The 288,358-nt window shown below is 34.6% G+C and overlaps 2 protein-coding genes and 1 pseudogene across 6 annotated transcripts; all 3 read left to right on the top strand.

Moving 5' to 3' along the window:
- Nucleotides 1-66,696: 66,696 nt before the first annotated feature.
- On the top strand, nt 66,697-264,446 carry MEF2A (myocyte enhancer factor 2A). Of its 5 annotated transcripts, XM_044665414.1 has the most exons (12): nt 66,697-66,795; nt 104,462-104,582; nt 143,899-144,096; nt 188,390-188,593; nt 222,881-223,018; nt 225,162-225,381; nt 226,483-226,542; nt 248,270-248,457; nt 250,818-250,841; nt 255,049-255,175; nt 259,678-259,804; nt 264,013-264,446. In XM_044665414.1, exons 3-12 carry the CDS (start codon nt 144,043-144,045, stop codon nt 264,377-264,379), a joined length of 1,509 nt encoding a protein of 502 aa, XP_044521349.1. In that variant the 5' UTR covers nt 66,697-66,795; nt 104,462-104,582; nt 143,899-144,042; the 3' UTR covers nt 264,380-264,446. The 5 variants fall into 5 exon arrangements, with proteins under 5 accessions (XP_044521349.1, XP_044521351.1, XP_044521350.1 ...); XM_044665416.1 differs by lacking the exon at nt 250,818-250,841 and having other exon boundaries at nt 222,881-223,015; XM_044665415.1 differs by lacking the exon at nt 250,818-250,841.
- On the top strand, nt 120,134-120,233 carry LOC123238363 (annotated as a pseudogene).
- On the top strand, nt 136,206-138,462 carry LOC123238078 (stress-70 protein, mitochondrial-like). Its single transcript, XM_044665412.1, is given in 1 exon segment — nt 136,206-138,462. A coding segment is annotated over 1 exon segment (2,034 nt). The 3' UTR covers nt 138,240-138,462.
- Nucleotides 264,447-288,358: the final 23,912 nt, after the last annotated feature.

Here is a 288,358-nt window from a genome sequence, read left to right as displayed (position 1 = left end):
AGGAGGTCAGTGTCACTACATTCAGGGTTATTCATGTCAGTGGGGCTAGTGTTGTTAAATATACTTATGGAGGCTGCCAATGGTACTGAGAAATGCTGAGCATTTTAATTTGGCACAGCAGCCTTCCAGATAACCACATGATTACATTTCCCTGGTTAGTAACGATGTATGGACAATTCAGATTTTTAAAAAATGAGATCAGTTTTATTTTGCTATCTGGAATGTATAGACAATAGGGAGAAAAAAGATAAACTTTTAAAAATTCTGTAGAGGTGATTCTCATGATATCTTTTTTACCAAATGGAAAGTATAGTTGAAATTTCAGTAACCTAATAAGGTTCCAGAGCTCAAAGGAGTGTCATTTTCTCTTTGTGCTTTGTCAACATCATTTTATTGATCTTCACACTTCTAGGAGAAAGGCAAGGTTTGTTATACACATTTTAAACAGAGGTACCTGTTTAAACAGTAGTAATGGGAAAGGATAAATGAATTGCCCAGAATGACAGAATATGGCTGTTTTTAACTACAAATCCACACATCACCACAGTCTGTATTTGGAGAATCATTTATGACCTTTCAGACTTTGGAAGCCAATTCAATTTGGCTCAATTCAAGAAGCATTTTGCAAGGTAATGAAGGGGTTTAGCAGTTAAGGTGCTACACTTCAAATCAAGATGTTTTAATTTAAATTTTTTTTATTTTTTAGAAAAAAAATTTTCCATGGTTACATGATTCATGTTCTTGCTCTCTCTCCCACACCCTCCAACCCCCTGTAGCCAATGTGATTTCCACTGGTTTCTTCACGTGTCATCGATCAAGACCTATTTGTTCTAGGGTGGTCATTTAGAGTCTACATCCCAAATCGTGTCCGCATCAACCCATGTGTTCAAGCAATTGTTTTTCTTCTGTGTTTCCACTCCTGTAGTTCTTCCTCTGAATATGGGTAGCGTTCTTTTCCATAAATCCCTCAAAATTGTCCTGGGTCACTGCATTGCTACTAGTACAGAAGTCCATTACATTCAATTTTATCACAGTGTATCAGTCTCTGTGTACAATGTTCTTCTGGTTCTGCTCCTTTCGCTCTGCATTAATTCCTGGAGGTCATTCCAGTTCACATGGAATTCCTCCAGTTTATTATTCCTTTGAGCATAATAGTATTCCATCACCAGCATATACCACAATTTATTCAGCTATTCCCTAATTGATGGGCATATCCTTGTTTTCCAGTTTTTTGCCACCACAAAGAGTGCAGCTATAAATATTTTTGTACATGTCTTTTCCCCTATGATCTCTTTGAGGTATAAACCCAGCAATGGTATTATGGCTGGATCAAAGGGCAGGCATTCTTTTAGCGCTCTTTGGCCAAAGTTCCAAATTGCCATCCAGAATGGTTGGATCAGTTCACAACTCCACCAGCAGTGCATTAATGTCCCATTTCGCCAAATCCCCTCCAACATTCATTACTCTTCCCTGTTGTCATTTTAGCCAGTCTGCTGGGTGTGAGGTGATACCTCAGAGTTGTTTTGATTTGCATTTCTCTAATTATTAGAGATTTAGAACACTTTCTCATGTGCTTATTGATAGTTTTAATTTCTTTATCTGAAAATTACTCAAGATGAGTTTTAATCATATCTTAGATACTTACTACCTGTGTGAACCATAACAAGTCATTTAAACCTGCTCAGCCTCATCTGTGAAATGGGTTGATGTGAGGACCAAGTGAGATAACATGTAGCATGCTTTTTAAGCCTTAAATTGCTACGTAAATGGAAGCTATTGTTATTAAGTATAAATTGTGTGCATGACACTATGCCAGGTGGTTGGTGATATAGGGGCAAAAAGAAATAGCCTCAGCTTTCTGGCACTTTACAAACTACTAGGGGGATCCAAAAATAGGCAAAGATAAGTAAGTAATTTGAAGGGCACATTTGGAAGAGCATTGACAATTAGGGGGGTCAAGAGGTGGCACCTAAAGTGAATTTTGAAGATGGAGATTCCAAGAGACAGAAGTGAGAAGAAAATGGGTTGCCATCAGAAATGGCAGTTTGAAAAATCAATGAGAGGGGAGATGGAATATTTTGTGTGGGGAAAACCAGTAGGTCAATTTGGCTAAGAATAATAACTAGCAAAAAGTGCTTTATACACATTGTCTCATTGACTCCTTATAATAGCCCTCTGAGGTAGATGCTATGACCTCATTTTACAGATGAGGAAACTGAGGCTGAGAGAAAATGAGTGACTTGCCCAGAGTCACATAGTTATTGTCAAGATTTGAACTCAGGAATTCTTGACTCCAAGCCCCACACTCTATCCACTTTGCCAAATTGTTATCCAGGGAAGAACAAGATTAATAGGAATAAACATGAAAGAATACATCATTGGAAAACATCTGAAAATATAGGTTGGAACTAGATTGTGAAATCCAGGCCAAATAAAAGAGTGTGTTTTACACAAAAGGTAATAATAGGGAGTCACAAAAAATATGATCAGATCACTTTCTAACCAAATAAGTACCAGTTCTTTTTGCTCTCGGGGTCAATCAAAACAAAATTTTAAAAATCTGAATGAATCCCAGGTATCTTTTCACAGGTTTTAATGCTTTGTTTGCTTGAAGAAATAGTGATTCACATTTGTACCATATCCTATGGTTTAAAGATTTATTGGTGCAATGACTATTAGACAGGTAGTACCAATTTTATTATCCCCATTTCACAAATGAGGAAATTGAGGCAGAGATTGTGATATGCCCAGGATCACACAGCTGGGCCATATTGGAGATTGGATTTGATTCCAAATGCAGTGTTCTTCCCAGTCTGCCACAGTGACATTTATTTATTTATTTTTGTCTTGACCTGTGATTTCACTGGCATAGATAATCCTTGGTGAGGGAATTCTCTCTACCAGCACTGCAACTATTCTACAGCTTTTGGTTTGAGAGAGTTACCTGGGGCACTGAGAAGAGTTAAGTGACCTGTCTGGAGTCACATAGATAGTATGTGTCAGAGGCAAAATCTAAGTCTTTCTGACTCCAAGGCTGGATCTCTATTCACTCTGCAGGCTGTATTGATTTTCAGTAGTGCTAGGTGATTCTCTGAACTGGAAAAGGTTCTATTTCGCCATTAAAAACAAATAAATAAATAAATGTGCTAGCCACAAATGGCATGCTCCCACAAATGAGCTAGCGCACGTGTGTGTGTGTGTGTGTGTCTGTGTGTGTGTGTGTAGTATGATATGTATCAGGTATCATGAAGTTAAGTTGTGAACAACCAGGCTGACTCTACTTTTGACGTCAGATCTAGTTTGCTAGGCAAGTTTGGTTTTCTACTCTAGAGTCATCCTTGTTTATAGCTTAGTTCCATGATACAGAAGGTCCAGAGGTAACCTGGAAACACTGATTTTTCTCTTGGATGACTCACAGCAAACTGGGCTGACTAAATTGTTGTAGTCATACATTGGGTTATTCCATAGTAGTATCTCATCATATATCAATCACAAGAATCGTCATGCCCAATCTAAACCCTTGTCTGAATATAGGAAGGAGGCAGTTCCAGTTAGGAGGTCTAAATTCTACTTTCTAGATCATGGTTTTCCTTTCCATTGAACTGAGTAGTTCTGGGACATGCTGAGGTCTTCTTTGTACATACGAAGGATATATGTACCCTGCGCTCTGACAGAAACTAATTATCTCATCAGAGATGAGAAAAGACCTCATAAAATGAGTCTAGGGAAGGTCTACCAGAAAAACCGTGGCTGCCTCAACCTCAAAGACCTCAGTCAACTTGGATCTTCTGAAAGCCCTGATTACTTCAGCCTTTTGTCTCAGTTCCGAACTGCTCTCTAGATTCCCCAACTATCACCTCAAAACACTGAGACTTTGAACTCTGCATCTTTCTTTGCGCCACTATGTGACTTCAGTGTGGCCATGAAAGATCCAGACTGACTAACCTCACAACTGGTTCTTAACAATGGTGTGCTGAAGCCAGCTCTTCCAGGTTCTAGAAGACCCACGCCTGAGCATTTACATCTCACTTTATGAAAGTGATACAGAAAATGTTATACAAATTAAAATTAAAAGTATCTCTGGTGAACATTTTTTTCCTCACAAAGTTAAACATTTATCGGCACTTCCCTGTTTAAAGTCTACCTAAACTATATCTGTTCCCTAGTAGCCCACATGTGAGACTTTCTAATTCTAGGTCCTCACCTAAAATATTTAATTGATTGATGAAATCCACATGTAATAATTTAGCAATTTAGTTAACAGCTCATAATACATTTGACAAGCATTTATTAAGTGGCTACTAATCACTAGACATTGTGTTGAATGATCAAGATGCAAAAACAAAAAGGAAAATAGTTCATGCCCTCAAATAACAGTACCAGCCATTACTTACCAGTGCGCTGAACTTGTTTCATTCTCTAAAAAGTATCCTTTGATCAGCCCAGGTGTCTCCTCCTACATAAGGTCTTTTCATAATTAACTCATTATTAATGCTTCCTCTAAAATTACTTTGTATGTATGTATATTTTGTATTTTTTTGTTTGCCTACTCCTAGCAGAATATAAAATACTTACAGGAGGGACTATTTTCATTTTTGTCTTTGTATCCCATCACTTGGCACAATGCGTGGTGCACAGAAACTTATTAAATGCTCATTGAATTAAATGTGAATTTTATCCTTGTTTTTATTATGATGTTTTTATGTGTAAACCTTATTTGAAGACCCAGACCAGAGAACCTCTAATTTCCTCTTCTTGGGGAACTAAGTGCCCTTTCTCAAAGTTGCAAAACTTGTAAGTAGAAAATTCAGGAATTGAATTCAAGTCTTCCTCTTGCCTCATCTGGCACTCTGTTAAATCAATTTGCTTCTCAGAACTTTGTTAGTGATAATGTTTGTAAAATCACTTGAAAACAGAAAATGCTTTTAAAATCATTTTATTTGAAAATATCATCCATGTTTCTATTGTGTGCCATTTGGTTGGTATGTTTTTAGAAAGCAGTTGACAACACAACCAATGATAATTTTACTTTTCACACCAGCAAACTTGTTAGAACTTCAGGCAACAAAGGTAAAGCTACATTCATGTAACAGCATTCCTCATTAAATCTCTGCCTGGAAAAGCTTCTAGATCTGCAAAGCAAGTGTAGAGGCAGAAAGGAAATTGTAACCTATCCCTAAGTGAACAGATAAAATCTTCTTAGGTTTGGAGGGAGACTAAGTGACCAGCTGAGTAAGAGTCAGAGGCAGCATCTTTACACATGTGTTGTCCCTCTTCTGAGTTCAATACTGTATTGGTAATGTGGATTAAAATATCTTAACTTAAAGTTGCCTTTCCAAATAGAAATTAAATTTGAATTTGTTCATAACTAAGTAATACTTTGAAGAGATTTAGAAAACAATAGTTAATGCACCGAGTACAACCCATCCTGTCAGTGATTGCTACATTAGAATTAGATCGAACCCAAGGTCAGAATGATAAGTACAAAGTTTCCATTTGTGATGGTCACTTAAAAAAAAAAAAAAAAAAAGCTCATCTTGGTTTTTCATTGCCTGCTCTATTTATTACTTTGAATTTCAGTGAGATTGCTGAAAACCTACTTTAAGATTTCCAAACAGAAAGTTTAAAATATACAAGCAGCTAAAACGCAAACAAACTTAAAACTACAAATTTTCCATTCCTGGATTCCTCCATTAAGAAGGGTTCTTTCTTAGGATTCTTTCCCTAAAACAATCCAAGACATTTCAAACCTAAATATTTTCCCTGTTCCTTTGAGGAAAGAACCCTGAATTTACAATCTAATCATTTCTATTTAGTCTTTTTATTTTTTACATGTTTAATCTTTAAAATATTTTAAAATTGTATAGCCTCTAAAACATTTAGTTTTACAGAATATGACATTTTTAAGTGCAGTTTTGTGGTGAAATGATCAAATATTTTGGAAGGAGAAAAGAAGGTTCTTTGAAGAAAAATATTAGATTTCGAATAACTTTTCTCTAAGATCTATTCAGGCTGCTGACTTTTTATATGTTAGATGTCAAATTATAACATACATATGTACACACAGCTTCTATAAATATACACAGGCATTACCCATTTCTAAAAGAAGCAAATGTGTGCTGGGAAAATATTGGAACAATGAAGTTCCTGAGAGAAGCTTATTTTTTCAAGTTATTAAAAGAAGGTGGCAAGCCTTCAGGAGGATATGAAAAGTTAGAGCTGTCTGAAGGAAACTTGAAAATGGTTAACATCGCTGCCAAAGAATCTCAACTATGTTATGTCAGAATGTTTAATTGCAAGCCACTACTTTAATGAATGGAAAGATAGGGCAACTGCCGGGAAACCTCTGCAGCCTCAGAGAACAGCAACTTTAAAATGAAAATTCCAAAAATTAAGAGAATTAAGACTTATAGAAGTTAAGTTGCCCAGTTACACGGGCTGTCGCTTAATACTATGTTTGATCACTTGTTCTAAAACAAGAAAAGAGGGAAATCAATTCATTTTTTTAAGTTGGGCTGGGGATGGCACAGAGCAGAGGGGTAGAGGAATGGGCACAGTTTCCCAAGTTGTACACACTTCAGCAGAGGATTGATAACAGTAAAGGAAACTCTTCTCCTACTAGAAAAGGTGTTCACGGAAATGAAGAATTAAATGCCACTCCAGCATTAAATAATTTATTTCTCTTCCTTCCCATGCAGCAATTTTGAAGCATGGCATTACTATTTTTATCAGTTCTCTCCATCCCAGCTGTTGCTTCATGTTAACATACAGAAAGGTGTGAAAATCCCAGCAGAGGCGCGTGAATCCCAGAGAGACCTGTATTCTGTCATTCTGAGTGCGTATAAAATATCACCAGCTTTGCTGGGATGTGGGTCAGTAATGAAGCACCCATGGAGGCTATGAGGACACGTTTGACATTTAAATGTTAGGAAGCAAAGGGCCAAATTTGCTCGTGCTCTCTCTCACCCTAATCAAAAGTACAAATAAATAAAATTGAAAATGGAGCAAATAACAGTTGATGATAGACTTTGTATCTGCCCTGAAATGTATGAAACAGTAGTCTTAGCATTTTGCTGGCAAGCTCTCCTAACACTGTGCACTTAAGGGAGTTGCCTACCTATATAAGCCGGGAGGGGTACAGAGTCCAAGTTAAATGCAGTCTCCCTTAATGCACCCATTGCTATTTTCCAACTTGAAAATTTGACTTGTAATTTTAATCCCCCTTCTTTGATTTCCTCTGCGAAAATAACAACAGTCTGAATGAGGTTGTGAGTAGAAAAAAATACCACAGAAACCTTAGGAGATTTATAAATACAGCTAAAATTACAGGACTGTTTTCCTATGGGTTGGTAAATTATGGAGGACCAATTGGAGGGGCACAGTTCTCAGAACTTGAGCCAGGTGTAAAAAATGGCCAGTTATACTTCTGACTGTACATTCCATAACCACCTTTCAAATGAACAGGGATACAAATGTCAAGGAACCCAATTTTCTAGAACTTACGTCTCTTCTGCAAGACTGTACAGTTATGTCCAGATTAGCCTGGGAAGTGGCCTCCTATATTCAAATTTATACCGTTCTGTGTAATAATTGTGTAAAATATGGTAAGTGGTTCCAGCTTGAGGGAAAGATACAGTATGAATTCAAATAATGTGACTATTTCACAGGATTCATTGTTACCACGAATTGAGAACTAGCTATATTTTCTGTCTGGAGAGTTTACATATTTTTCAAAGCAGGATGCAAGAAGGGGGATTGCTTTGGTTTACTCTTGGGCTTCATAAAGTCAAAATAATTAACATAGTACATGATACTTTCGATTGGGTGCAGGAGTGTGCTGGAACCAGTCAGCAGTCCAGGCCTTCCAGGACCAATTGCTAAAATTTCAGTAGAAACATTTATACCTCAGGAATGAGCAAATGCTGCAAATCAGGGCTTGATTGATTGTTTAGAATAAAAAAAAAGTGACAGAGAAAGTATTCATAATGCAGATTAAATTTAAAAGTGGGTCTCACAATTTCATAGAGCTGGTTATTAATCATTTACTAGCACTCTCTTGATTGGATGCTGCACAAACCTTTCCAGGAATCACCTACATTTGCCCATAAGGTCACCTTGAGTAGGTTAGTTAATGGCTTGCCTTTCGTGGTAGGTCAGAGAAACTGAGACCCAGCTAAGTTAAGTGACTTAGACAACTTAAAGAATTTACTTAGCAATGTCACAAAGAACCTTGTCAAAACTTAATTCCTACTTGGACTTGATCTATCACCATTTTCTCCTAGAGATACTTAACGATTATGAATAGTATCTTCTCTGATGAGGCAGTATAGTATAGTTTCCACTATCCTGGGCTAGAAGTTGGAATACTCAAGTTCCAGAGTCAGTGCTACCTTAAGTGAGCTTTGTGACTTTGGATAAGTCACTTGATTCTCTCCCTTAGCTTTATTATTTCTAAAATAAACGGATTGAACAAATGATCTCTAGCTTTAACATTCTATTATGCTTGCTTCTGACTCGAAATCTATAATCTAACATTCCTTCAATAACTGTTTAAATCGGGGGGCAAATTGGTGGCATATTCTAAGACAGAAGATAGAAGTTTAAAAAGAAGAAAGAAAAGTATCACTAAGGCCAGTCTTCTTACAAATCATAAAAAAGATTTACCTTAGAGATTCAAATGGTTTGTATCACAAATAGTTTCTTATAATCATATTGAAAAATGAATGTGTTTTTGAGTGGCAGCAGAGTAAAAGAAAGTTGACTGATTTAAATTTGCAAATAATATATTATCCAGGGGCAGTTGGGTAGCTCAGTGGAGTGAGAGTCAGGCCTAGAGACAGGAGGTCCTAGGTTCAAACCCGGCCTCAGCCACTTCCCAGCTGTGTGACCCTGGGCAAGTCACTTGACCCCCATTGCCCACCCTTACCACTCTTCCACCTATGAGACAATACACCGAAGTACAAGGGTTAAAAAAAATAATATATTATCCATCAGATTGCATAATATCAAGTCTGGAATCCAAACTCTTTGATGGCAGGTATTATATCCTTAAAAAAATCACCACTTCATAACTTTGTATCTCCAGTGCTTTGAATGAATTACTCCAATCCATTCACTGATTCTTTCTTCAGATATAAAGTATAGTACTTTGTTTCATTCTCAATTCTTTTCCCCCCCCAATAGATTGGCCTGATTTTTTTCTTTTTTGCATGTACATTTTCATGTTCGGTTGCAGAGGGGGGAAAAAAATCTTAACTTTAAAAAAAAACCTTTACCTTCCATCTTAGAATCAATACTGTGTATTGGTTCTAAGGGCAGTAGGGAGTAAGCAATGGGAGTTAAGTGACTTACCCAGGGTCACGCTGCTAGGAAGTGTCTGGGGCCAGATTTGAACCTAGGACCTCCTGTCTCTAGACCTAACTCTCAATCTGTTGAGCCACCTAGCTGCCTCCAAAATTTAACTTTCTAATGAAGAAACTTCTAGACTCAACAGTGCCATATGAGATCCACTCTTTGCTTCCTCCTGGCTTAAAGGTGAATTTTTTTATAGTCTCCAAAGAAAGATATTTTACCTTTCTTTTTCTCTCCTATCTTTTAAGGGACTTTTTAATCCCTTTCTTAACACCTCCTGCTTATTCTGTTTTGTTTCCAAAAATCTTAACTCTTTGTTCACTTTAACTTCCAACTTCAAGATTTCTAAAGGCTCTCCAGTGGCTTAAATGTACTATAAGTATAAAAAATATTTGTTGACCTGAATATCTGTTGAATAGAGATTCTTGCTTTAGTTTTCTATTGGTATAAATATCCATTTGAAGTAATGATCCCATGTGCAAATATGATGATATGCAATAAAAACAACAAAATCTATCATACCTTTCAATCCTTACCATGCCATTGCAAGATTTTCATCTTATAAATACTTTAAAGGGGGGAGGGGGAACATCTACTTAGATAGAACTATTCATATTTACCCTATTTTTTAATTTTTAGAATTGGAGCAACCATTATATCTTGAAAATAACTGAAAAATGGCTGAATACATGTGGCATGTTAATGTGATTGAGTACTATAGTGCTATTTGAAAAACAATAATTATGAAATTATGGGAAGAAGGTACAAACATTTTAGATTATAAGATAGTACATAGTAAGTATTTAATGAATACTTGCAAGCTGACTATATGAAAGAAAGGAATAATAATTCTCTCAATAAGAGAGAAAGGGAAAAAAGGAGATCAAAAGAGAAATTCAAAGAATGAGGCAATAAGAAGGAAAAATGAGAAAAGGAAAGGAAAATAAGAAATAGAAGGAAAGAAGGAAAGAAAAGAGGGAGAGTGGAAGAAAGGAAAAAAGGAAACAGAAAGAAACAAAGAAAAAAGAAATTGTAACAGAACTTTAGACAGACCTCGAATGAGACTTACCCAGAAGAAAGGCATTGTTTTTTGTTAACTTAAAGAAAAGGGATTCCTTATTTATGGTCAGGTTCCCTAAATGTTTGTTTGAAGATGACATCATGCCCATTTCAATCCCTGCTCTCAAACACTACAGATAAACTTCAGTATCAAATAATGAACCAATAAAGTATTTCTATTTTTTTAAAATATGATATTTATGATAGCCTTGCCTAGAGGGATTGGAAAATAAACTAACAAATAAAATGAATGAATAAAATCTTACCTAACATTTCTCTTTTAGATATACTCAAAAAATCTGAAATACTCTGTTGTCTCAGATTGTTATTTCAATGAACTGACCTCCATGATTTAAATATTAGTGCTTTAAAAAGGGACTCTCTTCAACATATCATTTTTCAAATTTAACCAGTCTTATCTTACCCTGTCTTATATTTCCCTTCCCCTCTCTCTATTTATACAGCTGCCATGCTGGTTCAAGCTATCATTAAATGCAACAATCTCCAAATTGGACTTCTTTTGCAAATTATCCTTGCTACCGTTGCCTAAATGATTTTCTAAAAAGCAGAGGTCTATTTTGCTCTTCTGTTTGAAAACCTTCAGTGGTTCATATTTCCTATAGGATAAAACACATAATTTTCATTTTGTCATTAAAAGAAAGGAAGGACTCTGATCGTGCTTGATCTCATTTTTGCCTTAACTCTCTCCAGACATTACATCCTTGTTCCTCACTTGCCCCATTGCCATCCTTTTAAAAAAATGGTTATTGCCAGGGAGGGATTCACCATTTTTGAAAAGACCATGCTTCATCTCATTCTCTCTTCAACTCTCTCCAGACACCACCTCCTTCTTCCTACTTTTGTCATCAACCACACTTAGGTATTATGAAGATGGTAGTAACTCTCCCCTGTCCATTTTTAGATTTAGTGACCAGAAGTGTAAACACCCCACTTATCCTTAAGTGGGAGAGGTCTGTGACCTCCTGTGCAATAGTGGGTGATGCATCAGAATTGACTGACTGCCCCCTGGGCAGTCCTAAGCAACGCTTTAGCTGTAATTGGTACATGTAAAGTGAGAGGAAGGCACAGAAAGTGATGAAAGCAATGGTCTTTAAAAGTGGCCAGAACTTCCTGTGATGTTCTTTTTCGCTTTGAATTGGACCCTGGAGGAGCTCCGGCTGAGGACCTTGGACTGCTTTCTACTTCTCCTTAGAACTACCACATGGGTGAGTGAAAAAGGCTGACTCCCTTCCTTGGCCTTTCCTGGAGGTACTAGCATCCAGAGGAGCCCCTTCTCTGGGAGGAGGCCTCATGGCTAAAACCCTTGTTAATTGACCCCTAGGCCCTCTGACTGGAGCTACTGGAGTGCTACCAGAGTAAGCCAGGGCTTGAGCACATAGTCTAGCTCATTAAGCTAGATCTCTTTCTCCGCCCTTTTTCTCATTTCTTTACTTGCACTCTTTCTCTCTATTTTATAAATAAATTGCTAAAAAATCATTTGGAATTAATTAATTCCTGGTGACCACACTCTGATAAATTTAGTCCAATCTTTTAAAAATTTTACCCCTTACATTTCTGCCTCCCCTTTACAGTATTCTTCCTCAATTTCCAGCACTATTTTATGTGTTCTCTTCCACCATTAGAATGTAAGTTCCTCCTGGGCCCAAAGGGGTATAAAAGTATGCATACTCTTTGATCCAGTCTACTACTGGGTCTGTATCCCAAAGATATAATTAAAAGGAGGAAAGGACCTATTTGTACAAAAATATTTATAGCAGCTCTTTTTGTAATGGCAAAGAATTGGAAATTGAGGGAATGTCCATTAATAGAGGAATAGGTGAACAAATTGTGGCACATGTTGGTGATAGAATATTATTGAGCTAATAAGAAATGATAAGTAAAATAATTTCAGAAAGGGCTGGAAATATCTGCAGGAACTGATGCAAAGCAAAATAAACAGAAATGGGAGAACTCTGCACATAATAATAGCAATATTAGATGATGATTATCTGTGAAAATTTGAATACTCTCAGCAATGCAATGATCTGGGACAATCCTGAAGACTTATGATGGGGAATGCAATCCACCTCCGGAAAAAGAATTGTTGGAGTCATCTTTCACATCAGTGTATTCATAGTTTTATTTTGACATTTCAGTTAGGTGTGATTTTGCTGTTATTAATATTGGCCAATATGGAAACGTGTTTTTCAGGACAATAAAAGTAAAATTTAAAAAAATTTCTGAGAGACTTTTAGAAAATGTGTCTTTTAGGGGAACTGGAGTGCTATGTCTTATGTATAGCAATATCCCACAGAAGTTAATACAGTGTCTCCATAATAATGTGCAAGATAATAAAATTGGTTATATTTCATGTATAATATAATTTTAATAAAAATATTGGTTTATTTATCAAAATTGGTTCCATTTATGAACAATAACAACAAAAAGAAAGTTAGTTCCTCGAAGACAAGGATTTCCTTGTTTGAGTGTATTTGTATCCTCAGAGCTTCACACAATGCTTGACACATAGTAAGCACTTAATAAGTACTCTATCTATCCATCTATCGACCTATTTAACCATCATATTTAGCTCCAGGCTACCTTCTTCAATTTCTAGGAAAATTCTAGATTGACTCATTAACAGTATAATAGGTGAACATCTAGAAAGAAAAATGGTGATTACAAAGAGCCAGAATGGCTTCATTCCAGACTAATCTCATTTCCTTTTACTAGCCTAATAGATCAATGGAATGCTGTGGATATATTTTACCTATAAAGATTTTAGCAAAGCTTTTAATAAATAACACTATTCATGTGGATAAGATGGAGAGATAGATGAAAAGGAATGGGAAAGGGAAGGGAATAAGCATTTGCATAGCAACTACACTTATCAAGCACTGGGCAAAGCCCTTTACAAATTTTATCTCATTTGATCCTCACAAAAACCCTGTGAGGTAGGTGCACTGATTATCCCCAATTTACAGAGTAAGAAACTGAGGCAGACAAAAGTTAAGTGTTTTGCTCAGTGTCCCACAAGTAAATGAGACAGGATTTTAACTCAGGTCTTCCTGAGTCCAAGTACAACATTCTCTCTGCAATCGCACCTATTGTCTGCCTTTGATTTGGGGTTGCATTAAGCTTCCAGGAATAGGAAGGAGATAGTTTCACTGTACTTTGCCCCCATTAGATTTCATCTGCATTATTGTGTTCAGTTCTGGTTGCTGTGTTGTAGGAAGGACATTCACAAATTAGTGTCCATAAGAGGGCAATGACAATGGCGAGTGGCACTGAGCCCATGGCATATGAGGATTGGTTGAAGGAAATAGGTAGGAGGAGGGTAAAATCTGAAGTAACAGGTGAAAGTTAGAAAGAAGCAAATTTAAACTTATCAGGAAAAACTTCCCAACAATCAGAGTTGTCCAAAAATAGAATGGACTTCTTTGAGAGCGGGCAAGTTTCCTTGGGTTGGGTCTGCAAGGAGAGGCTGGACAATCTTTTGTCAGGTATATTCTAATGGGGATTCTATTTGAATATGAGTTGAGCTAATTGACTACTGAGGTCTTTTCCATCTCTCACATTCTGTGGTTCAGTTCTCCTCTTCCTGGATACTATATTTTCACCAAGATGGAATGCTCATAGTGGGAGAGAGGGAACTTAGCATTCATCTACTTCTACATGTTCTTACAACTTTAAGACTTAGTACCACCTCCTCTCTGAAGACTTTCTTGGCTCCCCTTCTCAAATGATCTATTTACTTATCTATTTTATGCTGTATCCTCCAGTAGACTGTAATTATATGAGGGGAGGGATTTCTATTTTTTCTTTAATTGACTTTGTATCCCTATTGAATAGCACAAAAGGGTTGTCCATAGTGGCATTTAATAAACATTTATATAATTGAAGCACTAGAAGAAATTCTCCTACTATAAGATTTTTATGTCTACAATTACCTAAGTATTGGTACTTAAGTTCCAGGTAATTACAGATGCAAATAATGGGCCTAAAGCTATCATATTAACACCTAAGAAATAGATTGGGGTATGGTCGTTAATTGAGTTCATTATGTTCAGTCCACACTAATTATCGAGTGCTTAATAGTGCTAAATATGGTGGGTGGATTTAAAAGAAGTAGTTACATTCCCTGCCCTCCAGGAATCTCAGACTAGTTAAAAGGCAACACCCATACACACAAATCTGACTTAACACTTAAAGCAATGGTTTGAATTAATATAGTGCAAATTAAATTCTCCAAAAACTGAGAGCATGCATGCTAAAGGAGTAATCATGGTAGGATAGATTCCTGGGAGAGATAAATTGGGATTTTGAGGAACTGATGGGAATAGATTTATAGAGAGGAGCAAGTAAGCTTGTGCCATTGTCTGGATGTTTTTGGTGTCTGCGTAGTGTGAAAATAGAATGTTTCTTGTGGAAAATAATATGGGATTACAAAAACCACTTGGGATTGCCTCAAGAAAATGCCTTTTTATATTATCTTCTGTTCATTCTTCTTAGTGAATACTTTAGTCAATTTCAACCCACAAGATTTGGATCGTTGTTAGGGTCAATTTACTTTTTGCTTTTCTGAAATATTTAAGAAATAAATTCAGTACACCCAAGAGATAAAGAAGAAAGCTTAGATACAATTAATATTTTATACATTTGTTCACATAAAAGTACAATAAAATCCTTCAGAGTTGTCCATCATCTCAGCAGGTATAGAGAAACGGATCTTAATGTTTTCTTGTATATACTTTCTGTGCTGCAGAGTCAAAGCAGAATCACAATGGCCAAGCACCAGGAAAAATGATGGAGCCTAAATAGAAAAAATAGGAAATCTAGATTCTGAAAAGACTAGACAAGAGAAGTAAAATTTTAATCTTGAGAAGAAAAAACATTTAGGAGGTACAAACAGCAGCTTTTTAAGGAGCGGATAATTTCAGATTACAATGAAGATTTCCCATCCAGAGTAACTATATTTAATTTATTTGCTCTAGACTTTTGCTAACTGGATGATATAGAATTTTAGAACTAAAAAGTTATCTGTCATTTTTCAGCATAAGAACTGAGGCTAAGAGGGGTTTCAGAGTGGCCTAAATATAATCTAACTTTATGAAAATGCATGCCCTCACAAACAACCCTCCAATCAAAATGGATTACATTAGGTAAAATTAATAAAGATTTTAGCAGTTCGTTAATATAATAAACCATAACATCATACCAAAGATGTAAATTTTCTTACTTTTTTCTTCTGGTACCTTCTTTATTTTACATATCATTACCAACCATAGTAATTATATCAGTTGATCAGTAATGATATTTTTGATAGCAGTTTTATTTGCCCTGACTCTTGGACTATTTCAGTTTTTCTGTTTATGTTACTCTCTCTCTCAAAGAGAAATTCTAGCAATTGAATAATGTATTTCAAAAGAAGGATAGATTTCTTGACCATTCTTGACAAAGCCTTAGATCGACTGATCTATTAAATCTTTCATACCTAAAAATGTAGTTTAAGTTTCTAAACTATATTTCCAAAACCCAATATAAAACAAAGCTGCAATTTAAAATGCTACTTTGGAAAAACTAATTAAGATAGTTATTTTATGAGTAACTAGAAAAAGAAAAAGAGACTCTGTTCACAGTGTGCTATTAGGAAAAATCAAATTTTGTTTTAGTATTTAGAGATAAAATTCAATTCCAAATCAGCTTAGCAGTAACCCTGTCTGCAAGGTTATCTATGTGGATAAAATGATATGCAAGTAGCTAAATGTGTTCACAGCTCTCCAACTCTTCACTAATGTTCATTCAACATTGCTGACATTTTTTAGCAAGCATAAACATGAAAAAAAAAAGTTGTAAGCCTGAATCTCAAAGCTCAAATTCAAGATTTGGTTTGCAAATTGTGAAATCAATGCAACAGAGGTTCCGTCTCTTAGAAGAGATCCTGATCATTTAAACATCTCCAGTTCCATCATCTAGGTACTCTCTAGTCAATTTATAGAGGTTCTGTTTCTTAGAAGAGATCCTGGCATACTTAGAGAGTTTCCAAGAATCAAAGTTTCTTCTTAAAATGTGTGGCCACATTCCAAAGTGGTGTATTAGAAATATGTGTGCAACTGAAGTGCAATGAATTGATTAGAATATTCTGTCAGCCACCTTGATACATCTGTTCCTTTGGCAATCTGATTTCAGGTTTTTAAAAGCTTCACAAAGATATAAAAGAGGAAAGATAAGTTAAATCATATAATGAAAGTTCAATATAATTTTATTTCTTTAGTTGTGGAAAAAAAGCATATAGCTAATACAAGGTATGCTATTCTACAAATTTATAAAGAGCAAGAAGACAAAAAAAAAAAAGAACACTCCTCTGTAGAACAATGAACTTGAAAGTTGCTAGTGAAAGAAGGAAGAAAGGGGGAAAGGTAAGGAAAGAGAGAAGAAGCAGAAATGGAGCAAGGAAGAAGGAGGGAGAGAGGAACAAAAGAGGGAAGGAAAGAAAAGAAAACCAGGAAGGAAGGAAATAAAGAAAAGTAGAAGGGAGGGAGGGAAAGAGGAAGACATTAAATGTGAATATTTTTTAAAAACCAAGGGAAAAAGGAAAAAACTAAAAGTTTGTCAAGTCAAATGATTTCTTTCATAAATGATATCTATTGTGGCTTTCATATGCATATTGAAATGTTTTCAATTTATTGTGCCTATACGTTTGTGTACAATTTATCCTATTAGTTGTTTTAAGCGGGCCCTGATATGTTGAAGTTATAATAATAATAACCCTGCATTTGACCATTCTTCGAAAAGGAGGGATTAAAAAAGGAAATACATAATTTTGAGCAAAGTCAAAGTCAGAAGGACTCAGAAATCATCTAATCCCAACCCAAGATGAACTATTATTCCATCTACAAAGTACTTGAAAAGTGGATATCTAGTCTTTCCTTTAGATTTCCTGTATAGAGAAACACACCAAATCCCAGGACTGCCTATTTAACTTCCAAATACTCAATTCTAAGAAAAATTTTCTTCATATCAAGTCTAAACTTGCCTTTTTGCAACTTCCACTGATTCCTTCTAGTTCTGCCCTCTGGGGCTGAGTAGAAGGAGCCAAATCCCTCTTCTACATGACATCTCTTTAAATAAATATTTGAAAACAGCTGTCATACTTTTCTAAGTCTTCTGTTCTCCAGGTTAAACATCTCCAGTTCCATCATCTAAGTACTCTCTAGTCAATTTATATTCTTCTTAAAATCAAATCACAATACTTCAAATATGGCCTGTCCAGGACAGAATTCAGTGGAAACTATCACTTTACTAGTGCTGGAAAGTATGACCTTCTTAGAATAACTCACTAGCTCATCCTCCTACTGATCTTCATGTCATCTAAGTTTCCTAGATCTTTTTCAGATAAACTGTGTTAAACCACACGACTCCATATTATTATTCTTTTGAGATTAATTGGGGGGTTGTGGGGAGGAAGGGATTGGATCTGATTCTGTTGGTGTAGGAAACTCCCCCTGCGAAAGCAGTTGAAAAACCATTATGAAACTTATAGTCCTACAAAGGACATTGAAAGATAAATTATCTTTTCCCAACACCACAAAATCTGTACTTATCAGAGATAGCTCCTTGAACTCCTTTCCTAATTCCAAGGTCTACTTTCTTATTTTTATTAGATTCTGCCTATCAGTCTAGCCTGTTGAGACTGCTTTGTATCCTAACCCTATAGCATGATGGATTAGTTATTCCTCCTAGCTTTGTTTGATCTGCAAATTTGATTATCATGTCTTTTATATTTTTGTCATTGATTAATGCTTAGATATCAGAGGACAAAGGACAGATCCCTGTGGCACTCTTCCAGAGATCTCTTATAAAGTTGAAATCATGTGATTATTCTTTGGACCTGCCTATTCAATCAGTTTTCAATTCATCCCCATCTAACCCTGATTTTTTCCTTCTTGTCTACAAAAGTAGCATGAGAAACTTTAAGAAATGTTTTCCAAAATCTAGGTAAACTATTGTTCCAGCATGTCCCCATTCAGCATGCTGTGACCTTCCTCAAAGAGAAAATAAGGTTAGTATAATAAAGAACTTTTTAGCTCTTAGCATATTTTTATAGTCTGGTCCTAGGGAGTCCTTCTCAGAATAATATGTTTTTATAAATTCATCATTGAAAGAAATGTAAATTTCAATTAGATGTTAGTAAAAGTAAAGATGCAATTTTCCCCATCCAAGTCCTCACATCTCCTGAAATCTATCCACACTCACCAGGTTAAAAATCTCTAACCCAGTGTTCAAGCACTTAGCATACTGCCTAGCAATAGTAGATAGCTAATTAATGTTTGTAGATTGATAAATATATGACTTCTTGATGAAGTCATGTTGTCTTTTGCAATCACCATTTCCTTTTCTAGATGTTTACTATTTCATTTCTTTAATATTTGTTCTAGAATCTTACCAGAAACAAAAAAAAAATCTAGGTCCCTGATGCTTTGTTTGAAGCATGTTATGTTGTTAGTTTGAAGGTTCCATTATCTTCTGGTTTGAAAAGATTTTTTTCAGATTTTTTTCTCTTCTCCATTCATATAGAATCTCTATTTTTTTCATTTTCATAATATTCCAAAGATCAGTGTCATTGACACATTAAACACAGGTAGAAGTAGTATAAGAGGGAGTTCATCTAGGGTTGGTGGCTTGAATTCATTGAAGACAGTTAGGTATTCTCTAACTTAGCTCAATAGATCTTAACAGTCAACTCCCTGGTCTCTTCCATATGATAAGGGGGTACAGGCTTCCCCTAGACGCTCCCAAGCCCCAGATTGTGTCTCAGTTAGAGAGTACATAAAAGACTCTTTTTTCCTTACATTCCTGCGGTGCTAGGGAAAGTGACTTTGAGCAGAGGAAGATCCCCTCTGGACTCTCCCCTCATTCTTGATGAGCACAGATAGGCACCTCCCAGCTTTCTCCTGATAAACATCTATTTTATATCCCAGATATCTGTTTATCCTCTAAACTGGACAGTCCACCCCCTTTTGACTTTGAGGCATAGGACATATCACATGACCCATCTCAGGTTCAAGAGACCCATTAACATGCCATCATCATCCCATCTCTAGTCACGTAGGCCGTTATCAAAAGGGTTTAAAAAGCCCAGAACACATTTCCTCTAGGAGGCAGTATTCCACCTGTTCTGCCTCCCTTAGCCATTCAATTTGACTTAACCTTTTGACTTACATTCAAATTAATGCTTCTCTTTTGTTTTTAAATTATCTATTGGAGTCTGTCATTCTTGACAATGGCAACCTGTCCAGATCCAGGGTTTTACCCTAAAGTTCTCCCATGACAAATATAAATATCTTTCCCTGTGGCAGGAAAAAAGAAAAACAGGAGCAATATGAATAGACCAGTTGTCCTTTCTTGCCATTGTTCATTATTGTCTTCCCACCTCAGAACAGAGTTCTATCCCTTCTTTGAGCTTTCTGTTTTTCCCAGAATATCTAAGAAAATGTCTTTTTTGTTTTCTTTAGATTTTCTCATCAATTTTAGTTAATTCTGAAGGTTACCACTCAACATGATTCTTACAGGATTATGCCTTGCTTTGTAATTCACTCTTCATAATCTGCCCTGCCTTGCAGCTTCTCTACATGTTTTTAAAAATGTAATTTCATTGATAAGTTCCTTGTGAATGCACATATGTCATTTCAGAGAACTCCCACTTTCCCTCCTCATTGGAACTGTTCTTGTGTCTTCAAAATTAAATTATTGATAATTTCTTTTCTTTCCTGGAAAGATTTTCTCACTATACTTTTATGTCCTAGGAACCTACTTAGCCTTTTTCTGAACACTTTAATTTGTGTTTTTAAAAAAATCTAAGGTTAACATCAAACTATATTGGACTTTCCTTTTATTCCACATCACAAATTATGAGATTTTTTTTACCTTCTCCAAATAAACATTTTCATCATTTCCATCCCAACAACCAGTTCTTGTTGTTGAGAATATAGTAAAAGTTTCCCTTTATAGGATCTCCTATTATTTAAAAATGAAATTATTAAGATATTAGGTAGATATATGTGGGGCTAATGTAAGAGAGCTGAACTGCATGTGGTAGAGATAAACTTTTTTGGAATCTGACCAACTCCTTTTCAAAGGAAATTGTAATTATATACCTTGAGGACAAGAAGAGAAAGGTCATGGCTAGATGCTTATTCTTTACCTTCTCTGCCTCAAAGAGGGATATCAGGCCAAATTAGTATCTATCCAATATGTTTCAATTATGTTCAGTTTATGGGTAAAGAGTTTCAGAAAAAAGAGATAGTATTTTTTATTATTCTCAAAGGGTAGGGTACCCCATGGCTTATAGTTGTCAGCTCACCTCCTTTCTAAAAAATGTTAATTATATAAAGGACTATCATAAATAATGAGTAGCTATAAACCCATTTTATTCAAGACACGCAGTAAATAGACAAAAGTTATCCATAGTAGAATATATCAATAAATATATAAAAGTAAATGTGCTGGAGGCAGCTGGGTAGCTCAATGGATTGAGAGCCAGACCTGGAGACAGGAGGTCCTAGGTTCAAAACCGGCCTCAGACACTTCCCAGCTGTGTGACCCTGGGCAAGTCACTTGACCCCCATTGCCCACCCTTACCACTCTTCTACCTAGGAGCCAATACACAGAAGTTAAGGGTTAAAAAAAATTAAAGTAAGAAAACATTAAACTAATAAATAATACTAATAAATAAATAATGAAGATTTAAAAAAAAGTAAATGTGCTCTTCAGTTGAGAGCAAAACAGAATCTCAGAGCAACCAAGGAGACTGAGAATGATCTTATCCAGGGGAAGTCCATTCTTAGCAATCTCTAGATTTATAGCAAATCCAAGGACGTAAGGAGGCCAGTTTCCCATGCATATATGCTATTCCAAAGTTTTTCTCTCCATTCTTGCTAAAACTCTTTTCTCCATGTGTTTCTCTCAAAGAACATCTTGAAGAAATTTAGTAATTTCCTTGTGCAAGTAAAAAGTATTACACTTAGCATTCTCCTAATCTTTTAGGAATAACTCAGCACTATTTCCCCTACCATCCATCATGTTACTATAGGAAGTCTATATTAGCTGAGCCATAGATAGGAAATAGAATTTAATCTTGCCTCTACCTCCTCCAAGTGTCATGAAAAACCAAAATTCAAAAACTTAGATAACAGTTTGATAGCAATCTGTCATGCAACAAAACTTAGCCAAAACCCTGAAGAAATGAAAGAATAGGAGAAGGTAACATATGTGTGTCTGTGCAGTGCTCTAATAAGCCAGAGAGAATAAAATCAATATTCAGGTGGACCAATTCTATCCCCCATGAAGTTACTTGGGGCAAAGAGTAAGGCAAGTGAAATATGAATTGCCTAATTTGGGAGGAGGCAGAGAGTGTTTTTAAGTCTCCAAAAGGGAAGGAGTCAGAAAATGATCAATAGAGGACTCTAAGGGAAGAGACTAAAATTACCAAAGATTTCATAAGGAAGAAAGCTTAAAACTTTGAATGCAACAAGAAAAATATTAATTTATAAAAGGGACTGTGACCTTCAGCTCACTTAAATGAGTATAAAGATCTATAAATAAATATAGCAAGACAAGAGAACTAATCAATACATGATGAGGTAGAGGACCCTGTATATTCTGAAGAGAACATTCCTGAATGCTTTAAAAGAGAAATAAGAGTGGTGAAAGCAGAATTTATGCCCTGCACAGTAAAAATAATTTATAGACTAGAAAAACTTGAATCCAAACAAATTTCACCAAAGAAACAAAAGAGAGTAATTTAAGGAATGCAAGTACATAGAAGTGAAGGACAATCTAGGAAAAAAAAGAAAAAAACAACAATAATGTTAATGATAAGACAAAATATTATCTTCTCACATAATTAAAATAGATTGCTTTCTTAGACAGGCTGCATAAACAACTTATGTAATATAGGTTTCCCAGAAGACAAGTCAAAAAACCTGAACACCATAATGCAAAAAAATAAAACAAGAAAAATGCCCAGAAATTCATCTTGGAGAAAACAGTGCCAATTGAAAAAATCTACATATAACCTTTAGGGAAAAAAAAACAAAAAAACATATCCTACAAACTCTTAGCACAAAGTAGTTAAACTTAACAACTCCAAAAACAAAGAAAAAGCCCTGCAACAGACATGGAGAAGAACTTTCAAAAATGTAAGGGAAAGGAAATTCAAATAATAGAAGACTATTGTGTATGCATCAGAAACCAAAGGAGGAAATGGAATGAAGTGTCCTTAAGCAAGTAAAGATGTAACCCAAACTATCAAACTTTGAAAAAACAAAACCTAATCATTAATGTAAAAAAGGAGACTGTATAAAATAGTCATTGAGAGCATTCCTAGAAAGAAAGCAAGACCTTACAAATTATTTGCTTTTCAAACATTCTAGAAAATAGAAATATAAGAAATCCAAATACAGAAAAGGAGGGGGGAACCTGCCCCCCCAAAACAAAACAAAACAAAACAAAAACAACCCAACAACAGAGAAACAGAAAAGGGAGAAAAATCTTGCTTTGGTAATGAGAAAGAGTATTACTGATGAATGTTCCCATAAGGGAAAAGAGAGCATAAAGGGAGACTGGGACCTTACAATGCATAATACAGCAATTTAGTGCTTTGAGACCATTGATTCTTCTTCAGGAGGAAAATTAGAGCACTTGAGAGTAAACTGAAACCCAAGAAGAATTGGAAGACATGAACTCAGGGAAATTTCAAGGCAAATGGTGGTGTTAAGGGAGCAATGGCCATCGGAAAGGCTAATGATGAACCGCACAATAAAGGACAGAAGGATATTTTGGCAATATCCTTGTCAAAAAATTTTGCAAAAAAAAAGGAGATAAGTAATGAAGAGAATGAGGGGGAAGGAATGTTTTTTAGAAAAAGATAAATGAAATTATAGAAACTGAGTGAAAGAAATTGAAAGGAAGAAAGAAAGATTTTACTTGGTTGCTTAGCTAAAGGAAAAAATAGGAAAGAATTAAAGGAGAAAAAGGAGATAGATAAAATAAAGACAGAAAAAGAAACTAATAAGTTAAACAAAAATCCAAAATTATAGAAGAGGGAAACAAATGGGAAGGGAGATGGGACTTATGGGTGAGGGGGAAAAGAGTCAGTAGAAATAGGCTTGCTTTAAAGTAACTTAAGAGACAGAATATTTTGTTTACAGAAGAAAAAAGGAAAATTCCCAAGTTGAGAGCAAAGAAAGAGACAAATGGAAGAAAATATACACCTAATTCATAACTTTAAACATGAATAGATTAAAAAATCCAATAAAATGAAAAAGTGTGACAAATGGAATTAAAAAAAGAATTACACAGACTGTTATTTGAAAGATGCACACCTGAAAAATAAAAAACAAACATAAGGAGAATAAAAATGAAGGGCTGGGGGAAACTTGTACTGTGTATCAGGTGAAACCCAAAAAGCAGGGAGTTTCAATCATGCTATCAGAAAAAACACAAAAAAGTATTCAAAACCAAAAGAATGTGTGAGGTGGAATCAGTGTATGATTCTCAGAGTAATATTTTGGCTTATAACCCTAATATTTTAAGAGTCAGCATATCTTTCTTGCAGGATAGAGTTGCCCACCTAATATCTCCAAACCCACTACCCATAGTACCCCAGAAGAGATTAGTAAAGTTAGTCTTTCCTAATCCCTGATGATTACCCCACCCTCATCCTTAATACAAACTCCTCCTTTGGACTGAGGGAAACAGAAATAGCCTGTAAGTGTTTTGGGTTGGTGTTTTTAAGTTTGTACATTAAGATGTTAATGTTTAGGGGCAGCTGGGTAGCTCAGTGGATTGAGAGCCAGGCCTAGAGACGGGAGGTCCTAGGTTCAAATCCGGCTTCAGACACTTCCCAGCTGTGTGACCCTGGGCAAGTCACTTGACCCCCATTGCCTACCCTTACCACTCTTCCACCTATAAGTCAATACATAGAAGTTAAGGGTTTAAAAAAAAAAAGATGTTAATGTTTGCCCCTGTCCCCTGGGAATTTGTCTTAAGGGTAATCCCAGACTGACCTTGTCTTATATTGATCAGTTTCCTTTTTGTCTTGGGAGTTTCTCCCATTATTTCAGAGGCCTCTCCCAGGTCATCAAGTCCATGGCTGGAATCATCCTCTTGTGTCCATTATAAAACATCAATCTCTCCCATGCAATCTAGCCCTGAACTGTTCCCTTTGTATCCTTTGTAAAACTAATCAATTTAACATTCATATACTTTATTTCTGTATTAAAACTTCTGTCTCCAACCCTTGATCATTTCTTTAAAATGTTAAATTTGAAAGATATTCCTTTCAGGAAGAGTTGAATGTGTAAAATAAGCCTATTGTATTTTCCTATCAGTTAAGAGTGTCTCTGTAAATCTTGGAACATTTGTCTCAGGTTAGTGAAGGTTAGTAAGGTATTGCTTCACATTTGTATCTCTCTCTCCATAAAATATATTCCACTATGTCCAAAAGACTTTAAAAGGATGCATGCCCTTTAATCCAGCAATACCACTACTGGGTTTGTACCCCAAAGAAATAATAAGGAAAAATGTTTGTACAAAAATATTCATAGCTACGCTCTTTGTGGTGGCAAAAAACTAGAAAATGAGGGGATGTCCCTCGAATGGGGAATGGCTGAACAGGGAATTGTAGTATATGATGGATGGAATACTATTGTGCTGTAGGTAATGATGAACTGCTTGATTTCCATATGAACTGGAAAGACCTCCATGTACTGATGTGGAGTGAAATGAGCAGAAAAAACAAATGATGTATCACTTGTTTATATGGGTATAGGATTTAGGGTTTTGTTTTTGTTTTGTTTTTTGAAAGCCTTTCCTTCAGTTTTAGAATCAATACTGGGTATTGGCTCTAAGGCAGAAGAGTGGAAAGGGCAAGGCAATGGGGGTTAAGTGACTTGCCCAGAGTCACATAGCTAGGAAGTGTCTGAGGTCATATTTGAACCCAAGTCCTCCCGTTTCTGGGCCTGGCTCTCAATACATTAAGCCACCCAGCTGCCCCCTGGAATTTTGGTTTTTAAAAGATTTCTCTATTACAAAAATGAATAATATGGAAATAGGTATTGAGTGATAATGCCTCTATAACCCAGTGGAATTGCTTGTTGGCACCAGGAAGGGGGAGGGAAAAGGGGAAGAAAGAGCATGAATCATGTAACCATGGAAAAATACTTATAAATAAATAAAATAAAATCTATTCCACTTTAAAGATGGGTTTCCCAGGTCTCATCTTGAATAGTGGCTAAAAAGGACATATCTTGTTATTCCAAGATCCCCTTAGATTTCCACTTCACATAAGAGGAATAAACAGGGAAACTAAATTATGCTGAAAGGAACCAGACACCAAACCAATAATAAACATATATTCCAAATGCATTAGTATCTGCATTCATAAAGGAAAAATTAATTGAACTACAAGAAAACATAAATAGTAATATAATAATGACAAGAGATTTTAGTATGCTTGTAAGTTTTTAATACCTCTAACAGAAGATAAACAAAACAGAAAATATAGAACTGAACAAATTGCTAGAGCAACTAAAGCTAAAAGACATATGACATATTCTAAATGAGCCTGCTAAAGAATATATTAACTTCTTAGCCCCAACAGAATGTTAACAAAAATTGATCATGTATTAGGACATAGAGATATTTCAAACAAATGAGAAAAGACTGAATTGTAAAACATATCTTTTAAAGGCATAATATAATTAAAAAGGTAATCAGTTCTAGTAGTGTAAACAAAGATATGGACCTAAATAGTGAAATTACAATGAAATCTTAAATGTTGAGGGGAAGAAAGGAAAAAAATCATATAAATAATGAATAATTGTATAAAAGAGAATGTTAATGGTGAAACAACATGCTAGCTTTTCTCAGATGTAACTAATATAATATTCAAGAGAAAAGCCATATCTTTACAACAAAAATTAACAAAATAGACCAAGAGACAACTAATGAACTGCATATACACTTTAAAAGTTAGAAAGAAAGCCATAAAATAAACAAGCCTAAAATGAGGGCAAAAAAAGAAATATCTGGAAGAGGAGAAACATATAAACTGGAAATATATATATATATATACATATATATATATACAAATAATAAATAAAAATAAATGCTGGTTATTTGAAATAATAAAATTGATAAACTTTTCGTCAATCTTATTAAAAATAAAGGGGTAGAAATATCAAATCATAAAGTAGCAAATGATAAAGACAAAATTACAATGAAACCAGGAGAAGTAAAAAGAACGACTAGAACTTGCTATGCACAGTTATATGCCAACAAAACTGAGAACAGAAAAGGAATAGAGTACCTTCAAAGAAACAAAATATTCAAACTAACAGAAGACCAAATAGAGATCATAAACTCCAATCTGAAAAGGAAATGGAAGAAACTAAAAATGAGAAATAAAGCACCTCACCAGATTCCTTTTATGAAATAAATATAGACTAAACCAGGGAAGTATAAAGCACAAGAGAGTTTTAACTAATTTCATTCATAAATATTCAAAAGCTTTAAATAAAATCACAATATATATCTATTCATCCAAGAAATCATTCCTCATGACCAAATTAGATTTATACCAGAGATGCAAGGATGCTTCAACATTGGGAAAAGAGTCAATATAATTATTCATATTAAAAATATCCAGGACCACAGGATTATCTCAATAGATGCAGAAAAAGCCTTCAACAAAGTACAATGCTCATATATGATAAAAACTCTACAAAGTATAAGCATAGAGAGATTTTTTAAATTAAAAACTATATTCAATGGAGAAACACTAGAAAATTTCTCAATAAATATAGAGTGGAAGGAGGATGCCCACTATCCCAACAATTACATTATATAGCTCTGGAGCTGCTTGCAATAACAATAAAGTGGAAAAAAAATCGTAAATGTAGATAAGGTAAAGAGAAGATAAAACTATTCTTATTTGCTAACCATATGATGGTTTACTTAGGAAATCTTAAGGAATCAGAAAAAATATTTAATTAAGACAATAGCTTCAGAAAAATTGCAGGCAACAAAATAAGCCCCGCCCCCAATTCAATAACATTACTGTATAGTAATAGCAAAATCCAAGAAGCAAAAATAGAAAGTGAAATCTCATTCCAAATCATTGAAGAATGCATAAAATGTATAGGGATCAATATACCAAATTCAACAAAATACTTTCAACTTAAATAGTTGAAAGAAAATTTTATTTTTATGTCTGGGCCAAGCCAAAATAATAAAAAATGACAATATTCCCAAAGTTAGTTTATAGCAATGATGTTGTGCCAATCAAGTTGTTAAAAGGATACTTTACAAAACCCAATAAAATAATAACAAAATCCATTTGGAAAAATAAAAGATCTAGAATATTAAGGGAAATAATGAAAAAAGGCAGGTAAGAAGGTGGAATAGTACTTCTAGACCTCAATCTATATTTTATTAAGTATCACTATCAAAAGCATTTGTTGATATTGTTTAAAAATAGAGAATGGGTTGATCAAACTATTCTGAAGGGCAATTTAGAATTACACCCAAAGGGCTATAAAAGAGTGTATACCTGTTGATCCAGTAATACTACTACTAGGTGTGTATCCCAAAAATATAAAACAAATGGGAAAGCACCTGTTTGTAAAACAATATTTATAGCTCCTCTTTTTTGTGTTGGCAAAGAATTGGAAACTAAAGGGATATCTCTCAATTAGGGAATGGCTGAACAAAATGTGATATTTGATGGTGATGGAATACTATTGTGCTATAAGGAATGATGTACAGGATGATTTCAGAAAGAACCGGAACTGATGCAGAGTGAAATAAGCAAAACCAAGAGAACATTATACACAGTAAATGAAATAAATGGAATGATCAAATGTGACAGACTTTGCTAGTAGCAACAATACAATGATCCAGGACAATTCTGAGGGACTTCTGAAAAAGAATACTAACCACCTCCAGAGAAAGAAGTATGGGAGTAGAAATGCAGATGAAAACATGATTTATCACTTGTTTATTTGGGTGTTTTGGTTTTATAAGATTATTCACTTATAAAAATGAATAATAATGAAATATGTTTTGCATGATAATACATGTGTAGCCCAGAAAATTTAAAAAAAGAAAGAGAGAATGGGGCAGACTAAGCAAGAAACAATCAGAAACAATGGAACTCAATAATCCAATTGTTTGATAAACCAGAAAACATAAATAACTTAGAAAAAAATTCTTAACTGATGAAAACTGCTAGGAAAATGGAAAGCAATCTCAAAGAAAATGGGCTAAGTTCAACATTTTATGCCACATTCTACAATACATTCTAAATGGATGTGACCTTAATATTAAAGATTATATTATCAAAAATTAGGGAAAAAGCAGATCTCAAAGCTATAGGTAACCAAAGAAGGGCAATCACAAAAGATAAAATAGATAACATTCATTATATGAACTGAAAAACTTCTGCACACACAAAACGAATGTACATAGAGTTAGAAGGAAAGTGGTCAAATGGTGGGAAAAAAATCTTTGTGTCAGATTCCTCTAATAAAAGTTTGGTATCCAATATATATAAGCAGTTTACATACACATTCATATATATGACCAAACATCAAAGAATATAAGCAAATAGTTCTTGAATTACAAAAAAATTAGGAACCATGAAAAAGAATGCTCCTCATTATTAAGATAAATGCAAATAACAATAACTCTAAGATATTATTTCACATCCTGAAAATTGGCAAATATGACAATAGATAGTAATGTTAGAGAACTTGGGTGAAGATAGACATGGAAGAATATTGTTGGTAGAACTGTTATTCACTATGACCATTTTTGAAAGCAATTTTAAATTATGTAAATAAAGTTGCTAACATAATCATATCCTTTGATCCAAAAATTCTATTATTAGGCTTGCATCCCGAAGGGACCATTGATACTCCAAAAAATAAAAGTCTTCATCTATAAGAGTTATAAAAAGAACATTCACAAAGCAATCAGAATTGAATGTTATGAAATTATAAAGAAAAGGTTCTAAAGAAACTATATGAGAAAACCTCCCCATATACTACCTTGCAGAAATGGGAAATGCATGGATATATATTACATTGAACATATTTTTATTTAATAAATTGTGCCAATTTTTCCTTTTCTTTTTTCTTTAAATGGATTCTAAATGGATAAGTGCCCTTAATATTAAAAATCATATAATTTTTTAAAAATTAGAGAAGAAGCATTTTATATACCTCTTCTAGATATGGGTAGGAGATGTATTCTTAACTAGTGTGACATTGAAATTGCAGAGTGGAATTCTAGTTGCAAGAGAGGGGGTCAAGCCACAGCTCAGAATTCCAGGGGGCCCCCCAAGAACTCTGGGAGAAGGGGAAGTTTAAGGCAGTTAAGGGCAGTTGATTCCTGGGGGTTGAAGTAAGCAGGTGACTCTCTGTTTGCTGATCCCAGATCTTGGTGGCTCTTGAGGGCTTTAGGCTTGAATCTGAACTAAGCCATTTTAGTTCTCTGCTGCCAACCTACTTGAGCTTTACTAGACCTTCAATCAACATCACAGTTGCCTCTAATTAGTTATTTAGATCATAGGTGAAGATTATCTATAAAAGTTAGAGAGCTAATTAGCTAACCAAGATACCTTTCCCCTCTGGGGGAGGGGCTGCTTGGACATAACAGTTTAGGGCTTCCCAGACCTTATCTATCCTTGTTAAATCTCCCTTCCTTCCCTTCCCTACATAACATTAAACCTTTTGTCATTTGGGTGCCCTGTCTAGCTATATTCAGGGAAATACAACTCCTCAAGCTGACTTCCTCCTGCCGTGTAGCCCCCAAAGCAAGTCCTTTTCTCTGTGCCTGAAAGCTTCAAGACATCAAGCCTTTACTATTTTTCTCCTACTCAAAGCTGTGGGGAAATAGTTTAGAGAAAGTTAACATCTTTAGGAGTTTTGTCCTTCCAAGTTTCCTGACTGAGCCCAGAAGATAACAGATCAACCTCCATTTTGTAACTGATTTCCTAACTGCTTGGTGGGAGGGGGTGGAAGGAAAGGAGCACTCCACAAGATCCTACCACCCCCCCACCCTGACAAGACAGCTTGAGAGCCTGTGTGTGTGTGTCATCTCCATAAATCAAAGATTAGCAAAACCTGATTACTCTACAGACCACTGGCATTTTGCAGCTTCCCACAAATATAACTGTTTAACGGATATAACACTAGACAAGTAATAGAGACAATTTCATAACATAAAATGGATAACTTTTATAATATGCAACTGAAAAACTTCTGCACAAACAAAATTAATGCACCTAGAATAGGAAGGGAAGTAGCCAAATTGGCAGAAAGTCTGTTTTTCTTATCTCTTATAGCTATTTCTTAAGTGGGATGGTTCTTTGGGGAAAATGGAGGAAAGTTGTTCATGTGTTTAAAAAAAGACATCAACTAAAATCTCAGTTTTTTAAAAAAGCTATCTTTGGGCTGAAAGATGACTCCCACAAATGCTCAGATAATTGAATTCTTCCATTGCTATTGTGTTGTGCTTCTTTACCAAGCTTTTGATCTATTTTCTGAACCCCTCATTTATTTATCTTTCTTTCCAGGTGGTTTAAAACCATATCACACTTCTTTCTATTACAATGATCTTTACCCAAATGTAAAGCTTATCTACCCGTGTTTCTTTGATTCCTGATTTTTCTCATATGAATATATTCTCTTAATATTACAGTGCTACTCCCTATATTCTCCTTTTATCTATCAGACGGTCATGGATCACATTCCACTATCCTTTTTAATATAGATTACCCTTTTATTCATGTCATGAGTTTATTGCCTTTTTACAAAGAAGAGTGTAATATATCTTAATTGTCTATTAGCAAGTCTGTGTCTAAAGATATCTGACAAAATTCTGATCATTAAAGACAGTCACTTTCTCTGGTGTAGTATACAAAGTTAAAAGGATGATGGTTTAGAGAGGCCTGATGCATCTGTTCCTTCACATTTTCACTCAATTAAGAATTATTTTGCCACAGCGGCATTTTTCTCTAACCACCAACAGGAACTCCTACCCCGGATTGTAAAAATGTTTTTATTTTTATATATACTAGGTTGTTATTACAAACTGTGTTTATTTAAACTAGCTGGATAAGTTACCACAGTAGGACAGACAGTGAATGTGCATTATACTTTTGCGGTGAAGGCTAAGTCTTTCCTGATTCAACTTAACCAAAGAGGAAATCACCCAGAAAAGCTAGTTGCAGTAATTGAGAGAAACTGTATGTGCCAACTAATCTGTGTGTCCTTCTTTCCCCTCCCCCTTTTTTGGTCCTACTTCACAGATTTGACTGAACAAAACAGTTCTTCATCCAATATGTCAAACTTGTTAAATTTCATGAATAATTCTGTCTCTTTCCTATTTAAAATTTCAGATTAGCATCTTTCCAGTGACACTATCACCCTCCTAAATTTAGACTTTTTTGAGTTTTACTTATTTAAAGCTGTCTTACTGTGAAGATATTTCCTAGATCCCAGAAGAGGAAACAGCTCCTTTAGACTCTAGTTAAAGTTTTGCCATTTACACTATACAACATGGTGTGATAGTTACTGACCAATAATGTAGGCACAATACCTAAGTACAGAAAGTCATCTGGATGAGAAACTTGGTAATATTATGAGATATTGCAATTCTAAATCAACCCCTTCATTCAGAGAGGAAAATCAACCTGCCATTTACAGAGTGAAAAGAATACAGTATTTTTTATTGTTGTTATTTTAGTGAAAGGCCCTAAAACAAATCTAAATCCCATAGTCTAGAAAATAAAAGTTTATCATAATTGATTGAGCTGGCAAAATAGAAGCCATTTTATTTGTGTAACTCTGGATGACAAGTGTAGTTGTGAGGGAGTAAAGGAAAAACAGAGTGAGAAATAAGTTCTCTTAACAGGGATGAGCATGAATCCTCCATGAAAAGATAGACTCGCTGTTGAACCCAAATGGCTGCAAGTCTTTCCCTACTCCAGATATCTATGAGATAAATAATTCTTTGCCTTTCTCTCATTCTGATCCTGATGCAACATCATGTGTAATAGACAAATTAGTTAGGTAGTGCTGCTTATTTTAGGCTCTACTCATACTTTAACCACAAACACCCTACTGAATATACTGTTCTGTTGCTTTTTAGTGTGTCCCAACTAGAAATTCCCTGTAATTTTTTTTATTTTTTCCCCCATATTCTCCTAATGTCATTAGTCATATCCTCCTTCCCATTTCTGTCTCAAATATACACCAATTATGCTGAAGCAGAGTTCATTTCAGAATTCCATGAGAACCACAGTGACATGAATTCACAACACTGTAGATGGAAACGGAAAAGGTTTTGATCAGTAGTTGGCACAGCTCCCTGTGAGTCATTATGGAAACACTGCCCTAGCATACTCTTGAGAAGTACTGACCATTCCATCTGTCAGATGAAATCTTGACCCCAATGAATTCCTTAAAGTGTAGAAGAAAGGCGGAAAATTTTTTTTTCTTCTTGCTTACAGGCCTGACTAAATTAAAATTTGAGTTATTTTATTCTGCCTAATTTGAGTTCCCTGGCAATTTAATTTTTAAGGGCAAAATTATAGAATTTTAGAGCCAGAAGGAACTGTGGAGATTTTTTAGTGCTAATCTCTTATTGTATACATAAGAACATTAATTTATGGAGTAATTTGCCTCAAATCACACCACCATAGAATCAGAGTCAAAAACTGAGTATTTTGACTTGCAAGGGGGGTGAGGGGATTCAGTGTCAGCCTTTCTCCTTCCCTGGTGCAAATGGGGTGTTTAGGGAAGACTAATACCTCTCACATGAGGACTTTCCAAGTCCTCTTCAGGGTTGATTTTCTTCTTTAGTGTCCACTTGCAACGACATTTCCATCAGTGGTTCCAAGAAGCTATAGCAAGACAGCAGCCACATCCAGATAAAACCCTCTCAGCAGATACTCTATCATCAATATCTTTCTTCCCCTTCTCGGCCAAACTTTTAGAAAAAGCTGCCTATGCTCATTGTCTCCACTTTCTCTCCCTTCACAGCAGATTCTTTTTAATCTATCTTTTGGCTTCATCACTCATTGCTTAGGTGCCACAGTGGATTGAATGCGGAGCCCAGAATCAAGAAAACCTGAGTTCAAATACAGCCTTAAATACCTACTAATTGTATTAATCTAGATAAGTGTCTCTCTGCCTGCCTCAGTTTATTCATCTGTAAAATGGAAATAATGATAGCAGCTAATTCTCAGGGTCATTATGAAGATCAAATAAAACAATATTTGTAAAACACTTAGCACTATGCCTGATACATAGTAGTCACTATATAAATGCTGACTATTTTTATTATTCAGTTGCTTGTGCCAAAATTATTAGTGGTCTACACTGTCTTTATCTCTACTCCCTCCAGAGAATCCAATATCTTTATCTCAATCATCATTGTTCTTGACCTCTCTATAGCATTTGACACCGTGGACCTGATTATCCTTTCCTTTTGCATATTCTCCCTTCTCTAGGATTTCCTGACATTGCTTGGTTCTTTTCTAATCTATCTGGCCATTCCTTCACAGTCTCTGATACTGGTGTTCTTGGCAGAAGAGGAGACACTTTTTGGGAAAAGTTAATGAGTTTTGTTAGGGATGCATTGAGCTTGAGATATAGGTTGATGATATGGGACTAGAGCTCAGGAGAGAAATTAGGGTTAGATATGCAGATTATCCCAAAAGTTTTTGTGCAGTTTTAAGCTTTAATACCTTAAAACTTCACTAAGGCTTTTGGGATAACCTGGATAGAATTGGGGTATATATATATTCCATGGAGTTGATGAGAACACTAAGAGAGTGTAAAAGGAGAAGGGAAGATAATACAGGACAAACCTTGGGGGAAATCAATTATTAGCTGACCGGATGTACATAGAGATCTAGCAAAGGCAATTGCAAAGATTCAAAGGAAGAGAGACAGGAAAGAATAAGGTTTCCAAAACAAAGATCAATGAGTATTCAGGAAGAGGTGATTATCAATTTGAGGGCTATAGAAAAATCATTAAGAATGAGGATAGAGAAAAGACCATTTGATTAGCAATTAAGAGATCAATGACAATTTTAACAATGAGACTTGTCCAAATGCTAATTTTAAGAGCTAAAACAGAGAATCATAGAATGATCGAGTAGTCCTCGACTTACCAGTGATAGGCAAACTATGGCCTGCGACCAGATGCAGCCCCCTGAAATGTTCTATCTAGCCACTTGACATTATTCCTAATCTGACGAATACAATGAGTAGGATACAATACAATGACACTTCGAAAGAGTTGCCTTAGAAACAGACTGACAGGTGAGCATTTCCTTTCCTTTGGCCCCCTCTTTCAAAAGTTTGCCCATCACTGACAGACCATTTAGACACTATCTATGCATAATACTCTACTACTACTTCCTAGAGCAGTGATGGCAAACCTATGGCACAGAGTGCTTTCTGTGGGCACTTGCACCACCCTGACCCCACCCCACCCCCAAGTTCATTACTAGAAAGTGAAGAGGTGAAAGAAAACTATCTGCCTTTGATCTTTTTAAAACCTTATTTCAAGAAAAAACACACCAGACTTCCCCTAGATTGAAATTAACTACTCCTGCTAACCCCTGAATCTTCTCAGATTCAAAGTTTTCTCCTAGGCACAGGATTGGTCCTTATATAGACCAATCCTGCTCCCAGAAGAAGGAGGTGTGTGGCCCCTCCCTAACATAGGATTGGTCCATTCTAGACCAATCCCACACCAGGAAGTAGGAAGGCGGGACCCCTGGGGCATGCTGGGAAATGCAGTCCCTGGCCAGGTTACATTTTAAAACCCACAAAAGAGAGAGAGACTTGGGCAGAGCTTCTCCCTTCCCCCTCTCCATTGTACCTGATGACATTTTTTCACATCACCTGCCCTTCTGCCCAGCAGCCCAATGGGAGCATATTCTCCCTCCCTTGTGTGTGATAAGCAGGGTGGGATGGGGTGCACCCAGCACTTGGTGGGGGAGCAGGGCATGGCATGCAGTCTGGGGCATGGCACATGGTCTCTAAAAGGTTTGCCATCACTGTCCTAGTCTTCAGAACTGATGCCTTAGGACCTCCTGCCACAGGAAACTTTTGCTTCTTCACTCAACTATTTGTGAGAGATGCAGAAGGTAAATCCTAGCTCTCCTTACATTAACACACACCTCCACCCTAACCATCTAAAGAGTATGGGGTCTGAAAACAATACTTACCTTAGAAAGTCAAAAGACCTGAATTCAAATCCTGGCTAAGGCATTCAACTAGCTTTGTGACACTGAACAATTCACAAGCTCTTCAAGATTCATTTTCCTTAACTACCATGATTGTTATTAGTAAAGTACTTTATAATCTCCCTATAAATGTAAGATTTTCTTATCACTGAAATTGTTCTCTCCAAAGTTAATAATGATATCTTACTTGGTAATCTTTTCTTTATTCCTGATTCAGTCATTGATTTTTCTTTTTAAAAAAATTTTTTTAATTTACTTAATTAATTTAGAATCTTTTCCCATGGTTACATGATCCATGTTCTTTTTCTCCCCTCCTTCCTTCCCCCTCCCAGAGCCGATGAGCAATTCCATTGGATTTTACATGTATTATTGTTCAGAACCTATTTCCATATTATTAATATTTGCACTAGAGTGATCATTTAAAGTTAACATCCTCAATCATATCCCTGTCGAACCATGTGATCAATCATATGTTTTTTTCTTCTATGTTTCTACTCCCACAGTTCTTTCTCTGGATGTGGATAGTGTTCTTTCTCATAAGTCCCTCAGGATTGTCTTGGGTCATTGCATTGCTACTAGTAGAGAAGTGCATTATGTTTTTTTTTTTTTAAATTTTTTTTTTTATTTTAAACCCTTAACTTCTGTGTATTGACTTATAGGTGGAAGAGTGGTAAGGGTAGGCAATGGGGGTCAAGTGACTTGCCCAGGGTCACACAGCTGGGAAGTGTCTGAGGCCGGATTTGAACCTAGGACCTCCCGTCTCTAGGCTTGGCTCTCAATCCACTGAGCTACCCAGCTGCCCCCCAAGAAGTGCATTATGTTTGATTGTATCACAGTGTATCCATTTCTGGGTACAATGTTCTCCTGCTTCTGCTCCTTTTGCTCTGCTTCAATTCCTGGAGGTTTTTTCAGTTCACATAGAATTGCTCCAGTTCTTAATTGGTAATCTTTTCTCAGTTCTAATCCTTCTCAATATATTTACTGTAATTGGCACTGTGGACAATCTTCTCCTGCTGGACAACCTCTCCTCTCTGGATTTCATGACACTATTTTTTCCTGGTATCTTAATGATCCTTCTCAGGCTCCTTTGCAGGCTTATCATTCACATCACACTCTATTCCCCAAGGTTCTGTCTTGGTCCCTCTTTTCTTCTCCCTCTTTCACTCTCTGTAATCCCATCATAACCAGTAAGTGGTTCTCTAACCTCTTCTTGAAGATGTCTAGTAATTAGGGTATTTACTGCTTCTGGAGCAGCACATTCTACTTTTAAATAGCCCTGACAGTTAGGTAGTTTTTCCTTATATCAAGTCAAAATCCACTACTCTGCCACTTCTACTCATTGATTTTAGTTATTTCCACTTTGATCTGAGCTGAACAAATATAATACTTCTAACACATAGCCCTTCAGATATTTGTAGGTAGCACCCATGTTTCCCTAGATCTTCTCTTCTACAACTTATCTGTATATGGCATAGTTTTGAGCACCCTTTTCAATCCTGTTTACCTTCCTCTGCAAATGCATTAACTTTTTTTTTAACCCTTAACTTCTGTGTATTGACTTATAGGTGGAAGAGTGGTAAGGGTAGGCAATGGGGATCAAGTGACTTGCCCAGGGTCACACAGCTGGGAAGTGTCTGAGGCCGGATTTGAACCTAGGACCTCCCATCTCTAGGCCTGGCTCTCAATCCACTGAGCTACCCAGCTGCCCCAAATGCATTAACTTTTCAATGTCCTTCCTAAAATAAATGTCTGGCACTAGACATAATGTCTTTCCAAATGCACTCTACAACCAAGAAGCTTCTCAGGAAAAATTAATCAAATAACAAAACCCTCTTACCTTTTGCTAAGCAGATCTCTTTACCCTTAAATCCACCTTCATTAAGAGAAAACCTAACACTTGTATTACAAGAATAATCTCATGCTTTCCTCAAACTGCTAGACTAGGAACTATCCTACAGAAATGGTTATGCATCTAGGTTCCTTTCTGTGAAACATGTACTCTGAACCCTTGATTTAGGGCTAAAATGACACATCATTTCCTGATCAGTCACCAGTGATTGCTGATAACTGGTCACAGAGTGAGAAAAAGCCATTTACTTGATGGGCTATAAGAGTGTCAAGAAGAAATTATCTGTCCTTTTGGGGCACTATTGCTCTGGGGATTCTTTCTGTACTTCTTTTACTTTATTTTTAGTCATAGAATAGGAGATTTGTCCCCCCCTAACATCAATGGCTGCTATAAGCACTTAGAAGTGAGGATGCTACTTGCCTAAATGAGTCTGAATTCTTGGCTTCCTTCTTTTATTTTATGTTCCTTGAAGATAAGTCATGATCCAGAAAGCTTGATCAATTTATATTTCCAGTCCTGGAAGTAACCTTGTAAGTTCAAGAAATCAAGTTTCTGAGCAAGGTATCAGCTTTCATATCATTTTGATAACGATGTAATAAACTAATTAAACATTTGACATTTAAGATTTCAAAGTTGTTCAACATCAACAGTACCATGTTGAATTATGTATAGCATAGTGTATCACTATGTCGTTTTCCATTATAGATTACATATATCCAAATGGGTCTGCCTAGACATAGCTCATAGCAAAGCAAGAATAGATCTCTCAAGAATTTCTCTCCCCCATCTTTCTCAAAAGAAAACTTTGATACCTATTAGCAGTAGAAGAAGGAGATTGGGGCCAGAGAGTGGCCACTATGCACCCACTGGAGAATGGGGGTATCAGACTAGAATTGTAGTTATCTACTCTTTCAAATATTATTAGTTTTAAGGAAGTAGTTTTTGAGTCCAAACTAAATTCCTGATCTTTGTTGGTTAATGGGAAAAGATTATGCCAAGCTTTACTTCCAAGGTTCCACCCTCTTCCCACCAGATACCAGTTCTAAATGAACACATATAGCAAATAAACCCATTTATCCATAACAAAAATTAGAAAAAATACACATATGAAAATATAATAGATAATACAGATTGAAAGTCCTCTCTTTGGGAGTGAGTTGACACAGCTTAACCAAGAGAAAGATTCCCATATCTCACCCAAAGGGAAATTCCCCCTGAATCTCTAGTAAAGCAAGTTAGGGATAGGAATATGATACAGACTGTCTACTTCTCAATATGTCAGCTTATTTCTGAAAATTTCCCTTCCTTTAGCAACATGAAGCGAGATTATAATGTCAAATCCCTCTGGAAACTAGAAGTTAGGAGAGCCAGGATTTTTCTTTTCTCCTGCTTTTATCAGCTCTGGCCTGCTCCCTTTTATAGGAATGGGACATTGAATGATCATTTTCCATCAAAGATTAGGGAGTTCCATAAATTGGTCCTTTGAGCCACAGGTTGCACTTAAGAGTATGATTTATAAATATAATATTCAGAAAGTATATGTATGTATCTATAACAGAATGGGCAACTATTACATTTCAGGAACATAATTACATTAGAGAAACATATTGCCTTTCCAGTAGATTTAGAAATGCAATGAAAAGTATAAACATTTTAGAGTAAAACATTTTAGGGCAAATATATTCATACCTAAATTTACTAAGGTACACTTTATTAGGTGAATAAAATTCTTTCCCCCAAAAAAACTTAGTCTAAATTAAAATGAAATGGACATGGTAGTCATAAAATCAGAATCATGGAGTTTTATAGATTCATAATTGGTTCTGATTTTAAAGGCTGTATGATCAACCCTCATCATTTTTCAGATGAGGAAATTGAGGCTCAGAAAGGCTACATGTCTTGCCTAAAGTCATGTATGCAGTAAGCTAGAGCCAAAATTCAAATGTAGCATCTCTGACTTCAGCATCTAGCATTCTGTCCTTTATATCACATTGTCAGTGAGAAGGGACCCTTAAGGGGCATATAGTCCAATCCCTCCCTAAATTATGAATCCTACCCTCAACATTACTGGAAAGTAGTCATCCAACCTCAGTTTGAAGACTTCCAGGGAAAGGGAAACCACAATTTTCTAAGGAATCTCATTCTACATCTAGATATCTCTGATTGTTATGTTTTCCTTTGCATATTTGCATATTTCTATTAATATTAATTACCATGTCAATTTGCATAATTTCAGTCCTTTTCAGAGATAGTTTTAAAGTTCAGTATTAACATTGGGGATTGAATTATGTGGTAATATTACTCTGAAAGTGAACTGTTGGCAACTGATGCAGCTGGGAACACAATTTCCTCTTCAGCATTCTATGTAGCTATATCAGTGCCAGCAATCACTTGGATAATCAAAATCCCAAAAGGAAGTGGTAGCTATTGGGAACAGTGTGATGTGTTGAAAAAATACTCATAAGGCCTAGATTCTCATACCAGATATATCACTAGTTGTTTGTGTGACCTTGGGCAAGTCTTATTTATAAAATGAAGTTTTTCTGGATCTAAAAATTCATTAACCATCAAAAGGATTATACCTGAGTGCAGCATTTTGACATTAGTCCCCTTTGAACCATTCTACCCTTCACAAAAGTCCTCCTGCATTGATTTCATAGAGAGATGACTTTGGGTTCTCAAAGGCTGTGCCAGTGGCTTTTCTCAGATGAGTTCTCTCAAAATGGAAAGGCTTTCAGTGTAAGAACATTAATAAACAACAACAAGAAGAAAGGAACTTTTCTTGTGTTCCCTTGCCTTAATTTAATATCATATAAATAGCCTTTCTTCTCTCCTCCTTCACATTCTGTGCCACACACTCCCCATAAAGAAATGGGGTAGGGGGGAGCTTAAAATATACCTTTGCCATACATTCAAATTTTCAAGAACACTAATGGGAAATGATTTCTAGTGGACCATTCTTTTTAAAATATATATGTAAATTTATATATGTATATATATATTTTTTTCCAGGTTACATGTCAATACAATTTCATAATATTTCTTTTCTGATATTTTGCAGTCCATGTTCTCTTTCTCCCTCCCTCTCCTCCTTCCCCCACAAGACAGATAATGTTATATAGATTGTACATATATTATCATATAATACATATTTCCACAATCATCATGTTGTAAAAGAAGACACATATTGCTTACGCTAGAGAATACTTCATGGAGGAAATTAAGTAAAGAATGGTATGTTTTAATTTAGCTTTGGATTCCCACCATTCCTTCTCTGGTGGTGGATATTATTTTTTGTCATGATTCTCTTGGAGTTGTCCTGGATTTTTGCCTTGTTGATAATAGTTAATTCATTCACTGCTGATCATCATACATTATTATTATTACCATACAATGTTCTTCTACTCACTTCAGTTTGCGTCACTTCATACAAGTCTCTCCAGTTTTGTTTTGTTTTGTTTTTGGTGATCATTCTTGTTTATTATTTCTTATGGCACAATAGTATTCCATTATAAGCATATACCACAACTCATCCAGCCATTCCCCATTGATGGACATCCCTCCAGTTCTTTGCCACCACAAAAAGAGCTGCTATAAATATATTTGTACAGGTAATTTCTTTCCCCCAGTAGTGATTTTGTGGGTCAAAGGATGTGCACAGTTTGCTGACCTGTTGGATTTGATGACAGATTGCTCTCCAGAATGATAGTTTTATATAGTTCCACCAATAGGGTATTAGTATCGCAAAATTTACACATCCTCTTCAGAATTTATCATTTTCCATTTTTTGTCCTGTTAGCCAGTCTGATGGGTATGAAATAGTACCTTAGAGTTGTTTAATTTGGAGGATTTTTTCATGTGACTAAGGATTGTTTCAATTTCTTCATCTGAGAATTACATATTCATATCCTTTTACCTTTTGTCAGTTGCAAAATGCTTTGTATTCTTATAGGTTTGACTCAGTTGTTTCGTTGTGAGAAAACTGAGGTCTAGAGAAATTAAATGATTTACCCCAAATCAGAAGTTGTAAATGGCCCATCCAGGATTAAAAATCTTGTCTTATTCCAAATCTAATTCTTTCCTCATATGATATTTGGGATATTATATGATTATATATACATGTATATATACAGAGAGATTTAATTTTTTCCCTAAAAGTCATCAACTTCCTAGAAATTGCAAAGGGCGAACACTGCCAAAATTTGGTGTAAAAACAGTCTGAGTGTGTGGCAAATGGACATGGAGCTAGTGATCATGTGACTGGGGGTGGGGTGAAGGGATATGCTAAAGGAAAAATAGTTTTGAAGGTTAGCACCTAAACCAGGATAATCAATAATTCTATTTCAGTAATACTTCATCCATTATGGAAGTATTTTGCCTTTCAAGTAGTTTTAGAAATTAAATGAAAATTTTCCAACTTTTCAGAGTAAAGGGGACAAGTAAATAGATTTGTATTTAAATCTGCTATGATATCCTTTACTACATATATTTAGCATAGGGATATGCATAGATTAATAATAATTGATAATAACTCATATAAGTAATCTCTTTTTTTGAAACCCTAATATATCTCACAGACCATATAAATAAAAGCCTATATTAGAAGACTACATATTCAAAAACTACAGAAATAAATTTCCTGGTTCAAAAAATATGATTTACTTTAAATAGAAGGTACCAGGAAAAATGATCTTTTAATTAACCATATTTGGGTTATTCAGAATTTGACTAAAGAACATTAATAAAATTGTATGGAAAACTGGATTATTTAATTTATACACATTTTTGACTAAATAGATAATCAGGTAATTATTGTATAAACATTAGCTTATTTTTTAACAATGCAATTAAGGAATTTTGATAAAGTTATCCAGATAATAAAACATGTATAAACTACCTCAGGCAAAAAAGTGCATTAGTCTCAAACAACTGAGATTCTTCAAAGATGAGGGAAGAAATATGAATGCAAAAATTAGAGAGCAAGAAGAGGCTTTTTGATAGATTGTAGCAATGTAGTTGGTTTGTTGATCAGGGAAATACTAAACATTTGAGTCCTTATGATCCATTTGATGAAATTGTAGAATATCAGAGCAATTAACAGAGAAAATTGGGGTGCTAGTTGGCTCTGTCAGTCTTAAAGTGGCTATATTTAAATAGCTCATACACTTAGTAACCTATTATAAGACTATAAATAGCGTAAAAACTGGTAATGGCCCATTTATATTTTGCATTAAGTTCAAAATTTTCAGACTTTGATGAATCAGTGTAATGAAAATATAGTCAATCATTCATCAAAGTATTTATTAAGCCCCTACAATGAGCCAAACATTGTGCTAAGTGATAATTCTTTAGTCCTGAGAGGTATGAAGAAATTCCTAAGCCAACGATGAAATTTTAGGATGATTAGCCATGGTCTAGGTGAAGGAGTAGTCACACCACACCTTTAAAAGCATGAGCAGGGGGCAGCTGGGTAGCTCAGTGGATTGAGAGCCAGGCCTAGAGATGGGAGGTCCTGGGTTCAAATCTGACCTCAGACACTTCCCAGCTGTGTGACCCTAGGCAAGTCACTTGACCCCCATTGCCTACCCTTACCACTATTCTGCTTTGGAGCCAATACACAGTATTGACTCCAAGACGGAAGGTAAGTGTTTAAAAAAAAAAAAAAAGTGTGAGCAGCCTCTAAGCAGAGAATCAAGGCATCTCTGGCAGTGGGGAAGAAAGTTATTAAGTAGAAAGGGTAGAGCTCTCTAGAGAATTTCCTTTTGCCCATCTTCCAGAATGGAGGAGAGAGGAGAAAGGTAGGAAAGATAGGATAAAGATTTCCCTTCTCCCCTTCTCCCATCAGCAATAGAATCTTGTTGCAGAGGGCAGGAGGAACTTGAATAGAAAGTAGAAAGCAAATCTAGGGGGTCTAGCTGTGGAAAGAGTCCAACAAAGAAACCTGAATAAGGCGACCACATGAAGGAAAAAGACCTCTTTGGTTCCACTTTCCCACTGTTGCTATGCATATCTGAGGGAGTGGAAAAAACGTTTATAGGAGAGATGATATTTTGCTATTTTATTACTATGTCACATCAGGAAATGCCCTTTGTTTGAGCTAATTATAAATTTGTTGACTATTAAAAATGAATGTATCAATGAGGTCTTAAGGATTATAGTTTTAGAATTGTAGACCCATAATGTACCTTAAACTTGAGGTAGTGATTCCCCAAGGGACTCGTCCTAGAGTTGTGAATAGGAGTGGGGGAGAGTAATCTAGGAAAAAGGGTACCAGAGGAGAGTAAAAGGAATGAGACATGAAATGAGACTTGTTATTTATTTACAAATTTATTTTTTTAAATTTCATCATCTAATTCAAACGTTTTGGATTATACTTTATTTTTGGTGCTCTTTTGGGGGGTGATTTCAGTAGTAGTATAATAAAACCCTATTAAGTCCTATGCAATATACTCCTTTCCCTATAAATAAGCTGTTTTTTTCATTTAAAATATTATTTGAAAGTTGGGACAATTATTAATATTTATTTTTAATAACTATTTTTCCCTTTTCATTGCTATACTTAATAGAGTAAACCTCTTGAAATAAAGAAATGTCTATGTAGAGGTGGCTCAGTAGTACCAAAGGCCACTATTTATATACAGGGTGTTTTGTGTATATGCAAACATTCACCATATATAAATAATTCTTCTGGTTACAGCCCAGTTAAATTCTAGTCTAAAAACTCTAAGGCTAGTGACATTAACCACAATTATTCACAACACATGTTAAGCCTTATGTTTAGCAGCTGTAAGACCAAGATGTCAATTTTTGGTGTTTAGATTGGCTTATATGTGACAACTGTTATCTACTGCTGGCCTTTGTGCTTAGATTCAGCAGCAGCTGTGACCTGCAGGTGAGGCTCCTGTGGGTTAACTGATCAACTTCTCTGCCCTTTTAGATGCCGTAGTTTTTAGAATCCTTTTGAATAAAATATATTAGAATTTATAACAGATATTTTGACAATGTAGCACCTGCTTAGGATCCCCACACAACAAAATTTATCAAGTAGCAGAGGGCACCTGTTGGAGGCAAGTACTGTTAGTTATCATTAGTTGGAAATTACTTTTCAGGCATTTACCATTACTTGATGACAAACTTTATTAAAAATGGTTTGGCTGCTGCTATTGCTACCATTTTCAACTTCATTAGTGGTAATTCTGAGGATAATGGGGCAAAGGACAACAGAAAGATGTTTATCCATCCATTCATTCAAATAAATATTAATTTTTTCCATATGAAAGACTCTATTCTAGGTACAATGGGAGATATAAAATATATAAAACATAATCTCTAGCTAACAGGAACATAAAACTTAAAAGGGAGCCATGAGTCATATATGCAAACGACAAGTACTCATCAGCATATTTCATATAAGAAATGTGGGCAGGAAATGTTCTAGGAAATGACTTCCAACTGCTGTCTTGTCTGGAGTTTCTTGAGTCTTGTGTTTTCCTTGCTTAATTCTTGTTCCTCTATCAGTTGTAGTGAATAGTAGGTGTCTGATAGATGTCTGTTCCCAGAATCATAGAATTTAAGAGATGAAATGAGGTTTCAGTGGCCATCTAGTACAAATAAGACCTACTACAACATGTCCTACTGGTGGTCTTCCAAGCTCAGCTTGAAGACCTCCAATGAGGGAGAACTCAGTACTTTTAGGGGCAATCCAATCCATTTGAAGATAGCTCTAATTGTTTGAAAGTGTTTCTTGACATAAATCCCAAACGTGCCTCTGTGACAAATTTGTTGATTTGAATAAGTTGCCACAGAGGCTAAAAAAAGGGAACTGTAACACTTAGTTTTCTCAATATTTTTCTGGAATTAGCTTCAGGGAAACTGAATAAGATAAATAGAGAAATCATCTCTTCACTCTCCTTTTCTGATCCCATTTTCTTTACCTTTTATGGTTCCAGATAAGATATGTCCTAAGTAAAATTATAAATTAAGTTTGTTTTGAAAATGCTGATTAATTATTCCTCCATGCTTCCGGGTTTGGTTTCCTCCCAGGAAACTGAGGTTACCATTATGGTAGGCCTACCAATATGTGCTATCTCAGGCATTGCTTTTTTCATGTTTTCACTTTTTTCCTGATTCTCTTCTCCCAGGTAGAAATTTTACTGTCTTTTATCTTATCCACTAGGTGGAACAGTAGATTGTGTCCCAGGGCTGGACTTAGGAGGATCTAAGTTCAACTGGACCTTACTCACTGCCTAAGTGACTAGCAAGTCATTTAATAGCTGTTTTACTTTTTTTGTTTGAAAAAGTGGGGATAATAATAGCACAACATTCCAGGGTGGTTGTGAGGATCGAATGAAACAATAATTGTAAAGCTTTTAGCATAGTGCCTGGCACATAGTAAGCACTATCTAAATGTTAGCTTTTTATTATTGTTGTTATTATTATTTTGTGCTTTACAAGGTGATATATAAATGATCCAATGCATTCATCTGTAATTCTGCTAATATCGATTAATGAGAAAAAACCAAGCCCTCATCTTCCTAAAATATGTGTGAAAGGAAGAAGAGGACTTCATTGTGATGGCAAGAATAACAGCAGAGTATTCAATGTTTGTCTCTACCCATCCAGCCACCCAATGTTTTGGGGCTTCCTTGAACCTTATCAAATCATCAAGATAATTTTTCTTGGCAGTTCATTATGAGAATCAAAAGGACTAACAAAAAGGGGGTTTTATTTATCTTAGTCTTGGTACTAGATCTTGGTACTAGATCTCTTCAGTTGGGAAGGATACACCTTCCCAAAGACACCTGGTGTGAGGTGTCTAAGCAGTCTCTTTGGCACCCTATACGTGGACCTGGGATAAAAGTGCAAAAGATAGATCAAAGAATATAATAAATAGCCTCCATTCTCATGGCTCTGGAGGTCTAACCCTAAGAGAATAACATTGGCTTGAGGATTGAAGTCCACGAGGTTTGAAGCTAAAAGAATATTAAATCATAGTACCCAGGCAGATGCATGAGTCAATCCAGCACTGAAAGAAATGACCATAAACAGGAGTAGGAAGATGGAACAGTACTTCAAGGACTGATGATAAAGTCAAAGCTTCCAGGCAGAGGGAAGATTGTGGAGGTGCAGCTCCAGAAGACTGATGAATAGCAGCAACAGAGATGGAGCTGCACCCAGTGAAATTCCATCAATGTTCCAGCAGTAACAAAAGGGAGCCTTTCCTCCAGAAACTACAGATATAGTCCCTTTTCTACACTGGTATGGATGTCTTTTGGGGAAGGGGAAGAAAGAAGTTGTTTTCCATATGTTTATGAGGAATTAAGAAAGATTTGATGTCCTTAGTTTTTCCTGTTGGTTGTATTTTATTGCTATTATTCAATTAAATGCTTATTTATTTTCTGTTGACTTACCTAATCTTTTCCATCAGCTCTCATAAATTCAATTATTATCTTTTACAGACATCTCCTAAATCTCTGTGTCCAATCCTGATTAATTCTCTGGACTCCAGTTCTTCATTACCAACTTCCTACTAGACATCAGTACCTAAATGTTCCATCAGTATCTCAAACTTAACATATCATTAAAAGAACTCATAAATTAAAAGAACTAAAAAAAAACTCATAACTTCTCCAAATTTTTTTTACTTCTATTGAAAGTATCACCATCCTTCCAGTCTCTTAAGATCATAATTTTGTATCCTACTTTGCATTTTTAATATTCTCCAATATATACTCTGATTTTTATGCTATCAGAGAAGCACTAACTCTTCCTTCATATCCAATCAATGACCAATTATTGACAATTCTATCTCCACAGCATCTCTTTTGTCTTCCTTTCTCATTTACTTAGTTCAGGTCTTCATCATATCTTGCATAGAGTTACTACAACACCTTATTAAGTGGATTTCTGATCTCTTCCCTCTCCAATCCATCTCCCTCACAATTATTAAATTGATATTCTTAAAACATACATCTAATCAACTCACCCAGTAGCTTGAAAAATATATGCGGTTTCTTATCACTTATAGAATGAAATAAATAATCCATAACTGTTCCCCATTTCTACCCAGAATGCTCTCCCCTCTTATCTCTGTCTCCTACCTTCCCTGGTTCCTTCAAGTTCTGACTAAAATTCCATCTTTTAATGGAAAACTTTCCCTATCTCTTTTAATGCTGGTGCTCTCCTCCCATTAATTATTTCTAATTCCTGTATATAGCTTATTTGTATATATTTATTTGTATTTTTTCCCCCATTAGATTGTGAGCTCCTTCAGGACAAAGACTGTTCTTTGCCTTTTTTGTAGATCTAGTGATTAGCAAAGTACTTGGCACATAACAAGTACTTAAATATATATATATGTACATACATATATATATGTATATATATATAATTTTTACTTGCAGTAAGGAATCACTAGAGATGTAACTATCAAATCTAACTTCTCTGAAATTATATTCAGATTCATAACTTTTTTGTATTTATGTTTTTGTTAAATTTATCTAGGTCTGAAAGGGGTATATTGAACTCAACAACTATTATAATTTTGCTGTCTATTTCCCCCGATAATTTTATTAACTTTTCTTTAAGCATCAAGATGCTATGCCATTTGTTGTATATAATTATCAATAGTAATTCATTATCTAGAATATCTTGAAGCATAATGTTTTTACCTACTTATCTCTTTTTAACAATGTCTCATTTTATTGTCTTCTCTGGGAAAATAATTGTTACTCCCAAGTTTTGAAATTCACCTAAAACATAAAAAATTCTCTAGTTCCTCATTTTAACTAACTGTGAATATTTCAAGTATGTTTCTTAGAAATAATAGCTTATTGGATTCTGATTATCAATCCATTCAACTATCCTACTTAATTTTATAGATTAATTTATCCCATTTGGGTTCACTGTTATGACTATTATGTATTTCCCTCCATCATAACCTCTTAAATTTTTGCTATCTTCCCAACTCCCACTTTACAAAGAAGAATGAGAGAGAAAAAAGAAGGAAATCTGATAAATATTAGTAATCTATAACTGGAGTAGTTTATTTCTACTCTTCTGTTCTTCTCTTCACCATGTCTATATCCTGAACTCTAGTTATTTCATTTTCTTTCTTTCTCTTTAATTATTCTTTGTGGTCAGACTTTCAAAGTTAAAGTTTGCTTTTTCATCACAAGATTTATTCTCTTCTTGTACCCCTTCCCATCCCAAACTCTTTTGAGTTTAATATATTTCTACACGAAATTTTATGTATGTGTTCGACTCTCCTTTGTCTTTTTCAAATAAGACTGAGGTGTTTAAATACTCATTTTCCCTATCCCTCATATACTCTTCTTCTCATGTACTTCTCATGTGAGAGAGTAAGTTCCTCCTTCTCTGTAATTTCCTCTCTAATATATTCCTTTCTCCCCAATACCCCACTTTTCTTTCTACTTTTGAAGAAAGACACAACAAAATCCACAATCAATTCTCAATATTTGTCTTACTTAATTCCTGTGAGCATTAACATTAGATATTATATATGTTTAGAAAGGACATGTGCCTTCACTTTCCTGTCTCCCCTATTAGAATATAATTATTTCATCACCATTTCACTCCTTCCAGCTAGTCAAATGTGTTTACCTTTCTAAGTTGTTGTATACTCCATTGTTTGTATTTCAAAGTTCCTGTTTAGTTTTGGTCTTTTTTAAAATCAGAAATGCTTGAAAATTCTCTATTATAAATCCACTTTTCCCCTGAAGGATTATGCTCAATTTTAAAAGGTAAGTTATTCTTCACATAAATATTTATCTTTTGTCTTTTGGAATCTTGCATTCACTATTTTCTCTCCTTGATGTCAAATCTTATGTGATCAGGTCTGTGACTTGATGCTACTTGAATTACTTCAATTTTTTTTCTGCTTGCAATTTTTTTCCTTTGATTTGGTTGCTCTGGATTTTGGCTATGAAATTTCTGGATGTTATCAGTTTGGATTTAATTCGCAAGATTATTTCTCTTTTTACTTTGTTCTCATATCTTTTGATAGATATGTATAAGTTTTTTATTTTTTAAATATGGTATATAGATTTTGTTGTTTGGTGATGGATTTATAGAGTCTAATGGTTCTTAAATGATCTCCTTTTGATCTATTTTCCAGCCTATTAAAAAGAGTATTTTACATTTTCTTTCTATGTTTTCTATCTTTTAAATGTGTTATAATATTTCTTGCAATATGGAGTCACAGAATTGTGATGGCTTTATTGTAATTTTCAGAGTCCACTACTTTGGTAAAGATTTTAACTTTCTTTGTTTCTATTCACTCACTAAAGGAGATATTATTCTCCTTTAAATTCTTTTCCCCAGAGCTCCTATTCTATTAATAATTACATTTTTAAATCTTTTGCTTCATTTATTACAAATATTATTAGATTATTTATGTCTAAACTATTTTTCTCTTTGTAATTGTAGAGTCCCTTTCTTCTTTGTTTATCCCTTGGGCATCTCCTGACTCATTGTACATCCTTATTGTGTTCAGTGTTTTCTTATGTTTACTAATCTGTCCAGCCTCAAGTTCCTTAACACTTTGGACCAGGGTCAGGCTTTATTCTTTTTTGTTCTCTTGGTTTGGCTAGTTAGACTCTGTTTGATCTTGTCACTGATTTCCCAGCTTTCTACTGATGGTTTCCACTTTTCCTCATTTTTCTGGTTTCAGAATACTGCCAGGCTTCACTGTACCTAGTCAGGTCTGTGCAATCTTCTGGCTCCCTGGCCAAGGTATTATGGTCTGACCCCATGAAGGTGTCCCTAGTCAGGATATTGATGCCTTCCAACTCCCTTGAAAGTGATGCGGCACTCCTTAGTGAGGGGTGCTATAATCTTCTGGCCCTCTGTGGTTTCCGTGTGAAAGAAATTTCCCCTTCCCCTTTTAGACTATGACTACCTGCATACCTGAAATTTACCTGGAGGTGAGGATTGTGTGAAGGAAATCACTGAGTGAATTGGGTCACAAGGATAGAATGGCAGCCAGGAAAAAGGCAGTAATAGAGTCAAGAGATCATGAGACAGGGGGCAGGGAGCAGGCGGCAGGAGGGAATATCCCCTCCACTGCCTCCCCGGGGCAGCCCAGGCAAAATAGAAAGCCACAGTTGGCTCCCAAAGACGTAATGAGGGAGAGTTAGTGGGTGGAGAAAAAGTTTGATAAACTGAGGCAAGAGTGGATTTCACTCTCTTCTCTTCCATGTTTGTTGATGGCTGAACTTCCCTGTGAGCATGGCTAGGGGGCCCTAATGGCAGCCATAGAATAGCAAGCTAAATGGAGCAGCAATCATAACTTTAACCTATATTTATATCTTTCCTATTTTTCCATCTTTCCTCCCCTATTACTTTTGATTTAATAAAATTATTAATTTATGGCCAATCTCATAGTTTTCTCTCTTATATTTCCCTTAGTGGAGCAGTATTAGCTTTTAGGCCCCTGGTTATAATATTGCTGTAGGCTTCAGGTCTATTTACCTGTATTTGTATTGGCTCCCCAAATAAGACCACCTCTCTTTCTACTTTCAGCACCCATAGCTTCTGGATGTCCTAGGCTAGAGGAAGGAACTACAGTATTTGTTCTGATGCTCTTTTTATATCTTTGTTGGCATAAATATGGAAGAGTTGATGACCTTTCACATTGATATATTTACCGGGTGATGCTCCATTTACCTTTCTAGTTTTATTGCATGTTATTACCTTTCATGAATTCTACCTTTCATTCAAATTTTGCTACTTCCCCTCCAACCCCCTCCCCCCCCACTTAGGCTATTGCATGTCCTGATTACAAACTTTTGTATAGATGGCACCCTTAGGTTTGGAATTTATTTTCTCCACTTCTCCACTCATAAGCTTGCTTCCTTTAAAGAAACATTCAGGTGCTTTTTGTTACATGATGTCTTTCTTCTTGCTCAGTTGTTAGTGCTCACACTCTTGAAATTAATTTCTATTACTTTTTATATACTTTGTATTTACTTTATCATTTGTGTACTGTTAAATACCCCTAGAAAAATATAAGATCCTTGTGGGTAAATATTTTTGATTTTGCTTCTATCACCCACAATGCCCTGAAAGTACTGTGCTTTTGATGGGGGGGGGGGAGTTTGAGCTATATTTATATTTTTTTCTACTATGTTAAAAGATGAGCATAGTATGGCAATCTTTAGGGTTGTATGGAAGATTCCCAGTCTCTGAAATACGCATTTTTACCACGATCCTAAAGAGTTAACCTTTATTGTCAAACTCCAGAGTGTAATTCTAATGGTGGGAATTCCAGACTATTTTTAGGGAAATTTTAGAATTGGCAAGACCCTGAATTGCACTGAGGAGTTTGGGTTTGGTCATAGACTTTATTCAATCCTGATACTCCCTAGCTGTTAGTGCCTCCTCTCAAAAAAAAACCAAACCCTTGTATTTTAAAATATATACACATATTATATACATGTACAGTGTGTGTATTGTCTTTCCCAGTGGGATATGCAATCCTATTTCTAATTTTTTTGTTTTTATCTTCATTACCTAGCACAATGCTTGACTCATAATATATGCATAATGAAATGATTATTGATTAGTTACAGTAGTCAATTAATCTTAGTATGATATAAATAGAACCTCTATCACTGGCCAATCGTCTTGCAATTAAAATTTAGTGCAAACTTATAGCAGCTATGGAAACAAATCAGGGCTATTAGAATAATAGCACATGCTTGACTGATGATGTCAAAAGTATAATTTTTGCAAATGAATGGAAGAACTTTTAAACATCTAGATTTGTGTTTGTTATAATTTTATTGACAAGTTTCTTGTTTTCCATTTAGTTCTGTGAATTTTCTTGTTCTCTTTTTCATCCTTATGTTATTTACATCTAGTTTCAATTTAGATTCAAAACATCATTTTATATTATAGCTGATTAAAACTAGTAAATGAAAATCAGGAGAATGCCCAGAATGAGAGAGATGTCATATATCCCAACTTAGTTCAACTTAATTTCATTTCAAGCTTAACAAATACATTGGTGATTGGAGTGGAGAAAGGCATTTTGTCTTTCCTCACCCCATAGCATCTGGAGTTAATATCAACAAAAGCAAACATAATTTTTTTAAGACTACTTTTTTTTATAAAGTTTTTAAAGTCAACATGCAAATGCTATTTCTGACTTTGGGTAACCACAAATGACACATAAACTTATGAGTCCCAAAGTATTTTGCTTTGCTTTAAGCTTACGCTGTAAAGCACTTGAAACTCATAATTGTGCAAAGAATGGCTAAAAAGCAGTGGAAATAGGAAAAGGAATGTCACATTTCACATGTTGCCTGATGTTAATACTCCACTCTTCACATTTTACCATTTAAAAATTTGTTTTCCTTATAAAGCACTTCATATTATTTTCCATTTAGTATTATGTTAATGTGGGTCCTAAAAAGTAGGAATTATTTCATTCTAATGATTCCTAGAGGATTAAGTACCTCTCGGTTGTGACACTATGGTGCTCATTTCTAACACATAGGTTGTTTGAAAAAGATGTACTTGTAACTCAACTTTTCTTAGGAACAGAGACTAGGAAAAAGAGTTATAGTATATGGAGTCAAATTATTGAGAACCCTCCACTTTCTTGGCTGGCTGAATTCAAATTACTTAAGATGGTGGCAATTCCATAGGTATACAAGCCCTTTGTAAACGTTAGCTCAAACCCATGCAACATGTCGATGCATGATATATGGGAAAGTTTTTTACATTCTCAAAGATCTATCAAATAAATATTTTCTTATCACTATTTAGTCCTTTTACTAACAATGGTTTTGAAAGTTACTGTCTTATGTAGAGATCATACTCAAAATGTACACATTAAAATTAAATTGTAACATTAATGAAGCACCATAACATTTTAGCCTGAAGCTTTTATGAAATACACTATCCACCAAAGGCCTATGCAGATGAAGTAAAGCAAAAAACTTGTAACTTTCCATTGAATTTAGAACTGAGTGCTAAAATAGATATTTCTAACAAAATTAGTGTTTCTCTTCCAATCCCCAAGTAAATTTGGTATTATAGAAATTCACATTCCTTTGAAAGAAGAACATTGTATGTTATTGCACGATAATACATAGTTAGCACTCTGCAGTCTTAGAAACTGCTCTTGTGGAGAAGTTACAGGAAACTTTATAGTTTGTAAATTGCTTAATATATACGTAAGATTGAGGTTCTGCCCTAATTAATGTAATCATAGAAGACAGATATAACATGATCAAGTTCTAAGAATATACAAATAAGATTTCCTATTCTCTATAATTAGTCCTTTTATGAGTCCTTTTTCATTGAGTCAAGAAGAGAAGATGGTGATTAGTTAGCCAAATAAGCTAAACATGCCAATGGGAGTTTTAAATAACTGGAAGAATTTCAACCATTAATTAGTTCAGCATTGGGCCAGTTAGACAGTGAAGAATAACTCTAAGCTCAGGAATGCCTTGAGAAGTTCCTTGGACTTGTAACAGTGAGCAGCAAAGAGGGTAGAGAATAAGCCCAGAGGGGGAGAGTATGATATCCTCTACCACTACCCTATAGACCCATTGGAAAAACTTGGCTGACAGGAAACAATGCATATGACCAGGAACAAAAAAAAAAGACATTCTGAGGACAAACATGAACAGACACAGACATAGACACAGATGGATGTAGAAAGACAGTCACTCAAGGGAAGAAGTAGCTTTGAGTGATGGGACCATCTGCACCAGAGAAAAATGCCAGTTATGGACGCCAGAAAGGATTTTCCAGTAACCAGGAATTGTGTTACCTATTTACCACCCATATATGATAATATCATTATAATTTAAGTTTATGCCCACTTTCCTCACAGGTTCTGTGTGTATTTGTGGGAAAGCATGTCTCGGACTTTGGGGGAGGAATGTTTTTGTAACCATAATTCTTCTTATTCAATCACAGTGAATCCCTTTTCTAAAAGCTAATGGTCAAGCTAACTAATTATTAATGGGAAACACACTGTTAGAAGCACATGAGTAACAATCCTGAAAGCTAGCTCCTTGGGCAGGGTAGGATTGAGCTACATAGTCATTTAAAACTATAACCACTAACCTTTTCTACCACTGCAAACCAATATTGCAAAGATATGAACATATTTTTCTCTAATCTTTTTTCTGAAATGTTGATATAGTCTCAGCATAAGAATAGATTTTATGTTGCTGTGTTAGGAAAAATTATTACATAGAATCCATAATGTCTAACTACAGAAAACAATATTCAGAAGACATGGAGTAGGAAAAATTAGTGGAAGTAATGTAGTTATGTACATAGGCAGTAATGGTTAAATCTTAATCCCTAGAATGTAGTTTGAGGATTGCCAGGTCACAGTTTACTTCTCCACTTTGCTCATGCTTTGAAGTGGCCAAATCTTGACCAAGCTATAAAGCCAACAAAATATGTCTTGGCATTGTGTTCTTTTCCCCTACAGAATCATAGATTACAGATCATATGGTACAAGACTTATTTCAACTTTCAAAAATAGGGAAACATTTAATAAACATAATCACTGTATGACCATAAGGCAAGTCACTTCTCGGGGACTCAGTCTTCTCACATATAAACAAGAGAGTTAGACTAGGTGACTCCCAAATTTTCTTCTAACTCTATATCTATGATCCTATAATCTAATTCTGCAATCTAGTTCATTAGTCCACTGTAGTGCTAGTCCAAGATAAACATAATGGATTAATTCAATCCATATATCCATATAACTTAATGTCATAATAAGGTCAGTATGTTTTTCACATATTTTATCTTTCCTTTGTGAATGGCTAAACCATTTCTTTCCTATTATTATGTTTTTAACCTAGAAAGTTTTGTAATGTTTTGATGGGAGAAAGCATGGTGTATTGGATTTGGAACCAGAAAACCTGTGCCAGCTCCAGTTTTGCTACTTATTTATTATTTGGGAGCAAATCACTTAACTTCACCAGATGCCAATTTCCTTACCTGCAAAATGAAAGCACTGGAGCAAATGTTTTCTGGGGTCTCTTCAAATTCTAAATTCTACAATTGTAAGACTAAATTTCCATTAAAGTGTTTATAATTTAATGTGCTACCTCTATGAGTAGCTACGGGATGAACACATGGGGACTGAGGTGAAACCTTAGACCAGCTGAGGGAACCTTGGGGAGGGTTTAGTCCCATGTTGGCGAAGACATGGCAGCGTGCCTGGCATACTAGAGGGGGCTATTCCATTCTCCCCTTTCTACTGTGCCTAAGGACATTTTTGCATGTCCTGTCCCTCTACCCAGCTGCCCAATGTGAGCAATTCCTCTCTTTGCTGTCTGGGTAATTCAGGGGGCTCACAGGCAGCTTGAAGGTGCAGTTTGGGCATGCAATCTCTAAAAGGTTCACCAACACTGGTTTAGCTTGAGCTTGAAAAGCCAGGGCATGAAGTTCTCTGGGTTCTCTCTCTCTGTTGTATCTTGTAAAAGGAGCCTTCTCTCTCAGTCCTCCTGACTTATCTATGTTAGCCATCTCTGGCAAATGGTCTGGTGGGATCATGCCAGGTTGGGAATCTAGGGAACTCAGTCTCTTGGGCTCTAGTCCTCTCCTGAATTCAAACCCAATCCTTGCCTGGCTTTAATTTGGCTGGCCTGACAATGTGAGCAGCTGGGTGCCCTGTCCCCTTTTTATGAAATGAACCATGGAGAATCTAGAACCTGAGGAGCAGAAGTAAGTTGACTGGGGACTTAATTTAAGTTAGAAAGGTTGGAAACCTTATTTCTATCCTTCTTTCCCTTTACTAATAAATACTTATATATTTAGTATAAAGTCTCCAAGATTAATTTTTATTCATAAAAATAAAGGTCAAGAATTTCTGAAATTAAGAGGGAAAAGATAAATCCAAAAATTTAAATGTTATCAAGTCACAATTTATATGGACAGAGAATTTAAAGAAAGAAAAGCAAAGAATTAGAAGTTTCAGTACTTAATTTGAGGTAAATGCAACTAGTAAAGAATTTTAGCAAAAGGGGAAAAATAGCATAGTGAACGAAGAATTATGATAGCATAAGAGAAACTGAAGACCCATTTAAAGTTTATGTACAATTACCAGTTGTCAAATATTCAATTTCTTATAGTTTTGGAGCAATTAGGTTTTAATTGATTTTTATACATAGGAATATACAAAGAATATAGGAAATCTGTCTTTTATTACCTTCTATTAGAATCTGATTTCATTCTATTCACCAAAAGACATTCAAGAAAAAAGACCCATGTGATATTCAAATAAGAGATAGAAAACACCATTTACAAAGCCTAAAAAGAAGATAGTAGTCAGTGTTAGATGTTTTACATGTGCACAAGTTACTTTTGCTGATTATCAAACTGCAGTTCAGCAGACATGGAACATCAGTACAGAGTAATTAGTTCTATTTTAGTGTTTCTTATAATCTTACCATTTTTATCAGTCAGTTAAAAGCATATATAATGTTTTTTCATTCATGTTGTCTTTTCAAGTTATTTTCCTTTGGTTATGTTTTAACTTTGACCAAGTTGGGCTTTTAATTAGATTTTATAAATACCTCTCATTTATATATAAATATTTAAGATTCCTGGAAAGATAGTACAACAGAAATGACCCAGTTTAGTGACTGTCAGTGTGTGGAATGATAGGTAGAAGGAGGAAAGGAAGAGAGGGAAAGAGGCACTTACATAGCTCCTATTAATGTGACAGGCACTGGGCTAAGAGCTTTACAAATTTTATCTCATTTGATCCTTTGAGGTAGGTACTGCTATTAACCCCATTTTACAGCTGAAGAAACTGAGATAAGCAAAGGTTAAGTAACTTGCCCAGGGTGATACATCTAAGAAATGTCTAGACCAGTTTTGAACTCATGTAGCTACCCCAAATGTAACAATGGTATCCTTTGATTTAAGAAGTAATAGAAAAATGGACCTAGCCTATTGAGTGTACTTTCAGTATAAAACTTAAGGGACAATGGACATGAATTGTCCATGAAGATGGGCAAGCACGGATTGGTTGTGATCTGCATTTCTGGAGGGCATATTCAAATTTTTAAGGTGGATGAGAGATTCATTTAAGTACTAAAATTAATTTTTTTTGCAAATCTACATGGCTACAGATCAGAAAACATCACCATCTCAGAAGAATCAAATTGCAGTTGACCAAAGGGTCATACAAAGAGTCATAAATGGGTCAAAGCTAGATATAGTATTGCTTTTGTTTGAGGAGTGACATAAAAGATAACATCCCAAATCATAAAAGAGGATAGCCTAACTATGCACTAAGAAAGAGAATATAGATGAATTAAAAGAGAATATAGAAAGATCCATCAAACACATTGGGTGCCTTTCTGTGGATCTTTTCATAATAGTATCTGTGAATTATGAAAAGAACCACAGAAAGGCACCCAATGTGTTTGATGGATCTTTGGAGAATTTAGGGGAAGACATAGATGAAAATTGGAGAAGATCAGACCCTCTTTCTTGTTCTTTGCCTGTTAAAATGTTTGTATTTATTGATATTACCAATGAAAAATTTAAAAAATTTAATTGCTTCTAAAGAAAAAGAATTACATAGCACAAGAAGGTTGGGAGGAATTTGAATTTGTACTGGGTGAGGAAGTGTCAAGGCTCAGATGTTTTTCATCTTTTTTTTTAAGAGAATCAATTATATCATGTGGAAATATATCTTGACTCCTATGTAAATTGGATTAAAGCGAGGCAGAGTTATACTGAGTTTTTATCCTCATTCCCTCTTCCAGAGTCACAAGTTCAATAGTAAGACAAAAGTCAGTATGACTGGAAGATGGCTTGGAATACAGTGGGTAACCTTGATATCTTCAATGTCTGATCAAGCTCTAAGCATTTCACAATGCTTACTTCAGCTGCCTTCATGGCTGTTAGAAAAATTGTTCTTATCCAGCCATTGAGAAGATTAGAACGGCAAGTGATTAATTATGGGAATTGAGTGAATCACACTGACTCCATATTGTGACTCAATTCTGGAGTTGTATTCGTTTCTATTCAGTTATGGTCTCATTCAAATTCTGTCTAATGAGAAAAAAGTTTAATCAATTGTGGGAATTAGGAGAAGGCCTTATTGCATTGTTTGAACCTACCTCTGTGTGACTGGGAAACTGGATCACCTGTATTTGTTGTTGAGAGACCTTTAATTAAGGATCTAGGTTATGCTGACCAGAAATGAAAGTAAATCCTATGATTGATGCAGGGTTTTATCATAATTGTACATCTTAAGCAACTCATATGTTTTATCTAAAAATTGGTCTTGTACTGATCAATCCATTGTTGTTTCCATGTTCCTTTGATTATATTCAGACAGTTGGGAAGAGTGGGATACCTCTTTTTTCTGAATTCAAGGAATTGTACCTGCTCACTCTTTCCCTTCCAACTTGTAAAGTCCAATTAGAAATCAGAATACCTAATTATGAACTGTTACCCTTTTATTAATAGGTCTTCTCTAATTGTTTTTAATGTAAAAAAGTCTGCCTCTCCTGTATTTGGGGTTCAGCCCTAAGCTGAGGAAGGGACCTGATTCTGATTAGTTCATTAGAATCTTTGAAATATGAAAAGAACCAGACAGAGAAAGACAACCAGTGTGTTTGATAGATCTTCCTTGGAGAATTGAGGGAAAGACATAGATGTAAACTGCATAAGTTTTCCTACCTAGTTCCAAACTTTTGAATAAAAGTGGTTACCTTCTACCCTCTACCCACTTCATAACTCTGATAGCTTTCCCCATTAAAATGTAAACTCCTTAAGGGTAGGGATTGTCTTCTTTGCTTATATTTATATTTCCAACCATTAGTGCAGTGTCTGGCACAAAGTAAGTATTTAATTCATTCATTCTTTCTTGAAGATATTGAGTTCTAAAGTAGGGTCATAAGATCATAGATTTAAAACTCAAAGGGACCTCAGATGACATTGATCCAGTGCAATTACCTCATTTTACAGAGAAGGAAACTAAAGTCTAAGGAGGTCAAGTAATTTTTCCTAAGGTTATGTAAATGGTTACTGTCAAAGGTAGAATTTGAAAGCAGGTTATCTAGTTCTAGAGCCAGTGCTATTTCTACTTTATTAAGCATTAATAAATCTATATGTTTGGAGGCACCTGGGTGGCTCAGTGGATTGAGAGCTAGGCCTAGAGACGTGAGGTTCAAATTTGGCCTCAGATACTTCCTACTTGTGTGACCCTGGGCAAGTCACTTAACCTCCATTGTCTAGCCCTTACCACTCTTCTGCCTTGGAACCAATACACAGTATTGATTTTATGGTGGAAGTCTTTTAAAAATAAAAATAAAAAAATAAATCTATGTGCTCATAAGATTGAACTGTTGTTTTAGACATTCCCCCCAAACTGACAAGTTTTAGGTCTATCTGTTACCCTCTACTTGTTGAGGCAATTTTGCCAGGGTAAGAAAGGTTGGTATGGAGCACCTCTGTATGCTATAGCTTCTTGGGGCCACGGGTGAGAGTTGGGTGAACAGTAGATACCGAAGGTAGTCCTGAAAAGGGTTCAACAAGCCCTCACACCAGAGGTGCTAATACTCCCTTTAACGCTCTCTTTACCCTAGATTGAGATAACATTTAGGAGATTATCAAAATATGATTGCAATCTGCATTGGTGGAGGGAATACTCATAAAGATGAAACCTTTCATCAAAGGATAACAATATTATAAACTAAACACTTTAAACATGAAATGTTTATAATTTGCATTGCATTTTTCAATGGCTTAAGTAAATCCTAAAATCCCAAATCCCAATACTTGTGATAGGTACAAGTATAAACATATGCTGATGTTAAAGTTTTAGTTCCAAGGATAATCATCCTCTATTCCCTGTTACATTTTGACTGTATATGAACTAGACATGTGCATTTTTGATATTCTAAAATATTTACAATTAATTATTGCATTAGAATTATCCATTTTAGGAATGAGACTTTTTTGGTTTAAATACAAGACATTGTTCCTTTTCATAACAGTTGTATTTGGTTCCACTTCCTAACTATTTCCAAACCAAAGCTGCTTAAATTTTGGTCATATCCTTCTTCCTCAAACAGGAACATGGACTCTACCTTTGGGACTCTGGCACTAACAGGTGAGTTTTGCTTTTTCTTGCCTGGAACCAGCCCATGACACTTTCCTACCCTATTCCAAATTTCTAGATAAAAGTGGTTACTATCTCCCCTCTACCCACTTCACAACTCTAATACTTTTCCTCATTAGAATGTAAGTTCTTTAAGGGTAGGAACTGTCTTCTTTGCTTATATCTTTATGTCCAACACAGTGCAGTGTCTGGCACATAGTAAGTACTTAATCAATGTTTATTCATTCATTCTATCTTTAAGATATTGAGTGCTAAAGCAGATTTCATAAGATCATGGATTTAAAGTTCAAAGGGACTTCAGATGCCATTTATTTAGTGTAATCCCCTCATTTTACAGATAAGGAAACTGAAGCCTAAGGAGGTAAAGTGATTTTTTTTTCTCTGTGGTCATATAAATTGTAACTCAAATCCCAAAGTGGGATTTGAAACCAAGTCATCTGGTTCTAGAACCAGTGCTCTTTCCACTATATCTTATTGACTTAGAATTTTCTCCACATTGTGAGATTGATATACAATCTTAACTTTTTTAACACCTATTTTCACATTTGGAGAAGCAGTATGGGATAATAGTTAGGGCACTAGAGTTTGAGTCAGGAAGATTTGGATTCAAATTTTGTCTCAGACACTTAATGATTATGTGATTGGGCAGATTGTTTAGCCTTCCTGGACCTCAGATTCTTTATATGTAAAATGAAGATTTGGGGCAGGATAACCCAGAAGGTCCTTTCTAACTCTAAAGATGTGATTCCATGATCTTAGAAGTTTTGGGATTATGCCTATTCATCTAAGAATCTATAGAAATAGCTCACTGAGAAAAGTTGCCTCATTAATTTAAAAATTTCTTTTTACTTCCAACCACTAACTGTATTGTTAATAATTTGATGCATAATCTCTTTTCCACATTAATATTTCTACTTCCTTTAATTATAACTACCCTGTGACTACCTCATGTACCTGTTAATTTTTCATATTTAAATGTTTCCCTTGGTCCTGTTTCCTTTCATTTTAACATTCCTTTCCTTGACATTCTTTTGCTTGGTATACTGTTTCCTTTTTCAAATCCATGTCCTTCTCTTCTTTCAAAATTCTGCTTAAATTTACTTACTTCTTCTAGAAAGCATTTCCCAACCAATACAACCATCCTGGAATATACTCTCTCCTCACTTTTGCCTAGTAGAACTCTTAATAACCATCAAGGTTCAATTCAAATGCTACCTTCTATGTAACACTTGTCTTGATCTCCCTAGTTGCCAGTGTGAACTACCCCTCTCTCTTTTTATTTTTAATTTAAAATTTTTTATTTAGAATATTTTTCCATGATTACATATTTCATAATCCCCCTCCCCCTCTCTCCTCCTTCCCCCACAAAGCTGATCAGCAGTTCCACTGGGTTATACATGTATCATTGTTTAAAACCTATTTCTGTGTTCTTCATATCTGCAATAGAGATATCCTTAACATCAAAACCCCAATTATATCCCTATCACATTACGTGATTGATCAATCACCTATTTTTCTAATGCATTTCCATTTCCACAGTTCTTTTCTGGATGTGGACAGCATTCTTTCTCACGAGTTCCTCTGAACTGTCCTGAGTCATTGCATTGCTGCTAGTAGAAAAGTCCATTACATTCAATTGCGCCATAATATATCAATGTACATTGTTCTGGTTCTGCTCCTTTCGCTTTGCATCAATTCCTGGAGGTCATCCCAGTTCACATGGAATTCCTCTATTTCTTTATTCCTTTCAGCACAATAATATTCCATCACCAACATATACCACAATTTGTTCAGCCATTCCACCCCCCACCCCCCCATTTTCCAATTTTTTGCCACCACAAAGAGTGTGACTACAAATATTTTTGTACAAGTATTTTTCCTTATTGTCTCTTTGGGGGTAGAAACCCAGTGGTGGTATGGCTGGGTTAAAGGGCAGGCATTCATTTAAAGCCCTTTTGAGCTACCTCTCTTTATATTTTCTTTGTATATGTTTTGTATTTACTTATATGTTCATGTTGCCCTCCTCCTCTCAAGAGAATGTAAACTCCTAGAGGGCATGAACTGTTTTTTTTTTTTTTGTTTGTTTTTTGTTTCTTTTTTGCTTTTTACTCCTGCTTCCCAAGGCTTGGCACATAGTAGGCATTTAATAAAAGCTTGCTGGACAAATGAATTTCTCTGTATATTGCTTCTTCCTAAAGTGTGAAAAGCCTGAATTTTCTTTTGAGGTTGAGAATAACAGGAAGAGGTGAATTTTTAGGGTAAAGCAGTGAATGAAGGCAAAAGGTGAATGTTTTCATGCATAAGGGATGCACCAACTCAAGGTTGAAATCATCAAACATTTTCAGTTTTGACTCTAGTACTAATAGCTCTCAGTACACTTCTGGAGGAAAGGAATATGTTTCTGGGTACATTTCGAGAAACTAGGTGATGTCGGAAATTGTATTTAAATAATTTGACATATCACTGCTTTCTAACTATACATTATTAAATCATACCAATAAATATTTAACTAGCCACTACTATCTATTGACAATCGATCGATCAACAACATTTTAAGAAATTACTATGTGCCAGGCATTGTGCTAGATTGAGATTATAAAGACAAAGTGAAAAAGTTCTTGCCCTCTTTATGCAAAATTATTAGAAAGGACTTTGAAGACATACTGAGGTTGAAACTGTGACTTGGAATGTAATTTTAGAATAAGAAGAGAGTTTGGTCATTTAGTCCAATTTCCTCATTTTACAAATGAACAAACTAAGGCCCAGAGAGATTAAATGATTTACCAAAGTGAGAAAACAAATTGGTGGTAAGGATTGGGCAAGATCACGGTCTCTTGATTTCTAGGACAGTGCTCCATTTCCCCACTATATTTCTATATCATTTTGCCACTTACAAAGCACTAGGGAGATAATGTAGATTCCTATTTTATAAAGTGAGGAAATAAAATCTCATTGCAGAGGAGAGACTTGCTCACATCATAGTTGAGTTTGGGTTAGGTATTTTATAATTTTCTGTGGTCCCAAATTCTAAGGTCATTTTTGTTTCTGCTTCTAGCTCTTCCATATGGAGATAGCTACAGAACCACAGAATACCAAAGCTATTCTTGGGATATTGGAGATAATTAAGTCGAATACCCTCATTAAATAAACAAAAAAGAGAAAAATGAGGCCAAGAAGGCAGTGTGGAATAGTGAAAACAATGGTGGTTTTTAGGTCAGAAGTCTTGGGTTCAAATGGCTATGTAATAGACAAATTTCTTAACCTCTTAAGTGTCTCATTTCTCATCTATAAAACACGGTACCTAGACTACATCATCTCTGCAGTCCCTCTTTGGATCTTTGTGATCCTAAATGAATTCTCCAAGGTCACAGGATAAGTGAGAGAGCCAAAACTCCAGTATTTTCATAATAAATCCAGAGCTCTTTCCAATTGAACCTGGGTGTGTAGAGCAGTGTGCATAGTAAGAAATAGAGGTTTCTCCCAGGCCAATGCAAAGATCTTAAATTTTTGCCCAGTTTCTGTGCTGTACTTCTCTAAGTTCTTTCCTTGTCCTCTCTGGTTTAAGCTATTCAAAACGCAGAATCTTTTCAGCAGGTGGGCAGGTTTTGACAGGGTGTGAGATGGGGTAGAACGAAGAAGTGTTCCAGTTTTCTGGAGGATTTTATTTTCACTCCACTACTTCTAAGTAAAAAATCCATATTAGAACACTTTTATCTCACTCAGTGCTTTGTTTTTCTCCTTTATTTCTGGTGAGGTTAAAGGGTTGGGGGCTGGGGAACCGCGGGGAAGGTCAGGGGAACCATTTCTTCACCCCTTCTCCCGAATCCCATTTTTTTGGCTAAAAATATCGTTTTCCCCATTATAATAGAGTCACAGCATTATGTCCAGAGGTTTCCATGGTTTCTAGCAGATTTGGAAAGGAGAAAAAGTTTTAACATTAATTTTTGATTTATTTTAAATTTTGTTAAAGCATTTTAAAAAATACTTCGTTTTACTTTGGACTTTATTCAGTAAGTAGTGTATACCTCTTTTAGGTTAAATGTTAATTTTTCCAGTACCCATGTTTTTATGTACAACTTATTTGTCTCTCAGTCGTTTCTCCCATTACACTAGCAGTGTACACGAGGGATGTATCATGTCTTCTACAGCATTCACTTCGTAATTCTCCAATATCAGGTACTCATCAACAACTCAGCAAATGTGGACTAACTGAAGTTACTTCTCCCTTCTTCCACCTAACATCCCGCCCCTCCCACCCACCTTGCCCCGCTTTGCCCCAAAACCCTTTAGAGCCTTAAAATTTAATTTCACACCTACAAATGAAAGTAATAATTTAGCTTAGTGTATTCAATCAGCACACACGCTACTCTACATCCAGATGCTGTCTGTGCCAGTGCTTTCATAAACAAAAATAGCCTTTGAAAGAAAGTGGGCTTTAGGACGAAAAAAAATTTTTTTTGATGGGGGTGGGGAAGATTATAAAAAGATTGCCTTTGTAGTGGTTAGACACTTTCTATCGCACCCCTTTTTTCCTAATGGAACGGCATTCTAGGCATTCGATGGTTTGGATATACTCAAGCCCATTTAGCAAGTTTGGCCTCCGTTAAAGCAGAATCAGGGACATATCTGCCTAGTTCCCCATCCCATACTGAATCACTTTCTTTTCACACAGGAGATGAACAGAACAAAATGCACTTTTCCAGAGGTGCCAGCTCGAGCTTAAAAAAAAAAAAAAATTCCGCCCGAGATCTATGTCGCTGGCTTGGCCTTGTTGGGCAGGGACTTCCATTGTGTTTGTTTAGAGCGTAGGACCCACTGTCAAGCACATCCTGTGATTACAGGTGGTGTGCAAATAACAATAAGAGTGTCAGGGAAGTGCAAGGAGATCCAGAGGGAGATTGAAAAAGTGTGCCAGCAGGCTGGGGTGGCGGCAGAGCAAGGCGGGGCCGAGGGTGGGGCTGCTAGGAGGGAAAGGCCGGGAGAGAAGCGTGGCTGGACTGGCTCAAGGCGTCGGGAGGGAGAGCAGCAGGGAGCCTCAAGAACAAGGGCAGGAGGAAGGAAAAAAGAGACATCGGGAAGTGTTCCGAAGGGCAAGGCGAGGTACACGCGCCATTGGCAGGACCCGCGGCGCGGCTTCCTGACGCATGCGTTCCAGCTCCGTTCCAACCCCCATCCTGCCTGGCACCCCACCAGCCTCAGTCCTGATCCGGGGTCGCTCTGACTGGAGCATCTCCAGCTTCCCCGGGGAGCCCCGCCCTCCCTCCGTCTTTATTGGTTGATGGCTCCGCTCGCGCGCAGTGATTTGAGATTTTTTTTTTTTGTGTGTGTGTGTCCCTGCTGTCGCTGGTTTTGCTCTGGGTGGTTTGGTCCGAGACTTGGGGGTGGGGTGGGAGGGAAAAGCTGAAGTCCGGCTGGGGGAGAATAGGAGGAGGAGGGTGTGCCTCTAAAGGGCCGCGGAGGCTGCCCATGGGCCCCACCCCTGGAGGCGTCCGAACCAGCATCAAGTGACCAATATCCCTTCCAGGGAAACACCGTCCTTCAGAGGAAAGCCAAGCTCCAGACCATCCCCCGGCGCCAAACCGCCGTCATCTCCTTCCTGTGCGGGTTGATTCGTCCCTTCACCCACCCGGAAAAATATAGTCCGTGCCTCGCGTCCTAGTGTGATATCCCTTGTTTCCAAAGGCACTGACTAGCCTTCCAAAATTCACTGTTATCTTCTCCAACACCAGCCCCACTAGGTTCGAACGCAAAGGGGAGAAAGCCGCGAAAAAGAGATTTATCTAACGGGGGCGAGAAGTAAGGGAAAAGGGAGGAAAAGGGGCGTAGGGACACTTATGTAGTGAATCGTACGGCGCATGCGCTCAGAGAGGAAGAAGTTCCGGTCCAGCTGGGGCCCTGTCGCCTAAAAATAGCCTTCGTGTTGGGATTCATGCGCTGATGTCCCAGTGAGTCCCAGGCTGTAGGAGGAGGAGGCTTCGGGCAGTCCTGTGTATATGTGTGTGAGAGTGCGTGTGTGTGAGTGTGTATGTGTGCAAGCTAGTCCCGCGGGGGGATACGGTGAGTTCTGACCTGGCTCGCATCCAGACCTGGGTAACGGAGTAGAAGGGAGCAAGGGGTTGGGGGACGGCGTCTCTGTCTCTGAAGTGGCTGGGGTAGGAGGCTGGGTGTGGGTATCTTGGGGTCGGGGTGGGGGGGTGGCAGGCCGTGCGATAAAGCGTACCCTGGGGGCTGGGGGCTCAGCTGTTGCCAGTGGACCTAGGATCGCTGGGCATACTCTGGACTGATGTGACATTGACCAGGTGAGAGGGGGTCGGTTGTCTGCAGGGTCACGCTAATGAGATCTCTGTGGTTACGGGATGTGGTAGGGAGGTATTAGGAGGGATGAGGGGGGGCGCCAGGATTCCCTGTTGTAGAGGTGAGGGTCGCCAGCAGGGAGAAGGAGATACTCTGAGTAGGTGGGGTGGGAGGTGAGTAGTGTCACGGTTCTGGGAGGCTTGGAGAAGCGTGAGCCTGGATGTACTGTTAGTAAAAGATGTAGGGTTTTGTGTGTATGTGTATGTGCGTGCGCGCGCGCGCGCTCGCTCTCTCTTTGGGGTCTGATTTGAGGATGAAGTTAGGGTGTACTTATGTATTTGGGGGGGGTCTCAGAAATAGTCAACTTTTGGCCAGATTATTGGAAGGAACCATCAAAAATTAATGATGAAGCCATTGTATCTCTGCCCCCACCTATTTTGGGAACGCGAGAAGGGTTTCGGAGATGATTGAGTCCTGCTTTTGAAAGTTACGGGAGCTTCGGTAAATTCTGTAAATTCTCTGAGGCTGAGGTGTCTGAGGCTATTAGAGGATGGCATTGTCTTAATTGGGCTACTGGAAATTCCTGCTACTTTTGACCCTGCCACTGTGGTTAGGGAAGGTTTTGGGTATGTTGACCCATAGTTTGCTAATGATGTTTCTCTAATTCAGATCTCTCAAAGTTCCTATGGTATTCTTATTTTGTGAAAAGGGCTGATTTGCGTTTATGGTCTAGTCTTGTTCCTTTTTTGGCTTAGGAGGGACTTGTTACCGTGAGATGTTTCAAGTGTCTTTGAAATGCCTTGTGGCTGTCAGCAGTCAATAAATGTGAGGTAGGAGAAAGGTTCGGGGATGGGGGTGGGGGATGGATGGGAGGGAGAAGAAATGTAGTGGGGGAGACACCTGCTAATGAAAAGCAGTACAGCTGTGTTAACTGGGAGAGTTTATTAATGAAGGGGTAATAGGGTTGGGAAGAAGCTGCTTTCTTTACTCCCTGGGATTCAGTAAATCTCAGTCCTATGAACATAGTGTGGGTTATTTTCATTCTTATTCTACCAGTGAATTTAGGACTAGGTGCTATATTTCAATAGCAATTAAGATGGTTATATACAACTACACATCTAACAAGATCTAGTAGTGACAAACTAAGAGATTGTTGTTTTGCTGTTGAAATGTAAGGTTTAGAGTTTTAAATTGAATTTTTTATTGTTTTGAAATGGCTGATGTGTGGTACTTCTGTAGTGTTCTGGGTATTTACCTTTATGTTAGAATAAGGAATTGACATATTAGTAATTAAAATTGAAGATATTAGAAAAATGGCCTGATGTTTTATATTTCCACCAATTCCCCATTTTCTGCATAAAGACTCTAAAACTTGTAGATTTTTATCAGTGATTTAAAAAAATCTTTGTATTATTTATTACTATGTAGCTGGAAAGCTTTCCAACTGTACTTAGGTATACATTGCATAAAAGTTCTTTTTCCTTAAGAATACAACCCTCTTGTTTTGTCATCTTAAGTGCTAGGGTTGTCAGTCTTAAAATGTGTGTTTATCATTACAAGTACCTGAACAATCTATAGAAAAAAGTAACATTTTTGAAGACATATAAAATATGATTCCTCTTCATCAGAATTTACTTTAGGGTGTACAGATACAAAATAACTATGAAAGTACCATTTTTTTTAAAGGGCAGCTATCTTTACTCTTTCTAGAGGTGATAATTTTACTTTCAACATTGTGACAAATGGAATACATGTTCATAGTATCATAGTTCTAAGATTAGAATTGGTTTTATATATTACTGTATTCAAAATTGAATCGTTTTGCAGTGAGAGAACTTTTACAAATGATTGTGATCATGATGAATATTCTTATTGAACAAACTAGAGCTTTAAAATTTTATCAGTTTACTTAAACCTTAGGTTGACTGAATGCTTTCTCCAAGATACTTGTGCTTTAGGAATTGTAGATTCTGCTATTTCTTTGCAATCATTAAATATTTTGTTGGCAAAAGTTATGATAAAAGTACATTTTAAAACTTGTGGTTTTTTCTTTTGCCTTTCATATTATATCTATTTATAACTTAGGAATTTGTTCACAATTATGAGGAAAGTTTAAATCATCTAGTATTTCATAAAACTAAATTATGAAGCTGAAAAATAGTGCCACAGGGCTTAGAAGTTGTAATTTGAACAATAGCATGCTGAGAACAGTACTATGGATTGCATCCATATTATAATTGTCTTATGATCCCATATAGATTTTGTAAACTAATTTGTTTATATTGGTGGAGGTGAAGTCATGTTTAAGGGAAGTTCAGGTGCTTTGTAGTGTTTAAATTTTCTTCTAAGCAATTTCCTTTTTTTTTTTTTTTTGTAAGAAATGTAACTACTCCGAAGACTAAAAACATGTTGCCATATAATAAATGCCTTTCACAGCAATGAACATTTATTAAATACTTATGAATTAAGGCACTGAACTAGGTTCTTAAACCATCCTCATAGATACAACCTTAGAGATGTAAAAAATAACACTTCTCATCTTTGAACAGACTTTGTTTTAGTTGGGTGGAATAAAAAGCACACACATTTGATAATAATATAGTGTGTTGTAGGTAGAAGAGAGATTCGCACAAGAACATTTAAGGAGGATTATTTAACTGTTTGGTTTTGGGAAAAAGAATAAAAGACTACTCCTTTGGAAAGGTAGTCCTGAAACTAGCAACATGAAGATCTTCATGTATAGATGTGCAAACTTCAAAGGGCCATATGAATATGAGTTGTTGTTACTAGTGTTATGTAGAGGTAAAGCATTCTAGCTTGAGAATATATGGAGGTGGAAAGATGGCAAGATAAAATAGGAGAAAAATTTGTAGAAGAGTTGGGCTGGAATGTAGCCTATATGAAAGGAAATTGTGTGAAGTAAAGCTGTAAAGAGTAAACTCGAGACTTTTCAGGCCTAAAATGCTAAACTAATGCAGTTTGCCTTTTTTCCTATTGGAATTGGGGAATCACTGAATATTTTTGAGCTTGAGAATAATATGGTTGGATTGGTGCATTATGAAGATGATTTAGACAGATATGTGAAAGATACACTGGAGTACTATTGAGATTGGCGGTAGAGAAAACCGGATAGTATTGCTAAGAGGGCTCAAATTAGTTTGGTGGCAATGTGAGTAAAGAAGAGGCAACAGGTTTGAATGGGATTGTGGAGGTAGAATTGACTGGAATTGATAAATGACTAGATAATGGATGTGGTGGTGATGGAGAGGTTTGAGTGAAAGATAAGTGGAAACTTTCAAGTTTGGGTTAGTTGGAGGATAAAGAGATAATCAGTAGGTATAGGGAATTAGGAAGAAAGAAAAGGCTAGAACTTTTTTGAATATATTGGAGTTTGAGGTTTCCTGAAAATACAGGTGGAGATAGTCATCAAACATTTGGAAATGTAGTATTAGATAAATAGATTTAGAAGACATCTGTGTAAGCTAATATTTCAAACTCTGGGGGATGGATGATTACATTATTCCTTCAACAGAAATGTTGATTTTACCTCTCTGCACACAATGGCCTTCCAGTTCCTGAATTTCTTCAACCCCATAACATTTCTTTACTTCAGAGACACATAAAGATGTGACCTCAAACTTGATCTCACCATCATTCACAAGTGCTCCATTTCCATGATCAAGAATTCTTAAATTCTTTTGTCCAACTATACTTTCCTGTCATTCCATCTTTTCTCTTATGTCTCACTGGCTAAACCAGTGAATACATCATCTTCACAATGATCTCTAATACCTCCACTCCTCACTATATACCCTGACTTTTCACTCTTATGAATTCAGCTTAATTTTCCTCCTTTCTCATATAGACACCGTAGTTATCTAGTATATAGATACTATAGTTATCTATTAACATCTCATTGTCCTCTTGAATTTCTTGCTCCTCATTGTCCTGTTTCTTGCCAAATCTCAACCCTGTATTACTTCCATTTATTTCCTCTGCTCTTCATATGCTTTGCATGGTGCTTGTGAAGTTCCCCCCCAATTGTGCTAAGCTCTGTACAAATTGATAATGTCTATTATCAATTGGGCCCTCATCATAGCAAGGCAATCCTTTTATTATTCTCTAATTGCCTTTTTTTATCTTGTCCTCCAGTGAAGCTCTTCCAAGACTTCTACTCAAATCTCCTATCTCTCTACTTTCTTAGAATAGTATCTCAATTATTCATACTTCACATAGAAAATAGGGACTTTGGCAGTGAGCTTCCCTCTTTTCTGATTTATTCTTCTCTCAATGTTTTTACTTTTATTCTTTGATGAAGTGACTCTTCTACTCACAAAGGCCAACTTTCCCACTTGTGCTCTTGATCCTTTCACCTACCATCTCCTCTAGTAGATTTCTTTTTGGATCATTCTTTTTCTCTTTCATCTTTAATACCTTTTAATCTACTGGCTCTTTCTGCTTCTTACACATATGCCTTGGCCTTTCACCATCCTTAAAAAAATCTTCATTGGCCCTACCATTTATTGAAGCTATCATTTTATAGATATTTCCTACTTTTCACAGCTCAAGTAGGGAAAAAAATCCAAAAAAGCCCCCCATCTACACTTGTTACCTCTAAGTTCTTTTCTTCTCACATCCCAACATTTTGTAATCGGGATTTTTCAATGAAGTATAAGACACTAAGAAGATTGGGAAAGATTTCTTGCAAAAGGTGGAATTTTAGCTAAAAACTGAAGGAAGCCAGGGAAGATAGAAGACCAGAATGAGAAAGGAGAGCATTCCAGGCATGGGGGACAACCAGTGAAAATAACTAGTCATGTAATGGAGTTTCTTGTTCAAGGAACAGAAAAAAGGCCATCATCATGGAGGGGAGGTATATGAAGACTTGAAAAGTTGGAAGGGGGCTGATCATGAAGGGCTTAGAATGCCAAACATGATTTAAACTTTTTTTCTGGAGATAATGGGATGCCACTCTAGTTATTATTTTGCAGTTGAGTAGAGAATGCATTAGAAAGGTGAAGAGACGTGAGGCAGGCAGATCAACCAGCAAGTTATTGCAGTAGTGGGGTGAATTGAGGAGTACCTGTTCAGGGTGGTGGCAGTGTCAGAAGAGAGAAGGTGGTATATATAAGAGATGTATATGTATGAGTGTATAATTTCTCATTTCATTTATATGATTTAAGTCGCATATAATGTTTTCTTGATTCTGTTAATTTCATGCTCTTATTAGTTCACATAGATTTTTCCATACTTCTCTTCATCACATTCATCATTTCTTACACTACATTACTTATCTGTTGATTTCATATATCAGAGGTTTGTTTAGCCATTCTCCATTCTATGGGCAACTAATTCTTTTACAATTCTTTGCTATCACAAAGTTCCACAAATATTTTGGTGTATGTGAAGACTTTCTTCTTATCATTGGCCTCTTTGGTGTATTAATTTAGCAACAGAATCCCTGAGTCAAAATATATCTACTTTTTAGTCACTTTTTTGCATTACTCCAAATTGATTTCTAAAATAGTTGTACTGGTTCACAGCTCCACCAATAATGCACCAATAGGCCTATCTTCCTATAGCTCCTCCAAATGTGACTGTTGATATCTTTTGTGGTCTTTGCCAATTTGCACTGTGTGAGGTAAAACCTCAGAGTTGTTTTGATTTGCATTTCTCTTATTAGTGATATCAAGGGTTCTTTCATGTGGTTGTGAATTATTTGCAACTCTTTAAAGAAATTTGTTCCTATTTTTTGACCTCTTATCTCTTTGGAAAAGGCTTTAAGCATTTAAATATATATATATATATATATATATATATATATATATACACACACACACACACATACATATACATATACATATACATATATATAGAGAGAGGGTAACTGAGCCTCAAATCAGCCTGTGAATTTGGACAAGTGTTTACCCCAAGGATGTGAAGATTTTCCCTGCTGGAATGGGTTGATGAGAAAAATTATTCCAATGACCATGAAGGCAGCTGAAATAGATGCTTTGGAGTTCTAAGAGCTTGGCAATACATGGAAGACCCCAGGGTCATCCACTGAATCCTGACTTTTGTCTTGCTATTACTTAATTCTGGAAAGAGTGAGACCGATGATTTTGTACAACTCTGTTTCACTTAAATCCAACTTGTGGGCAAGTCAATGGTGATGTCATTAGTCGTCTTTGAAAACAAAGGATGAATAACAAAAAATATATATGTATATATGTTGTGTATACATGTATATACACTTATGTAGAGGATGATCCCCCACCCCATTAATTGTTTATATGTGGATATCAAAATCTTAGATAAATTTAATAAGTTTTTTTCCCCTTTTCACTACTTCCCTTCTGATTCCAGATGTGTCAGTTTTATCTAACTTTTCAATTTTATATAATCAGTTACATATTTCATCTTTGTAATTACCTCTCTCCTGTACATGGTTAAGATATATCCATTCATAGCTGTGAAAAAGTATATGATCTAGTTCTTGTAGTCCTATAATATTTGATTTATGCAATTGAAATAACATTCTTTTGAGACAAGGTCCCTATAGCTTTCACCAGACTGCCAAGGGGTCTATGAAGAAAAAATAGTGAAGAACTCCTGGATTATTAGAATCCTAGTTTTGGAGCTGGAAATGCTTTTCAAGGCCATTGAATTCAACCTTTTTTCATTGTTACAGAGGAGAAAAATGAGGCATGGTAAGGTGGATTTTACATTAAGAACCAACCCACCCTCCTTATTTATTCCAATGAAGGGGCCTGGATTCTTTTACTTGGTACCCAAGCACATTATCCAAGATTGGCATTTTCCTTTCCCCATTGGTCTGACAACTGGATTTTTCTGAGTATTGCTTGGGGAGTATTTAATTTCCATTGCAACTATCTACTTTGCTTTTTTCTGATAAGGAATCTATTATACTTAAAGTTATGTAAAGATGTCAACCCCTCTCCACCTCCCCCAAAATAACAAACAAACCTCCAGACTATGCTGAAACAGCAAAAAAAAAAATTAGAGAAAATTATGGCATTTTCCAGTTGTGTTATGAATAATTTAACTTTACTTTAACCCATGTTATAAACCATGTTATAAACAACCTTTTTCTTGCATGCTAATTCATAAACTAGGTGGTAGAGGTTGAAAAAAGTTGTGATATCTAACTCTTAAAGTGATGGGTTTAATTAAATTAGGCTTTATATTTGTGATGTAATCTGAATTAAGGTTGTAGTTAAAGTTCATATTATTAGTGTGCTAATCACAGAGATTAAAATTAGAGAGAAATTGTGTGATAGGTGGTTGTTAAGATGTTTGAAGGTGGTTGTTTAACTGTCAGCATTTCATTTCTGGTATGATATGAATAAGAACTATTATTTTGACATTACAGTGGAACCAAATGAAATGATTTTTGTGAGAGACAAAAGACATTTGTTGATTTTTATTTAATAATTGACAGTCACTTAATCTCTTAGGACTTTAGTACTCTCATCTGTAAAATAAGTAGGGTTAGGCTGCATTATTCTTAAAATCCTTTCTATGAAAATCTGTGAAATCATATGGATTTAGGATTGTTCTTTACCTATAAATAAATGCTGGGGGCAGCTGTGGATTGAGAGCCAGACCTAGAGATGGGAGGTCCTAGGTTCAAATATGGCCTCAGACACTTCCTAGCTGTGTGACCCTGGGCTTAACCCTTAACCCGCACTTAACCCCCATTGCCTAGCCCTTACCATTCTTCTGCCTTGGAGCCAGTACACAGTATTGACTCCAAGAGGGAAGGTAAGGGTTTTAAAACAAACAAACAAACAAACAAACAAACAAACAAACAAATAAATAAATAAATGCTAAGTAATGCCGTTCTGTAGGGGAAGGGACCTCTGAGCCCTGGGGAGTAGGAAACATTTCCTGAACTCTTGAATCTACTTCCCAGGAAGTGGCTATGGAATTTGGGAGAATGATTTCCATTTTTTCCCCCTAACAGTAAATGCCTGTATTTAGGAAATTAAGTAGGTAAACATCTAACCTTCAAGTTGAAATGCAAATGAAATAAAAATTGATATGGAATACAGCACCAATTGATTGGAGGTACCTTGGACTTTTGTGAATTAGCCTGGAAATTTAACCATTATAGTTCTATTGTTTCTTTAGGAAAGTAATTTGTAAGATGCAAAAAAAAACCAAAAAACAAACCCAACACCTTGGAATCCAACCTATTCCATAGTTGGTAGCTCATGGTGTTTTGGTAACATTTATCTTTCATTATTCATTTGAAGATATGAGTGGGTCTTTTAGGATTTTGGTCTGATAGTTGGGTACATCATAATACAATAGAAGGAAGGAGGGGTGTATTTGTAGTCAGCTGACATGGATTCAGTTCCTGGTTCTACTTTTTATACCTCTGTAGACTTGGGCAAGTCACTTCTTTGAGCTTCATTTTTTTTTCCTTTCTCTCTGCAATGAGGGCATTGAGCTGGGAGATCTCTTAATATTCTAGCTATAAATCTGTGGGGTTATGAAGGAGTTGAAATTAAACATTTTTTCTGCAGTAATAAATATGCAAAAACAGTGTTATGCTCTTGCAGATGGAGCAGTAGTGAGGATAAGATGGAAGTAAACTTCTTATAAAGACTATTTAATTTCCTAAAATGTAAAGTTTACTTATAGCTGAAGGTTTTTTATTTCTTTTTAGGACATATCACTTTTTCATAACACCGCTTAGGAAAAGGCATTCATTTCCTTTAGAAATGCAAGCGATGTGTAAACATAGTGATTCTGTCTATCTTCCTTTTGAATATTATATGAATTTCAGCAACTATTTACTAAATATCTACATTTGAGAGTAAATGTTCAGGGTTAGATTAGGATACCTAAGATTTGAATTCAAGTTCTTATACAAGTTGGCTTTGTGACCTTTGTGAAGACATGTAACTTCTCTGCTCTCAGGCAACTCTTAAGACCTTAAGTTACAGAGCAATCACTCTTCTTTGGTAGTAAGAGGCTCCCTCTGCCAATAAAATCTTGTCACATCCAAAAATATGCATGGCATAGTCTTTACCAGCTTTACTGATAATAGCTTAGATTTTTATTGTGCTTTAAGGTTTGCAGAAAGCTTTACATACAAGTTCACATTTCAGTAAGTCTTATGAGGTAGATGTTATCATTATTCTCATTTTAGAGATGTGCAATTTAAAATGAGAGTTTATCACATAGCCAAGTGGGGTTGAATTTGAATTTAGGTCTTTTTGACTGGAAGTCTAATTCCCTAAGTGTCTTGTCTCCTTAGTGTGATTATTAAATCTTTGAAGGTAAAGACTCATACTTCTTAAGTATAAGAGCATGGTGCCTTGAATATCATCAATGTATAATGAAATTCTGTAATATGTACTTATAAAAAAGAGTAAAAGTTATATTATCACTCCTATATTTTCCTGCATATGAGATATGATGCTTATATGTTATTTAAACAGTATTGGAAAAGCTACTTTTAATCTTTGACTTCAGATATGTTGGTTCTGACCTCCAAGGGCTTTTGCCACCTTCCTTTCTAATTAGGATGTTAGACTAGGGGACCTTGAAGAACATTTCTAACTCTATGATTTTTAGAGTTTAGAGCAAAACCAACATAAAATATGGCAGAAAAAAGCATTACATTAAGGAGATGACATTTAATAGTCATTTCCCAGCCAGGGGTAACACTGGACAATTTCTTTAATTTCCTTGGATCTTAGTTTCTTTTGTAGAATGGAAATGTAGCTTCTTTAGGCAGCTGGCCAGATCAAATGATAAAGTTTTGTTATTCTAAATATTGTGGAATGTAAATGAAAACTTTCAAACAAGTCAGTAAGATTACTGGCCTAAAATGAAAAATATATTTCCCAAAAGTGGGAGAAGAATAAGAGAGAAGTTAGGCTACACCATACAAGCAAAAAAAGTTAATCTTTAAAAGAGCATTTAAGTTTTGTCATTATGTTAAAAGGAAATAGGAACAATCCAACAGCCAAAAGTTGTATCAACTATACACTAGATAATTTATTTTTAATAGTTTCAGTACCTAAAGAATGAACAAAATATAGTAGTATATTCTATTATGTTCTTTAAACATCAGCCAGTTTAAAACATTTATGTTAATTTTTCTCAAAGCAATCACTAGATATACCTTTAAGTTAAAGGTAAAGAAGCTATGTTTCCTGGTTAAGAAATCTGCCTAGTTAAATTTGATTTTTTTGTATTGTATAATATAATGTATATTGTTTAGTAAAACATCTTTCCTCATTTGCCTAATAACTAAGGCTATACTAACTTATTTTTCTCAGGGCAACTAAGCATTTTATGTCTCACATTTTTAAGAAGATGTGTTTTATATATAACCATAATTTTGCTGATACACTGTAGTTACAGAATGAGCTTAGAATTGCTTTTTGTTATAGTGGTGATAGATTTATGTGGATCCTTTCACTTTTATTTTCTCACCTGGTCCTTTTTGTGACTAATGGAACAGGCAGACAGGAAAGATGGAGTGATGGATGAGATAGGTTTGTATAACATGTTGAATCTTACTGGCTAGTTATAATTGTTAAACTCCAATTTTGACCTAGTTAGTGCCATTTTATAACATAACATTTATATAAATACATATATATCTATATCCATGATTTGTCATTTGTCATTAAGCCATGACCATTAATGAGCATTGATAACAATCAGTAGTCAATAAAGTGCCGACTATATATCAGGCACTGTGCTAAGTGCTAGGGGAATCTCCTTCCTCCCCCTTCCCAAAGATGCCCATGCTAATAAACTCTCAGTGGAAGACAATATATAAAGAGGAACTGAAAGTAGGGTAGGGAAGGCACCTGCTGCTGGTGCATGGTGGAAAAGTCAGAGAAATTCCAAAGTAGGTTAATCAGGTGGGAAATGAGATGTTTGAAACCTCTCTGTAAAGTAAGGTTTTGGAGTTCATGACTCCATTCTCCAATCAGAGGGACGGATATCCTTTCAGCTGCCATTTCTTCCTCTGTAACATCTCTTGCATCTGATGTCCTTGACACCATTTGTTTAGATTACTGCCGCATACTGCTGCCCAAATAATTAAAAACAAATTAAACAAAAACCTTTCAGTTCCAAATTCTCTTTCTCCTTGTGGTCCCTCCCTATTCAGGCAAGATATATGGTACCCATTGAACATAGAAAGTCATGCAAAACATTTCCACTATTAGTCATGTTTCCCCCTTCCCCAGTGAAAAAACAAACAAACAAGAAAAATAAATAAGAAAAATGCATCAATTGAGTTCATCAGTTCTCTCCCTGGAGATGGATAGGGTTTTATATTCTGAGTCCTTTGGATTTGTGGTAGATAATCACATTGTTCAGTTACCAAATCTTTTACAAGTGACTATCTTTACAGTATTGCTATTGACATGTAATTTGTTTTCCTGGTTCTTCTCTATTTTGCATCAATTCATCTAAGTCTTCTCTGGATTTTCTGAAATGATCTCCTTTATACAATTGTATTCTATCACATCCCCCAATTTGTGGGTATCCTTTCAGTTTCCATTTCTTTGCCATCACAAAAACCAGTTATAATATAAATATTTTTGCACATAATAAACCCTTTTTCATTTGATCTCTTTGGGTGATACAGTTAGGTCAAACGATATATGCACAATTTTATTACCTTTTGGGAATAGTTCCAAATTGTTCTCCAGAATAATTGGACTAGTTTACAGCTTAAGTAATTTTCCTTAAGTTAAAATCCGACCATTTGACTATTCAACTTCAGTGAGTTTCCCATTAACTTTTGGAAAGAAAACAAACTCTGTTTAGCATTTAAAGTCTTACACACCCTATCTTCCAGTCTCATTGGACATTGTTCCCTTTCTTGCACTCTACGATCCAACCAAATTGGTCTTTTCTCTGTTCCTCATACTTGATACTTCATCTCCTGTTTCCCTTTGTACATCCGTCTCATTTCCACCTCTTAGAATCCTTCTCTTTCTTTAAAATGCAGCTTAAATACTAACTTCTCCCCCAGCCCCCAGCTTTCCCTGATTCCCACAATTGTTTCCTTCCAGACTGGCCCATATTTATCTATTTGTTATCTATTTGTATTTATTAACTTTATGTTCGTGTTGTTTATATTTTTGAGTGTACTTAACTCTGTCATTAGAAAGTGAACACCCAGAGTAGAAATTGTTTCATTCTTTTACTTGTATCCCTAGTACTTAGCATATAGTAATTTAAATTACCAATTTAATTTAAATGATATTATTTCATTCCTTTGGTGTGCACATGCTGAAAAGTTTAATACATACTCGTTGCTTGATTCCTGGCAAAATTACCGAATTAAAAAAAATTTTTAATCAGCCAAAATCTTCTTTGTCTCCACTGCCCCCCCTTAGAACTAAAGAAAAACAAACCATGTTACAAACACATATAGTCCATCAAAACAAATTTTCACATTGTTCTTCATCATCTGTCATCTTTCTATCAGGAAATGGGTAGCTTGTTTCCTCATTAATTCTTTGAAATTATGGTTGATCATTATGTTAATGGTGTACAGCTTCTTTCAAGTTCCTAATTCTTTAAAAGTTGTTTTCCTTTGCCATATTGCTTTTCCTGCATAAGTTGTTTGGTTCTGTTCACTTCACTCAGCATCAAGTCATACAAGTTTTCACAGGTTTCTCCGAAACCATTCCCTTTATCATTTCTTATAACAGTGATATTCAATCACATATGTTTATATGAACATATTCATATATTTATAACTTTTTTAGCTGTTCTCCATTTTAGGGGTACTCCCCTATATTCCCATTTTTTCCTACTAAAGATCAGCTATAAATATTTTTGTACATCTTTTGGACTTGTTTTGCTTAGGATTCATCCCTCCCTTGACCTGCCCTCTCTTTAATTTTCCTTTATCTCTTTTCCCTTTTCCTTTTCCCCTCCCATTTCCTTCTTGAATGAAATGTATTTCTAAACATAACACACATTCTGTCTCTCTGTATGGATGTATTTTTAACCAATTCAGACAAGAATGAGGTTGAAATATCAGCTGTTCCTCTCAATTTCTCCTTGTTCATATTGAGGTCTACTGATGTAGTAGTAAGTAAGAGAGTAAACCGCTATAAGCTTCTAAAGTAGTGGTTCTGGGGGCCGCTGGGTGGCTCAGTGGATTGAGAGCCAGGCCTAGAGACGGGAGGCCCTAGGTTCAAATCTGGCCTCAGACACTTCCCACAGTGTGACCCTGGGCAAGTCACTTGACCCCCATTGCCTAGCCCTTACCACTCTTCCATTTTGGAGTCAATACATAGTATTGACTCCAAGATGGAAGGTAAATGTTTTATTAAAAAAAAAATAATAAAGTAGTGGTTCTCAGATTATATCAACAGACTATTAAGAAGTTAGAACTAGTTAGAAGTTAGAATTAGATTTAATGATCTCCAGACTTATCATATATCAGTTAAAAGAAAGATTGAGCACATACCTCAATAGATATGTTTACAAGTTATATACATATATTATTGTACTAATAACTATACATCATAAAACTTAGAAAATAGAAACTAAAAATGATTAAAATGAAATTATATTTGATTCTAGTGTCAATAAGGAGCCACTGGAGTTACTGAATTAGAGAAGTGATGAAGTGAGAACTGCAATTGAAGATAATTATTTTGGCTGATGCATTTTAAAAACATGTATAAATTTTTTAAAATACACCTTATTACCCACAGTATGTATAATTAAACTCATTGAGAAAACCATATTCAGCATATTTTGCATTTTGGGATTTACTAGGGAGTATGTTTATAATGATAGGCTTCTTTTAGACTGGAAAATTTTGCTGATCAAAAGGGTCAAAAGACAAATACAAGTCTCATTTATAAACAAAAACAAAACACTAAGAAAATAGCCTGCAGTGGCACTATATATATCCAGGACAGAGATTGGCCTTAGTGCTTTATTTTCCATATACTTAGTTTATATGAGCAATGTGAGAACTTTAGAATTACGTGGAAACTCTGAATTTCCAAAGTGATTTGTGATTTGTGATTATTGGACATTGTTTGGTTATGGTCTAGCCAGCAGAGATGAAGATTAGATTAACTTGCCAAATAAGCCAAAACAGGATTCTTAGCAATTTTTCTGTGTCATGGACAGCTTTGGCAGTTTCAAAAAGTTTATATAGGCCCCTTTTCAGAATAATGTTTTAAACTACATAGCATAAAATATACAAGGTTACAGAGGAAATCAATTATATTGAAATGCAGTTATCAAAATATTTTTTACAAGGTTCATGGTCTCCAGGTTAGCAGCCTGGCCCAGCACAGACCAGTAATAGTTATAGCCAAAGAGCAGTCCACTTTACCAGCAGAATGGCCAGCCAAATAGAAATGCCACACTATTAGTGAACTTTGTAAGGACAGTTCCTAAGAAAGAAAGGGCATTGAGCTCAACAGTTTTATAGTTATAAGTTGCTCTGGCAACATAATTTCCCTATATGTGTACTTCACTACCATGGTATTTAAATTTCTAACCACTCTCTTCCACAGACATTGCTTACATTAGTAGAATTCACTTTAGATTTATGAATGCAAAGTTGTGACTTTATCCTCTTTTTCCTTTGTTAATGTCTTTGTTGAGAATTAATTTAGTCAGATGATTGGTTTATTGAGAGAGACACTGATGGGGGCTCAGAAGCTATCGTAGTTCCAACCCGTTGGCATAGGTGGTAGACCAAGAGAAATAAGTCCAAAGAGAACATGAGGAAGAATGACCAACCAGCTTCATGGTTCCCCTCCCCCCCAGCTATTATGTTTATTCAGATATCAAAGGATACCAATAGTTGTATTAGCTAGCTAAGTGCCTAAATATATTAATTCCTTACTAGTGTGATTTACTATCCAGATATCTTTGTGTCTAGATTCATTAACATTAGTGAGAAGTTTCTTGACAAAAATCCCAGATGTTGTTAAACTAAAACTTTTGAATAGAGAAAAAAAATTGACTTTAAATTTCCTTTAGCTTTAACATTTTATCAATCTTAACATTATTGTAGTCTTTTGTCTCAGATGTTTTGTAAGGATTAAATTGGAAGTGATTAAGAGATCATAGCGAGGAATAATGCAAGGTACTATGAGAATATATATTTCAGGGGAGTGACTTTTGATAGTTCATTTCTCCAAGGCGTATCTAGTGTTTAGATATAATAGTTTCTGCTTTTGCATATGACAATGCAAATACATACACATATGTATATATATATGTATATATATGCAATATAAAGTGCTGATAAGGAAAAAAGGAATTAAGAGAATACATTTTATTGCCACTTATTGCTGAGGAGAAGACAAGATACTTGTGGATAATACCGTCTGTTGTTGCTGAGAGATGTAGAAGACTTGGGATAGGCTTGCTCCGTTTCGGAATAAGGTTATTGCCTTTTCATTAAAAGGGTTACCACATCATTATACTAAAAAGCTAAGCCTGAACTTGGAAATGATGGATACAGTTGCTGTCAAGGAGCAAGTCCGGCTGAGTAGTGGAAGAGCATAGGATTAAAGCATCAGAGAAACAGATCAGTGGATTGAATTGTATAGCTGAAATGTCATAGCAGTAGCAATGTTATTCATGTAGTAGCTACACTTATCAAAGAACTTTTATGGACAGCTCCTGGTAAAGAAACAGATACTTAGTTTGAGAGTTGTGAATTATCCTGGCCACATATATTTTCTACATTTGGGCCTCACTACTCTAGGACTAAAGTATGTACCCACTCCCTTCATGAACACTATGTATTGATGGGTTAAAGTGATCCACATTTATGGAGTGCTTTGTAAATATTATGTGTTCCTTTAGCACTTTCAGTACATATTTAGTGTTAATTGAATATTAGAGAATGGTTTATGAATGGTAAAACATTAGTGAAGCTTCAGGAGCTATGGATATTAGGAATAGAACCAACAAGGGTTAAAATCCTGAGAGTATTAATGTAGTAGCTGTTTCTCTGTTTAAGGAAACCTCAGCTTTGAATCATGGAGGGAGTTGGAGGAGAAATGACCCATAAAGATATGGGGAGTGGCCTTGGTGAGGGGCAGGGAGGAGGAGAAACATAGGAAAAGGAAAACATCAGTCACTACATAGTATACAAACAGCTAACCTGGTATAGCTGAAACTATCACAACTGCCTCAAGGTAGCACTTCCTCTCATATCTGGTGGAGATATCTCAAGATCATGCATCTAAGAGCCATAGAAGTGAGTATTAACTTCCCTCTCAGACCACTTTCTTATTTCCCTTGGAGAGCCTTGGCTGCCAGCATCCAGAGGAGTAACAACAGTCATGGATGTGACTGGCCAATTGCCAATTCCAGTGCTAAAGCTCTTCTTGCCTCCTCAGAAGCCACAACTCCTGAAAAACTAGAAAAGAAAGTTCTTGACACAAATATTTGGTACTCTCAAATGATTTATCATCAGAAACAGTTGTGGTTTTACCAATGGGAATGATACTAAAGAAGATGCATTATTGTCTATTTCACTAATGCAGCCTAAGGAGTATGGACCTTTAGATTAGACTTGCTGCTGAAATCTCCTTGAGACTGCCATACTTTTCTGTTTGTATCCCCAGTGCTTTGCACATATTATAGTAGATAAAACCCTGGGCCTGAAATCAGGCAGGCCTGAGTTCAAATACAGCTTTAGATGGTTACTTGCTGTATGATCTTGGGCAAGTCAGTGACCTCATTTTCATCGTCTGTAAAGTTCAAATAATAAAAGCACTTACCTCCTGGGTGGTTGTGAGCATCAAATGAGATATTTGCAAAGAGCTTAGCATAGTCCCTAGCACATTACAGATACATAAAAACTAGCTAATAATAATGATAAATGCTTTTTAATTCATTGATAGTAAACTTATGATTTTAGTTGTACTTAGGACATACAACTAAAGAACTGGGAACTGGCTGGAGTTAAAATGGCAATTCATATTTTAAAAGAAACTTAAAATATTTGGGCATACATACTTTCAGATTTTTAAAAATTTGTTTGAAAAATAAGACTTTAGCAAAGTACTATTTTCATCACAAAATATTCTTTGAAGATTTTTAGGAACTCAAAGCACAAAATTATTATAATTATCACAAGAGAACATATTCATAAGGAGAACGTAACTAAGATTTATGTAAGGTTTTAAATAAATTGTTAAATATTTAAATTTAAAATTTAAATAAATTAAATAAATTTAAATAAATTGTTAGTTGATATTTTTTGTGTATATGTAGATGTATTTATATATATACACACACACATTTCTCAAGTGGTATAAGTTTATTATTTTACATACATTATCTTGATTTGATCCTTACCAAACTTTTGTGAACTAGGTGCTACAGGTAATTTTATTGGTCTTGACTTGTGCTTTCATTAGTATAGGGAACTGACCCTCTGAGGCTAAATGGCTTCCCCATTTTTCACATAGCCAGTATAAATTATAAGTAGGAAGGTAGCCCACATAATATAACTCCAAGGTGGGCTATTTAATATACCACTCTGCCATTTACTGCTAGCCTCATTTTGCAGAGACAGGAACTGAGGCTAAATCAATATACCAAGTTGGCAGACAACCCTAATTCTGACTATTAAAAATGAAATGAATAATTTCTGTGCCTCAAGGTCATTGACATTATTTATATTTTTCTCATTATTTTGGAGGTTTTAGATAATATTCAGGTTACAAATGAAGGTTCTTGTTGCTTCTAATAGTTTAGTGAAAAGGTATCTTTAAATACTTAAAGCATTATCTGTTTGTATAACAATATTTTACATGGTTGAAATAAAATTTAAATTGTTTGAACGAATAAGCATTTTTAAACACTTAGAATGAACAAACTTGTGTGAAGCCCTGGGAATACACAAGTAGAAAATTAAGAGTCTTTGCTCTTAAGTTCCATTATGAACTGGTCAAAAGAGGGGGAAAATCCAAAAAGGGAGAAAACACAATTTATGAAATTGTTTTATAAAAAATATCAACCAGAATTAAAAGGCATGTTGACTTTAAGCAATAAAAGTCTTTTTAGAAATTATAAATTTAATAATAGTATATCTTTGGGATCCACATAGCTTTCTAAGTGTTCTACAGAAGCAGCACATACATCTTCCATTAGTATTCTGGTTATTGACTCATTGTTTTTTCATAGTTTCCATCTACTGTGTACAGATCTGTGCTAGATGTTATGGAAGACACAAAGTTGAGATTTTATGCCATCCCTGCTCTAAAGGAGTAGATCCAATAGATAATATACCAACAATAGTAGATAATATTACATAATTACATTAGAAAGCCACAAAACAAAGTATCATGAAAGGTTTCAGGGAAAAGGTTGTTACTTATCAAAGACATCAGGGATAACATCTAAAAAGAGGAAGCCCAAAGACAATAGCTTCTATTTTTCTGAGCAAAGTATGAGGTGAAGTTCTGTTTTGATGGTGGAGGGAGAGGATACAGTGGGAAATTTGAAGGAAAAAAGACCATTTAGAATAACCATAGTAGGTAATGAATGAAAACAAATTGAGGAATTTTGCCTTGCTATTGAGGGCCCAGTTAAGATTATGTAAAAATAAATTTGTGACTTCAGCTTCCTTTGAGTGTTATTACCATCTCTGCAGATGACTTCCAGATCCATATATCCAGCCTTAGTTTTATTCCCAGGTATTTCCTACTACCTGTTGCATATTTTGAATTTGATGTCCCATAGTCATCTTCAACTTAGTATGTCCCAAACAGATTTCATTATTTTTCCCGCCATCTCCCATTCATCTCTATTTCAAACTTCCCTTTTTCTGTCAAGGACACCTCATCTTTTGTTCTTTTAATTTCATAGGTTCATAAACTTAGAATTATTCTTAATTTCTTACTCTTCCATTACCACACATAGCCAAGCTTTGTTGACCATCTCTTGAGTTTGTCCCCTTTTCTTGATTCACACAGCCAACATTCTGAATTGGTTTTTCATTACCTCTCACCTGGACTGTTGAAAAATCCTTCTAATTGGCTTTACTAACTCAGATCTCTCCTTTTCAGTCCATCTTCCACATATCTAAAATAGTGATTTTTTTTAAAGCCCAAGTCAGACCATGTAAATTGACTTCATTTGTTCTCTGTTTCTGAAGTTAGAGCTTTTCCCTTTGGTATTTCAGGCTTAAAACTTAGGGTTAGGTAAAAACTTAGCCCTTAGCCTACCTTTCTAGCTTCTTTGTCATGTAGTCTTTGGTTTAGCTAAACACATCTTACTGTTTTTCTTATAGAAAATTTCATTTCTCACCTCTTTTCCCATTTACACTGTATGTTTTGTACCTGGGATGCATTCCTTCTTCTTTTCCATCTTCTACAATCTTTAGTTTTCTTGAAAGCTTAGCTCATGTACTATTTTTTCTGCTAGACTTTGTCTAATATCCTCAGTTACAGATGCTTTAACCATCAAATTATTTTGCATTTATTTTGTATATATTTACATATGTAAGGGAGTTATTTTATTTCCTCTAACATAAAGTAAATGCTTTGGTGTTCTCTCTGAACTCTATCATCAAGGGTCATAAAGGGAGTCTATTTAGAAAGAAGTTCTGGAAGTATATCTATTGATGTTGCTGATCTTAAGATGACCTGATGATCTTAAGAAAATAATGTAAAGAAAGAGAGGAAGAAAAATAAGAGTGGGAGAAAAGAAGGAAAATTAGGGAAAATTTTTTCACATAATAAGGATATACAAATAAGAGATCTCTGCAAATGAGGAGTGATGGGAAGCTGCTAATAATTGAACCTCTTATCTGGACTAAAGAGGAAAGCATATACATAAACAAGTGGGTACAAGAATGCATTTTAGTTAACAGAGAAATAAGAGGAAAACGGGAGAAAGGCAAAAGGGGGGAGTTAGAGGGAAGGTAGATTTAAGGCGGGATTAACTGAGCAAAACAAATTCTAAGAATCTATAAAAATATTCATAGCTCTTTTGAGATGGCAAAGAATAGGAATCTGAGGGTATACCCATAAATTGAGAAATGACTGTTAGAACGTACCAATGTGATGAAATATTGTGCTATAAGAAATGATAAAAGGGAATGGTTTGAGAGAAACCTAGAATACCTGCATGAAGTGATAGTGGACAGAATCGGAACAGTTTATACAATGACAACCGTATGGTAAAAAGAAACATAATTGAAAGAATTAGGAACTCTGACCAACAGTCTGTACAGAGGACTAATGATGTAAGATGTCATCTACCACCTGACAGAGTAAAAGACTTAAAGTGTAGAATTAGGAATGCTTCATGTGCTTCAGAGGACAGATTTCTGCTGACTGATTATGATTGAGAAGACTTGCAGTACTACCTTGACACACGAGTTTAATTCATTTCATGGCCAACTTGTGTGTCAAATCAAATTTCCCCATTTAAATTAATGGAAATGCAATCCATTCTGACCCCCCAAAACCACGCGAATGTTTTGTTTTATATGCTTTTAAATATGAAAATGTACTTTATAAACAAATAAATATGTTTATAGATAAGAAAGAATGTAAAGAAATAAACTTCTTATGAAATGTTATTTACCTTCAAGGTCAGGCGAAGATACTGGCAGAGAAGGTTTTCATTTCATGTCCTATTGCTTAACATAACTTTCTACATATGTTACATTTAAATGCAAAATTGACCTTACACATTATTTATGATATGTAATTTTATTGCTAGACTTAATTGCTATTTTTTTATTCTTTTTTTCTCTCTCTTTTTTTTATTAGACATTTATTAATATTCGTTTTTAATCTGTTTACATACTTTATGCCCCTACTTAATTGCTATTTTTTAACTTTACTTAATTATCATCATTTTCTTTGTTGAATTTTGGCTGTTATGCCACACTTTCCTCAATTTCACTTTTTCAACAAAAACCTTTCCATGGAAGTTTGTTTCTTCCTCCCTTACAGAACATTTTGATAATGTGTGAAACAAGTGTCATCACATAGCTCCAATGCCCAACCTGTTGCAACTTTTTCTGTGTGTGTCTTCAATAAAATGTTTAATTTTTTCCCAAATCCTCAACATTTCCTTAATCTCACTTGTACTGATGACCAAATCCACCTTGGGCTCCTCCTTACTAATTTTCTGCAAACTTCCTTGTGCTGTTGCTGCTGTTGCTGCTGTAACTCCTTCAATTCCTTTGTCATCAGGACCCATGGTTAAAAGTTAAGAAACTTGCCCAAAAAACTGATAATAAAGACAAAAATAAAGAAGAAAGCAAAATCAATTCAATACAGATGCTAGCATGGCCAGATAAACACTGAACTAAATGAGATAACCTCATTTAACTTATGAAAATGAACGTTTGGCAGGCTATCTAGGGGAGGGTGATGGAAGCTCATGATTCAAATATCTGCTGGTGACAAAGCAAAAAATCAGATTGTGACTGCTTGCATCTCTTAAATTGCTTGTGACTTAAGGTGTGTGTGTATCAAGGTACCACTGTAATAGAAAAGTAATGTTTGATCAAGACTTTGAATGACGAGCAGATTTTTCTCTGGAAGAAATATGAGTATATATTTGTTAGAAGGAATGCCTTAGCAAAGATGTGAAAATAGGAGAGCTCAAGGCATGATCAGAGGATGAATAAAACTATTAAGTGTATGTTCTTGTTTTTGAGAATATTGAGAATGAGGACTAGAAATAAAGATGGAATAAAATTATTAAGTGTGTGTTTTTGAGAATATTGAGAATGAGGACTAGAAATAAAAATGGAGGCTTTGAATGATTAGTTCAATAATTTTGACTCTCATTTTATAGACAGTAGGGAACTATTGAAAGTTTTTTAAAAAGGGTATAACATGACCCATGTGATGTTTTAGAGAAGACTACTCTGTCTACATGTATGTGGTGGATTAAAGTACCTAGAAAGAGATCCTGTTCATTTAATGATTCAGAAAAAAATATTTGAGTGCCTGAATATTTGTTGAAGAGATGATTAGTGTTCACTCTAATTTTTTAAAACTATGAACACATGAATAAATGAATATAAGAAAAAGCATTTTTTTATTTAGAATATTTTTCCATGGTTATGTGATTCATGATTTTTCCCACCCTTTTTCCCTCCCTTCTCCTAGCACTGACAAGCAATTCCACTGGGTTATATATGCATCGTCGTTCAAAACCTATTTCCATGTTATTCATATTTGCAGTAGAGTGATCTTTTAATGCCAAAACCCCAATCATATCCCCATCAAACTACATGATCAATTATATGTTTTTCTTCTGCATTTCTGTTCCCGCAGTTCTTTCTTTGGATGTGGATAGCATTCTTTCTCCTAAGTTCTTCTGGATTGTTTTGGGTCATTGCATTGCTACTAGTAGAAAAGTCTTATTACATTCGATTGTGCCAGTCTCTGTGTACAATGTTTTCCTGGTCCTACTCATTTCACTCTGCATCAATTCCTGGAGGTCTTTCCAGTTCACATGGAATTCCTCCAGCTCATCATTCCTTTGAGCACAATAGTATTCCATCACCACCAGATACCATAATTTGTTCAGCCATTCCCCAATCGAGGGACACACCCTCATTTTCCAATTTTTTTGCACCACAGAGCGTGGCTATAAATATTTTTGTATAAGTATTTTTCCTTATTATCTCTTTGGGGTACAAACACAGCAGTGGTATGGCTGGATCAAAAGGTAGACATTCTTTTAAAGCCCTTTGCACATAATTCCAAATTGACCTCCATAATGGTTGGATTAATTCACAGCTCCACCAGCAGTGTATTAGTGTCCCAGTTTTGTCACATCCCCTCCAACATTTATCATATTCCTTTGCTGCCATATTGGCCAGTCTGCTAGGTGTAAGGTGGTACCTCAGAGTTTCTTTAATTTGCATTTCTCTAATTAAGAGGAATTTAGAAATGCTTTTTTCAAAGTCTCACTATTTGCAAAGCTCTGTAAGTGCTGAGCAAGTACTGGCAGCTAGGGGGCAACAGTGAATAGAGCACTGGGCTTAGAATCAGTAGGACTTGAATTCAAAAGCTTACTCAGACACTTCCTAGCTCTGTGACTCTGGGCAAATCATTTTACCTTTATTCGTTTAAGTTTCCACCATTGCAAAATGGGGATAATCACAGCACCTACTTTGCAAGATTGTTGTGAAGATCTGGTGAGATATTTGTAAATAGTGCCTGGCACATAATAAGCACAATATAAATGGTTATTCCAGACCCTACTCCCCACCCCATAAAAATAAGAAAATCACTGCTCTTAAGCAGCTTAGATTCTAATTGTGGGAAAAGAAAGTTTCATTTGTAAGTTAGATGATGGCTACAAAGCCTGGAAGCTTGATCACTAGTGTGGAGTGCACTTGCTTTAGGGTCCTTTTGCGGTTCCGGGTCCTGTGCTATCTTTATTAGAGTCTGAAGCAAAATGATAATTTGAGGTTGTTTGACTTCACTGGCATATGTCATCTCTAATCTTTCTGGGAGAGTCATTTCTGCTAGGCTGGCTTGTTTGGTGAGCTGTCAGTGGTGATGGGGATTGTTTCTGCAATCCTGAGGACTCTTCCTTGTTCTCCCCTCTCCCTCTGATATTACCTGCATGCTCTATACCTGATCTGAGCCACACTAATCAAATAGAGGAAGTCAAGAATGTAAAGACCCTAGAGCTCTTGGAGAATCTGCCAACTTGTCTCTTACTGGTGCCATTGTTTTACTTATGCTTGAGGCTGCAAGGTTTTGTCAGGGAGGGGAGAACTTGAGGAGCATAGCAGTGCAGTGATGTAGAGTGTGCCACAAGAACAAGATTTTAGCTTCAATAGGAGTATTGCAAAGGCGGCAGCATCTCCCTAACTGTACAACTATAGTAGTAAGCCCATATGACCATTTCCTGTTTGACCTTTGTGTTGACCAGATCTGTTGAAAATTCTATCTAGCCTCAATAATTTTAATAGGTAGGAAAAAAGTGATGATGACTTTTGACAATGATATGTTTTTTATTTAAATTTTATTTTTATTGTGAACTTTAATTATGAAGCAACTGTGAAGGTTTAAATATACAAAGAACAAAAAAGATTTTATTTGAAACTATAAACTATTATGTATTTAGGATTCTTAAGCATATATTAATTCAACATTAATGACAAAATTGATGTTTGTAATCTGCTTCATAAACTTTAAAGTTCAAAACTAATATTAATACATGTTATATGGAATAATAAGTATAGTATAATACATGATCTTTAGGCTTAAATGGTAAGCAATCAATGTAAATTATTGGATTTAGTAGGCCTCATATAGCCAAACCAACTTTTTATGATTTTTTTCTATCCTTTAGTATCCATAATCGGTGGGTGACAATGTCATGTTTCTCATTGGCAATTTGTACTCTTAATTTTCATATATGCACATAATCATCATCTGTACATATTTTACTCTTATGTATTAAATGAAAACCCTAGATCCTGAACAAAGTAATCCATAGGCTCATATCACCTATTAAGGGTGGAGTTGGAGTTGGTAAGAGGTGGGGAGTGAAGCTATGGGAAAATTTTGGATATTTGAGAGTACACCTAAATAAATACATGGTCTTTTTTTTTTTTTTCATTAAAAAACAAAAGATCAAATTTAAATCAAGAAAAGCAAAACTAAGAAAGAGAACCTTTTGGAAGTGACAGAGGATACAATTCACCAAATAAGTCATGCTAATAATCCATTGAATATCTGTTTGGTCATGCTTATAAGCCCTTGAGCATTCTGGGTGTGATTGTGATCTATATTATCAGTTGATTTAATCATATAAGCATAAGTAAGTTCCCCTTTTCTTAGGCAACTTAGTGGCTCCTCTCTCCAGTTCCATTAATGGAACACCCAAGTCACTTGACCAACATAACAATTTAGAACTCAACTCAAGAGATTAAGATTAAGCCTCAGCCTTTTTGGTAGTGGGTATTTTAGGTATTGGCTACTCTCCCTGGATAAACTGAATAATTCTTAACTTTCTAAATTAATTTAATTTTTTCCATTTCTTAAAGACTGTTGATTTCTTCTTATAAAAACATTTTAAACAGTCTTTCACATGGCCTTTCAAAAACTGGAAGATAGCTGTCATCTCCCCAAGTATCCTTTTTTTTTTTTTTAAAGCTTAAGCATCCCTTGTTTCTTTGATATTTTTCATATGGCATAGCTTCATTGCTCTTCATGATCCTGATTGCCCTCCTTTGTTAATTCTCTAGCTTACTGTTTTCATTCTTAAACTGTGATGCCCAGAAATAAACACAGTGTTGAGATTAGTTCTAATGGGAGCTACAGTAGTACTATCAATTAATTTCTGAAATCTGTGCCTCTCGGTGTAGCCCAAGATCACATTAACTTCCTTCTCATTGTGCTTTAGACTAAATTGAGCACTGAAATAGTTACTGAAATGCCTAGACCTTTTATTTATTATTTTAAAAATATTTATGGTTATCTTTTGTTTGCTATGTCTTCTCATGTCTCTAGCTTGAATGCAAACTTTAAAAAAATAGTTTCCCCAAATTCATTTTCTTTTTTTTTTTAATTAATAGAATTTATTTCTAGGTATTAGCCATCTCTACCTCCCCACACCATAAAAAACATCATATGGCAAACAGATCCAAAATGTTGACCAAATCTGAATATTTAAAATATAGATAGCAATTCTTTGTGGTGGGAAAGAATTGGAAGTTGAGAGAATGTCCATTAATTGAGAAATTGCTGATCAAGTTTAGTATCTGATTGTGATGAAATACTGTTGTGCCATAAGAAATAAGCAGATTAATTTTTAAAAAAACTTCAAAAGAACTATATGGGATAAAGACTGAGAAGAGTGAACATTATGTACAGCTATAGATTTAATATTTGAAGAATAACTTGTGAATGTTCACCTCCACATAATGAACAAAAAGGGAAAAATGAAAGATATAATTTATATATATTCCTAGACCTTTTAAAGAACAACTGCTTTTAAACCATATTTCCTTTATCTGGAACCTGGAGAAGCTGATTTTTTTTTTTTGGTACTCAAAATATAAGACTGTTTATCTCTATTGTGTTCTCAGTATCTAAATACCTGGTTCATTTTTATAAAAGTTCAATTAGTGCTGAAAAGATCAGTCAGTCAAATAATCTCTCATTTCCTTTCATTGTTAAACCTTGATTTGATTAGGGTACATCACATTCTTTTTTATCCTCTCCCCACTTCCCTTTTATACACCCTTCCATTCTGCTGTTTAGTGGCAGAAAGACATTGATTAACCATAGGTACAGGGTTGTAAGGTTTAGTACTTGATGTTTCAGGACTGTTCTTCCAACTGTCAGTTCTGTTTTCCATTTTTAGCCTTGTCTCTTAGTGTACTTTAAGAGAGAAATCTCTTAATGATCTTTGTTATTATTTGTTGTTGTTAACTTCATAGTTATCTGTTTCCTTTTTTCCTGGAGTAATTTATTTCATTACTTCCTTTCCTTGGTTGGTTCAGTTGGTTTATTTTTCTTGTATTTCTATTGTTTGGTGTGTTTTCAAAACAAATAATATGCAGATATGTTTTTCTTTGTTGGGATGCTTCAAATTTTTTTTATTTGAATGTCTTTTTTTCACTGATGATTAGAATTAGTTTTGTAACAGTCATCACTTTAGTTTGCATCTTGAGCTCTTTTGCTTTTCATAATATATTATTCCAGTCCCTCCTGGAGTCTCTAGTGGCTACAGAATAATCTTGTATTGCCCAAATTTCCATTCCTTTATATTTACTGATCTTTCTCTTTGTCTCTTGCAGAATTTGTTGTTTGTCATTGCAATTGTGAAATTTAGCCACTATGTGTCCTTGGAGTTTGCAGCATAAAGTTCCTCCTTCCACTTCCCACCCCCCAGGTACTCTGTAATTTCTTTTGACTAGCACTTTGTTTTCTGTATTCAGAAGTTCTGAGAAGTTTTCTTAGATTTCTCATGTTAAGGTTTTTGGACTTGTGTTCTGGGAGACATTATAGGTGTCTCTATCACTCTGTACACATGTGTACACACACACACACACACATATAAGGATTATAGCCTTAAGGTGTTTATGCATCCGGTCTAAGAAACCAATGTTTTACTTTTATAGAGATTGTTTTCTATCAACATTATTGCCTTTCCTTTCCTATTTTTTTTTTCAGTTTGTATTTTACTTCTGTGTTTTTGCATTCTCAGTTAGTTCTTTCAATTGTTTCTTTGGTGAAGTTTCAGGTTTTTTCAATTCAGCCAATTGTTGTTATACAGACCATGAATTCTACTTTTACAATTCTTATTTTATGCTATTTGAGAACATCTTTTTATAGTTCCGTGCCCTCTTGGGAATCTAGAGGGTCCTCTGCTTTTACAGGTGTTGATTTATTTTCCTTTGTCTTGTAGTATTTTTAAATGTCTGGACTTCTCTAGGTGATCTAGAGATTGTATTCCCTCTTATTATTTATATCTTTTATGTTAATTTATATTTTTGTACTCAAGGCTTTTAAAATCTTTCATAATTTTAGTCTTTTTCCTGATAGTCCCCTATTCATCACTTTCTTTCTTCTATTTTGATGGTAATTTTCTAGGGACTAGAACTCAAAGCTATGCTGGGGAATTCACATTTCCTGACCATAGTCTTTGCATCAAATGACTTCTGGGGGACTAGAACTGACCATACCTGGACTCTAGTCTCTTTTCCTCTCTTTTTTTCCAGAACTGGTGGAATTGCTAGCATTTTGCCTCTTTTCTTCACTTCTTTCATTGAGGGCTATTTCAGCATAGTGTACTGCCACATTACAGTTCTGGTCAGAGCAAGCTTCTGGTTTTTGGCTCTCCCAGGCAGAGGGAGGGTAGAGGAGTCAGAATTGAATTCTATTAAAAGCACATAGGTCAGCTTGTGTAGCTTTCTTAAACAATGGTGACTCTAGGTATATTGGATTTTTCATGCTTAGTTCACCATGAAGCTGCTTCAGGGGAAGCAGGGATGAATACATGAGGAAATTTTTGCTACCTTTTAGAGAAAACTAACCCCTGTTGCAGAGGGGGAGAAGAAAACCCTGGTTAATATAGTTTCTATAGCACACTCCTATTTTCTATAATTTTTCAGATGTTACTATTGGTGATTTAGCATTTTCAAGTTTTCAGTATCAAAGAGTATATTTTATTTGAGCCAGGTGATTTGAGTATCTTTTACAAAAGACCTTTCTTAATCCTTTCAGCTGCTTGTGTCAAGGCCTTCTAGCCCCCTAGCTTTTATATATTTTGTGTTTATTTAGACATGTATATGTCTTGTACAGTGTAGTATAAGCTCTTGAAGTTAGAGCTTTCTCCACTTTTCTATGTTTTCGCATCATCTAGCACAGTGCCTGGCACATAATAGGCTCTTAATAAATGCCTGTCATTTGATGATTTAATTTTATTCTGAAATACTTTTCAGAAATTCTAAGTGCTGAAAGGAGAAATTATTCCTCTTAGTTTTAGTTTTATTGAATTATGATCATAGGTTTATTAAATGATCATAGATTTATTTATTATATTTGCATTATATAATAAATATTATTTACGATAATTAGATTTATTAAAATAATATAATTTATTATTATAAATTTAGATCTGGAAGAGAATGTTTTAATAAAAGGGAAATAAAGATCTAGGATTAATAAATGTAGCTGTTCAAGGTTAGGATTGAGAACAGACCAGTTTTCTGGTATTTTTATGTTAGATATTGGAGTGAAATGAGGTGCTCAACAATCATTCAGCAGTTAACAAAGAGAGATTTACTGAGCCATAAAAGGAGAAGGATTTTCAGTAAGCATATACATCCACCATAAATTGATTCAGCTGAGTGAAACTCCTCTGAGTTGTCCATGGTAGTCTGATAGCAAAGCATCCAAGAGCACCTGGAGTTCTCCTTGCTTTTTTACGCTGAAGTAATTAGAAAGCTCCTGTATACTCTATATCTTTTAGTTGATTGTGTGACATTGTTTACTGTAAAATATCACTTATGAAACTATACTTATGCCACAGAAATACTATCAATAAGTATGTCCTTTTAGTCTATTTTCACCAAAAAATTTTATAGTCGAAAAGGTAGGAGTAGAGACTATAATTGCTGATGTTCTCTTGGTTGTCCATTTCAGTATTATTAGGCTCCCAAGTTTTTTTGTTTTTGTTTTGAAAATTTCACTGCATTATTTTTTTCACATTCAGAGACTTTATTAGTCAAGCCCTCAATGTCTTCATATTTGCATAGTTTCTATCATGGGTATCAACTTTTATGTATAGTTGATTTAACCTAGATTTTTTTCTGTCTTTGTTCTCTTTAATATCATTTCTACTTTTGTAGTAAGCATATTTGGGACTCTTTCTATGTGGTGACTACACTGTTCTTGCAAGTGATGTTTGTTTAAAATTTTTTTTTCCATTATTTTGTTGGTCTTACCATTTTAGTTCTTCAGTGCTCTTGGGATAACTTTGCTTAGTTGGATCTCTCATCACAAGCTTCTTATAAATTGTTTTTAATCCTTATTTCTATTTTATGCTGATACTGTTCATAATTTTCTAGCATCGTTATTCATAAGTCTTTTGCAAATGGGTTTATATACTAAACTGATATTACTCTTGGCTGCCATTTCTTTTCTCTTGGGACATAGGTCAGTTATTTGTTACTATAGGTATGTTTTTTTGAGGACTTTTAGCCTTTGCTCTAGTGGTTGATTTATATCATTTAAACCAGTGATTGCCAAAGTGGGTGCTACCACCCCTGGTGGGTGCTGCAGCGATCCAGGGGAGCAGTGATGGCCATAGGTGCATTCATCTTTCCTATTAATTGCTTTTAACATTAAAAAAAATTAATTTCCAGGGGGCTAAGTAATATTTTTTCTGGAAAAGGGGGCAGTAGGCCAAAAAAGTTTGGGAACTACATTTAAACTTATGTATGAATTTAATGTAGTTGGTGTTTGGCTTTTCTCCTCCATCCATGTTCTAGTTTTCTTTATCAATAAGTTGTTTAAACAAGTTAGAATTGAGGGTTTTTTTTAAGTTGTATGCCTTATCTTTTCCTCATTTTTATTCTGTTGGCTTCGAACTAATCTTGAACTGTCCTAGAAATATGATGGTCATGATATTCATGACTCTACCATTAGTAACAAGTAATTCCTGTTAAAATGTAATCTTTTTTATTTTTTGTGATCTCGTAGATGCTATACATGTACACTGCCTTACTTGTGTCCAATACCAGTGGACTTTTTTTTTTTTACTTTGCCATCTGCTTACAGAAGATCTGGGCAGTTTTCTTTTATGATTTCTTGAATATATATCTAGGCTTTTTTTTTTTTGGTCATGGATTTCTTAAAAACATGGTGAAAACTGAACTCATCTTTTCTCCCAAGACCTCCCTTCCTTACAACTTCTCTATTGTCAAGGGTATCACTTTATTACCCAGTTACCCAGACTCATAACACTCCTCACTCTTATCACACATTCCCTCCTTCATATATAATGTTTCTGAGTCTTTGAATTCAACCTTCACAACATATATTATGACCATTTCTCTCTTTTAGCAATGCCACTACACTAGTATAAGGCCATCATCATCAGCTCATGCATAGATATTTTTGTAAGAGCATGCTGGTTGGTCTCCCTAACTCTCTGGTCTATCTTTCCCCATTCTTGCTACTAAGTTATCAAAGCAATCTTAAAATACATATCTGACCTTGTATCTTCCCATTTCAATTAATTCCTGTGGCTCTCAATCATCTCTAGGATTAAATATAAAATCCTCTTTTTGGCTTTTAAATCCCTTCAAAGTGTGACTCTTTCCTGTATTTCTGTATTCTTATTCCCCTCCATGTACTTTATGATCTAGTGACACTGCCCTACTTGCTATTCCTTCTACAAGGCACTCTATCTTTAAAGTACGGGCATTCTCACTCTCTGCCCCTATGCCTGGAATTCTTTCTCCTTATCTCTCCACTCTGTGGTTTCCTTTGAGTAGCAGCTAAAATTCTAATATCTACAAGTAACCATATCTGATTTCCCTTAATGCTAGTGCCTTCCCCCCAAGATTACCTCCAATTTATTCTTTATGTTTCTTTGTACATTTCCTTTATGTATGCCTATATGTAGGCATGTATTTTATTTATACATAGACTTTTGCATGTTGTTTTCCCATTAGAATGTGAACTCCTTAAAAGCAAGGACTTTCTGCCCCTCTCCGCTAGCCCCTTTATTTGTATTCCTAGTGCTTTAGTGTCTGGTACATAGTAGGTGATGTTTTCTGACTTGTCTTCAGGTAGTTCAATGATTCTTAAATTATCTTTTCTTGTTCTTTTTTCCAGGTTAGCTTTATTTATTTATTTATTTATTTCTGTATGAGTTATCTTATACTTTAGTTTTTCAGTTAGATAGGATAGACTGCTGGGCCTGCAGACAGAAGGACTGTGTGGCCTTCACTATGTGAGGTACTGAGGATACAAATACAGTAAATTAAATAATTCTTCCTGGCAAGTAGTATTTGTTCCTTACACTTCTTCTTCCATTCAAATCCAGTCACTTCCCATTCTGGACCTGTGCTTGGTCTGTTCCCTATGCATAGAAGGTTTTCTAAATCTCTATAAGATTGAAGTTTTAACTCAAATTATCACTTTGTCTTTCCCTTATTTAGCATTCACCTATCCTCAAGTTAGGAATGATTTAGCTAATCTTATTTTATACTATATTCTTAGCTATTTATAATTCTAATGTTAATCATGTTTATTAGGGTATATAACTTTTCTCTCCTTTATTGGAATTTTTTAATGCTTAGAACATTGTTAAAATTTCTTATCTTTTCATCTCCATCACTTTTTGGTTCTTGTCTTGCACATGACAGGTATTTCATGGGTGATTGATCAGTACTACGGAGAGCCTTTAAAAAATAGCAGGCAATTTTACTTGAGTTTTCAAAATGTAGATGTCAGATCATTGTCATATTTTATCTTTGTATTCCTAGACCCATTATATTGTAAACTCTTTGAGGGCATGAATTGTCTTTTGCCTTTTTCATATTCCTAGCACTTAGCACAATGTATGGCATATATTAAGTGCTTAATAAGTTTTATTGACTGATTGATGATATCTAGTACAATCTCCTGCACATAGTAGACACCTATTAAATATTTGAATTGATTGAATATAAGATGTTTGCTGTAACCAATAATAAGAGCCCTTTGGATTCAACTTATCATTTAACAGAGTAAGAAAATTGAATCTTACTTAGCAAGGTAAAGTGATTTTCTCAGATTATATTGATAGTTAAATAACAGAACTAAGATTTGAACTCAAGTCCCATACTTCAGATCCTGTACCTACTGTCAGTCTTCTGAGTTGTCTTTATAAAATGTATTTTAGTCCATTGTGCTGAAAGGGAACAGTACATAATGCAAAGAGCATTGGGCTGAAATTAAAAAGACCTGGGTTTTAGTTTCATATTTTACATTTATTTTACCTGTGACTTCAGAGAAATTGCTTCTTTTGGGGGGCTCACTTTCCTTATGTGTAAAACAAAGGTTTTCACTAGATCTTTACAGTTCCTTGAAAGCTCTGACATGTAATAATTTTTTGGAGTTTTTAAAGGTTTGATATCATTTAAAGTAGTTTCCTGATCCAGAACATGATAGTGGAAAAAGGTTTTCTTAGATGAATTATGGCTCCATAAGAAATTCATAGAACAAATATGTTCTTTTCTACCACACTCAGCATTGATTATTATAGTCATTTTATGTATTCTTCTACCAATACTTTTTTATCTTATTTGTATGTCATGTTTGGATCTTGTATTATTTAGATATTAGATTAAATTTAATTCTATCTAGTGAAGTTTTGAGTTCCACCAAAGTTCAGAGAGTTACTCACTGGCAAATTTCAGAGAAGATGTGTGTGTGTGTGTGTGTGTGTGTGTGTGTGTGTGTGTGTGTGTGTGTGTGTGTGTGTGAAGAATATGGCCAAGAGACTTTGGCTGAGTCATATGTTGGACTTAGAGTTAGGGGAGGCTATTGGCAGTTAGATAACCTCACTTGAAAATTTGAAAGTAGAGAATATTCATGACATGTTAATATCTTCTAATTTTCCTTCTACTACAGAACAGAATAGAATAAGAACAATAACCCTTCTAAGATTACATAATCAGCACGTGTTCAAGACCGAACTTGAACTTGGGTCTTCCTGACTCTGAAGCTAGATCTCTATCTATTGTACCACACTGCCTTTTATTACTCATTAGATCTTCTAATGGAGGGTGTACAGGAGACTTATATGTGGTATTTACATCTTTTAGCTTTTTTGTGTGCTTGAAATTTTTGTAATATGATTTGGGAAGAAATTTTGTGTCTTGGTTAAATTTGTTGCCTTTAGAACAATTACCCATGAGGTTCTGATAACTCATTAATTATCATGGAATATTGAAATTTTCTGTTAGTGACTTTCTAGGATTAGAAGAAAATATTGTTAAAAGTATATTTTATATTAATGACACTGACCTTTCTTCCAGTGTATATTGAACATTGGTTAAGTAATGATAAAATAATTTCATCATAATAAAAAAGATTTTTCAAGTATCCACATTCTGTCTTATATCAGATGTTAATAGATGTGGCTTCAGTTGTTTAACTATAAAACAAGAAGTTTGAGCTGCATAGACTATATAAGGTCCCTTCCAGTTCTTTGACTTTGAGTATAAATATTTTGAAACCGTGTTTTCAACATAAATGTAAACAAAAAATGACTTCCTGTCATTTCTTTATCCCTATTTCTAAGCCATAATGTCCACATGCTGACCATTATCTTCATTTTGCCCTCCTTGAAACCTGGGCCTTAGAATCTGCCTTGGAACCTTGGGCTCTAATAGGTGAGCTATCACCTTATCTTTCAGTCTGTAACCAACCCTCTTCCACATTTCCAGCCCATTTCCAAACTATGCAGCTTTTATGGCCAGGCATGCATTCCTGTACCTACCTTCCCCTCACTCATTGTATTCCTTCTGCTTTATATGATGTTTTTCTCCCCTTTTTGGAATGTGAACTTTCTATTTGTATCCCCAGGGCTCAGTAAGTTTTATTTGTTTCATATCTCATCAGGGCTCAACAACCTTAAAAAATGGCCCTTGATATATTTGAAACATTTATTTTTAAAATTTCATCAAGAAGTATCTTTTGTGTAGCATATTCACTCATTTTCTTTAGCTTTAATTATGCTACCTTGCCATAGATAGTAGTCAAGAAGCTCAGAAACAGCAAAGAAACTTGCACAGACAATCAAACAGAATACTTTTGAGAGGAGTAGAGTGGTTATTGTTTGACTTCAGATCCTTTGAATGTGGTTGACTTTCACCAACTAAAGAGTTTTAATCTGTATTAGCTTATTGCTATATGACAATTATTATCCCTTTGTCTGAATAGCTGGGAATCAGTTTTATATTACTGCCCTTTAATGACTCTCCACTAGATATTTTTCTGCTTTGGACTTTTATTTTTGGTCTGGACCTGTGATTTTGTTGTTCTAGGCACTTCCATTGAAGAAGTTCTCTGTATCAAGTGATTTTCACCTTATATCTTACACCTTATATCTTTCACCTTAATCTTACACTGAGAAGGGAGAAATGAAACCCAGGTCTTCCTGGCTCTCAATTTAGTTCATATGCTATTCCACACTGCCTCTTGTTACTTTATTTATCTGGATTTAGTTCTTCAAAGGACATGAAATTAGTTGATAAGTATATAATATCCCCATGGAATTATAAAAATTCACCAATTTGTTTGCTTCTTAAAATAGAAGGCATAAACATACCAGTCATAAAAAACAAAAACATTTATGGGGCTAAGCTATGAATATGTAAATGGAGAACTATGGATTTTCAGTTGTTTGGTTTTGTTTTTTATGATCTACCACATATATTGATAAAAACTTGAGAACTTATTATGGTAGACAAGAAGTTAATCTTCAAATTGATTTTTTAAAAAGTTATACAATTGGAGTAGGATTCATTGCCCATGAAAATTAATTTTTTTATCACTGATCTTTAAAATAAATGAAAATTAAATTAAATGTAACTTTTCTACATTTTTAGCAAAGTAAATTAACTCACTAAGCAGTTTTTGACAGTGAAAGATTAAAACCTATTATTAATCTTGCAGAGAGGTCTTAAATTTCTTTTTGACTTATAGAATTCAAATTTTTAAATGTTAATTTAAGATATAACTAGCCCATGTGCCTTGTTATTGCTAAAATGTTTGAGAATTTAACAGTAGAACTAATGGAAAGCTCTCAATTGTAGCAAATAGGCTCAATTGGGAAAAAAAAATTTGTGAATAGAATTATCACAACAAATTTGCCCAGTAGACTAACTGAGTTAAAAATAAATGAATTATTATTCTTTATTTGGGATCTTTCCCAAATTAGGAACTACGTAGGTAAGAGTTAATATGTAATCTCTATATCTTTGACTATATTACAAAGTAATGTATCATTTTTCATAATTTGCTTGATGCTGGCCCAGTTCTCTCCATTAGTATGAATAATAAAGAGATTCCTTTTTTAAATTAAAATGTTCAATTAATGAATTAATTCATGGAATTATGAAATGGGGCAGACATATCTGCTACTTGCTGGGACAGACCATGATGGCAGTAAGGAGTAATGTTTCAATTACATTTTAATAACACTCAAAGGGTGCAGGGGTAAACAGCACAGAAAGTACAGAGACATGCAATAGAAAGGTGGGTGTACAGAGGCAGATAGCATGGAGATGAGAGAAGGTGGTAAAGATAGTCACCAAGTGGGAAAGAGAATGGGGAGAGGGAGCTATAGAGAGTATCACTCCCATGATCTTGGAATCATTTGGCAGATTGGACTAAGTAAAATAGGAAGAGAGCTTGGGAGCCAGGAATTTGGGGTCTCGTTTTTATAAAGCTTTGGTGGGGACAAATTGTTATCTTTGCCACAGTGGGGTTGGTTTGTTAACATATCCATATCATTTCAAAGTTGTCAACATTTGCTGTTCTGCTGATCTTACCAAAAGGTCCTGACAGCAAGTTCTGGGTAACTTCCTCTGACTCAGCACATAGTTTCAGGATGTGATTTTTGGTTATTGCATGATTAAGTTTGCAAATTATGTTCCTTTAATCTTTTAGACATTCTATATGTATCTTTTAAGTTCTTCTTTAGAATCTTACTTTTGGCTATTGTTATTTTATACTGTCTATTTATAAACTTACTTTGTTAACTAGAAGTTGGAGGAAGGTGGTCAGAGGGACTAGGAAAAATACAATTTTAACACAACTAAAATTTACTTTTTCTACCTCCCTGCCCTATTCCCCACCCCCCCCCAATTGAAAAATAAAATGTCCTTTTAACAAATAATTGTAGTTAAGTGAAACAGATTCCCATTTGGCCATATATGTGTATGCATGTATGTCTCAGTCTGCTTTTGAGTCTATCATTTTTCAGTAAGTGGGTGTTATGTTTCATGATAAATTCTAAGGAATTGTGATTGGTCATGTGTTGATTAGAGTTCTTAACTCTTTTCAAAGTCTTTCAAACAAGTGTGTTTATAATATTGCTCTTACATAATTTGTCTTTCTGCTTTTGCTCATTGTTCTGCATCAGTTCTTCATACAAGTCTTTCCAGATTTCCCTTCATTTCTTACAGTGTAATAGTATTCTATAACATTCACATACTAGAACTTCCTCAGCCATTCCTTCAATCAATTTATGGATATCCCTTCAGTTTCTAGTTCTTTACCACCACAGAAAGAGCTACTACAAATATTTTGCACGAGTCCTTTTCCTCCATTTGAAGATACCAAGTAGCAGTATTACTTAGTTGAAGGCAGCATAGTAATTTTGTAGGTGTAGTTTTAAGTTGCATTCCAAAATGGCTGGACCATAAGAGAGAGCTGCCAGTTTTAGGAATTTTCCTCTTGGGTTTTATACTTTGTCACAATCTTGATTGCTTTATAGTTTTCTACTTCAATAAAAAATAGAGCAGCTTTAAATAAAAAAAAAACAAACAAACAAGAAATGCAATAGTAAAAATTTTAAAATGTGGATTATTAAAAAGAAAGAATTTACAAAGAACTTTAACTGACAGTAGAATTCCAGTGGACAATTGTATTCAGCTGAAATATTAATTTAATTAATGCCAAACCTTGAAGTTCAGGAAATGCTTAATTTCTCATTTACAAAATATAGTAAACTTTTCCTGAAGTTTTCCCATAACACTTTAAGTGTTATTCATATTCACAATATAGCGTTGGCTCAAATTTTTGTTTTTAATAAGTAATTTAAACAAGCCTTATTTTTGAAGTACAAAAGTTGCCTGTCTTGTAAAAAAAAGACAAATATTAACACTTAATTCTTCCCTTTTTTTAAGGTGTTACATTTTAAGAAAGAGTGATCCACAAGAACTTCCTGCAGGGAATGAACTGAATATACTAATTGATTACCTCTTTGCTGAGTTTTGTTTATGCAAGAGATTCAACATACCAGTTCCGGTAAGAATTTTTCTCAACTACATACTATGGAACAAAACAGCAATAAAGTATTATAATGTTGAAGTTCACTTTAAGAAAAAGAATGACCAAATCATTTAATTCCAGGGGACCCATTGTGAAAGAGGTGGTTAGTTTTAGGTTGAGACTTTCATTTTTCTATAGGATTCATATCTTTTATTCCCATTAGAATGGATAAACCAGTTTGCTGTTAGAACTCCTTAAAATTATTGTTGTTTACATTTGTTAAAAATTATCTCACAAAACATCAGTTAAAAATAAAACTTAAAATTTATTTCCTAGTTTTTACTGAAACATTAAGCATTCTGGAATTAAAGGGGAATCTAAAGAAATTAATTTTTTCCTATTCCAATCATAACTGAAGACATTATCTTTGTATGCATGGGAGAAATGGATGATTTTAGTTATATTCCTAATTTCCAGAGTTTGTAACCTTACTTTACCATTTCTTATTTCTTTTTTAAGATGTTCCTTTTCCTTCTCTTTTATGGATTAATATGTTAGCATTTGGCATAACTGTCCCAGATTCATTTCTGTTTTATATTCTAAAAATTAAAGCATTCAGTTTATCTAAATCTTAGGGATGTGAGATAAACCCCATTTTCTGCACTTGCCTTTGTAGGCATTTGGAAGTCTTTACATTTAGAATTGACCCTTAGAGATCATCTTATTTCTACTGTTTACTTTTTCAGATAAGGAAACTGTGGCTGCAAATTGAGCTACTAAAGTCACTTAGTGTCACAAAACATAACTGATATTTGTATTTGTAGCATGCATATATGAGCATAGTTCTATACTTTGTCCATAAAATTAATGATACAGACTTATCTACACATATGGATACACAACGTGCTTCAGAAACTGTTAAAAGCTTAATTAAAGCTGCACTAAGACTTTGTGACACTATATTTATCATCAATTAAGTGGTTTAGGAATTCATATATTCTTAGAGTTAGTAGGAAGCTTAAAGGGATATCCCAGCTTCTCACAGAACTGTGAAGTTCCACATGGCTTAACGAAGAATGCTGGGCTTAAAGACTGGCCTATACTTTGGACTAATTCCTCATGCTTCATAGTTGGGAAATCCATATATCTTCTTTAGCTTTCTTTGATTGTGTTTGACTCTCTTTTTTCTATCTGTACTTCAAAAGAGTTCTGAGGAGCAATTTTCCCAATGAACTGTCTTGAGGATTCCTTTGATATCTCAATGGGATAGGTGTTTTTTGTTTTTTTTTTTTAGTAAGAGAACCAAATTATTACTCTCTTTTTTAAAAAATTCTTCCTGAGAAGTGCTCTATTTTTTGAGTCTTTATCTTACTATTAGGAAATCTTACTTGGGAATATAGATTGTACTTCAGATCTACTTTGTCCATATGTGTTTTAGTTGTGTTTTTTTGTATATGTTTGACAAATAGTAAGAGAACCAGTTTATCTGAATCATAGATGCTAAATTTCTAAGAAGAGATAAAAAATTAACTGAACCAGTTCTTAGAGATATTTAGAATTAGAACTAATTTTCCTTATTCATATATATATATATATATATATCTAGGAATCTTCAGTGGTCCCTTATTGCCCACTAGTAAAGTTCAAACTCCTTTATTTAATACTTGAAAACCTGTTCAGTCAAGTATTATTCTGACTTTTATGTGCCCTAAATTCCAGTTTCCTGACTCAGAGTTTAGCACAGCTAAATTTCATTAAGCTAATTACTATTCTTTCCCTGAAATATACATAATGTACAATAAATACTGAAAGTATTTATGTGTACTTTTCAATCTGGATCTGTACCAGGATTGACATGGAGTTCAGACAGTAAAAATTTGCTCATTTTTATTTTTTCTGTAAGAGATGAAGTGATTCAAGTGATTGTCCTATACAGTTTTTTAAAACAACAGTTATTTTTTGAAACTTTATTGTTTCATCTAGATATTCTTTATTTCTAATATACTATTAAATATTAAAAAGGATTCTTTAATTTTTGTTTATTTTTGCTCATTTACTTATTTGTTTGTTCTGGGTGTCTTTGTTTTTGCCTATGATTAAAAGAAACTTTCCTTATAGACAGTCAAAGTACTTAATGCTGTATACTTTGTAGTGTTATGATAGATACTTGTTATTGTTTTATTGATCCTCCTTTATTTTTCCATTCTGTTAATTCCTAATGATCACCTCTCCCCTAAGAATACCTTTCATTTAACAAATTGTTATTGTTCAGTCTTTCAGTTGTGTCTGACTCTTTGTGACCAAATTTGGGGTTTTCTTGGCATAGATAATGAAATGGTTCTCTATTTCCTTCTCCAGCCTGTCTTACAGATGAGGAAACTGAGGCAAACAGGGTTAATTAAGTAAGGTTAAATTGCTCAGGGTCACACAGGTATTAAAGTGAATGAGGCCAGGTTTATACTTAGGTCTTCCTGACTCTAGGCCCAGCACTGAGTAACCCTAGCTGCCCCAAATACAGTTAAACAAAATTCCATATTTTGAAAATATTTACCTTATTCTGCAACATCATCCACCACCTTTCTGTCAAAAAGCAAGAGGCATAATAATAGCTGACCACGATTTATCAGTTCTGAAGTTTTTCAACATTGTCTTCCTTTAGATTCCATCCTATGGTCATTATGTAAATCATGCTAGTTTTGCTTTCTTTTGTTTGAAGCAGTTTGTCAGAAGTTTGCCAAGTTCCTCTGAATACTATTTAGTTTATATTTCTTTTGTTGCATTAATAAGTCATTACATTCATGTGCCACAATTTGTTTAGTCATTCCCAAAAAGTAGGTCCCTTCTAGTTCCTTGTTCTACAAATGTACTCTATAAATGTTTTTGTAACAGGACTTTTCCTTCTTTTTGACCTTTTAGGGTTATATGCTTAATAATGGTATCTCTGTGTTAATGGGTATGGAAAGTTTAGTGACATGTTTCACATATTTCCAAAATGTTTTATGAAAGAGCTAAACCCCATTCACCAGCTCAACCAAAAGTTCGTTAGTGTTGATGTTTGTTGTTCAAATTGAGGTTACAATATATTATCGTCAGCATATCTCAAGTGCTATTTCATTAGAATTTATGGTTGTGATTTTGTGATGATACCTTTGGTCTTGGACATGTTTTAAACTTTCAATTTATAGATGCAAAGGAATATGACAACTAATTAGAATCCCATTTTAATAAGCTTAGAGAGACAATAGCCGTTGTTGCTTTGCATGTAGATCTCATTAAAGTGAAAGATTATTGCTACAATTGATAGGTAGTAGAGCGTATTCTAACTTTTAAAAGTTGATTACAAGTATGATGCTCTACCTTCTAATTGACTGTATTGTTGAGTTACTTAGTCAAACTTTATTTTAAAATTTTGTTAGAGTTCAGAAAGAGTAGAAATCAACCATATGATCATATATTGAGAATTGGAAGTAAACTCAAAAATCATCTAGTTCAATTTCTTAATTTTACAGTTTTGGAGGATGATTCTCTTCTCCCTCTCTCCCCATAGCAACCAAGTATAACAGTGTTTTGGGAGGTGGAGAATTGTTCATTTCAATTAAATGAACACTTATCAAGTACCAGTTTGTGGCTGGCTTTGTGTTAGATTGAAGATGCCAAAATAAAACAAATTAGCTTCCATCCTAGACAATCTTGCAATTTTTGGGATTAAAAACAGTCTTTAGTGTAGCAGGAATACAGCAGGGTGGGAAAAGAACAGCAGTTTTCATTTTGAGTTAGTGTTGTATTGCTTAAACAAAACCTAGGTGAATTTGGTGGCAAAAAATTTGTTAAGCAGATGATAAAGAGACAGAAATTGAAGTAAATGTTATCATTATGTTTTGCAGTTATCTTGATGGTTTAGTAGAAGCATTTAGTATATAGTGGTATTTTTTTCTAGATAGTATTTAATATCTACTGTATCATTTACAGAGGTAGAATTTTAAGGTACTCTTGATTTTGGTTTATTTTTATCTCCTTGAAAATGTATAAATTAAATTTTTTTAATGTAATTATGGTTGTAAATGTGCATTTCTAGAATTTTTTAGTGAAGGTTCATTGTATTTGAATAGAAGTATTTAATATTTTGGATTTGGTTTAATATTCCTTTGGAGTCTAGTAGAAACATAGTTGTACTTTGAACATTTGCACTTAAGACAGTGATAAGATAGATATCCTTATTAGTTCATTTAATAAGTTCTTTGTCATGTATTTTATTTTTTTTATTTAAGCTACATTTTATTTTATTTTTAAAGTAATATTTCCCCCCAAATACATGTAAAAACAATTTTTTTTTCAAGATTTTTTTGTTGTTGTTTAAACCCTTAACTTCTGTGTATTGTCTCATAGGTGAAAGATTGGTAAGGGTGGGCAATGGGGGTCAAGTGACTTGCCCAGGGTCACACAGCTGGGAAGTGTCTGAGGCCGGATTTGAACCTAGGACCTCCCGTCTCTAGGCCTGACTCTCAATCCACTGAGCTACCCAGCTGCCCCTAAAAACAATTTTTAACATTGATTATAAATTGTTTCAAGTTCCAAATTTGTCCTTTACAATTTATTTATTTGTTTGTTTGCTTATTTAAGGCCTTTACATGATTCCAAGGCAGAAGGGTGATAAGGGCTGACAGGATCACACAGCTAGGAAGTGTCTTGAAGCCAGATTTGAACCAAGGACCTACCATTTCTAGGTCTGGTTCTCAATTCACTGAGCTACCCAGCTGCCCCCCTTTGTTTTTTAAATTAAAAAGGAATGGGTAAGTTTTTGTTTTTGTTTTTGATGAAAAAGTTCTTCAATTAGATTGATAGTTTTGGGGTTTTTTTAACTACCTATTTGCTAAGTATCCTATCCAGAGGGAGATGAGTGGATAACATTATCTTAGGTACTCTTTGGTTCAGACTAGTTGACTATGGTGCTTTCTCATTTTTCTTGGAAATGGCTTTCCCTCATCAATGGAGTATCTCAAGGTAAATGAGATATTCTTAGGCAAAGGGGTTTTGGCTCCATAAGGTTTAAACCTAGTTTTGGTTGGGGCCTCCTCTAAATCAGGGTGAACCCGATTATTAATTTTTTCCACTTTAAAATTATTTTTAATATTCTTTTTAAATTTTGAGTTTCGGATTCTTTCTCTCCTTTCCAACACCCCACATACCCACCGAGAAGGCAAGTAATATGATATCAGTAACACATGTGAAGTCATGTAAACATAGTTCCATATTAGCCATATCACTAAAAACGTAAAACAAAGGAAAAAATAAGAATATTATACTTCAGTTTGTACACAGAGTTCATCATTTCTCCCTGTGAAGGTAGATAGCATTTTTTCATGAGGCCTTTGGAATTGTCTTGGATCACCATATTGATCAGAATAGCAAAACCTTTCACAGTCAGTCATTTTTACAACATTGCTATTACTATGTACAATGATTTCTTAGTTCTTATTTTACTTTGCATCACATGATACAGGTCATGCTATATTTTAGGCAGAAATCCCCTTGTCATTTCTTATAGCATTAGTATTCCATCATAGTCATATGCTACAACTTGCTCAGCCATTCTCCAAATAGATAGGCATCCCTTCAGCATCCATTTCTTAACTACCACAGAAAGAGCTGCTATAAATATTTCTGTACATATAGGTCCTTTTCCTTTATCTTTGATCTTGGGATACAGACCTTATAGTGGTATCCCTGGGTCAAAGGGCATGTACTATTTTATAGTCCTTTGGGATTAGTTCCGAATTGGTTGAATCCATTTCAGAATGGTTAGATCAGTTCACAACTCCACCAACAACAGTGCATTAGTGCCCTAATTTTTGCACATCCCCTTCAACATTTGTCATTTTTCTTATGTGTTGCATTATCCAATCTGATATGTGTGAGATAATACGTTTAGAGTTTTAATTTGCATTTCTCTAATTAGTAGTGATTTAGAACATTCTTTCTTATCACTATAGATCTAATTTTGTCTGAAAACCTGTTCATATCCTTTGGCCATTTTTCAATTGGCCAATAATAAATTTTTCAATTTATTATTTATAAATGTTACTCAGTTCCCTATGTTTTTGAGAAATGGGGCCTTTATTAGAGAAACTTGCTATAAAATGTTTCTATATTATCTCATTGTCTCAAGCATCTTTTAGCAAATGTAGTTTCCCTGATTTTTTTTTTCAGTTAAGTCTAATTTTGCTTTTTCTGAGATCATGATTGTTATTCCTTCCTTCTTTATTTTAGATGAAGCATAATGGACTCTTCTCCAGCCCTTCATTTCAACTCCACATGTCTTTCTTTCCAAAGTGTGTCCCTTGTAAACAATATATTGTTAGATTCTGGTTTCCAGTCCATTTTGCTTCCCACTTCCATTCCCCTGCATGGGGGGCCGAACAAAGGGACTGCTGCTGGGCTTTGCTCGGCTGGAGAAGACTAGTAGGGTTGGGAAGGTGGGAGAAGGCTGGGGCGGAGGTGGCTTCTTATTACAACATGGGGTACATGTCCTTGTTGAGTCCAGTTCAAATGTAGCCCCATGGGCCTCTGCTTATTTCCGTTGCAATCTCTGGGCCTTTTATGCTGCTTGTATTTGCATAATAATGGTGCACCTATGAGGTGACCCCCTGTGCTGGGAGTGGGGCTGCCTATTGGACTGAGACCCATGTGGGGGTGGGAGCAGAGGAGGAAGGGAGTGCGGTTAGTCTTTGGGGGGTGGCTGACAGGGAGGGTGGAAATGAAAGTGGAGATCTTTTAGAGGGTGGGGCCAGGCCTGATGGTGGCAGAAGAGACCTACCCTCCTGCAGCCTATAGTCCCAGGGAGGGAAGTGGTCTGAGTGCTCCATTTAGAGGGAATAAGTGCAGAGGAGCAGGGAGATGTGGTGAAGGGGAAGGGAGCAGGTCTGCCAGAGCCCTGTCTGCCTTTCTAATAACTAACTCTGCCTGGGACAGTTCATATGCCCACAGAGAGGCCTCTGCATGCCATCTTTGGTACGCATGCCATAGATTCACTGTCCTGGTCCTAGAACATCCCTTTTTTTATCCTCATTTTCTTTTTTGGAAGACCATTACAAAATAATCAGCTTAAATTCATGCCCTCTTCTATGCAGACTCCTTCTAACTGCCCTAATAATGATAAAGTTTTTAGGAGTTACTTGTATTCTATTTTCATGTAAGAATATAAACAGTTTAATAACTTTAATATTTCCTATTTTATGTTTCTTTTTCTATTCAGCTCTGATCCTTTTTAATCAAGAATACTTGAAAGTCCTCTATTTCATTAAATATCAATTCCCCCCTGAAGGATTATACTATTTTGTTGGATTCTTTAATGTGGAAGCTGCTAAATTTTTTGTGATCTTGACTCTGGTTCTGTGACATCTGAATTGTTTCTTCTGGCTGGTTGTAATATTTTCTTCTTAACCTGAGAGCTCTGGAATTTGTCCCTCATATTCCTTTGCGTTTTCATTTTGTGATCTTTTTCAGGAAGTAAATTCTTGAAGTTCTATTTTTATCTTCTGGATCTAAGATATTGGGGTAGTTTTCCATGATAATTTCTTGATATATGACATCTAGGTCTACTTATTAATCATAATTTGCACATATTCCAATAATTCTTAAAATATCTTAAATTACCTATTTTTCCTGGTCAGTTATTTTCCCAATGAAATATTTCATATTTTCCTCATTTTTTTTCCATTCATTTGACTTTGTTTTATTGTTTCTTGAAGTCTCATGAAGTCATTAGCTTTCATTTGCCCAGTTCCAATTTTTAAGGATTTATTTTCTTCAGTGTACTTTTTGATACCTTTTTTTTCCCCATTTGGCCAATTCTGCTTTTAAAGTAGTTCTTTTCTTCCTTGAATTTTTGTACCGCTTCTACCATTAGGCCGTTTCTATTTCTGTAAGTGATATTTTCTTCAGCATTTTTTATGTACCTCTTTTACCAAGTTGTTAATTCTCTTTTCATCACTCTCATTTCTTTTCTCAATTTTTAATTTCCCACTCTTCTCTCTTTAACTCCCTGAGGAATTCTTGCTGGCCTTGGGTCTGATTAGCATTTTTTTTTGAAGCTTTGCTTTTAGCTGCCTTCACATTATTATCTTCTAAGTTTGTGTCTTTCCTTGACACCATAGTACATTTTAATGGTCATGTCTCCCTTCCTTTCTTCCTTCCTGCTTTTTATTTGCTAGTTTTCCCAGACTGTATTCACCTTGAACTTCTGTGATAGTTGGATTTTGTTCATCTGGGGGCAGGAAGGGAAACTGTGTTAAGCTTGAGGCTTTTTTTTTTTTTGTATGCTGTTGTTTTCAGAAGCAGTTCTGGGATTCTGCAAGTTTTTGGTGCTTCCAAGATATTGGGGTCCGGAGAAGGGTAGTCACTGCTTTTTCCTTGACTGCCCTCTAGTCTTTATCCAAGAAGGACCTGAAACCACAAGTACTAATGTTCTTGTTGGTTCTGGAACTGTTACAAGGGCCCCTGCATCCTTATGAGCTATCCCAAGCATTCTTCTCTATCCTGGATCTATGGTCCTGAACAGTTTATGGACAATAGAGTTGCAGATTGATGCCTGCTACATTCAGTGCCATCAGAGGGTCCCCTGTAATCTCTTTCTGAATAGTTATCTGACCCCCTTACTCTCTGGGATGAGAGCTCCCAAAGCTGCTACTGCTGTTCTTACAGCTACCTCCAAGACCCACTGCTGTTGTTCCTGCCATCTTGTGTCTACTCTGGTGTTACAGGCCTCTTTTGTGGACCTCCTAAGTTGTCTTAGGTGGGGGAAATGTCTCCCTCTGAGCTTTTATTGTCTCTACCACTCCAAAACTTGATTTGAGGAATTATTTTAAAAGTTTTTATGCTTGAGATATTTGATATTGCCAGGTTAAGATTTGTTTTAATATCTCCTTTTCATTGAATTCTTTATGCTTTGCAAAATATTTTTGCATTTCTCATTTTATCTCCAGGAAAACTGCAAGAATGCTACTTCCTTGAAATCAAGAGTGTTTGTGATAGCAGAGATCATATTCAAGGGAAAATTAATAGGCATTGTTTAGAATGCAGTATATTAAATGAATAATTTCCTCTTTCTCGTTTCTAATCACTGATTCTTGACTTAACTTTAAAAAATGTTTTGTTGATTTGTGTTTAAAATTGTTTAATTAAATACACATCCTTAGCTTCTTTTATAAGAATAACTACAACAAAATTAAATTAAATTAAAACAAACTTATTGATCATGCCTGATATCATATCTATTACTCCTTGCCATATAGAACACAACTGCTTTACTGAGAGGAAGAATATTTTTATCATCAGACTTCTGGAATTAGGATTGGTTGTTACATGAAACTGAATTCTGATTTTTCTTAGTCTTGTGGTCATTGCATACATAATTTTCTCAGTTCTGTATTCTTCATTTAGTATCACTTCAATTAAAAAGCCTTTTTTAGGTAAATATAAATTCTTCATATTGATGGTTTCATCTACTTATCAGACTTGTTTTTTAATTTGTATAGGGGATTCTTAATGAGGAAAACTTTTATCAATTCAAGTCTCTGCCTGTTTTGTACCTCAGAGCTTTAGAATTGCCTAGGGCCACAGAGAGGTTAAATGGCTTATCCCCAGAACCTTGGTACATGACCATCATGTGTCTGATATCTCCAGATGATAACAGACTTTTAAAACATCAGGTTTTTCTTACTCTAGCTTTCTATTGGACCATGTTGCCTTTTACATTGTGTCTTATTGTGTTGTACTGTTCTATTATATAGCCCTGTACCATGGTTTGTTTAGTCGTCGTCCCTACCCCCTCAACATAAAAAAAATTATTGCTGTGTCTGTTTTGAGAGAATTTTCTTTTTTCCTTTGATGGTCTTGGTATTTCTGAAACAAATGATGAGAGTAGTTTCAAAACTTTTCTTACATAGATCCAAGTTGTTTTCATCATGATATTATGGATAGAAGTGGGCTTGGAAATAGGGAGACGGTGGGTCATATTCCTTCTTGGACAACTAGTAATTTTGTGATCATAGACAGCTTACTGGTCTTATTTTTAAAAATGAAAGGATTGGAGTGTATTGTATGGCTCTAAATATTTTACTTTTATGTAATTGAAATTATTTTATCTTCTAAATTATTTTATTTTTAATCTCGATTCCATGTTTGGATGAAGATTATGAAGATTCTGCCCCTTCCACAACCCCCCTCCTATAATATGTTAGTCTAAATGAATCTTCTAAGGTATTGCTTTCTGCTTTTTGCTAGTATTCCTTGTTAAATTGGAAGCCATTCCCTTATTAGTTTGCATTTTGGGGTTTATCAAACACAGGATACTATGTCTGATTGCTTTTGAGTCTTGTTCAATACATCTCTTTTCCTTTGCTATTTATTATAAGTAGCAAATTATTTTAATTATTACTTTGAGTAATCAGTTTGAGATCTGCTACTGTTTAGGCTCATTGTTGATACTTTTTTCCCCCTTGAGATTATAAATCTTTTATTTTTCCAGATGAATTTTTGTTATTTTTCTATGTATTTCTTTTCCATAGAATTTTGAAAATTATTTTTTTGTTGTTGGTTACATTAAAATTTTCACTTATCTCACTCCCTTCCTACCCTTCCATGGAAGGCATCACTTGACAAAAAAAAATTATATATAAATTATGTCTTGCTTATTTTTATCAATTCTTTCTCTAGAGGTAGACATTCACAAGTTATTCTTCAACTATTAATTCTGTAGCTCTCTATAATGTTCTCCTGTTCCAGTTGTTTTGGTCTTCATCATTTCATATAAGTTTTTATAAGTTAAAAAAAATTTAACCTGCTCATCATTTCTTACAGCATAGTAGTAGTCTGTTACAAATGTATGCTACAACTTGTTCAGTCATTCCCTATTTGATGGATATCCTCAATTTCCAGTTGTTTGCACCATAACAAAAGCTTCTATTATAAATGTTTTGGAGCATATAAATTCTTTTCCTTTTTCCCTTATCTTCTTGGGAATAACTCCCAACGGTGCTATTTCTGGGTCTAAAGGTATATAAATACAATTTTTAAATTCCCTGGTCATAATTTCAAATTGCTTTCCAATATGTTTGGATCAATTCACAGTTCTACTACCATTGTATTAGTATCTTCATCTTCCCACATCCTCTCCAACATTTGTCATTTTGCCCTTTTATCATTTTAGGCAATCTGATAAATGTGAAATGATATCTCTGAATTGTTTTGATCTACATTTATCTAATCAGTAGTGATTTAGGACATTTTATATATATATATATATATATATATATATAAACATATATATATATATACCTTTGATTTTTTTCATCTGAAAACTGACTGTTTATATCTTTTGCCGATTTTTCAACTGGGGAATGACTTTTATTCTTATAAATTTGACATAGTTCTTTATATATCTTAGATATAAGACATTTATTTGAGAGGTTTTATAAAACCCCCCCCCCTGATTTTCTGCTTTCTTTCTAATCTTGGCTACATTGTTTTTATTTGCTCAAATCCTTTTAAAAAAATTAATATAATCGAAATTATCTATTTTTTACCTCCCAATGCTTCCTATCTTTTTTATTCTTTCTTTTTTTATTTTTACCTATTACATATAATAATAACACATTTCCACCTAAGTTTTCTGAAGTTATATGATCAAACTTGTCTCTCTCTCTCTCTTCCCTCCCTCCTCCTGGAGCAGGTAAGCATTTTAGTCTCATATTAAACTAAAACCCCAAAACATAAACCCAAATAAACAAGTTAAAAATGATATGCTTTTATCTATATTCCTACTCCCTAGAGGTAGATTCTTTGTCTTAAGTCCCTCAGAATTGTCTATTCTTTCTCTTGAGTTTCTATTATTTATCTTTAACTGCCTATTGGGTATTTTAAACTAGATTTCTATGAGACACCCTAAATCCAAAATATTTTAAAACTGTATTCCCTCCCAAACCTTCTCTTCCAGACTTTCCTAGTATCTTGAAAGCACCATTGTCATTTTAGTGTTTTCAGATTTGTAACCATGGCATCATTCTTGAATCTTCACTTTTCTATTCCTAGATTCTACCATTTCTACCTTTACAACATCTCTTGCATCTTGTCCTTTCTCTCTACTCACACAGCTACCACCTTAGGTCAGGTTTTCATCACATCTGGCTTGGATTGTATTCATCCCATGGACTTCTGTCGAAGTGTTTTCAACTTAAGTATAGATCTCACTATGTGACTCCCCTATGTAATGAACTCCAATATTTCCTCTAGGATCAAACTAAACTCTCTGTAGCATTTAAAGCCCTACACAATTTGGCTCCAACTTGTCTTTGCATGCTCTTTGCATATTCTTTTTCCTTCTGTGCCCCTTAACCTCACTCTCATATATACACTATTTGATCCACTCAAAATGGACTTATTTTGTTCCTCATACAGGAGCTTCTGTCTCTGGTTTCATTGCCTTTGTACTACTAGCTTTGTACTGGGATTTTTTTCCTCCTAACTTTGTACATATCCATATTTACTCTCCTCATACTTAAAACTCTCTCTATATTTATATTAACTCATCTTTCCCAATAGAAAGAATTTTAATAGTTATCAAGGATGGTTTCATTCTCTCTGCCTGTGTCCCTACTGCCTAATACAGCAATAATTATATACCTAATACAATATTTAGAATATAGTAGGCACCTAAGTAATTTTAATTTAATAAAAGTTTAAATTATTAATAAAAGACTGGCCTGTATTTTCAGAGCAGTTACTTTCAGTTGTGTTTTTCTTTCCATTTGCTTTGCTCTAGTTGTGTCTATTGTTTTCTGGATTCTGCTAAGTTCACTTTTCATCACTTAATAAAAGTCTTCCAGTACTCTCTCCAGAATGATTGTATCAATTCACACCTCTACCAACAATGCTTTCCCACATCCTCTCCAAAATTTTTTTAAAAAATAGAATAATTTTTCAGAGAAGACAACCTTTTAGTGCATGAACTCCCTCTAGACTACACAACCATAAAGCCCTTTTTCCAACACCAGATCTGCAGAGTCTTCATTGGGGCCCTCAATCCTCTGGGTTGAGATTTTTCCCTCACCCTCCAATTCTATTTCTCCCATTCTCAGTGTCTCCTTTTTTGCCTCTTTATTTTGCAGTCTCTTGCTGAGAGACTGGAAGAATTGCTATCCCATTCCTTCTTTTTTCCTCCACAGACTTCTTAGGGATCTATCACTTACTTTCATCTGCCCCCTGCTTATTACCCTTTCAACATTTATGCTGCATCTAACCTTGTAACTGTACCCTACAAAAGACATTGATTCATCTATATAAAGATCAAAGGATTCCCTGTTCTCTACTCTTCTGCCTTTGCTTCTTGCCATACTAAGTTCCCCTTAAATAATTTTTCCTCTGACTTTTATTTTTTAAGAATTTTATTTATTTTATTTTTCTTGTTTACACCTGGTTTATTCTTTGATTTGATTAACTTAATGCAACATCCAGGTAAGCTTTACTCATACATAAATGAGGAAACTGAGTCCAGGAAAAAGAAAGCTTTCTTTTTACCCCCAAAGGACACATAGTGTCACTCAAGGCTAGAGTTTAGGTCTTTTGGCTCTCATTCATTGCTCTGCATAGTATGCTGTTAGCAAAAGTCCTGGGCAAGGAAAAATGGATAGTTAGATGATGAAGTTGATGATGGTGATGATGGTGATGATGATGATAATTATATTGATATTGTTGATTATGATATTGATATGGAAATATAAAATCACTCCATTTTATTTCTTTTCTTACTATCATCCTCCTTTTTACCCCTAGTTTATATATACATATGTATTTTTTGGACATTTCATCTTATGCAGTTTGTCACTTCCCTGCTGGTATACTTCTTCTAGTTATCCTGATGATAATAACAATTTTTAAGAGTTACCAATATCATCTTTTCTTATAGGAATATAAATCATTTGAACTTATTGGGTCCCTTAAAAAAAGTCTTTTCCCCCCTTTCTTAATTACCTTTTGGTGATTCTCTTGATTTTTGTGTTTGGTCATCAAATTTTCTATTTTAAGTTAGGTCTTTTCTTTATGAATGCTTGAAAGTCTTCTATTTTATTAAATGACCATACTTTCCCCTGCAAGAACACAGTCAGTTTTGCTGGATACTTGATTCTTGGTTGTAGACTCAGTTCCCTTCCTTTCTGGAATATCATATGACCTGCTTTCCAGTCCTTCAATGTGGATGCAGCCAGGTCTTGTGTTATCCTAACTGTGGTTCCATGATATCTGAATTGTTTCTTCTTAGCAGCTTATTGTATCTTTTCCTGGGTCTGGTAGTTCTTGAATTTGGCTATAACATTCCTGGGCCTTGTCATTTGGGGATTAAATGCAAGAGGTGATCTATGGATTCTTTCAGTCTCCACTTTTATCTCTTGTTCAAGAATGTCAGGGCAGTTTTCTTGGATAACTTCCTGTAGAATGATGTCCAGACTTTTTCAGGTCTGTAGTTTTATCAGTAAGGTGTTTCATATTTTCCTCAATTTTTTCATTCTTTTGATTTTGTTTTATAGACTCTTGCTGCCTTGTGAAGTTATTTGCTTCTAGTTGTTGGATTCTAATTTTTAAAGACTGAATTTCATCCCTGGCTTTTTGATCATCCTCCTGTTCTGATTTTCTTTGAAGGTCATCTTTCACTTTCTTTGCCTCATTTTCAAGCTGGTCAATTCTGTCTTTCAAGACACTATTTTCTGTTTTACTTTTGTTTCCAGATGACTTATTTTGCTTTTTAAATTCTTTTCCCAATTGTCTTCAGCCTCTCTTAATTCTTTCTTTGAATTGTGTTTTGAGTTCTTCCAAAGCCTGTGTCCAGTTTGCTGGAGTTTCTGCATTTTTGCTTAGTGTTTCTTGGTCCTCTTTGCTCTTTGCTCTTTGTTCTGGATAGAAGCTGTCGATTGTAATTTCTTTTTTCTTTTTCTGTTGTTTACTCATATTTTTTTCCTTCTTTCCCCCCTATATTGGCTGTAATCTTGTTCCTCTGTATATTTGCTGGATCTGTGGGTTTGAGCTATTCTGTCCTGAAGGGGCTTCTTCTCTGCTCTCTCTCTCATGTCTTTAAAAAAAATCCTTACTTTCTGTCTTAGAATTGATACTAAGTATTGGTTCTAAGACAGAAGAGTGGTAAAGGCTAGGCAATTGGGATTAAGTGACTTTCTCAGTGTCACAAAGCTAGGAAGTGTCTGGGACCTCCTTTCTCCAGTACTGGCTCTATCTATTGAGTCACCTAGTTGCCTCTCCCCCTAACACCCCAATGTCTTTTTAAAAAGTCTCTTAATGATCTTTCTTTGCTCATTAGCCAGTCTTCCTTCTTGCTCTCTTATCCTACCCTTTTATCCCCTCAGTCTCTGCTTCTGCCCTTGTTATATTCATTTTACCTGTCTTATATTTTCTTGTTTGGCTATTAAATTTAGGACTTTAGTACTTCAAAATATGAGGGCTGTTGTTCAGAGTAGTAGTTCTCAAAGTACTTACCAGGAAGTTCTTCTTGATAGGCCTGGTTGATCTAAACCATGGTTATTCTGCATTTGCTTTGGCAGCACATAAACTAAAATTGGAATGATACAGAGATTAGCATGGACCCTGTGCAAGAATGTCATGCAAATTCATGACACATTCCATATTTTTTATGTTTTGCATGATAATACATGTATAATACAGATTGAATTGCCTGTCAGGATTGGGAAGAGGAAAGGAAAAAGGGAAATAAGTTCAATCACATAAATTAGGAAAACTTGTGAGGAAATTTATTATATAATTGGTAAAAATAAATAAATAAAGGTTATTCTATTATCTATTTCTATTAACTTATAATATAAAAGAAGGAAAGGAACAAGTATTTATTGTGTGTCTACTATGTGCCAAGCTCAGTGCTATGTACTTTACAGATATCATTTGATTCTCACAATAACCCTAGGAGGTAGGGGCTACTATTATTTCCATTTTGCAATTAAGGAAACTGAGGGAGACAGAGGTTAAGTGATATGCCTAAAGTTACATAACTAGTAAATGAGTCCTTCCTGACTAGGAAATTACTAACATTATATAGTCCAGCCCTATAAGTCTTCTTTTTGTTTGGTAAAATTGTACTGGCTATCTTTACTCTTTGGGATGCACTTCCTTTTCTCCTCTGCTTCTTAGTGTCTAGTTTCCCTCAAAAATTCAAGAGCTGCTATATGAATCATTTGCTGATGTCATCCTACACCCAGCTTGTAAATACTTTGCCATTCAAAATTACTTTGTATTTATATATCTATATGTTTTTGTTTCTGTCCCTGTCTCATATACTACTTGAATTTATTCCTCAATGATTAACAAACTCTTCCTCATTATATCCTCCCCATCTCAGTGATTTCTGAACCCCCAGAATTATTCAAATCTCATTTTGTTATCCACTACCCACTCCCTTTTTTCCACCAAGTCATCCCTCACCCCAACAGCTCACTCCAAAATTGTCAGTGCTTTACATTATGCTCTTTGGAATACATACACTGCAGGTAACAAATGTGCTTTCTTTTTAAACCTTTTTTCTTTGTTACTCTTTTTCCATCATCTTGTACTCGCTAAAACCTGACTTCCTTCCATCTTTCCTGAACACCTGTTCCAGCCCTGGTTTGCCCTTTCACTCAAGTCACTGGTCAGGATGAGGAAATTGGAATATTTCATTCTCTCCATTGCTACTCTGTGCCAGGCACTGAGTTGGTCTCTGTAGATTATACTTCCTGTCCTCAAAGGAGCTTACTTCGTAATGAAAGTGAAATGTAGATATATAATCTGTCACACAAACATTTATTAAATACATTCTATATACTAGTAATGGGAGTTACAAAAAAAGGACAAAAAGTAGTCTCTGCTTTGAAGGAGCACACACACTCTAATGGGGAAGACATTGTGTAAACTACTATATACAAAGGAGATATAATCAAGATTAATTTGAAATAATCTGTAAGCAGAAAGTACTATTATTAAGGAAGGTTCAGGAAAGGCTTATTGTAGAAGATATGATTTTAATTGGGACTTGAAGGCAGGAGGCCAAGATGAGTTCTTTGCCACCACAAAAAGAGCTGTTTATAAATAGTTTTGTACATATAGATCCTTTTCCTTTCCCTTTGATCTCTTTGACCTGATAGTGGTGTTGTTGGGTCAAAAGGGTATGCAAAGTTTTATAGCTCTTTGGCAATTATTCCAAATTGATCTCCAGGAAGGTTGGATCAGTTCACAACTGCACCAATGGTATATTACAATCCCAATTTTTTCCCACATCCCTTTCAACATGTGATTTTCCTTTTCTGTCATATAAGCCAGTCTTGATAGGAGTTGGTACCTCAGAGTTGTATTTGCATTTCTCTAATCGATAGTGATTTGAAGCATTTTTTCACATGACTATAGTTAGTTTTTTTTGTTTTTTTTGTTTTTTTAATGTGAAAGCTGCCATATTCTTTGACCATTTATTATTTGGGGAATGACTTCAATTTCTAAAAATTTAATTCAGTTCTCTAAATATTTGAGGAATGAGTTCTTTATCATAAAAAACTTGCTGTAAAATTTTTTATCCTTTTTTCTACTTTCCTTCTAATTTTGCCTATATTGGTTTTATTTGTACAAAAATTTTAATCAAAATTATTCTTTTTTACATTTCATAATACTCTTTATTTCCTTTTCCATAGACCTGAAAGGTAAAAATCTCCTAATTTACTTATGATATCATCCTTTGTCTAAGTCATTTTTCTGTTTTGACCTCATCTTTGGTATATGGTGTGAAATGTAAGTAGTTTCTGCCAAAATGCTTTTTTTAAAAAAATTCTCAACAGTTTTTGTTAAAAAAGGAGTTCTTGTCCCCAAAGCTGGGATCTTTGTGTTTATGAAACACTAGGATACTGTTGATCATTACTGACTGTATATTGTGTGCCCAATCTATTCCATTCATCTACCACTGTATTTCTTAACCAGTCCTAGATTGTTTTGATGATTATCACTTTGTAATGCAGTTTGAGATCTGGTACAGTGAAACCACCTTCCTTCATTAAAAAATCCATTTCTCTAATTTTAGATAAGACCATACTAAAAATACTTAGGTACCATGAAATTGTTACACATCATCTTATACCTTAGATTTGCTAGGTCCAGCTGACATAGAAGGAAGGAAACGAAAATAATTCTAATATTGGACTCTGATAATCTGAGTACAATTTCATTATCCTTATGGGCAAATTTCATTATAATTAGTCTACTGAATTTTACCACATATAAAAGTATCGCGTCTAAAACCAACTTTTTGCAAGTTTTTGTTCCACCTTAATGCTAGTGCCTTCTCTATAAGATTGTTTCCAAACTATCCTGTCTTTATATTGTTTGTACATAGTTATTTGTATGTTGTTTCTGCTTTAGATTATGAGCTTCTAGAGAACAGTTAACTGTTTTTCGCTTTTCATTTTATTCTTAATGCTTTTAGCATGGTTCCTTGCACATAAGCTTGTGCTTGCGCTCTCTCTCTCTCTCTCTCTCTTTCTCTCTCTCTCTCTCTCTCTCTCTCTCTCTCTCTCTCTCTCTCTCTCTCTCTCTCTAATTTGAATTTTTTCAATTACATGTAGAAACAGGTTTTGACAATTGTTTTCTGACATTTTATGATTCAGATTCTCACCCCCACTTTTCGCTGAGGTGGCAAGTAGTCTAATATAGGTTATACCAGTGCTTTCATACAATACATATTATTTTGTTGCTCTTGCCATGTCAGAAGACACATATCACACATACAATAAAAAAAACTCATGAAGGAAATAAAGTAGAAGATGGCATGCTTTGATCTATAATTTAGACTGCAACAGAATCTTCTTTTACTGTGGATAGTTTTTTTCATTATGAGTTCCTTGTGGATATCTTGGAAACTTTGCTGATAATAGTTTAGTCCTTCAGAACTGGTCATGGTATAATATTTCTGTTACTGTATACAGTGTTTTTCTCCTGGTTCTGTTCACTTCACTTTGTATCGGTTCATATAAGTCTTTCCAAGTTTTTCTGAACTGATCCTGTTTATCATTTCTTATAGTTCAATGGTATTCCATTACAACCATATGCCACAACTTTTTTAGCCATTCCTTAGTTGATGGACACAGTTTCCAATTCTTTGCCACTATAGAGAGAGAGCTGCTAAAAATATTTTTGATCAGGCAAGTCCTTTTCCCTTATATCTGAACTTTTTGGGATATGGAGATAGTAATGGTATTGCTAGGTCAAAAAGTATGCATAGTTTTGTGACCCTTTGAGTGTGATTCATATTGCTCTCTAGAGTGGTTATTATTAGTTCACAGTTCCACCAACAGTGAATTAATGTCCCACTTTTTCCATATCCCCTCCAACATTTATCATTTTCCTTTTTTGTCATATTAGCTAATCAGATAGGTGGGAGGGGGGTATCTCAGAGTTGTTTTTAATTTGTATTTTTCTAATCAATAGTGATGTGGAGCATTTTTTCATGACTAGAAGTTTTAATTTATTCTTCTAAAGAACTCCTTGTTTATATCTTTTGACCATTTATCAATTGAGGAATGTTTTATATTCTTATACATTTGAGTCAGTACACTATATAATTAAGAGATTAGAACACTGTACTTGCTATACGGTTTTTTTCTCAACTTATTGTTTCTCTTATGATCTTTGTTGCATTGGTAGTGTTTGTACAGAAATCTTTTAATTTAATATAATCGAAATTAACCATTTTATTTTTTGTAATGTTCTCTGTATCTCGTGTGGTCATAAATTCTTGCCTTATCCATAAGTCTGACAGGTAAACTTTTCTCCTTTCTCCTAATTTGTTTACAGTATCACCTTTTATTTCTAGATTATCCATTTTGACTTCATCTTGGTGTATAGTGTGAGATGCTGGTCCATGCCTAGTTTCTGCCATATTGTTTTCTAGTTTTCCCAGCAGTTTTCATCAAATACTGAATTCTTCCCTCAAAAGCCTGGATCTTTGAGTTTATTGAACACTAGGTTACTATGGTTGTGAAGTGCTGTGTGTTGGTTACCTAGCATATTCCACTGATCTACCACTCTGTTTCTTAGCCAGGTACTAGATTGTTTTGATAATGTACTGTTTTTGTACTACAGTTTCGGATTTGGCATGGTGTTAGGCCTCCTTCCTCCTTTTTTCATTAATTCCCTTGATAGATATTCTTAGCCTTTTGTTCTTTCAGATGAATTTTATTATCTTTCTAGTTCTGTGAAATAATTTTTTGGTAGTTTGATTGGCATGGCACTGAATAGATGAATTAATTTAGGGGGGATTGTCATTTTCATTATATTGGTTTAGCCTGTCCATGAGCAATTTTTCCTAGTGTTTAGGTATGATGTTATTTGTGTGAAAAATGCTTTGTAATTATGTTCATATAGTCATTAGGTTCGTTTTGGTAGGTATACCCCATGTGTTTTATATTGTCTTAGGTGTTTTGAATGGAATTTTCTTTTCTATCTCTTGCTTTTGAACTTTGTTGCTGGTAAATAGAAATCCTAGTGATGTTTGTGAGATTATTTTCCATCCTGTGGCTTTATTAAAGTTGTTAATTATTTCTATTAGTTTTTTGATTGATTCTCTGGGATTCTCTATGTATATCATATCAACTGCAAATAATGATACATTTGTTTCCTTATTGCCTATTCTAATTCCTTCAGGTTCTTTTTCTGCTCATATTGCTATATAACTAGCATTTCTAGTACAATATCAAATAGTAGTGGTGATCATGGGCATCCTTGCTTCAAGTGATCTTATTGGTAAAGAGTTCTATTTGCCCTTATGATAGATAATACCTGCTGATGGTTTTAGATAGATACCATTTATCACTTTAAGGAAAGCTTCATAAATTCCAATGTTTTCTAATGTTTTTTTTTAATAAGAAATGGGCATTGTATTTTATATAAAGCATTTTCTGTATCTTTTGAGATAATCATTCTATTTCTGTTGCTTTCCTTGTTATTGATAACCATCAGTTTATGCTGATGGTCTAACTAATATTAAACCATCCCTGCATTCCTGGGATAAAACCTGTCTGGTCATGATGATATAATGCTGTAACTTTATATTTAAAATAATAATATTACTTGCTAATATTTTATTTAAATTTTTTGTGTCAGTGTTCATTAGGGAGATTGGTCTATGACTTTTCTTTCTCTGTTTTATCTCTTCCTCTTTTAGGTATCAGTACCATGTTTGTTCATAAAAGAAATTTGGAAAAATTCATTCTTTCCTTATTTTTCCAAATAAAACCAACTCCCTTATTTATTAGCTCAAAGGTCTTCTTATTTTAAGATTTCCAATTTGGTGTTTAATTGGGGATTTTTAATTTGTTCTTTTTTTAGTTGTATGCCCAATTCATTCATCTGTTCTTTCTTTGTTTTATTGATGTAAGCATTTCCCCTTAAGTACAGCTTTGGCTGAATCCCATACATTTTGTTATATTATCTCCTCATTGTCATTTTCTTTTGAAATTGTTGATTTTTTTATGATTTGTTCTTTAATTCATTAGTTCTTTAGGATAAGATTATCTACTGTTCAATTTATTTTTAGTATTTCTGCTGCCCTTTGTTGGATGTAAATTTTAATGCATTTTAATATTTCTGCTTTTCTACATTTGATTGTGAGGTTTAAATGCTCTATTATATGGTCAGTTTTTGTGAGTGTGCTATGTACTGTTGTGAAAAAAGTATTCCTTTATAGTCTCATTCAGTTTTCTCCAGAGGTCTAACATATCTAACTCTACTAAAGTTCTGTTTATCTCATTAATTTTATTGTTTATTTTTTGGTTGAATTTATCTACTTCTGAGAAGGAAAGTTAAGGTCCCACACTAGTAATATTTTTCTATCCATTTCTTCCTCTAAGTCATGTAACTTCTCCTTTAGGAATTTGGATTCTATGTCATTTGGTGCATATAGATTAAGTATTGATATTGGTTCATTGTGTAATTTGGTGCCTTTTTCTGAGATGTAATTTCTTTCCTTATGTCTTTTGATTCATATTTCGCTTTTGCTTTGTTTGAGATCATGATTGCTATTCCTGCTTTTTTTACTTTAGCTGAGGCATTATGGATTCTTCTTTAGCCCCTTACTTTTACTTTGCATTTTCCTCTGTGCTGTAAATGTGTTTCTTTTAAAGAAAAGTCTCAAAGGGCCAGAAAACTCTGCATACTATTTGACCCAGCAATAACACTATGGTGTCTGTATCCCAAAGAGATCACAGATCAGGAAAAAAGGACTTACTATACCAAAACAGTTTTAGCAACTCTTTTTAATGGCAAAGAATTAGGAACTGAAGAGGAGTCCATTGCTTGGAGAATGTACGAAAAATTTAGGTATATAATTGTAATGGAATACTATCGTGTCATGGGGGGGATGATAAACAGAAAGAGTCCAAAAACCTTGGAAAGATATATATGAGCTGATGCAAAGTGACATGAGCAGTTCCAGTAGAAGAATGCATACAGTAATAAATATATGATGATCAATTGTGAAGGATTAAACCAGTGATTCTCAAAATGGGAACCACCACCCCCTGGTGGGTGCTTCAGCGATCCAGGGGAGCGGTGATGGCCACAGGTGCATTTATCTTTCCTAATAATTGCTATTAAAATAAAAAAAATTAATTTCTAGGGGGCTAAGTAATATTTTTTCTGGAAAGGGGATGGTAGGCCAAAAAAGTTTGGGAACCACTGGATTAAACCATTTTCAACAAAGCAAGTCTCCAAGATAACCACAAAGAACTATCCACAGCCAAAGAAGGAACTCTTAGAATCTGAGTGCAGGTCAAAACATTCCATATTCCACTATAATTCCTTCATGAGATCTCTGTTGTATGTATTATATGTCTTCTGTCATGATATGAGCAATATGGAAATAATATATTACTTGAATGTATAGATATAATCTAATCAGACTATTTATTGCCTGTGATGAGGGAGGGTAGGGATGGAGAAAATTTGAATTTTAAAATGTCAAAAATTATTGTCAAAAACTGTCTACATGTAACAGGAAAAAATATTTGTTAAAATGTCATGGAATTTAAATGCATTTGTTATGAAAATGCAACATGTTTTGAGTAAGGTATTTAATTTTCTTCTATTTTTTTTCATTCTTTTTATTTGTCTTAATGTTTCCTAATATTGTATGGAGTCATTAGCTTCTATTTGCTCAGTTCAAACTTTTAGTAAGTTATTTTCTTTCTTGGCTTTTTGTTTCCATTTCCATTTGGATAATCTTACTCTTTTTAGGGACTTGTTTTCTTTAGTTTTTTGCCTTTGTTTCTAATTTTTCCACTTTAGTCTTTTTTTTTCCAGTGTATTTATGTGCTGCCATTTCCTTCTGGTCTATTCTAGTTTTTAGGAGTTTATTTCTTCAGTGATTCAAGATCCTGCCCCCCAACCACCCCACCACCACCCCAGCTATCAAGTCTTTCTGCCAATTCTCTTGTTTTATTTTTTACCTTCTTTTCTAGTTCTTCCAGGGGTTCTTTTGGGACCTGACATCCATTCCCACTTTCCTTGAGGCTTCATATATTTTCTTTGGGGTATTGTTATCCTCTTCTGAAGTTGTAGTGTGATCTTGACACTAAAATAATTTTCTAAGTTCAAGTTTTTTCTTTGCCTTTTATTCATTTTCCTAGGGTTCTCTCCTCCCCCCCACCCCCATTGCCTTATCTATCTATTGAAGTTTTTCTCTAGTCATAGGAAAGTGGGAAATTTGAAATTTACAGAGTGCTTTTCTATGGTACTTTTAGTAAACCTGGTTGCTTTTGTTTCCAGAAATGTGTCTATTGAAGTTGTGGCCCTGTTGGCTTGCTCTGTGGAGGCTTCCAACTGTCTCGCCCAGCTAGATTCTGCTTTTCATGTTGCTAGTTCCCCTGCCATCTCATGGGCTATGCTGGTCCCCACTCTGTTGCTTCCCCACCCCTACCTGGTGGTTTTGGCTGGGCTAGTTCCCTACTCTGCCTCTTTGTTGCCTTAGGCACCTTGCTGCTTCACTCCCTCAGGTCATGTAGAAATATGTTTGTCTTCTGCCAGCTCAGTTTTTGTTATCCTTGTTGAGTATCTTAAACTGTGCTGGTCTGTGTTCTGCCTCCTTACTTCCTTAGACTCTTTGCTAGCAGTCTGCTACTTTGCTTCCTTAGGCATTGTGAAAGTGTGTTGGTTTCACAACCTCTCTGCCTTTACTACCTGTTACCTGTGGCTTACACTGAACTGGTTCCCAATTCTTCCATTTTGTTGCCCTTGATTATGTGACAGTGTATTGGGTTGGTCTGAGTTCTACCAATTGATGCTCTGCTCCGAGGGCAACTCTCTCTTCTTACCTTAGTGAGCTGTGTTCCTCCTGCTTTCCTTTGTTTTTTGTTTTGCAGTGATTATATTCTCTCCTCTCCCTCTTCCTCTCCCTCTCCCTCTCCCTCTCCTCTATCTGTGTGTAGGTAGGTAGAGTTGAGGCAAGTAGAGTATCCTGTACTCCTGATCTTAGCTTCCATCATGCAACCCATATAAGCTCTTAATAAATGTTTGTTGACTTTGAGTGGTAATAAGATTTTGTAGTAGAACAATTAAGTGTGATTCCTATCATAGCCATATCATTTTACTCTTCCTTTAGTGCTATGAATAATTCTCAGTGTCTTTTATACAACTTAAATTACTTCTCTTCAGGGACTTCTACTCTTTATGTTCAATCTCCTTTGTGACTCTTTTCTTTGTTTTCCCCTGCAAATGATATTTGATAGCCCCTCTGGTCATTTTACTTTACCAAGAATATGCTTATTTTATATGCCTTGTGTCATTTTGTTTCTTCTCCTTATACTATTGCCCCTTCTCTTGACCTTTGAAAACTTCCCAAGTCTCCTCTTGCTTTTTCCATGACATCATTCCCACACTATTCTAACCATTATAAACTTAGAACTAGAAGGAAATTGGAGGTTCTCTAAATCAATCTCTTTTTCACCTTTCAATAAATTTCCTTTTCTATATTCCCATTCCATACCTGCTTTTATTTTATCATTACGTATTTTTAACTCACTTTTTATTTTATATTTTTCCTTTCCAAACTAGATTGTAAACTTGGAGAAATAAAAGATAAACTTTCTTTTGGAAACTATGGAGAACTTTTTGCTAGAATGATTTTTTAGTTAGGATGATTTGGAACTGGTTAAATGATCAGACTTAGAAAATATTTATACATGATTTGATGTCAACCCTAATGATTTTCAGTGGAGTTTCCCAGAGATCTATACTTGGCCATCTGCTCCTTAACCATTTTTGTCAATTATCTTATAGAGAAATAGATTGTTTAATAATCATATTTGTAGATGATAAACTTGGGTGGGATAGTTGACATGCTGCATGACAGAGTCAAGATGCAAATGGATTTTGACAAGTTAGAACACTGAGCTGAATATAATAATAATAATAGAATAATGGAATAAAATCCATTTAACATATGCAGAGGAGAGAGGCATAGTTAAGTATCTGTATATCTAAAAGAGAACTTGGTGTTCTAGTGGACTGCAAAGTAATCAAACAGTTGTGTCACATGGCAAGCGTAACAGCTAATAAGATCTTGGACTGTATTGAGAAGCATAATGTTCAGAAATTAGGATCACATTTGGAATATTGTGCATAGTTTTTGACAATACATTTTAGGAAAAAAAATTGATTATAAACCAGAGGAAAGGCAATTACAGTTGTGAAAGGGTTTGAATCCCTGTCACATGAGTATCTGTTGAAGATTTGCACAGATTTAGCTTAGAAAAGGAAAGAGACAGGGGACAAAAGATAACCTTCTTGAAACCTGTGTATGGTTGTTTTGTGGAAGAGGCACCAGAAGTTAAAAATGAGAGCAATAATTTATAATAGCCAGGAGGTAAATTTTAAGTTTACTATCAAGAAAAAGTATAAAAATTAGAATCATCTGTAAGAAGAATAGTCTACTTTTAGAGATAAGGGTTCCTTCTCAAATCTTCAGACAGAAACTGGAGGACCATTTATTGGGCATTTTGAAGTGGGCATTTTTTTATGGGTAGTATCAATAACACTTTATGTTTGGCTCTAAAATTCTGATTTGGTGTCTTTTCTTCATTTATTCCATTCTTTGCCATCTAATGGTATGGGGAAAATGCTCATCCTTTTATTTAAGAAGGCATGTCTTCAGGGCAGCTAGGTAGATAAGTGGATTGAGTGGCAGGCCTAGAGATGGGAGGTCCTGGGTTAAAATTTGGTCTCAGACACTTCCTAGTCATGTGACCCAAGTCAAGTCACTTAAACCCAATTGCCTAGCTTTTATCTACCTCTGTTCTTTCTTGTAAATGATACTTAATATCGATTCTAAGACAGAAGATAAGGATTTAAAAAAAAGCCAGCAATGTCTTTCAACTGCCTCTATTTGAGGTTTTTATGTGTGTTGACTTTTGGATTATTTTGCAAAACTTACTGAACAGAATCCTCATATTCTTGATTTTGAAGTGGTACATATTACTGGTGTTTAATAAAAATTTAATGTTTAGCTTTTATTAGCTCTTTAATGTATACTTAAATACTGAATATCCATTTCACCTTCATTAAATTTTAATAATTTCTTTAGATGTTTTATTTTCCTTTAACATTTTGGGAAGACAGTTATAATTTCAAGACCCTTTAATATAAGACACATTTTCTCACTTATGTTGAGAAAATTTCACAAGAATTTGTCTAATCTTGATTTCAACCTACACATTAATTTTTGTCTTGTATGAGTTTTGATATTAAATATTAAAGAGATTTTAAGCCTTTACAAAGAATATTCTCAATTCTTCACTTTGTGTCTGAGGGTGGGTGTAGGTGTGATCATTAGCCAAATAAAGGAAGTTCCAAAAATCTTGGTGCAGTCTTCTTGTGCTTTAATACTATTAAAGCTTAAAACTACATGGAGATTTTTGCAGTCTCTTGTGTTATTTCTATCTCTACATCTCTAATTTATTTCCTTTTTTTTCTGTACTCACACAGCTATCACTGTAATTCAGGCCCTCTAGACTATTTGGCATATCCTTTTATTTGATCACCCTGCCTTTGTCAATACCTACACATAGACATTAAATTATTTTCCCAAAAGTATAGGTCTCATTATATTACCTCTTTCCATTTAATATGCTTCAGGGGGTTCTTATTTTCCTGTCGGATCAAACCTAAACTTCCTAGTTAGATATCCAAATCTCTTTACAGACTTACTCTTTCTATCTTCTTAGTCTTCTTGTATTTTATTCTCTTTCTCTGACTCTGTGATTGAGTTCTACTGATTTGTTCATTTTTCTGTACATGCTACTCTATCTCTCATCTCTTCTGATTGACTCTCATGTCTTGGAAGCTCTTCTTTCTCAAATCTCATCATCTTGGAATCTGTGGTTTCCTGAAAGACTCATCTCAGGCACCCCTTCTTTTTTAATAAAAATATACTAATATAATGCTAATATGCTCCTTAATAAAGCCATTTTGGATCCGGTTTGTATATATTCTCTATTCTTCACATTGGAATATAAATATTCTGTGGTCAATGAACTGTTTCATTTCTGTCTTCATATCCCCAGAGCTTACTTAGTATGTCGTATACTTATTGATAGATTAATTAATGATATGTGACTTTAATTGTTTAACATTTCCTTAATGATTCAATGTGACTTTGTGATGTTTTATGAGAATTATAATTCCTTTTTTGTCACTTAAAATTCTTAACAAGGAAGATAACTTTTATTACAAAGAAATAATAAATGAAAATTACTGTGAGATTCTGCTGCCTCCTTCTCTTTTTTAAACTGCATTAGCATCAGAATGTCTGGAGTATATCCTTGCTGGCAGGGTGGGGCAGTGAGTAAATTATGAAATTTATTTTCTGCCTAATCGCCTCTTCTGTCTCTATTTATTAAATGTGAGATGGTGTGTGACTTAGTTACATTATTTTCCACAAATGCTGAGAGATTGTGATAATTCAAAATATGCTGGAGTCAATTTCAAAAAGCCTATGTTAAGAAAATTTGCAAACTTTAATGATTTTTTATCAGTTTTATGTTATAGTAATATTTTTAGTTTTGTCAGCTTACCAATTCTCTAGCATTAGAACCTGTTTTCTAAATTCATGTTTGAAATTTTTCTAGAAATCTGAGGGTAATAAGTAGGACAAGCTAGTATTAGTTATAATAAAGATAAAATTTAGAATTTGTTTCCTAAATTTATTTTTATGAATAAATATAAATCAGATATTTAAGTGCTTTGAAATTCTTGAAGAGATAATTTTGCAAAAGAGCAACTCAATTTTTGCCTTTTTTGCCCCTTCCATTTGGCTGAGAAAATATCTTTGAGAATATAGATTTGCAGAATGGGGGAAAAGGTAGTTTTTATAATTGGCTTTTTAGAGGATGTGTGAAAACTTGCAAGTGACTATAGGAGAGTATGACCCTGAGAATTTCTCAACAGTTCATTGGAATAAGTGTACTTGTGAAATGAAACCTTTCTGGGAATATAATAAGTTACTTTTCAATGAGAGAATATTAAAAATAGAATTCTTTGACAAAAATACATTAAACTATTCTGTAATCATATCAGAGTTTTATTGTTTAAGAAATATTACTTTTTAGTATAATACTCAGGTCCCCATTTTCTTAGCATCTCATATATAACATGAAAAGTACATTTTTGATATGCAAAATTGAAGAGTAGGTCCATAATGTATATCATTGCTACCAAAGCACTAAAAATAGATGTAATAGTTAAAATTAAATTATGAGGCTGCTAGTAGCTTTAATAACTTTACTACATCAAAGTATTGATAGTAGAGGGAAATGTAGGAAAGAGGTAGAGAGTTACTTAGCTTATTACTCTATTTGCTGCCATGTTGGATTGCAGCTCACCACATGGGTTCTTTTAGGTTCACAGCTCCAGCCCCAAGACCCTCACTTCCTGCCGAGTCTGACCTTATAACCAGTTTTCTCCACCCACTAGCTCTCCCATGTCACATCTCAGGAACCAAACATAGTTTCTTAATTTTCTTGTGAGATCAGTTTCCTGTCTATTTGGTTTCAATTTCCTTTCTCTAAGGGTTTGTCTATACCTGCACATCTCAGTGGTAAATGACCTTCAGATCATTGAGAGGTGACGAACAACAAAATGACATTAATATAGAGAGAAGTTCTCTTCTAACAGTCCCCTTGTGATTCTCTTGGGAGACAAGCATGTTGAAATCTCCCCAATTAAAGGCTTTGGGAGATTAACATGCCTAGTTTCCCCAATGAATCATTTCAAATAACCAGCTTATACCTCTAAAGATTTTCTTACTAGAGGTGTATAAAATATTGCACTTTATAAAGAGGAAATTACAACAATATGGGGATAAAAGGGAAAGAAAACAAAGAAAACAAAAAAGATTGATAGATGCATTAACAAAAAGCCAATTGGTGGTATTCCCCTTTGGCATTAGAGTTCATATTCAGAATAAATATGTTCAGTTCAGTTCATTATATACCAAAGTTCAGTTCAGTTCATTATACACTAAAGTTCACTCTGGATCTTTTGATGCAGTATGTGGTTTTCATGGGCTTCCTTATGGCACCTTCTCCAAAAGATCCGCTTTCCTGATTCAGGGTGTTGGTGACTTTCTTTCTCCAAAATTTAATTTAGAATAATTATACATAGGGTACTGAATTTCTCCTTTACTTCTCTTTTACAAATATGTATTTAAAATATTTTAATTTCTTTTTTTTAAAACCCTTACCTTCCATCTTATTGGTTCTAAGGTAGAAGTTTGATAAGGGCTAGGCAGTGGGGGTTAAGTGACTTGCCAGTGTCACACACCTAGGAAGTGTCTGAGGCTAGATTTGAACCTAGGACCTCCCATCTCTAGGCTTGACTCTCAATATACTGAACCACCCAGCAGCCCCCTTAATTTCTTTTTAATGTAGAAAATAAACGTGATAAATATATTCAAAATATATTTTGAAGCAAACTTTTTGAATATCTACAACTTTATGAAGGAAGATGTGCTATGTTCTTAGTAAAAACTACAAAGAAGTTGTGATATGATCTTGTCTATTTAGTGGCTTAAATTCATATTAGTACATTTTGGCCTCTGGCATTGTATTCTGGGCAAATTTTTTTCCTCAGCCATTCAACAAACATTTGTTTAATAATTGCTACTATGAACCAGGTGAAATAAGTGATTGAGCTAACAAGTGAAACACAAGGGTGCCAGACACAATCAGGACCACACCCACAATCCCACAAGTGATAGAACTCACAAGATACCCTGGAAACCTACACAAGGGATGTGGGGAATGGGGTAATGACAGAATACACACACAGGCTAGTAACTGGCAGTTGACAGTTACTGGTCTGCCACCCAAGCCAGGGAATAACAGGGTTTGAAAGGTACTTTACTCTGGGCTCTTTCTTGGGGTTGCGGAAGACACAGGAAGTATGTAAAATAGTTTAATAGTGAGATTAAGGGGTAGGTGATAAGTGGCAAGGTCACACTAAATCTAAATAGCTAAGGATAAACTCAAGGGACTGGAAGATGGGAAGCAAGCTACACTGACACTAACTCAGGCTGTCAGGACAAGCCTGGCAGGTCAGAAGGGGAATGGGTGTCTCACTACTGGGTCCTCTTCAGCTCCAACGATGATTTCAGCTTTCCAGGAACTCTGGTACCACAGCAAATAAATCCTCAGGGAGATGAGCTAGTCTGGAATGTCACCATCCAGAACTAGATTCACTGCTCAACCTGATCTTCCTCACAGGGCAGATGGTTTCTTATAGGAGACAAACCACTTTCCTAGGCTCTACACTTCAGACAGTTAAGCTAAGCATCTAACTGCCATCAACCATACAAAGTCTCTCAAGAAAACCTTCTCTTCTCGGCTTACTGTTTCATACTTGGAACTTTCAACACTTGCCTGATAGCTTTGGCTGCTACCTTACTTTAAATCCTAATTTCCTCATATCACAGGTACCATACTAATACTAGTAATACAAAAGCAAAAATGAAATAATCATATTCTTAAGGAGCTTAAATTCTTTTGAAAAGAAACAAAAAGAATATAGATAAGCAAATTTAAAATACCTGTAAAGTAATATCTGCTAGAAAGGTATTATCAGCTGAGGAGAGCAAAGGCTTTCTTTTGATCTCACATGAAGTGAGTCTTTCTGAGAAGGAAGCTAAGGTTTCTGAGAGTCTGGAGTGAAGAGTGAGTAAATTCAAGGGATAGATGATATCCTGTGCAAAGACATAAAGGCATAAGATAGAATAGCAAGCATCTTGGTTTGGATGGATGTAATCTGTACTAAGTCTGTAAATGTAAGGTGGAGTCATATTTCAAAGGATTTTAATTCTTTGACAGAAGAATTTGTATTGGATATTAAAGGAAGAGTAGGAGTGGTTTAGGAAAATCATTTTAGCATTTATGTGGAAAATGGACTGGAGAGAGAAGAGGCTTGTGTCAGGGAATCTAAGTAAGAGATTATTGCAATAATTCAAGTGAGGAGAAAAGCCGCGACCGCCGTGCTGCGCACCTCCCAGCGCTCTCTATCTGCTTCGCCGCCCACCCTTGCCTGCCCTCCGCCATGTTCAGTGCCAGCCGCACCGCCATCGCTCGCCTTGCTGGAGCCACCTCCTGGCGCCCAGCTGCCAGCCTCCGCCAGGATGGCTGGAATGGTCTTAGTCATGAGGCTTTTTGAATTATTTCAAGGCGGGACTATGCATCAGAAGCAATTAAGGGGGCAGTTATTGGTATTGACTTGGGTACAACTAACTCCTGTGTAGCAGTGATGGAAGGGAAACAAGCAAAGGTGTTGGAGAATGCTGAAGGTGCCAGAACTACTCCCTCAGTTGTAGCCTTCACAGCAGACAATGAGCTCCTTGTTGGCATGCCAGCCAAACGACAGGCTGTCACCAACCCACACAACACATTCTATGCCACCAAGCACCTCATTGGTCGTCAATTTGATGATCCTGAAGTGCAAAAAGACATTAAAAATGTTCCTTTCATAATTGTCCGTTCCTCCAATGGTGATGCCTGGGTAGAAGCCCATGGGAAGCTATATTCCCCAAGTCAGATAGGTGCATTTGTGTTGATGAAGATGAAGGAGACTGCAGAAAACTATCTAGGACATTCAGCAAAAAATGCCGTTATCACTGTGCCTGTTTATTTCAATGATTCTCAGTGACAGGCCACCAAAGATGCTGGACAAATATCTGGCCTAAATGTACTTCGAGTGATTAATGAACCTACAGCTGCTGCCTTGGCTTATGGATTAGACAAATCTGAAGACAAAGTCATTGCTGTGTATGACTTAGGTGGTGGAACTTTTGATATTTCTATCCTGGAAATTCAGAAAGGTGTATTTGAAGTGAAATCTACCAATGGAGATACTTTTCTAGGTGGTGAAGACTTTGACCAGGCCTTACTCCAGCACATTGTAAAGGAGTTCAAGAGAGAGACAGGACTTGACCTGACCAAAGACAATACGGCTCTTCAGCGAGTACGGGAGGCTTCTGAGAAGGCCAAGTGTGAGCTTTCTTCTTCTGTGCAGACTGACATCAACTTACCGTATCTGACTATGGATGCTTCTGGACCCAAGCACTTGAACATGAAGCTAACTCGAGCTCAGTTTGAGGGGATCGTCACTGATCTCATCAGGAGGACTATTTCCCAATGCCAGAAGGCCATGCAAGATGCTGAAGTCAGCAAGAGTGACATTGGAGAAGTCATTCTAGTTGGTGGCATGAGCAGAATGCCCAAGGTTCAGCAGACAGTACAGGAACTCTTTGGCCGGGCCCCTAGTAAAGCTGTCAATCCTGATGAGGCTGTGGCTATTGGAGCTGCCATTCAAGGAGGCGTATTAGCTGGTGATGTCACCGATGTGCTACTTCTAGATGTTACTCTCCTTTCTCTGGGCATTGAGACATTAGGAGGTGTCTTCACCAAACTAATCAATAGGAACACAACTATTCCAACCAAGAAGAGCCAAATGTTTTCTACGGCTGCTGATGGTCAGACACAGGTAGAAATTAAAGTGGTGTGCCAAGGAGAGAGAGAGATGGCAGCAGACAATAAACTTCTTGGCCAATTTACTTTGATTGGAATTCCACCAGCCCCACATGGAGTTCCTCAGATTGAAGTCATATTTGACATTGATGCTAATGGAATTGTACATGTTTCTGCAAAGGATAAAGGCACAGGACGGGAACAGCAAATTGTGATCCAGTCTTCTGATGGGTTAAGCAAAGATGACATTGAAAATATGGTTAAGAATGCAGAGAAGTATGCTGAGGAAGACAGGAGAAAGAAAGAACGTGTAGAAGCTGTCAATATGGCAGAAGGAATTATTCATGATACTGAAACAAAGATGGAAGAATTCAAAGACCAACTTCCAGCAGATGAGTGCAACAAACTTAAAGAAGAAATCTCTAAAATGAGAGATCTCTTGGCTCGCAAAGATAGTGAAACAGGAGAAAACATCAGGCAGGCAGCATCTACTCTGCAACAAGCATCATTAAAGCTCTTCGAAATGGAAAAGATGGCCTCTGAGGGAGAAGGCTCTGGAAGTTCTACTTCTGGGGAACAGAAGGAAGATCAGAAAGAAGGGAAGCAATAATGTCACCAGTTGACTTTGACTGGAGCAGAAATCAGGAAAACATTTGTGAAGCTTAGGAATAGAGGGCACAAGGACCTTCCTGAGCAGAAATGGGCAAACTTTAGTCTTACTGTGTTTTTGCAGTATTCTATATGTAATTTCCTTAATGTATAAATTCTAGTGAGTGTATTAGCTAATTATCGTTTGACAGGTAATTCAGATAATACAAAGTTCTAAATGTTCATCCCCAGCCTATCTTTATTTTCCAGCTGCATGTAAAGAGGGGGATTCACCTATCATTTTAAAGGCTTGACACAGTTGTCTGCTGCAGTGACTAATTCCAAGGAGTGAAACAAAACTATGTCACAAAATTAAGGGTGGGGGGCCATAATCCTTAAAAGATTCAGTAAGGATAGGTCTGTCTAATTAGCCAAGTGTACTGATCTGTGACTGGTGGGTTTCCTTATCCATGGCCCATGTAGGACCAGCTGCATTGCTAGAGAAGGAGAAACTAGATTGAAAGAGATGGGTCTACTTTGTTTTATCTAGAACTATTCCTTTTGAAACAAGGTGATTAATGAGACTCTTCAACTTACCTAAAGCATACTGTTTTCTCCACCTTGCCTTTGCTTTGGGTACCTACTTCCTTGATAATTGTTCTTTTGATCCATTCTGGATTTTTTAAGAAAAATAAATACAAAAGAATGTTAAAAAAATAATTCAAGTGAGAGAGGAGGATACCTTGAACTAGGATGGTGACTATATGAGTAGATTTGGCAATTGATGTGATATATGGGTTGAAATAAGAGATATCAAAATGATACCAAGATTATGAACGTTGGTGAGTGGAAGGAAAATTGTACCTTCATAGAGAAAGGAAATTATTTGATTAAAAATTTAATTATTTGCAAAGTTTGAATTATTAAAATAAAGGTTTAAAAATTGCTTAAATTTTTTATTTCCTCCTTTTCTCTTATCTCTTGCCCTCCCCTCCAGTATTTGGCTTTTAGTAAGTCTTCCCACTGTCCCCTCCCTAATGTTATTCCCCTTTCCTATTATTCTCCTCTTACTATAGGGCCTTTTGAATGCCCCCACTCTCAACCTCTCTATCCCTTGTATTGCTCCCCTCCCCAACACCCTGTTTTTTTATTACCCTTCTACCTCTTTATAGGGCAAGATATAATTGTCTTCCCCAATGGATCTAGTAAAAAGGCAGGGAAACCCTGGGTTGTTGTTGAATGATCAGGTGGGTTTGATGACCTGACCTTTTTAGACAAAGAGCAAATGGTCACTCTTTGTCCCCAAACAAAACACTTTGGTGGGCAAGATGTTGCAGCAATCTGTGTCAGGAGTGTTCCTCCCTCTCTGGGTCAATTTCCGTGAGCATAAAATTTAAGTATTGCCTGCCACCAACTTCTTCCTCCCTTCCATTATATCAATCTTCTCCCCACATGCTTCTTTATGGAATATATTTTACCCAATTTTACCTTTTTCCCCTGCTTCTTCTTAGTATTATCTTCTTTTTGATCCCTAGTTTTTTATATTTTTTTGACATCATCTAATAGAGTTTATCGCCATACCCCTCTATGTATACTTCTTTTAGCTACTATGATGATGAGAAAAAAATTTAAGAGTTATAGATATCATCTTTTTATATAGGAATACATGTCATTTGACCTTAGAGTCCCTAAAATTTTTATTCTTATTTACCTTTTTTGATTCTCTTAAGTTCTGTAGTTGGGCATCAAATTTTCTATTTAAGTCTGGTTTTATGTTTTGTTAGGAATGCTTGGAAATAATGCTTGGAAATCTATTTTATTAAATGACCGTACTTTCCTCTAAAAGAATATAGTCAATTTTGCTGGATAGTTGATTCTTGGTTGTAGACCCAGTTCCATTGCCTTCCAGAATATATTCCATGCCTTCCTATCCTTCATTGTGGATGCAGGTGGGTCCTTTGTAATCCTGACTGGGGCTCCATGATATCTGAATTGTTTCTTTCTAGCAGTCTGTGGTGTCTTCTCCTTGGTCTGGAAGTTCTTGAGTTTGGCATTGTCACTTGGGGATTTAACCTAGGAGGTGATCTGTGGATTCTTTCAATCTCTATTTTACCCTATTATTCAAGAATATCAGGAGACCTTTATTGGATAATTTCCTATAGACTGATGTCTAGGCTTTTCCTTTGGTCATGATATTCAGGTAGTTCAATAATTCTTAAATTGCCACTCCTGGATCTATTTTTCAGGTCATTTGTTTTCTCAGTGAGGTATCTCATATAATTTTCCATTTTTTTATTCTTTTGATTTTGTTTTATTGCATCTTGTTGTCTTCTGAAGTCATTATCTGTCTGTAGGTCTAGCTCTCAATCCACTGAGCCACTTAGCTGCCCCCAGTAATTCATTCTTTTTTTTTTTTAACCCTTAACTTCTGTGTATTGGCTCCTTGGTGGAAGAGTGGTAAGGGTGGGCAATGGGGGTCAAGTGACTTGCCCAGGGTCACACAACTGGGAAGTGTCTGAGGCCGGATTTGAACCTAGGACCTCCCGTCTCTAGGCCTGACTCTCAATCCACTGAGCTACCCAGCAGCCCCCTAATTCATTCTTGATTAGAGAATTGCAAATTAAAACAATGCTGAGATTACCACATCACACACAGAGATCATACCACATCAGATTGACCAGTATGACAGTAAAGGAAAGTGATAAATGTTGGAGGTGATATGGAAAAATTGGAACACTTATGTATTGTTGGTGGAGTTGTAAACTGATGCAACCATTCTAGAGGACAATTTGGAACTATGATCAAAGGGCTATAAAACTGCATAGTCTTTGATCCTGTAATACCATTGCTGGATCTATATCCCAAAGAGATCATGAAAAAGGGATAAGGGAGCGACTTGTACAAAAATATAGCATTTTTTTGTAGTGGCAAAAAAATTGGAAATTGAGGGTATGTCCATCAGTTAGGAAATGTATATGTTGGTGGTTGAATACTATTGTGCTGTGAGAAATGGTAAGTAGGATGATTTCAGAAAAAGCTGGAAAGAACTACATGAACTAAACCAGAGTGAACTAAGCAGAACCGGGAGAACATTTTACACATTAACAGCAATTTTGCATGATGATCAACCGAAAGACAACTCTCAGCAATGCAATGGTCTTGGTCAATTCTGAGGGATTTATGACAGGGAATGCAATCCACTTTCAGAGAATGAGTTGTAATGAGATACAGACCCAGGCATATTATCTTTTACATCAGTTTATTTATAGTTTCATTTTGAGATTTTTTTTTGGTATGAGTAAGCTTTTATAATAATGACCAATATTGAAGTGTCTTTTGCATGATAGTGCATATATGACCCAGATCAAATTGCTTACCATCTTCAAGTTGGGGGAGAGATGGAGGTTTGGATCTTATAATTTTGGAAAACATATTAAAAATTATTACATATAATTGAGAAAATCAAATGTCTTAAAAATAATTTTCATCCATTTAATAATGGTTTTTCTTTCTATAGGGGAATTTGTTCCATTTATATTAATGTTTATAACAGTTAAATTTGCTATTTATTATCATTTTGTCATGATTCTCAGATGAAAATTATCATCGTTAACTAAAACATCTTTCTTGAGTGTGTGTGTTGTGTGTATGTGTCTACACCATTGAGTTTAGAGGCCCGGTAGGAAGGACCCCAATGATCTGGAAAAACCATATAAAAATTTTAGGCCCTCCCTTATTACCTCAGAAGGAGTCTGATTTTTTTTCATTTATGGAGTGTTTACATTACTTTGTTGTAAATTTTAGGCTAAATATGCATTTCTTAGTTTCTAAACCTTTTCTGTATCATCTGCTGATCTTTGTAAATCATCTACAGCTTTTGCAAAACTCCCTCAAAATTCCCATTTAATTTCTTATGTTAACCAGTGATATAGGGAACTTGCATTAGGGAAAGTTGAGATGTAGAAAGTATAACTCTGTGTTTGTGTGTATGTGTTTGCAGTTCTATATGTGTATCTGTGTATATGGACTTTGTTCAATTATATGCAATTGAACAAAGTTTCCATAATCCATCTCATTAACTAAAGGTTTGTGAAAACTGTACTCCCAACTGAAACTCCCATAGTTTTAAAGTTTGACTGCCTTTAATCTGATTTAGTAGATTTTTTTTATCTTTTCTTCCTCCTTGTTGATTTCCTTCTTCATATCTTGTAAATTTGTTAATTTCATTCCTTTTATTATTCATTTTGTATCTTTAATCTTCATTTCTGATTTAGTTGTTGATATTTTAGGAAGGAGGAGAGTATTTTTACTTCTTTGATTATATTTTTTTAAATATAGACAAATTACTAATATAAATTTTTATAAGGAAAAACTAATAATTAGAATGATTAAAGAATGGAATGTAAGTTTTTGTTAGGATTATTTGGGTTGCTCATTTTAAAAAGTTTTCTTTTGTTGAATTTTAGTAATCTTACTTCTTTTAGATTATTTTTAGGATTCAAATGAATTATTGTTTCAGCTATACCTGGTCTGTCCCCAAGATAGATTTGATTAAGTCCCACGTGGCTAAACTTTAATTTTTTTTGTTGTTTTTTTGAGTTTCTTTTCTGCCTTTTTTCCTCCTTTCAGAATGAGCATTTTTCTTTATCTACTTAATTATAGAAAGAGAACAACATCCAGAAAATAAAATTATTTTTATAATGTGTTTTTAAAGTATGCTGTCTTTGCATTATTCTTATGGAATGGAAAAAAATATATTCCCCTTTCTTTCCCCACTGAACTAATACCGTGACCATATTTGATGGCTTATTTTCTCATGGTAGTTGTTCATTACCTCTCTGCAATCAAGAAGGGGGAGGTATGCTTAATTATCTGTTTTCAACCTTCCTTGGCTTTTCATTTATTTAAGTTTGACTTTTTATTTTTCATTTATACTATATGTATATTTATGGATTTTGTCTTATGTATATATTATGTACTTATACATTATTTGATTCTGTTTATTTTGCTTGTCACCAATTAATACAAATTAAATCTTCCCATGTTAATCTGGATTCCTAATATTTTACATTTCTTATTCCACAGTAATATCCTCATTACTGAAATATCTTTTTTTCATCCTTTCCCTTATTGATGGGCACCATTTTTGCTATCACAAAGAATATTACTACTAATATTTTAATGTATATTTGATTTTTTTATTATCAGTATCCTTTGGGTGGGTGATATAAGCCCACTAGTGCAGTTCTTGGGCCAAAGAGTATGGACATCTTTGTAAATTTTCTCACATAATTACAAATTTATATATACTCTAGTTAAATCAATTCACTGTTATCTCATCATTGTGTTAGTATGTGAATTCCCATAACCACTTTATCTTTATAAAATGTTGCTCTTTATCAACATTTTTTTCCTTATTAATTAGCAAAATACAACATAGGTATATGTATGTATAAGTTATATTAAGGTAGAGAATGAGAAAAAAAGACATTGTGTCCTAATAAAATTTTGAGGAAGGAATAATTTAATTTTTTTGGAAAATTTAGGTCGTGAGCATTTTGGATTTTCATATTTTATGGATAAACTATTTCTATTAAAGGAAATCGAGTTCCAAAGCAGTAGGATATAGTTAAATTTAACATGAAAATAATTTATATAATTTGTTCTATTATTTATTTTAGATCTTGAAAAATAATTTCAGAAGTAGCCTTTGTACTGGAACTGAGACAGGAGAAGCTGTGTACCATGCATTAGGATACTGAAGAGAAATAATTCTAGAATTAAATAGTTATTTGGATTGTGAAGAAGAAAAGGAGAAAGCAAAAATGGGACGGAAGAAAATACAGATTACTCGGATTATGGATGAAAGGAACAGACAGGTAAGTAAGATAGTTAATTGTTTAATTAAAAGCTTTCACTGTAATAGAATTAGTTCATTTTATCTTATTTTAATTGTAAATTCCCTGAGATTTTTTTCACCCAGATTTAAATTAAAAACTTGCTGACTATTATGATAAGACTGAATGTGCTCTGCTTAACATATTTTGGCCTTCAAATTTTAAATTTATAGTTCAATTCCCATTCCAAATATTGTAATCTTTTCCCCATAGTAATGTTTTGGTCAAGGTTTTTCAGTGAATTCAATTCACTATAGAATGTAATTTAATTTAACCTTTGAGGGAGATTTATCTGAAGTAGAATATAGGATTGAATGGCATTAGGAAAATTTTAAGACCACTGAGGAAACAATTTTAGTAGTCAATGTTAAAAATATGGCTCCATTTTTAGTGTTCTACTAGTGTTACTATTGTTATAAATAAAAGGGGTAGGAGAAGGTAAACTGAGTACTACCACTCTTAAATGGATGACAGCAGTGGTTGTTCAGATATGTGGCTAGAGCAAGATCATCTGAGTCTTGCCACCTAGCTAGATGTTGTATCACCTCCCTCCTTTATAACAGTGCCCAGGCAGGATCCTTCAGGTCAGTAGATGGTATCCCTTCAGGTCCCACATGGGATTGATTAATGATGGATATTGGGCTCTTTTGGCCTTGGACATGTTTATCTGACTGCGTTGCTCCCTTCCCAGAGAAGTGATGAAACAACCATTCCAGGAAGGTACTTGAATAGCTTTATAGATATTTAACAAAGAAGGAATATTAGGAAATGGGAAGAGGAATAGGGAAATGCTAAACTAATTTGATAATAATAATCCCTCAGAGCTGTAGGCAGGCGAGTGATTCTGGCTTGTTATTAGCTCCTCTGGCTCAGCCTGGCCACAGCCAAACCAGAGCAAGCAAGCTGTTGTTTGAAGTCTTTCAGCTTCTTCTTGCCAGATGTTATGCCTTTACAGCCTTCAGGAACCACCCCTTTTTTCCACCCTCTTCTTCTTCTCCTGCCCACTTCCTGGATCCCTCCCAGGCCCCGGGATACCTAGATACCTAAAGATGGTTTGAATACCTAAATATCTAGGGGACAGAAGAATAAGAGGATTCACGGTCTGGATACAGATTGGCAAGTGTTAATGAGGTACAAGACAGGAATTCTTGCAAGGTTGAGCCAAGCAAGCCTCAGATCCCAATAGACTAGGGTCTACATATCTTAGGTCCAAGGGAAATGAAAAGAACCAAAAACCAGGGCTGCCAGGGTATTTATACCCGGCTGGCCAACCGCTTTCTCCCCTGTCCTCATGGCCTCTGGGAACATTCTGATGTCCAGCGGTCTTCACCTGTCAATCAACGGTGGGACTCCCAGCTCCCAGAGTTTCAATATAACACTATATAGCAGTAAAACATGAAAAATAAGTGTCTTAAACTAAAACTAGAATGTGATAGTTTTTTCTGAAGTATCATCTATACATAGGTTTGAGAATTACTTGAGACAAGCAATAAGCAATAATTTTGATAAGATTACATTTTGTGACAGCAGTGGTCATACCTGTGTGCTTTTTTTAATATTTGACTAACTCTAATGAAACTTGATTGAGCTTAGTTTCCCCACCTTTAAATAGTTCTTTTTAGTTGAGTGGTGGACTTAATGGCTTGCACACATTTTATTGTTCACTTTTGTTGTGTTTTAAATTCAGTAATATTAGAGAAGGGATATTACTTCAAAAAACATGCAAAAGTTGCAGTTCTTGCTATGGGGAGTTCAAGCATTTATAAGATCTTTTTAGCCCACAGTGAAGCAACATCTGTTGAACTACATTGCAGAGAGTATGAAACAGTACTAAGAACTGACAAACTGCCTCCTGCAAAACAACCTATTTAATCCTCAGAAAACAGTCATTGACTTTTAGGGGGACCTGGATATTTGAAGGAGTGTAATTTATTTCTCTACAGTGCAGAATAAGCTTCTTTCAGTTGTAAAAATATTGACAAAATGAAAAGATAAATAACTGCTTAGAGTTGCTATGAAGAAAAAATTGCTCATCATGAACAAAACTATAAAGTAATGTAGGTGGGTAAAAAGAAATTTGTATTAACTATAACTTGTCAAAAGAATTTCATTTACCCTGTAAGATTTGGCAATCTTTGTGGAATTGTAAAACATTTATCCTCAGAACTGTTTGAGGAGATTTAAAAAATTTTTTTTTCTAAAATCTAGAAATCCTGTTTCCATTGAAGATGGCTATAATCTGATAAATATATTGATATTTTGAGATATAGAATTGATCCATAATTATATATTATCAAATATAGTTAGAATATTGCACCATGTCACAAAATGTTAAAAATATATCTAAGAGGGGCAGGTAGCTGGCTCAGTGGAGAGAGAAAACCAGGCCTGGAAATGGGAGGACCTGGGTTCAAATTTGACCTCAGATGCTTCCTAGCTATGTGAACCTAGGCAAGCCAATGTATCCCTAAATTGCCTAAACCTTACCATTCTTCTGCCGTGAAACCAGTACTTAGTATTGATTCTAAGATAAAAGGTTAGTGTTTTAAAAAATAGATATGTGAATTTATATGTACAAATATAGATATCTAAGAGATTTATTACAGATAAATTAGTTTAACTCCTTAGTTATATATAAAGAAGCTGATACTCAGAAAAGTAAAGGTTTAGGCTTTCACTAGGAATAAGTGGCAGATCTAGGATTCAAACCCAGGCCCTTTGACTACAAATCCAGAACTCTTTCTATTTTAGCAGATAATCAAAAACCTTTATACATTGTAATTAGATATCTGGATTCTGATAATGAATTCTGCCAATTACCATATAGCTTTAAATAAAACTATGCTGTCAAAGATAAATAAGTGTATGTGTGCATGCCTGCAAATGGTTTTCTTTGTCACTAGTTGTGATTTTGTATCATGATTATGGAAGAAAAGATCCTTTTCACTTTTCAAACTTAGTAAAGTGTAGAATTAATTGTTTATCATTGTTATGGAGTTATTTTCTGCCTTTGCTTATTATTATTTGCTTATTTTTTTCAGTATCATTTAAGAAGAATTTTGTTATACCTTTTGTATGAATTAAGATTTTAAAATCTCCTTAAGACATGATAAGCTTGGAGAATTAAAAGGGAATGTGGCAGCTATACTGGGATTTAAAAAAGGTAGTTTCAGGGGGAGAAGCTATCATTGAAAGAACCACCTATATGAAGAAATTCAGGAATATCTTGACTGCATGGGAATCTTGCGAGCAGGAAAGCATTGGAGTATTATGGGTGCTTGCAAAGTTGGACAGAAATCTTTGCCGGGTAATGCAAACAGGCCTCATTAAGTAATGTAACTATTGAATAAATGAAGGGAAGAAGTTAGGGTTGATGAATAAGGAAACAGATTTGGAATATAATTTCAGACCCTCAAAGTCTTTCTGTAAAAGCAGTAGGCTCTGACAGTATAAGAAGAGGTGGTATCATGAAGCTATTTATTTTAATCTCGCCTTCTTGCAGAGTAATAAAGATTATAAAAACTAAACATCACAAAATATTAATATCATTTCTCTTAATTTATAAAATACATGCCATACTTGAAAGAAATGAAATGGTTTTCATCAATATGTTTCAAACTTTATCTTCAATATTTGAAATGTGGAAGAGGAAGATGTTTAAGTTAATGTTTACCACTCACTGTATTGGCAGTATAAGTCATATAAAGGACCCTTGTATAAAACCTGCAATTATATAGACATGAAGGTTGAAGAAATATTCTAGTTAGTATATATGAGCAGAATGGGTTGATTTGAAAGAATTTGCTTACATTAAAAGTTTTTAAATTTTATTTCCTCCCAATTATGTAATGTAATAAGAGCGGGGCTAGCTAATGTGTGGGAGAAGAGAGGGTTAGAATTAGGCCAGCCCCAGAGGCTGTAGGCTTGAGTACAGGATGTGGATGTACCAGAGATCCTGCACCCAAACTGGCAGAGAGATAGGTGAAATTCTCCCTTGCTAGTAAAGCCAAGCTCCTTTAAGTTCACAATTCTATAGCCCTGCCCTGAGAAGGAAGTAATTCCGATTGATAAAAGGATGGAGTCAAACAGGAAGGACAAATGGCACTTCCTGGACTCAACTGCTAATGGAGTTGACAAGCTGTAGCCCTTTAGAATGTCCAGACTGGTGATCTCACTTGGCCTATGATAAAGTAAGGCAATGACTTTAGGTTCTTAGGCTTAGAGGTTTAAAGGGGTTTATTGATGATAAAGGTATTAAATGAATTGGGATTGGAAAGTGGGTGAGGTAATCTAAAAACCTATGCCAGCTAACTTCTAAACTAGTCCAGAACACTGAAGGTCTTATGGAGCAGAGGATAAGAATGGCTTGGGGCCAGACTTAAATGCTGATGTGCTTCCCTATTGACCCAGGACTGATGAGCCCTGGGCCAGATGGTATTGTCTTGTTGGTTGAATTATATATATTCTTCCCTAAAGGATAATTGGATTTGCCAGATGAATTGTTAGTATTTGGCCACCTATCATAGCTTGAGCCTACCTGCCTAAGGGGAAAACTAAACCCACATTCCACCTCCCTCCTTCCTTCCAAAAGTAAAAGGAGAAGTGAAGTCAGGGCTGTGGGACCCTTCTTATATAACCACACTTCAACTGTCAATCCTGGCACCAGCCCCTGTCTCATGCCAGGCTTGACAGTTGAAGTGTGGTTCTGTATTCTAAACTGGGCAACTGCTAGCTTGCATCCATGCAAAACATGGCTGCAAGATTTTACATACTATAATAAAAAACAGTTTCCAACATTTTAAAAAGAATTTTGAATCTCAAATTCTCTTCCATCTCCACCTGGCTGAGATGGTAAACAATGTGTTATAGATTTTACTTGTGCAATCATATAAGACATTTTTTCATATTAATCCTTTTGTGGAAGGAAATAAACAAAAAAAGAAAGTGAGAAAAGTTTGCTTTGCTCTGGATTCAGATTCCATCAGTTCTTTCCCTGGAAGGAGACGGCATTTTTCATCATGAATCTTTTGGGATTATTTTGGATCATTGCATTGCTGAGAATAGCTAAATTATTCAGGATTGTCTATTGTACGATATTCCTGTCACTGGGCATAATGTTCTCGTTTCTGCTTACTTCGCTCTGCTTTAGTACATGTACATCTTCAGGTTTTTCTGAGCTCCTCTTGATCATCATTTTCATATAGATAATAGTATTCCACTACAATCATATACTATAACAACCATTCCCCAAATGTTGTGTCCCTTCACTTTCCAATCTTTGTCCCCACAAAAAGAGCTGCTTTAAAATATTTTTGTCTATAGCCCCCCTCCCTTTTTGAGATACAAATTTAGCAATCATGTTGTTGGGTCAAAGGTATGCATAATTTTAAAGCCCTTTGGGCATGGGTCCAGATTGCTCTCCTGAATGGTTGAATCAGTTCACAACTGCCCCAACAGTGCATTAGTGCCTCAGTTTTCCCACATTCCCTCTAAGTTTTGTCATTTTCCTTTTCTTTATAATAGGCAACCTGATAGCTGTGGGGGCAGTACCTCATAGTTGTTTTAATGTGCATTTCTAATATAGTGATTTTAGAGCATTTTTTTGCATAGCTATAGAGAACCTTAATTACTTTGTATGGAAACTACCTGTCCATATCCCTTGACCATCAATTGGGGAATGTCTTGTATTCTTACATAATACATTCAACTCATTTCTCTGTTTTTGAGAAATGAGACCTTTATTAGAGAGACATAATAATGTCTTGCACCTTTATGATTACTGTGTTTTACTCTCCATCCTATTTCTCCATTTAGTTTCTGACTACCACATCCCCCCAATTTGCCCTCTTTTCTATCAGCACCACTAGCATTCTTTTCCCCTCATACTTTCCTATAGGATAGGATAGATTTTCTATACCCAATTGATTGTGTATATTCTTCCCCCATTGAGCCAATTTTGATGAGAGTATGGTTCATGTTCTCCTCTCTTCACCTCCCCCATTTCCCCCTCCCCCATAAAAACTCTTTCATGCCTCTTTTATTTGGGATAATTTATCCCATTTTCCCCCCTTCCCATTGCTCCTAATGCATTCCTCTTTCTCATGCCTTAATTTAAATTTTTAAAAATATCCCATAATATTCAATTCACACCTTGCCCCCTCTGTCTATGTATATTACTTCAAACTGCCCTAATAATGATAAAGTTCTTAAGAATTATAAGAATCATCTTCCTACATAGGCATATAAATAGTTTAACCATATTGAGTGTCTTGATTCCTCTTCATTGCTTATCTTTTTATATTCTCCTGAGTCTTTTATTGAGAGTCAGATTTTCCCTTTATTGAGAGTCCAGATTTCTGTTTCCATTCCATTCCAGTAATGTTTGATAGTCACCTATTGCACTGAATAACCAATATTATGCTCAGTTTTGCTTGGTAAAAATGATTCTTGGTTGAAGTCCTAGTTCCTTTTCCCTCTGGAATAATTCTAGGCTCTCCAGACCTTTAATGTAGAAGCTGCTAAATCTTGTTACTATGACTGTAGTTCCACAATATTTGAATTACATCATTTTGGCTGCTTGCAATATTTTCTTCTTGATGGGATTTCTGGAATTTGGCTATAATATTCCTGGGAATTATCCTTTTGGAATCTCTTTCGTGAGGCAATCAATGTATTCTTTCAATTTCTATTCTGCCCTCTGGTTCTTGAATATTAGGATATTTTTTCCTTGAGAATTTCTTGAAAAATTATATCTAATATTGTTTTTTTGTTCATGGCTTTCAGGTAGTCCTATATTTCTTTTTTTTAAATTATTTTTATTTTAAACCCTTAACTTCAGTGTATTGGCTCCTAGTTAGAAGAGTGGTAAGGGTAGGCAATGGGGGTCAAGTGACTTGCCCAGGGTCACACAGCCGGGAAGTGTCTGAGGCCGGATTTGAACCTAGGACCTCCTGTCTCTAGGCCTGACTCTCAATCCACTGAGCTACCCAGCTGCCCCCTAGTCCTATATTTCTTAGATGATCTCTCCTGGATTTATTTTCTAGGTTTGTTTTTTTTCCAGTGAAATATTTCACATCTTTTTTAAAAATTCTTTTTACTTTGATTGTTTTTTGATGTCTCACGGAGACATTAGCTTTCACCTGCCCAATTCTAATTTTAAATTCATGATTTTCTCAAGTGAGTTTTTGTACCTCCTTTTCTATTTGGCCAATTTTACTTTGTAAAGAGTTTATTTTCCTCAGTGAATTTTTCTACCTCTTTTTCCATATGTCCCAATCTTCATCATTTCTTTTGTGTATTTTTGTATATTTTTTTCTATTTGGCCAATTCTGCTTTTTTAAGGACTCCTTCCCTTCAGTGGATTTTTGTGTCTCTTTTACCAATTGGCCAATTCTGTTTTGAAGTATCAATTTTTAAAATTTTTTTTGTGCCTTACTTTACTAAGCTCTTGGCTTTTTTCATGATTTTCCTGTATCACTCATTCCCCCCTCCCCCAATTTTTCCTTCTACTCCCTATTTTTTAAATTCTTTTTTAGCTCCTCTATGAATTCTTTTGTGATATGAGACTGTATTTTTCTTGGCGTATATATTGGGATGTAACAATATTGAATTTCTTGTCTTCTGAGTTTGTGCTTTGGTCTTCCCTGTCACTACAATACCTTTCTTTGTTAAGTTTCATTTTTTGTTGTTTGTTCATTTTCTAGTTTTCTTCTTTAACTTAAAAAAGTGTTAAAGTTATGATCTAAAACTGTGGTGAAAGGATCACTGTTCCAAGTTTTAGGTCCTTTGTGCAGCTGCCTTTAGATCTAGCTCTGTATATATAAGCTTTTACTTCTTTCAAGGTTAAGTCCAGCCTGTGTTCTGGTCTGTTAGTATCCATCTTTTTTGTGGGTCATGCTGCTCTAGAATTCATTTTTGGAGGGCAGTTTTGTAGAGATCAGATGGGTCTATGTACCTTCTCTGTTATCTTGGTTCTACCCTTTGATTTGCTTACATTTTTTTAAACATTTTTTAATATTCATTTTTAACATGTTTACATGCTTCATGCCCCTACTTTCCCCTTCACCCCCACTCTCCCCCCACCCATGGCCAATGTACATTTCCACTGGTTGTAACATGTGTCATCAATCAAGACCTATTTCCAAATTGTTGATAGTTGGATTGGTGTGGTAGTTTCGAGTCCACGTCCCCATTCATGTCCACCTCAACCCATGTGTTCAAGCAATTGTTTATCTTCTATGTTTCCTCTCCTGCAGTCCTTCGATTTGCTTACATTTTAAAATTGAATTAGTTCCAGAGATCTCATTACTGGAAAAAATATTAACATATTTGCATAATAAACAAGACTGATTATGAGTAAATATATCAGAACTCATAGAAATGATTTGCTTTTTTAAAAAAGCAAAGATTATATATTCTCAAATAATTTTTTCAATAGTTTGGACAGTTTTCTGTCTTCCTGGGTCATTCATATTGCTGTCTTGCTGGTTTTTCATATGAGAGGAAACCTAAAAAGTCTTGTGAATCCAATGACGTACTTCTTGTGATGTTTTTGGACACAAAACATTACCACAAGGACTTTAGAAAGTGTTGCTAAGATTATGGAATCTTAGGCAAGAAACTGAAAACCTTTGTGAACACTTAGGGAGATTTTCATCACTCATAGTAAGCATGGACTTTCAGAGAAACCAAGTTACATTGATGAAAAGTGAAGTGAGCAGAACCAAGAGAAAAACTTCTTTAGTAATAATACTGAACAAATCACTTCAAAGCACTTAATAACTCTTATCAGTATAGTAAATACCAAGATTCTAGAAAACCTATGATGAAAAATATATTCTTTACCTCTTGACAGATGTGATGACAAGATGAAGAACGAGATGTACATTTTTGATCATGGGCAGTGTGAGAATTTCTTTTGATTGATTATGTATATTTGTCACAAGGATTTTGTTTTACTTTTTTCCTTTTCCCAGTTGTGGGGTCATGCAGAAGGGGAGAGAAAATAAATGCTTCGTAATTGGGAGTAAAAAACTCTTTTTTAAGGGTCTTAAAAACTTTAAGTTATTGAATCTATTTTTCAAGTTTGCAAATTGAGAATAAAACTCAAAATTCAATTCCAAAAAAATTGTTTTTATTAAATAGTGTGTATGAGGTTCTAAGAATACAAAGAAAAATAAAATATTCCTTCTGTCAAAAATTTATATTCTTTTGAGGGGGGAAGAATACAACATATATAAACAAGTTTATAGAAAAATATTTATTTGTCCATATTCTCTGCTTCTATTAGACTTATTTCCCAAGGAAATAGACAGAAAAATTGGGTCTGCATAACAAATTGTTCTTAAAGTACTTGTAGTACTAGAGAACTTTGAGGAAATATATGTATGTAAATCTATTGGAATATTTCTATTCTATAAATAGTAATGATGAAAATGGTAAACTAATTTAAACTCATGTAGAATAAAGCAAGTAGAAATAGGAAAACTAAATTTTCAACTATAACAGTGCCTATGGAAAGAACCAATCCTGAATCATTACCTTGTATTTAAAATGTTCTAAACATAGTCCTAATAAGGAGTAAGAAAAATGTACTTTCTTCCCTTTCTTGCAGAGTTGGGAGACTATGGCTACAGAAAACTGTGGTACAGTGCTAGATCTGGAATCAGGAAAACCTGAGCTCAAATATGGCCTCAGTCATTTACTAGTTATATGTCTCTGGAATCTCTGCCTGTCTCAATTCTCACACCTGTTAAAAATGAGAATAGTAATAGCGCCTACCTGTCAGAATTATTGTGAGGATAAAGTGAGATTATATTTGTAAAAATGCTTTGCAATTCTTAAAGCACTATATAATACTAGTTGTTACCATCATCATCATCATCATCATCATCATCAAAGAGGGGAGGAGGTTAATGATATATTTTGAAATGAAGATAATGTAATGTCAGATGATTTACTGATTTTTTTTGTTTGAAATAGTCTGTTCTTTTGTTTAGGTAGGGAATAACCTAATCCTTGTGAGCTTCCAGAGGAGAGGAATATTGAGGGATATTGAAGGAACCTCAAGAATTTGCCAAATAAAAATTAGAGTAAGGAAATAGTGATATTTAGCCTTTAAAAGAAAAGTTGATAGCTGTCATCAGATATTTGGAGGCTTGTCATGTAGAAGGGGCTTTTGATGTGTTCTTTTTGGTCAGAGAGTACAAAACTAGGAGCAATGGGTGGATAGGTTTAAGAGTGTAAAGAGCCATGAACTTGGAATCAGAGAACCTGAGTTCTAGGTTCCTCTACTACTTATTGGTCATCTGATCCTGTGACTTACATAGGCCTTAGATTCCTCATCTGTAAAATTGTAATTGATAATTCCACTTATCTCATAGAGTTATTAGGATGAGGAGGAGAAAGAGGAGACTTTGCTTCCTACATTTTACTGTCTTCTCAGAGCCCCTGAGAAATATACTTACTTGTAGAAATCTATTCCAGTTTTGAATCTTGCTTTATATTTTTTTATGAATCTGGCAAGAGAGACAAGAGGGCCTTGAGTGATACACATATTGAAGTATTCCTGAAGATGTCAACATTTTTGATCAGGGCCTTGCTTTAAGAAAAAAATTGTTAATACATAGGATAGATTGGTGGAGACTATTGGTAAGGAAACTAGTTGAGAGTTGGTTTTTTTTAAAGAAAGCATTAATAAGAACCTGAACTAGAATATCAAGTAGAATAAGGGGAAAAAAAGGTATAAAAGTGAGATTGTGGAGGTAGTATCCATATAACTTGATGAATTTTTAGATATAGAAAAATAAAGTTAAAAAAAGATAATTTTTAGATTACAGTCAAAAGGACCTACTATATACCAGGTACTTTGTAAAGTACTAGGGATACAAAGAACAAAAACCATGGTCTGTCAAAACATGAGAGGTACTCTCAAGAACCTCATATTCTGAGAGAAACAACATACAGACGATACACAGTGTAAATGGAAAGTTATCTTCAGAGGGAGAGAGAAAGCAAAGATAAGCATTTATGTAGTACATTTGTTCCTTCAACAACCCTGTGATGTAGGTACTATTTATTATCCTCATTTTACTGTTGAGGAAACAAGAGACAGACAGAGGTTAAGTGTTTGCCTAGTGTCACACAGATGGTAAGTGTCTAAGGCTGTATTTGAACTCAGATTTTCCTAACTAGACTTAACCATCTACAATGTCACCAAACTGAGGATACTAGTAACAGAGAGGACTGGAGAAGGCTAAAGTAGAATTTGATTTGAGTCTTGAAAGAAGCCTGGAAAGCTGGGAGTGGAGTTAAGAAGACAAAGCCTTCCAGTGATGAGAGAGTAGCCAACGCATGGATTCAGAAATGAAATGTCATGTATGCAGAACAGCAAATGAGCCAGTGTAGCTTGAAATACATGGGACTATAATGGCTTGCTCTAACGATAATTCTATAATTGGTCTTATGCCCTCTATTGCCTCCTTACTTAAAGAATATTGGGGAATACAAAGTTGAGGACCTCCTCTAGTTTCTACTTTAACTGGTTTTGCTGATTTAAGTAAGCCTACATCTGTTGAAGAGGAAGCCTGTTTGGAATGTCATCTGGGATCCCATTATAGATATAAGACATAAGGGATAGTGGAGAGTCTAGGATAACATCTATATTGTGAGCCTGAGGGACTTGGAGAATGATGTTGCCCTTGAAAGAAATCGAAAAGGCAGGGGGAAGGGCTAGTTTAGAGGGAATGAAGAATTCTCCTTTTGACATTGCGTTCAAGATGTCTATTGACATCCATTTGGAGAAATCTGAAAGGTAGTTGGAATATGTAAGATGTAGTAGAGAGAGGGGGTCATGATAGTTTTTTTTAAGCTTTGGCTGAGTTCTGTAATCAGTTAGGAGTTTAGAATCTTGAGGGAGAAGGCAGTTGGTTTGGGGATAATTTGAGAAAAGGTGTGTGGTAAAAGGGGATTTTGAAAGGAGGTTGTCAGGGACTTGCTAGGTAGGTCATCTAGGTTACAGGTAGGCTGGAATAAGGAGATTCAGGATATATTATGGGCTGAAGTCAGGGAGTATAACACTGAAGGGGACAAGATCTTCAGGGAGAGGGAGAATTAATCTAAACAGGCAATGACAGCAGGGCTTATAGACTTGGACTTAGACTTAAACACAAACTGAGGGAAATAGATTGAACTGAAATTAACTACAGGCTTTAGTTAATTTCACAGGAAGGGACTTGTTTTGAAGTCACACCTTCCTTCAAGATGGATACCCCGGCTTCCCTTTAAGCCCAGAGTATGTTGGTTCTTTCCCTCTTCTTCCCTCTGTTAATAATTAACTGACAAATTAACTAACAGGTCTGTTGAAACACAAAAGGGTTTATTATCTTTAAGGAGGGTTTGTCAAGAAAGTGGATTGAGGAAGCCCTAACAGTTGTTCACAGGAACCTCAGGTGGGGGAAGGGAGGCAGAGATGGAGTCTGAGCAAGGTCTTGCCTTAGCTCAGCTCTTGATGTCTAAAGGGAATAAAATGATGACTAACCAATTTCTTTAGATAAAATACTGCCAAATTATAATTAAACCCCTCACAGATTTGAACTACTCTCTAATTTACTCTCCTTATTAACTCCACAGACATTTAAGGTAAGAGAAGGAAGGTAGGAAATAATAAAGGGAATGAAGATAGAAAGGGTTTATCTAAACTAACAAGTCTTAAATATTTCAAAGCTAGGCTAAACTTCAATTCTTCAGATAGGCAAGGAAGCAGCTCAGCTGGTCTCAAACTCTCTCCACAAGATTCCCCAAACCAACTGCCTTCTCCCTCAAGATTCTAAACTCCTAACTGATTACAGAACTGAGCCAAAGCTTGAAAAAATCTATCATGACCCCGTCTCTCTGTACTACAAAGATTGGAAGAGAGCAGAGAGGTTGTGGCAGGATAGGTAGATTTGAGAATTATCAGAATAGAGATGATAATTAAATCATTGGAAGCTGAAGAGATTACCAAATGAAGTAGTATATAGAGAGAAGAGAAAAGGATTTGAGACTAAAACCTGAGGATGTGATCTGGAAGAGGATTCAGCAGAGGAGATATAAGAAGCAGTCAGGTAGGAAGAGAACTAGGTGAGAGTAGTGTCCAAAAATTGAGAGAAAATATCAAGGATGAGAGAGTGATCAATGCTGTCAGAGACTGCTTAGAGGTCAAGCATCACATAGATAGCTCTCAGGAAGAAATAAAGTTTTGTTTTACCAAAATATTATTCTCCTCTGACAGCTCAGAGGCAAAAGCATAGAGAGGAATCTGCCATTTCTGGCTTCCTTTGTAATCTTGGGTATTTTATTTTATGCATTTAAAAACATCCTGAGGTGGGATCACTACTATGGCTTCACAAGATTGTTAAAGATAGTATATAACACAACAAATTTTGTCCTTGAGCTTCTACTAATTCATAAAAAGCATCAATTCGTACTCTTCTAAGGGAAGATACTTTTAAAGATAAGCCCTGTTAGCAAACTTTCTTTCATTTTAGATCTCTTCCTTTAATGTTCTTTCTATTTTCTGACAAATGCTGAAATCTGTGTCTATTCTGTATGACACCACATTCCTGGCCATCTTTTATAATTTTATTTGTACTTTTTCTCATTGTTATTATTATTATTATTATTATTATTATTATTATTATTATTATTATTATTATTATTCCTATTGACTCCCAGAGGAGCATAGGGCCGCAACCATCTCACGCCAACGGACTCTGTTCTGGGCAACTTCTCCCAACTGGGCCCATGTCACTCCGACCGTCCCTGTCTCGTTCTCAGCATATCTCCACCAGGTCTGCCATCCGATGTCCAAGATGTGACGCAGGCACCCATCAACAAAGACCTGGAGTTTGTTGGCTTTTGCCAGCACGCATCATGGACTCTGTTGGAGAGCAATCTTCCAGACTAGGCGATCGTTGGTTTTGTTGGTTTAATGAGGTTGCAGTTTCTTTAGCAAGTAAGATTTTTACCGGGTGAGGTTGCTAGCCTTGCTCCCAACCCTCCTCCTTTTTCAGCCGGGCTTGGGACCGTCCTTGGCGGTCTTTTCTCTTAATATCTCTAAATTTCCTAGTCTCATTAGGAAAGTCAGAACACTTCTTCCTCCCCATTGCTACTGCTAGACTCTTATTTTACCACTCTCACTTTGTAGACTCTTCTCATTTGCAGTTTACTCTTCCCAAATCTTTTATCCAATCTATATCTTTATGGCCGTTGTCCATTGATCCTCAGAATATTTTTTCTTCTTTCTGAGTTCAGAGCCTGGCTTAATAGTCTTCATCTCTCCATCTTCATAATTTGCTCTCATACCTTATTTCACCCTATATGCTGATATTCTCTCAAGTACTTTTAACTTCCCAATTTCTCAACATACTTGGCACCCATTATCTATTTTTTCTATTCTACTTCATCCTCACAGAAGGATGTTCATTCCCCACCTCCAAAACATTCCACTTCCGTGTCTAAGAATTCTGAAATTCCTTTGATCATAATCTGCATTCATTCCAGCTCTCTTTATGCTTTACTATTTCTAAAACTATTCTTTATCCTCATCATGATTTCGAGTCCTCTTAATTCTTTTGTGTTTTCATAAGTCATCACTCCTTCCCTTTCTAATATATATCTTTTTATGAAACAATTACACTCCATGTTATCCTCTATTTTATTAATCTCTTGTTTCCTTATCCTATTGCCACTCAACATCTTACCAAACTCTAAACCTAGATATTTCCCAGAATCTACCTTCTTCATCTCCCTGTTGATACTGCTGAATAAAACTGAAAGGAGGCATTCTGCAATATGGACTAGGATCTGCTACAAATTAGTAACCAGGTACTCATTGCAACAAAGCAGTCCTTCTCCCTAATAGATTTCTACTACACTCACCAGAGCAACTGTTGTATGCCTTCTCATCTACCTTTAAGCTTTCTTTGTTACTCTTTCTCTCATCCTTTGTCACTCAACTCTTATTTTAATAAGAAAATCTAAATCATTTACTGAGAGCTCTCACTTCTCATTTCACATATCCCTGAAATCATTCCCCACTAGTTCCTTCTTTGTGCAAGCCTGTACATTAGCAGCCTTTTTTTCTTTATCAAAGCCAGTTCCTCATTACTTCCATCTTTTCTAGCAAATTGACTTCACTATTATACTTCATCATCTTTTATTTTTACCTGTCTACTGGTTATTGCATTGCTACCTACAAATATATTCTTCTCTTTTGCCAGTAAAAAAAAATCACTCATTTGATCTTACCAACCCTACTAGCTGTCATCCAGTATTTTCTTTTATTCTCTATTAAACTCCTTTAATAATCCACCCACACTCATTCCCTTCACTTTCTCTCAATGTGTTGTAAAAATCCTTTGCTCTGTGACTTTTGACCTCATCACAATTGCCTTCTGTGAAGTAAAATAATTAATCTCTTTAAGGCTAAGAACAATGTCTTTTTCTCAATTCTAATCCTTCTTGACCTCTCTGAAGCATTTGACATGTGGTTACCTCCTGTCTGGATTTTTGTGGCATTTCTCTTTTAGTTCTACTACTACCTGACTGCTCATTTGCCTTTGCTGGTTCTTTATATCACACACGCACTCACTTTGTACTCTCAAACTTTGTTCCAAACTCTCTTCTCTTTTCTCTAAAAACTTTCACATTTATTGATCACCTCAGTTTCCATGTATTGCATTATTTCTGTAGAGTGTAAATGTTAAAATTAGTGGTTTGGCTACATATATGAAAATTATAAATTTTATTTATAAAAGAGGTGAAAGTAGAGAAATACAAAAGGATAGAAAAAGACATTAACCTATCTAACTAAATATTGTTTCAGTGCTTAGCTCAGCCAGGACTTGTTAACCTTCAATCAGAATTAAACTATCTCCTGAAGACAGGAAGGGAAAACCAGCTATCCACTCACCCAAGACAATGACTGGAGCTGAAGGTGACTCCTGAGGCCTACTTTCTTCTTTTGAGCTAACCTTCTTCTTGAAGCCGACTTCCTTCTTGGATTGACTCTCTTCTTTGAGTTCACTCTCTCCTTCTTGGAGTGACTCTCTTCTTGGAGTTCACTCTTTTCTTCTTGGAGTGACTCTCTTCTTGTAGTTCACTCTCTACTAGCCTCCTTCACCAGACTCCTCCACCAGACTACTCTGCTCAGGGATTTCATGGCTTTTATGATAGTTTTCTGTCCCTGCCCCTTTTTCGAAGGGGCCAATCACAGTTTCCAAATTGTTTGAGTTCTCACCCTTGGAACCACACCTTTCTGAGTGTGTAAACTCTTAAATTTCTGGCTTGTTCTCACCTAGCATCAAGTAAGGTGTGAACTCACGAAGTGGTTTGTGAGCTCCTCCACCTAGTTCAAGATTGCCAACCAAAGTGTTAACTAAGCAAAGAGAACAAAGGATTCACTTTTCACAAATGTAAACTCAAAGAGAACCAAGAATTCCCTTTTACAAGAGAGAACTCCCATATTATATATCCAGCCTTAATCATTCTCCTGATCATTTCTCAGACATGAAAACTACGTATTGTACATTTCAAACTCAATATCCTTTAGATATTTCTAACTCATTATTCTTAAAAGAAAACTCTTATTTTCTCCAAAACACACTCTTCTTCCAAACATTTTTATTATTGTCAAGGGTACCACCATTTTTCTAATAACTTATTTTTACAACTGTTAAAGCTTTCTTGACCCTCTCACTTTCCTTACCTTACATGACCAGTCACTTACCAAGTCTTATTTTTTCCTGTCTCTACATTTTTGTGTATATCTACCTGTATTTAGCCTTTATCCTAATTCAGATTCTCATTATCTCTCTTCCTCAGTTATTATAGTATCTCCTGAATTGATCTCCCAAGACTTTCAAGTCTTTCTCTATTCCAGTCCATCTACTGTGCAGTTGCCAGAGTGGCTTTCCTAAAGTACAGGTCTGACGGTGTTAGTCTCTGCTCACTAAGCTCTGCTGATTCCATATTAATTCTTGAAAGAAAAAGAAATCTCTCTTTTATTCATTTAAAACACTTCTTTTCTGTCTTTTCAGTCATTGTACACGTTAATTCCCTTCATGTACTCTTACAGAGTGCATACTAGAATACTTGTTCTTAATCACTTATATCTGTCTCCTCTCACTATGCCTTTGGATTATTTATAATCTAAACTGAAACACTCTCCCTCCTTCTACCTCTGCATCATTCAAGGTTAACCTTCTACAAGAGACTTTTCCTGGTTCCTAGCAACTGCCTAGAGCCCTCACTTCTACATTTACTTTGCATGTATCTTGTTGTTCTGGGCCAAGTATACACTGGTTCCCACTCCAAGGTAAAAATTTGATTATGTTGAGTCATCCCATCAGCAAAAAATATTCTAGATAAAAACTGCAAAGATACAGATACTTAACGTGCTACATGTACAGTGACAGGCATAGCTCTTAAGATTTAAAACTTAGATTGCAGTTGCCTGCATAGGAATGAAAAGTGCATCATGTACAAAGAGCAACCTCTCCTTGGTGATGATTTATATGAGATTACTGAAGTCACCATATGGGTCTGAACCAAGATCGATGCCCATCTCTTTTGAGAGGAGGTGAAAGGAGTAGGCCCAAGGGTTGCAGTGAAGTGATATTCTGAGGTACCTCCTGAATGATAGAGATGTAGAGGGGGGGTGGGAGCATATAGGAAAGGCAGAGGGAAAGAGAAGAGTGATTGGAAATTTGGGGGTTAGGGCTTTCAACAGTAGCTGCTCCTCATGAGTCCTCAAGATATGAACTAGACCAATGAGAAGATATAAGGAAGCTAAAAGGGGTATGTGTACATGCTGTTTCCTCTGTTAGAAGGTAAGTTTTCATATTTGTCCTTTTATTCCTAGTGCTTAACACAGTGACTATCACATAGTACATACTTAATAAATATTTATGGGTGGATTAAGGAAAATAACTCTAGGATCTAAGCCTTAATCTATATAACTTCTGTTTGTAACGGATTTACAAACTTATAGACTTCATCATGTATTCATTCAACAAGCATTAACTACCATATACCAAGATCTCTGTACTCACATTGAAGATATAAAGATAAGACTAAAATAGCTCTTGATCTCAAGAAGCTTTATATGCTTTTGAGTGGGAATAACATAAACAAATCAATCAAGCACTGATTATGTGCTTTTTTTTTCTTGTCATTGTACTTGGAGCTGGGTATATTAAAGTAAAAATAAGAAAGTCATTACCCTTGAGAAGCACCCCTTCTGATACTGGATGCAACATGTATAGTATATATGAAGAAGATGCAAGATAACTTTGGAGGTGGAAAAAGCAATAGCAGATATGGGAACTAGGAAAGGCCTCATGTAGAAAATAGCTCTACATTTATAACAACTCTTTTTTTATGATGGCAAATAATTGGAAACTAAGGGAATGTCAGTCAGTTGGGGAATGGTTGAACAAATTGTGGTATATGTTGGTGATGGAATACTATTTGTACTATGAGGAATGATAAGCAGGATGATTTCAGAAGAAAAAAAAAAGAAAGATCTATATGAACTAATGTAGAGTGAAATAAGCAGAACTGGGAGAACATTATACACAGTAACAGCAATATTAAATGATGATCAACTGAAAGAACTTAGCTACTCTCAGTAATACAATGATCCAGGGCAATTCTAAAGGACTTATGACAAAGAATGCTATCCATCTCTAGAGAAAGAACTGTTGGAGTCAGATGTAGATCAAAGCATGCTATCTTTTTCACATTAGTTTATTTACAGTTTTATTTTAGGGTTTTGGTTTTATATGAATATTCTTTTACAACAATGATCAATATGGAAGTATGTTTTACATGAGAATACAAATATAACTCAGATAAAATTGCTTAACATCTCCAAGAGGGGAAAGGGAGTCAATTTGGATCTTATAATGTCAGAAAATGTATATGGAAAATTATACTTATTATTGGGAAGATAAAATATATTTGGATTTTTAAAAATAGAAAATGGCTCTTGAACTGAGTCTTAAAGGAAGTCAAGGATTCTAAGAAGTGGAGGTGACAAGGAAGAGTTTTTCTTCTTGGGGAGCAGTCTGTAGAAAGGTATATAGGCAGGAATTGAACTGTTGATTGTGAAGAACAACAAGAAGGCCATTTTGGATGGACAGTAGAGTACATTGAAGAAAATAATGTGTAAGATGTCAGATAACTGGAATTGTAGAATATGATTAGACTGTCTAAATGTCAAATAGAGGAATTTATTATTATTCCTAGAGGTAGTAGAGTTTTGAGTAGTAGTGGGACATGATCAGAACTGGTTTTTTGGAAAATTCCTTTGTAGAGTGGCAAGAAGTAAGGGTCCACTTTTGATAAACTATTGTCTGAATTAAGGAAGGTAAAAAGAAAGTACACTGCACAAGATTTAAGTGTCTTAATAAAATCAAAGGCTATTATGTTCAGTTGTCCTCAGGAAATCAATGTTGGGGGCAATGCTTATGGTTCTCCACCTCTGCTTCCAGATTAAAATGGTGACACAGCAGCTACCAAGATGCATATGATGGTTTCTCATTTTTCCTTTTAGTACAGAAAATACAGGTTTTAGCACTGCCATATTGGCTTAGGGCAAACCTGTCAGTTGCCCTGATTGGAATGTTGAAGGCAGCATGCGCCACATGGCAGATACCAACTGGTAGTTGAGCTGAGAATATAAAAGGCCCTGGAAACCCAAGGCTGGGTTCTTTTTCCCCCTGACTTCACCCTGAGCACTCACTTACCCCTAACCACCACCCCACCACCCCAGGCCCCAGGCGGAGGGAGGTGGAACATGGGAAATTAGGCTTTAGGATAGAGATGGGTTTTAGGACATATTTTCAAGAGCAACTCAATATTATTTACTGTCATCTTCAATAGGATTAGCCAATAGATCTACTCAATTTCCTAACCAGAAACCACTTTGCTCTGGCCGAGGGCTGGCAGCCCTCAGTCAGCCAAGACCTTCCAAGGACCTTCTACCAGCTTCAGCCAGTGAATCCACAGCATCAGATTAGTGTTACCAAGCCCTCTTACCATTCCTTGTTCCTTCTCCAGTGACCAATAAATCCCATAATCTTTAACCAGAGAATCCTGTGGTCACTTCCTTACCATCAAAGGCTAAGGAGGACAGGCAACAAGAAGGGAATTCTGAGCTGTTAAGGTTCAAACAAACTCCATAGTTGAGGGATAGGAAGTTCTACATCCACTTCCTACCAGTCTGCCATAACCAAAATGAGGCAGTTTCCTCAGAGGGAGGGGCCGGCTGCCTGACACCTTAAAGGAGGCTAGTGGTAGCAGTGAAGTTTCACTGGCCACTCACTTTTCAAGGTTTGGATCTTTGTACTTTCATAAGCAAGTTTCATACCCAACTGAGGTTACTCACTCCACCATAACAACCAACACCAACCTCCTGCTAGCCTTGTTACCGGCTTAAGGCCCTATTGACCTCAGTTATTCATTACAACTTTTATTAGTAAGCAGATGGGGCAAAATTCATTTTAAGTGTATTTTTGTAGTAAGCATTCCTTTCTTTTCAGACATTCTTATTAATCGAGATAACTAGGTGGGGTAATGGGGCCATAGAGTCAGGAAGACTTGAATTCAAGTATGGCCTCAGAAATTTTCTAACTTTGTAACTCTGTTCAAGTCACATAACCTTTTTGCCTCAGGTCCTCATTTGTAAAATGAGCTAGAGAGTGAAATGGCAAACGACTCCACAATCTTTGCCAAGAAAACCCTAAATGGGGTTACAAAGACTTGGACAAGACTGAAAACAACTTTGACAACAATTCTTATTAGTTAAGAAGAAAAATTAGAACTGCCTCGTTTAAAAGGTATATAAAATTAGTTTCTGCCCTTATCTTGATTGATTTCAATTTTTTTTTTTGGTTGAGGTGGAGTAGGGAGAGGAGACAGGCAAGAGGTGTCATATGTGATTCTTATTCTGTCATCCTTAAAAGTACAATAAACATAATGATATTTAGTGCTTCCTCCAGCATTAGACTTTAATTTGCCCTTTTCTTTGTCTCATCCTGTCTGGATATCCTTTCTATGTCCTTCTAGAAAACCTCTGTAAAGTATCTATCCAGCATCTTAAAGAACTTCTTTTAAGTATTTTGACATTCTATGAGTATAAAACTTGAGCTGTCCATTCATTTGTTATCCTCTACTCTTAACTATGTAAGTGCCCCTCTTCTTTTTCTAATTATACATTTCTTGGGTGATATCACTTTTTTGCATGCAAGTTGTTGTTATTGATAATATATAGGAATCCACTTATGCCTGCTTTGAATCTCTTCATTGCCTTTTGGGTTGCATGTACTTTTGATTCATTGATGGTTTTTTACCATTATTTCAAGACATATAACCATGCAGAAAGAATATTAGTATAAAGAAAGATCAAGTTTTGTGTCAGGGAGCTATCAAAGTTATCAAAACACATTTGTTTCTCTAATGTAAACTAATCTTCAAACTCTTCAATTCAAGGCTAAGCTAGATTTTTTTTCCAGTGACATGTCATGTTTGTGCAAAAGGTATTCTTCCTCCATTTAGTTTTTTATGTGTGGGTTGTTAAGTTTATCGCTTTTGACTGTGTGCGTATAGTTTATTTAAGAAATTTTCTCATATCCTGGGACTTAATGGAGTTAACAGGATTCCATTGTCAAATAGGAATATACAAAAGATCTTATCATTGTTATATTCATGACACAAAAGTGCTTATTAATTTATAATAGCATTATCATTATGATTAACAGTAATCATTAAGGGTCATTTAAAAATTCATAGTTGTACATTTTGTTTAGTTTTTATTTTGTAATCGCTTTTCATATAATCATTACCTACAAATTCCTATTCTTCTGAAGCATTTTCTTTTCTTGTGAATTCTCATTGATTCTGAAATGTTTTAATGAACACTAAGCTAAAATATATGCAACAGTTTCTGGTTTTTAAAAATCTGTACATGGCTGCATGACATGAAGATGTCTGGAAAGCAGCATGCAGTTAGATTGAATGTGTGACAAGCCAGCTTGAGAGTGAATTCAGAAGACCAGAATTTAAATCTCATCTCTTAACACTTATTACATGTGTGACCTTATTACACAAGTCAGTTAAACTCCTTTGGCTTCACGTCCATATCTATGTCTCTCATGCTTCTCATATAAGAAATATCTTTTCTAAATCCAACAAACCCCTTATTTCTTTATTAAAGATTCTTCATAAAAATACTGACCTCTAAGTACTTTTTCCTTAATGATTTACAATCAAGCAGCCAATTTCTAATTGAGAATATATGATATATAAAGCATTGTAATATGTTGGCCTGATTGAGGAAACTATGTATATGTTTGAAAATTTAACAACAAAAGGCAGTAATGTTATATGCCATATTATATTGCAGTTATAATATGTTTACTTTTAAAATAACAAGCTCTTTATTTTTTTCATTTTAGAATATTTTCCCATGGTTACATGATTTCCCCACCTCTTCCCTCCCCCCTCCCAGAGCTCACAAGCAATTCCACTGGGTTATATATGTATCATTGTTCAAAACCTATTTCCATGTTTTTTATGTTTGCAGTAAATTGATCTTTTGACATTAAAACCCTAATCATATCCCCATCGAACCACATGATCAGTCATATGTTTTTCTTCTGCATCTCTATGCCCACTGTTCTTTCTCTGGTTGTGGATAGCATTCTTTCTCCTAAGTTCCTCTGGATTGTCCTGGATCATTGCATTGCTGCTAGTAGAAAAGTCCATTACATTCAATTTTACCACACAGTGTATCAGTCTCTGTGTATAATGTTCTCCTGGTTCCTCCCCCTTCTCTCCGCATCAATTCCTGGAGGTCATTCCAGTTCATGTGGAATTCCTCCAGTTCATTATTCCTTTTAGCACAATAGTATTCATCACCAACAGATATCTCAATTTATTCAGCCATTTCCCAATCGATGGACACCCCCCCCCATTTTCCAATTTTTTTGCTACCACAAAGAGCGTGACTGAATATTTTTGTTAAGTCTTTTCCCTTATTATCTCTTTGGGGCACAAACCCAACAGTGGTATGGCTTGGTCAAAGGGTAGGCATTCTTTTAAAACATTTTGCGTATAGTTCCAAATTGTCCTCCAGAATGTTTAGACCCATTTGTAACATCACCACCAGTTTTGCCACATCCCCTCCAACATTTATCACTTTCTTTTGATGCCATATTGGCCAGTCTGCTAGGTTTAAGGTGGTACCTCAGAGACTTGTTTTAATTTACATTTCTCTAATTAAGAAGGATTTAGAACACTTTTTATGTGCTTATTGATAGTTTTGACTTCATTGTGTGAAAATTGCCTATTCATGTCCCTTGACCATTTGTCAATTGGGGAATGGCTTGATTTTTTGTAAATTTGACTTAGTTCCTTATATATTTGGGAAATTAAACCCAAGTCAGAGAGTTTTGTTATAAAAATGTCCTCCCAGTTTGTTACTTTCCTTCTAATTTTGGTTGCATTGGTTTTGTTTGTAAAAAACCTTTTAGATTTGATATAATCAAAATCATTCATTTTACATTTCGTAATGTTCTCTATCTCTTGCTTGGTCTTAAATTCCTTCTTTCCCACAGATCTGACAGGTATACTGTTCTATGTTCACCTAATTTATTTACGATTTCACCCTTTATATTTAAATCATTATTGTTAACAAGGTTTCCAGTATTCTGGATATCTTCACTTGACAACTCTTTTCATCTTCTTTTGGTAATGGTAACTTGGCCATCTCTAAATGACATAACCTCCCTGGCACCATCTTTAGTGATTTTTATTCACAACATAATTTTCCACAATTACTTCTTCAGAATTGCTTACCTATCTTACAGAATGTTTTGGGAATGATGGATAGCCTGACTTGGAATCAGAAAGAACTGGGTCCAAATCCCACTTCAGAAACTAAATATGTGACCCTGGACAAGTTATTTTCAATTCTCAGTGGTTCACTGTCCTTATTTGTAAAAATTGTGATTTAGATTCATTTGCCTTGGAAGTCCCTTTCAACTCTAAATCTATATCCTTAGAACAACTGCTTCCCTCATTTGTAGCAAAGGACCATAACTCTTACTTTACTGAGAATGTAGGTGTCAGACATGAGTTTCCTTAACTTCCTTCTATGTATAATAAAATTATTGTCTTCATCTATCTGTTCTTCCCTTATGTTTTTTCAATCTTCATTTTCCTCGTCTCCTACTCCGCCCAAATTTAAAAAAGAAATCTAAAACCCCTTACAAATAATATGTATACTCTAGCCAAACAAATATCTGCATTAGGTGCACTTCCATTCCTCAAATATTTCATTATTCACTGTTGAATCTATTACCTCTCTCAGATGGCAAGCACATTTCCTCATTAAACTTTAGGAATCATGTTTGGTCATTATGCTGAACAAAGTTCCTAATTCTTTCAAGTTGTCTTCACAATATTTTTGTCCTTGTATAAATTATTCTCCTAGTTTTACTCATTTTACTTTATATCCATTTTTATCAGTCTTCCCAGATTTTTCTGAAAACGCTCCCTTCAAATTTTCCAATAATATAATAGTGTTCCATTATATTTATATACTGTAATTTGTTTAACCTTTTTGCAATTAATGAATATTTTTAATTTAATTTAATTTTATATTTTTTTACCAATTACATTTAATATTTCCAGACAAGTTTTCCTAAGTTATATGATCACATTTATAATCCTGTCGTTTCCTTTCCCACCCCTCCTGGTACTGGCGGGCAATTTGATCTGGGTTATCATGCAAAACATTTCCATATATTTCATTTTTGTAAGTGAATAATCTTATAAAACCAAAACCCCAAAACATAAACCCAAATAAACAATTGAAAAATCATATACTTTCATCTGCATCCTGACTCCAACAGTTCTTTCTCTGGAGTGTGGATAACATTCTTTTTCATAAGTCCCTCAGAATTGTCTTGGATCATTGTATTGCTAATAATAGATAAGTTTATCATAGTTGATTATTCCACAATATTGCTGATACTGTAAACAGTGTTTTCCTGGTTCTGCTTATTTCACTTTGTATCAGTCCATCAAGGTCTTTACAGATCTTTCTGAAATTATCCTGCTCATCATTCCTTATAGTACCATCATATACCTCAATTTGTTCAGCTATTCCCCAACTGATGAACATCCCTTTAGTTTTGAATTCTTTGCCATCACAAAAACAAGAGCTATAAATATTTTTGTACAAATCAGTCCTTTCCCTCTTTTTTTTTTTTACCTCTGGGATACAGACCTAATAGTCATATTACTAGATCAAAGGGAATGCATTGTTTTATTGCCTTTTGGGTATAATTCCAAATTGTCCTCTAGAATGGTTGGATTAATTAAGAGCTCCACCAGCAATAGCAATGCATTAGTATCCCAATTTGCCACATCACCTCCAACATTTATCATTTTCTTTTACTGTCATATTGGCCAATATGACATATGTGAGGTAGCATCTCAGAGTTGTTTGAATTTGCATTTTTTAGTCTAGAGGGATTTAGAATATTTATTCATATGATTATTGATAGCTTTGATTTCTTCATCTGAAAACTGTTTATTCATATCCTTTGACCATTTTGTCAATTGCAGAATGACTTGTATTCTTATAAATTTGATGTACCCTTTCTTTGCCATTCTTTGCCACTACAAAAAAAGCTACAAATATTTTGTACCACTTTATTTAGTTCATTTTGCTCATAACTAATCCTTGCTCTAATTTCTGCTTCTTCCTTTTTACACCTATTTTCCTATTGAAATATTTTTCTTTACCCAACTGTGTTTATGTGTGTGTATTTTCTCTCTTTTGAATACTTCAGAAGAGAGTTAAGTTTAAGTGTTAGCTGTTCTTACCTCTCCCTCCTTTTTTTTTAAAGGGCTTTTACTTGGGTGCCCTGGTTGTGTGTGATAGTTTTCCTTAAGCTTCTTCATGTTAACTCATAAGATCACCAAAAGAAGATATAAAGAGGGTCTTTGACAATGACTTAAAACATACTCATTGTGAGGCATCAGACATGGCTGATGATCCTGCAGAAGAGACCAAAAAGGAATAGTCTACCTGGAGACAGAGTAGGGTCAAGAAAATTCAGAAAGGGGAGAGTATCCTGGAAGAGGGCACTGATCAGCAGTGTGTCAAGTGCTACAGAGAAGTCAAGGATGATTACTGAGAAAATGACTTTCACATTTAGTAGTTATAAAAAATAACTAGTAACTTTTCACTCAGTAGTTTCAATTGAGTAGAGATGCTAAGAGGCAAGGTGTTGAGAAGTGTGGGAAATGAAAATGGAAGCCATGAAAATTAGTAACTTTTTCTAGGAATTTGGCTACAAAAGGAAAAAGAATAAAAGCGTAAGAGGATAACTGTGATTTTTGTTTTTGTTTTAAAGAACGGGAGAGTCCTGGGCATGTATATAAACAGCAGCAGGCACCAGTAGTTAAGAAAAATTTGAGATAGGAAAGAGGATGACTAAAAGAAAAGATGGGAGAGGATTAGATTAAGAGCTCAAGGAGAGAAATTAGACTTAGTTGGGAGAAAAATCACCCCTTTGTCATAGACTAGAACAATGGAGGATGATATTAACTTTTGAGGTATAGATAAAGTTAATTCAGTGAGTAATTTCACTTGTTGACTAAAGGATCAAGATTGAGAAGGGTGTAAAGTTAGAATAGGGACAGAAGAATTAGTGAAGAGAACTAGTTTAAGAGGCCCTGAAAGAGTTGAAGGAAGAATCATCTCAGAGTTCTTGAATGATGGAGATGGAACACTTATGGATGATGATAACTTCAAGGATATGCCTGTCCTTGTGTGTGGTTAAGGTTGAGTTAAGTTACATGTCATGTTAGCAGAAAACATTGATGAACTGTGTTAAGTTGGAAAAACTTTGCAGACAAATATATCTTAAAATTAGAGGGATTTATTGAGAAAGAAAAGTAAGCATGCATGAGGAGCTAAGTTTCTTCAAGGAAAAAAAAAACACTCCTGAAGAGGTTTTTAAAAGTTAAAACAAGCAATATGGGTATGTGATTTGGGGTCTAGGCTTTAAAAAAAATCGCTCTATAGCAAAAATGAATAATATGGAAATAGGTATCAAGTGACAACATTTGTACAACTCAGTGGAATTGCTTCTTAGCTCTGGGAGCTAGGAGGGAAAGAAAATGAATCCTGTAAACATGGGAAAATATTCTCTAAAAATAAAAAAATTTTTTAAAAGTTTAAAACTAGCAGAAAGGATGGAATAGATTCTCAATCAGCTCATGAAGAGGTCAGGTAGAACAAGCAAATGAAGAAATGCCTCAATCTTTGGGGTTCCTTCATTAAAAGGACAGCACATTGTTCAGTTAATCTCATTAGGGTAGCCTGGAGTTCTGGAACAGAATTATAGTTCTTTGTTAATGAATTTAGCAGGGATTCCTGACAATCATACTCTACATTATTACATTTCAAATGTCCATAGTTATGCTATATTATATTTATCCACATTTAAGTACTGGAAAATCATGGTGTTTGAGAGGACTTCAATATGTGTATGAGTTCTCAAAAAAGGGGGTAGAGGGTGAGGAGGAAACCTGTCTTTACTTTTAACTCGTCATTTTAACTTGTTTTGTAGTTATTTTGTGTGTGCCTTAGGTCTTCAGTGAAACTGTCACTTTCTTGAAGATTGGAATGACCTATGTCATATTCTTGTTTGCAGCACAGTGCATTTCCACATGAGAAATGTTAGTAAATGTACTAACTGAATGTACAAAATTCATCTGTATTATAGAAAACTCCCTTTAAAAGTTAAAATCAAATTATTTTTAGGAATCCATTTAGAAATAAAATATAACAGGAGTACAATACAGCTAGAGGAAAAAATCTTACTCTCCTCTTCTTTGCTATAGATGTGTTTTCTAACTAAAAGAAGCAGAACATGTGTGTGGAGTCAGGATAACATTATTGAAAGGTATAAATTGAACTGAGTTCATGTGGGAACAGTTAGTTGATATAGTAGAAAGAGAGCTTGACTTGAACTCCGGAAAAACCAGTTCAAATCTTGACTCCAACTTTTATCTGCATAACTGCATAACCCTGGGCAAATCAGTTGAACTCTCCTAGCCTAAGTTCCCCTTTTTGTAAAGTGAAGATAACAATAGCATCTACCTCACCAGGTTGGAAGGATCAAGTGAAGTGAAACATAATACTCCTCATACCTTAATGTGCTATATAAAATTATTTTATGCTTAATTCTTGATGTATTATTTGGATTAAGGGAAATCTGAAATCTGGAAATAGCTTTGTTTTTTGTTTGGCATAGTTTCCTTAATATAATTGGTAGTTTAAAAGATTACTTAGTCATTCTGTTTTTCTACACTTTACTCTCTAAAAGTTACCTAATCACACTAATAAAATACATCTCATCTGTGGCCTTGACTTTGCTTCAATTTAAAATTAAACTTTAGATGAAATATTAACCTTTATTTCCTCTTTAGACCCTGATGTTCTGTTTGTCTCTTTAATTAGGAAACATGATTTGATAGACTGAAAAGATCCATGTTCAAGCCTCAAGCACTTACTCGGTGCATTACCTTAGGCAAATCCCTTAACTTTTATGTACGAGTTTCCAGATTGGAAGTTGTCCAATTTGACAAAATCAAGGATTCTTCTGGTTCTACATAATTATAGATATATTTAAAGAGTCAATGCCATCTAAATTGAGTAAGGCATAAAAAATATTGAACATCTTTTTTCTCCTGCCAAAAGTTTCTGCCATGTACATGTTAGAATACAAGTTATCATATATATATATATATATATACATGCATACATACATAAATACATGCATGTATAATATCCATTGTTGGTAGAAACTGGTAGAATACTGATGCCAACTGTGGTAAACTATAACATAGTGTTGAATGTTGTATGAAACACAAGTTTTTCTTGTTTTCTTATCTGTTATATGTTGAAGTTTAGATCACTTAGATAAAGCATTAAATCTTTAGAAGACATATCTATTCCTAAAAGAATATTCTTATTTTCATTTGTAGCTCTTTTGATATACTTATGTAGCTTTTAAAACCAAAGGAAATAATGAGAAACCTAGATGTGGTTGAGAAATTTAGGATTAGTAAATTAAATTAGTTTTTATAATAATTAGGCTTCTTTTTTTTTCTGATGCAACCTGAAAAGCATTAATAGTTGAATGAAGAAAATCCTATGATAGTTCCTTTGATAAGGTTCCAGAACTTTATCTTGCTAGTGATTGAGACCAGAATTAAAGCTAGGTATCTGCCCTGCCAAGAGGAACATGGTGAAAGTATTTTAAATATATATTTTTACAAATGCACATATTTTCAATGCCAGAAAATTTTAATCCATCAGATTATATTTGTTCTGTGATAACATAAAATAATATAAATAAGTGTAACAATTAAAAATGATAAACACTGATATTATGAGGAAAACTAATATTTTATTTAGGCCCATGTTGATAGAATAAAATCTGACCATGCGCCTGGCTATTTCAAAAATCCCGCCTCCACCATTACATTCTGTACCTTGCTTAATCCTCTCTACGTTCCCCAGGGAGCGTGCTCAGATAGCAAAGAGCAAGTCAAGCCCAATTTCCCAATATTTAAAGCCGGTCTTTACCTTGAAGACGTCATCTAAAACAGGAAACCTGTTGGACCATGGAAAATGTAGTTTTCCAAGTGTCGACAGGAAGTTTGTCATATATTTACATATCTTAAGGCTCAAATGAGCCCCAATACCTCTAAATGGAACCCCAGAAATTCTAAATAACAAAACAATTATAATATAACTATATAATATAAATAACAAGATATAGTTATAAAACCATGCCTATGCTACACAGATTCCTTGTTATGCTTCTGCTAGGCATGCTTGATTTTTTTTTTTAAAGTATGTCATCTCTCACTGGGTAAATTGAAACCTTCACCTTGTATTTCTTTCTTAGTCTTAAAAGACTGTCTTCTTTCTACTAGCCTAGAAATGAGTTAGTACAATAATCATCCCTCCTAATGAAATATTCCCCTGCTGTAGTTCTCTTTTTTACCTCCCCAAATTCCTCTCATTTTGTGTTTCTTTTATCTAGAGATGCTATTGTTGTTTCCATTTCTCCCCTTCCCCACCACCCCTACTCAGGTTTTGTTTGTTTTGAACTCTTCAAAAAGTTTATTTATTTTTTAATATATGTATGTATATATGTATGTTATTGTCATGCAAAACACATTTCCATACTGCTCATTGTTGTAAGAGATCACTTATACATAACCAGAACCCCAAAATAAAACCTAAGATACATTGATGTCAAAGATAACTCCAACAATTCTTTTTCTGGAGGTGGACAGCATTCTCTTCAATAAGTCAGGTATAAACATAGATGACCTTTAGATTCAACTCATTAAATGCAATTTGCCCAATCACTAATCCTTTCCATTGCTTGAAAACCACTAGAAGCATTTTCTTCAGTAAAATCATCAATATTAGTATAGATATCATCAATGGTATATAAGACACCACCTTGAGTAAAGTGGTAGACATTTAACTGCCCTTACCCACTGAGGTAACCCTGGTCCCTGGATGTAGAGTGGGACAGTATACATGAGAAATGTTGAAATAGCTCCCAGATTGAAAAAATTGAGCAACATTTTGCTCCAAAAAGCCTGCCTATATGCTGGCTTTGAAAAGTACTTTACTGGAAAAAAAGAACTCTGCTTCACTGTAGCTAGCTGCTTGCTTGCCCCTGTGTTACAAACAGTGCCACCTAGGGATCAGTTCACTGGAACTGCATAGTAAAAAGTTGTCTTTAAAATTCTGAAATCTAGCTGTTTGGCTCCTTAGCAATGACTGATATTTGGGGGGGAAATTGCCTTGTTGAAACTGAAGCTTTCACAGTTCAAAAGACTTGAATGTATCTAGATTCTTTGTTTCCTTTTTAGGCTCACATATTTCTAAAATATTCCCAATACAGGATTATCCCAGATCAGGGCATTGCAGTGAGTAGCCAAGTTTTCACACATAATCATTGTCCAATATTGCTGTTACTGTGTACATTGTTCTCCTAGTTCTGCTTCTTTTGCTCTTCTGCATCAGTTTCCACAGATCTTTCCAGTTTTTTCTCAAATCATCTTGCTTATCATTTCTTATAGCACAGTAGTATTCCATTACCAACACGTACCACAATTTATTCAGCCATTCCCCAATTGATGGACACCCCCTCAATTTCCAAGTCTTTGCCATCACAAAAAGAGAATCTATAAATATTTTTTTACAAGTAAGTTCTTTCCCCTTGAATGGTTGGATCAGTTCACAACTCCACCAACAATACATTAATGTCCCAGTTTTGCCACATCCCCTACAACATTTACCACTAATTTTTACTACTATATTGGCCAATTTGATGGGTATGAGGTAGTACCTCCGTTATTTTAATTTGTATTTCTCTAATGAAGAATGGTTTAGAACATTTTTTCCTATGATTATTAATGGCTTTAATTTCTTCATCTGAAAATTGCTTGTTCATATCCTTTGACCATTTGTCAATTGAGGAATGGCTTGTATTATAAATCTGACTTAGTTCTTTATAAATTTGAGAATTACCTTTATCAGAAACATTTGCCATAAAGATTTTTTCCCAGTTTGTTGTTTCCCTTTTAATCTTAGTTACATTAGTTTTATTTGGACAAAAGCCTTTTAGTTTAATACAATCAAAATTATTCATTTTACATCTTATAATACTCTTATCTCTTGTTTGGTCATACATTCTTCCCTTCTTCAAAGATCTGCCAAGAAACCTATTCTGTGTTCCCCTGATTTAATTATGGTATCATTCTTTATATCTAAATCATATGTCCATTTAACCTTATCTTGGTATAGCATGTGAGATAGTCATTCCTTTGATTTCTAGTGTTAATAGGAATGAGTGTTGTATTTTGTAAAAGACTTTTTCTGCATCTATTGAGATAATCATGTGATTTCTGTTAGTTTGGTTATTGATATGGTCAAGTATGCTGGAAGTTTTACCAATATTAAACCAGCCCCACATTCCTGGTATAAATTCTACCTAGTCATAGTAGAATGATCCTTGCTATATATTGCGCTATTCTCCTTGCTAGTATCTTATTTAAAATTTTTGCATTTGTATTCATTAAGGAAATTGGCCTATAATTCTCTTTCTTTGTTTTTGTTCTTCCCAGCTTAGGTAACTGTATCGTATTAGTTTGATAAAGAGAATTTGGTAAGATTCCTTCTCTGTCTATTTACCCAAGTAGTTTATGTAGTATTGGAATTAATTGTTCTTTAAATATTTGATACAATTCACTTGTGAAACTATCTGGCCTGGGGATTTTTTCTTAGGGAGCTCATTGATGCATGTTCAATTTCTTTTTCTGATATTATTTAAAGATTCTATTTCTTCTTTTGCTAATCTGGGCAATTTACATTTCTGTAAATATTCATCCATTTCACTTAAATTGTCAGATTTATTGGCATATAATTGGGCAAAATAGCTCCTAATGATTACTTTATTTTCCTCTTCATTGGTGGTGAATTCACCCTTTTCATTTTTGATACTGATTATTTTATTTTCCTCTTTCCTTTTTTAACTAAATTAACCAACTGTCTGGTTTTTTTCCATAAAACCAAATCCTACTCTTATTTATTAGTTCAATGGTGCTCTAACTTTCAATTTTTAAAATTTCTCCTTTAATTTTTAGGATTTCCAACTTAGTGTTTAAATGAGGTTTTAAAATTTGTTCTTTTTCTAGTTTTTTTTAATTGCATGCCCAATTCATTGATCTGTATTTTCTCTTGTTTTATTGATGTGTTTAGAAATATAAATTTTCCCCTAAGTGCTGCTTTCACTGTATCCCATAAATTTTGATGTGCTTTCTCCTCATTGTTATTTTCATTAATAAAATTATTGATTTTTTCTCTAATTTACTCTTTGATTCACCCTTTTTTAGCATTAGATTAGTCTCCAATTAATTTTTAGCATTGCTCGAAACTTTATTGATTATAATTTTTATTGCATTATGATTTAAAAAGGATGCATTTATTATTTCTACTTTTCTGCATTTTATGTCTAATGGTCAATTTTTGTGTAGGAGCCATGTACTGCTGAAAAGAAGGTATATTCCTTTCTATTGCCAATCAGTTCTCTCTAGAGATCTGTTACTTGTAACTTTTCTAAGATTCATTTACTTCCTTTACTCATTTCTTCTTTATTTTTTGGTTTGATTTATCTAGACCTGAAAGGGGGAAGTTGAGTTCCCCCACTAATATAGTTTTGCTGTCTATTTCTTCCTGAAGTTCATTTAATTCTCCTTTAAAAATTTAGAGACTATACTATTTAGTGCATATATTTTTAGTATTGATATTACTTCATTTTTATAGTACCTTTTAGCAAGGTATAATTTCCTTCCTTATCTCTTTTAATCAGGTCTATTTTTGCTCTAGCTTTTTCTCAGATCATGCTTGCTACTCCTGCTTTTTTTACTTTAGATGGTGCGAAATAAATTGTGCTCCAGCCTCTTACCTTTACTTTGTGTGTATCACTCTGCCTCAAATGTGTTTCTTATAAACAACATAAAGTAGAATTCTGATTTTTAATACACTCTACTGTCCACTTCCATTTTATGGGTGAGTTCATCCCAATCACATTCAAAGTTCTGTTAACTGTGTGTTTTCCCCCATCTTATTTTTCCCATTTATTCTTCTATTTCATTCCTTTCAGACTTTCCCTGTTCACAAATGTATTCACTTCCGTTTATTTACCTCCTTGAGTTCTTCCTTTTTTAAGTCTCCCCCTCCTTTTTTTGTTCCCCTTTTACTTTTTACTTTCCTATTGGGTAATATAGATATATCTAACTGAGTGTGGATGTTATGCCCACTGTTTGCTAATTCTCTTTGAGATTAAAATTCAAGCATTGCCTGCTACCACTACCCCTAGTCTTCCTTTCTGCTTTATTGATTCTTAAATGCCTCCTTTTTTCTTTTTCTAGTATTACTCTTTCTTATTCCTTGAATTTGTTTAATATCATCCCATCATATTCAATTTACTCCCTACTCTCTTTGTATATAGACTTCTATTTATTGCCCTGATAGTGATATAATTTGTAATGTACCTTAAGAATCTCAAGTACTTTAGGCAACTTATTTATTTCAGGTATCAAAGATATCTTAGGCATCTTAGTTTTCACTTTCTTACTAATAATATATTCAGTTTAACCCCATTGTTTACCTTGATTATCTTAAAGTACCTTATATTCCTTGTAAGATGAATATCTTAAGTATTCTGGTTATTACTTTTCCGTGCAAGGAATATAATCCATTTTACCCAATTGTTTCCTTTGATTACCTTAAGCATATTAAGTACTTTAGGTTTCTCTTATACTATAGAATCTGTAAGTTTGCTAGTTATCATTTTCCCATGTAGGGATATAATTACTTTAACCCCACTATTTGACTTTAGTTTTTTTCTGTTTATCTTTTCTGCTTTCTTTTAAGTTTCAGATTTGATCACCAAATTTTCTTTTTAGCTCTGACCATTTTATCAGTAATTCCTGGAATTCCTCTTATTTCATTAAAGGTTATAAATGGTTATTTTCCTAGAGTAATGATGGTGAACCTTTTAGAGACCAAGTGCCCAAACTGCAACCCTCATGCTGCATATGAGCCCCAATGCCTTACCCCAGACAGGAGAGGAAAGAAGTGTTCCCATTGGGCTGCTGGGCAGAGGGGCATGTGATGAGAGAAATGTCCTCAGGCACATATGGAGATGGAGAGGAGAGCAGCCCACATACCATAGGTTCACGAACATGGCCCTAGAGTATTAAACCCAATTTCAGTGGGGAGATAGGAATAGATTCTTTGCCTTTCAGAATATATTCTGTGCCTTCTAATATTTTAATGTTGAAGCTGCTAGGTTCTGTGTAATCCTGATTGTGGTTCCACAATATTTGAATTTTTTTTTTGGCTGCTTGTGGTATTTTTTCCTTTGATTTGGGATTTCCGGAATTTGACTATAATAATCCTGGAATTTTTAAATATGGGATTTCTTTTAGTTAGTAATTGGTGTATTATTTCAATTTCTATTTTCTTCTCTTATTTAAGAACATGTGGGCAGTTTTCCCCGATAATTTCTTTCAGTATGTTGTCCTGGTTCTTTTTTTTTTTCCCCCTGGCAGTCCAGGATTCATTAGTTAGCTCTCCTGGATCTATTTTCCAGGTCTGTTGCTTTTCCAGTAAGAGATTTCAAATTTAGCTTTCATTTGTCTAATTCTAATTTTTAGGAAGATATTTTCTTCTTTGAGGCTTTGTACTGCCTTTCTTAGGGAGTTATTTTCCTGTTTGAGGTATTGTCTTTCCTTTTTTAGGGAGATGTTTGATTTGAATTGTTTGATTGAAACTTACTGTTGATTTTTTTCCTTATAATTTCTTTTCTAATTTTTCTTCTGTTTATATTTATTTCTTTTTCTACCCTTTCTTTGGAGGTCTTCCAGGGTTTCATTTTAGGCTTGACATTTTTTCGCATTTTCATACCTTTAAAATTTTTGTATTGCTGTCAGTGTCTAGCACAACTTTTAAAAATCTGCATTGGTTTAAAAATTGAATAATTGGAAAATAATATTAGTCATAGGTTTAAATCCAAAAGAATCTTAAGGATCATCTAGTCCACCAGTCTGTTTTTTATTTGTTTGTCTGGTAGTTGAGTTGACATATCTGAGGTCACATAGGTAGTAACTGTCAGATATAGAATTTGAATTCAGTTTTTTTTTTTAACAGAAATCTAACTTCTTTCTATTGTATCACACTACCTTCCTTGGAATTAAATAGTAAGAGCTACAAAACTATTAATACTTGGAACCAGTAATGCTACTAGTTGGAGAATTCCATAAGCATATTTATTGATAATGGGAAAATACCTAGATACACAAAATTATTTATAGTAGCATTTTTCATAATAGCATAATTTTGGAAACAACCTGCTTTTCAATTGGTTGGGAATGATTGGAGGCATTTTGTGTGTATATGAATATGATATCTCATAAAATGATAAATGCAAAAAATATAAAGATTTATGGCAAGACTTATTTAGTGAATTAATTCAAGTAAACTAAATCAGAATCAAAACATTATACAATCATACAAAATAGTAAGAGCAACAAAATCCATATTTATTTATATATGTATATATAATTCTATTTTTCTATATTCCTTCCTGAACCATTATCTTTTTAAATATAAATGGTTCAGGAAGGAATATAGAAAAATAGAATTATTTTCTTACTACCACATTAAAATTAATATAGCCATTAAAAGGAAAGGGAAAAACCCTAAATTGTGTAAGTCTAAATTTTTACTACAATCTTGGAGAAGTTCTCATTGATTTTTATTATATATACAATCAGAATTTATTTGGTGGACCATGAGATCAAAAAGGGGACTTTTATTTTATTATTAATCTCTGGGGTTTTATTCTATCCTTTTGTGAGGATTTGGAAAGAATTTGGGAGCTTTACCTCTCAGATTTATTTCAGTAGGAAAATCAAAGCAGTTTTTCTGTTAGTTATTTTGGCATGTAAAGCATAAACATGTTGAATTCTTTTCAGTGTTATCTAAAGTGTTATAATCAAAATTGATTGCTTTAATGAAAGATTAAAATTATATCACAGAGGAGCTTCTGTTGTGGGAAGAGTTGAGAGTTTGGTTTTGTTAAACTGTATGGTTGGTTTCCATCTTAATTATCTATCCAGCTATTAATTATACTTTTTTCTGTTTTGGAATCTTAGAAAGGTCTAGAGTGGGTATCTGTATTTTTTTTCCAGTTTTATTGTTTCAGGACAAGGAGGTATTGGAATAGCAAAGATGTCATATTATGGATTGACACTAAAGCCTATCAAGTTAGACCCTTACCATATGGGTCTAGACAAATGTAGTCATTTATTATCCATATATGAACAACTTAGGAAAGTAGGAAAATATTTGAAGCCACTTCAGTATTTCCTACTGTAATAATTCCTCATTCCTGGAGTTCTTTTTTGAGAAGAAGCCAGATTATTTATCAGAGGTGTTCATAGAATCTTAGAATAGGAAGATGTTCTATAGTAGGAATAGAGCTGCCACAGACCTACTCTGGAATAATTCTAGCAAAAAGCAGATTTCCAAGGGCCAAGTCGTATGGAAGGGAAGTTAGGAATGGAGAGGAGTGATAAACTTGTGTCTAGGAACACCCCCCCAAAAAAAAGTCAACAACCAGTGCCAGGAAGATTCAGGAATGGAGAACACAATCAGTGTCAAACAAAAGAATCAAATCAAAATATCACACACAAAAAGAGTTCCTTAAAAGCAGAATCTGGACACAGTCTCTAGCGTTGCCTGTGGTGGCCAATTTATAGGGCTAATATCTTGTTGTTTTTGACCTGTTCTTAAACATAGGTCAGATAGTAATGAAGTCCAGACCTAAGGACTTCAAGTTCTTTTATTTCAACCCCTACTAAATTAATAAGTCCTGGCTATAGTAATGCTGAAAAAAATTAAGTAATCCAGTATGTAATTAAATATGTTGAGAAAAGAATGCCAGTGTTGAGACAGTCTTTCATTCTTGGGCAATTCTAATTTATATTGAATCATAATTTGCCTGCCTGTAACTTCTATCTACTTCTATCTTCTATCTACTGAGCATAACTTGTTATTCTTGACTTTAATTTCTCATTCCTATTCAATCAGTTGCCAAGTTTTTCAATTCTTCCTGTACAATTCTTGAACCCACCTCCTTTTCCCTACCTATCTTTTCCACACTATTGCATTGTATTTTTTAAAATGTTTTTAGAAGCCTAGTTTTTGTATCATAGTCTTTGCCAGATATAATGCCACAGAAACCTCCCATGTAACAAAAAAAAAAATTTAAACACAAATAACAGAGTAATGATTAAGTCTGACAATATATATCTATATCTCTATATATAATAGACTTCCCCCAAAATCCTCAACTTTGAGTCTTTAGGCACATAATAGAGTACATGACTTGGAAACTGGGAGCCCTAGGTTCATTTCCTCCTTCAAGCACTAAATTGTTGTGTGAACCTGGATGAGTCACCTAATCTCACTTTGCCTCACTTTTTTTATCTGTGAAAAAGAAGATAAAATGAGATAATATTTATAAAGTATTTTGCATATCTTGAATATCTTCATAAATTCTAAATGTTAACATTTATTATTGTTATTCTCTACTTTGAAGAGGTGGAGGAATTGTTCATTGTTTCTTGGGATCAAGGTTGGTCATTAGCTGTTTCTTTTAGTGTTATTTTCATTTTCTTTATTGTATTCATATATATATATGTACATATATATATATATAAAATTATTTTAGTTCCACTTTACACAGCACTTATTCATATATATCATCCTGTGTTTCTCTCACTTCAAATAGATTAATTTTTACTATACAATACTATTCTATTCCATTCATGAATCAAAGTGTGTTTAGCCATTTTTCACTTGGTGGACTCCCACTTAGTTTCCAGTTCTCTGTTACTATAGAAATTGCTGCTTTGAATAAATATTGCTAAATAGTTTTAGCTTCAGCTTAGTTTTCAAGTCTTTTGAGATCTTTTTGGTCTTGATTTTGTCATTTGTGTTAACTTTCTCTCAGTGCTTTCTATCATTCTAGAAAATATTCAATGAGCATCTTCAAGTCATTGAGGAAAATGTTGATGAATAGAATAGACAAAAAACAGAGCTCTAGGGTACTCTACTAAACTCCCTAAATTGATATACATCTCTTAATCCATATGATTTAGGTTTTGCCATCCAGTTTCCCCTTATCAGTCCTTAACAAATCCATAATGACCCTTATTTATTACCTCCTTCTCTTTGAAGTCATCATAAACTAAATGAATTAAGTTCACCATCTTATTGTTGTTCAATCATTTACCTTTTAGCCTTTTTTGAACATCAGGATAATGTTTAGGATTGTGACTTCATTCACAATTTATCAGTGTTCACTGAAAGAAGTTCAGAATCCTGATATTTATGTCCTCAGAGCTAAGTGGCCTAAACTGTTTTTTTTTTAATGTTATTGAAAATTGGTTGACTGCTGAACAGAATTTTGATGTCTTAGTTTCTGAAACAGAAATATACCAGCTGAGCTAAGGCTGGGTTGCTTGGGCCAACTAGTGCCACTCTTGCCATGTTACAATGTACATGGCCAATGACAATCATTTGAGACAATGCTAGTATTATTGTGTTCCCTGAGCAGATTGTAAGTAGTGAATACTACTAACTGGAAGACAGGCTAAATTGGGTACTTGTGTCATTATGAGTTACCTGCATCTGCCAAAAGCAGACTTTCTGAGTTTATGCATCAGGGAGGACCCTCACTATGTTGTCACACACCTGCCTTCCAGGCAGACTGCCCTGAAGGAGCTACATATGATGGGAATTGTTGCCCTCTCCTGGGATCATTGGCTAGAGGTGCTTTACTAGGACTTGCTCAGGTTCACAGCTTCTTTTTTATTGCCTTCATTAGTACTCTTAAGCACCAGCTGCTCTTGACTTTTTGAAGGTGCTAAACATAATGCTTGATGATAAAGCTTCCTTAGACTTTGCTACTGGGGGAAAAAAAGAAACAAGGAGGGAAAAGCCAACCTTAGAGCAATAGTAAATACCTTTATCCTGAAGCTATCCAATTGCTGTCACCTAGGCTAGATTTTGTCTCTTTGTTTTTCTTTTCCTCTGGACTTACTCCTCTCACAATTTATCTATGTCCCAGGGCCTGAAATGAGCTACTCATTATCCCATATAACTATGGGAATTTACCCAGCTTTCCTCAATATGCCTGAAAAGGAAGGAATGTATTTCATTTCTGTATGTAATCTTTGCATAGCCTTTTTTTCTTTGGCTTTATTGTAACAGAGCAGCCTGGGATGGTACTCTTAAGTTTGTGAGGTATGGAAGATGGAAAGTCTCAGAATGAAGAAGAATTCCTGTCAAGGGTTTTTCATGATCAGATTTATTAGTAGGAACTTCTCTGGCTTTTAGCTTCCTTGGTCAGGTTTTTAACCTTGACTTTTCTTTCCCTGAATCTTTTATTATTGATAGTTTCTAGTTTGATTTTCCGGCCATAGATCTAAAGAATTTTTTTAAACCCTTACTTTCTGTCTTGAAATAAATAACATGCATTGGTTTTAAGGCAGAAGAGTGGTAAGAGCTAGGCAATGACTCTCCCAGGATCACACAATTAGGAAGTGTCTGAAGTCAAATTTGAACCCAGGACCTCCCGTCTCTGGGTATGGCTCTCAATCCACTGAGCTATCCAGCCTCTAAGGGAGTTTTGGTTAATAAGGATTGTTAATGCTTAAGGATGCTCTGAGTTACATTATAACATCACTTACTATTTGTTCTATTTTCCTAATTTGATGTGTGGCTAGAACTTTTTGGGGTTATTGTTAGGTTTTATAATCATGAAAAAGTGAGATGTTAAAAGTTATTTAACTTGCCTCTCACCTGTTTTGAAAGAGCCTGAGTAATTTAGCTTTACTGGAATTGAAGAGGGTGAGGTAGGGTGAGGTTGGGGCTGAGTGGTGGGGTGGTAAAATGAAAAATATCTAGGACTTAGTTGTATGAGAATGTGTAGATCTTTGAACAGAGTGAGATCTTTTTATTCTTTCCTCACTTAATCTTGGGTTTTAATTTCCAGTTAAAACTATTTTTGTTCTATCTTTTTCCCTGAAGATAATCAGCAAATATTTATTTAATACTTACTGTGTGCAAAGCGCTGTATTGAATCCTGGGTATACAAAGGCAAAACAGTTTGCTCCCAATGAGTTTAATAATATATATAAGGAGATATGTGTGTGCGTGCGTGTGTGTGTGTGTATGTGTGTGTGTGTGTAAGACACATATAAAACAACTAATAAGGCAACTTGAGAGGGAAGGTATTAACGTCTGGGGTTGGGGCAAGAGTAGAAGGGAGAAATTTCTCCTCTATAGGATGGTACTTAGCTGAGTCTCAAAGAATACCAAGGATTCTGAGAAATGGAAGCAGGGAGCACAAAGTATTTCAGCCTGGGAAATAGCCAGTACAAAGGCATAAGGATGGAGATAGAGAGATATATAAGGAACTCCCAAGTAGAGTACTTGAAGGGGGAGTAATATGTAAGGAGACCGAAGTGACAGGAATGGATCATATTGTGAAAATATCTCAACTTTTTTACCATTTGTTTAGCCATAACATGTTTAGCCACTCCTCAACTGATGAGCACCACTATGGATTTCTTATTCTTGACTACTACAAAAGCAATTGCTCTACATATTTTTGTACAAAAAGATCCTTTTTTCTTTTATCTCTGTGATTCTCATCCATTGCTTTCCACTCTGTCTCTCCCCTTCTTGACTGAATTGTCATAGAATATTTTCTAGTCGTAAAATGCTGCCCTAACTTCCATTATATTCTTAGCTTTTTCTTTTTTTCTAAAATGTAGCTTGCTGCTGGGCCTTGCTAGGAGGTTGCTATAGAATAATGGAAAAAGCACTTCAGTTATCAGTAATATAGTCATACTAATTCATCTCTAAATTTCTTCAAAATTTCTATAATCCCAGAGCCTGTGGATGAATAGAGTTGTCCATTGGCTAATAATTGACCATCTCAAATATAGAAGCTGATTGCTTATTTTTAGTATGTAATATAATGCATTTCATTTTTAGTTTTGCTTTTGGTAATCTTAGCCATGAGATATATTTCACTGAGGTGTTTGTTGTTGTTGTTGTTGTTGTTTTGGGCATAAGACTTCATATCTATGTTAAAATCTTTAATTCACATTAATCTTCACTTTTTGAGTAACAACTCCATTGAGTACATATATTTTTATCCCACTTTTTATAGAGTGGAAAACTAGATTCATTTGATTAGTTAATGGTGAAGATAAGGCTTGAACCTAGGTTTTTGACAGAAGAGGACCTCGACTTCTATTCATCTTTCTATGCCTTATTTGTTATCCTGTAGCATATCTGTTATAGCACCTGTATCCAAGATATTTATTTCCCTTATTGCACCCCACTCCAGGCTTTTATTTCTATATTTTAAAAGATATCTTCTTTATATATGTAAAGTTAAATTGCAGTTTTTTGGTATCATTTTTAAGCCAACTGCTCCTAGTATCATACTGTCTCTTCTACAGTCTTTATGAATTTAATCAGTAATATTGGTGACAGTACCACCTATGCCTCTTAAGTCCTCCAGTTTCCTGCTCTGGATTTATTTATTTTTAATCTTATTTATTTATTTATTCATTTGTCCATCCATCCATCCATTTATTTATTTGTTTGTTTGTTTATTTATTTATTTATTTGTTTGCTTGTTTATTTATTTGCCCATTTATTCATTCATTCATTCATTTATTTATTTTTAAGCCTTTACCTTCTGTCTTGGAGTCAATACTGTGTATTGGCTCCAAGGCAGAAGAGTGGTAAGGGTAGGCAATGGGGGTCAAGTGACTTGCCCAGGGTCACACAGCTGGGAAGTGTCTGAGTCTAGATTTGAACCTAGGACCTCCCATCTCTAGGCCTGGCTCTCAATCCACTGAGCTACCCAGCTGCCCCCATTAATTTTTAATTTTATTTTTTTAAAAGTTTATTTCTAAAGGTATCCTTTGTTACCCACATCAGGCATGAATATAACAATCCCTGGGATTTGATAAATTTCTGTGACATCTAGAAGGTTTTTAGCATGGTGAACTTCATGGCAATATTAATTTATATAATTACACTCACATACCTTTCAGCAACTTTGCCACTACAACACACCTCTTCTTCCTAGGGCAAGTAGTAGATACCCTCATTATCAGTGACATTGGTGATCTCTCTTATCACTCTGTGAAAGAAAAAAAGCTATTTCCAGCTCAAAAAGTTCAGCTTATCTTCTGTGGCAAATACCACTTACTGATTACTTATTAAAACATAGTCATCCTTATTATTTTTCACAGTCTTTTGTCTTCCAATATCCTTTTGCTTTCATTTGGATTCTATTTCCTCAGAATCTTTACTTCTTGTTTTATTTATAGGCCTTGTCTTCCATCTGCACTAAAGAATAGAAAAGGATCTTTCCAGTCATTTTGCTTTTCTCTGTGAGGCTAATTCTCAGTGTATCATACTTGTTGGGTCCCTGTGATAAACATAAGTTGTGACAATCTCTATAGGTTTTGAGAATAATTCCCTTTCCCTCTATCTGCTGAATTAGAAATTGTTCTAGTTCTTCCTCAATTACCTTCATCATTAAATTCAGCAAAGTGGCCATACCTTGTACCTTTACAACATATACCTGTTGCTTCATATTCTCATATTTCAGATTCTTTGGCACGAGTCTGTGTTTTTATACACATTTTGTTTGGGTAGAGAGCCCTTGATGCAAAGTCACTTAAATTTGAATTCTGGCTCTGCTACTTAACTGTGTGATTTTATGCCCCATTACCTCTCTCACTAGATGGTAGCTAAGGGACTGTCCAGTTCTCTTCTAAAGTTTCTTTTCTTAGGTAATTACTACATCCTTGGCAATGCTATAATTGCTTAAAATATAAATAGTATCATTAACCAGAGGAAATCCTTGGGAAGCCTTGCCAATTAAGTTGTCTCTTCTTTCAGAATCATGGAATCTCTATGTATAAGGAACATGAGAAACTATGTAGTCCATCTAGTTATATTTGTCTGAGAATCTTCTCTACCACATATCCAACATATGCCATTTAGCTTTCCATTAAAGATAACGTATCTGTCTTTGTACCCAAGGAGAGAAAAATACTGTATCTCCTCTGAAATATTGAGATCTAAATATCAACTACCTTTGCTTTCCTTACCAGGGCTTTTTATTTGATAGGTATTTACAAAAATGATCCATGCAGCATGAAGCTGTTGAAAATTGACTCTAAAAACAAACTATGGAGGCATTGATATTTATTGGTAAAAATATTGATATTTTGGATTTTTTACTTAAACTATATTATAAAAGATAAAAGTTGGATTACTTGGAGCTTTTGAATGTTGGGAATTTGCATTGTATTTTGATGCTAAAATGAGAGAAGTAGAAGTTCAGTTAGCTTTCTTAGACCTTCCTGCATGTAAAAGGAAGACTTAAGAAATATTTAAAAGTTACAATTATTGAGAATTTTTCAAACAATTTTTTTCTTTTCTCAGGTGACTTTTACGAAGAGAAAATTTGGCTTGATGAAGAAAGCCTATGAACTTAGTGTGCTTTGTGACTGTGAAATAGCACTCATCATTTTTAACAGCTCTAACAAACTATTTCAATATGCCAGCACTGACATGGACAAAGTCCTCCTCAAGTATACAGAATATAATGAACCTCATGAGAGCAGAACTAATTCGGACATTGTTGAGGTAACACATATATCCAAAAATGACTAATTTACAAATAAATTTTTGCATTTTAATTTTTATAGACAAATTAACCTTTGTCAGTGTTTGAAGTTTTAAAACTAAAGGCTAAAAGTGAACATTTGTATTCTGGTTTCTTAATGATATGAAATAATTAGAGAGAGGAGTTGCTTTCTCTTTAAGTATAATGCCTCGCTACTAAAAATGTTATTTGCATCTAATTGTTCATTTAGCAACTTAAATATCATAAGTCCTTTTAACCAAGAAAACTTTGAAGGTATGCTAATAATATATACTCTGCTAATCTAATTGCTTTTTTTATAAGCTTTTTAGTTTGTGTCTGTGATTAAAAGGTTAGAATTATATCAGTGTATTGGTCAAGGATATAATATAAAAAATCTGAATATATAATTTGCAATTTTAATTATTTTATTTTCAATACCCTCAACTTCAAAAATCTAACAACATGGAAAAAAATAGAAGTCATCTTTTTCATACTGTTAACAGTTAGTGTAGGAGGTGAGGAATAACAGGGTATATTCCCTTCTCCCCAATTGCTCTCCTTAATATTTCCTCACCTTCATTGGACATTGTTTTTTTAGAGAAAAACAAGGCATAGTAGGTTTCCTACTCAAAAACAATGCACTAAAATAAAACTTCCTCCCCCCAAAGAAATAGTTTCCTTTCATCCAATCCTACCTTGGAACTACAAAATGTATTTTATTTTTCTGTAGTCTGCAGAAATTCTGAATTTTCTTTGAAATAGTAGAGGTTCCCTCCCTCAAACATTTAAAGTGATTTTTTTTCATTCAGAAAATTGGCTTTCTTCATTACCTGGGAAATAATAAAATTAAGTGGATTTGTAGTTTTAAAAAAATTACGTGACTATTTGGGTACATTCAATTTCCCATTACCAAAAATCTTTTGTAGTGCTTACCAAAGTAATTTTATAAAAATTGAATTTATAAAAATTGAATAAAATGCCATACAAATTTGTTTCCCTAAGAATTAATGAAAAGAGAGAATTCTCTTAAACAATTTCATTGTCTAGGAATTTTAATTTATTTTGCTTTGTAGAGATCATTTGTATTACATTATAGTTCTAAGATGAATTTAAATTACATTTAAAGCATATTTTTATGACATCTCTTTATATAGCATTCTTTTGGCTTCATACGATATACATTATATACATATGTACATATACATATATATGCTTTTATTTTTTAAAAATAACTAAACTGCTTGGCTTCCTAAGCATTTCTCTTAATTTTAAGAAATAGCTGGATTTTTAAATAAGAAGAGGTAGCCATAAATAGCAGAGTTAGTAGTAATCGTCTTCTTGTTCATTTCTTGGCCATAGTTTGTTGGATGCTGTTTGAGCTCTTTTGAAATTCATGTTAATTTATTTTGCATTAAATGAAGATACATATATTAACTGAACTACGTAACTATGTTTCCTCCTAATGTTTAACTTTAAAACCTTATTTTAAGTTCACCTGTAAATGACTTTGTTATTTAACATTTGAAGTAATTTATGGAAAATATAGCCAACCTTGTCTGTTATATCCTGCAAACACCTTCCCTCCCCCTGCAATACACATGCACGCTCTCAGCTTTCAAACTGTTTCTTAATATAAGTCCTATAATTTACATTCAATCAAGGTTTCAATTTAAGATTGATCCTTGTATTAAAAATACTAGCACATGGATATCTATTTTACTTCTGATATTTAATTGTAGTGGATGTTCTTATCTCTGCCAGGACGCTTAGAATACTTCTCAGATCTAAAAGCCTATTTCCTTTAAAAAGATGAAGTATATAGTTTGATTTTTAAACTGTAGCTTTTTTACAACTAACTTTCTCCATCCCAGTTGTGGCAAACTTATCTAAATGAAAAAAGGGTATATTTGTACTCTTCTTAGAAAATAGTCTGCATTAGTCATGTGTAGATTGGAAATCAGAATTGTGAATTTATATATGGGATTTTGATGTGTTCTTTTTAAAATTATTCATATTATTTTTATGAAGCTCTAAGGATCTAAATATAAGGAGGGAGCATATTGTATTATTGAAGGGACAAAAGAATTAGTTAATGTGTTGTGGTATTAAGAATTGGAAAACAGCTTTCTTTATTTTGATATTAAACATTTGCCTGACTAGACCATATTTTCTTTTAGAAGACAGTGGAGATCACATTTTTTAGTTGTAAATATTCACTGTCTTTTTCATATAACAGTGACACTATTAGCCAAACATTGTACACACTTTTTCTTCTAGTAGTGAAAATGAATTGTAATGAGACAGCTATAAAGATTATTTATAAGTTTACATGGTGTTCTTAAGAAACATATTTTATCACAAGTAATTAACATCTTATTCTTACTTTTCTACATAAACTCTGAGCAAATTCAAGCCTCAGGCTTTTTTATTACATTCCAGTGTAATATTCATTTGACATTGCATCATAGGTGGTGTCTTACTTTCCAAAACTTTGCACACAATCACTTTTGTTGTCAGCCTGAGAAAAAATATGGTCTCTATTAATTTCATTCGGTTCACACCGAATGTCTATATTGACACTTCAAATTTTTTTAAATTAAATCATAGCCTATAGTTGCTTAAGGATTATGTTTGTGAAAGGAACTAACTTTAAATTGAGAACACCAATTGAATTAAAGCTAATTCACATAATAGTATTGCCATTCTTGTTTTACAAAGTATTATACTAATGAAAGACTTATATGGTGTATACTGTACTGTTAATTAATTTGCCTTATAGAGTAATTTTAAAAATAGCTCATACATTCTCTCATTTGGTTTTCTTCTGTGAATAGTAGTAGCACATGTTTGTGATCTTTATTTTTCTTAATTGGTAGGGATTGGTTTTATTTTCCCCTCTATCAAAATGAGATATTTTTGGACATTATTTTAACATTTTACATTAGAGATTACTTTAAAAATAAAGGTCCAGTAGCTGGCAATATAATAGCCATTGAAAATGTCTTAATACTACTACTACTATAAATAGTTAATCATTAAGATCAATTTAAGAACTTTCAATGGAGATACTTTTTAATTAAGGCCAATATTTTGGTTGTGTTCTGCAGATATGTGCATTGCTACATAAAAATCCTTATGTGTTGCATCCCGAGCACAAAATAAAGTTAGCATAAGGATAACATCAATAGAATTATTATAACACAAAATTATGGATTATTAGCAGTGAGATGTAATACATTTACTTATCTTTCAATATCTTTTTTTCAGATACAGAAAATACAGTGTTGCATTCTTTTTTCTGTATCATACTAATTTTAATTTTATCATACTAATTTAAGAAAAATGAATTCCCATAAAATGTCATTAACTTTACAAATTTGATCATTTATTTAAAGAAGTTGCCATAGTTATTTCTTTTTTCTTTTTTTTAAACCAGCAGTATTTCCTCACAAATTCAGTTTCTACTTTAAAGCTTTAAAATATTTTAAATAGAATACCACAATCTATTTGTGGAACTTGCGCTATACTCTTCTTTAAGCAAATCTTATATATGAAAAATAAAGCTTATATAAGAGTTAAAATAGCAAGATGGGGAGAACTATTCCATTATAAAAGTAGTCACAAGAGTATATGTTTATATGGGAAGCACTTTTGCTCTGTTTAAAATGATTTATTTTAAAAGTTGATTTGCAAACTAATTTTTCAGGAATAAATACTGCAGAGTGTAAGATCATAACGCTGAAAAGGACCTCAGAAATCATCTAATCGTTTTCCTCTATTCCATTTAATAACATTATTAACATATATATTTAAATGCCAGAATTCACATATATAATGATAACTGCAAAAATTGTTTAAATTTTGTGTACTATATATCTTAACATTTTATGCCTTTTGCCTTAATGGCCAGATTATAATTACATTAAAAATAAATGAATAATAGGGTCAGTTATTAGATTTCTAACTTTTTTTGAACAGGTTACAGGAGTTTTAGTGTGAACTAAAAAAATTTATTCTAAAGAATTATTAGATGAGGGTTTTTGCATATGCATAGAAATGAAAACTTTGACAATAGATATATCAGTGCCAACATTGTCTTCTCTCCCCATTTAACTGAAGTAATTGAAATAATAAAATATACTGGGGTTTTTTTTGGTTTTTTTTTTTTTTTAGAATTTCACATTGCATTAGCATAGAAGAAAGTTCAAGAAATTACTTGTTCAGCTTAAAATTCTTTGATGTAGCCTTATAATCATTCAGTCAAGGAAGCAGATATATAGCCTTTGGCTCTTAATCTTTCTTGTGACCAAGTCTCTACTTGAGAACTTTCCTCCTCCTTCTAAAGAGAGACTGTTGTAGTTCTGGAGTTTGTTATATATGGGAATCTAGAATATATTACTCCCTTAAAAATTCAGAGAACTTCCTGTATCAATTATTTTGTGTCCTTAAGCATCCCCTTCACCAACAGAATCCATATTGTAATCTTTAGAAAACATTTTTCTTAAATTGCCACTGCCAAAAGGACTAAACCCTTGGTGTTCAACGTTTTGGTAATAAACTTTTCCAAACTTGGCTTGGCTAAATGGGGAAGAACTATCCTGAGCTATAAATTGGGGGTGTGGGGGGAAGGGAAGGAAGGAAACTCAAAATTATAACATGCTCAGTTAGAATAAAATAGGTAATCTTAAAAATTTGCAAAAAATGCATTAGGTTCTTAAAAGTTAGTCAAGACAAGGATGTAGTGGTGCTTAGTATAAATAAGATTTAGTAGAAAGAAAAATTGGCTTCTTGTTAGGATATTCTAATCTTCCTTCTTGCCTTCATATTAGAACAAGTAAGAATTGGTGGATAGATTTCAGGGGGCCGGTGAACTTGGATGGTGAAAAGTTACTTATTTTCAATGTCTTTTAACTGAAATGAACATTTCCTTGCCAAAGGAACTACGTACACAAAAAAAAGTTAAGAACGCCTCATATTCCAAAGATTAGTATTGACAATAACCATCAGAAGGAATTTGTATTATCCAAAAAAGTAAGAGGGGGACATCTGGGTCACTCAGTGGATTGAGAGCCAGGCCTAGAGACAGGAAGTCTTAGGTTCAAATGCGGCCTGAGACACTTTCTAGCTGTGTGACCCTAGGCCCATCCTTTACTATTCTTCTGCCTTGGAACCAATACATAGCATTGATTCTAATGCAGAAGGTAGGGGTTTAAAAAAAATGTTTTTTAAAAGAAAGCCCTGCTTAGCTAAAAGCTTTAGATAATAAAATGGTAAAAATGGTAATTAAGAATGTGACCTAAAAATTTTTTTTTCTGCAAACACTTTATAGAAAAATTGTGTTTTTGTCATGTTCCTTGCTTGGTAGTTTTGTATTAATTTGTTGATTGTAATAAATATTGTAGACAAAACAGGAAAAGAACTGCTTTAATACGATAGTGGTGATCATCCAGGCTGTTTTCTCTAAGAATGGTACTGGAAATAATATAGGTAGTAACTAAAAAATGAAATGAAAAAATATTAAAAGCGCAGGTATTGATTCTGAGGCAATTCAGAATGGTATGGTGGTTTGGATTATGGCATGAATTGTAAGCAGGGAATGAATTTCTAATACGTTCTTATTTAATTTGCTTAACATAATTTTTAGTCCACTTATAGAATGATGGTTGGGGGAGGAGGGAAGGGAAAGGAGTGTGTCTGTCACAGCCATGAGCCAGGAAGAAAACCAAACTGCTAGCCTTTTTCCTCTGAGGTCTGATGGTGACTTGACCAAACTAGGGACATTGTTTTGTTTAGGCTTACAGTATTGTAATAACTTTTTAAAAGGCTTTTCAGCCAATAAACATTTTTCTCCCCATTTTACAGATAAGGAATGGAACAGACAGGGAACGGTTAAGAGGCTTGCCTAATGTTTTACAGGGCTGCAATGGAGCGGCAGGGAAAGGGGAAAAAAAATATTGTGACACCTGGAGACAAGACAAAGCTTCCCTCCACCTCCAGCCCCCTGCCCTGCTCCTTTATTGATAACAGAACCTGAAGCAGCAAGATGATGATTCACAGGGTGAGGCATACAATCCTCATGGCCCTCCTTCTCCTTCCCACATTTTGCTGCACCACCACTTCACACAATGATCACCATAGTTTATTGCAATTTCGGTTTTAGTATTTTTATTTTGCAATATATTTTGAATATTATTCATCATATAATTATCAATTTTATTTTCTGTGCTTATTAAGAAAATATGCTACATCTCCAAGTGTGATTTTGACTAATTTCAGGCCAGTTTTTTTAATTTAAGGAATGTATCTTATTTTTCAGGAATCAATGGGGGAAATAGGGATAAAGTCATACAGCATTACTTCACAGCCTACTTTTCAGCAATAAAACTTTTTTTGAATTTTGTAGAATATCTGTACTGCATTCTGTATTGGTTCGCTTCCTCAAGGTACAGATGCAGTATGAATTATTTGTTTGTTTTTTTTTTAATTTAATTGGTTGGTAGTAATAGGAAGCATTGGTGAAATATATTTGTGGATGGGTAAATAGTTTTACAGGCTATGTTTTTGTGTTTTTTTTCAAGCCTGTCTGGTGTTAACTTATTTTATATTCTAGTAAATTTGGTTTTAGAGTGCTTTGTTTAATATACATTTTAATGAAATTATTTTCAAAAGATTAGCTATCATCCTCAAATCTTACTTTAAGGTAGTAGGAAAGCATTGTTTTAGGAGCTGTTTTGGGGCATGTATCTGATCAGTAATTAACAAATATCTGTCTATATTTGATAAGCTAGGAAAATAAAGGAAAAAGATTAAGTTGTTTTGAACCTGACTTCCGTTGGCTTAGAACCTCCAAATAATTTATTAACAATTTGTCTTTCATGATACTACAGTGCTGTTCTCTCAAGCACAAATATAGTTAGACTAGAAAAAATTATCTTGCTTTTTGGAATTAGAAATAATGAACTGAGGCAACATGTCTTAGTTTGAAGAAAGAAACAACTTTTAATTTCCCTTCTGTTCTTTTCAACTTTCAAAGAAAATAATCCTATTTTCTTAGGTTCACTTTTACTTAAAAAACAAAAAACTCTTCTATTTTATTGAGTATTTTCATTAACTTCAAGACAAATATTTGGTAAAAAGTTATAATTATTCTTCATATTGATTTCCTTAGTGATGTTTAAAGCAATGAAAGAAAAGATAAAGGTGAACTTATTGCTTTTATCCAATTTTTCATGGGAGTAAAGTGGAAATTTCCAATAAACAGAATTTTCTATGAAAATAACGAATAATCAGTATTTCTTAAGATTGTCATTTATAAGGGGCAGGTGGGTGGCTCAGTGGATTGAGAACCAAGCCTAGAGATGGGAGTTTCTAGGTTCAAATGTAGCCTCAGACACTTCTCAGCTGTGTGACCCTGGGCAAGTCACTTAACGCCCATTGCCTAGACCGTACCACTCTTCTGCCTTGGTTCTAAGGCAGAAGGTAAGGGTTTAAAAAAAAGTGTCATTTACAAATTTATTGAGGCATTGATTCTGTTTAATTAGATTAAAACAATGAAAAATAAATATAATACTTCCTTGTGCTTAGGGCCGATGTGGTTACCATCCTAAAGCATGGATTTAATCTGTAGTAGAGTTCAAATTCATTCTTGTCTTTTTTCCAAAGGACGTATATAATGTTTAGGTTATTGCTTAATAAACTTGCAGTGAATAGATTATAAAAAAATTTTAAGAGGAATTATGAATACTGTGAAAATTTAGTTTCAGACAAGTAAAAAAAACTAAATAAAACAGCAAATTTATATTTTACATGATAGTTTTAGTTCTGTGTTATTTTACAATTACAATATTCATTTGTCAGCCAAGAAATATCATGTAAGTTTTTAAATGACAAATATTTTTCATGTGAATCTTATCAAATTATTTAAACATAATCAGCTTCCTGTGATACACTAGATAGCTGGAGAGTATATAACACAAGAGTAACATTTCAGTATACAGTACTCATCAAAGTAAGAAGAATTTAGAAAACATTCATTAGTTTTAATACCTCCTTAACAAACACATCTTTGGAGAAGTAAATCTGACCCAAATATTTTATGTTTGTGTAGGCTCTGTGTGTGTATTTGTATGTATTTTTTTCCCTAAAAGTGGCTAGAAATAGCTTGAAGATTATCTGGTTTTTTTGTTTATTTCAAACTTGAATTGAGAATCTTTACAAATATAGTCAATTTTAATCTTGTGAAATAGTTTTACCTTTCAAATTGGTTAAATTAAAATATAAAAGTTAAATTAAGGTAAAATCTAAATTAGTGGCAAAGCTAGAATAAAACATAAAATTTTCAACTTGATGCACTAACTAAAATGCCATTCTTATTCTCAGATTATGTCAGCAGAATGGGAAAGACTTTTGGGATTAGACAATCCAACCCTTCGTTTTACACATTATGAAACTTAATATCCAACGTAGAATGATTTAATTGGGGTCACATAGCCAACTGGGGTTAGATCTGGCACTAGAACTCTTATCTCCTGCCTCTCCCACCATTTTAATATACTATTCTTGTTTCATTGATCTTTATAAGGAACCTTTTTTAATGCTTGATTTTATCTACTGTCCACTCAGGTTGTATAGAACTCTTTAACATCCTATTTAACATTACAGATCTTTTAAAATTACTAAAGTACAGTAAACCCAACTTCCTTCCCCATACAGTTTGCAGTTACCAAGTAGTTTCATAAACTAAACCCCTAATAATAAAAAACTAAATTATCTTGTTAACAGAAGTTCTTTTCTTGGATACAGAACAGTACACACACACAGCCTCAGCAATTGTGAAAAAATGTTTACCATGTATTAACAAAACTCACTAGAAGTTAATTCATGTGATATTCCTTACTCATTGTGATATTTAATAAAGGTTTGTGTTGATGTTTAAAGTGAAGTTGTTAAGCAGTGTTCTCTAACATATTATAGTTAAAAGTTTGACTTTTTGCATTTTTTGCCTGGTGGATATTTTAGCTTTCTTATATTGAGTTTGCAAATGTGGAATCAGAAGTTCTTCAAAACTTGGTGATTCATACTCATAAATGGTCTTTGTAATTTTTCAGTCTTAATAGGAAAGCAACACTATAAATGCCTTAAATTAAAAAAATACTTCTGAGACTGATTTACTTTTTTAATGATAAGATCTAAAGATTACTTATTTCTTCACCATTTTTCATTTTTGGGATCTTAGTCTTCCTTTCTAGACTTTATTAACTTCTGTCCTAAAAGAAAATTATAGAAATTAAAGAGTAAAGGAAAATAACTTTCCTGGCATTAATTTTTTTAATTACAGGGAAGGATATCCAAATCTATGATTTCTTTGGTATGAGAAATTCCCTATATGTAAACTCCTTCTAATAATGCAGATAAGCAACTTGTCAGTAACTTATATTCCCAATCAGTTGCCTGGGGAAATAAAAGATTGTCCTTTGCCTATGATTGTATAACAGTTATTAATGTTTTGGAGTCATAACTTGAACTCCTATTTTCTTGACTCTGAAGTTGCCCTGGTCCATTTTGCTGCAGTGTGTCTCATTCAGAACTTTTCATGTTTCCTTTTTTATTATTAAGGTATTCCTAATCAATAGATAAAATGGTAAATGTAATATGAACATTTTTATATTAGGAAATGTTTATTTTTAAAATTTCTGCTGTTAGATTTTTAATTGCTAAATATGCTTTATTGTGTTTCTACTCATAATAACATTTGAATAGTTTTAAAGTCATTTTAGTTAAGGAATGTTTCCTCGGTCCTCATTACAATTCAGTGACACTAATATCCAGAAGTTACAGGGACATGCAAGCCCTTCAATTATTAATTGTGGAAATTAGTAACTTATTTCTTTAAATGAACTTTAATTGCTTTAACCAATAAATCAGTCCAAGTTCTGAATTTCTGATTAATGCACAAATTCTTGGCTCATCATAATTTCAATATAATTATTTTCTGTCATCAATATTTTTGGAGAAAACTTTACTACTCATTAATTGATTTCTTATTTTCTGGAAATTGCCAACTCATTCTTTGGGACTTCAGTAGTAGTTGTATTATGAAATAGAATTTTGGCTATTTAAGAATTTTTCTTTTGTGTATTACTGTACTATAATATTGAATTTAATTTTTTCATATCACATTTAGTTGCCTAAATTTTTAGTATTACTTTGTAAAGTGGTACTACCACAGGGTAAATTCATATATAATAATAAAGAAGGTAGTACCTAGTCAGATAATTAGTAGATGATAGGTATCTAGTAATAGAATATTTATACTAGTATTTGATATGTGTGGCTCATTCATAATGCAGCTAATTTTGTTATAGTCTGTCTAATCTTTCTAGTTTCAGTAACTATATGTGGCTATTATGTTTCTAACTTTTAGACTGAGTGATGCAACAGTGTCAGTTTTACTATAGCTTTGCTCTGGGAATTAAATGAGATAATTCGTATGAAAATTTTGAAAAGTATTAACAACACTATAAATTAAAAATATTGTACTTCGGCTTTCCTCTTAAGAAATATTCACAGGGATGAGCATATACCTATATTTTATATTTGATGCTCTTCATGTACCAATTCTTGGATTATTGAACATCATCTAATCAATTTGCATTTTTTAAAAACTGTTTTTTGGTTGTTGTTATTTTGTATAGGCAGGATGAAATGGAAGTAAAAAGCAATGGACTTACAGGCCTAGAGATGGGAGGTCCTAAGTTCAAATCCGGCCTCAGACTCTTCCCAGCTGTGTGACCCTGGGCAAGTCACTTGACCCCCATTGCCCACCCTTACCATTCTTCCACCTAGAAGCCAATACACAGAAGTTAAGGGTTTAAGAAAAATTAAAAAAATTAAAAAAAAAAAAAAAAGCAATGGACTTAGAGTTCTAAGAGCCCTGGTTTTGTATCTTTCTAAACTTACACTAGCAATGTGACCCACTAGTGAATTGCTCAATCCCTTGGTCAAATCAAGTTAAAAATTATTAAGTACTTACTATAATCTGGGCATGGTACTAAACTCTAGGAATTCATATACAAGTAGAAATAAAGACAATCCCTGTCTCCAAGGAAGTAGGATAAGACTACACAGAAAAGTAAGCTAAACAATGGGGAATGAGGAATGACATATCCTCTATGGCCTAGTAGAGAAAGTCTGGAGAGTCAAGAATGGAATCAGGAGAGGAATGAACGCATGGATGATCTAGATGCCTTCCTTAAAATGGGGTTTCTGAGAGGAAACAGATAATCATTACAAGCAATAAAAGTCATCTAACAAAGGTTATTTTCATCAATCCTCTGTGCCTCAGATTCATCATCTATAAAATATATATATTAAAAACATCTACTTCACATGATTATAATGATCAAATGGCATACTATATGTAAAGTACCTTGCAACTCTTAAATGTCATAATTATTGCAATGATTATTTTATTAATGCCGGGAGAGTACTGGTGGAATAGATAGGGAGGAGAGGAGGCTTTGGTTTACTAATTTACAACTAATTGTTGAGTGTTATATGGGTAGTTACAATGAAACACTAGAGTGAAAATTAGCAGTCTTTGTTTTTCTAGTCTTCCCATAACTTTCACATAACTTTTCAGTTATGTGATGTTGGGCAAGATTAACCTCTGTAGTGCCAACTTCATTTGTAAAATAAAGAGATGAGACTAAATGATGCTTGAAACAATCATGTACTGATACAGTGCAATTCAAGTTGAAACCAATTAAAAAGCATCACATGTCAGGCAACTCAACTTACCAAGTGCTTGGTGATGCAGATAAGAAAAAGACAATCCCTATCCCCTAAGAGCTTACAGTCTAATGGGAGAAGACAACACAGAAGACGAAACTGGAAAGTGGAGTCAGAAGAACACTATACTAGTGGGGTACTTCTGTGGACCTGAGATCAAGAGCAGCTGCAGATGCAAAGTGAAATTGGAAATCCAGCTTCTGCCCTCTTTTAAGGGAAACTTTGGGTGGAATTTAGTGTTCTACCCATCAGCTCTCACATCAGAGTGGAGAGGAGGTTGAGAGAGTTGGGAAGATATTGAGCATACCCACGTTTAAGTTAGACGATACAATGAGGTGATTTCTGGTAATCAGCTAAGATCTGGTGGCCATTTCACATGAGAGAATATGTCCTCTTGTGACTGGAGAAATGCTTAAACTGTTCAGCTCTTCCTTTCCCCCTTCTATCAGCTATAAGACAGATATGAGAATTGGCCAGTTATATTTGTTGTAACTGGGTAGTCACTATTATTTATTTGAAGCCGGCAGCTACTCCACCAACCAATCTCCATCCACACTCCCAAGATTTTGGTCATTTTAATTTTGTGTGTAAATTACAACTAGTAATTGAGAGCTAGTTAGTCTTTTCTCTCATCATATTGTTTATATTGCTTCTATGGGCAGATTAGCAGTACTGCCATTTTTTATTGTAGTGCTTCTCCACTCTGATTTCAAATATAATATTTTGAAGAGGAATTATATAATATTCTTTGATTTATAAAATGCTTCTTTATTGCTGTTTTGGCTACTTCTAGATGAGTATTCATATAAATGATAATGATGTGTCGGTACTTTTGTATATCAGTTCTCTTAATACACACGTGTCTTACATATGTATAATTAACCCCCATTTTAAAGATAAAGAAATTAAAGAATAAGGAGACTCATGGTTTGCTAATGAGTCCCATAATAAACCACTGGAATAGCTGGAATTAAAAAACCTCCTGCCTCCCAAAACTGTTGTTTAAAGTACCCTAATCTATATTACCTATTAGACCTGAGGATATTTAGAAATCTGCAACTCTCAAATTCTGTATATAATCACTTTATATAGATTGTCTGCAATTTGTGCTATTAAATAGAAAATTCTATAATTGTCAGTAAAACATTCTAATGTCAGTCATTATAACTATATCAAGGATATGTAATCCTTTAAAATGTAGGATAAGACTTATTGAAATGTTTAAAATTTTATAGAGTAATGTTTCTAAACATTTCAATTTTCAATTAGTCAGTTTTGTTAGCAATATGCTATGCCAAACAAATAAAAGATACATAGCCCTATAGTTTACAGTCTTAAAAGGAGAGAAAAGATATAGGTGAAACAACTTCTTATAAATTTCCCCTATTTCCCAGAGCCTAGCACAAAGTATTATACATTATACTTTTTTGAATGAATGAAATCAAAGTTGACCAATATGCTTAAATACTCAAATTGATCTGTGATTTCATGGATTTGGAAGTTCTGTGCAGTGATGCATATCCTAGTCCTTCTATGCCTCCCTATGCTGTATAAATTTTGTCCTTATACTCCCATAAGCTCTCTACAAGAGTTTACTTAGTGGGTTGGAGGCCTTTTCATTGCTTTCTTGTGACAGTGCAAGGGGACCAATGGATCATTTTGGCTGTCCTTCACCTTCATTACGTGACTAGTCCTCTTCCTTTTGTATATTTCCATAACAATCTTTTTCTATTCTTGAAATTCCTCATTAATTTGATGTTGTAGCTTGCTCATACCTGCTATGTAATTTCTTCATTGCCTCTGTGTAATAATTATTTTTAATTCTTCAGAGACTTTTGTGTTCTATGTTTCCCTGCCAAAGAACAACATGAATAGAATTTTGACCTCAAAAAAATGGGCCTTGTGTTTTGTTTTGTTTTGTTTTAATTGAGGTCATTAAAAGTTAATAAATTTCCTGAAAACAATCTAGCTAACTTCTCTTTTTCAACTCTGGACCTAATTTCTTATCCATCTGTACTTTCTGTCTCAGGTATACATATTGATGGATGAGCTCTATAGGTTGTTCTTCCCAATGAATGTCGTAATCTGGACTGTAGAAATTCTTCATCTACTTAGTCTTTCCTGTATGCATGGTAAGGCCAAACTCTTTTTTAGTGGTTACAAACCTCTTCCTAGAGGCTCTGCAGTCTTCTGGGGGCTTGATATAGCCAACACAGTGTCATGCAAACTGAAGTAACCAGAGGACTTTACCACTCTTAGAGAATTCCTTTTCAACTTGAACTCTGTGCTTGATCCTCCTCCATTATAGCGGTGAACACCTATGGCAAACATCTCCCTCCTCTGTGTGTCACCTCATATTTATAATCATAAGTTTGTTGGGTAGCATTATTTTTCTAGTTACACCTTTCCAGGAAAACTTTTTTTTAAATAATGCACAAAGAATAAGCATATTGGAATTCATATTCTCTATATCTTTTTGTTAATTGTGAAATGGTAAAGATGTCATGCACTGTTGCTTACAAATGCCTGCTTATTCCTTATCAATGACATTATCAGGGATTTCCTTGGTATGTATTTAGATGATTCTCCCTAATATATTTATAAAAGAAGAGTAGGCATATACAGTAGTTGTAGTAGTATTTGATACTTTCTTGTTTTATTTTGGTACTAAGAAGGTCTCAGTTTTTTCCCTTCACACCTTTGGTATATTTCCCACCTTAAGATGCCTTGCATTCTGGCCTCCAATTCTTTCAACATTAATTTCAAAACCTATTTGGTCCATCTGGCTGCACTTCTGGAATTGTAGTCTTAGGGTTAAATGTGATGATTCTATTATCCTTGACAATGAAAACAATTTGCTGTGGTAGTTTTTTCAGATATCAGTTTTTCTTCATTTTTTGTCCTGTTTTCATTTTTTAAATATCCTTGGGAGGTTGGATTTATTACCAAGTTTTTAAAAAAAATTAGTTTTGCCTTCCACTGCTTTTCTTTGCTATATGAGACAGTATAGCTCCCTGTATATCATTTTTCCTAATATTTTACCAAAAAAAAGATTGTATTCTAAATCAGTGTTGTCTTTGCCTTCCATTTCTTTGTGTAAGAAGAGGCACCTTTATTTTAATTGGTGCAATGAATTGGACAATAAAGAATATTTTGTTCCTCCAGGAACTTGAGGAATTTCAGACTCAGATTGTCTCAACAGTTGTTTCTATGTTGGTCATTTTAAAGTTGAGTGTAAAGTGGGACTTTCTGCATGATATGTATAGTTATGGAACAAAAACTCCCTTATATACATTAAATGCTGTTTCAATACCCCATTTCCTTCACAACCTCATTTTCTCATAATATGTGTAGGCTTACATTGGTCATGTTACCTCTATGAGTCTTTAATGTACATTTACTGATAGTTTCTAATTCTGAATTTCAAAAAACATAATATAGAATATCCTAAGTAAAAGTTCATTATTTAAAATTTACTTTCAATTATAACCTCAATTTTATTTCAGGCTACATAAAGGGAGTACATTTAAAAAATTTTCCCATTTCATCTAAATCTAAAGAGTACTATAGTATAACCGAGTTCTATATTTGAAGTCTGAAGTCCTGACTTTAATTCTAGTTTTGTTATTTAATAGCTCTTTGACCATGGATAGGTAACTTAAACCCAATAAACCTCAGCTACTTCATCTATAAAAATACTAATACTTGGATAACAGGTTTGGAACTTATTTTTTAATGGAAATAAGATGAACACAGACAGGGAAGGCTTCATAGAGGACATAGGACCTATGCAGATCCTTAAAGGAAGAAAAGCATTTTCAAAGAGTTAGTTCATCTAAATATTTAAGAGGTAATGGCTAACATGTGAAGTTCAGCAAATAGTAAAAAAGTGCAGTTAATTTGTAATATAGAGAGTTTAAATAATGCTTTTAATGATAGGTTGGAATTGGTTTTTTTATCCTCAAGGCTTTGAGAGTCCTTGAAAGTTTTTGAGCAAGGGAGTGATATGGGAAGACTTCTACTTTAAGATTATTTTGGTAGCTCTATGAAGGATGGATTTGGGGGTTGGGGAAAGAGAAGAGCCATAGCAAGGAAACAGGTTAATAGATTATATTATGCCAGGAAATTTGTAAGTATAACATGCCATATTAATAAGAAAAACAAAAATCACATGATTGTATCAGTAGATACATAAAATATCTTTATAAGAATATGGAACTAATTTATTCTGTAAAAAAGTAATCACAGGAGCAAATATAGTATTCCCAAATATGATGAACAATATTTAAATCCTTATACTATATCCTGTTTCAATTTTTATTTGTTCTTTCAATTTATAAGGCTCTAATTATATTGTTATATTGTATTATATTGTTTCCCTGGTTGTGCTTACTTTGTTCTCCATCAATTCATAGTTATCTGTATTCTTCACATTCATCATATTTTGCAGCACAGTTATATTCACAGTCATTTACCATCTATTTTGTTTCCAGTTTTCTGTTATCACAAAAAGCAATTACTAACACTATTTGTTTTGGAGACAAATTCAAGCCTTACCAATAAGTTAAGGGATAAAGTAAGGATATCCATTGTCATTACTATTATTTGACAGTTCTAGAATTGCTGACTGTAGCCAAAGAGGGAATAACAGATTAAGGGAATAAGCATAGGGAAAATTTTCTCACTTTTAAAATAATGTGATAATTTACTTAGAGAATCCCAGAGGTCATGGGATCTTAACAATATGTCGTGTTATAGAGCTACAATTTTCTAGTGATAGGTTTTCATTCATTCAACATGCTAGCTACCCAGCCTCTTTGGGGGACTACTGTTTACATTGTTTCTTTGCCAAATATTTCAGTACTTTATCAAATCTCTGATCTCATAGATATATATATATATATATATACATAGATATATATATATATATATATTGCCACCTATACATAACTTCTTCTCTTGCTATTCTTCTCCATGTTCTCCATAAATCCTTGACAAAGCATCTTCTCTAAAATGCTAAAGGTTTCTCTGCATCTTTTTTTACATTTGGTCAGTATATTACAGCACATTGGACTATCTATTGGTGCTAATTCTCACTCCATAATAAAACTACATCTTTTTTTTGATCATTAGTTTCTTTCACATTACTTTTTTTTTTGTTATCTTGTAATTATGTTGTAGCCTAGTTTTACCTACCATACATCTCTGTTACCTTCTGGGTCACCTATAGTTTTGATTCTTAGCTCAGAGCCTGACACATATTAGGTGCTTAATGAATATTTATTATTTAGTTGTGTGATTCTTGAGAGAGTATAATCTTTACTATTTGTAACATACAACTGTTATGAATAAAAATTAATCTTGGAGACTTTATGCTAAATTATGAATATTTACTAGTAAAGAAAATAAAGGTTTCAGCCTATCTAATTCAAAGACCCTGGCCAAGTTACTTCTGCTTCAACAGGTCCTAGATTCCCCTAGATTAACCACATGGTTGGGCCAGACAAATTAAGGCCATCCAAGGAGCATGTTCAGGAAGGGACTAGAACCCAAGAGACACAGTTCCTGAATTCCCAGTCTGTCGTGCCCACCCCAGGCAGCTACTGCTTGCCAGAGATGTCTTATATAGATAAGCCCCAGGAAGAGAGCACCCACTTCATGCATTGGCTTTTTAAGCCCAGTCTAAACTCTCCCCTAAGATTTTCTGATTGGCCAGGATTTCACTTCAGTCCCTACAGGTTATATCCCTTGACTTCAGCTAGTCAGGAACTGGCAAATTAAGACACATGACTCTCTGACCCTTATTTTATAAGACTTCTGGGATCTGGTGATCCTCCTAGATATTTAATTCACACACAACTTAATAGAGAACAATTATATTAAATAGATTGACTTTTATATGAGAGAGCAGCTTCTGATCATCAAAGACACTGCATACTTTTCAAAACATAATCCAACCTTCTTATTCCTATTCATTTCTGGAACCAAGTTATTATCATTGGTAATTCTTAATTTACTGACTCAATCAGCATGGCATAGTCTGAAAGTATTTAAGTTATCATAGATCTCATTGAAGAAATCTTATAGTTTAGCCTTAAAGGTTCTCTTCCATCACTTCTATCCATCCACATCATGGTTATATTTATATTATACAGGATTATTTTATAAATGCCATCACAGAAACTTCTTTAGAAGACTTGTAATTAAACTTAAGCGAGATATACAGAAAAACATAGTCAATGAAAGTATTCACCACTCTGTGAAGAACACTCTATACAAGCTCCCAATTGAAGGAAAGGTTTGGTGTAGTTGGTGCAAGCCTGCACATGTTAATGTTTACTCATAATAGTATTTCACCAAAGTAATTGTAATAAATTTGGACTTGAAATGCTGATGACTAACCTTTGTATTCAGGGAATAATCTATCGGATGCTTTTTTGCTTGATAGTTTGACCCATAATTGTAGAAATTCTTATGTGTTTTAAAAGAATGAGGGCTGACTTTAGTCCTTAAACATATTTATCAGAGATTCAGATTAAAACTAACCAGCTATTTGAAAAATTCCATCTTTTGTTTTGCTCCAGGTCTTTTGTTACATAGTGGTTTATATAGCAAATACTCTCTAATAAACATTCAGATTTTCTTCCTCTTGTTTTGCTTATGTCCATAACTGTATAATTATATTTGAATTGAAGATAAACAGAACATTGTAGACCCTTGGATTTATAAACACTTCACTTTGTTTAAATTATTTTTAAAATATTTAAATGAGTAAAAGAAACTTTAAGACTAATATACAATAAAGTGGAATCCAGAGAGATAGTAAAGTAGCATATACATATATTCCCTCTTGCCTAACTTTTCTTCCCCAAATTAATGATCTCCATTTCAGATTTTGAATCAAATGTTTAGCTGGACAGAAAAGGATAGAGATAAATGAATTTTTAAAAAGAAAAATAATGATATAAATAAATTTAAGGAATTTGTACAGAGTAGATAACTAGGAGTATGACAAAAGATGTGAGAATATACTAGCCTCAAATTAGTATAAACAAAAGAAATCACAGGGACAAAGTACTGACTTAAAAGAAGTATATAAAATTACTACAAAAGAAATAAAATGAGCAAATATAAGTCTAACAACCATAACCTTAAACGCAAGTGTATTAAACAATTCCACAAAATGTAAGAATGTGGCAGAATGGATAAGAAATAATCTTTAAAATAAAGAAAAGGAAAGGAGTAAGGTAAATGGGAGACTGGAAGAAAATTTAGTATGTATCAGGTGATTCCCCAAAAGGAATTGCATTCATACTTAAAGATGAAATAAAACCAAAAATTCACAATGTCAAGGGAAAGAGCCAGGGAAAGTACCTTACACTTGAATAGAGTGAAATACTACCAATATGAAATGTCTGTGCTTGAGGTAAATAAAACATTGATTTAGTTCTTACTATATATGCACCAGGCACTGTGCTGAGCACTTGGAATACAAATACAGGCAAACAGACTTTCTCTGACCACACTAAAGGGGAGCTGAAAAGCAGGATGGAACAGAGCTGCAGGGTGTCCTAAAAATCTGACTCAGGTTGAGAATGAGCAGGGCTAGACTGGACAATCCTAAAATAGATGTTGGGGCAGATAGTGGTGGATATGGAAGTGTAGCCAGTAGGAGAAGGTTGCTAGGGCAAAAATGAGGACATAGGCTGGAAATTCATGAACCAAACCAGGTTTTAAGAAATGATGCTTCTAAATTCATAAAGGAAAAGTTTAACTGGAATTTTTAGGACATAGATGGTAATATCATAATAGTGAAAGACTTCAATATTCGTCTCTACACCTGAAAAATAAACAAAGTACAAAAAAGACATGAACAAGCTGTTAGAAAAATTGGATCTGAAAGACTTAGGACATCCCATTTTTTAAAAAGTACTATTGTGTTTTGCTTTTACTTTTTAAATTCTTAGAGATTACACCCAGTATGTGAGAGGTGCCTTATAACAGAGTAAAACAGTTCAAATAGAGCCAATAAAACAATGTCCTTATTTGAAGTGTGTGCGGCATATCATATCTGTGTCACTCCGTTCTTGACTTCTGTCTTTTTAAAAAGGAAAATATTATTTTTCTCTTCTTACCACCTCCCATAGCCCAGTAAGGAAAAAAAAATATTTTTTATAACATGCATCATTTTTTATCAAGCAAAACTTGTCCCTTAATGACCACATAACATGATTCTGCACTAATCAGACTTCTAGAATCAGGAATGTTTGTTATCTTTATCACTGTTCTAATAGCTTTCAGAGTTGTTTTTAAGAGTGTTATTCTTTATGCCTTAAAAAATTTTTTTAAATGAGCAAAATTGTTCATTTTAAAAAATATTGATATTATAAAATGTTCTGGTTCTACTTCTTGCTTTACCGATTCATTCATTCTTTGTCTTTTTGAACTTTCTTACAGCATAGTAGTATCTTAGGATATTCTTGAACTCTATTTTATACATATGTTCTTCAAATGATTGAATCCCTTGGTTTCCTTTTTTCCACAACAAAAAGCCAGTATAAAATTTTTGTATATAAAGAACCTTCTCTTTCTTTAATCTCTTAGGCCAAAGGGCATACACATAGTAACTTTTTGTATATAATTGCAAATTGCTTTCTGTTATGGTGATAGCTATTCAGAAGTCTAACTGTGTAACAATGTGCCTTTTTCCCCCCCCACAGACCTTCCAATATTTATCATTTTCCTTTTTTGTCATCTTTGCCATTCTAATGATGTAAGGCAGAATTTCATGATTACTTTGGAGAATTTTTTCATATGATATATATATATTTACCAATTGGGGAATTTTTTTTCTTATAGGTTTGAATCAGTTCCTAATATTGTGGAAATGAGACCTTTGTGAGGGAAACTTGATACAAAGGTTTTTGGGTTTTTTTTGCCATTGATTTCCCTTTTAATCTATACTTCATTAGATTTGTTTGTGTAAAACCTCTTAAATTTTATGTAATTAAAACTATCCTGTTCCTCTTCTGTAATCTTCTCTAATTTAAAATCAGTACCAAATTGTTTTTGTGATTACTGCTCCTTGTATAGTTTGGAGATCTGGCACTGATAGGTCCCCTTCATTTACATTTCTTTTCATTGTTTTCTTGAGGTTCTTTATCTTTTTTCTTTCATATTAATTACTTTATCATATTTCTAGTTCTATAAAGTAATACTTTCTTAGTTTGATTGGTCTGGACTTAAATAAAATAATTTAGGGAGTATCACAATTTTATTAAATTGACTTGGAATACTCATGAAATTAATTTTTCATGTCTTTATTTCTAGAAAAATTGTTCATAGTTGTTATTTACATCGTTCTTGTGGGTATCTTATAAGGTAGGCTTTCAAGTAGTTTAAAGTAATTTTTTTTTAACCCTTGTACTTCGGTGTATTGTAAAGGTGGGCAATGGGGGTCAAGTGACTTGCCCAGGGTCACACAGCTGGGAAGTGGCTGAGGCTGGGTTTGAACCTAGGACCTCCTGTCTCTAGGCCTGACTCTCACTCCACTGAGCTACCCAGCTGCCCAGTTTAAAGTAATTTTAAATGAAATTAAATCTCTATCTTCCTAGTGGGTTTTACTAGTATTGAATAGGGATGCTAATGATTTATATAGATTTATTTTATTTCCAGTAAGTTTGATGAAGTTCTTGTTTCAGTTAATTTTTTAGTTCCTGGAGACAGCCAGGTGGTACAGTGGATAGAAAACTGAACCTGGAGTCAGGAAGACCGGTGTTCAGTTTTGGACTCAGCTATTTACTTAGTGGTCATGTCATTCAGTAAGTCACTTAGCCTCTATCTGCCTCAGTTTCTTAATTTTAAAAGGGGAGTAATAATAGCATTTACTTTTCAAAATTGTTGTGAGGATCAAATGAAATAATATTTATTTAGTACTTAGTACCCAGTACTGGACACACAGTAGGTACTTAATAAATCGTGTTTCCTTCTTTTCTACACTAGCATATCATGTGTAAAAAGTGATAATTTTATTTCTTCTTTATCTGTGACTGTTCTCTAATTTCTTTTTTTTGTCTTATTACCATAACTTGTATTTCTAGTAACATTATCGTGTAGAAGTGGTGATAAAGGACAACCATGTTTCACCCTTTGTTTCACTGATATTATTAGAAAAAATTTTAGTTATTTCCAATATAATTAATGGTATCTCCTGATTTCAGGGATGAACTATTTATCATTTTGAAGATAAACCTATTTATTCCTACATTTTATCATGTTTTTAACAGAAATAGAAATTGTATTTTGTAAAAAGCTTTTTTGCACCTATTTATAGAATCATATTTTTGTTGTTTTTGTCTTAATATGGTTCAGTAAGTTTATATCTTTCCTACTATTCAATAAAACATATTCCTAATGTAAGTTCAACTTTGTTATTCTATATAATCTTGACAATATGTTGTTTTAGCCTCTTTAACAATATTTTCTTTTAACTTTTTGCATTTATGTTCATAAGTGATATTGGTCTATGTTTTCTTTTGCTATATTGATTTGCCATAGCTTCTGTATCAAAACTATATTTGTATCAGAGAAGGAAATTTAGTTGCATATCTGATTTTGCTTTTTTTTTTTTGACAACAGTGTATATACTCTTGGAATTAATTGTTCTTTTAATATGTAATAGAGTTCACTAAATTCTTTCTGATCCTGGAGTTCTTTTCTTTCTACATTCATTTGTAACTTTTCCAATTTATTCCTCTGAAATTGTGTTTGTTTAAATTCTCTTATTTTTGTTTTCCAACTAGGTGTTTTATTTTGTAAATATTCATTTGTTTCATTTAAGTTGGTTTGTTGGCTTATACCTGGGGAAAATTGCTTCTAATATTTTTCTTTTTTCATTTGTTGTGAATCTTCTGTTGAGTGGAATGTATTTCTATATTGTACTTTTCTGTTGTTTTTTGTTGTTTTTTTGTTTTTTAATTTTAAACCCTTAACTTCTGTGTATTGACTTATAGGTGGAAGAGTGGTAAGGGTGGGCAATGGGGGTCAAGTGACTTGCCCAGGGTCACACAGCTGGGAAGTGTCTGAGGCCGGATTTGAATCTAGGACCTCCCATCTCTAGGCCTGGCTCTCAATCCACTGAATTACCCAGCTGCCCCTATATTGTACTTTTTTTTATTGTGTGTGTTCTGCCTTTTTTTTTGACCAGGTTAGATGATACTGAAATTTAAGTACACCCGCTTCACTCCCTTTCATGTTTGCATGCAGCTCTACTTTCATAATTTAATTATGTGTCTCTTACAAGTTCCCCCATCTTGTTTGCCATTTTCCCTTAGTATAACCTTCCCCACTCCTCTTTTGCTTTTTTCTTATATCTTTAAAACAACAAAACTTTAAATCCTTTATGATCTTGTATGACATTAGAATTCTTTTAACAACCCCCAGTCCATCAGAGAATGTAAATAATTCATCCTTATGAATCTGATTGTTCACTTGTAGTTACCTTTTTTTTTTCCTTTTGACTTCCCTTTTTATATATCAGAATTCTTTTCAGTTTGGGTTTTTTCTTCAGGAATATTTGAAAATCCTCTTTAATAGAAGAATTGCTTTTTTTCCTTGTGGGATTATATTCAGTATTGCTAGGTTAAGTTATACTTGATTATACACCTTCTCTTTCTATTCTCTTCTTTAAAGAGATAGCTGCTAAATCTTGCAGGTGTAATTTAGTTCCTCAGTATTTCATTTCTTTCTTCCTGGCTGTTTATAACATTTTTTCTTTTGTATGAAAACTTTGGATTTTGGCAATGGCATTCTTGGGAATTATCATTTTGAGGTGTTTTTTGTTTGTTTGTTTGTTTGTTTCTCTTAGGAGATGATAAGTGAATTCTTTTTATTTTCACATTGGCTTCTTGTTCTAATATGTCTGGTCAATTTTCTTGATCTCTTGAAACCTGATAGATATGTAGGCTCTTTTTATCAAGTATTTCAGATAGTCTTATAATCTTAAGAGTTATCTCTGTTATCTATGATAGTTGTTTCTGATATATCTTAAATTTTCCTTTGTCTTATTATTCTTTTGACTTTGTTTTAAGAATTCTTATCATCTTCTAGAGCTATTAGTTTTCATTTGTTCCATTTCTATTTTTAGGCAGTATATGACTACTAGGTTAAGATTTTATGCCTCTTCTGTTTAGTTCCAGTTAACCTCCTTTTTTGATTTCTTTTTGCTATAGATCTCATTTATTTTATAATGTCTTTTAAAAATTCGTGCTTAATTGTTGCCATCAAATTTTAATTCTTCTTGTGGGCAAGATGTTGGGGTTTTTTTTAAAAACCTTTACCTTCCATCTTATAATCAATACTATGTGTTGGGTCTAAGGTAGAAGAGTGATAAGGGCTAAGCTATGGGGGTTAAGTGACTTGCCCAGGGTCACCCAGACAGGAAGTGTCTGTGGCCAGATTTTAACCTAGGACCTCCTGTCTCTAGGCCTGGCTTTTAATCCACTGAGCCACCTAGCTGCCCCCCAAAGTGTTTTTTCTTTAAAGTTTTGATGATAAGGTTTTAAAAATTATTCTCTTATAGGTTTGTGTCATACTCATCTTTAACATCATGAAGTCCCTTATTTAATTGTTGTTTAGCTTATTCTTATTGCTGAAGTTTCAAGAGTTGAATTCTAGATCTCCTCTGAGCAAATCAAGTTGAGGTCCTTTTCTTTTTCTCTTTTTTTCACCTTTTCTTTAATTCTCATTAAATCTAAGGTGTGTCTAAATCTTCCCCTGGTGAGAGAGTCCTAATTAAGTCCTTTTCCTTGAAGAAGAGGTGAGAGATTGTGGTCTATTCCTGCCTGTGTGGAGGCTTTTTTCCCTTTCATACTGAGGTCTTTCTTCTTAGTATAAATACTTTAAAAAAAAATAACTTTATTCTGAAATCTGTCAATTTCATTTAATCAATAAACATTTATTAGGGGCAGTTTGGTGGCTTAATGGATTGAGAGTCAGGCCCAGAGATGGGAGGTCCTGGGGCCTCAGACACTTCCTAGCTGTGTGATCCCCATTGTTTAGTCCTTACCACTCTTCTACCTTAGAACTAATACCTAGTTTTGGTTCTAAGATAGAAGGTAAGGATTTAAAAAAAACATTTATTAAGTGCTTACTAGACGCCAAGCATTGTGCTAAGCATTGGGGATACAAAAAGAAGCAAAAAACATAGTTCTTGACCTTGGTGACAACATGCAAACAAATGTTTACAGGATAGCTAGGAAGTTATTAAAAGAGAGTAAGCATTTGAATTAAGAAATTAGGGAAAGTTTCTTATGGAAGGTACAATTTTAGTTAGAATCTAAAGGAAGCCAGAGAAGCCATAGTCAGAGTGGAGAAAGGAGATCATTCCAGGCATGGGAGACAGCCAAAGAAAATGTGGTGAGCTGAGAGAGATAGAGTGTCTTATTAGAACAATGTCACTAGTTCATAGAGTTATTTGTTGGGAGTAACATGTAAGAAGAGTGGAAAAATGTGGAGTTGGGATGCGGAGTACCCTATGAAAGACTAAATAAATGCCAAACATAACATTTAGTATTTGCTCCTAGAGACAGTAAGAATCAGTTGAGTTTATTAAATGGGACATGAGGTGATCAGATCTACATTTTATGGAAATCACTTTTCATGTCTGTTTGGAGGATAGGTTGGAGTGGGGAGAAACTTGAGGCAGGCAGATCCACTGGTAGGCTATTACAGTATTTAAGGAGTGAGATGATGAAGGCCTGCACTGGAGTGGTATCCCTGTCAGAGAAGAAAGGGGACATATTTGAGAGGGAATGAGAAATCCACCAAAAATGCTAGATTGGCTTTCACTAATTTTTTAGACAGTTCAGTGAAGTACTCAAGCTGCTATCTATCATTCCTTAACTTTGATATATAACCAGACCATCTTTTCTCTTTTGTTGATTTCCCTAATGACATTCTTTGTTTCTGTACTTCTTTGATATTCCCTATTTGTTATATGTTACACAGCCTGTTATCATCTACCATCTTCAATTTGCTTTTTTAGTAATTGTTCATTAAGTAATACTTATCTGTAATTTTTCAGAGACGTTAGTTCTCCTGGACTCTCAGAATGCCATTTCTTTAACCAAATAATAACTTTGTTTTAAAACCCATATAATTTGGTTTACTGAGATGAGCTCAGTCTCCAAAGATAAATCTTAATTTTTCTTTCATTCGTCTCCAAGTAATTTAATTTCAGAAGCAAAGATACCTCTATAACTATATTGTGCATATACATGTATACACACCAACCTATTACTGCTATGTTATTTCATTAGAAATTTATTCCTTTGAGTTTAGTGAAATTGCCTCCAGAGATCTAGGAGGGTTAAATTATTGTTTGTATTTTTCTTTTTACCTCCCACCTAGAGTATCATGGTATAGGCAACTACCCATAAGGAAATTCCCTCTATCAGTAAATTTCAACAGTTTTGGTTATCTTACAAGATCCACATTCAGAAATTTTTGTTTTTAATTTCTCATAAATGTTGCATTTATGAAGAGATGATCAGCCCTGTTTACTATTATTCTTGCCTATCCTGCTGAAGGGATGTGGAGTCTTTTATGTAGCTTTCAAAATGTCCGCTAATTGAGGTACAAGCACAGTGCAGTAATTTCATCAGGTTTCTTTATTATTTGAACATACCGCTTTTTGACAAAAATATAATCTTATTGCTTTGTGCTTCAAAAATAATATTATTAATTTGTGTCTTTTGCTCCTATACTTTATAGTATAATATAATACATCCACATCATTATGTATCAAATGTCTATCCTATCTCTTCCAGAATATTGTCCTAGGCTGAGTATGCAAATCAATCAGTCAATAAATATTTATTAAGCACTTACTATAAGCCAGGAACTATGCTAAGTGCTGAGATTACTAAAAGAATAAAAGACAGTTCCTGCCCTCAAGCAGCTCACTAGCTAATGGTGGGGGGGAAACAAATATATGAAATAAATTGGGAAGAATTTAGAAAAAAAGCACTAAAATTAGGAGGGGTTGCAAGAGGCTTCCTGTAAAGATGGGATTTTAGTTGGGACATACAGAAAGGCAGAGATAAGGAGCCTAGAGCATCCCAGGTATATGGGACAGCTAGAGAAAATTCCCGGAATTGGATAGATGAAGCGTCTTACTCATTGAATACAAGGAGGGCAATGTCGTTATATTAAATAGTATATAGCAGGGAGTGAGATGTAAGAAAGCTATAAAGGCAGGAGAAGGCTATGCTATAAAGGGCTTTGAATATTAAACAAAGGTATTTTATATTTGGTGTGGAGGCAGTAGAAAACCACCGGAGCTTATTGATTTAGAATATTTTCCCATGGTTACGTGATTCATGTTCTTTCCCTCTCCTCCACCCCCCACCCCCCAAATCCCCTGTAGCCAACACACAATTCCACTGGGTTTTACATGTATCATTGATTATGGTCTTGCACTTTAGGTAAATCTCTTTGATGACTCAATAGAGGATGGATTGGAGTGAGGAGAGACTTGATATATAAGTAGACCCACTAGCAGGCTACAAAACTCCAGTTGTAATGTGATAATGGTCTGTACCAAGAATGTTTTGAAATATGGACTTTTCATCCAGATGTAAACTTAGAAAGGATAACTTGTGATACAGGGTTTCTTATATTGACTAGCAAGTTAATAGTACATAAAATACCGAAGAATAGAATAAGCAGTGATTAGAGTGAAGGTTTCAAATAATATATAGGACTTGCCCTAGACCTTAAAGAAAAAGTAAGTTATAGACAATTATAGAAGACATTACAATATAGGAAGAACATACATGATGTGTTTGAAGGAATAATTAGTTGATCAATTTGACTGGATAGAATATTTGTATAGAGGAGATAACTTAGTTGGGGAATAAATCTAGAGAACTGGTAGGAACCCTGGCATGCAAGACTTTGAACATTAAGACTTAAGAATTTGGATGCACTTCTTAAGTAGCAATAATGATGATATTAAAAGTCAAGAATCTTGCCATTCTGGTCCATCCTACTCAATGCTGCAAAAGGAATTTTTCTAAAGTACAAATCTCACTATGTAATTGTACTACTCAATCAACTCCAGTGGTAATAAACTCTCTTTGGGTTGTTAAAGCCTTCATACCTTTTCAGCCCTCAATGCACATATTTTCCCCTCTCTGTGATCAGCAAAACTGTCCTCTCTGTACTTTATACTTGTTATAGCTCATACCTACAAGGTACTCCTTTCCCTGTGTCTCATTAGAGTCCCCTCTTTTACTTTTAGAGACAGTGCAACCATCATCTTCTTTATGAAGCCTTTGCTGATCCCCTCCTCCCCAACTTCAGATGTCTTTCCAAACTATCTTGTATTTAATAACTTTGCATATATTTGCATTTATTCACATTATATATGTGCTTTATTTATTTTTACATGTAATTGACGTTTCTTTCATTAGAATATAAGCTCTTTGTTAGTAGGGATTGTTTAATTCTTTATACTTGTATACCTAACTCTTGACACAAAGTAGGCATTTAATAAATTCTTATTGACTAGTGCTTTATATCTTACAAAACTCTTCCTTACAACTATGTAAGATAAGTAATGCAAATTATCATTTACTGGTGACAAAATGGAGTGCCAGAAAGGTCAAATACAGCCATTTAGTAGTAGAGTAGAACAATTGTAGACCTTGGGTTTTTGTTACTCTTAAGCTGAAATTTCAAGTGAAATAAGGGTAACTTCTTAAAAAGAAGACTGATTTCCCCCCCAAGGGGGATTATGAGGGAATCACTATTTTAAAAAAAAGAGGATATTTTTGTACATAATTATTTCACATAATATATCTTTTGTGCTGTATCACAAGATTTGGATAAGCAGCATGTTTTATAGAATTAAAATACCTGGGCTCCAGGGCTGGCACTACCACTTTAAACAAATCATTTAACCTCTACAGGCTTTGAATTTTCCATCTATAAAATAAGGTCTCTTCCACTTCTAGTAGTCTCTGGTTTTATAATTATTGACTTTTAGCAGATGAATTCTGCCCTTAAGTTCATTGAAGGACAGAACACCTGAAATACAAAAAAAACTTGATTTAAAATTAGAGCCTGGATTTACATTTTAGCTCTGCTACCTAATACGTTCCACAGATCTTCTAAATCTTTCTGGTACTTAATTTCTTCAAAAGTAAAATGGTATTGAAATTGATGACCTTCCGGCATCACCTAACCTCTCTGGGACTTAATTTCCTCAGTTATAAAATAAAGTAGTTGGAATAGTTGACCTTCTAACTGCCTTCTCCTTCTAAAGTTATGATCAGTCCTGTAACAGATATATGATATGATATAATGCTGTTTACTTAAGTTTAACAAAATTGCTGTTCTAATAATACCCAGTTTTTTCATCACTGAAAGTAGAGTACGTTTAAAAAGTCTTGCATTTATCACAATTTTCTGTTATCCTAACAGAAATTACTAATGAGATAATTTTCTTTGTTTACTTATATCAGTGCTATTATTAATGAAGTGCCTATAGTAGTCTTTCCTTATAAATAAAAGTATATTATTATTCAAGGGTGCATTCTGTAATTTTTTTGAAATTTATACTTTCTTTTGTAAACTATAGTACTAAAGAAAGTACTTATATTGTTCAGAGATGTGATGAGTGAGAAGAAAAGGAAGAAGCCACAAGGGTAGAACATTATAAGAGAAAAGTTATTGGACTTAATGGATCAGAATATCATTTAAATCTTGCTTCTACCACTTACTAGCTTTGTGACTGTTAGTAAATGATTTCATCACTGTGGTCCTCAATTTCTTCATCTGTAAAATTAGAAGTTTGAAGTAGGTTCTTTAAAATGGATTCTTTGAAATAAGAACTGTATAGAAGCTTAATTTTTCATGTGAAAACTGAAAAGTTTCCTTTCATTGTACTTGACTAACCATTAGGAAATACAGAACTTTCTCTCCTTTTTTTTTTGTTCAATGAGGCATTTATATTGATTTTAAGACTTTTTTCTAAGCAAGGTTGCCAATTAAAACATTACAATATTTAAACATATTAATACCTGTTTGCAGAAACATTAAAAAAATTATCAGGCCAGCTTAGATTTATTAATCATTTAATTGTTTACCAAAGTATACTCATTTAGCAATAGATAGTGTATGCTTCTGTGAAAGGAAAATCCCTTACCCCCTTATATGAGGATTAGATTTTAATGTTAGCAGTAGTCTCTAGATAATCATAATTGTAATTCTAAGATAGTTAAATAATGTTAGCATAAGTGATGATCTTAGTAGGCCTTATGTGATCATTTTAATATAAGTTTTAAAGTAAGATAACTACTTGAATATAGTAAGTCATTGTTAGCATAGGCCTCGGTTTTAGCCTTAGCCTCAAAATTGCTATATCATGCACCCTCAACAATCATGGTCTTGAACTTGTGACTGGGTTTTCATTAGCATAGAGGCTTTTGCCTCTGTTCGAAGCCTGGTGATAGTCCTTCACTTTTGTATATACCCCTTATACATCATCAGGCTTTTGCCCTTCTTTAAGGCCTTACACCTCCTTATCCTAGTTATCTTAGTATACATCATCTGGCTTAGAAAGTAGGGTTCAGGCTCCCCCACTCTCCCCTTGTCTATCAAGTGACTTCTACCAATGAGAAATATTTCCTGATTATTTCAACTATTCCACATCTCTCCATTTTTATCACTGTCCTGAATTATTTCTGCGCTGGTATATAAGTTGTGATATTCTTTAGGGTATATAGAAAGGTCTCTCACAGTGCTTGGGGTCTTTAGGTCTTGATCAGAAGTCTGGCTTTATTATGGAACTGGCCATCTCCCAATAAACCCATTCTTTATGCTTAGAGACTTTATCATTTGTGTTCCTGTCGTTAGAAATTATGCAGCACTTCATATTAGTTACATTTAAGAAAAATTGAGTGAATAGATCATTCTAAAATGTAGAGGCCTCTCAAAGTTTAAATAATTTCGAACCATCATGTGCCTTTCTCCTCAACTATGCCAAAATGTCACTGAAACATTTTTAAGTAGCTGTGGATATTTAAATGGATTTTAGAAACATAATTTACTGCATGACAAAAAAAAAATGTTACCCTAATTACCCATAGTGAAAGCTTAAGTTGGTGCTCGTTTATTTTAATGGCTTTTTTCACCATTAAAAAAACCTCTGTCCTCAGTATTTAGGATCATTCTCTGTTCTTTTTCTTCATTGAGCAAGAGCCTATTATGCTTAACCTCCCACCCACTGAGAAAACTAAAGCTGTCCTGTCTCCCTTATGCTTCGCCTGGTCTTGTCAACATATCACAGCATTCCACTTGTTAAGACCAGCCATACAGGAGAAACTTTTTACTATGATGCTATTGGGTAATGATAAAGAAGACAGAAAAGGTCTTTTTATGGTAGTTGGGTCCTCAAAGCAATAGTCAGTGTTTTGATGATAAGGAAACAAGTTGGATATCAAACATAGGAACATTAATGTTATCTCCAAAAGTGAACCAACCTCTTAAGTTCTCTGGCAATGACAGGAACCCCATTTGCAATGAAGATTTCCAGAAACTTGAGCTGTAGATAATACAATATTTTTCTTCCTCCTAAGTAAAAGCAGAGTTAACCCTATTCTTGTTAGAAGAAAAAGCATGTGTATTCATTAAAGAAATGCTATTATTATATTCACTTATAGGGTTTTTACAAATTTAAAAACATTTTCTTTTATTAAAAATTTTAGCTTATTAGGATGCAGGGTAAAGCTTCCATATTTTTTTACTTGTAAAGATTTTTTCAATATTTTCAAAAAGAACAATAAATATAATTATTCTTATTGAAGATCAGTAAAGAAATAGCATCTAAAGAACTTAAACTAAAGTAAAAAGCAAATCCTTTTTCACTGACTTAAAATGAATAAACTAGAAAAAACAGTAATTTTGGCAACCGTTTTCTTTTGATTCTGATTTTTAATAATTATCTTTGTGAAAACATATATTGGCATTGAATCTATTTGAAGTTGCTACTGACTTCTTGTGTTTTGTTTATAGGTTTCTGTTAAGTTATAAGATTTAGATTGTGAAACCAGTATATTAAGCGTTAACATTTTTCCTGCTGATATCAGTATGCAGAGAACTGGCAAGCAGAACTTGCTAAGAAGAGTAGAGAGGATAACTGTCTCTGACCTTCAGTGTCCTAAACAACAGGTCCTTTTATGGCAAAGACCAAATAAATGTTCATATGATTGGTTAGACCAGGAAAGCTTAGTGTAATGACAGGTGTTGGAGAAACAGGTGTAGCATTTGCCATGTGCTGATTTAGTGATTGCATTTAAGTGGGGGTTACAAGCTCTGTATGTGTGATGATACATAGCATATGCCAAGTAATTTGAGAAAGAATTATGTCTATACTGATGATGACCTATGATCTTTGAGCATTTTATTTTAGCTAATGTTGACATTTTGAAATGAAATAAACTTACCTTAATAGTTGAAATACTAAGTAAAATTTTTCACAATTTAGTGTTGATGTTTCTGCTTCCCAAAGCAAAAATTATCAAGGGAAATCAAGGGAAATGTTGATAATGTATTTAAGAGATAAATTCAACTACTTCAGTCATTATAAACTGTTAAAAATCATGAATAGCATAAATAATGCTGTAATTTATTTTAAAAATTTATACTTTAGTTAGCTTGACTAAAAATTTATTTAGACAAAACAAATTCTACATGACTTTCTAGAAAAATCTTTGTATAATTCTAATTCTACTTGATTTTCTTGAAAAATCTTTGAATATTCCTGAATATCCCCTCTCCATGGTCAGTATAAAATGTAAGGTTCAAAGCTATATAAATTGCTTACCAAGTAATTCTACCAAAAAATAGGTCCAATTGGGCTAGGAAATCAGGAAGACCTCTTGGAAGAGTACAATTTAAGAAGAAAGTGTTTAATAAGTCATTTTAATGTATTTATTTTAAAACCAGTATTTAGTGTTCCAAGGTGACGGGATGTCACTAGGGACACTGAGTTACATTCAGTAAACAGGAATTACAATCCAATGGCAAGCCAATAGCATTCATTATCAGATGTCTGAAGAAGATAAAAAAGCTACAAAAACAAATAGTTATGTTCTGAGTAATTGGTTTTTGTTTTGTTTTTTTACAAATATTCTGTGGGATATTTTTTTATCACTTGAGTTTGAAGTTAGTTGATATTTGTATAGATTTTTGTTGTGTCATTTTAAAAATAAAATTTTGCAATTTAAAATTAGGAATGGAATTAATGGCTACCATGTTGTTTTGTTGTTGTTGTTGTTGTTGTTGTTGTTGTTGTCGTAGAGAAAGATTGATGGAGTGATCCATGTTATTTTCATAGACAAGTCAAGTCATTTAGTCAGTATGCATGTATTAAGTGCTTACACAATTTATACGTTTATTTATATAGATAAACAATGTTAATGAAAGATTATATAATACATATTCTTCCATTTATATTATCTCTGTAGATTTGTGTGCACACGCACATACACACACACTGTAAATGAAAAATCATCAGAACAAAATGAGGAAGGAAGGGAACAGCTAGGAAAGGCCTCCTAAAATTGGTAGGATTTAAACTGTCTTTAGAGAAGCAGTGGAGATCAAAAGGAAGAATATTCCAGGTATGAGGGACAGCCACTAAAAAAATTATAGATATACAAGATAGAATATCGTGTATGGAAAAGCAAATATACTAGCATAATTTGATATTAAAATTTGTGTAGGGGAATAAAGCATAAGAAGATTTGAAAGGGAGGATAATATAGCACTGAAGTGGTTATTTTGTTATAAAAGTGCAATGAAACAACAACAACAACAACAACCCTTATCAGAGGACCATTTTTTACATTTCCATTTTTGCTCTATGAATTCCTGTTCATCCAACTGTCATGATAATAAAGTTGTTTAAGGCCTATAAGATAGCACTAGAAATTGCTAAAGCTATATGTGGTTGTAGTATTATAGTATTCACTAAGTAGTTAGAAAAGGGAAAAACTCATTTAACTATGAATATTCTTTCTATGTTTCTGTAATAGCTTATGTCAGATATTCACTGTGATAGATTATCTTGAGTATTCTTAATGGATTTGCTCTTTTTTGAAAATTAGAATACATTTAAAATCATTTCAGTGGCTCGATATAGTTCAGTTCAGTCTGTGCTCTCTTAATAAATAAACAAAAAATCATGGCAAGTTAGTATTATTTGTGTGTGAATTCTCCAATTGTATTTCAGACATTAAGAAAGAAAGGCCTTAATGGTTGTGAGAGCCCTGATGCTGACGATTACTTTGAGCACAGTCCACTCTCGGAGGACAGATTCAGCAAACTAAATGAAGATAGTGATTTTATTTTCAAGCGAGGCCCTGTAAGTACTTTCATTTACCTTTACTTTTTATTTGTTGATCCTTTTTATTAACTTCATTATTTAGGCTCTGAACAAGAAGGAACACAGAGGGTGCGACAGCCCGGACCCTGATACTTCATATGTGCTAACTCCACATACAGAAGAAAAATATAAAAAAATAAATGAGGAATTTGATAATATGATGCGGAATCATAAAATCGCAGTGAGTACTAAAGTATGGTTTGTGCTTTTATCTTGTGCATGAAGACATTCACAAATATACCTTATTTTTTTAATATTAAGTACAACACTACAGAAGTGATGGTATGAGCACATTTAGTAAGGAACAAAAATTCCCTTTTCATTTATTAGTTGTATACCAGGCCATATTAGTGGACACTAAAGAATGAAAAGATCAGTAATAACCTCAACCTTCAGGAACTCCCTATTGAAGAACAGGATAGAGGAAAAATAGTTAAGTTCATGGGTATTTGTGATGATAATTTCTAATCATTTTTTAGAAGAGAGATTCCTAATATTCTTTATGATTGGTTGAATTTTTAATAAAAAATTTTTAATTGTTTTAAAATGCTCTTTTAGATGGTACTTATGTTTTAAAGTAGAAAAAGTGAAACTAAACTTTTCTTTTTTCTTGCTGGCTTCCTCCTTTTTCTTCTCTCCCCCTTAATTTTTTTCCCTTAAATAGATCTAGTGCCTAAAATGCAACCTCCTTTAATTATATAAAACTTGGTCTTTGCTGCTTTAATAGCAAAGATATTTTGCTTTTGGGGGCTTTATAAAGCCAATATATTTGGTAGCATTTTCCTACAACTTTTAAAAAATACTGTCCAGTGCTGAAATCTTTAAGCCTATGATACTATATTGATCTGTTTAAAACCTTGTTGTAACTTACATGAAAGTCTTTTACGGAACAGATTTGAAGCAATATTCTCATTGGATTGATTGGCCATATGACTTTTGGGGCTCCTTCTAGCTCTAAATTCATAATCTCATAATTCTTATTAGAAATACTTGTATCCAGTAATAATGAAAAGGTCTTTTCTGTAGATTTGTGCTCCTGGCAGAGAATCTTCTTACTTTCTGCCCCAGTGTTAGGATTTTCTCAGGCTAATTTTTCTAAGCCCAGTATCAATGCTTTTTTAATAAGTTACTTTCCATAGATTTAATTACTGGCATATCACACACACACACACACACACACACACACACACACACACACACACTCTCTATCATGACTAACATTGTTTTGGTTAAACTAACACTACTACAAGAATATATCTGTTCATTATTACAATAAACAAAAACTACCTACCTCACAGGGATGTTGTGAGGATTAGAGAATTGATGTTGAGCGTCTGTAGTACTATAAAATAAAGTTGTATCTGTAAAAAATGCATCAGATATCTATTACTTTATACTTATTGTTCATTTTCTATAATTCTATAGTTTTAAACTGATTTACTGTTGGAACTACAAATTCTTTGCATTTTATCAGCTTTTCTTTTGAATTGACAGTGTTTTGCTGATAAGAGAAAGCAAAGTGCTTCCTTCTCAAAATTGAGGTATAAGTAATGCCTACTTTGTGGTAGTTAAAAATAGTATAGGATTTTTAAAGGCAGAATGCAAGAAATAAAAAGAAAAGAGGTAGAATGTCTCCAGTATATCAGTAATTCATATGGACATATTATGAAAGATGGTGTTTATATTGTACATGAATTTTCTTAGAGTAGTTTTTTAAAGTTTTATCCAAACTAATTTCTTTGCACAAGTATATTTGTTTTAAAGCCAAATAGTAAAAATAATTCTTTATTAATTTAATCTGCAATTGGTTCTCTGTTATTTGATTTAAGTGTATTTCCTCTATATTATTTCATTTTCACTGAGATTGTATAATGTTAGGAATTTAATTGGTTGATCTTTAAAAAGAAAACTACTAATTGATGCTTTCTTTGCTTTTATGTCTCATGACTATGTTGATGATAACATACTTTTTTTGCCTTTTGTCATACTTTGATCACTAACAGAAACATAAATCATGAACTAGATATAGGCTGAAAAGTTAATCTAGTACAACTTATTTTTAAAGTGATTAGCAATAAATAATTATATTTATTATTATTTTATTTGTATTGTTTCACAATACTAATTTTAAAAGGTATTCTGGCTTCTGATTTTCAGTTGTATCAATATTTGTTATAAAATATCTATTATCAAAGTAAACTAATGCCTGTCTTTTACATTTAAATGTTACAAATACCTTGTGAAACAAAGTATGCTAAGTAGTTTATTAGTTCTAAAATATAAATGAAAATTAAATTTTCCCCTTCTCTCCCCTTTATTTCTAGCCTGGTTTGCCGCCTCAGAACTTCTCAATGTCCGTTACAGTCCCAGTTACCAATCATAATGCTTTGACCTACACTAATCCAGGGAGTTCACTTGTATCTCCATCATTGGCAGCCAGTTCATCGTTAACAGACACAAGTATGCTCTCTCCACCTCAGGCTACAATGCATAGAAATGTGTCACCTGGAGCTCCTCAGAGACCACCAAGTACAGGCAATACAGGTAATCTTTTCTTTTCATTTTTCTATTCCTTAGAGAGATAATCTTGATATTATAATAATGGAAATAATTTATAACTAATAGCAAGTACTATGTGACAGGAGTTGTCATCTTCTACCACCTCAATGGCCCAGAATAAGTTAGAATCATTGCTCTACAATCTTTTCTTTGACTTTAATTCAAGAACTATTCATGAAGAAGTATTAATATGTGTTTAGTATTATGAAAGTTAAAGCACAGTATTATTGGAATGATAATGACATTTAGTTAGTTAATAACAACCTAAGTTGGTATTTGATTACATGAGGAAAAAAAAAAAGGTGGTGGGTCAATGGATATCGCACTGAACCTGGAGTCAGGAAGACCCAAGTTCAAATTTGACCTTAGACACTTGCTAGTTAGCTTTGTGGCCCTGGACAAGTCACTTTACCCTGTTTGCCTTCATTTCTCCATCTGTAAAATGAGCTGTAGAAGGAAATGCAAACTACTCTAGTATCTTTGCTAAGAAAGCTTCAAGTGGGTTCACAAAGTCAACTAAACAATAAGAATTAGGTAAAGAATGGACAAGGTCATGGTGATCTTGCTAAAAAATAGCCCTTAATTTTAACTTTGAAAGGGATAGCTGGAATTTTAAAGGACCTTCCAGTTGGATATTGATTAGTCATTTCAGTTGTGTCTGACTCCCATAGCACCTAAAACAGTTTCTTGCACAAAATAGACATTCAAAAATTGATGATTCACTTGAGAAAATTATGGATAAGCATTACAGAACAAGAAAATGTAGACTTTGAGTGATAAGGTAAAAAATTTGGAATTGAATTTATAGGTAGAGAAGCATTGTAAGTTTTTGGATAGAATATAATAAAATGATTGTCTTTTGTGTTCTTTAACATATCCCTACTACTCTCATTATGCTCTTGCATGGTATCATTTATCATGGGGGTAATAGGAAATTATATCCATGGCTAAGTAGGCATATTCTTAAAAACAGTTCATGTTGAAACATTTTAATGTTGATTCCTTACCAGATTATTTTGCTTAATGAATAAGAAGTACTTAATACAAATAGAATAGCTAATCTTTGTGACTTCTTTTTAATATTAGGTGGAATGTTGAGTACTGCAGACCTCACAGTGCCAAATGGATCTGGTAATAGTCCAGTGGGTAAGTAACTGCTATTATTTTTTGGTTTGTGCACTACTACATGCACTGATCTCCTCATTTAAGACAAAATACTTGATCTCAGATCATTATCTCCCATTTAATTAAAAATTTAGAGGAAAAAGTTATTATCCTCTCTGAGAACTTCCAAATGAAGATACATGACCATATGATGTAGATAATGTTACAAATTTGTTAAAGCAGTATGTGACTAGGCATAAAGTTCTTTACATCTCAGCTATATTTTCTGTCATTTACCATCAGCCCTGATTTTTCTTTGCTCCAAACACGTATCTTCATTTGTCTATATATAAGACATTGCCATCTGGTTATCAGTCCTTCAAATTCAAAATCTTCAAAAATAAGCCTCTTTTCCATTAAAACTGCTTATTCTATTTATTTCAGCTCTATGTTCAGGGATGTCCATTCTTCCCATTTTAGATTTTGACATGGTATTTTTGACTCTTGTTACCTCTCCCTTACTTGGTTGATCTAGTCAATTATCAATTTCCAAAAATGATTTCTCAGATCTTTCCTACCTCAACAGTTCACAGCCCTTATCTCATTTCTATTCTACCCAACCATGACCATAAGACATTATCAGCCTCCTCTGCCAGTATAACAGCTTAAGTTTTTCTTGCCTCCATAACACTACCATACTAATCTTTCTTTTGTATAGGTCAAGTCATAGTACTCTTTTGTTCAAAGATCATCATTGATAGCCGTTACCTCTGAAGTAAAGTTTATAGTCTTTTATCTGGCATTAAAGAAACACAACAATTTAGTTATGTCTTCCCATTTCAACTTTATTTCTTGCTATGTGTACTGATAGTGCCAAATTATTTTTCAGAATGGTTGGACTAATTTGAAGTTCCAACCACCAGTTAAAGGGAAGCTTTAGTTGCATAGATTTTGTTCATGCAGAAAGTTTTTCATTTCTATGTAGTTAAAATTATATTTATCTTTTATGATTCTTTCTTTTTTTTTTTTTTTTAAGAATTCTCACCTAAGAGAACTTTGATATTTAGGTACTATACCTATTTTGGTATATGGTATGATATTTTGTCCAAACTGGATTTCTACTAACTACCTTCAAGTTTTCTCTGGAATTCTTCTCAAATAGGAATTTCTGAATCCTAGTTGAGTTTAATTATTTCTCTTTATATTTTTATAACTCCTTGTTATTCCTTTTTTCTCACCTTCTCACTCTTTACCCATCTTTATCTCCATTATATTTCCAGTCTGCTTTGTTATTTTATACTGTAGGTACTGAGGTATCTCTGCTTCATTTAATATTTTTTGTTGAATAATTTTTTTCATTAAATAATTTTCAACCTCAGATCTAGGTTTGAATTGTATTTTTTTTCATTCCATGGAATTTAGGTTTCCTAAAGTCCTACTCTGTCATTTTTTTCTTACATTTCTAGATTTTAAAAGCATTATACATAATTTACTTTTTCTGTTCAACTTATCTTCAAAACTCTTCTTTAATTTTCTTTTCTTTTTCCCCGTAAGCTTCTGGTGTACTATTTTTTGTTTTTTTATCTATTTAAGATAATATTGACTTTGGCTCTCTTATTCAATTTTTTTTATGTCATTCTCTTTAATGCTCTCACTTTGTTTATCTCTATAGAGAGGCAGTGATGTATAGTAGCGGGGGAAATGCTGACCTTTTAATTAGAAGACATGAGTTTGAATCCTGATTAACATACCTTCTGACATGTTTCCCTATGGACGCAAACCTTTTAATCTCTGAATCTAGATTTCCTCATCTGTTAGGTAAAGATAATATGTACATTACCTGCTTCACAGGATTGTTGTGATGAAAGCCCTTTAAGCCTTACAGTGCTTTCAGAATACGAACTGTCAGATCTGTTGACCTGTATTACCCAGCTTATAGTCTTTTTTATTCCTCTCTTGTGATTGTTTAAATGTCTTGCAACCTTAAAATTCATTCTTTTTTTTCTCCTGAAATCTTATTCGTTATCAATTATCACAGAAGATGGTGAAGTCTCCTATACTTCTCAGACATGATCATTATTTTGAACTCTTTTTCCTTTCTTGTATTAACTGGCAGTGATAAATTTGATTTTCCCAGATTAGAGAAGCACAACGTTGTTTATATCCAGTTTTTATGTCTAATCAGATGCAAATCAGATCATGGGATGAGTCTCTATGGCAATTGCCTTCTTTTGTTTTCTTAACCAGGTAGAATTACTGAGTTTCAAGAAGCTGATAAACAGAAACAGTTGGTTTTTATTTTATAATCTATAATAGTATAATAAAATCTATAATTTTATAATCTGTAATATAAGATTATTTTGTAATCTATAATATTTAATTACATATAAGTATCTAATTTCCAAAATTGGTACTCATATATAAAATGAAATTTTAAAAAGACTTCCTTTGAGCAACTTTACTAACCGTTATTTAGAGATAAGAGTAGGCCTGGGACCTATTGTTTCATTGTATTAGAAAGTTGTCATATAGAAAAATTCCCACTACCCATTCAATCTGACACCTTTTTTATAAATTTATAGTCTTAGAGAATTGCATAGAACTTTGAGAGAGTTGGCCCAAGGTCACACAGTTATTTTGTATTAGAGGCAGGACTTAAAACCATACTTTTCTGGCTCTAAGATCAGCTCTAGTCATTATGCCACCCCCCCCATATCCCTGGGAAAGGATATCATTAAGAGCATTGATTAAAAGCCTAATATTGTACTAAGGCTTGGTCATATTAAAAACTACCTTTTTTTTCCCTCTGCCACAAGTTGGTGATCAATAAATATACTTAAGTTTTTGTAATGAGCTTATTGGTTAAAATTAATATCCAATAACTCCAAGTATTATATTTTATAAGATTTATTAATAATCACTTGAAGTAGAAGAAATGAAAAGAACAAAAGTCAAATCTGAATAAAATTCTCCTGCCTCTCACCTCACCCCACCTCCACAGCTGCGTTTTCAAGAGAAGAGAGTGGAGCTATACAAAACTTATATCCTCCCTACGTTAGTACATTATGTGAGAAAGAACATGGGAAGCTGGGAAAGAGTGTTCTGGAGTTCAACTCCTAATTACACAGTACCAGTACAGTAGTTTTATATTATTGTAAGTCTAAGTATGAAGTTCCCCTATTAGTAGATGAAAAAATTGAATGCATAAATAAGAGGCTTTTCATGAATACTACTTTTAATTTTTATCCTAAATAAGACAAATATTTATAATCTGAAAATTAACAAAATGCAGATATTCTTTTCTAATTTTATGGAAGATAACCCATGAGTACAATCATAACTGGAGCTTTTATACAATCCTAAATGGAGCTTTTATACAATCCTTTTCTCTAGCAAGGAAATTTGCAAGATGCTTAACTACACTTTAAAAACATTGAGAAAATAGCACATCACTAAGCTCCTGATATACACTATTCTGCTAAGGTGCTATGTCTTGTTCTAAAATTTTTGAAAGGGACTGACAGGTATGAGTTAATATTCCCTAACCAAGAGTTTTTAAATGCCACTTAGCAATAAGCATATCAAATAGATAGTTCATGGACAGCAACAGCCAGTTGAAGCTCAGATACTATCTCTAAAAATCTAAATATGATGCCCAAGTGAATATTCTTCTTTTTTAATTTATTGCCAATAATTAAAGGATTAATTTCCTAACAACATGTTGGCCTTATGTGTAAGAATTTAACATACTGAGTAAATAGAATTTTTTTATGATTAGAATATTTTCAGTTGTATTTGATTTATTGACATTATCCATGCTTTTTCATTACCAAACTGAGACACAGGTTCAGAAGATAGCCAGCTAATTCAGACACATGCATTGTCTTTTTGGGATCATCTCTTAAGAAGAGTTCAATAACACTTACATAATTGCATAATAACTAGTATTCCTGACATAGTTTATAGCTAAGTTAGGAAAGTTAATTGATTTTTACTCCATATTAAAAGGGCTGAGTTAATTGTCTACCTTTATAGTTTATAGTCACAGAAAAGAGAAAATTATTGCACATTTATTTTAAATATCTTACTTTCAGCAGCAAATTCAGGAGATTTGCAGATTTATAGGAAAGAACTGCAGGATTTAACTGAACCATATTAATAACAATATACACATATATACATAATATATATTTTACCTGTATATCAAAGGAAAAAGCAAAGGCTTACAATTAGTAATTAGAAAACACTATCTTTTTAAATTTACTTCTAAAACTGAAGTGGTAAGGAAATGTGATCCATTTCAAATTCTAACAGGTAATGCTTTCTGAATTACTTTAAAAGCTTGTCCTTCCAAAATATTATTTTTATTGAGGCATTGGTTAAACAGTGACATTTTGAGATGTTCCTAATATGGCTATATATCTACTTCTCAAAAAGTGACTTTCTATGACTTTTTGAGGTGCAAAAATAATATTTCAGCTTATTTGAGAATAAATATTAATTTAATACTTGGACTTTATTTTTAAATTTAAGCTAACTATAAATGACTTTAATATCTACTCCCTTTTGTGTATAAATAAAATCTTTGGCTCTTATTTACTTGGCTCTCTATGACCCTACCCATCATAATGCAGTTCTGTTAAAATGTCACATATGCTTTCTCAAAAAGTACCAAGTTGGCGGCAGCTGGGTAACTCAGTGGAATGAGAGTCAGGCCTAGAGACGGGAGGTCCTAGGTTCAAATCTGGCCTCAACCACTTCTCAGCTTTTTGACCCTGGGCAAGTCACTTGACCCCAATTGCCTACCCTTACTGCTCTTCTGCCTTGGAGCCAATACACAGTATTGACTCCAAGATGGAAGGTAAGGTTTAAAAAAGTACCAAGTTATGTAATAGCATGCAGTCAAAATCATAGAGTTTATGGGGGAAATAATATTTTAGAGACACAGTGCTCAAAAAAAAGTTGACACACAAAAAAGAAAGGCACCAAGCAGTAGCATAATCATTTACATGTTAAAGGGTTATGCAGTACATTAATATACAACATATATTTAGATATATATAATTGCCCTGGGTTATTCAATTGTATGCATAATGTATAGACCTTCAGACCCAGCAGTACCAAACAGAGAAAAAGGAAAAGAAGCGATATGTTTTGAAATATTTGTGGCAGCTCTCTTTGTTGTGTCAAAGAACTTGAAATTGAGAGGGTATCCATTGATTGAGGACTGACTGAACAAATTGCAGCCTGTATTTGTGATGGAATATTATTGTGCCACAAGAAATGATGAGCAGATTAGTTTTTTAAAATTTTTTGAGAAAAAAATGGAAGGACTTGCATGAAATTATGAAAAGCAAATGGAGTGGAATCAAGAGAACAGTCATTACATATAGCTACAGAACTAATGTTTGGAGAATAACTTATGAATGCCTACCTTCAGAGTAAGAACTGATGAATAGAAACCAGAAAAGCATTGTTTATATATACATATTTAATGTTTTTTTGTCAAGTGATGTCTTCTTTGATGTGGAGAAGGGGAGGGAGATAAAACGAAGTGACAGGAATTTTGATGTAGCCAACAAACAAATTAATTTGAAAGAAAGAAGAAATACATAGATACTAAAATAAATTATGGCTGAATCTGGATGTCTTCACCTGCATGAATAATTTGGGTAGCACTGAACTCCAACCCCTAGAGTAAAAGTCATCTTGGAAGAGGTGGGAGTGTTTGGGACCAATCATTCTCTTCTTACAGGTCCTACTTCATGAGAACATATACAATAAATCTGATACTTTATCTTGATAAAGATCTGATGTTTACTTGTGAAAGTGGGTATCAGAAGGGTAGCTGGTCATAAGCTTTTTGCATTCTTACTGTTTCTCACACAAAAACAAATCACACAAAAGCAAATTCAAAATTTGCATTATGTTCAAAGTGTTCCCTAATATGTCAATCATGTTGCAACAAATTTATGTTTTTAAAACATGTTATATAGAAGAATTTACAGGCTTATTGGGGCATATTCTACTTTATAAATTTACTCAGGAAAACACTTAGTACTTAGTCTCTAGTGTTTTGCTTTGGAAGACCTTAGACAATTCTCACCATTTTGAGAACTAGGTTTGATGTGATATTGGGACAATAGCTAAAATAGATGTCACAAACTATATGAGAAGCATAATATCTTTATTTAAAAGAGGTATCCTTGAGCTTCACAGCTTATTTATGTTTACTTTATAATTCTAATACATTAGGTTATCTAGTTCCCAAACCCAGAAAAGATTGGAAGTGAGAAGAGGAACAATTAAAGGCAGAAACAATAACAGAGAAGGGAAAGACTAACTACAAAAGGAGAAACAGAAAAACTGAAAAGCATAGTCTTAGGAAAAGGGTAGTCTAAGTCCATTCACTATAAAAGTAAACATTTAAGATAGTAAGAATTTAACTCTGTCACTCTCACTTATCAGTCTGTTGTTGTTTATGAATAATGTTGATTCATATCACGGTAAGATAATTTATTTTATATCAGACAACAAACATTTATTAAATTCCTAAATGCCAGATACTGAAGATACAGAGAAAGGCAAAATATAGCCCCCACTCTTAAGGAATCTAAAGGAGTGAGGCCACATGCAAAAAGCTAAGTATAAGCAAGTTATATACAGGATAAATTGGAGATAATCAAAAGAGGAAAAGCACTAGCATTAATAGAGATCAAAGAAAGTCTTGTAGGAAATACAATTTTGGTTGAGGCTTTAAGGAGTCTAGGAAGTTTAAATGAAAAAAAGACATTCATTCTAGGTATGGGGGCAGCCAGTGAAAACTGGAGGTGGTGAGATATGTTATCTTGTTTGAAGAATAACAAGGAAGTCAGTGTCACTGGATTGTAGAGCACCTGAAGATAAGGTGTAAAAATTCTGGAAAGGGAGAAAAAGAGACTGGCTATGAACTTTTTTGAATGCCAGAAAAGGATTTAATAATGTAGTTAGTATGGAACCACTTGATTTTATTGAATAGAATTGACATGATCAGATTTAGACTGTAAGAATATTGGATTACTAAGCAAAATAGAAAAAGAAAGCCCCAGACAGAGTCCTGAAGGACATTCAACTTAGTAGGTATGGCCTGAACAAGAACAAGCAAAGAAGACTAAGAAAGAGCCATCAGAGAGGTAGGAGGAAAACTTAAGAGATCAGTGTCCTGAAAACCTAGAGAGAAAAAAGAGAAGTCAGTATCAAGAAGAAAGCGTGTTTGACAGTATCTAAGGCTACAAAGAGATCAAGGAGAACAAAAATTAAGAAAAGACCATTAGGTTTCACAATTAAGAAATAATTAATAAATTTGGAGGTTGCAGTTTTGGTTGAAGTCAGAGGCCACACTGCAAAGATTTAAAAAGAGAGGAAAGGTACCACTTGTGTACAATATAGTCTTCTCAAGTTTAGCCACAAACTGGAATAAAAATATTTAAGATCTTTATTGGATAAATCAAGTAAAGGATTTTTTTGAGGATATGAGAGGATTGGGGTTATTAGTAGGCAGTAAGGAAAGAGCCTGTAGAAAGAAAGATTTAAAAAGAGTAGGAATAATAGAGCAGCCAGTATACTGGAGAAGACAAGATGAAATTGGCTCATTTGTCCAAATGAGATTAGTTTTGGCAAGAAGGGCCAACTCTTCAGTGAGAGCAGGGTGAAGGAGGAAACAATAGGACTAGCCATGTTGGTGACTGAGATAAGGAAAAGGATGTAAGGGAATTTTCATTGAATTGCCTTTTTTTTTCCCCAGTAAAATATGAATCATTGTTCTCAGCTGAGAAGGTTGGGGTAGGGGAAGATATAGGAGGCATAAAGAGGGATTAGAAATTATGGAAAGGCCACTGTGGGTGTCTTGAATAATGAGTCAATTAGGGAAGGATTGACTTGTCTCAGTGAAGATCTCTTTCAGATTGTATAATATAAATTTGATTGTTTAACAATATGTTCCTAGAATATTCCAAGAGACAAATTAGAATCTTCAGAAGAAGGGAATGAATGACAGAATTTATAGCCTTGTTAGCAGAATAGAAAAATTTGAATCCACAACAGCGAGTTTCTACAAAAATGTTAAAGACAGTAAAACAGATTGGGAATAAATACCAATATACTAAAGTAAAGGAGTAAAGGACAAAAAGGAAAAAAGTGAGAAGAAAGAAGCAACAAAGCAAAAACACATGATTTCTATATAAGGAAAACATCTATCTGGAAGACAGGAAATGTAGAGAAAAGGATCATAGCCCACCCAGAATAATAAGACAATAGTCAGAAAACCTGAGCACCAAAATGCAAGAAATTAAAACCAAACAACTACCAATAGCTTCTGAACATGAAAAATAAAGCACTGATCTAAAGAATCCACAGACTGCCACCAGGAAAAAACCATATGCTGTAAACTCTGAGACACAGTGTTTAAATTAAATTTAACAATTACTTTGCCAGATAATACAGTCTGCCATTGACCAGCAGAAAGATCTTCACATATAAGAAAAGATAATTTGAATAACAGAAGACAATGTGCCCGTAAGAAACTGTATAAGGGGTTTGAATAATATATTCTGAAAAGTAGATACTCAAGGCGCAACCCAGTATACAGCATATCCCAGCCCAATAATTTTAAAAATGGAATTCACTGAAAATAAGGGTTTCGAAGTATTGGGGGAGACCAGACTTGTTTGATTTGCAGATATCCCAAACAACAGAAACATAAGAAATGTAAATAAATACAATTATAAAGGAGAACATAAGTAATGAAACTATTATCCCATCTTTAGAGATTTTTAAAAGAAAAAAAATTAAGAGAAAGACATGTGATTTCAAAAGAAAAAAACAACAGAAGGCACCATAAAGAGATTTCTTACTTAAAATACATAAGGTGATCGGAATGAAAATATGATTTAAATAAATTGAAGGTAGTGTTTGAAGAACAGACCTAAATCACTATGAATTGAACTGCTCAAATCTCCCCATCCCACAGATAAATCAGTATATTTTATGGGTTAAATAGCAAAACGGAAATTTGATTATAGAGGGGAATGTTATATGTATTCCAATCAAGCCGATGCTAAACAAGTAAGAAAAGATATTTCCTGTGGTTGGGCAGCAAGTAGAGACTTCAGGAGAATGAGTTAAGGTGCAGTTGAAGGAAGGGGTCCCACCGAAGAACATTCTCAAGTGAGAAGAGATATTGTATAATGAAATATGGGGGCTTTACCATGGGTCTAATCAAACTACTTTGTAGAAGTGGGAAGGAGGGGTGGTACAAGGGTCTACACATATGAAACATTGCAAATATTCTCTTAAAAAATGTTTGTGATTTTATAAATTAAAAAAAGAACCAAGATGTGAATTCTCATTAAGAAATAGGAATTTTGGCCATTTTAGCAACTCATATTTATCATTTGGAGATACAATTTTGGAGGTGAAATTGTAAAGAGATCTCATTGCTACTTCAAAATTTTAATTGTTTAATTGTGGTTTAACAAAATAGTTTTGTTAATATGACCAACTTGTATTTAAAGTTTTTCCCCCTACACATCTATTCTTCAGAGTCTTGTAGTCTATCAAGGAAGGTAAACAGTGCATCTATAGTATAACATTAAAAAAAAAAAAAAGCCAGTATTTACTAAGCTTGGAACCAAAAGATCACATTTCCTCTCTCCTTTACAGTGGACTATGGGTATGGAACACTGTATATTATGGCAGACCTTTTCAGTACTTTTAAAGTTATACTTAAATTCTTTTTTTTTCTTTTTTCTTTATTTTAAGGATGAGGAAGAAAGAGGTATTCATTAGGAAATGTAGGTGATATAAGATTTCTATAGAAAAAAGTTCAATAAAAATTTGTTTTAGTGGTTGACATTTGTGAAATGTTTCAAAGTTAAAAAAAAACAACACCCATTCTCTTATTTGTTCCTCATAACAGCTTATACTTTGATTTATAGGTGTTATTTTTCCCTCATTTTACAGATAAGAAAAACAGAAGTTCTGTATAGGGGGTTGCTTGCCTAAGGCCATTAATGTGGTAGAATCAGAGCTGGGATTTGAACCCAACTCTCCTTGGTCAAAGATTCTTTTCACTATATCAAAGCTTTAAAAAGAAATATGAGCCTTGAGTGAGATGGAAATAAATAAGAAAGATCATGTCTAGAAGTCAGGATTCAGAAATTTTCATTGGAGAAACAAATATTTTATCTGGGCCTGAAAGGATGAATTGGAAGATTAGGCAGAAATGAGGTATTTTAGATAGAAAAACTAGCCATAAGCAAAATCACAGAAATGAAAAATGCAAAGAACTAATTGGATCAGGCTAAAATATATGATATTATGAAAGAGACTTTTATGAAATAAGACTAAGAAAGGAGTTTGGGCCAGAATTGGTTCTGAATGCCATTTGTGTAGTTTAGAAAAAATCTTGACTAACAAATATGTACTTAATTCCATTATCAGCGAGCAGCCATTGGTGGTTTTTTAAGTAAGATAATTAAATAATCAGAGCTATACTTTTAGACAATTCTACATAAAATGTTAGATTAATTGAAGAATGAGAAACTAGACAAGAAATAAATTAAAACGTATTTGCACCAGCCCAGGGGAGAGGTTAAGGAAAGGCTGGACCAAGATGGTGATAGTGAAAATGTAAAGAAAGTGATGCATAGAAGAGATTTTAAGTAGCATATATAGAACTTGACAATTGATGAGATAGGGGGAAAGGGGAAGAGTCAAAAATGACACCAAAGTTCCGAGCCTAAGGGCCTGAAAGGCTAGTGATACAATGATCAGAAATACTGATCAGAAGAAAGAAGTAAGTAGAAAAAGTACTGTCCATTTATCTTTATGCGTTGAAGTGCTACAAGAAGGATTAGTGACTGGCAAGTGCTAATCATATTTGAAGCAGCTAGGTATCAGTGGATAGAGCCAGCCCTGGAGACAGAGGTCTGGGATTCATGTTTGGCCTCAGACACTTCCTAGTTGTGTGACCCTAAGCAAATCACTTAACCTCAGTTGCCCAACCCTTACTGCTCTTCTTCCTTGGAACCAGTAATTAGTATCAATTCCAAGACAGAAGGTTAAAGTTTAAAATTATTTAAAGAACATGCTTAAGTTGAAAGCAATCTTTGCAAATTTAATAACAGAATTTGAACTGGTAGCAATTAAGCCTTAAAGAAGAGAAATAAAATTAATGTAAAGATAAAGAGAGTATACTAATATTCAGAAATATTGAAACTCAAACCAAGAATTACTTTGTTTCTTTCTGCCTGTCTTTTCATCCCTAAAATGGAAATCTGTGTGAATATTATTTTCTACTGTTATTATAATTATAATGTGACTATATTCAACAAATAAATTTCATCATTAATGTTTCTAAGCTATTTTAGATATTATTGAAGCTAAAATTTATGATGCAGGTAATAACATGGGCAGATCTGCCAACAAATTTATTGAGTCTCTTACTTGAAAGGTTATTTTAAATAAGCTAGCCTAATTGAAGTGCCAAGGGAATTTTGAGAGACAGAGAGACAAGAGGCAGCATTTGCCAGGTGTATCAGACCAATGCTACCACCTCCACTTTTGTCTTAATGGGAAATATTCTGGAACATTGAGTCTAAAAGCCCCGGGAATAGCAGTACTGCCCAGACCACTGGCCCCACATTCAGCTTGGCCCCTACAGTTATCATTGAGGGGAACAATTCCTGAGGAAAGGGTTCCTCCCTGTCACTGCCATCATCAGTCTTGACAAATTGCTGCTTATAGTCAGATGAGGCAAAGAGTCCCTGGATATTAATGCTTATTTCCCCCTGCCTACCAGTCCTTCCTCTAGCCTATCCCAGCCATCACCCCATAAAATAACCCTTGTGGGAGCAGCTATTTCTTTAATTACTAAAACCTAGGGCTTTTTCAGCAGCCAAAGTTTCTGAAGATTCAGAAAAAACTCTGAGCACCAAAGTCTTTGACACTATCAGTTGGTTCAACACCAGAAATAGATATGGTTTTGTCATTAGAAATCCTGTTAAAGATTGATGATCTGCTTTGCTGCTGTACCTTTAGGACCACTTGAGTCTTTACATCTGACCTGATGGTGAAACCTTCTATATGTATGGCCTGCCCCATGAGAATATGAACTCTTTGAGAAGAAAGACTCTTTTCTGTTTATATCTATAGAACTTTGCACATAGTAAATGCTTATTAATTTTTTCTCCCCAGTCATACTAGCTGGTGGTTATGCAAAGACAAAAAACAGCCCTTATGTTCAAGGATCCTGCCTTCCACTAGGGGAATACATTTTGCATCAATATTAATATATTTCAAGGTAAATTGAGGTGTGAAAGTGAACTAAACAGCAAGGAGAGTTAGGCCAAAACTTCAAACAGGAAGTTGTACTTGAAATGAACCTTGAAATAAGACAAAAAATCTGAGAGAAATAGGTATTACCTGTGCAAACATATACAAGTAGGAGATGAAATCATCACATTGAAGGAACAATGAAGGAATAATCACTTGAATGCAGCAAAGAATTTGTGAAGGAAAACACTAGGAAGTTAAATACAATTCTGGCTTCAGGCCTTTATTTTAGAGGCAATGTTGAAACACTAAAGCTTTTTAAACAGGAATACATCCTCAGACCTTTAAGTTTTCGAGGTTGTTTGGGCATCTCTGTAAATGATAGGTTGGGTCATGGAAGACTGGAATAAGACAGATAAATGAAGTGTCTTATTACAGATATCCCAACAAGATTTTGGCCTGAACCAAAGTGATACCAATGTGAATAGAGAGAAAGGAATGAATGCAAGAAATATTATTGAGGCAGAATTAATAAGACATGGCAAATGATTGGGCATACATGTTGAAAAAAGAAGAGTTGAGATTGTCTCTGGTTATGAATTTGAGTAAATAGAGAGATGGTAATTTCCTTAGAAATAGGGAAATTTAGAGATAGGATAGCTTTAGTGAGGGTAAATTAAATGATACTTAATATATAAGTGATATAAGACATCCAGGGAGAGATACCTAAAAGGTTTTTGATTAGAGTAAAGTTGTGGGGAGAGATTAGGGCTAGCTAGAAGCTACAGTGTAAAAATATTTGAATCCATTGTAGTAGTAGTTACTGTTAAGCTTGGAAAGAGCAATTTTAGTCCTATGTTAGGTTCAGAAGCTAGAATGCAAGAGGTTGAGAAGTGAAGGGATGATAATAGTAAAATCAGGTAGAATAGATTACTCTTTCTAAAAGCTTGGAAATAAAAAGGAAGAGAGAAATACAGGGAACACACAGGGCCTATTAGGCTTAAACATTAAAATGTATGAAGGGGGAATAACATGCAGTAATCTGAAAAGGTAGACTAAAGCCAGATTGTGATATGCCGGAGAAGTTTGTATTTTTTCCTGGAGGCATTAGAAAGCTACTAAAGCTTCTCAAGCTGAAGAGGTGTTTCCAAAACAAATTCATATCCCTACCCAACCCAACCACCATAACTTGCTGCTTTTGCAAACTGCCTAATTTATTTTTACTATTCCACTATCTTCTCTGCCACCTGGGTTTGAAACCTTAGAGACCTAGAGACTCTTCCCCTATACCTAACCTTTCATAGAAATGCAATTGCCGTAGTCTATGGATTTTACTTTTACAGTATTTCTGGCATATTCTACTTCTTTGGATTCCCATTGTCACCAGTCTCATTCAGTCATTTCTTTCCTACAGTATTGTGATGAATTTTCATGGGTCTTCATTATCTTTAAGCTCTTCTCTCACGAAAATCTTTCATATCACTACAGAATAATCTTACAAGTCTGACCATGTAGCATTTATGTTTGAAAATTTTCCATGACTCTTGGTTGTCTATGGAATAAAATATAGACGCCTTATCCTGAGATTTAAGGGCATCCAGCTACTTCTTTCACTCTATTCTCCTTCATGCACTTCACATTCTAGCCAAACTGAACTACTAATCATCCCCTCATTTCATCCTACTTTTTCTTAACTGCTCTGCATTTTTAAGGCAGTTCCTCATCAGCATTCTTGTCTTAGATTGTAAACTACAAGGAGACTTCTAAAGAATCTTTAGTGCTAGTAAAACATCATCCAGATATTATTCATTTTAATATTTTTGTTAGGATGCATGGCCATTTCATAGTTATTTCAGAATTCCCAGGTTATCAGTAGTTTTATTTCAAAATCCTAAACTATAATTTTGTTATACAAATGATTAGAGACTACTTTTTATAAATGTATTTTTGCTTTTTTCCCCTAAAAAAGATAACATACAGATTTATTGATAAAACTTCACACGTTAATGAAAAATGATCTTTTAATCTTATTGAATGAATTGCTTTTTAGAGCAACATTAAAATCTATACATCCATTCAGTTCCTAAAATGAAATCCCAGAAAAATTAATGACATCATTGACTACAAATTGTTCTTAGAATAGTAGTAATAAGAATATAAAGTGCTTTCCAGCAACAAGAATGCATTGTTTCAAGTGATATGATTTATACACCTAAATATAAGCTAGACTAATTGATTGTTATGTCTTATAGCTGTAGAACAGTAAATGAGATTAGCTGCATTAATTTTCTGGAGTATTCAAATACAATTTGCTAATGACAATTGTCACCATTTTGTTACTTTAATAAATGAGCACATCTAAAAATCAGCTTTGCCACAAAAAGTTATTTATTTTCAAAATACACTATTTTTTCCCAAACATACAAGATATAGAAGTATTTGACATTTTTTTTTGCTGTTGAAAATAAATGATTCACTAAATTATAAAATTAATCTAAAAATCAAACATAGCAGCCTACACAAATTACCTACATTTTCTACATCTCGTTTTTTGTTTTATAAAGAAATTAGAATTGAAAAAGTTTGCCAAAAGAATTGCTGCTTTGTGCTATACAAAATAACAAAAGGCATTTTGAAGATGAGTATAACTTGAGTATGGGAAGTTGCCAAACACTTACATCACCCTGTAATTATTATCTACTTCTAGTTGCTGACCTTACATTAAAAAATACAGTGCTTTTAGCTCCCTTTTCACTCTACTTGTAATCTGATTTTCCAGAGTAGTTACATCTATCTCAGAATATGTGAGGAAAGTGCAAAAAGCCTCTTGAGAGAGAAGTGTACTCTAAATGTAAATGAATGTCTTTGCATTATCTTGAAATTCTTTGGGGTTTTAGAGAGTGACAGGAAGGTATTGCTTTGTCCTTTTTATTCTAATGCAAATTACATCAATTGACTCCTGTAGCAAATAGAATTATATAATTGTTGTATCAAGCATGGATTTGCCCTTGATATTTAATATTAAGAGGAACAGTAAGTTATTCTTTGAAAGGTTCTTACACAGTTTATAGCTTTGTGATACTGTAATTATTAGTCCTTTTTTTTTTAGGGGTAGAGGTAAACATAATTAAAAAAAAACTTGTACACTAAACATGCTGTAGCATAACCCCTTGGCATCTAATTATTTTTAATCTCTCTAGCCTGCTTTTAGATGAGATATCCTCCTGGATGTACAGTCGTGCATAGAGTATTGTTTTGGTGGCACTATTAAATATGTGAAATATTTTCTGAAGGCTGTCAGTATGATCTAAAAAGGGCTACAAGAATGACTATATATGTAGCTGTATGGAAGACAGTCGGGCCAATCCTAACATCAAAACTACCAAAACATATGAAAAAAGAATGTAGGACATTGTCTTAAAGTTCATTGAAACTGATTGCTTAATGTATTAAAATGTGTCACTCACAATTGCATTATGAATTAGGAGGAGAGATAAGAATTAAGTGGGAACAAAGAAATATTGAAGTTTCAAGTTAGCCCCATTTGTTCAGTGACTGAGTTTTCATGGAAGCTAGAGAAATAAAGAGAAAAAGGTACAAAACTACATCCTCAGTGTCAGCTCACCTATTATTGTCCTTCTTTACAGGTTAAAAAAAAAAATCCTGGCAGACCAAGCATAAGGTTAGGTTAGAGAGTGGTTTGTCTGAGAAAGATACAAAAATTTTTAAGGACTGCAAATCTTTGTATGTGTTAGCATATTATGGGGCAGCCAAAAATGTTAATGCAATCTTGGACTTAATTGAGAAGCATAGCTTACTTAAAGGATTAACTCCTCTTTGGTTAGACTACTTTAAGAGTATTGTGTTAAGCCTTGGATGGACTCAGTTTAAAGGAAGATAACCATGAAGGTGAAGGTCCTTGAGTCCCTGTTTTATGAAGATACTTTGAAGGAGCTGGAGATATTTAGTTTACAGAAGAGGCAGTAGACTAAAGGGGCAAGTCGATAACTGTATTCAGTATTTGAATAGGTATTGGGTCTATTCTGTTTGTTCCCAGAGGACAGAACTAGAAGCAAAGTTTAGAAGCTCTGGAGCCAAATATTCAACCTGATAACAGGAGAAACTTCACAGTAATTAGAGTTGTTCAAAAACACAGTGAACTCCTCTTTGGAGGCATGGGTTTCTCCCTTATTGGAGACCTCAAGCAGAGGCTAGATGGCCATTTGTCAGGTATTATTTCAGGCATGTTATATTCAAGCTCTGAGAGTTGGTTTGTATCACCTTGATTGACAGGGGAAGACAGTTGGAGACCTCGGAATGTTCGCAGAGGCGGTTAGGAAAGGGGAAAGTCGGTTGGCCTCAGAATATAAATAGCCCTCACAGTGATCTGGGGGAGGTCTTTGGTCTTGGAGCTTGGATCTTTGATCTTTTGAACATTGCTCTGAATCTCCCTAGATATTTAGGTATTTGAATCATCATTAGCTATTAGGTATCTGGGCCCGGGAGGTGAAGGGTGTAAGGGGAGGTATAAGAAGAAGAGGGTGGATTTCCTGAGGGATTATTGATCATAGCTATAGTGACAGGGTCTACTATCCCCAATCCATTCCTGATTATTCCTTTCCCTATTTAACATCTATAGATAAAGTTTATTTAAGTACCTTCCTGAGTGGTCAATACATCACGGCCCTTGAGGAGGGAGCAATGCAGTCAGATGAAAACATTATCCAAGGCTAATAGAGCCCAATAATATTAATTAATTCAACCCCAGGTGGGACCTGAAAGGGTTACCTGTCTACCTGACCTTTAAGGGTCCTGCCTGGGCACTGTTATATTTAGAAAGGGACTTATAACATCAAACTAAGGTGACTGAGTGGGTGTTCCCATCCACTAGCTGCTTAGGGGAATACAAAGGGCACAGCTTCCCTAACCAATATCTCTAGGAGCATAGCACCATCAAGAAGAGTCCACTTTTATTTTTTTTATAATAGGCATGAGTTTAATTGGTGGTTGAGTTCCCATCCAACCCTAAATTCTTTGATTCTCCAATGACCTAGAGATGGCATTCATACAATTTTATTAGCATGTCACTTTATCTTAATTATTTTTCAATTTCTTAGCATAACACAGATGTCTTTTTCCCATTGTGAGCCAAAGTATTTAAATAGCTATGTTTTCAACAGTTTTTAAAAAAGCTAGTTTTTTAAATTTTCTAGCTGAATTGTAGAATTCACAAACTATGCTTTTCACCAATTTATCCCATTGCATTTTACATTAATTCTTTTTTAAGAATGAAATAAAGTTCCTACCATCCACTTCCTTCATTCCTATTCACATACTACTGAATGGAGCTAGAGAATATGAAACTGCTGAATGGTAACTTCAAATTTATGTTTTCTAATCTCAGCTGTGTTATCACTAAAATCAATACATCAGTAAACATTCATCAAGTGCCTACTCTGTGCTAGGCACTGTGCAAAAAGTGGCAAAAGACAGTTCCCATCCTCAAGGAACTTAGTGTTTATTAGAGAGATCACATGTAAAAAAAAATACATACAAACCAGCTTATGTAGGATAAATGGGAAATAATTAACAGAGGGAAAGTACTGGTATTGTGAGAGGTTGGGCAAGCCTTCCTGTAAAAAGATAGGATTTTAGTTGGGACTTAAAGGAAACCTAGGAAAATCAGTAGTTGAAGTCAAGGAGAGAAAGCATTCCAGACTTGAGGGATGCCTACAGAGAATGCAGAGACTAGAGAGAGATGAAGTTTCTTCATGGAATAGCCAGGAGGTTAATACATAGAGGAGTGGAAGCTGTAAGAAGACTAGAAAAGTAGAAAGGGACAGGGTTGTGAAGGATTGTGAATGTAGAACAGAAGATTTTATATTTGATTCTGGAAGCTACAGAGAGCCACTGAAGTTTATCGAGTAGTGGAGTGACATGTTTGGACCTACATTTTCAAAAAATCATTTTGGTGACTAACTGAAGAAAAGTTTGGAGTGGGGAGAGACTTGAATCAAGCAGACCCTCTAGTAGCTATATTGCAGTATTCAGGCATGAGGTGATGAAGGCCTGCACTAAAATGGTGGCAGTGTCAGAGGAGAAAAGGAGGCATAGTCACTATATTTTAAGAAATACTGTGAAGGTGAAATTGAAAGTCCTAGACAACAGCTTGTATATGGGGGGGGGGGGGTAGTGAGAGATAGTGAGAAATGTAAGATGACTCTTAGGTTGCAAGCCTGAGAGACTCAGAATGATGTTGTTCATCCTTTGTTTTCAAGGACCAGTGACATCATGGGGTGGTATCTTGACTTGCATGTGTATTGGATTTAAGGGAGGCAAAGTTGTACAGAGTTGTCTGCCTCACTCTGTCTTCTAGTCACTGATTCACTGGAAAGACAAAAGTCAGGACAACTGGTGATGGCCTCGGATGCAGTGGATGACAAAGCTCTATGCAGTCATCAGGCCTACTTCATCTGCCATCTATGACAATTGAAATAATTGCTCTCATTCACCCATTCCACCAGGGAAAAATTTCACATGCTTGGAGTTAGACATCCCCCTAGCTCATCTGTGGATTGGAGGCCTGTTGGTTGGTTACCTTCATCCTGGTTTAGCCCATCTGCTAAAAGATATGGCTTCTCAGAACCATAGATGTGAGTTGAGTGAAAGGTGGACACCAAAGAGGCAACCTGAAAAAGGCTTAGCAAACCCTGACATCAGAGGTGCTAATCCTCCCTGCATACCCTTTATAGTAATAGGGAAGATAGGAGGAAGAAAGGGGTTAGGAGAGAAAATAATTGGGTTTAGTTTGAGATAGATTTGGTTTAAGATGTCTACTAGACATCCAATTTGAGATGTCAAAAAAGCAGTTGGAGACATGTGATTAAATGTCCCCAGAGAGGCTGGGGCAAGATAGGTAGATTTGAGAATAGAAGTAGTAATTAAGTTCATAGGGCTTCAATTGATGATATTAAAATCCCACTTTCCATATCATCTATCTATAAACTCCCCACAACACCTTTTAATATTTTTTAAAGTTTGAGTTACAAATTTTTTCCCTCCAGCTCTCTCCCTCACCCATTGAGAACACAAGCAATCATACCAAATGAAGTTGTGCAAAACATTTCCATATTAGCCATGTTACAAAAGAAAAGAAGGAAGGAAAAGGGGAGGAAAAAATATGCTTCAATCCATACTTAAAGTTCATCAATTTTCTCTCTGGAAGTGGATAGTATTTTTTATCATGAATTCTTTGGAATTGGCTTGAATCATAGTCTCGATCAGAGTAGTTAAGTCTTTCATAGTTGATCATCCTTGTAGTAGTGCTGTTAATTGTGTACAGCCATGGTTCTGCTTACTGCGTTTCACATTAGTTCATGCAGGTCTTCCCAGGTTTTTCTGAAATAATCCAACTCATCATTTCTTAAAGTAGGATAATATTCCATCACAGTCATATACTACAATTTGTTCAGCCATTACCCAATTTATGGACATCCCCTCAGTTTCTAATTTTTTACCATCACAAATAATTATGCTATAAATATTTTTGTATATATGTTCTTTTCCTTTTCTTTGATCTCTTTGGAGTATAAACCTAGTGGAAATATTGCTAGGTCAAAGTATATGAAAAGTTTTATATCACTTTGGGCATAATTCCAAATTTTTATCCAGAATGGTTGGACCAGTTCACAACTCCACCAACAATGCATTACTTTACCTGTTTTTCCATATCCCCTCTAGCATTTATCATTTCCTTTTTCTGTCATTTTAGCTACTCTGATGAGAATCTTAGCTCTTAATTGAACAACTTAAAACTTTTTTCCAAGAGTTCCTTCTTCTCCCTTCTCCTTCATTTTACATCACATAAACCGAATCACTCACCATCTCCTCCTCCATTCCTGTCTTAGATGAGGAGGTTCCTCTTTTCCTTGTCAAAGCCAACCTCTGTACATGTTCCATCTTTTTCCATCTTCTCTATCAGGTTTTCCCAACTCTTATCCCAATTCTGTCATCAGTCTCAAGCTTAAGAATGCCTTGTCTAGAAAGCTAAAAGAGAATACGTATAGGTTTACTAGCAGTAAGGGGCATTCCTGAGTTTCAAGCCCATGTCCACTGTGTTGTGACTAGGTTTAACATTTGTAAAAGGATTATTTCACATAAACTTCACTGAATATAAAAGCCCCCTTTAAATCCATTGCTCTTTTGGCCAGACCATATTGTTTTCTACTCATCAAGAAATCTCACTTTATGTGTGGATTTGTACTCTATAAATTGTGTGGTCTCTTTAAACTCCTTTGCTTCATTAAGATGATCTTGTTGACTTGGACAGTGGGACTAATGAACAAGATAGAATCCTAGTAATCATAGGAATGTCTGGACAGTCTCTCTTTTTTTCTCATATATATATAAATATATATATATCAAAACCAAGCAATATTATCCTCAGCTAGTCTTGGAACTTTTAAAAATCTTGAAGTATTTAGATCCATCTTTTCAATTCAAGAAAAAGTCATATGATAAAATGCTTCTGCCAAGTGTTTCCTTGTGAACCTTTCTTCTGCAATCTTTGCAGCTAGTAGCCCAATCAGATCCTCATTCAAAATCCTCATTCTAATTTCTTTCAGAATTCTTGAAGTCGAATTTGCATAATGCAAATTTAGGTAAAGTGAGAACTATCTGTAGTACTTACCCCACAGCACTATTATGAATATCAAATAAGAATACAAATGAAATACATTGCAACCCTTAAAACCCTATGTGAATAACAGCTATTTTCCTTATGTTGCAAGAAGAGATGTTGTCCATTAGTAACTCCTACCTCTAAAGATTTTTAATTGCGAAATACCTCAGATCTGGTCAGCTAAGTGTCACAGTGGATAGAGAGCCAAGACCTGAAATCAGGAAGACTCATATTTCTTATATTTCTGAGTTCAAATTTGGCCTCAGACACTTACTAGCTCTGTGACTATATGATGGTCCGCAAGCCACTTAACCCTGTTTGCCCCAGTTTCCTCATCTATAAAATAAAATGAGCTGGAGAGGGAAATAGCAAACTACTCCAGTATCTCTCTGTCCAAAAAACCCTAAGTGGGATCACAGAGAGATAAACTTTATGGAAACAGCTGAACAACAAACCTCAGGTCTAGGCTCATTTCATTCCCTTTGGAAACTTTTTTAAGATCTCAAGTCCTGCTATGATAAATATTATTCAATATATATTGTTCTGAATTGTTATGTGATTCAGACAGACACTAAGTGACAAGGAGAACTAGTCATAAACAACTAAAAACAGATTAAAGTTACTCGAACTCTTTTTGCTCTTTTTTCACTTTTTTAAAATTCTTCTAAATGTCAAAAAATACTGGTTTCTTATTTTTATGAATGGTTTTCTCTGCATCTTTGCTATTTTGATAACCATTTCTGTTCATTATAATAATTTGATATTTTTGCTTTCTAGGGAATGGCTTTGTAAACTCAAGAGCATCTCCAAATCTGTTAGTATCTACTGGAGGAAGTAGTTTAGGCAAAGTAATGCCTACAAAATCTCCCCCTCCTCCTGGAAGTGGAAGCCTTGGAATGAATAATCGAAAACCAGACCTTCGAGTAGTTATTCCCCCTTCTAGCAAGGGTATGATGCCTCCATTGGTAAGTTTATTCTTCAACTTCATCCTTTAAAATATATATTTTATATAAATGTAACCATTTGACCTGGTTCACAGCTTACTTTGGTGAATGAAGATAACTCTTCTTATTTAATGAAGGATCCCAATTATGAAAATTTTTGTTTGTAAAAGTTCTATGTTTAACATATCTATAAAACTTTAGCTAATGATATTATTAAAGTAAAAATGACTTGACTCACAATGAAGAATAGATGACAAATTTATTTTGTAATAATATATTCAATGCCAGATAAATTTGTGAGAGATTTATATGCCAAGTCACCAGGTTGGCACCTTTATTTTGTCCTATTCAGCCAACTGAAGAGTACTTAAAAACTGAAATGTAAAGTATCTGTCAGGGGTCAGAGCTGGGTAGCTCAGTCGATAGAGAGCCAGGCCTAGAGATGAGAGAGCTTAGGTTCAAATCGGGCCTCAAACATTTTTTAACTTTGTGACCCTGGACAAGTCACTTAACTCCCATTGCCTAGCCCTTTCCTCTCTTCTGTCTTGGAACCAATACACAGTATTGATTCTAAGGAGGAAGGTATGGATTTAAAAAAAAAGTATGTGGCAATTTTACTTTTCTCCCTGCCCTCTCCATAGATAGCTATCATTGAAGTGATTAGAAAAGCTAAACTATACCTCCTTGTTTTCTTTTCACAATCTCCAATTATTTTTCAGGCCCTAATATAGGTAAAACCAGCAATGTATTTTCATTCTTCTTTGACTTTTGTAATAGATAAAAATAAGATTATTAGGGACAACCTGGCAAGTTTGTGTTTTTTAAAACTATACCCAGTGATTTAAAGGCTCTCTACTCCTTACTCCCTAACATTATTCCAATCCTAGCTAACTGAAAGCAGTAGCAGGGGATTTAGAAAAGCACACCTCATTAAAGGGCCCCCTACTTTAAAATTAGAATTATAGTGCTTATACCTGAAGAGTTGGGTAGGGAAACTGAAGAAACCTAGAACCAAAGAAGTTAAATGATTTGCCTGAGGTCACATAGGTTAGCTGTTCTAGCCCTCATCAGAGAGAAAATTTAAAAGGCAATTAGCCCCTCTGACTACATTCTGTATGAAGGAAATTTGGCATGGGCAATAGTTTAAAAATGCTAAGAAACTAGACCTAAAAGCTACTTTCTTTTTAATTTAAATATTACAAAGTGATAACAGATAACATATTTATAAAAAGTAGAAAGGAGGAAACTGCAAAATTATTTGTTTAAAGAAAGTTTGAAATCAGATTATTTTGTATTTTGAGAGATAAGATCTCAGTTTTGAATACTGAAATTCTCTCCTTATAAAATACTGTGACCCGGAACCTTATTGGATACATATTCAATAAGAATAATAAAATATTCATGAACTTCACAAAACAAATGTTTATAGTATTCTAGACAGATATCTCTTAAAAGTCATTTTCATTTCATGCAAAATTCTATTATAAAATGATATTTTATACAAACTTTAAATAATTGCCCTTTTTGTTAATGTGACTTAATGTGGGTTAATGAATAAAGAGCTGGCTTTCCAGCCAGGAAGACCTGAGTTCAAATTTTGCCTCTGATACATACTAGTTGTTTGACCTCAGGCAAATCAGTTAACCTTCAGGTCCTCTTCTAGGTATCTCTAAAAAAAGAAGGATCAAACCTATTTTGATAGAGGGAATCTCCTCATCAGGAGTTTGCTATGCTAATGATATCATAGGCCAAGTCCCTGTCCCTAACTTGTCTTTGTTTATGCATACGAGAAAACAAAAATAATTGTTTTAAGTCTAGACTTGTAATTTCATCCATATGGATATTCCCATTGGTACAGATCAATAACTGGTTTCTAAATTCATTTTCAAGTTTCCTGGAGAACTGAGAGGTTCAATGACAGCTAATATGCCTAATGTGAGCATGGATTGTCCTAACCACAGGCTTGCCTTCAATTATACCATGGAAATTTTCAAATAATAATTATTAACTGAAAAAGGGAAACATTTTCAGCTATGTAAAAAAGTACTTTTTGGATGGATGAGGAAAAAGGAATAAATGTGCTCAGTTTATTGGGTCTTTTAATCTAATTTTTCAATATTCTTCCACTTTAATTATGACCATGCTTATTTTTACACTCTAAATTTTTTACTTATACACGCTTATATGCAAGTGATATACCTTTGATAGAATTTTATGTCAACCTTGCCAGTATTTGTGAATGGTCTCCAGGCATTCATATAGTAAATCACAGGTTGGGTATATAATCATATTGTTAAAACCTAAATGTTTTCTGTTAAAACATAGTTTAGAACAATGACAGTCTTAGTAACTTTGTTATCCCTCTTGTTTGCTGAGTACAGTCGGAGGAGGATGAATTGGAGTTGGTGAGTGTGGGTATCTGCTTGATAAGATAAAAGGGGTTCAAAAAGTCCTTGTTTCTATCAAATGTTTAATTGTAAACAATGTTCCCTTTAGCATATTTTTACTATTTTGGAAGTTTTGAGAAAAATACAGTCTTATAAACTAAATTCTGACATTTCTACTAAAAAAATATTTTGTGTAGTTTTATTTGTTAGAGGGAACATTGGAACAGAGCCTTAAAAAAACAGTAGCCGTCCATGAGCCGAAGACACTAAAGATTTGCTTTTAACACACACACACACACACACACACACACACACACACACACACACACACACACACACACACACACACGATACAGAATACCTTATATAGTTCCCTAAATTATTGAAATGTTTTTAGAAAGTGACTTCACTCTTGAAGTTCCTCAAATTGTAATACAAGGTCTTGTGTTGTTTCTCCTTGTTTCAAAAAGATTACATCATTTTTGGTGAGGTCACCTTTTCACAGAGTTGGAATTATTTCATCCTGCATGAGAAGATCAGATCCACAAGGGGGTTCCCTGTTTACTAAAAATGATATATGTCTTTGTAAATGAATTATTTTATAATTCACCTCTTTATTGAAAGATGTTTAATTTTAAAATGAGCTATCCTTTTTCTAAAGTGAGTGGTTTTGATTGGCTTTAGCTCTGGAAAAACAAATGTGACTAAAAATAACTTGCAGTTGGTAAGAAATATTACTGTTGTCTGCAAAATAAAAATACATATCTTTTAGTTGCTGCACAAAGGACCTTGGCAGAAATTATCATTTAAGTCCAAAACATCAGTTTGTAGTTTCCTTATTAATTTAAGGAGGGGGCGGGGAGGACTTAATTTGTCATCAACATGGACCATTGCTGGTAAGAGGCTCAGATTGCATGAAAGCATGGTTTTTAAAAAATGCACTTGGAGTTCCACTTAATAGTTTCATGCTTATGCATGCTGGTATTTTTTGTGTAGTTTGTTTTCTTTCCGAATATCTTTTTCTGCATACCAGAGCACTTTTTTATCTTTAAATAAAAGATCATTCCTCAAACATCTTTGTGGTTTCCCTTTCTATTCCCACTACTGTTTAAAGTTTTCCTTCTACCTATTTGGTATTAGATTATAATATATACAACCTTGGGATTTTTTTGGTTGTTTTCAAACAATCTGCTTACAAATTAAAGCTTGTGTTTGATCTTATTCTAATTTATTAAAAATTATTTCTTTTAAATTTAATGTATTTTTATTCCTTTTATTATATGACTATAATTATAGAAACTTGTAGATAAAATTCCTTTGGTTAACTTAGAAGTACGTTGCCCTCTAGTGGTTTTGAAAATTATTTATTTGTAAAGGAGTCATTATTAACTAGGTAAAGTTAATAAATAATGCATAAGAACCTTGTTTAATTTAGGGTCTAAGCTTTGATGAAGGTGAGACTACAAGATGGTTGGAAACCCAGAGGAGTTTGATAATAACTTTATAATGAATTTTCCATATACTTCATAGTGATGAAAATCTGAGTTACTAGAATATTTTAAAAATCCAAATGCAGAAAGTCATTAAATTTCAAAAAATTGTCTGCATCAAAATATTATATAATAATTTTACAAATTCAACTTACTGAGTCAAAAATTAATTCATAACTTCTATTACCTTATTCTCTTATAATATCCCATAAATTCCACATCCATTTATAAAAATAAGTTGGAAAAAATTTCCAAATACTATTCTGAATTTATGGAATATAGTAACTGTAAAAATATATGTCACTAAAATTTCTGTACTTGGCTAAAATCATAAAATTGTGATGAGTCATCTTCAGAACTACCAGTGGTATGTCCTTATTCTTTCCAGTATTTAAACTTTAGAGAGGGTAACCCAGACTTTTCACTCATTCCAACATTACAGACTAAGCACTTTTAAGTGAATAATCACTCCTGCCCTCAAGGACTTTACATTGAATAACATCTACAAGTATAAATAAAACAGAAAATAATAAAATAATAAAAAAGAGAAAAAGAGAGAGAGAGAGCGCAAGAGCACTACTAACAACTAGGGATGGTAACACTGAAAATTAATAATAATTTTAAAGCTTTGTATTTCTGAGAAATTAGAATTATAATCATTATCTATAGAAACTTGAATATTTTCCAAATGATGAATGGCTGAGAGCAGAAATATCCTCATGGGTAGACTTATTCTTCTCTAAGAAAAGGCAAGTAAATGCTATGAAACCTACCCTAGTACTCTTGTGTTTTAGGGTTCAGGGATATCTATAGAAGCTTTGCTCCTTCACAAGAGTCCCAATTTCTTTCATGGCATCTCTGATGGGAAAATCACAGTCAAAAGAGATATTTATCCTTTCTTACTCTGTAATCTTGAGTCAAATTCTTTGTCATAAAGAATAACATTTCATATATTGCTTCTCAAAACACTTTCATGTACAAGACATCATTTTATTATCATAGCAATCCTATTTGAGAGTCAAGACCATTGATATTATCACCATTTTATACTTGAGAAAAGAACCCCAGAGAGGTTGAATTAATTGTCCATAGTCACAGAGCCAATAATAGAAACAAGGTCTTCTACCTCTTAATCCATTGCTCTTTCCACTGTATCATAAGTCCTTCCAATGTTCAACCAGCTTATACTGGAATAGTAAATATAAAGACAAAGAGCAGAGCTTTATTTAGAAACCATGCCATAATTGTCTTATCCTTTTATCCTTTCATCCTTTCTATCCCAGTATTTTCTATAGTTGCAAAGGTCCTATTCAAATACAGTATAGGATTTTCAGTAATTATTGCCTTACTACTGCCCATGCTTTCTGAAAAAGGTGATGGGGAAATAGAATCACATTACAACTCTGAAAAGGTTGAGAGTGCTGAATGGATTATATATAATTACTTGCATTACACTAAGGTCTTAGAGGCATAAATGTCAGATGCCTCACTTTATCATCTTCATATGGAAAAATGTCTGAATTTAAAATCTATTTATCAGATATATCTTTACCATTGCATAGATTATTTTTTCTAGTACCAACTCATTGTTAACAGAAAAATATAACATAAATCACTAAAAAGAGAAATAGATTCCATAATATATAGGTAATATAACTGATATTATAATACTAGTTCTATTTCTGAATAATTTTGATATAATAAGCATGAATATAGGCATTATTTGTTATTTAAATCACATAACTAAACAATTTCTTTCTTCTAGATAAATAAAAAACAATAGTATTCACTGTAATAGTATATATAGTAGGTCAGTGTCTAATTAATTAGTACAACCAATTTATTTTTAAGACAAAACAACTGCCATTGAATTAAAAGTATAGAATTAAAATAAGACAATTGAAAGACATTTGTTAAAAATTTCCATTGTGGAGGGAAATGACAAAGATGACATTTTCTTGAGCAATAATCTTAAGATAGCCAATGTATATCTGAAACAATTACAAAGCAAAACAAAAATAATGTAATAAGTAATTTAAAAGTATAATGCAAATTAGATTAAAATTGACTTTTCTTCATGTGTAAATTATTTTTGTAGAAAATAAGAGTATTTGCAATTTTGTGCTTATGTGAATATAATTCCCAGATGACTTACTCTCTATGGAAAGCATATTTAAAATGTAAACATATGACCATTGAAGATATATTTCAATAGTTGAACTGATCTCAACTTTTTATTCTCTCAGATATCACATACATAGAAGTATTATCATTTGAAATAGGATTTCTTATAGTTAATGTGTTATCTCCATGAAATTTATATGGTTGCATGAAGAATATTCATAAGATTCCTAAGATAATCGATTTAGAGCTAGAAGTGACCTGAGAACTCATTGACTTTAATCCCCTCATTTTGCAGATAGAAAATTAGTTCAGAGAGGTTGAGTGAAAGGCATGGTTATTTTTCTCCAAATTCTCTTGACTCCAGATCCAATGCCCTTTCCACTCTACAATGTTAATGCAAGCACATTCCCCTTAAAAATAAGCCTGATGAAACATTTTGGTATAATATTTCCTTAAATGTTTTCACATAATCCTTATTATATGAAATAATACTTTCAGCATACAAAAAAGCATGAAAAGTTGCATATTTTAATTAAATACTATTTATAAAATATGGACTCTATTCATTATAATATCCACATATACATCTCTTTGTTACTAATCATTTATAGAATTCTCAAAGGATAAGCAGTTCTCAATCTACCCAACCTCTTGCTACCCCAGTGGTATCTGTGACAACTCCGAGCTTGCCTCCACAGGGACTTGTATATTCAGCCATGCCTACTGCTTACAACACTGGTAAGTCTTTATTTGTTGATTTTCTTTGTCTATTTTCTGTATTGGAAATATTTTGTGGTTCTCTAATCAGTAGTCAGCAAGTACTTAAAATGAAAGCATGAATATTGAAATTAAGGATCAAATGCCAAGATATTTAAACTCATATTTGACTTTTAAATAATATATGGTAGCCTTGTCTTTCTCTTCTCCCAGTCTGAATTTTTATTTATCAGCACAAAGTAGTCACTTAATAAATGCTTGTTGATTGGTTGATTACCCAGAGCCTGTAAACAAAGTGGCCATTTCTTGTTATGAAAGTTAGTTCAGATATTATATATGATATATGCTTTATTCCCCTATCTTTTCTCAAGTAGCCCTCCACTAATTTATAGCATCACCATTACAGCTTTAAAATTATTCTTTTGTTTTTTTTTTATGTTTACCTACTTTAGGAAAATGAATACATTATTCATATTCATGTGGCTTTTAGAATATGGTCATTATAGCACAATCACAATGGGAATTTTTTTTTGCCTTTATATCCAGCAGTTTGATTAACTTCCTATCTGAAGAATTAGATAAATACCTAATCTATTTCTTCCTCTCAAAAAAAACCCCATTTTATAAATATTCTTTTCACTTTTGAGTGGAACTTGTCAAATTTATTTTTATTAGCTAACCTTAATTAAAATTCTACCCTTTTATGCCATCTTGTACAGGAGTGACCCATAGTTCTCAAATTCTGTAGTAGTTGAACAAATCTTATCAACAGGGAAAACTTCATGTATGGGGCCCCACAGTAGAATGTTACTTGGAGGGGGGCTTAGAGCAAGTTCAGAGAGGCTCAGTGAGACAGTCAGAGCTTGAGAGATGAGGTGTTCATGGAAAATCCTAGAGGCCAGTTTTGCTCAATTTAAGAGAACGCAGAGGGGTGCAAGGTATAAGAAAACTGGAAAGATGTGAAGTGAGGAGTCAAGGGTCTAGGATATAAAAGACTTAAATACCAAATAAGATTTTTTTATTTGATCATGGAGGTGATACAGAGCGTCTAGAATTTATTGAGTAGAGCAGTGAGATGATTGAATCCACAGTTTAGGAAAATCTATTTAGCAGCTGGAGTAGGGAAGATATCTGAGGCAGACTTGCCCAGCGGCAGTAGTTTTGAGCATGACTTGGTAAAGACACCTGTACCAGAGTCCTGTCACAGAGAAGAGAAGGAAGCAAATTCAAGAGATGATGAAAAAGTGCAGAATAAAAAGGAAATTTTTTAAGTGGCTTGTCGACCTTGAAATAAAGATAAATGAATTGTAAATGAATGTTTCATTGTGCTCAAGAAAACTGGCTTAATTTCTTGAAGTATTTTTGAATCAGTGAGTCATCATTTGAAAAAATAATTGTGGTTTTCTGGTGTCTATAATATGTTAGAACTTAAATTTTCTAAACATTTATCACAAAAATTTTCTAAAACATTTTATTATAGTACAATAAGTGCATATGAAACAGGATACTAAACCCTGTCTTTAAAATAATTCAATAATAAACAATTCCCATTCATAGTTTTTAAGAGCAGTAGATTTGTTTTTGGTAAAGTCAATGCCTCATTCATTCCAAAAAAAAAAAAAAGGTTGCAAGAGAAAAAAGTATATTAAAAATCTTTTGAAATTTTCATTTCCTTATATCTATGGGCTAAAGGTGATGATCTAATTTAAAAATATAGACTGTTAAAATAGTTATCAACTTAGAGAAACTATGTAGTTCAACACATTGAGAAATTCAACAAACAATTGTTAAGTACCTACTATAGTCAAGACTCTAGGGGAAACAAAAATAATAAATGAAATAGCTTCGCCCATCAAGGATCTTGGGGGATGAAAGAAGGGGGACCTAAAAAAAAAAGATAAATAAATACAAGGTATTTTAAGGTAATAAAAAACATTAACATTTGATTGAAAAAATCAGGGAAAGTTTCAGAGAAGTGACCTCTGAACTGAATCTTAAAAAAAAGATAAGAATTCTCCAAGGAGACTTGGAGAGAGATACATTCCAGGTATGGGGATAGGATTTGTGAAAATTAATTGAAGTGCTCAGGGTGTGAGAAGATGGAATGTTGAATTTAGGGAACAACTCGTGATGGAATATAGAATGTGTGATGGAGAGTCATGAAATAAGTCAGGAAAAGAGATAGGAGCCAAATTACAGAAAGCCTTAAATGCCATTCTGAGAAATTTATATTTAATTCTAGATGAACTGAACACCATAACATGACTTTGGGCCTTCAGAAGGTTATTTTGGCAGTTGTGGAGTAGAAGGATTAGAGAGACATGAGATTAGAAGCAAGAAAACTAATTAGGAGGCCACCGATTTGCCTGTACTTTATCTCTTTTTCTAACTCTACTTGCTAGAGCTTTTCACCAAAAGGTATATATAAATGGTGAATTAATGTTAAAAATATTTTAGAAAATATATTCTATTTGCACATGTAAAATATTTATGAAATTGCTTACCATCTCAATGGAGGTGGGGGAGTGAAGATGAGAAAAAATTGGAGACTCAGAATTCTTTGAAAAATGTAATTGGCTTAAAAATTAAATTAAAAAAAAAAAGAATGCAAGGGAGACCAAAAAAATCCATTTAGATCCAGTGAGTCTGAAGTATATTTTTTCATACCTATTCTTATAGCTTTACAATCTATGAAACTGTACTGTTATAATTGAAGCGATTTTATCTCATAATGGTGATTAATTATTCATTAATTCATTAATACTGTGGTAATCAAATCTAATTAAGACATTGAGGCAGTAGCAGAGTGGTTTAGGGTTGGCCTCTGAGTCTGGAAGACATGGGTTTAAGTTCTGCCCTTGACACATCCTAGTTATGTGCCCATGTCTTTTCAAAGTCCTGGACAATTCTCTCACTAGAAGTTGCAGTGCAGGTGCCACTGTGCTTTAGTGGAAGGAATATCTCATCTGGAGTTCATGATACTACTTACAAGATAGTAATGAGATAGTCAAAAACAAGTGTGGCAGTAATATTTTCCTCGTTTTTTCAAGCTGGCCTTCTTAAACACTTTTTCCTAGCAAAGAAATTCAGTCAGTCAGTAAACATTTGTTAAGCACCTAAGTATATCCCAAGCTCTGAAGTTACTTCTTGTTTCAGTCCCATTGACTGTGAGGAACTGAAGCAAACAGGAAGTGACTTGTGCAGGGTCCTTTAGCTGATAACTGTCTGAAACTGAATTTCAACCCAGGTTAACTTCAGACCCAGCATGCCTGTCCACTAGCTAGCTACATTGTTGTTTAGTTGTTTTTTTAGTCATGTCCAACTGTTCATGATTACATTTGAAGTTTTCTTGTCTAAGATACTGGAGTAGTTTGCCATTTCTTTATCCAGCGTATTTTTTTAAACCCTTTACCTTCCATCTTAGAATCAATACTTTGTACTGGTTCCAAGGCAGAAGAGCAATAAGTATTAGGCAATATAGGACTTAAGTGACTTGCCCAGGGACCACAGCTAGGACTTGTATGAGGCTAGATTTGAATCTCCCATCTCTAGACCTGGCTCTCAATCAACTGGACCACCTAGCTGCCTTTTTCTCCAGCTCATTTTACAGATGAGAAAACTGAGGTAAATAGGGTTAAGTGACTTGTTTAGGGTCAAATAGCTAGTAAGTGTCTGAGGCCAGATGTGTACTTAATGAGAAAGCCTTCCTGGTTGTAGATCCTGGCTCTGTATCCACTGTACCACCTAACTGTCCCCCTCCTGAATTTACCAAGAAAGGCAAAAGAATCCCTGCTCTAGAAGAATTCATATTCTGATAGAGGAGACAATAGGCTAACAAGGGTATATAAGCAGTTAAGAAAGGAAGTATTTGTATATTCAACATAGAATGAAACAGAAGAGGTTAGTTGAATGGTGAACTGAAGGTAACTGAGAATGAGAACTCCATAAACAATTAGCTCCTAGTCAAAATTAGCTGTTAACTGGAATGATGGTATAAAATGCCCCATATCTGTATATATAGCTTTTTTCCATGATAACAAATACCAGTAGAATTTCTCTAATTAAAGAATTTCTATATCACATGTAAAGACCAAAAGTATTATAGATTGTCTCAGCAAATAGGGATTATTGTCTTCAAATTCTGAATGTAAGAATAACAGCAATGTGAAAAATAACTGGTTGTGTCACTATGTTTTGGTTTGAAAAAAATTTCTCTTGTGGTATAAAAATATAGTTAGTCTTAAAAATCTTTAAGTTCACAAGTCTTATCTTATATTTGCTAATGTCATTTTTTCTGAAAGAATTAAATGAAAATATAAAGCACCATAAAAGAAAATTCCTTATATTTTAATATTGCAGTTATGTTGAACAAAAATTGTCTTATATTTGAGTTTATCTTCTTTATATTGATATAACTTAAAGCTATGATTTGAAAATGCTATATTTTCACACAAACTTGTTTAGAGAATTAAGTATGTCATTTACTTTCCATGTTGGGAAAATTTGTTTTCCTTCTTTTTCAGATTATTCACTTACTAGTGCAGACCTGTCAGCCCTGCAGGGATTTAACTCCCCAGGAATGCTGTCTTTAGGACAAGTATCTGCCTGGCAACAACACCATTTAGGACAAGCAGCCCTCAGTTCTCTTGTGTAAGTAACTGCTAAACTACTCACAGAATATATGATTCTATTATGACATGCTTATTTACATATTGGTTAAAATTTGGGTTTCTGAAACTACCACATCAAAATCAAGTAATTTTTTTTTATTAGGACGTGAGTGTTTGGGAAGTTTTTCTCTATATGCCATCATATTCATCACAACCTTGAAATTCCATATTTGCTATAGTAAGGTATATATGGTAACTACTTAACTAGTATTATTCTAAGGAATTTGGGGAACAAATATTTTTTTAATGAAGACAAAATAAGCCAGCCAAAGTTTCTCAAAAAGTCTGTGTTCATTTTAAGTATAGAATCTTGGTTTCCTTATTCCAAGACAATGACTTCATCGAGTCTAGATCATATTAGAAGTTTTAAGTGATACATACACCAGATTTAAACTTTTTCCAAATCTGTGGTATGATGGTTCTTGTTCATAACTCAAGATAAAGTCTACATGTGATAGTTAGACTAATTCAGATTAGGGCTTCATAGAGTATCTACAGAGACCTAGGTAAGTCTTTTTTTTTTTTTTTAGAACCCTTACCTTCCATCTTAGAATCAATACTGTGTATTGGTTCTAAGGCAGAAGAGTGATAAGGGTAGGCAATGGGAGTTAAGTGACTTGCCCAGAGTCACCCATCTAGGAAGTGTCTGAGGTCAGATTTGAACCCAGGACCTCCTATCTCTGGGTCTGGCTCTCAGTCCACTGAGCCACCCAGCTGCCTACCAACCTCCCATCCCACAGATAAGTCTTAAATGTTAAAATTGCTTTGAGGAAAAAAAATTTATTTAGCACAAGCAGACCAGGTTACAAATGATCTGTATTTTAGAAGTTCATTTTAAGTTGGCCGAACACATTTTCCCATAGAAATATGAATGGTGGTTAGAGACTGAGCCTAACTCACAAAAGCCTAATTGTAAAGTACATGTACAGTACAGAATAGAAAGCAATATTATTGGTAATAATTAAAATCAATTGTGAAATAATTTACTTTGAATGTTGGTACTTAAAGGATTTGTGGATGATCACTCTCCCATAGGATGCCTTTTTTTTTTTAATCAGCTAAAGCAAACTTTTTTCTTCTTTTCTGATTCTCCTTTCTCCACTCTTGGGAACTTCTGTTCCAGACCATTCTTTTCCATCAATTTTGTGCTTAGGCTATGTTACGTTGATTCGTTCTCTATCCATCCCAATTTTCATATTTTTTTCTGACCAATTACATACCTTTCTCGTTTTTCCCCTGAGGGGAAAAGTGTCACTTGATTCTTCTCATGTTAACCTGTAGAAGAGAGCCTGGAAAGAAGATGCAGGGGTGTGTGTGTGTGTGTGTACGCATGCGCATGTGCATATATGTGTATACACACATATACATATAAGCACGCACACACACATACTTACACAAGGCTATTAAGAGGTTACGGTAACCGAGAACCTTTCCTCCAACCCCACCAGACCCCCTGAAGCAGAGTGTTCTAAACTGTTGTCTCACTTCAGTTTTCCTCTATCACTTACCTCCCTGACAATGAGAAACTGGAGGGAAGCCCGTGTGGAAACCCTCAGTGTCAGACCAGAGTTTTCTGAAGCAGAAGGTCCAGGCTATCGGGGGTGATTACTCTAATGAAGGAAAACACGGGGGTGGAGAAGAAATAACTCCATTTGTCTAAGCAGGGGCAGACAGGCCAACCACAGTTCCAGCTCAGGGTAGAGAGACAGATGGAGACTAGAAAACTTCTTTCAGAAGAACCTCAGCCTGGGCAACCCTGAGGCAGTGCTGTGAGGATCCTACAAGTCAGAGTTGACAGCAACTCTATATGAATCAGAGGAAGCTAAAGCTCACAAAGTATGTGACTTGCCAGAGTCATGCAGGGAGATCTTTAATAGGAAGGTCAGGATTCAGTCCATTCCCTTTCCTCTGAGAAAGGCGCTCAGAGGCAGAGCAGGGAGGGCTCATTTGGGATGTTCCTCAGTTTTATTATCCCCCTCTCCTTTATGTACGTGGTGTGTTGATTTTCATTGCTCAGTTCAGATAGTATCTTCACAATGCTCATTACTTTTAAACAGATTACATAGCAGAAAGAGAGAGACTATCTTAAGGAGCTTTTTTCACATATATTGATCTTCACAATCATATGTCCAAATGGCAGGGAAGGCTTATGCTTAAAACATGAACTATTACAGCTCTCCCTAGGATAACCAGTAACAGAACTTATGAATTAACTTGATCAAGATCAGTATTAATAATTTTAGAGGATTGTTGACTGTTAAAAGGAAATGAGTGTTGGTGGGATAGAATATATCTCTATATCTATCTTTCTCTATCTCTGTCTGTCTCCTGGATCTTCTTGGTAATTGATTGTATATGTGGCTCTCAGAGATAGTATGAATGGAGGGATTGTATGCTCAGGCCCAAACTGGCTATAGCTGATGAGGGAGGAAACACACTCCTTTCACAATTGCTATGGATGTAATGCCTCTCCTCCCTGACAGACTTGATTAAACCTGTCAGATGTTTCTTTCTAACAGTTTGCCCAGGTTAGGAACCCCTGAGAGGTTGGGTGGATGGTTAACCTCTCTAGGTCCTAACCTGAGGTTGGATTAGTTGTTGATAAGGCTATTGATTGGCTATTGGAAATGTTGTTATCTGACTTGTGTATTGATCTCCCCTTCCCAAGGGCTTTGGTATAATAACCACTCAGGAAAGATGCTTGTTGGTAAACACTATATTGAACTTATTAATGGGATAAGGAAAACAAGGTAACAGGATTGAGGATCTGGGAACTCTATTGCTAGTTGATTGGCTATTAATCTAATTGCTGATCAAATCTGGAGATTGCTAGGCTTATGGTAACTGGAGGTCTTCACCCTCTCACTAACTCTGACCTGACCTGGCCACAGCCAAGCCAGAGATTAGGGAAAGCTATCGATGTTAATGTTGATAGATGAATCAGTATACTCTCTCAGCTCTAATATCAATGGAGCTTATTGATCACTAACTCTCTCAGTAAGGTACAGGTTACAGGTTTCAGGCCTACCCTTTCCACTCTTCACCTCCCTCCATCCCAAGTCCTTGCTCCAAAGACCCTGCTCAAGTCTGAGCTCTCAATTGTTGTTCCTTGGGGGTATTTATACGGTGGGGCCAACCGATTTTTGCCCCTGGCTCACGGCACCCAGCACCCGGCACCTGGGAACATTCCAAAATTCTCAACTGCCAGCCCTGTCATTCAAGGTGGCATCCATCTTGTCCCAGATAATGATTTTAACATGATGAAGCACGCAGCCCAGCCTCTTGACCAAGAGGCGATGCACTCAAGAATGAAATATGCACTTATAAGGACAGTACCTTTCTTGACTGTGTATTTTTTACAATGGTTTTGTTTTTCTTCTTAAGAAAAAATTAAAAGAATATAAATAAATGTTTGTTAACTGGAATAATTAATTTTTAAAAATATATAAATATTATAAAATACTAATGTGAGATAATTTACCCAAATAAGTTATTGAGAGCTGCTTTAAATAATTTTTGAATGTGGTTATCTGCATATAATTTTCCAGGCTAAGAGAAGAAAAGGTAAAGTAAACAGCTATTTGGGGACAGCTAGGTGGCTCAGGGGATCCAGAGAAGAAGGTCCTGGGTTCAAATCTAGATTCAGAAACTCCTTAGCTATATGACCCTGGACAATTCATTTAATTCTCATTGCCTAGCCCTTCCTATTCTTCTGCCTTGCAACCAATACATAGTATTGATTCTAAGATGGAAGATAAGGGCTTAAAAATAAAACAAACCAGCAAGCTGTCAGTCACAAATGAACTGACAACAATACAATTACTCCTCTGCTATCATTTTCTTAATCAATTGACCTAGTTGCAACATTACACATGGCTTTGTTTTGGATGTTTTGTCTGCAAAGTTAGAGTAATTTACTCCTCAGTGCCAATTTAGAGGTAGCAGATGGGCTAAATAAGGTTTTATTTATTATCTCCACCCTTGTAGGGAGTTTTTGACTTTTTTTTTAAGTGGGATTCCATGTCTTTATAGGCCCTGATTTAAGGAAATGACCCAAAAATGCCTTTTGGAATTGAGATTTTATTTCAAATGTCATGCTATTTTTAGTAAGTTCCTGGAATATCTTTGCAGTTAATGCAGATACACTCAGAGACTTGCTAACATATGTAACTTCTTTTCTCTTTTTAGTGCTGGGGGGCAGTTATCTCAGGGTTCAAATTTATCCATCAACACCAACCAAAATATCAACATCAAGTCAGAACCAATTTCACCTCCCAGGGATCGAATGACCCCTTCAGGCTTCCCTCAGCAGCAGCAGCAGCAGCAGCAACAACAACAGCAACAGCAGCAGCAGCAGCAACAACAGGCCCGGCAGGAAATGGGTCGCTCCCCTGTGGACAGTCTCAGTAGCTCCAGTAGTTCTTACGATGGTAGCGATCGGGAAGATCCACGAAGTGACTTCCATTCGCCTATTGGGCTTGGCAGACCTCCCAACACTGAAGACAGAGAAAGTCCTTCAGTAAAGCGAATGAGGATGGACACCTGGGTGACATAAAGCTACCGACGTGGCTGTTTTTATTTTGTGTTACTGAAACGAACTGCCCTACATATCTAAATTTATAAATAAGGACATGAGTTAAATATATTTATATCTATATGCATACATATATATCTCTTTGTGTATATATGTATGTGTGTGTATGTGCGTGCGTGTGTGTGTGTGTGTGTGTGTGTGTGTGTGTGTGTGTGTGTGTGTTGCATACACCAAATTAGGCACTTATTGCAAATTCCTTGTATATCTGCAAATGTCCTATGGTAAACAAAAACCCTGTAGGCAGTGGTCTGGTCTGGCACTTTCTTAGACTTTTTGTTTAATAATATAATCCAGTTTTTGAGGAAAAACATTGTATCCATATATAATCCTACCACACTGGCTTGCAGAAACCTAGAGGGCTCGCCCATAGTAATGTCCCCTATGTGTTTTACTCAGACTGTGTGGTTACTTGTAGTTTGTTAAGGAAAATGCTTTGTAGCAGCAGGGCAGTAGAAAAGCAGGAAAAAAAGAAAGCAATACTGTACATAAAATGACATTTATATTACCCAACCCAGCATGGGTCTCTATTGCAAAGGGGTGCATGGGAAAGGGCTGATGCTATTTAAACAAAACCAGAAAACACCACACATACCTGTTTTGCACGTGCAAAATGTATTGGGTCAGAGAAGTGGTCTTTAGCTAATAAAAAAAGAGAGAGAATAGAAAAACCGCATGAGATATTCAGAAAAATATTAGCCTAGAAAAATAGAACATTAACAAAATAAAATTAATATATTAAGTTATAATTGGAATATGTCAGAAGTTTTTACATTCGTGATTATAAAAAAAAAGAAAGGAACTGATTTTAGCTCATGTATATTTTATATTAAAAAAATACCCTTATGGCTATATATAAAGTTATATATAGTACTTTTGAACACATTCTGCTATGAATTATTTATATAAGCCAAAGCTGTATGTTGTAGCTTTTTTTGTAGAGTATAGTTTTATCTTGTTTTGACTTTTGAGTTTTACTTTCAGAGGGAAAAAAAAACTTGCAGGCGGAAACTTGGAAAAAAAAAGCCATGAACACTTATTATCTATATGTACATTAAAATTTGAGCCAAAATCTTTTTTGTGTATATAGCATCTTAAATATATTATCACCTTTGGTGTAAGTACCTATGTATTGTACCGTCACCAGATTAAAAAGTATATTTTTGTGGATTGCCGCCAACTTGAAAAAAAAAAGGGCGAGGTCCTTATTAAGTAGAGTATTCACTGTTTAATATTTACTATTTTGTTAAATATACTGTACTTTCTTTGGATTTTAATTATTATTAATATCCCAATTTTTTAGAGGGTTGTATAAAGGGGATTTTCCCCCTCACTGGTGGTGAATGTGTGATGTTAAATTGTAATCTTTGTGCTGTATGGTTAAGCTTCATTATACATTATACATTTTATACATATGTATATAAATAGCAAAGTGGAAGAAAATCTGGTGTTAAAGTTCATCCTGCATAAATATAAAATGTGTTGTAACAGATGTTAAAAGGCATTATTTAAAACTTGCCTTTCGTGAGAAAAAAATACAGTGGAAAAAGTTGACCTAATTTAATTCATGTTAAGATAAGATGGTAACATATCAGGTGAGCACAAAAGGTTTTGTAAGTGGTAGAAGCTTAGGGAAAAACATTCATTTTGGAAATAAATTTCCTTCTAAGCCTCCAGAAATAGAGGGATGCAACTGGCCACAATTTAACTTTTTATCACTATTTTTAAAATATTTCATACATAAATGATAGTCATTCCACTTGGGTGGGGGGGTGTTAAATTGGTTATAGTACAGCTTCCACTTACACTTCTTGATATCCAAATTGAGCAGTGGCAGCCCTCAGCTTGATTTTTTTTAACTCCCTATCTGAAGACTAATCTGTGACAGCAGTTTTTCATTCCTGAGTTAATCAGTTTTTACTAATAATAAGCTCGTGCCATATGAGCCAAAATTCTGTATCTTGCTGTATTTTGTATTTTCAGAGTTTAAACTACACCTCTCACCAGAAACTCAAAGTAGAGCTTTTAAAAATTGTTCCTTTTATACTGAATTTAAATGAACATATAGCAACAAATCTATCATCTTTTACCTAAGGTCATTTTTTGTTGGCAGTGTTTTGGTGAAGTTTTTTGGTTCAAAGGTTTTGTTTTATTTTGTTTCTGCCTTTCCACAACAAGCCATTTGAAACATGGACAGCCAAATATTCTGACTTATACAGGTATTAAGAACACTCACTTGTTGGAAGATGGAAATTTTTGGAGAAGGCTTAGATGTGACTAGTAAAGTCTTTTACCATAGCCAAAAGCAGAAGGATTATTGTGTATACTCTTAATTTAAGTATGAGTATTTGGGTCTTATTCAGAGTTTGTTTGTTTGTTTGTTTGTTTGTTTTTTTTAATGAGTTTAGGTTTGCTAAACTAAATGTTTTTCATAGGGTCTTATACAGTCTAAGCAGCAAAATAGTCTCCCAACACCAAATTTCCAAGATAATTCCACTTCCTTACCACTTTATAGACCATTATAGCTTTGAAAGTGTTAAGTGATTCTTTCATTATTATTTATGCATGTTCATGAATTTTTGCTATATATGTGAATAGGAGTTATGCATTCACATTTACTGTCTATTTTCTTGTGTGCCTTATGAGATGGCTTTGCTGACTGTATCTCAATAGTCTTTATTTCTATGCAGGTTTATATGCAGTACAATTACTGTTTTCTAAAATAATGTTACCCAAGGCTCAGAGTTTGTATTTAAATTGCTTTGACAGAGTAAAAATTTGTTCATTTTGCAGGAAGTGAGTATCTGACTGTTAACCTCTCTCCCACAAACCCTATTTGTGAATTTAAGCAAGTAGATTTTATAGAAACATCCCCATACACATACACACATGCACCTACGCATATACATGAATATAATGGAAAGTGATTGTTAATGAAGATAACATAACAGTGTAATTTTAGACCCTACTTTAAAAAATTAGACTAGTGGCATCATAAAAGAAATAATTGAACCTATTCAAAGTGTAGCATTCCTTTTTTCTAAAAAAATTTTAAAAATAAAAAAAGAGCAAGTCTGTGTTTAAGTTACACAGGTTGAAAACTAAGTTTTCCAATAGAAAAAATCCAGTCTGTACTCTTCAGCCAATCCATTTAAAACTGAAACTCACCCATCGTATACATATGATCCCAATCAAAACTCCATCTTTGAGCTCCAATTAAATACATAATGTTGCAGACTAAATCAGGGCTTTGTTATAGAAGAATAAAATGTTTTAGCATTTCCTTTTACTGTAAAGGACACTAATGCATCACATACTTTCTGGATTAACTGTCATGCGCACAAGAAATACATAGTAAATAAGAAACCTAAAAACTCCTGGCATTTGATCATGAAAAGAAGCTAGATGATTAGAATGTGAAAGAAAGATTTACAAATGTAAAATGTTTATTTCTCTGTAGAAACTTTCTTCACTTTGCTGTGCAAGAGGACACTGCTTTGCTATATTTAAAATGGCTTTTTTAAAAGAGATTTATGTATTTGGTAAATGTTTGTAGTCAACAGTTCACACAAGAAGCTGTTCACGGTTTGATAATGTAAAACCGTTTGGCGGCACAAGCTGGACTTTGTTGCCATCCTTGAGATGAACCTTTTAAGAAAAAAATAAGTAATCTCAATTTTTCCCTGAATGTGTTGTTTTTTCTTCATTATACAATAAATATTCTAGTGAACTTTTTATCAAATGGTTAAGAAAATGCTAGAGGTTGTTGTAAAATATTTGTATCCTGCATTCACTAAAGTAAAGATATACTGGCTTTTACTGTGTATTCCAGACTCTGTCATATTTGCCTAGAATTAAGTAATTTCTCTTCAGAGAAAATTTATCAACGGTCCTTTCTGACATCTATAATCCTCTTTCCTAAACAACTTTCTCATTTCCTCATTGCTTTGTGCAGCCCTGCAAGGCCTCCTTTGTTTTGACCTCTCAGCTTTCAAAATGTTCAAGAAGGAAAACAGGCCTTTTCCAGGGCTTGGCCAGATCTGCTGACCACCAGAAGACTTGCAGACTCAATTCGTCATCCTTTTTCTTTTGCAAACTTACAGTGGTTTCATTCACTACCAGGTAGAGGAAAGCCTCTTTTTAGTTTATTTGCCTTTTCATACTAATAACTTTATAGAAATTTTGCACTTTTTTCCCCCATTATTTTCTATGAGTTCACTGCTATAAGACTTGGTTTTTACCTACACATATAAGTGAATGAATTCCTTTGTTATATCTAACATTCCAAATGAGAACTAGGACTGAGAATTTTTGTACCAAGGGCAAGTAGCATGAAAGATGTCCCTAGTCTAGCTGTGCAGGTGGACACTGCCCAGAGTGAGAGATAGATGGTAGGATACCTTACCAACACCTCTAGAACAGAAGCGGACTCTCTGGTGTCATTTGGACTCCATTAGTCTGATTACTAGTGGGGTTTAGGCATGGAGTAGCAATTCACATAAGAGGTAGGTTGGGGTGAAAGGAGCATCTGAAGGAAGCCAATCATCCCATTCCTGGAAAAGGAAACCTTCAGAGTATTATTTCAAAAAACTGTTAGAACCAGCTTCGCTCCATTTTGTAATGAGAGACCAAGACCCTAGAGAGAGAAGTTGACTTGTTCTAGGTGACAAAAAATGTTTATTCAACTCTTGCTGAATAGAAATAGTCAAACAGAACCCAAATCTCATAGATTCACAGAAAGCACGTCATCCAGCCTAGCTTTACAGAGAAGAAAACACAGGCCCAGAATTAGTGTCACTCACCTTCCACAGAACAGCTTTTTTTTAGCAAACTTGCTGAGATTTGGCATTGTGAGCATTTTTGAGCAAGTGGTGCCCTGGTCTTAAGATTTCAGCTGAGCAGGAAGGAGGAGTCCTTCAGTCTTATTGCTGTACTTTGGTTCCAGGTTCGCCCCATCTGGATTTCATTGAGGACCTGGTCCCTCATAGCCATGGCCAGGTCTCCTCACCTTTAGGGGAAAGATAGTGCCAGGCTCTCTCCATTCCCTAACCTCTTGTGGAATCCTCCCAGCTAACATGCACTACTGCCTCACAACTACTCTTTTAAAAAATGAAAACATAATACCCTCTGACCTGCCTATCCACCCTGGTCACAACTCTGTTCCCCAATTCAATGCAAATGCAATTTGATTAGACCTTTAAAGTGAGTTAAGGGAAGATTGTTTTTACTGTTAAACTCCATGTTGATAACCTCTTGTCTCTTTAGTGTCTGGAAGGATTTTGTTTTTAATTTTTATTGATAAATTGTTTTTTTACATTGCCTTTATTTCCTAAAATAAATTCTAAAAAAAATAAAAATTACCCCCAGCCAAAGACTCATTCATTATGGCAAAGAATAAAAAGAGGAGAAACAAAAGTAGATAAAGCAAAACTAACCAACATGTGCAACAATTTTGTATTGCATATAATTCAGTATTGTATGTACAATTATGGACGGTAATTAAAATGTCCCACATCCCACTGTCCTTCACAGAAATGAAGGCTTTTTGTGGAGGTTGGAGGAAGTACCACTTTTTTATAGGGGAGGGGTCAAGCTTGGTCATCATAATTATATGATTTGGCTTTGATTTTTTTGTTATTTCTATTTCTATTGGTATGGTCATTGTGTATATATATATAAAATCCTGGTTGTGCTAAAGAAGTGTTTATTTGTTTAATTGGCAACTCATATACTTAGAATAGGTACCCAAGAGTTTTTAAGAGGCTTTTCATATTTCTGGCGATATACTTTTGCTTATAAAGTTGGTTGGTATTCTGGTTATGAATAATTTTTAAACTAGAATCAGTCTTGGTGTTCACTTTTCATTTTCTAGTCAAATTATCTTGCTAACAGTCTCTTCTTTCTTTTGATTCTGTCTCCTTAACTAAACAGTGGCTTCCTGGTTGTCAGGTGCAATTCAGTGCAGTTTCACTTCCTAGCTGCAAAGGAACTCTTATTGGCAGTTTTTAAAAGTTTCTTGAAACTCACAGCTAAAAATATTCAAATCACAATTCCAGCTACTTATCACCAATTCATTGCTATTTCCTGGCTTGTTTCTAGCTGATTCTTTGACTAGCACCGGCTGTTGGTGCCCCCCAACACTAGGATCGTGTAAGAACCTGTTGGAATGTTTAGCCTTTGGAGAAAAACAATGGAATATAGAGTGTATGTAAGGAAGTAATAAGCAATGAAGAAAGTTAGCTTAAGACTGGATTGTTGGTGGACTTGATTATTAGAGAAAGTAGGATTTGTACTGAATCCTGAAAGAAGCCAAGGCAGAGATAAGGAAAAGAATGACTAGTATGAGGGAAAGCCAGTGAAAAGGCAAGGAGCAGGAAGGGAGAGCGTCCTGTGCTAAAAGACACCCAGAAGGTCAGTGTTGCTGAGTCAGAGTATGTGAGAGGGAATAAAAGACTGAAAAGGTAGTAAAGGCCCAGCTTGTAAAGGCTTAAAAAGGGAAACTTCTATCCTGGAGGCATTAAGAGAGTCCCTAGAGTTTATTGAGTTGGGGCAATGAGTGACATGGTCAAACTACTTTAGGAAGATCACTGCAGCTGAGCAGAGGATGGATCAGAGTGGGGAGAGACGTCCTATACCAGAAGCATGGAGGAGAGTCCATTTTTTTCTTAATAAATAAGAACACATTTCAAGCAAAATCGTATACATTCATGAACATCTTATTATTTTATAAATAAAAAAGATCTCAATTTCTGGCAGGTAGGTGGCTCAGGGGATAGAAAACTAAGAGGGCCTGGGTTGCAATTTGGCCTCAAATACTTTATAGCTCTGTGACCCTGGGCAAGTCACTTAACTCCAATTGCTTAGCCCTTGCCACTCTTCTGCCTTGGAACTTATACTTAATATTAATTCTAAGAAGGTGAAAATAAAAAAACCAAACAAACTCTATTTGTGTGGCAAGTTTACATGTGGGACAAACATTGAATTTCTCCTATTCAAACCATCCTCTATTTCCCTCGGATGAAGGACTGTCAGATAAGTAAAACCCTGGTCAAAGCAAAATAATATAAGAACAGTGTCAATAGCACACCTCACTCTCGCTGCATTTGCTCATTTTCGGGCACAGGTGAATGTATTCATCCTCTCAGATCCTGGCAAATGGTCCCATCACTTCCTGGCAAATGGAGGGAGAAGAAATAGCGGTGTCAGATTTTATGTTTTTAGGCTCATAGATGCAGGTGGTGACTGCAGCCATGAAATTAAAAGACGCTCCTTGGAAGGAAAGCTGTGGCAAATGGGAACTAAAGAGCAGAGACACCATCTTGCTGATAGAGGTCCCTGTGGCCGAGACTTTGGCTTTTCCAGTAGCAACGTATGGCTGTGAGAGTTGGACTTGGCTGAGAGCCGCAGAATCCACACTTCTGAATTGTGGTACTGAAGAAGACTTTTGAGAGCCTCTTGAATGGCGCAAAGAGATCAAATTAGTCTGTTCTTAAGAAATTCAGATTATTCACTGGAAGGTCAAATGCTGAAGCTAAAGCTTAAATACTTTGGCCATGTAATAAGACAGGACTCACTGGAAAAGACTGATGCTGGGAAAGATTAAAAACAAAAGGAAAAAGATGGCAGAGGATGAGATGGATAGATAATGTCACGGAAACAACGAACACGAATCTGAACAGACTTAGAGAGGAGATCAGCAGGGCCTGCTGTGACCATGGGGTCACGGAGAGCCAGACAAGACTGAGCAGCAACAGCAGTACATGTTCAAATTGTTTGGGGTTTCGTTTTTTAAATACTTAACTTGAAAAGTTCTTTTCCCCCAGTGAACGTTTCCTAATTTACAAAATTAACGTAAAAATATGTTTTTCTTTCTCTTAGCCGTGTTACCAGTCCCTGAAAAACAAGAAGGTTGATTTCCTGGAATTTTTGGCTATTAAATATCTTAGATCAATTTTTGTTTGGCATGGTTATTCAAAACATTTTGGAAACTTCTCTTGCTTAGCCATCTGAAGGGTTTCGCCGTCAAAGATAACCTCCCCCTAATTCCCGGAAAGGTCACTGTGACTCCCCACCACTCTGGGGAAAGTTGGCCCCTTGCCTAGCCTGAAGCCTTGAGTTCCTGAACAAGCCTGGCCCGTAGACTGAAAATCCAGAGAGTGGCTGTGACCTGCCCACATGCCAGAAGAGGATTCTGGTTGGCATCCACATCTTAAGGAAAACCTTCACCATCTTGTGATCTCCTTTTAGAAATTTAAATTCTAAATTTAGTATTGATTCTAAGACAGAAGGTAAAATTTTAAGACACACACACACACACACACACACACACACACACACACACACAGATTAAAAGCCAACAGGTCAGAGAAAGTCCAGCATGTCAAGAAAACAGTCATCATAGCTTTCTGGCCATGAACAAATAATCTTTCAGTGCCTCGGGCAACTCCAAAACTATAAATTACAGAGTTTGCAATCTGGATTTGTGGAGCAGGATTCCACTGAAGAATTCCCTACATTAATAAAATCACAGGTCTAGACTAAAAAATAGGATATCTCTCTTAGATGCTCTTAAAGGTCTCTTTGGGATGTAAGATGCAAAGGGAAAACGGAGGAGATGAAAGCTTGTTAACGTCTAACTATGTCCTCTTGTTGGTCAAACTCTGCTCTGACTTTCTTGGAGATCTCTGAGAAACCCAGATTTTGGTGGGTTTTTTTGTGGGGATTTATCCTTAAAACAAAAAAATAATACTAGTCCAAACAACCTACTTAAGGCTTACATTGTTGTGATTTTCACAATGCAGGCAGCTAGAACAAGTATTATTATTACTATCATATTTTGAAAAGAAACATAAAAAGGTTGCCTCAATGTGACACAACTTTTGTCAGAACCAAGATTCACAACCCTCTCCCTCTTGATCTGAAGTGCTCTTGCCACAATATCATGATGCCTAAACTAAAAGGATGTAACCTGAAAATACTTTAATTTGACTGGAAGCCACATTGGGTCAGCAATTTCAGTGTGGCACGGAGGGAGCGAGGTGCATGGCTTGCAGGGTTAGAAGGAAAGTTCTCCAGCAAGAAGTAAACCAGAGCTGGGCGTGCTCTTTCCTGGGCTCTACTGTAGCTACAGGCGGTCACCCGGGTACCTGCTGACCATGGGCAGTAGGTTAGGAACCAATCCCAATCTTGGCCCTGAATTTTCAAAATTTGCTAGGATTTTTTAGCTGAACAGGATCCATCCAGGAGTTCCCTTTCCCTGTGGATTGCAGAACACCCTACTTGACAGTAGACCCATTCCAACTCCAACTTCTTGAAGCCTATAGGAAATTTTTCATTTCCCAGGGCTTAAACACTTGGAAAGGAGAATTTACTGAACACAAATCAGATATTATTGCTCAGGAGTGAAGAGCCACACATTGCCCTAGGCGCTCAATAATCTATTCCGCACCATCAACAAAACTGGCAGTCAAATGCTAATTTTAAAATAAGCCTTAGGGAATTTGTGCTTGCCTCTGAGGAGCCATCCCACCGGCCCTTAGAAAGTGAAAAGCCTCCCCCATGGGATGAGGTGCCCTCTCTGTGCTTTAGGGGAGTCCAGCTTCTTTCAAGACCTAGGATAGGACTCCTGCATAATTCATGCCTGCCAAACTGCTTGTTCCTGTTTTGTTTTTGTGTTCCGCCATCCACCAGCCAATTTACATTCCTCCAGTCTTATTGGCTTTTTAACTATTGTAACTTTCTCCATAATCCTTCATCTCTGCTTCCCTCTCCTCTTCCTTCTCTACAATGCAGTCACCTGGCATTGCAGAGCATATTATTGGGAGTGCTGGATTTCAAACCAGGAAGACCAAGTCTGAATCCCATAGACTGGGCTGTGGGCAAGTCATAGAACCTCACTGAGCCCGAGTTTCTTCATCAGTAAAATGTAAAATGGTAGAGAAATAAAGTGTATCACAAATCTTAAAGAGCTCCCTGTGTGCATGTGTGAATATATGTAGAAATATATATATATATATATATATATATATATATATATATACACACACATCTGTTAGCTATCATTATTGCATCCCACTTTTCTGAAAAGATTCACCTCATCTCCCATACATTCTCATTTCCTCTTCTCTCAAAAAGCAAATTTGATTTCACCTCCTTGCCAAAACAAGACCATTGCTAAGGTCCTTAGTCCTATTCCTTCCTAATCATCCCCTCTGGTGTACTTTTTTCTTTTAAAAAATGTTATTATTTTTTTTTAATTTTTTTAATCTTCAGTTCCAAATTTTCTCCCTCCATCCCCACCAAACTTCACCCACTGCAATATGTCAATTATATATGTGCAAATTATATTTCCATATTAGCCATATTTCCAAAAAAGCAAGAAAAGTAAAATGAGGAAATTATACTTCAATTTATACTCAGAGTTCATCAGATTTCTCTCTGGAGAGGATTAACACTTTTCATCATGAGGCCTTTGGAATTGTCTTGGATCATTGTATTGATCAGAGTAGCCAAGTCTTTCATACTTGGTCATCATGGCAACATGACTGTTACTATGCACAGTGATCTCCCAGGTTTTCTCTGTTTATTTTGCATCAGTTCATATAGGTCTTTGCCACGCTTTTCTGAAACTACTTCCAGTGCCATTTCTTATATAGTACAGTAGTACTACAGTGCAATCATGTGTCATAACTTGTTCAGTCATCCCCCAATTGATGGGCATCCCATCAGTTTCCAATTACTTGCCACCACAAAAAGAGCTGAAATATTCTTGTACAAATAGGCCCTTTTCCTTTTTGACCCAGTAGTGGTATCATTCCAAATTGTTCTCCAAAATGGTCAGATGCTACTCTACCAACCACTCATTAGCATATTTAATCTTCCCTCATTCCTTCTAGCATTTATAATTTCTGATACACGTAAGGTGATACCTCAGGGTGGTTTTAATTGCATTTCTCTAGTCAATAGAGGTTTAGAGCATTTTTTCATGTGACTATGGGGAGCTTTGATTTCTTCTTCTGAAAACTGCCTGTTTATATTCTTTGATCACTTATTAACTGGGGAATGACTTTTTAAAGTTATTTTCCCCAATGACACGTAGATAACAATTTTTAGTCATTCCTCTCTGAACTTTCCTGATCAGTGTTTTCTCCCTCCCTTGCTCCTCCTCGGTCCCCCATAAGGCCTGAGGGGGAACTGTAATGCAGGATTTATGCAAGATCTCTTGCATTTGCAAAATTACCCTAGGCAATCCTGTCAGTTAGGAGAATGGAACTCTGGCCCAGCAGGTGCTAGTCCCAGGAGCTGACAGTCTGAGCTGGGACTATAAAAACCCCTGCTGAACCAACCTGGGGGTTCTGATTTCCTTGACCTCACCCAGACACCCAGCTACCCTTGACTTCCCCTTGGGGACCCCAGGAGGTTGAAGGGAGGTTGAAGAGAGGTTGGGTTATGGATCATGGGCAGGATTTAGATTAGGGCAGCCTAGCAACAGGGACACCCCAAAACCAATTCATCAACTATATCTGTCCAGCTGGTGGACCAAACAACATCAGGGCAGTGTTAAACTATATCTGGCTGAGGGCTGGTTCCCTCAGCCTGGCCTTACCTTCTAGGTCCATAGCCAACATTTGCCAGTTGCCCCTAGCAACATCTCTCAAGAGCCTTAAACCCTCTTACCTCAGTTTTCCCTTCCGTGTTAAAATAAACCCTTAGCCTGAAACTGTGAACTTCTGTAGTTATAACATCATCTTGGGCTAAAGGGGCTGAGGAGAGGGGAGAATAGCAATTACTTGACTCTAAGGGAAGTACTGGGTAAGCATCCATTTTATTCAGGAAGTGTGTGAGCTTCACTTCCTGTTGAGTTCTGCTTTCACTCCAGCAGGGAGGGGCCCCTCACTCTCCACCTTAAAGGAGCCTATAGGTAACAGGGAGACCGACTGGGCATCACAGCCCAGGCTACACATCCCTGACAGTCTCAAATCACCTGCTACTGAAGTTACTGGCTCTCAGGCCCAGGTGACACACTTGTACCACCAGCTCCCCTGTTATCAGCCGCATTATCCACTTATTCCAGAACTTCTCAATAAAGACTTAGTAGTTTTTTTTTAAGGTAACATGATATAAATTGTACTTGATAACTGCTTTATCATACAATATATATTTCTGTGTTTGTCGTGTTGTCAAAGAAGACATATATTGCTTATAGAAGAATAAAACTCACGAAAGAAATAAAATGAAAACTCATTTGCTTCGATTTGCATTCACCTTCCAGCAGTTCCTTCTGTGGCAGTGGATCATCCCGAGTTGTTGGATACTTGCACTGTTGATAGTAAAGTCATCGTACATTATTGCTGTGACTGTGTGCAACTCTCTGGCTTTACTTTCTTCACTATGCATCACTTTCTAGAAATAAGTCTTTCCAGGTTTTTTTGTTGATCATCTTGTCAATTTTTATAGCACAATATTACTTCATTATAGGCATATGTTACAACTTGCTCAGCTATTCCCCAGTGGATGAACATCCCTTCCATTTCTAGTTCTTTGACACCACAAAGAAAGCTACAATCAATATTTTTGTATAAGAAGCAAACTTTCCCCTGTTTTTGATTTGCTGGGGCAGAGGGTATGCACAGTTTGATGGCCCTTTGAGTACGGTTCCATATTGCTTTCCAGATGGTAGTTTCAGTTCACAACTCTACCAACAGTGTATGTGCCCCAATTTTGCCACATCCCATCCAACATTTTTCTTTTTCTTTTCTGTCATATTAGCCAATCTGATAGGTATGAGGTGGTGCCTTAGAGATGTTTTAATTTGTATTTCTCTAATTAGTAGTGATTTAGAGCTCTTTTTCACATGACTAAAGATAGTTCTAATTTTGTCTGAGAACTTTATATCCTTTGACCATTTTCAAATAGGGAATGATTTGTATTCTAATACATTTGACTCTGTTCTCTATATATTTGAGAAATGAGGCCTTTGTCAGAGACGTGTTATAAAATTTTCCTCCCAGTTATTTCCTTTCTACCTGTTGCATTGGTTTTGTATGTGCAAAACCTTTTAAATTAAATGTAGTTGGTTATTTATCTTATATATTGTAATGTTTTCTATATCTTATTTGATCATAAATTCTTCTCTTATCATAAGTCTGACAGACAAATTATTCTGTGGTCCCTTATTTTGTTTATGATATTCTCCCTTTCTCTAAATTATTGTATCCATTTTGAGTTTCTGCCATACTGTTTTCTAGTCTTCCCAGCTGTTTTTGTCAAATAGTGAGTTCTTCCAAAAATTTAGATCTTTGGGTTTGTCAAACACTAGTTACTATGGTCGTTTACTGCTGAATGTTGAAAATTGAATTTATTCCATTGATCCACTACTCTAATTCTTAGCCAATGCCAGATTGTTTTGATGTTTGGCACACTATATATATACAAAAATATATTTTTTCATTAATTCTCTTGATATTTATTATTTTTTTCAAGCTTTGAGAAATAATTTTTGTGCAGTTTGGTTGGTATGACAGTGAATAGATAAAATTATTTTAGATAGAATTACCATTTTATTATATTGGTTCAGCCTACCCATGAGCAATTAATGTTTTTTCCAATTGTTTAGATCTGACTTTGTGTAAAAAGTATTTTGCTGTTGTGTAAATATAATTCCTGGGTTTGCTTGGCAGGTGGGACAGGTATTTTATATGGTCTAGTTATTTAAAATGGGATTTCTATTTCTCTCTCTTGCTGTGGGATTTTGATAGTTAAATAAATGCTGATAATTTATTTATGACTTATCTTGCAACCTTGCTAAAGTAAATTGTTTTGATTTACTTTTTGGTTGATCCTCTAGGATTTTCTAAGTAAAACATCAGATCATCTGTGAAGAACTTTATTTCCTCATTATATATTGTAATTTCTTCAGTTTCTTCTCTTATTGCCATAGGTAGCATTTTCTAGAACAATATTGAATTGTAGTGGTGATAATGAACATCCTTGCTCCTTGCTTCACTTCTTAGGAAGGCCTCTAGTTTATCCTCATAGATAATGCTTGCTGATGATTTTAGATAGATGTTATTTATTATTTTAAAGAATGTCTCATTTATTCCAATGTTTTCTAGTGTTTTTAAAGGAATTGGTATATTTTATCAAAAATCCTTTTCTGCATTTATTGAGATAATCATAGTTTCTGTTGGTTTTCTTATTTATACGGTCACTTATGTTGATAGTTTCCCTAATATTTAACTATCCCCTCAATTCCTGGTATAAAACCCACTTACTGATCCTTGTAATATGTTGCTCTTCTTGCTACTATTTTATTCAATTTTTTTCATCAGCATTCACTAGGGAGATTGGTCTGTAGTTTTCCCTCATTTTTTCTTTTCTTGTTTAGGCATCAACATCATATTTGTGCCATAAAAGGAATTTGGTGGCATTCCTTCTTCAGTTATTTTTCCAAATAGTTTATACAGTATTAGAATAAATTGTTCCTTAAATGTTTCATACAATTCACTTGTGAATTCACTGGCCTTAGGACTTTTTTCTTAGGTAATTCATTGATGGCTTGTTCTATTTCTTTTTCTTTTTTTGCTTTTGGCTCCATTTTTTAAAATTAATTAACCAACCCCACTTCACCCCTAGTATAGAAGGCAACTTATGGCAAAATATATTGTGTCTTTTGTGTTTCCATTTCTTAGTCCATTCCCTGTAGGTTAATATTCACAAGTTATTCTTCAGATATCAAATCTATAGCTATATATAACATTCTTTTAGTTCTTCTCAATTCACTTCTCATTTTCTCATGTAGTTCTAAAAAAATTAATCCTTTTATTGTTTCTTGTGATATTCCATCACAACCATATATCAAAATTTGTTTAGCCATTCTCCAATAGATGGACACCCTCTTGATTTCCAGTTCTTTGCCTCCAAAGAAAGCTTACATATTTTGGAACATTTATGTTCATTTCCTTTTTCCCTAATCTCCTTGGGAAATAGGCCCAACAATTTTATTCCTGGGTCTGAGAATATACAGTTTTATAGCTCTCTAGTATTTCTTTTTCTGAGATGGCTGTTCTAATTCTTTTTCAGTTAATGAATGACTCTTATTTTTATAATTTGACTCGGTTTCAGTATATACTTGTGAAATGAGACCTTTATCAGAGAAACTTGCTATTAAATTTTTTTATATTCATTGTCTATTGTACCTTTTCAGCAAAATGTAGTTTCCCTGATTGTCTTTTTAAATTAGTTTTATTTTTGCTTTTTTGAGATCATGATCGCTACCCCTGCCTTTTTTTTTTTTTTACTTTTGCTGAAACATTTTAGATATTGCTTTCTGTTTCCAGCGTGTCACTTATAACAACATATTGCTGGATTCTAGTTTCTAATACATTCTGCTCTCTGCTTCTATTTTATAAGTAAGCTCATCCCACTTTTCACAATTCTGATGACTAGTTGTCTATTTCCCCTGCTCTTATGCCTTCCCCTTTATTCCCTCCCCCAAACTCCTTTCTCTTGTCCTCTTCCCCTCCTATTTCCCAAATGGGTAAGTTACATTTCTGTACACAAATTCTGCCATGAACTTCATTCTTCTTTCTACCTGCTTCCATTCTCTGGTCTACCTAGAATGTTAAGTTGTTTCAGTGATGTCCAAGTCTTTGTGACTCTATTTGGGGTTTTCTTGGCAAAGATTTTGAAGTGGTTGATCATTTCCTTCTCCAGCTCATCTTAAAGATGGGGAAACTGAGGCAAACAAGGTTAAGTGACTTGCCCAGGGTCATACAGCAAGTAAAGTCCAAATCTGAATTCAGGTCTTCTTGAATTCAGGTCCTATCCACTGCACTATCTAGTTGCCTACTTAGAATATCTATACCTTTCAATAAAAGGAATAATCTAACCTCACTTGTTTCTACTACTCTGCTCACTAATTCTTTAGCCCCTGTCAATATGGTTTGTGTCCACAGCTCTACTGGAACTGACTTCTCAATGGTCACTGACTTGCTTTTCATTAAATTCAAATTCTTTTTTAACCCATCTATAGGATCTAACAATACTAACTCTTTTCTAAATGCTCTCATTTCACCTCCAAGGCACCAGACTTGTCCTGGTTCTCCTACCTCTAAATCAGCTCTTTCTACCTAATAGTTTTTCATTCTCCAAATATAAATATCTTCAAAAACCCTCTTCTTTAAATCTACACTCTTTCCCTTCTCTGCTACTTCTGTTACAAAAATTTGAAATATCAGGATGACTCATTTCCATTTCCAATCCAACCTTTCTTTAGCCCTTTATAGTCATTTGGCTATTATTTCTACCTGGATTTTCCTCTAGCATCTCAAACTGAACACATTCCCCAAACCTGACTTTCTCTGTAACCTCTTTAGAGAAAAATTATGGTTCCTGGCCTCCTTACCACTCAGACACAAAACCTTCTAAAAAAACAATTTCTGATCCTTCACTCTCTTCTTGATCTCTTCCATCAGTTGCCAAGACTTGTGGAATGGATTCCATTTACTTTCTATCATTCCACTTATCCACTTTTACATTCCCAATGCAAAAGCCCTCTTCACATCTTGCCTACTCAACTTAAACATACTCCTTGATCTTCCTATTCTTATTTTTCTCACCAATTCATACTTCATACTGTTGGCAGAATAATCATTCTGAATCACCCTCTGATCATGTCACTCCTTTCTTCAAAAATCTTCAGTGGCTTGCCATTGCCCATTTTGTTCTTTATCCTGGCATTTAAGACTTCCACAATCTATTTCCAACCTGCCTTTCCAATGTTTTTACTTATACTTCTCTTAATGTACTTTACCTTCTCATCAAACTGGATTATTTGCCATTCCCCCATTTTGTCTTGGTTTCCTTGCTTCTTCATATCTTTGTATGAAAGTGAGATCCAAGTAATTTCAAGAATTGCTGACAATACATATCTAAAAAGCAAAGAATGTAAGTAGGGTAGAAAAGGAAGAGGAAATAATGGCCACACTTCAGAGGGAAGGTAGCTAAGAACTAGAACCACAAAAGTTAATATTGCAAGGATTTCTGGAAAACTGCCAAAAGTGACTTGGAGCAGCATAAAAACAGGCTATGGTTTTGCTTATACAGTAGAAACAGTGAAAGTTTAACTTGTAACCATTTCAGGTCTCTGTTACTCCAAGATCTGGTCCCTTATTGGGTATCTTAACCCTGAGAAGTTAATGGAGGCAGCTAGAAAGTCTGGAAGGATCTAGTAAGGGACACCTAATTTCCTTGACTTCAAACTACCCCAAATTGATTCACTTTCCTCTTACCCTGTTGCCTGAGCTCAAACACAGATGGAGTCAGATCATTGCCAGCTAGTATAAAAGCTGAATGATAGAAATGATGTCCATAGTGATTTTAATATACCTACTGAGCGTCTGGAAATGTTAAGTTTCCAGGAATATGACATAGAGGGAAGAGACCTGACCAGGGACACCACCTCTAACTCTTCTACTGAAGTTCTAATTAGATTTTAGTCTTATCTTAAAATCATACAAGATTCCTCTATAAGACATCTAATCCAACCCTCTCATTTTAGAAATGAGAAAACTGAGATTTGGAAGATTTGCTGATTTTTCCAACATCACACAAGTAGTAAGCATCAGAGATATTTGAATTCACATCCTCTGGTTCCAAAATCAATGCTTTTTCCTTTGTCTAATGTAGTATCCAAATGCAATAGCAATCCCAAGGTGTGGAGTCAAAATGGTGGAGAACAGAAAGGTACTTGCCTGATCCTTTCCAAATTTTCCTTCAAGTAACTTTGATATAATCACTCAAAATGAATCCTGCAGCAGCAGAATCCATAAAAGGATAGGGTGAAACAATTTTTCAGCCCAAAATGATTTAGAAGGATGGCAGGAAAGGTCTGTTGCATGAGGTAGAGTAGAATACAGACCAGCTGCCAAGGCAGGCCCCACCTCATCAAGCCCACACAAACCTAGGTGCAGTACTGTGTTGCATTACCCATCCACAGACCCAGGTTGCAATCCTGGATCTTGGTCCCAGGTCCCAGTCCCAGGATGAGGAGGAACATCAGTACACTAACACTTGCAACCCTAGGACCCTTGCAACATTGACCCTGGTCACAGTTGCAGGGTGAGAAAGAGTACTTATGGTCACTCACAAACAAGAGTACAGAGCAGGAGAGTATTAAACACATCAAACCACCTTGGAAAAATTGAAAACTTATAGATCCTTGAAGCTAGCTCTGAAAGCAGTTGTGCAAAGAACCTGAAGCTTGGACGGACCATTGTCTCCTTCACCACAGGAAGAGAGCCCAACTTTAACAATTTTTTTTTAAGTTAAAAGTCAAAAAAGAGGTTTGAAAATGAGCAAAACAACAAAAAAAAGAGAAAGTCAACATAGAAAGTTATAGTGATGACAGATAAGACCAAAACACAAACTTTGAAGAAGATAAAAGCAATACTACTGCATCGAAAGCCTTTAAAAAAAAAGTGAATTGGTTTCAAGCACCAAAAGAATACCTGGAGCTCAAAAAGAATTGAAAAAAAAAAAACAAATAAGAGAGGTAGAAGATTTGGGAAAAGAAATGAGAATGATGCAGGAAAATTAAAAAAAAAAGTTAACAGCTTGGCAAAAGAGGCATAGAAATCCACTGAAGAAGACTCTTTAAAAAGCAGAATTGGCCAAATGGAAAAAGATATACAAAAATGCACTGAAGAGAACTTCTTGAAGAATTCACCCATGTGGAAAAAGAGGTGTAACAATTAACTGAAGAAAAGAATTTTTTAAAAAAGTAGAATTAGCCAAATGGAAAAGGAAATATAAAAACTCAATGAAGAAAATAATTCTGTAGAAAGCAGAATCGGGCAAATGGAAACTAATGACTGCATTAGATACCAAAAAACAAACAAACTCAAAATAATAAAAAAAAAAAAAGAAAATGTGAAATAACTCATTGAAAAATAACTGATCAGAAAAACAGATTAAGGAGAATTATCAAACTACCTGAAAGCCACAATAAAAAAAGAGCCTAGATAGCATCTTTCAAGAAATCATCAAAGAAAACTGCCCTGATATTCTAGAACCAGAGGGTAAAATAGAAACTGAAAGAATCCTCTGATCACCTCTGGAAAGAGATCCTAAAATGAAAATTCCTAGGAAATATTATAACCAAGCTCTAGAGCTCCCAAGTCAAGGAGAAAATATTGCTAAGTAGCCAGAAAGAATTCAAATATTAAAGAATTACCAACAGGATAACACAAGATTTAGTAACTTCTACATTAAAGGATAGTAAGGCCTAGAAGCTCATATTCTGGAGGGCAAAGGAGCTAGGATTACAACCAGCCTAGTGTGATGGATAAAGGGGGGTACACTAAAGTTGATGGGGGTGCTCTCCTTCCCTTGCTGAGTGACAGAGGGATAAAGTTGATTGAGATGATAGGAGAGGAATGAAAGGGATGGCTGAAGTTTAGGGAGGAATGGACAAGGCAATATTAGGGTGGTAAGGGTACAGGGTGAGGTATTCAGGAGAGGCAGCTAACACAGACCAGACACCCAAGCTAGAGACAGAGGATACTGAAGGGAAATAGGCTGAACCCTTCCAAGCAGGAAAGGTACTTCTACAGATGCAAGGAATAGGGCCAGTCAGAAATGATTGAAATCTGACTTGAGGGCTTTCTTGTCAGTTTCTCAAGTCCTCAAAGGAGGAGTCACAAGGCTCCAGTGAAACTGAAGGGATTCAGGAGGAAGTGTTGGGCAACTACTTCCTCCCAAGATGGATGCCTCCAGTTTCCCTCAGGAAATAAAATAAATCCTTCCCATTCAACCCTTGACTAATTCTTCAACACAATCATTCTTCAGAGGGTTTGCTTAGGTAACAAAGAGATTTATTAATGTTCAGGATTGGTCAGGAAGGAGAGAGGGGTTTGGGGTTTCTGACAGCTGCTAGGGAGAAACTCAAGATGGGGAAGGGTCACAGGAATGGGTTAGACTGAGAGAAGAACCTGATTCTCTCAGCCAGGGAAGATTTGGATGCTCTTAAAGTAGAGGGAATACTAAAGGGATAGTTTGAATTCAAGGATGTCCTACTTTTCTATTGGGGAAAACTAAACCCACAAAGTCTATTCACTAAAAATCCAAAAGCCACCTGCCTCCCAGAGCCCCAGGAAAACAGGCAGGGAAAACAGGGAAATAATATGGAGGTCAGGGAGAGGTCCAGAGAAATTTGCTAGGTTCAAATTGTCCAGAGACAAGCACAGGCCAAAAGCAAAATCGAAAGCCAAAGGAGAGCTCTAGTTGGTCCTTCCACTCTGTTCAAGGCTCAGGAACCAACTTATTCCTCTTAGAATTCTAAGGCTTCTAACTGCCAGAAGTTTTCAGCTGGCCCCCTGCAAGAGCAAAAGCCTCTCTTGCATCTTTTGCATTACACCAGCAAAAACTCTAGGTGGCTAAATGGGCATTTAATGAAATAGAGAACTTTCAAGCATTCCTGATGAAAAGACCAGAGCTGAATAGAAAATTTGACTTTCAAATACAACTCAAGAGAAGCATAAAAAAGATATAGGAAAGAGAAATCCTAAGAGATTAAAAAAGATTAAACTGTTTACATCCCTATGTGGGAAGAGGACACTTGTAATTCCTAAGAACTTTATCGTTATAGGGAAATTAGGAGTATACATAGATAAAAGGCAAGGGTATGAGTTAATATGATTGGATGATATCTAAAATAATAAAGGGGGTGAGAGAGGAATGCACTGGACAAAGAAGGAAGGCAAGGGGTAGAAGAGGGATAATTGTCTCACAAAAGAGGTGTAAAAGATCTTTTATAGTGGAAGAGAATAGGAAATGAGGGGAGTGCTTAACTTTACTCTCATCAGAACTGACTCAAAGAAGGAAGAAGATATACTTGGTTGGGTATAGAAATCTAGCTTACCTTTTAGGAAAGTAGGAAGGGAAAGGGATGAGAGAGAGGGAGGATGACAGAAGCTAGAGGGCAAATTTGGGGAGTAGGTGGTCAGAAGCAAAACAATTTTGAGGATGGATAAAGTGAAATAAGTTTACAAGTTTCCCTAATAAAAGCTTCAATTCTCAAATACATAGAGAAATGAGTTTTATATATAAGATTATAAGCCATACCACAACTGATAAAATGGTCAAAGGATATAAAATTTTCAGATAAAGTAATCAAAGCTCTCTCTAGTTTTGTGGGAAAATGTGCTAAATCATTAATTAAAGAAATGCAAATTAAAACTCTTAATTACCACCTCACACATCTCAGATTGGCCATTTTAAAAATACATCCTCTAGAGAGCTTTATACAAACAAAACTTTCAAGAGTGGACATTTTAATCTCAGAAAGAAAAACACTACTAAGAAAGGTAGAAGACCAGAGTTAAGATTTTGAAAAACAATGTCACCAAAAACCAAAGTGACTTATTTCCTTTCTTGACATTGACTCCTATATGTATACCTGTATGCCACAACCAGAAGCCAAGCAGGAAATAGTTTGTTGTGACAAGTTAAAAGGAAATCACCTAGAAGAGCCACAAAAGATTGTGTTTCAATTTGAGATCCACATAGTATGGATACTGGAACTTTTCTAGAGATTTTCAATAGCATTATATTGGTTATTATGACAGAAAAGGGAAAAAAAAAGTTGGAAGGGATGTGGAAAAACTTGAGGCACAAGCACAGTTAGGGAGTTGTGAACTTATTCAATCATTCTGGAGAGCATTTTGGAATTATGCCCCAAAGGACTATAAAACTGCATATGCCCTTTGACTCAGCAATACCGTTACTAAGTCTGTATCCCAAAGAGATTAAAAAATAAAAAGGAAAAGCGCCTACATATACAAAAATATTAATAATGGCTCTTTTTTGTGGTGGCAAAGAATTGGAAAGTCAGGGGATGCCCATTAATTGAGGAATGACTGAGTAAGTTGTTATATGATTGTAATGGAATACTACTGGGTTATAAAGAAATGAGAAGAAAAATGTGGACTTACGTGAATTGATGTAGAGCAGTGGTTCCCAAACTTTTTTGGCCTACCACCCCCTTTCCAGAAAAAATATTACTTAGCCCCCTGGAAATTAATTTTCAAAAAATTTTAATAGCAATTAATAGGAAAGATAAATGCACCTGTGGCCATCACTGCTCCCCTGGATTGCTGCAGCACCCACCAGGGGACAATGGCACCCACTTTGAGAATCACCAATAAAGCAAAGTGAGCAGAAAAGAACACTGTACACAATAACAGCAATATTATACAATGATCAACTGTGAATGACTTGGCTATTCTCAGCAATACAATGATTCAAGACAATTCCTAAGGACTCATGATGAAAAATGCCATCTGCCTCCAGAGAAAGAACCACTGGAATCTAAATCCATATCAAAGTATACCATATTTCACTTTATCTTCCTCTTTTTGAGTTTTCTTCTACAAAAAGACTAATATGGAAAAATGTTCTACATGATTGCACATGTAAACTCTATATTAGATTGCTTGTCTCAGCAAGAGCTAATGGGACAGAGGAAGGGAATTTGAGACTCAAAATTAAAAAAAAAATGTTACAAATTGTTTTTACATGTAATTGGGGAAAATATAAAGACTCCAAATGAAACAAGGACATCTTATGGGTACTTCAGATGTTCCTATTTATAGATGGTGATGTACTGATCATGTCAAATCCTGAAATATTGCAGTCTCCTAACTGAGATAATTACCACTCAAAGACTGAAAACAAAGGTCCATCTTTTTAAACACTACACCTGGGATAGGAAAAAATATGAGGTTCACATTTATTTCTTTATGCCAGTAATTGCAGTTAAAGACTTTAATTCAAGTAGAAAAGTTATGGTGGCATTTAGGTGAAAAAAGGACAATAAGAGTATCAACAAATAAACATTATTAATACTATTCATCAATTAACATATTCATGACAATAAAACTTGAGAAATGAAAAAACAAGATAGAAAAGTTAAAACATCCTTTAAAAGCAGTCATTTTGTTTCAAATTTTGTTTTATTCAAACAAGAGCAATCTTTACAACACAATAAAGTGCAAAATTATTTTTAAAAAATACCTTCTTTCTGAGGTAGTATGGCTTCTGGATTGGATGGTAAGAGACCTAAAGGCTTAAGTCTCAGTTCTCAGCTTTGCTATGGGCTGACCTTAGCTTAGTAACTTGGGCTCATGCTGCTCTGTTTCTCCGTTTATTAAAGAGGAATAACATCTTCTTGATAAGGTTGAGTATTAATTAGTTTCACATAAAGCAGAGCGCTGGAATTCCTTAACTATAGATGCTATGAAAATTTTTTAAAAATTACTCTGAGTAAAGTTTCTGAAGGCACTGTAAATTTAATATCACTAACACACAAATATGCTCATTTGGGTAGAAAATGTCCTACATTATTGGTACCATACATTATTGGTACCAAAAAAGAGTATTTTATACATGCTTTGCAAGGTGTTTCAACACCAACTATAAGCCACAACCAATTAGAAGAAAAACCAAGGTCCTGAAGATTATACCCCATTACTGCATTTAACACACCAAAGATCTTCTTATATATGGAGACAGTGAGACGTTTACAGCCAAGTTTGTAGGATACACGTCCTTGGAGATGCAGCACCAATGACCTTTTCCATCATTTGCCTGTGTTCTTTTAGTGACTTTTTTAACTTTGAAATTTCAACCTTCAAAAAAGGAGGGTGGAGAGAGTATGGAGAAGTGATACAACCAACTTTCCCTCATAGAAGTCATGGCATGCCATTTTGTGAAAACAAAGCAATAGAACAGTCTTTATTTGGCAAAAGTGAATTCCCATAAGGGCTCTGAACCTTTCCTAATGTATTCGCAAGGACAAGCAATACAGAAACCTGAAAAGATAATTATATCTTGTTAGTATAGCATGCTAAAATATTTGGCTATATAGTTAAATAAAATAAAGCC

Source organism: Gracilinanus agilis, chromosome 2 (genome assembly GCF_016433145.1).
Source record: "Gracilinanus agilis isolate LMUSP501 chromosome 2, AgileGrace, whole genome shotgun sequence".
Taxonomy (NCBI): domain Eukaryota; kingdom Metazoa; phylum Chordata; class Mammalia; order Didelphimorphia; family Didelphidae; genus Gracilinanus; species Gracilinanus agilis.
This window is presented reverse-complemented; position numbering and strand designations above follow the sequence as displayed.

Excerpts from the sequence above, each read along its gene's own strand:
- MEF2A (XM_044665414.1), top strand. The coding sequence starts at position 144,043 with ATGGGACGGAAGAAAATACAGATTACTCGGATTATGGATGAAAGGAAC. Across the intron at positions 144,097-188,389 it reads TGGATGAAAGGAACAGACAG|GTGACTTTTACGAAGAGAAA; the intron begins GTAAGTAAGATA and ends TTCTTTTCTCAG. Across the intron at positions 188,594-222,880 it reads CTAATTCGGACATTGTTGAG|GCTCTGAACAAGAAGGAACA; the intron begins GTAACACATATA and ends TTCATTATTTAG.